The 258,618-nt window shown below is 40.6% G+C and overlaps 1 protein-coding gene across 5 annotated transcripts; it reads right to left on the bottom strand.

Moving 5' to 3' along the window:
* Positions 1-22,654: 22,654 nt before the first annotated feature.
* Positions 22,655-233,015, bottom strand: LOC142107342 (serine/threonine-protein kinase BRSK2-like). Of its 5 annotated transcripts, none has more exons than XM_075190721.1 (19): positions 232,195-233,015; positions 141,152-141,246; positions 135,034-135,119; positions 105,083-105,223; positions 102,107-102,223; positions 101,464-101,497; positions 96,711-96,779; positions 92,116-92,262; positions 91,115-91,146; positions 68,321-68,485; positions 57,288-57,385; positions 50,557-50,707; positions 49,287-49,347; positions 47,024-47,555; positions 45,783-45,831; positions 42,854-42,977; positions 40,452-40,632; positions 37,037-37,126; positions 22,655-27,949 (listed from the first exon to the last, which is right to left on the bottom strand). In XM_075190721.1, the coding sequence occupies exons 1-19, from the start codon at positions 232,301-232,303 to the stop codon at positions 27,726-27,728; spliced, it is 2,505 nt and encodes an 834-aa protein (XP_075046822.1). In that variant the 5' UTR covers positions 232,304-233,015; the 3' UTR covers positions 22,655-27,725. The 5 variants fall into 5 exon arrangements, with proteins under 5 accessions (XP_075046822.1, XP_075046823.1, XP_075046825.1 ...); XM_075190722.1 differs by having other exon boundaries at positions 22,655-27,883; XM_075190724.1 differs by having other exon boundaries at positions 47,024-47,231; positions 232,195-233,013.
* Positions 233,016-258,618: the final 25,603 nt, after the last annotated feature.

The raw sequence follows: 258,618 nt of genomic DNA, 5'->3' as shown, positions 1-258,618 counted from the left end.
ATTCACCAGCCCGGTAAGTATCATCCAGGTGCAACACTATGGACACTAAATCAGGCCTGACGAGTAATGTCACTTGAATGTTTTTGTGAAAAGGATAGTACAGAATGTTGCTAGGTAACCAAAATATGAATGACAAATAATGACTTACTTCAAATTGAAACTATACAAATATCATCAAGGTGTGTGGTCCTTTACAACATCTTCAAAAAAATAAATAAAAAAGTATGGCAACATGATACCAACATTTTGCACAATGTTCATGAAGAATAAGTAATGACTACATAATACATTATCTTTGTCCGTTTCAATGTGAGAAAGGCTTGTTGCTAGGGTGCTACAGACAGTCTAAAATGGTCTTAATATGTCACTACTCATAACCAGGGGGGTTCATCAGCTAGCTAAGATCGGACGCCCATTTTTGCTCTTATAAATTTAATTTCAGTGAAACCGCGTGTCATAAGTATAGACATTTCACATGCAGTTGTTAAGTAAGTCCTCAGCAGCATTATTGATCGGTCCGGGGGCAGGGGCGCCCCCGACCCGATCAATGCTGCTGAGCACTGTCACTGCGGTCATCCGTCCCCGCTGCTCAGTAATCTGCTTACTGAGGAGATCTCGCGAGAGTGAGACTCATAGTCTTATTCTCGCGAGATCTCCTCAGTAAGGAACTTACAGCGCGCCGCGGAAGAAGGACTGCAGTGACAGGTAAGCACTTGGGGGGGGGCTCAGTGGGGGGGCGGCTCACATTGGGGGCCTTACAGGGGAATGGATGCCCCCTTAGCCCAGGGGCCTCCATTCCCTTAATCCGGCCCTGCCTGTGATACCCATGTTCCCATCCCTACATCGCTTGGCAATACTCACTACTTATAATAATCACCAAAGTTGGGACTTAGAGAGGTTACGGTATGAACATTATTCATACTTGCCAACCCTACCGGAATGTCCAGGAGATCCCGAAATCCGGGTACGTCTCCCAGACTCCAGGGAGAGCAGGCAAGTATCCTGCATCCCGCAATTTGCTGTGGTATAACAAGGGTTTGAGTCTGGCATATTGAGGGAGCACATGCTGGTATAATAATGGGCAGAGACTGGCATATTGAGGGATCACATTCTGGTATATTGCAAGGGTACTGGCTGGTGTAATAGGTGACAATAACTGGTATAATGAGGTGGGCAACAGTTGGAATAGTAATGAGGCTCAAGATGATATAATATTGAGCATAATGTAATGGAGCACAGATAAGTATAATATTATGTTGGGCACAGACTGGTATGATCAAAGCACAGGGAGAAGATCATTGTATCGATGGGCACATATGCTGGATGTGCTAGCTGGTGTAATAATGGGGGCACAATATGGTATAATGATGAAACACTGAATTATATAATGATGGGGACACAGTCTGGTAGAATGTGGTGTTTAACATAAGCTTGTTATGTGTTGGAAACAGAAAGGCGTAATATACTTGTCATGCATCAGGCTCTCAGGTCCTGTTACTTACCCCTTCACTGTCTTTCTAAGCTGTCACTGCAGTCTGCAGGCTCTGCTGGTCTCAGATCTCTCTGCAGGATGTTGCCCAGTCTGTCTCCACTCCAAAGATTCCTCCAAAATCAGTACATGAGCGCTGCCATCTTAGATTCAGTTACTTGCTCCCCCTCAGCCAATCAAAGTACTGATCAGCTCAGCTGACCGCAGCCTCCAATCAGCTAACAACAGTGAGTATAAAATAAATTCCTGGAGCTCTTACCTCTTGCCAGTGCAATGCTGAATCTTCAGACTTCAACCTGGTTCCCTGCAGTCTGCAGTCTTTTGTATTGTTCCTTTTTATAACAGAAAAGTGTAACTCACAGCGCTAGAAGGATCACATGCAATGGAATGCCAGCATACATGGATAGCTGTAACACATAAAATAATACACACATAGAGCAGTACAGTCCCAACAGATGGATAAATGTCAGAAATATCTTCCAGTGAGAAAAACCCTCTTCCAATGGTGATCTATGTGGCCAACTGATATAAATAACCACGTGGAGGGATCCCCCGCAGGGTGTAAGCTTACAAGATACTCTCTTTGGGTACAGCACATCAAACAACCATCTGGCGGTGACTCCAACGTTATCTTCCATACAGAACTCCAATGATGTGGGATATATGTACAGAGAAAAGATCATAGTATAATGCCATTTTTATTAAAAGTATTATAAAACAACCAACAAGTTCTAATGTGCTTCTAGGAGCGTACCCCAATATAGGATTCAAATAGCGTCTTAGAGTGAGAAATAGGAGTGGGTTTACCCGATGTCCATCGGCTCTCCATCAGCAGGTGAATCCGTGGGGTAGTCCAGAAGCCGGTCTTCCTAATTAACCAACGTGTTTTGAATATACAATATTCTTTATCAAGGTAACAGGAAACCCAAAGTAATGTCCTTATAAGTTCTTGCAGTCTGGTCATGTGATTTAGCCCGCGAATCCCGTCAAACGTGGGCAGTCATGTGATAGTACCTGGAAGCATCACTATAGATCAAAGCGAGGCTTGGAACCTTCTCATCTTGTACATGCGCAGATGGAACTTAGCTCTCCGTTGTTTATGCCTCAAATGGATCTTCATAGTGGAAGCCAGTTCTGTCTCTCTCATATTCTCAGTAAATAAATTTAAATAAAAATAGAGTCAGTCTTGGTGCATATAAATATATCTCAGGAATAGAATACCATATTAAATACATAACATATATACACAAAACGGGCAGTAATTCATATGTCATGTGAATGGAATAATGTACTCCATGATTGTAAAGATTCCATGGATATACACTAATTAAAATGACATAAATAATAGGCCGACATAAATATTAGCCCAGATTAAAATCAAAATTAGAAACATATTACTTCACTATATGTTCCAATTTGTTATAAAGGTGACATATATAAACAAAAGAGCATTATAATGATCACATAAAGAACAGGATCATATACACATAGCCCAAGGTAAGATAGATCAAGATGTACAACATATTGGTTCATAAGAACCATTTTAGCTCAAATTCAGCATTGAGCCCCCTAGGTATTAAGGTCTTTAACTGAAAGATCCATCGCATTTCCGCCTTTGCTAGCCTTTGAAGAGTGTTCTTACATCTCCAATTTGGTAGGATACGTTCTATCCCCCAAAAGCTAACTATATGGCTGGGGTTACACTGATGTACCTTTCTAAAATGTTCAGATAAGGTGTGAGTCTCCAACCCTTTCTTAATGTTGTTCATATGTTCTCTTAACCGAATCTTTAGAGGTCTTGTAGTTCGACCAATATATAAAAGATTACAGCTACATTCGATGGCGTTCACAGCATTAACCATATTACATGTTATAAACTGCTTAACACGGTAAGTATGGTTGTTTCTTAAAAAAGTATCTAATTTCTTGCAATTAGGGGCTGTGATCTTACACATACTACACATACCGCATCTATAGAATCCAGTACTTTTTACATTAGACTGATTTACATCAAAGGTCACACTTCTTACGATTTTATCCTTAATATTCGGTGCCTTCCTATATATAAAGGATGGTGCCTCCCGGAGACTACCACCTATTACAGGATCTTTTTTCAAAATGGACCAGTGTTTCTGAAGTATATTTTCTACTTGTTTATGAGCTACACTGTACTGGGAGACAAAGGACCATTCAAACCTTTTTCGGTGGGATATATCTCTATCCTGCTTGTTAGTCACTTTACTATCCCATTCTTGGGCTACCTTTTCAGATTTGTTAAGTAGATCTTCTTTGTAACCTCTATTCTTGAAACTATTTTTAAGTTCATGAAGTTGGTCCTTCAGAACATCCTCCTCAGTGCAATTTCTCTTCAGGCGTTTCATTTGTCCGACTGGAATATTTGAAAGCCAATTTTTATGGTGATGGCTCTCATAATGTACATAGCTAGGTCTATCCGTAGGTTTTATATAGGTTTTGGTGTGTATGACACTTTCCTTAACATAAACTGAGATGTCCAGAAAATGTACAGTCTGATTGCTGTGATTGAAAGTTAATTCAACATTGGATGTGTTGGAATTCAGATATTCAAAGAACTCCAACAGACGATCGCCTGGTCCATCCCATATAAAAAATATGTAGTCTATAAAGCGAGTCCATAGCACCAGATTTGCCCCAAAGCCACATGAATCCCCAACCCATTCTTCCTCCCATTGGGCCATGAAAAGGTTGGCGTAGCTCGGGGCGAATCTGGTGCCCATCGCCGTACCAATGCATTGTAAGTAATAATTATCACCAAAGCGAAAGTAATTATTATTCAATATAAAACTGATCGATTGGACAATGAACTCCTTCAGTTGTTCATCCATATTGATCGAATTCAAAAAGTGCGATACTGATTTGATGCCCAGACTATGTTGAATAATTGTATATAGAGCACAGACATCAGCCGTGACCAAAATGTAGCTATCTTTCCATTGAATATAAGACAATTTATCCAGAAAATCTTTAGTGTCTCTGAGGTAAGATGGAGTTTTTTGAACCAAAGGTTGTAGAAATCCATCTATCACCTCCGACAAATTGGACGTAATTGACCCTGTGCCAGCAATAATAGGTCGTCCAGGGGGGTTTAGAACATCTTTATGGACCTTAGGCAATACGTAGATGACCGGGATAGTGATATCCTCTATATTGATATATTCGTACATATCCTTGTCTACCACTCCCATAGCATGATACTTGTCAACCAACATGGAGAATTTCTTTGTAATATTTCCAGTTGGATCACTTATAAGCTTTTTATACGTCTCCCCATCATTAAGTTGTCTCAGAATTTCTGCATCATATTTTTCCTTCACAGCAATCAGACTGTACATTTTCTGGACATCTCAGTTTATGTTAAGGAAAGTGTCATACACACCAAAACCTATATAAAACCTACGGATAGACCTAGCTATGTACATTATGAGAGCCATCACCATAAAAATTGGCTTTCAAATATTCCAGTCGGACAAATGAAACGCCTGAAGAGAAATTGCACTGAGGAGGATGTTCTGAAGGACCAACTTTATGAACTTAAAAATAGTTTCAAGAATAGAGGTTACAAAGAAGATCTACTTAACAAATCTGAAAAGGTAGCCCAAGAATGGGATAGTAAAGTGACTAACAAGCAGGATAGAGATATATCCCACCGAAAAAGGTTTGAATGGTCCTTTGTCTCCCAGTACAGTGTAGCTCATAAACAAGTAGAAAATATACTTCAGAAACATGGGCCATTTTGAAAAAAGATCCTGTAATAGGTGGTAGTCTCCCGGAGGCACCATCCTTTATATATAGGAAGGCACCGAATATTAAGGATAAAATCGTAAGAAGTGTGACCTTTGATGTAAATCAGTCTAATGTAAAAAGTACTGGATTCTATAGATGCGGTATGTGTAGTATGTGTAAGATCACAGCCCCTAATTGCAAGAAATTAGATACTTTTTTAAGAAACAACCATACTTACCGTGTTAAGCAGTTTATAACATGTAATATGGTTAATGTTGTGTACGCCATCGAATGTAGCTGTAATCTTTTATATATTGGTCGAACTACAAGACCTCTAAAGATTCGGTTACGAGAACATATGAACAACATTAAGAAAGGGTTGGAGACTCACACCTTATCTGAACATTTTAGAAAGGTACATCAGTGTAACCCCAACCATATAGTTAGCTTTTGGGGGATAGAACGTATCCTACCAAATTGGAGATGTAAGAACACTCTTCAAAGGCTAGCAAAGGCGGAAATGCGATGGATCTTTCAGTTAAAGACCTTAATACCTAGGGGGCTCAATGCTGAATTTGAGCTAAAATGGTTCTTATGAACCAATATGTTGTACATCTTGATCTATCTTACCTTGGGCTATGTGTATATGATCCTGTTCTTTATGTGATCATTATAATGCTCTTTTGTTTATATATGTCACCTTTATAACAAATTGGAACATATAGTGAAGTAATATGTTTCTAATTTTGATTTTAATCTGGGCTAATATTTATGTTGGCCTATTATTTATGTCATTTTAATTAGTGTATATCCATGGTATCTTTACAATCCATGGAGTACATTATTCCATTCACATGACATATGAATTACTGCCCGTTTTGTGTATGTATGTTATGTATTTGATATGGTATTCTATTCCTGAGATATATTTATATGCACCAAGACTGACTCTATTTTTATTTAAATTTATTTACTGAGAATATGAGAGAGACAGAACTGGCTTCCACTATGAAGATCCATTTGAGGCATAAACAACGGAGAGCTAAGTTCCATCTGCGCATGTACAAGATGAGAAGGTTCCAAGCCTCGCTTTGATCTATAGTGACGCTTCCGGATACTATCACATGACTGCCCACGTTTGACGGGATTCGCGGGCTAAATCACATGACCGGACTGCAAGAACTTATAAGGACATTACTTTGGGTTTCCTGTTACCTTGATAAAGAATATTGTATATTCGAAAAGCGTTGGTTAATTAGGAAGACCGGCTTCTGGACTACCCCACGGATTCACCTGCTGATGGAGAGCCGATGGACATCGGGTAAACCCACTCCTAATTCTCACTCTAAGACGCTATTTGAATCCTATATTGGGGTACGATCCTAGAAGCACATTAGAACTTGTTGGTTGTTTTATAATACTTTTAATAAAAATGGCATTATACTATGATCTTTTCTCTGTACATATATCCCACATCATTGGAGTTCTGTATGGAAGATAACGTTGGAGTCACCGCCAGATGGTTGTTTGATGTGCTGTACCCAAAGAGAGTATCTTGTAAGCTTACACCCTGCGGGGGATCCCTCCACATGGTTATTTATATCAGTTGGCCACATAGATCACCATTGGAAGAGGGCTTTTCTCACTGGAAGATATTTCTGGCATTTATCCATCTGTTGGGACTGTACTGCTCTATGTGTGTATTATTTTATGTGTTACAGCTATCCATGTATGCTGGCATTCCATTGCATGTGATCCTTCTAGCGCTGTGAGTTACACTTTTCTGTTATAAATTGTCTATTTTCGGGAGTCGGTGGCTCCCTTTGTGTACCTCGGGCTGCTGTTGGGAGATACATCAGCGCTCATTCTTGATTTTGTATCTATATTTTGTATTGTTCCTGCTCTGACCGTGAAGTGTGCATTCCGGCTCCAGTCTGGTCCAATATTCCGGTTCTAGTCTGGTTCAGCATTCCAGTTCCAGCATTCCAGTCCCATTCTGGTTTCAGCATTCCAGTCCCATGGGCTCAATTCAAAGCCTGGTGAACCAGCTTGAGAGCCAAGAAACTGCACAGAGACAAGTAATGCAGTTCCTTCAAGAGTTGTTCTCCCACCTGTATAATATTAAAACTACACTCAGTGGTTCAGGTGACCCTTCAGTTCCAGCAAAAGCTCCACCTGTTTGAGTTCCAGCCACGGCTTCTTCTCGTCATCTGCCAACTCCTGCTAAGTCCGATGGCGAACCAAAACTGTGCAGAGGGTTTCTGAATCAATGCGAGATCCATTTTGAGCTACAGCCCAGCAATTTCCCTACAAAGAATGCAAACGTTGCATGCATTATTTCCCTCCTATCGGGATATGCATTAGCTTGGGCATCTCCATTATGGGAAAGATCAGATCCTCTGCTTTCCTCATAGCAGCCTTTAGTCAGATCTTCGACGAGCCAGGCAGAACCACCGCAGCACCTTAGATATCCTACACCTTCGTCAAGGCTCTCATCCGGTGCGCCAATACCTGGTTCAGTTCCAAATACTGACTTCTGAGTTTAAGTGGAATGATGAGGCCCTGATCGCAGCCTTCTGGAGTGGCTTCTCTAATAAAATTAAGGTCAAATTATCCATGGATGATCTGCCTTCTACACTTGATGAACTTATTTCCCTGTGTATCAAAGTTGATTTATGCTTTCAGGAATGTGCCCTGGAGAAAGAAAGGGGTGAAAAGATTAAGCTGCATCACCATCTTCGGCCCCGGCCGCCCTCACCGCCAAACAATAAGCTCATGCAAGTGGACCACTCTCGCTTAACCCATGAGTAATGTCAGAGATGCCGACTGGTAAACTTATGCCTTTACTTTGCATCTCCGGCACACTTACTTGATTCCTGCCTCAAGCGTCCGGGAAGCTCCAGCTCCTAACCAGTGATGGAGAAGCCAGGATAGGAGTAGTTAATACTTCTCTACAAAAATCAGATTGTGTACTAACAATCACTCTTGAACATGCTCAGCGAACCAAGAACAGCTCTGTTTAATTCTGGTGCTGCTGGAAACTTCATTACTGCCACAGTGGTTCAAGATTTGTGGCTACCCACAGAGCCGTTAACCCAACCTTTCTATATCATGACAGTGGATGGAAGTCACATCTGCGATTGTTTTATCACCCACCAGACTCACCCTCTCAAGATTACAGTGGAGGTTATGCACTCAGAATTGCTTAAGCCTCTCCCCATTCCCAAAGCTTCACATTCTTTAGTTCTAGGTCTACCTTGGCTCTGGTTACATAAACCAGATATTGACTAGGCTAAGTCTCAGATTACATCCTAGGGTGCATCTTCTAAGGACTCCTGCCTTCAGCGTGCTATACCACTTTGGATCTCAGCCTCATCTGTTCAAGAAGTTCCACCCTTACCTTACAGGGACTTCTCCAATGTCTTCAGTAAAGCTGGTGCTGACTCCTTACCACCACATAGAGAGTGGGATTGTCCTATAGATTTATTGCCAGGAAAAACACCTCCTAGGGGGCGTACCTACCCACTCTCTTTCCCTTGAGGCTGAGGCCATATCGGAATATTTACAGGAAAACCTTGAGGAGGGGTTTATCCGTCTGTCTTTTTCACCTGCTGGAGCAGATGTCTTTTATGTCAAGAAAAAAGATGGCGGTCTCCACCCCTGCATTGACTATAGAGGTTTGAACGATATCACCATTAAAAATAGTTATTCTTTGCCCCTTATATTGTGGCACCTCTGACACAATCAAACAGTTCTGTAACTGTTTGATTGTGTCAGAGGTGCTACAATCTTTCCCAAACTAGATTTGAGAGGGGCTTATAATTTAATTTGAATTTATGAAGGGGATTAATGGAAGACAGCTTTTAACACTTGTGAAGGGCACTATGAGTAACTCGTCAAGCCATTCGGACAGATTAATGCCCCAGCGGTATTCTAGCATTATGTCCGTGACCTCCTCTACAAACAATTGTTGTCTGCTTGGATGACATTCTTATCTTCTCTAACAATCTGGAATCACATTGTACCCACGTCAAAGAGGTTCTTTCATGACTCCGTATCAATCTGCTCTTTTGCAAATCGAAGAAATGCACCTTTGAAGTACCATCCATCTCTTTTTTTGGTTACATTATTTCTGACACTGACTTACAGATGGACCCAGAGAAGTTCAAGGCGGTTCTCAACTGGCCTCTTCCAACCACTCTCAAGGTGGTTGGAAGAAGTCAGTATCTGGTCTTTGCAAAATATTACAGGAAAATCATTAGAAATTTCATTACTCATGTGACTCCCATCACAGCCCTTACCAAAAAGGGGTCTGATCCCTTCAATTTGTCTGAAGAAGCTAAATAATCATTCCATTGCATCTAACAACTTTTCATTTCTGCTCCAGTACTTCACCAGTCTGATTTATCCTGACCTTTTGGAAGTGGATGCTTCTGCAGTATGTGTAGGTACAGTTTTATCCCAGCATTTTGAAAATGGATATCTTCATCTCTGTGGCTATTTTTCAGCAGAACAAAACTACTCTATAGGAGATGAGGAATTATTAGCCATTAAGTTGGCTTTCAAGGAATGGAGACATTTGTTGGAAGGTGCCAAATATCCCATCTCTGTTGTCACAGATCATAAAAACTTTCTCTAACTAAATTCAGCCCAGTGTCTCAATCCAAGATAAGCTAGATGTGCCTTGTTCTTTTCCAGGTTTGACTTCAAGGTAACCTATCGGCCAGGATCCCAGAATTGTAAGACCAATGTCCTTTCTCATTCTGTGATTCAAGATGAGGATCTTTGCCTCACTAAAAAAGTCCCATTATCGATCCTGTGGCCTTTTCTACCACCAATATTGTTTGTACCATGCCTCCAGGGAAAATTTTCACAGCTCCAGTACTGCATGAGAAATTGCTTCAGTGGGCTCATGACTCCTGATTCTCTGGACATTTTGGAGTTCAAAAGACTCTCAAATTTGTCAAAGATCATATTGGTGGCCTACTCTCAAGCATGACACCCAGAAATTCATAGCTTCCTGTTCCAGGTGTGGCCAGCATAAAATATCTCATCAGACACCTGCTGGCCAACTTCAACCATTATCTATTCCTCACCAGCCCTGGACTCATCTGTCTATGGACTTCATTACAGATCTACCAGTTTCTAATGGGTTCAACACCATCTAGGTTGTAGTTGACAGGTTTTCCAAGATGGCCCATTTTATTCCCCTCACTGGACTACCCTCCTGTTCAAAACTGGCTCAATTATTTATACAGAGGATTATCAAAGTCCGTGGCTTGCCTTTAGAAACAATCTCCGATCGTGGGTTCCAATTGGTGGCCAAATTCTGTCAGTCTTGGTCAAACTGAAATGGTGAATCAGGACTTTTCATCGCATATTTGTCTCATCTTCACAAGACAACTTGAAAGAACTTTTAACGTGCGCAGAATTCTCCCACAAAAATCAGTACACTTCTCCTCTGGGTCTACACCCTTTTTTACTCTTTATGGTCTTCATCCTAGAATTCCTGAGTTCCAGCCTCTTCCTTCTGCCATTGTACCTGCTGCTGATAATACTTTACGTCAGTTCACTAAAATATGGAAGGAGCTTAATTTTTCCCTGTTAAAGGCGTCCTCCAATTACAAAAAATTTGCTGATCGCAAATGTCTAGCAATACCCAGTCTCAAACCAGGGGATTAAGTCTGGCTTTCCACTCCCTACCTGAGACTTAAGGTACCATCCATGAAGTTTAGCCCCCGCTACTTTGGTCCATTTTCCATAGAGCGAGTTATCAACCCAGTAACTTACAAACTCAAACTTCATCCATACCTATGAATCCCAAATTCCTTTCACATATCCTTGTTGAAGCCTTTGGTCTTGAATAGGTTTCATTCTGCACTTCCTAAGACTCCTAAAATCCAAACTCAACGAGGTGTTCAGTATCTTATCTATTTGAAGAGTTACAGCCCAGAGAATGAGCCTGGATTAAAACCACTGATGAACATGCTCTACGCTTTGTCTGTATCTTCCATGCAAAGTTCCCTTTGAAGCTCAAGAGGTGTCCGGGGTCCACCCACAAAAGGGGGAGTACTGTCACGCACCAGGTTCCAGGTCCTTTTACTTACCCCTTCGCTGTTTTTCTATGCTGTCCCTGCAGTCCACCGGCTCTGCTAGTCTCAGATCTCTCTGGAGTGGAGACAGACTGGGCAAATTCTTGCAGAGATCCCTCCAAAACCAGTACATGGGCACTGCCGTCTTGGATTCAGTCACCTGCTCTCCCTCAGCCAATCAGACTACTGATCAGCTCAGCTGACTGCAATCTCCAATCAGCTAACAGCAGTTAGTTTAAAAGGACTGGATGGAGCCCTTACCTGTTGCCAGTGCAATGTTGAATCTTCAGACGCCAACTTGGTTCCTAGCAGTCTGTAGTCACTTCTGCTGTTCCTGCTCTAACAGTGCAATCCGGCTCTAGTTCGGTCCAGCACTCCGATTCCGTTCCAGTTCTAGCATTCCGGTCCCATTTCATTCCAGTATTCTAGTTCAGTTCAAGTTTCAGTATTTCGGTTCAGTTCCAGTTTCAGCATTCTGGTCCCATTCCAGTCTGGTTCCAGCACTCTGGCTCCAGTCCGGTTCCAGCACTCTGGCTCCAGTCCGGTTCCCGCACTCTGGCTCCAGTCCGGTTCCCGCACTCTGGCTCCAGTCCGGTTCCAGCACTCTGGCTCCAGTCCGGTTCCAGCACTCCAGCTCCAGTCCGGTCAGCACTCTGGCTCAAGTCCAGTCCAGCATTCCAGTTCCAATCCGGTCCAGCACTCCGTTCCCAGTCCGGTCCAGCACTTTGCTTCCAACCTGGCCTCTTGTGCTTAATCTCATTTCGCATTGCTATTCCTGACTTCTCGCCAGCTTCCTGTGCCATTTATATTCAATAGCCTCCTGAACTCTTGGCAACCCTCATCTGCACCTGTTCTTTCCCTCTCATGAGAAGGAACATTATCAGGCCACCCAGATTTTTTCACGTGGCCACTGGTACAGCTTCAGAGACACAACCAGTCCGGGTACAGACAATTCCTCAGGTGTGACAATACTGTTGGGCAGAGACTGACATAATATATTGTGCACAATTGTTATAATGTGATTGGGCACAGTCTCATTTAATGTGATTCATGCAGACTGAGTGGTGTAGCATATTAGATGTAGGGTTTTATAATTGGCTGGTACTAGGCTGTTATAATAGGCACAGGATTTTATCTAATTCAGGAAGCAGACATAAGGAAAAGGGTATGTGATACATGGGGGGGTCAGAGATTAGGCAAGGGAGCAGTGAGCATTATAAACATTCTGAAGAGCAGGCAGGGAAGACATGTGAGAGACTAGCTGGTGCAGAGAAGACAGAGCAGGCAGGGAAGACATGTGAGAGACTAGGTGGGGCAGAGAAGACAGAGCAGGCAGGGAAGACATGTGAGAGACTAGGTGGGGCAGAGAAGACAGAGCAGGCAGGGAAGACATGTGAGAGACTAGGTGGGGCAGAGAAGACGAGCAGGCAGGAAATACATGTGAGAGTCTAGTTGGGGCAGAGAAGACAGCGCAGACAGGAAAGACATGTGAGAGTCTAGTTGGGGCAGAGAAGACAGAGCAGGCAGGAAATACATGTGAGAGTCTAGTTGGGGCAGAGAAGACAGAGCAGGCAGGAAATACATGTGAGAGTCTAGTTGGGGCAGAGAAGACAGAGCAGGCAGGGAAGACATGTGAGAGTCTAGTTGGGGCAGAGAAGACAGAGCAGACAGGAAAGACATGTGAGAGACTAGCTGGGGCAGAGAAGACAGAGCAGACAGGAAAGACATGTGAGAGTCTAGTTGGGGCAGAGAAGACAGAGCAGACAGGAGAGACATGTGAGAGACTAGCTGGGGCAGAGAAGACAGAGCAGGCAGGGAAGACATGTGAGATGTGAGACTAGCTGGGGCAGAGAAAACAGAGCAGACAGGGAAGACATGTGAGAGACTAGCTGGGGCAGAAAAGACAGTGCAGGCAGTGAAGACATGTGAGAGTCTAGCTGGGGCAGAGAAGACAGAGCAGGCAGGGAAGACATGTGAGAGTCTAGTTGGGGCAGAGAAGACAGAGCAGACAGGGAAGACATGTGAGAGACTAGGTGGGTCAGCAAAGAGAGAGTGGGCAGGAAAGACATGCGAGAGACTCGCTGGGGCAGAGGAGACAGAGTGGGCAGGGAAGACACGTCAGAGACTAGGTGGGGCAGAGGAGACAGAGTGGGCAGGGAAGACACGTCAGAGACTAGGTGGGGCAGAGGAGAGAGAGTGGGCAAGGAAGATATGTGAAATACTAGGAGGGGTAGAGCAGAAGCAGCAGACAGAAAACACATAGGGAGACAGACTTGAGGCAAGGGGGCTGGGCTGATAAGTGGAGCAGACATGAAGCAGGTGGGGAGATTTGATGAGACATAGGGCACACAATGGAGACCCCATGTTGGATGAGAGGACAGCAACGCATCACACTGGAAAACAAGAGAAAGTAAGGGCATCACAGGAGAAATGACTAGGACTAAACACCTGTATGTTTACTCTATGGGGCCGATGCTAAATTGGACACACTTCAGTTTGCATAGCGTAAAAAATGCATACTGGTTCTGGGCATGCTCCCAAAATCAACAAGTTAGATGGGAGAGGGAAGAGATGGTCTAATGAAGGATGAGTACAGTAAAGGCATGTTTGCGTAATTGCCACAGAGATGCAAGCTAATATAAGCATGGCGCATATGCTATTGGTGCCGATTTGGCCAACTTTGCATTTACATGCAATTGTATTTTTTTGTGAACGCATTTATTTAATTCCTGCATTTTTTTAATGCAAATGCATTCAAACTCAGCATCAGCCTCTATGAATGTATGTGTGGTAGTTGATATTAAACAGACCTTTGGGAAATTGAAGTTTCCTTATTACACATGCACAAGTAAGCGGGGAGTGGGGGGTAATTCCTCCATGTCTCCATTCTACCAGATGCAAGGTCTCTATGTGCTATGATCTCTGCTGAACCCTCTTCCCCAATAACTCACAACTCCTGAGTTATAGAGGAATCTTGCCTGGGAGAGAGTTTAGCGCATGTTGACAGCATGAATCGACTTTAGAGTCGAGGAGCCTGAGTCATTAAGGAGAACAAAGCATAAAAAAGGAGTAGCTATAAACCTGGCTAAAACCATGTTGCATTGGAGGGGGAGGTAAAATGTAAGATGTGGGGACAGATTTATAGTTGGGGTAGGGCATGTCCTAGATCAACTTTAAACTTCAGTGTGAAAATAAAGCTATGAAGTATTTGTGTACGACATGAAAAAACAGCCAGCATTTAACTTATGTGCAAAATAATATACAATTTTTGCACCCCTTGCATTGTAACATGGTTTGTCCAGGATCAAACGTACTCCTTTGTTTGCTATTCTCTCCTTAATGACTCAGGCCCGAGGTGTCAGATTTAGCGCCCTCTATAGTATGTGCTCTCCTCTATGTAGGCACAGAGGAAAACATTTTTTTTTTATTTTTTGCTCATCACATATTGCACAAGGCACTATGTCATAAACAATTAAAAGCAAATTTTGATACTAGTCTCCTAAATCAAAGGCGAGGCTGTGTGAGAGAGTTGCTGACTGTTGACCAAATTCTAGGTACCTCGCCATCCCTGGGGTGAACACTACCAATAATGCATTGATCCTCATTGCTATGAGAAGTAGCTACAGCGTAATTTGTATTATTATCCAACAGCTTGTTAGTACCTGCTACTGTATCCAGGGCTCCTGATGACAATAAGAATTTGATAGGGAAGCTCTCTAGCAAACCTGGCCTCTGGTGTAGTCTAATACACTAAATATGTATAGTATACCAGACCTTGGGCTGTATTATATTACGGTCAGTTGGTGGCTGTATTATATGATGTTCAGCTGAGTTATATTGTATTCTGAACAACTGGAGGACTGTATAATATGCTGAACAAATAGGGCTTTATTATTTTGTTATTATATGCTGATCATATAATTATAATACTTAGACGCCAGCAGAGAAGAGCATTAATAAAAACAGAGAAAGGGTCAATGTGACAGAAGTGTTCCTTTTGCGCCTTTTTTGACTGTACTTGGAACAATTTCTGTAGCCATGCCAATGACATTAAAAAATAAATGGCCTAACCACATGTACCCTCTCCATCAATGAGGGATGACATTTTCAAGCTATACACTGGTTGCCTGTGTGTTTAACTGTCCTGCACAAAGACCTACCTATATACATATACATACATATATCTTCAACACATTACTCAGGAATAGTCTCGAAATGAATAATGTCGACTACCTTCCGTCAGTACGGTAGTAGACATTTGCAGTGGAAGGAGGAAAGTTTAATTTTCACAAATGGTGGCAAGATATTGCAGACATGCTGTATAGTTCCACAAATAAATCTACTAGTAACAGATTGTATACAGTAACGTAAAATATAAATTATAGCTGTTAACAAGAGAGATACCTTCTATCGTTCACTTTATAATGCATGACGATTCCTAAACCATGTTTATTATTATTATTATTATTATTATTATTGTAGATTTGTAAGGCACCACAGTGCTCCACAGCGCTGTGCAGTAGGGAAAACAGTACATAAATAAAACAGGGACATACACGATAAACAAATGCGGACATGCAAACAAAGGGTATGAAGGCCCCTGCTCATTAGAGAGCTTCCATTCTAAGTGGACAGCTGAAACAAGAGGAGCGAGTGGAGATTGGGATAGTTGTCAGGGTGCATTAGTGTGAATAGTGTTATCCGGGATAAGGTCACCTCTAAATAAGAGATGTGTTTTCAAAGAGCATCTAAAGATTTGAAGGCTGTGGGAAAGTCTGATTGAGCGTGGTAGGGAATTCCATAAGTGGGGAGCAGCACGGGAGAAGTCTTGTAGGCGAGAGTGAGAGGTGGTAACCAGAGACGAGACAAGGTGCACCTCAATGTAGATCTAAGAAGGTGGGAGGGAGAGTATTGTGATATGAGATTTGAGATGTATGAAGGGGTGGTGTTGTTGAGGACTTTGTAGGTAAGGGTAAATAATTTGAATTTGATTCTGGAGGACACAGGGAGCCAGTGTAGGGATTTGCAAAGTGGTGCAGCAGATGTGGAGCGGTGAGAGAGGAAGATCAGTCTTGCAGCACAATTTAGGATGAATTGAAGTGTGGATATATGGATGTCAGGAATGCCAGATAGCAGGAGGTTGCAATAGTCAAGACGGGAGATGATGAGAGATTGGATAAGGGTTTTGGTAGCATTTTGAGTAAGAAAAGGGCGTATTCTGGCAATGTTTTTAAGGTGGAGTTGACAGAGCAGGGGGCGGAATCAAGTGTGACACCATGGCAGTGGGCTTGGGAGACTGAGGAAATTGTGGTGTTATTGACAGTGAGGGAGATTTGAGGGCAATTGGTGACTCTAGCAGGAGGGAAGATAATAAGCTCTGTTTTAGACATGTTGAGCTTTAAGTAGTGTTGGGACATCCATGTGGAGATAGCAGAAAGACAGTTCGTACACATGATAGTACAGAAAGAGAGAGGTCAGGGGAAGAGATATAGATTTGGGTGTCATCAGCGTAGAGGTGTTATTGGAGGCCGAATGAGCGAATTAGTGCACCAAGAAAAGAGGTGTACAATGAAGAAGTAAAGGGCCAAGAACAGAGCCTTGTGGGACCCCAACAGATAGTGGGAGTGGAGGGGAGGATGTGCCAGAAGTAGAAACACTAAAGGAGCAGTTCGATAGGTAGGAAGTAGAGATGTTCACTGACCCCCGTATTTTGGTTTTGGATCTGGATTAACTTCGTATTTTGGTTTTGGCAAAACCGCCCTTGCGTGTTTTGGATTTAGTTTTAGATCCCTATTTTTTTTCTAAAATCAATATTTTTTTTTGCTAAAATCACATAATTTGGCTCTTTTTTTGTTTCTACATTATTATTAACCTCAATAACATTAATTTACAGTAATTTCCAGTCAATTTTTGTCAAGTGACAAGAACACTGCTACCCCTGTTTCTGTGTGAGCAATGGCGCTGGATCTACTGGGGAGGGAGGTACTTATGGAATCTAAAACCCACGAGATCCAACAACCTAACAATGACGTTTTGCCTCGATTCAGATCCAAGGACACGCAAAAGAACCAGGCTGGCTCGCGAGCCTACTCAGATCCCCAAAGTTTGGGTGGGTTCGGTTTTCTGAAAACCGAGCCCGAGCATCTCTAGTAGGAAGTAAACTAGGAAAGAACTGTGTCACGAAGGCCAATGGAGTGAAGGGTGTATAGGAGAATAGGGTGATCAACAGTATCAAAAGCAGCAGAGAGGTCCAGAAAAATGAGTATGGAGAAATTACCATTAGATTTTGCAGTAAATAGATCATTGGTCCCTTTTGTGAGAGCAACTTCAGTGGAATGTTGGGCGTGGAAGCCTGATTGCAGAGAGTTGAGAATGGAATGAGAGGAGAGAAAGTGAGACAGGCATTTGTACACTAATCGCTCAAGTAGTTTGGAGGCAAAGGGGAGGAGAAAAATAGGGTGGTAGTTGAAGAAAGGCTGGATAGAGAGATGGATTCTTTAGAATAGGTGAGATGAGCACATGTTTAAAGGAGGATGGAAATGTGCCAGTAGAGAGAGACAGGTTGAAGAGGTGAGATAGAGGTGGGCATGCAGTGGAGGAGATGGAGCGGAGTAGCTGCGAAGGAATAGGTTGAGTGTACAGGTTGTAGGGTGAGATGATAAGATGAGTGCAGAGACTTTGTCTTCAGTTACTGAAAAGAATTAAGGGTGGATTGGGGAGTGTAGGTAAAGATGGGAAGAGGAAATATCTTGTCGAATGGTGTCAATTTTGTCTTTCAATTAGGTGGCAAAATCATGGGCAGTGAGGAAGGATGAGGAGGTGCCGGTGGGCAGAGAAGTGAGTTGAAGGTGGTGTGAGTTAGAAGACTGGGTGGATATTACAGACTTAAAGAATGTTTATTTGGCAATTTAAAGGGCAGTGCTGTAAGATGAAAGAATGAATTTATAGTGGAGGAAATCGGGATAGAAACGAGATTTCCTCCAGTGGCGCTCTGCAGTGCGGGAGCACTTATGCAGGTAGCGGGTCTGTTTGTTGTGCCATGGCTGGGGTTTGAAGACTATATGTAGTAGCTGGAGCTGCATTGTCTAGGGCTGAAGTCAGTGTTTTGTTATAGAAAGAGGCAGCCTGATTAGGACAGGACAATGCAGTCATTGGAGAAAATAGTTGTTCTAGTGAAAATGAGAAGTGGATTGGGTTAAGAGTATTTAGGTTTTGTTGTGTATGTGTGTATTTGGGTGCAGGGGGAAGGGCATGAGGTAATGTGAGGCTGAAGCAAAGGAGGTTGTGGTCAGAGAGTGGGAAGGCTGAATTGGAGAAGTTAGAGATGGAGCAGTAGTGGGAGAAGGCAAGGTCAAGGGAGTGTCCATCACAGTGGGTGAGAGATGAGGTCCATTGGGAGAGACCAAAGGAGGTAGTGAAAGAAGTTAAATGTAGAGGACACAAAACACTAAACTAACCTGTGTATCAGTCTCCGGGATCGCCAGGATGGCCACGTCTGTGACAGCTGCTTTCCTCTTCGCTCTGTTCTCTTTCAGAAAATTCCATCTACTTTATTCCCTCTTCATGGCCTTGCCTCCTTTAGGTGCCTTTTTCTTGACTCCAAATCACAAGCACAAACCAGAAGCACAATTTACGACCACTAAGATTTAATATAATACATTTTCACACAGCCAGTGGAGACTTTTGGGAGGTCTAAATTGTTCCTTCTTGTGTGGTTCTGGCCTCAATATTTATCTGAAAGACCTAATGGCCATGAACTGCATTGAATGGCTACTGGTTGATGCACTGCAACCAGGTGATATCACTGCTCAATTCAATTTCATTGTGGAGGTAGGGAGTCACTGCAGAAAGGAGAGTCTTGCTTGGCTTGAGGCCTTGGTCATCTTATATCTTAAATGCCAGGTGTCAGATCAGCAAATAAAATATCATTCGTAGTTACTGGCCACTGCTACATGAAAATTAAGCCTACATACAAAGTCATTGATTTCCATCAATAAATAAACTATATAATTAGAAGTAATATATAGTACAGCAGATTTTTTTTACTACTTCTTTTGAACATAGAACTTCCGTTATAATCTTTTTCTTGCTTCCAACATATATCACACTACTTCCCATTTAATCATGGAAGTCTAGTTACAAAAAGCTGAGTTTGTAGAACTGAACAAAATAGTCATTATATACAGTGACAAGTCAAAGTATGGGAACCCTTATATAATTACCTGGATTTCTGCATAAATTAGTTATAAAGGGCCCGATTCATTAAAGAACGTAAATGCCAATATGTGCCGTATTATGTGTTAAATTGCTCTGTGCATGACCGGAAACAGACTATACACCAGTGAGTATGTGCAATTCATCTTCGAGCGCAAAGGACACTTACGACAGCCTACGAATTCATGGACGGAACGGGGAGGGGTAGGGGCGTATGCACATGGTCAATGTATAGTATGGGTGTGTCAAGCACGAGCGCACACAGCAGCATCCGATCCAAACTTTGGGCATCTCTAAGGTACTTGTTTTTCATTCGCATCACTTGCACCAGCTACAGACCAGGGGGTAAATGTATCAATCTGCGGGTTCTTCAACACCCGCGTGTTCAGCCTCTTCCGCGATTAAATTTCAAGCGGCGCTGCATTGTGAAGGGTTAACTTCCCTTTAAAATGAAGCGCCGCTTGAAATTTAATCGCGGAAGAGGCTGAACACGCGGGTGTTTAAGAACCCGCAGATTGATACATTTACCCCCAGGTGTAATTGCTGAGTAATAGTGATGGCGGTCGCATATGCCTGCTAGAACATGTGTTTGCAATCAAGAGGAACTGTAAAAATGCAAATTAGGCATTAATGACATCCTGATAAATGTATTTCATGGGGAAAAAAATTGTGTTTTTTCATTAATGAATATATAATTAACAAGTGACAATAATTGAATAATTTTTTTTCTGTGGGTTCTGCTCAATGGGGCAAGAGCATCCCTACACCTGTATTCAACAAAAGACGTATCTTCAGATACACTCCTAGTTGAATACAGACGTGGGTATGTCTGAATTGCTTGTGTTTTTTTTTTTAAAAAAAAATGCACAATGGGCCTGATTCATTAAGGAAAGTAAAGCAAAAAAATAACTTTTCACCTTGGCAAAACCATGTTGCATTGGAGGTACAGGTAAATTTAAAATGTGGGGAGATATTTATATTTGGAATATCAAGTATTTGTGTGCTACATGTAAAAACAGCCAGTATTTTCGTTATGTGCAAAATAATAAATAAATTTTCACCCGTCGAATTGCAACATGGTTTTGCCAAGATGCTAAGTTACTATTTTTTGCTTTCCTTTCTTAGACCCAATACGTTTGTTTTGTGTGTTTTAATGAATCAGTCCCAAACACTGATCTGATCTTCATCTAAGTCACAACAATAGAGAAACAGTCTGCTTAATCTAATAACACAAACATTACAGTACTTTTCTTGTCCATATTGAATACATCTTTTTTTACCATTCAAAGTATAGGTTGGAAAAAGTATGTGAACCCAATGGGCTATGACTTTATAAAAAGATAATTAGTGTCAGAACTTAGCTAACCTGGGGGTAAATGTATTAAGCTGAGAGTTTTCCGGCGGGTTTGAAAACCAATCAGATTCTAGCTATCATTTATGTTGTACATTCTACAAAATGATAGCTAGAATCTGATTGGTTGCTGTAGGCAACATCTCCACTTTTCAAACCTGCTGGAAAACTCTCAGCTTGATACATTTACTCCCTGGGGGTAAATGTATGAAACTCCAGGTTCTTCAACACCTGCGAGTTCGGCGTCTTCGGCGTTTAAATTTAAAGCGGCGCTGCCTTGTAAAGGGAAACTTGCAGGTGTTGAAGAACCCGGAGCTTCATACATTTACCCCCTGGAGTCCAATCAATGAGACAAGACTGGTGGTGTTTAGAGGTGCCCTGCTGACAGCAGACTGTGTTTGTCTATTCTTGTGACTTAGACAAAGAACAGATCACATTTTATGACCAATTAATGCAGAAATCCAAGTAATTCCAAAGGGTGCACATTCTTTTTCTTGCCACTGTAGTATTATCAGTGGGTGGGGTGCGGTATAATGAAACTGATGAAATCGACACTACTTACCCTGACGCGTGTACACCGAAGCGCTACTTGGCGACAAGGATCGAGGACGACTGGTGTTGAACGCGACTTGAACCAATGGGAATTAAGCAATAACCTGGCTCGACTTGATGACGTGACTCAGATCCATGACGCTGTTATCGGTGTTGTTAAGGGGGTAATGTAAGTATTTGGCCATATACAATGTACTTTAGAAAGCGTTGTACATTGTCTATGGCCGCATACTTAAATTACCTGCTTAACAGCAATAAAAGCGTTGCGGATCTGAGTGACGCCATCAAGTCAAGCCGGGTAATTGCTTCATCGGCATTGGTTGAAGTCGTGTCCAACACCAGTCGTCCTTGATCCTCGTCGGCAAGGAGCGCTTCGGTGTACACATGTCGGGGTAAGTAGTGTTGGTGTAGTCAGCATCGATATGCTGACTACCACCGTTATTAGTATATAGCATGCATATTTATAACTTTCCGCTCAATAAATAATGGTCTGCAATACTGTTACCTTGTTATTTATGCAGCACTCACAAGCTTAACCAAGTGTTTAATCTTATAAGCTTGTTTGTTTTTTTAATAAACTTGTGGAAACATTTTATGGCAGAGTGACATTTTATTGTCTGGTCTAGAGATATATTTTTCCCCATTATAGACCCTCCTAATTGAGCTAGTTGTCTAATACAATGGCATCAGAGACCAGCTAGAAGGGGACACAGGCTGGGTTTCTACAGATCTTCAGTGCTCCCCCCTGCATCTACCATTACCTTTAACCATTTCTTAATGAGCATACTTGCTTACCAAGCCAGTCCTGGGACCCTCTATATATGCTTGAGCTGGCATGCAGGACTGGCCAGTGGAACTGGAAGTCCGGACTTGGGTTTCCAGTTCCAGTTTCTATTAAAAAAAAAAAAAGTAAAAAAAAAAATAGAATCCAAAATAAAGGATTGTCCTACGATAGGATGGCTTATGCTACCCTATCGTAGGACAACGGCAGTAGTTGAATAGACTTCCCTATGCATCCCAGGGGGCCCGCGAGTGATAGTCTTCACTGGCTGGTACTTTGGTAAATAGGGAGAAGCCTTAAATCCAATGAAAACTCTGGTGCAGACCACCCTTCTATATAATGTCAGCTTTCTCTAACAGAACAGAGACATGCTGGACATATTTAATATAAACACATGAAACTGATTTCAGGTATATTATTTAGCACACATGATTTAATATATGTTCAAGTCAAAATATGTGTGTACTTGATTTTTCCGGAAATAAATATGCTTACTCATGTTTAAGAATGGGCCATTTTGTAGAAAAATGAAGTGATTGTTTCATAACAGCTTTCTGTTCTGTCAAAGATGAATATTGCCGTGTACAAACCTTCCGTGTTTCCATGTTTTTTGTGCGATTCTGTGACCAGAGCCCCTTTACTATATAACATTTTAAGAGTCATTTAACACCATAATATATTCAGCAGACGTTGACTTTACTTCCTCCTAGCCCCAAGTGCATATTTATTACGAACAAAGTACCAGAGAGCCATTGTTTCTTATTTTTACCATTTGTAATTGGTTTTAGAGCATAGTTTGAACTCAAGAGATAAAAGAAAATACAGGCTAAAAATAAAACAGAAATGATAAAGTAAAAATCCATAGGGGTGGAGCCAAGAACCAAAAATAAAAGATAGAACAGAAATATAACAATAAAGTGTAAAAGGACAAAGTCATAAAAACAAAGGGAATATTGAGGGAGTGTATCTGTAGGTCTCCCTTTATAAAACACATTCTCAATAATCAGCAGAACTTTATGGGTTGAGGGATGACAGTCAAGGGGTGGAAGACAGAAAGGAGGGATGATGGGAGATTTACATACATTTCATATGGAGTAATGTGCACGCCAGCATGCGTTGTAGCTCACACCAAAAATTAAACTCTCTGCAAGGACTGCATTACACCACAAAGTGCAGGTATCTCAACTAGCTATTTAAAATCCTGACTTTGGAGTTTAATGCATTACAATGTCCAGTTTGGCATACTAACACAGGACACAGAAAGACCGTTGTTCTGCATACCCACCCGCCCCTTCCGCTCTTATACAAATCAAAGATAAATTAAACAGTTAAAATGTGGAATGTGAGGGAAATAAACATACATTAATAGTAAAATGACATCAAAGTGCAACATTCCCTTCCGTTCTACCAAGATTTGGGATTTTGTTCTGGAGACACATGACCGAACAGGAAAGTTCAGTGAGCAAGTAAAACTTTTTACGGAAAAAGGGTCCGTTCTTCATTATATTGTGAAAAATGATAACTTTGGTATTCATTTGTTGTTTTCTGGGCCAAAACAACAGTTCGAAGGAGGGGATCTTTTTTTTCAAAAAGGGGATAAATTAATATTATCACTAGCGACTATAATTTTTTCTGCAGTCATAACATTCCTCACGATAATAGTTGATACAATACAATTTGTTTGCTTTAGTACATCTTAATAGTGAGACTGTGCAAGTTCTGTTCTATGCTGCCTTCATGTTAGATGTGACTGTGGTCTATCCGGTGATAACTTTTCCACTTCAGTTCATCAGAAATTAGATGTGGTGGAACCTTGACTGTCTCCAACAATTTAACTAAACAGCTTAGATATGATGGTTAATAACCAGACCAGAGGTAACCAATCTGTGGGTCTCCAGCTACTGTCAAACTACAAGCCCCAGCATGCCTTGCCAGAAAGAGAGACCTTGTAGTCCCACAACAGCTGAAGATCCAAAGGTTGTCTAAGCTTCCTCTAGGCAAAGCACACTTGACTTAATTTACCTTGCTCCAAATGAGTGCAGCTATTGGCAAAATGAGTGTAGTTATGCACAAAAGAGATGGACCATTAGGGAAAATAAACATATATAAACATGAATATGTCAAGACCTTGATCCAATGGCTAACACACCCTTATCAAAGTGCCTGGCAGTAGGTTAGTAGTAGCTTTCTGTGGGATAAGTTGGGCGAAATACATTATGTCCATAGCGCATTTAAACATGGGATAAAATACCACTGATATGCCTGATGAGCAAATTTAAGGGCACCTTTCATTCGTACATGAGGCTACAGCAATCTGTGCTCTTGTTGAACCAAAATAACTACTGAGAGTTGCCTAAGCCTACTTTAATGACTTAATTCTCCGTCATAAAGTCATAGGTGATTTGAAGAAGTACAACATGCCGCCACCAAATCTGTTTTTGCAGACATAGTAAAAATGTAGGAGCATTAAGTTAGTAGATGCTACTTTCTGGGCACAGAAGACACATTACATTATTGTTAATCTTCTATAAACAGGTGCTATGTCCGATAGCAGGAAGCTTCCTATAAGAAGCATTTCAGGGAGAGACAGCCTACAATCTATTTTACTATAACCGAGCTGCTCATTCTCTGAACAGATGTGACTCGCTTCCCGTTAGTGTTTAGCTGAATCTGTAAAAAATTTATGGCTTAAGAAGTCAATTTTAAACTGTGTAGATTAGATCTTATTGATGTAATTTGCCTTCTGCAGAAATAATTTTTCCATTTAAGTTAAAGTGCACTCTGTAACTCACTGACTTTTACTTTCAGGCTGTCTTCGGTATTCAGGTTTTAATTTAAAATTTCTTTCCCATGAGCTTTTAATGTGTATTTAACACTGACAGAAATTGGCAAGTACATATATATTCCTGTTCTGCTTTTTCATTCTACCAGACGTTTCCTTCTGAGAGTCATATCTGGTGGCCATCCTGTCGACTGCATGTCTTCAAGAAAAATTATACCTAAATTACACCCAAAATGAACCTATAACCTCTAAAATGGCCTTAGAAGCATTTACATGATTGGTCTATTTTAGATAGCTCTATTTGAAACCTCAGAGTGTATTGATAGCTTTGGAGGGGGAAAAAATAATCAGGAGATAACAATTCTACACGATATTTGGGCCAGTATTTGAAATGTCGTTTACATGCCAAAGGCAACCAATCAACCGTAAATTTATTTTCTAGGTATAATGTTCATTTAAAGCATATCAAGACTATGGGCAAATTTTGGGCCAAAATATAAAAAAATCAAAATATGTAAGCAAACAAATTTTTATATGATATCTCTGCATGCATGAAGCTCTGATTATATTACAGACTACAAGCATTTGAAAAGGCTGGAAAGTATGTCACATTTTGGTGTTTCTTTCTGATGCCCATTATATATGCTAAACATATATAATGTTCAGAACAAAAATACAATAAAAATACTGATTAAAATGCGTACATGATAATTATTCGATTACATAGTTGTCGAGATGGTTCTTCTCTCAGCCAATACACTTTGCATTTTAACCCTTTGATAGAAAGTTGAAAATAATGACGTCCTTTTATCTTCTGGTTAATCCAAAGCGAACAGTGCACTCGGTAGATTAGACCTGACCCCTCAGCCTGGTAGAGATTGCATAATTGTATCCAGGAGTACAGGTAAGAGGGATAATGGAGAATGCCTACATAAACAATGTATAGCTAGGACAGGTGATCAAGACTCAAGAGAACCATAACTGCATATTTGGGAAAGAACCATGGAATGTATAAGATCATCACCAATAGATGTAGAGTATCATAGTTGCAATCAGTTTGAAATATGTTTTTTCCACCACGTCACAGCTGAAAGCCATTCAGCACACTGATTCTGTGGCTGTACCAGCTCTTGACACTTATTCAACATATATGGATTCATTTTAATTTTTATGGACTGTGCACAGTATAGGTGACGTGAATTGAGTGCATGCCCTCTTGGAATATTGTTATATATATATATATATATATATATATATATATATAATTACTGATGCAACCAGAATGACTTTCACGCCAAACAGGAGTCTCTGGATAATGGCATCACAGCAGAATACTGGGACACTCTAATGTTATGGCACTATAGGGTTTTCAGAGGTTTCCAAATCTAGAGGTGCCTTATTGCCATAGGTATGTTACAGCAGGTGATCTGATGAAGTAAAACAGCCAACATAAGGGCTCAATAACAGATGTGTAGTTTTTCTGAGATTGAAATGTAAGCACTAAAAAGGTTATTGATAGTTTTGTTCGATTCAAAGAATTACTCTGCTTGCACCCCTGAAATATATAACACACATAGACAACCTATAGTATACATGAACAGGTAAGCAAATGTATATTTTCAATAATATAAAAGAAATATTAAAGAAAGTCATACAGAGAAGGATGTGGCCTTGTTAGACCGTGACAATACCTCTTCACTTCCAATATGGACCGCTGTTGTAAAAGCCGCTGTTTAAATCTGTGGACCGTGTGTCATTATGGCACACGTGGTTTGCACATGCAGTATAAGCTATAGTAGGAGCCCTTTGATATTGAGGTTCAAAGAGCTCGTATTTAATAGGAAGAGGCTCTGCTAATCTAATTAATTGCAATAACCAAAGATCACCTGCTCTTATGCAGGATCAAAAACCTGACTGTAACTTCAGAGTGAGATATTGCCATTGCATTACATGTGCAAGTATATGCCGCAGTCACACCGAGAATGAAATAATCTGAGCTAAGGAGGGTAGAAAAAAAACAAACGCTGATTAACGTCAAGGTTATGCAGTTTGGGCGTGTTAAACCAGGTCAGGTCTTTTGATGTCAGCTGCCTTTGAAAAAACGACAATAAAAAAAATAAACAAAACAACAAAAAAACAGGAAAGTAACAAAACTGAAATTAAACAGCCCCACACCCAGACATCTTCCAAATAAATAAATAAATATATTAAAAATAAGGATAATAAACATATTAATGAAGAATCTCAGTTTCTTCATAGATTTTGTTTCCTTCTGTTTTATTTTCTTGATTTCCATTTGTAGTTTGCTTTTTTTTTGTCATTTTTGATTTTTTGGAAATATTTACATCTTCACAGTAACGCCAACCTTTAGCTCCTGCCGCTTATCCTCTTCTCTCTTTTATTCTGTGTATGTGCTCTTTGCTCTGCATGTTCGTGCACTTGTACATGTATGTGTATTGATGATTTTGTCAAACCTTAGGTATGCGCAACAGTCTATAATATCCTGACACGCACAGTAGCGTGTCCGTGTACACCTGGGATAGGATATATGTCTGTGTACCTATTGACGTATGTAAGAGTATCCATGTGAGTGTTCTCTCAGACATCGGGGCGCTGCGTTCTCTTGCGTTGTTTTGTTCATTTCTGTAGTGTTTATTCAAAGCTGCGCCAGACATATCCTGGCGCCAATAGTTTCCCCATTGTCATGGCTGTGTTTGCGTTCCGTTGGAAGCCAAAAGTTTCTTGTCTTTGGAGGATCCTCTTCGATGGTGCTCTGCCATGTCAGGCTCGGAGCGACGCGAGTTTTGGCAGCTTCGGGTCGGGGTGCCCGGCGGTCGGCTTGGCTGTCCGTTCTTCTCATCTGGTGGCAAGAAGAGAAGGTGATCCAAGGAACACTCCATCTGGGTTCTTGTTGTTACATTTGCTCCTAAATGAAATCATCAATTGCACTTATCGCTCAAAACAGTTACTGAAAACCTATTAGTCAAATACATGTAAATAAATAACAATAAATGGACTAGACTTTGTCTATTGCGGCTGAAGCTCACTCAATGCAAATCTTTAAAAAGATCCCCATGTTTTTTTTAACAAAAATGTAAACTGTAGAATACCTTTGTAACATAATGGTAACTTAGCCCATGAAACACCATTCTTAGGGGCATATTCAATTGTTGGCGGAAACGCCAAAGATCTCGCGCTCCGCCCACTATTACCGTAAAGTGTGCGGAAATACCGTTATTACGGTAGTTTTCTCGCTGGATTTCAGTAAGCAGCTCCCTGAGCCGCGAGCTGAAATCCAGCTAACTATTACCATAATAATGGTAATAGTTTTAATGCCGCAGGGATTCGGAACAATTGAATATGCCCCTAATAATTGTAATTATATGGATATATTCCCTTTAATACTATGCCAATCAATCAATAGTTCTTCTATACCCTGGCAAAGTTGTATATTTTCATCACCATTATATATAATACAAAGCTGTCCCTAATCTAGACAGCAAAGTAGATCTTTGTCGTATTTCAGTGTGATGGAATTAATCAACTCTGCTCTGATGATATTAACATGTGGCTAAACCCTAGAAGTGTAACACAATGAGCCTGATTCATTAAGGAAAGTAAAGCAAAAAAATGAGTAACTTTGCACCTTGTCAAAACCATGTTGCATTGGAGGGGGAGGTAAATTTAAAATGTGATGGCAGATTTATAGTTGGGGATAAGGCATGTCTTAGATCAACTGTAAATTTCAGTGTATGAATAAAACTATAAAGTATTTGTGGGCTACATGAAAAAACAGCCACTATTTAACTTATGTGCAAAATAATAAACTGATTTCCACCCCTTGCATTGTAACATGGTTTTGTCTAGGAGAAAACTCATTTTTTGCCTTACTTTCCTTAAGGAATCAGGCCCAATATCTTTAGTAAAAGTTGCACAATTTCCTGTACAAGCCAATAAACTAAAGTTATTTGGAAGTGAAAAACTCATTTAAGCTGAATGAAAATGTTTTATGAATTGTAAAAAGAAACTGCAAAGTACAAAAGTGCTATGGTCATATATAAACTCCCACAAAATAATGTAGTTTTGTAGTGATACCAGGCAATTAGCTGGAAAAAAAATGTTCATTTGTACGTCTGTATCTCATATAGAATCTGATCATCCTGGTATCACACACTGTGCTGCTTCTCTGGGTCAGTAACAAGCTGTCAACAAACACAGTGTGGTGATTATGTCAACTGAACCTTTTTCTAGCGGCCAGTAAGTGCCGCAGAGCAGCAGCATTCGATGTGGTACCCCAGGACTTCCCCTCTTCTACCTACCACTTGTATATGCGGTAAGAACGGCAGGGAGAGTATGAGATACAGGCAGAGCCAGATTAACAATAGGGCTAAAGGGGCTACAGCCCAGGGGCCTCGGGCAGCTGGGGGGCCCGCCGGCATTTATCGGGTCGGGGGCGTCCCCGCCCCCGGCTCCGACTATCACCTGTATGAATGGCATACAGCTAACCGCAAATGTTATGCTGTTAGCTGCCTGCTGTCACTGTAGAACTTACACGGCACACAGTAATCTCCTTACTGAGGAGATCTCGTGAGACTGAGACTATGAGTCAGTCTCACTCTCACAAGTTCTCCTCAGTAAGGAGATTACTGTGTGCCATGTAAGTGCTACACGGAGTGGAACAACGGAAGGAAGTAACCTCACCGGGGGGGGCTCATGGCCGGGGGGGCCTCTCATGGGGGGGGGGGGGGGGGCCTCACAGTACCCTTAGCCCGAGGGCCTCCCTTCACTTAATCCGGCCCTGGATACAGGATAGGGAAAAATTACATGGAAGGGGAATGGCAGAGAAGGAATTATGAGGTATAAATGGGGTATACATTTCAGGGAAGCAAAGGGTGGGAGACTGAATTACATGGGAGTGAACGTAATACAGGGTACAGGAAGGCATTAGGGAGAATAAAGTACAGTTAAAGGGAGGAGGGAGAATGAATTGTAGAGGGGGGGCATGAATTACAGGGGAAGATGGTCTATGAACTACAGGGGAGTGGAATGGAGAGAGAGAAGGAAGAATAAATTATAGACAAAGGGAGGGGGGTAAATTACAGGAGAAGAGGGGGGAGAATGATTTGTGGGGAGGCAAAGGGGAGAAAAAAAATTATGGGGGAGTGGAGAATGAATTACAGGGGGCGGAGGATTTCAAGGGAGGAGTGTGTGGTAAACAAGGCAATGGGGAAAGGATGGGGAAAATGAATTACAGGGCAGGGGCAGAGAATGAATTACAGGGGTAATGAATTATAAGGGGAGGGAGAGGATGTAAAACAGCGGCTGCGGAATTAAGTACAGCCGGGAGAGAATGAATTACAGGGGGAGGAAGTAAGGAAGAAGACTTAATTACAGAGGAGGGGAAGGTAGAAAGGAAAATTATTTATGGATGGAACAAATTACGGGGAAAAGGGGTGTATTACAGGGGAAGGGGAATTAATTACATTGGAGCGGAGGGCAAAAATTAATTGCAGGGAAGGGAGGAGGGATAATGACATACAGTGGAGGGATAAATGGATTTCATGGAGAACAAGAATGTACCATAGCTCACATACATATATACATAGATATATACATGTATAACAGAGTGAGAAGCTGAGAGTGAGTCTGACTTGCACTCATGGAATATACTGCAGTTAAATATAAAATGTAGGAATTTTAAGAAAGGTTAAAATATGAACCTGCCTGACATAACTGGGAGGCCACACACAAAAAAATATTTCACGCCACGTGCTTACTGTCTACTGTAACTTAATTGTAATTGTAAAGGTTTAGCTCTCATTTGACAACCAATGATCTACATAAAAAACTACTTGGGGCAGCACAGTGGCTTAGTGGTTAGCACTTCTACCTCACAGCACTGGGGTCATAAGTTCGATTCCCAACCATGGCCTTATCTGTGTGGAGTTTGTATGTTCTCCCCGTGTTTGCGTGGGTTTCCTCCGGGTGCTCCGGTTTCCTCCCACACTCCAAAAACATACTGGTAGGTTAATTGGCTGCTAACAAATTGACCCTAGAATCTCTCTGTGTTTGTGTGTGTGTCTGTCTTTGTGTGTGTATGTTAGGAATTTAGACTGTAAGCTCCAATGGGGCAGGGACTGATGTGAATGAGCAGCACTGTGGAATTAGTGGCGCTATATAAATAAATGATGATGATGACGATACTTGCTGTCGATCTCTTCAGCAGGTATGAAGGGCAGTTAAACCGCTGTCCCTTCCAGCTATTTTTCTGTGAAATTACACTTTTGTTCTAGTTTGAGGGACATGCTAGATTTACAGAAAAGCAGGAGTCATGGGTCTATACCTCCCAACTGTCCCAATTTAGGAACGTGCTGCAATCCCAGCAGCCAGGACTTTTGTCTCAACTGCCAGGTGTGTTGGGAAAGGAATGTGTGACCAGGGCCGGTGCTAGCCTCCATGGCGCCCTAGGCATTTTTACAAAATCGGCGCCCCAGCCCCCCCCCCGCGCAACAATCGGCGCCCTCCTCCCTCCTCCTTCCTCCCCCCTCACCCCGTCTTTCCTCGCCTCACCACCGCCGCCTCTCTGCTTCGTCTCCTCCCCTCCACTCACTGATGAGTGGAGGGGAGGAGACGGAGCAGAGAGGCGGCGGTGGTGAGAATAGCCTCTTCCCCCCCTCCCCCGTGCATCTGAATGCTGTGCGGCGCCCGTGACAGGTATGGTCAGCGGTCGTCGCCCAGTTTTAAAGTAATTTTCATTCTGGAGGGCGCCCTCCAGAGCCCGGCGCCCTAGGCAAGTGCCTAACCTTGCCTAATGGGAGCGCCGGGCCTGTGTGTGACACGTTCACCTGCCACCGGTGCACATGGAATTACAGTGATGTTTTTATTGGTGGGGAAGGAAGATGTGGCAGTCTAGCAGTTCAGAAGCTTTTAGTCAAGCCCCAATTGCGGCCGTACACCCAGCATAATGTTAGCACATTCCCTTTCAAAAGCACATTTCGAAAGGGGAGTATGTATTTCTAAAATAAGCATTCAGGAGTCCTGGGGGTAAATTTATCAACCTGTGGGTTTGAAAAAGTAAAGATGTTGCCTATAGCAACCAATCAGATTCTAGCTCTCATTTAATTAGTACATTCTACAAAATGACAGCTAGAATCTGATTGGTTGCTTTAGACAACGTCTCCACTTTTTCAAACACGGCAGTATAGTAAATGTACCCCTTGCTGTCTGTGGACTGAGAACTTTGGTGCAGTACCATACTCCACCAGGGGTGTTGCCATTGTTTGATTGCCTGCTGTTCCAGTAACACAGCAGTTAAGACATCAGCAGTTGATGAACTGCACCTGTGGCGGGTTTTTAAATCCTGGCTCTTCCAGTAGTGTCAGTCAGATCATTGATCCAGTCTGTTGTCACTCTGCTACACCCTCTCCCTGAGATCATGTTTATCTGCTAACCTTGAATTTGACCCGGTAATCATATAGATCTGTAAACTGTTATTGTCATCAGTGACTCCTGTTTATCTGCAAACCTTGATCTTGACCTGGGTGTCCTCTGCATGGAAAACCTTGAATCCTGATGTTTTTCAGATGACCCACTGCAGCTTACAACTAAACTTGGCTATATGGACTTATGCTTAAGGTGAAATGCTAAAATGTGGACAGACTATTTAAATTCTGAGTTTAATCCATTATTCAGAGACTAAGTGCTTTCATGCAAGCACTATCCCAGCGATTTATGTCTATTCCAGAGACACAATACATTTATTGTACCCATGAATCCACAAAGCTAAAATCTCAGCAGTCTCGCTGCCAGGTGCTGTCCGATCTAACTTCTTTGTCTAGTCCACTTCGAGTCCGAAACGACAGGCTGCGCTGGTTCCCAAGCTTTTTGGAGGTGGTGAAATTTGTTACTAAATTTGCTCACTCAATCTGTCCACTATTTCTATGTAAATCTGCTGCGGAATCCTAGTGGAAAGTTAAGAATTTTCTTCTTGTTTTCTTGGCTTAAGGGTGAGGCTCTGTAATGGGCCACTAGCCGTATTGATGAAGGCAGTTCAGTATTTAAAAGTGGAGGTGCTTTTGCGCAGGCTTTAATTCAGAAAAGTGGACCTTCTGTTCTTAGTTCGCCTGTTATATCCAACCTAGAGGATTCTCCTATCCCTGCTGCTATTCCAAGCAAAATCTGCAAGTGCCAAGAAGTATAAGGTGAAGAAAAAGCTCCTGCAGTGTAGTCCACATTGTCTAATCCATTGCAGAATGCAGCAAATGACTCATGTTCTGAGGTTCCAGTCGCCTACTCCTGTTCTGAGGTTCCAGTCGCCTACTCCTGTTCTGAGGTTCTAGTCTCCTACTCCTGTTCTGAGGTTCCAGTCTCCAGTCTCCTACTCCTGTTCTAAAGTTCCAGTCGCCTACTCCTGTTCTGAAGTTCCAGTCGCCTACTCCTGTTCTGAGGTTCTAGTCTCCTACTCCTGTTCTGAAGTTCCAGTCTCCAGTCTCCTACTCCTGTTCTGAGGTTCCAGTCGCCTACTCCTGTTCTGAGGTTCTAGTCTCCTACTCCTGTTCTGAGGTTCCAGTTTCCTACTCCTGTTTTGAGGTTCCAGTCGCCTACTCCTGTTCTGAGGTTCCAGTTACCTACTCCTGTTCTAAGGTTCCAGTCGGTGATACTTCTTCTGAGGTTATAGTCATTGCCTTTTGCTCCAAGGTTGCAGGGATGATTGGCTCTTGTTCTGAGGTCTCTGAAATGTATGCAATGACCCGGGTCTCTGAGATGCCCAGCTTCCCCGAAGTCTCTTTAGTGCAGTTTCAATTGTAAAAAAAGTGCCACGTACTGTCCCAAAATGGCTGCAAGACACTACACAGCGATTTTTTGTGTGAAATATCCACTTACTTTTGCTTGCGCCCTATAGAGAGGCGAGCAAAACTGAGCATTACTTTTTACAGTATAAACGGTAAAAATGAGCAGCCTCTGGAACATCACGGCTAACTGAATTTGCCCCTTACAGTCCTACCTTGCCTGGTGTCTCTAAGGTGCCCACCTTATCCTAGGGCTTTGAGATGACTGCTCTCCCAAAGTCTCTGAGATGCTGATTTTCCTGGATCTTCTTAGACATCTACCTTGCTTGAGGACAATCATGCTGCCCTAGGCCTTTGGACCTGAGAGCAAACCTCCAGGCCTGAGGACAAACCTGCTGCCCTAGCCTCTGGGCCTTAGGACAAATCTGTTGCCCTGGCCTTCAGGCCTGAATACAAACCTGTGGTCTCTAAGACAACTGTACTGCCCGAGGTCTCTGAGATGACTGCCCTGCCTGATATCTTCAGGAAAATTGCCCTGCCTGAGATCTTTGAGGTGATTGTCTTGCCCGATGTCCCTGAGAAGACTGCTTATCTGAGGTATTTGAGATGACTGCCCTGCCTGTGGTTTACTGAGACGACAGCCCTACCCTGAGATGACTGTTTAGTCTGAGGTCTTCAACACAACTGACCTGCCTGTGGTTTACTGAGATTATTGCCTGGCTTGAGGTCCTAGTTGTTGCCTTGCCCCTAGTCCTCAAGACAATTGCCTTGACCCAATTGCTGTCATACTATCCTTCATGGACCTACTGTATAGCGCATGGTGGCTCCTAGAAGTTGCCTGGAAAGGAGGGGGTACTGTCTGAACTTGGAGTTCTGGTTTCTGTGGTGGACTACCATACTCTCACCAGAGGTGTTGCTGTATTTTGATTTCCTGCTATTCAAGTAATGCTGCAGCTAAACAATTCTGCTGCATTTTTAAGCAGTTGGTGAATTGCTCATGTGGCTGGCTCCTAAAATCCTGGCTCTCCCAGCAGCCTGAGCCAGATCACTGAACCTGTGAGGGAGTGTCACTTTGCTAACCTTGTTACCTTGATTCTGACCTGGTAAACCCCAGTATGTGTAAACTTTGATTTTGACCTGGTAGTAATGTGTATCTGCAAAGCTTGATGTTGACCTGGATCTTCCATGCATGGCAAACATTGAATCTTGATAACATTGTGCTACATATATTTGCTTCTCCAACAATAAGGACTCAACACCCATTTTAATACTTGTGTGTTTGCAACAGATTATAAAATTTTAATTACTATTTGACTTGTGCTGTACTTTGTGACACTCCAGCTTAGTTACATAAGCATTTTATGGTTCTCGATAAATTAGGGTACAACTCTATATAAATTGAGGCAATTAAAAGCAGTAACTATTCTTACGGATAAATTATATAATTATTTGTTGAAAATTTGTTTTTGTATGCTTATAATAATCAGAATACTGACAGCATATGCTTTGTATGTCAGTATGTATATATTGCTTGATAATGTCCCACTTAGATTCAAAACATTGCTTTTTTGATGGGATAATCTCTAGATTGCAGCTATAATCCTGGATGCTGCTACTTATTTTAGAAATATATGATAAAAGGGCACTGAGGACAGGTTCCCAAGACAACGTGTATCCAGAGATCATTACTTTGATCACATTTTGAGTGTTGTTTGGCTTTTAGACTTTATGAGGTTGATCCCTCTCTTACTCATAAAGAAACATAAACGTTTAATATGAAGCACTAAAAATAATAATGCACAGGGCGGTTACAATTGTGGTAATGGACATAAAAGCATTTATGGTGTTGGCTAGATTTATAACTGGGACTAGCTATGTCTGCTGATCACTGTTTGCAAGGATTCTTAGAATCACTGGGAATTAGCAGGTAAAAGTTATCTGCTTAATAACCAGACATGCCAAAATCAGGGATCCAGTTTATTACCCAGTTAGGACCTCATTTAGAGTTGGACGCAAAGTCCGTTTTAAGCGCATCCAACAAAAAAACACTATCACGCATGTGCAGAAAGCACCAAATCCGCCTGCATCTTGGACCTAATTAACACTTGCGACAGCTTGCGACTCACTACGAGAGAATGGGAGGAACGCGGAATTGTGAAGGCGTGACCATGTAAATACATCCTAGTCGCAGTGAGGCGCAGACGCAACACACGTCAAAACAGGGCTAAAGCTGTGCGCCAGGAATTAGGTGACGCAAGCAGTTAGCTAGCTGCAGGAACTGCTCGCAGCTCAATAGGGTATTAAGAGTGGGACATGACTGGGGTTGCTTGCCACTCGTAATACCCTACCAAGCTGCGGCACACTCCCACTCCTACACTTCTTAAACGGACTTTGCGTCCGACTGGACTAAGGGGTCATGTTGGAATGTCTGAAAAATTTATAATACTTAAAAAAAAAGTAATAAAATATTAACAGTAGCAAAAAAAGCAATTTGAAATTTGTAAAGTTTGGATGGATATCCACCGTAATCTATGAATTTGGCTACAGTCATTAATAATTAGGACATGGACTAGGTATATACACGGGAAAAGGCTATATGATTTTGAATGATGTAGATTCAAAGTAAACATTTTAAATATGAATTAACAAAACATAAGACACATGGTACCTGTTCAATTGGTAATAGCGTTAATAGTGAAGAACATCTCTCTGACTATTCTAGCTATAGACTCCCGATAGCAAACCAGGCTCTAAACCAGTGTTGGCTAACCTGTGACACTCCAGGTGTTGTGAAACTACAAGTCCCAGCATACCCTTCCAGCAATAAGCTGCTATATATTGGCAAAGCATGCTGGGACTTGTAGTTTCACAAACATCTGGAGTGTCACAGGTTACCCAACACTGCTCTAAACCATAAAGTGATGGCCTCTCTTTCCAATCCCTTCTCCTTGCAAATAAATACTTCTACATGAATTCCTTCAGCATCTTTCTCACAATTAAGTTACTGATACGTTTCATAATACAAGGGATGGAGGCACCAACATAAGGAGCACAAAGATTATTATTTTGGCTTCTTACATGATAAATATGCTGTGTGTTGTATTCTTACAGAAAATGAGTGAGCAGATGGATTATTCTTGTTCAGTATAGTAAACAGGTGCGTTGCTCTATCACTTTGCTGAATACAATATCTATCTTTCATACAATCATATACATGTACACACCTGCCAAGGCCTGAACTGAAGGTTGGTCGTGTGTGCTCAGCAGTTGTGCCTGGATAGTTTCTACAACCCTCTTAAATCTGCGGCTGGGACCTACGGAAAATTGACAAGAGAAGCAAAATTCCCGTATTATACATAGCTGACATATAAACTGTGAAACCAGAATTATTATAGCGTTCCAGAAACTTATGAGAACAGTAATAATGACATAGAGGGGGCTATATATAATGGTTATCGTTAAACCATTTGTTAGCCATTGCTATAAGCATGAAGATTGCTACATTGTAAAAGCAGTAATAATATGACTGGACAACTGGTGTTTCAGAGTGACTGCAGGTAGGCACATATCTTGCGCTCAGTGCAATGCAAACATGAAATTGTGACTTTGCAACCCTGATATTTAGATGAGCAAATTGATAGAGAAATGGAAAAACTTGGAGGTATTATCTTCTCAAGGATGTATGAGATTTTGTTTTTAAGAAATACAATCATCATCATCACCATTAATTTATATAGCGCCACTGATTCCGCAGCGCTGTACAGAGAACTCATTCACATCAGTCCCTGCCCCATTGGAGCTTACAGTCTAATTCCCTAACACACAGACACACACACACCCAGACAGAGAGAGAGAGGGAGAGACTAGGGTCAATTGTAAACTCTTTTAAGAAACATTCATGTCACAAAGCACTTAATTCCTATTACTTGCCCAAATAGTTTAATAATATAAAGACAGAGCAACAAGCATTTAAACCACAGCACTTTGAGAATTTTTTTAAAAGCCAAAGACAACACAGATAGGCAGAGCTTAAACATGACAATGCCTATCTAGGATGACCTGCCAGTTCACATGATCCTATCACATTGCAAGCTCCCTCACCAGTAAAAATAATTGCTTAAGCACTGTGACTACTACTCACTAACTAAAAAGTAATCCACACAGTCACTGTTTACAGATCTAAGGTTACACTTCTTATAGTGAACTCCAGTCCACTGGAGTATTTTTTCTATAGCAAATACTGTCTTAGAATTACATCTAATAACAGCACAGGTTGCTTCTTATTAGTTTTTTTCTAGTGGGGGACTCGGAAATACCAGGGGGTCTCAGGAATATTCTGGCAAGGTCATGGGGGGGTTTATGAAGGCATGGGGATCTTATGCCGGCATAGAAATATATACATTGCTCTTATTGGGCTGATAAATTGGCCTGAGACTATTTATGCTGACATGAGGCTATATATACATTGTTGTTATGGGGCTCTATATGGTGGTATTGGATTATTATACAACACATGCTAAGTATTTACATTTTACTGTAACATACAAACTAAGTAGATACATATAGCTTTAATCTATAGACAGGTCTATCGATTGGTGTCAAGCCAATATGTAAAATATTAGGTACACAATTATACATATAGCACATTACAAACTTCGATGCCAAAGCACATTATAATATGTACATTTCTTCACTGCACCTGTCCATTTTAAATTACTCCCGATATGTTGAATGACAAAGAATCAGTTAAAATCTAGCAGGAGAACATTCTGATTATGACAGGTTTAGGTTACAAGTCGCTCTGTCGTTGTTGATTTAGGAGTTCCAACGTACACTGTCAGTCAGCAACATGCTGGGGCTTGTACATCAACAACAGCGAGACAGCTATTTGTTTACCAAGTCTGCTTTAGAATATAGAATAATGGTACAAGATGAGGACAGCTCAGCAAACAACAAGAGTTATACAAACTATGTACTCTTATGCATAGCTTCTTGTAGTGTACCAAACACTTATTATACATACAGTCTAGAGCAGTATTGCACAAGCTCCAGTATTTTGTAGCTAAGTCACGCAGTATCCAATCTAATCATTTCCCTGCCCATTATAACCTATGTTGATTCCCCGATGCTGTACACACTCATTTCTTTAGCCACAGGACTCTAGCATTTTCTAGCTTGTACCCGTAAACCTAAAATAATTGGGCTACTAAACTCCTAATTCCAGACATGTAGCCTCAACTTATTTTTACAATTTTTTTTTAAAAAAAATTGCTTAATAATGTTTTCTCTGTATTTAAATTAGGTCAAATAGTCTTCATTATGATTAATGTTTTTTTTGGCTGTTTAACCGCTTTGCCAGCCATTTACCAAATCTCTTCTGTATAGTAATAGTTACACTGACATTTAATGTAGTACAAAAAGTACTATAACAAAAGGAGAAGCAGGACCCAAACAATAAATATGATAAAAATCAATTAAATATTTTAAAATAAAATTCTTTACAATCCAGTTATATTTCAATTACTAAACCAATGAAGGTTTTAAAATTTTAAAAAAAACCTTGTGAGGTTGTAACATTTAAAAAAAAACAAAAAAAAAACTTTACATTTGACACTTGAGATTTCCTATTACATCATCATCATAATCATCATCAGTTATTTTTTTATATAGCGTCACTAATTCCGCAGCGCTGTACAGAAAACTCACTAACATCAGTCATCATTGGGGTTTACAGTCTAAATTCCATAATATATATACACACACACACACAGACAGAAAGGGAGAGAGACTAGGGTCAATTTGATAGCAGCCAATTAACCTACCAGTATGTTTTTTGGAGTGTGGGAGGAAACCGGAGCACCCGGAGGAAACCCACGCAAACACGGGGAGAACATACAAACTTGACACAGATAAGGCCATGGTCGGGAATTGAACTCATGACTCCAGTGCTGTGAGGCAGAAGTGCTAACCACTGAGCCACCGTGCTACCCATACATGTAAATAAAGGACTTGCTAGTGCTATTATTTGACTTTTAGTTCACTTTTATTCACAGACATGAATAAGTACCAAAGAAATATTTATAGCTGTCAAATCTACTTTATGTCCCAAAATGTTAAATTCTAGAGCAAGAACTGACTGTTCTCTTAGAATCTGTTTTAGTAATGTAAAAAGTATCAGTCTGTCAAGTATTGAATTGCAGGTGGCAATAAATCTTTGTGATTAGGACAGACTGTCCTTGGTGGTAGAAGAGCGTCTTCCCCCGGGCTTGTGACACTACATAATTTGTACCAATGTGGGAGGACACTTGTCCATCACGGAAGTCACAATCATCAACCCTCCAAGCACAGCTGTCAATCACTGCTCTGCATTCTCTAACGATGTCACGGAATGTTTCACAACTATAATGAGCAGAGTGGTGATTGACAGCTCTGCTTCCCAAATCTTCCTGCAGCAGCGGCGTCTCATGTCATACTTGAAGAGGAGGCTTGCGGATACTCCCAGGCTTCCCAAATACACTGGATGTGTGAACTTGTCTGACAACACGTAATCCATGTTAGACTAATACATGCTTTCTTCAAGTAAAAAGCTGTCAACTGACTCCTGTTTGTAATTGCCGTCAGCATGCGCGTCTGGTATACCTGATATTAGAGTGAAGGTCACAGAGTATATGCCATTCTCTTTTTGTGCCTCGGCTCCCTCTGAGTAACTGATGTCCACTTGAAATTTGACAGGTTTCTGAAAGACAGATGGACCCCCTGACGACTTGTACTCTGCTCTGAAGCTGGTCTGAGAGATCACGCTGTGACTTAAGCTTGGGATCTGGAGAAAGACAAAATGCCGCAATTGAGCAGATCTAGCGCTTGTTAGAAGAGGCTGTCAAACTGTTGTTGAGCTGCATCTACCAACATGCTTTGCCAGCCAGAAACTTTCAGAACTGTGTAGTTGTGATAAGAATTGTTTACAAACTATAACAGAGATGCAAGCTGCCTTTTTACATGGAATGAAGTGCGCTGTAGTAAAAATAAGGTCATGATTGTGCATCAACTTACGATAAAATAACAATACACTAATTTTTTTTACATTACTCTTGACATAATACCTGTAATACTTCAGTCTATGCGTGAAATGTTCACCTAATTGAAATGTTTTGCTGTACTGCAATGCAAGCTCATCAACATTAACAGATTTCATTCCATACAATCACACCACATAAGACACATTTAAAGTAAAACACACACACACACACACACACACACACACTGATGAGCATAGGCAAACCGAAAAGGGGGGGTTCTAGTGCCTGGAAACCCCCTCCAAGCCTGGGGCACTGTATAATTGAGGTGACTGGACCCTGCTTCCGCTTCACCCAGCTCTGCTTGAAGGGAGAGCTACGTACACCTAACAGTACTGCACCCAGCATTGCCTATGTATATTATGGGGATAGAAAGAGTTGGAGAGCAGACATGCACTGTCTAGAATTATAGCCATGCCCCCATGCATGCTGGTCACGTCCACTGGCGGTGTGGTGTGAAAACCCCCCTTTACAGATCCTGCGTTTGCCCCTGATGAGGGCTTATTAACTAGCACATTTTTGACTATTCTCCCAGAATGTCGAGGAGACTTCCAGAAGAGCAGAAATTAATGATGCAAATTCTGTTATTAAACCATGCCCACCATGGCTCATTGCTGCAAATCGCTATAGAGGGTGGGGCTACCGTGATGACACAACAACATCACCACGCCCCCTTCCACACTTGCCACCTGACCTCCCCTACAAGTTGGCAAATATGAACTACCAATGTATTTAGGTACAACATTTGCACTGATTCACAGCAGCAAGTCAGCAATTAGCATTAATATGTCTTGTTCAAGTTATATGCCTTTATATTAATGTTATCTTTTGAAATACTTGTATGTTATAGTTGCTATGGTTTACTGCAAATTGCACATCTAAGTGCAATGCTAACAAACGAGCTTTCACATTTTACAATCGGTGGTAATCATTAAAATGATGACCGGATCGCCGATACCAGATATGTATTCCCCGGCACACTGGTAATACTGACAGATGGAAAAAGCTATTTTAAGGAGGCGCCGCCTGTACAATGTATTAGGCTTTCTAAAGAACATTGTACAGGTGGCGGTTCCTTAAAATACCAGGTTAAGAACAGCAAACATAATGTGCAGTTTGAAAGTTTGAACGTCATCAATACCTGCCGGCTTCTTCATTTGTCGGCAGGGTTTACGGTCACTATTTCCAGCTGTCAGTATTACCAGTGTGCCAGGGAACACACCTTTTTACATTACTCTTGACATAATACCTATAATACTTCAATCTATGGGTGAAATGTTCACCTAATTGCCGATACCAGATACACCTTCGGTGTATTCATGTCGGGGTATCTGGTATCAGCGATCCGGTCATCGTAAAAAGGAACCCCACCCTTTACATTCACCTCATTACCTAATTACAAAATACCTGAAAGGGATATAAAAGCAGGGACATTATGAACGGAGAGAGATGAATAAAGACTGGGCCATATTTACAGAGCTGGACCCTGTAGACACAGCAACTTTGGTGCCCTAGGCCCGATTCCATCCACTAGCTACACCATTTACACATAACATGTTCCCTCATATCAGACTGTTCTATAATCCATCATGCACATTTACAAGTGCATTTGCAAACCCGAAAAAGTGTGCTCTATTTTTCGAGAATAGTCCAAAGGCCTTCGAAGTGGTTGTGTGTCTTCAGATGTGCACAGTGGACAAAGTGACGCATTTGTCAATACAAGAAGCAGTGGGATCCGCATTTTTTCCATTCGGAATATAAGTTTTAATTAGCCAGGAACCTGTTACAACATATGTGTTATAATATAATCCGCAGTGATTTGTAGTACTTGTGTATTCCTCAGTAATGGCTACACAACACCCTTAAAACGTTTAGGGAATTTTAGTTTTACAAAACTGTGTAATTACATGTCTCCCATTCCCTTGCTCTAATAAATGTTCTCTTGACGACACAGACCTCTATACTTACCGATAGGAAAGCGTGGACAATGTCGGCCTTTATGGAGCTGAGAGGTTTGTCCTTTATCACCACAAATATCTGCTCTTCTTTATCTAAGTTGATGAAGTTCCCAAACCAGGACTTTTTTGCTAGCCTATCATAGGGAGAAATTAGGCAAAGAATTAGAGAATCACAAATAGCAGTTTCGCATAAGGTCACATGGAAGTAAAGAAAAGTGGTGTATGGTTTATATACATTACAGGAAGAAGCGAGGGTATATAGTACAATAAATCATAAACTAGGTGACAAGAGCATATGCCTTCCTCACTAGCGTCCTCAAAGTAGACATAAACACAACAGTAAACAAAAAGGAATGTTAACAAAAGGATCTTCTTACGTTATAAAAAAATATATATATTTTTTTTTTGTTTTTTTAAAAAAGATGTCATTATATACAGTTCCTAAATGTTTGGAACTTTATCTGCAGTATGTTTAGGAAGAAGAGATTTAAAAATGTTAATGCTTTACAGTTTTGGCAGAAATAACATTTTTCCTCCAGCCAAGTAAAGTTTATACACGGTTAAGTAAATATCTTTTTCCTTTATGGGCATTTGAAAAGCAGGAAGTAATGTAAAAACATACACTCTTCCATGATTCTCTACTCAGGGCTCCTACTCACTGGTATTAATTAAAGCATTTACAAATCATGTAAATGGATATGACAATAGAACTAATTTTTTTTTCTAATGTCACCATGTCCATTTGTGTTTTTACCAGCGTGCCATTATTCCAAGCGCATCTTGTTGAATCCATGATACACGTTTACCGTGGGTCAATGCAATGGGGTAGCCTAACCTGACCTCCAATAACATCCAAATGTTAGTAGCAAAAGCTTGTCAAATGAAATGTGTTTTTACTTACATGTCTAAGTATCTTTTACGCAATTAACCGAACCCCCCAAAAATAGAAAATATAGCTCATATGTTATTCTGCAATGATTATAAGAATACCAAATATGTATACTTCTTAGCAGTTGATTGTATGTGGGTCATAATAAAAGCCAAAAATTAAATACGGACAGGAAAAACCTCTGTTGGAAACGGACAGAGACAGCGCATTCTCATAGATCTGTCTATAAGTCAGCGTCCTCCTGACTACTGTGAAATAAAGATTGCTCTGCGAGAACTGAGGCCCTCTATAGGAAGAGGATATAGCGGTCTAGATTTTAAACTATAGCGCTCAGAGGATTAATCAATTGAAATCTGCAGTGAAATAAAATGGCTGCTCCGCTGCTTGTTTTAGTGATAGCAAAGATAAACATATAGGGCCTGGTTCATGTTCAGACATAATCATCATCATCATCATCATTTATTTATATAGCGCCACTAATTCCGCAGCACTGTACAGAGAACTCATTCACATCAGTCCCTGCCCCATTGGAGCTCACAGTCTAAATTCCCTACTATAGACACACACTCACACACACAGACAGACAGAGAGGGAGAGACTAGGGTCAATTTTTTTTTTTTTTTTTTTTTATTGCAGCCAATTAACCTACCAGTATGTTTTTGGAGTGTGGGAGGAAACCGGAGCACCCGGAGGAAACCCACGCAAACACAGGGAGAACATACAAACTCCACACAGATAAGGCCATGGTCGGGAATTGAACTCATGACCCCCAATGCTGTGAGGCAGACGTGCTAACCACTACGCCACTGTGCTGCCCCATAAGTCCCTTTGTTTGCAGACTTTATGCCAATGAATGCAATTGTATGCAATTCATGTCTGAACGCAAATGACTTTCGACTGCCTACGACTTGAAGGGCGGAACAGGGGAGGGGAGGGGTGAACTAACGTAGGCAATGTACATTAAGGGGTTTGATGGGGCATATTCGGCCAGTTCAAATCCTGAGTTTCTCTAAAACACGTTCTTTTTTTGAACCAGCTACAGGGCAGGTGTAAGTGGCGACTGATAGTAATGACTGTCTCGACATAGTCTTTGTATTAAAAACTACACTTATGTGTGCCACTAGCTAAGAAAATCAGTATGCAAGGAAGATTGACTATATAAACGTGTTGTATATACATTACCCATTAAAAGCATCATGATGGATGTATTTAATGTTAAAATTAAATGTTAAAAAAAAAGATTTTTATTAAAGATTGTACTGTTAAGAGTTGTTTATTTATTTTATGATTGTATTTTTTTAATCAGCTTGGAGTGACCTTTTAGTGAATAGATGCTTGTGTGTATACTTCAGTCTGTTCTACCTGTCTGCATACGGTAAGTAAAGTTTAGGCAGAGTGTACTTCCTCCCAGATTCAAATGGAAGCGTATCTTGAGATCCATTTGTATTTGAATGTGGACGGAACTATGCTTAAGTTCCGTGCTCTTTTTTTAAAAGGCAAGTTGCGTCCAGGTTGTGCCCAACCATGAATCAGGGACACAATCACATATACTCTGGGGGAAGGACTGCAATTTAACAATAGGACCTTTCTCTTGGAGGGTCTTTAATTACAATCCGATCCTCTGCCAAATTGATGTCTATTCTTGGAGCAAACTCACTTTTCAACCAAACCTGTTATGACCACTAAGAAATGTATTTGAGATAGTACCCAGGGCCATTATTAAACAATGACTATTGGCAATTAGGAGGCTGTTAAGTGCAAGGAAGATGCAAACAAAGAAGCAGCCCAACAAGGAACCAGAGAGCAACACTAGTAAGCAATACTTTGGACCCAGGATACATGGGCTGAATACTGATAAGGCTCCCAAAGTGGTCACCATTCCATTTCAGACAGCAGAAAACGATCTCAAATGTATGTATTTTATCTGTGTGCACACACGTTAGCACATACTACACAAGCAGATGTAAAAGATAACAAACAGCCTCCTCACCCCTTTCTCACAAAGATAAAAAATATCAAAAAATATAGACGGACAAACAGTGAGACTCACTCTGGTGAGGACTCTGGGGTAAGACTTGACATTTCTTCCGGCGTCGGAACTGGTAAAAATAAATAAAAGATAATGAGAAACTAAGGGGTAAGGTTTTTGAAATAATAATGTATATTCAACAAAACTCAGGAAATAAATACTTATTTTCAGATGGGAAGAATAGGAAAGCAACAGTGATATAATTACACCTAATAAACAAAATCAAAGCAGCTCATTTTTCTTTTCCAAAAATAAAAACTTATTTAACACATATTAATTCTTCTAGAACATAATGCACAAAGTATCTTCACTCTAATAGAGTGATAATTGGGCAACTGTAACATCTAAAATAGAAATTGTTTTGATACCGACTTCATCATGATCGGCACCAAGATATTAGTGTTTGCCCTTTTGTAAACAGAGAAAAAAACAACAAATTGGTGACAGAACTAGTTAAATTTACGGAAATAGTGGGTTTGGTATCTGGTACCTGCAATTCATCAAGTGTTTGGAAAGCAGCTACACTGCTGTGAATGGATATATATAAATATTAAGCAAGGAGAAGTCACTTAAACCACTAATAATAGTACGATTTTATCGTGTAACACTGAGCATCCACTGCTATCAATACACAGCTGTGGGTAGTAATTATATTGAAATGCATGATGTATGTTAATGTAGTTTTAAAAAGTCCTCATACTTTATATGAAAAACACAGAAGTGTACTGTATGAACAGCATGTAGATATAATATATACATAAATATATATATATATGCATCTATCTATCTATAGATATATATATATATATATATATATATATATATATATATATATATATATATATACACACACATACACACACACATATATATATATATATATATATATATATATATATATATATATGTGTGTGAGCCTTTTCAGCACATTATTTAGAACTCATTTTGGTATGACATTATTGAGAAATGATTCATTCTAGGAGGGACTTTACATGTATATAGAAAACTAAGATGTCTAAAGATTTCAAAAGAAAGACTAAGCTACACCATGGATTAAGCTGAAACATATCTGTCTGCCTAAATACCTTTTAATGTGAGCAGCTACTGTTAAAACAAAATCTATCTTTTCCAGGCTAAAAGTGCCCTTTCTGTAGCTGCTGTCATCTGGTGGAACCTATCCTTATACTAAATTTGAAATACAATAAAAGCCATGTCATGCTCTGCCACTAGATGGCAATCTTACACAAAAAAACAAAACCTACCTTGCAATTTCCGACGGTGGAAACGTGGGGATCCCAGGAAACTATTCTTGATGGAGTTGAGTCGTGTCTTCCAAGCCACCCCACCAACACCAGGACTTGAGGGAGGGGTACCACTGGGCGTCCCAGTCGGGCTGTCCTTGGGCGTATGCACTGGGGTGCCCAGCGGGGTAGGGAGGGGACTACCTCGGGGAGAAGGGTGAGGGGTCACCTGCGGCAAAGGGATAGATTTGGTGGTGGATTTAGTACCAGGGAAAAAACGAGCAGGCAGTGAGGACGGGAAGAATGGTGGGGACAATGGGGAGCGATGGGGTGAAGTTGAGGAGTCATGCGATGGAGAGGAGGCGGTCATGGTAATGGGCAGGGGATTGGATTTAATGGTCTGGAGGGGCTTCTCTCCCAGGTTGGTCTTAGCAGGCAGCGTTTGGGTCTTCGGGTCAGGCTGACGGTGAGCAGCTTTGGACTGCCAGATGGCACGGGGGTCCTCCCCATCAGTGGCTTCCAGCGGTGTGGGGGAGAAAGTGAAAACGGGACTCTGGCAAGGGGTGACAGAAAAGTGCCCGATGGGCATTGATGTTTGACAATGAGATGGCGCAATGTGATTGGACATGGTGTTCTATTGGTGTGTGTTGAACATGTATGAACTTTCAGAAATGCCAGTTCTCAAACAGGTAAAAAAAAACAAAAAAAACTAAATATTCAATATATACTTTTCTTTTGGTATTTACTTTGTCTGAGAGTACCGTGATTTTCCATGGTAAGTCTCTACTTTTTTACCATAGAACACAGCTCAACATATTAAGAATGTTAACCACATTGAGACCATGGCACCATGGAACACAATCAATCTCGCAACATTCCAAAGTTAAAATGACATCTGTTATGGCACAACACTTACAAGAAATATTGCCTAAATTTGTATCACTTGTATACACAAGCAGCTCCTACATTTGTGTACTGCCTCTTTTCTCTAAATCGTTGTTACAATTTACTAAAACTCCAGCCACTTTAACCGCCATAATCTACAACAGGAAAAAAAATCTCTTTTAATCATAAATAAACAGCACCTAGGGTGTAATAATTCAAACTTTCTCTACACCAGCACTATTCTCCAATTGTGATTTTTGTTAATATCCCTTATTGTCTTCCACCTCTCGTTCAAGGCAGGGGTACGCTCTGTTTTATCCTCCAGCTGAACCCCAACATACATAGGACCTAGTTTATGATGCGCAGTGCAAATTACTTAAAGTCCTTTTGTGGAGTGAAAATGCCTATTTGTCCCTCTGCACATCAAGGAACACTACTCTTCGCCCCTTTATCTCATTCCTATAATCTTGCTCCGCATACCTATATCTCATTTATACTCTGCTCTGCAAAACTTGACGCACCAATGCACCTTATCCATACAATGCAAGGATCGCACTCACTGCACCGTATTCCTCCCACAAACTGGTGCAAGCGTTCTGTCCTCTGCAAAAGCCGCTATCTGTCTCTGTAAACCTATATTCGCTTTTGTGGAACTTTTAGTTGCATTTGTGGAAAACGAGGCACACAACACTACTAAAAGCGATTTTGAGCTACGCCTTTGCTATTTTTCTCTTCATGAGGGTGATTGAGGTGCCTCACATGTCATTTATTCCCACCAATGCTGGGGAGATATTAAATTCTGGAGCCCACAATGCTCCTCGCCCCTGGATATCGGGCTTGGTAACGTTTTGGAGGTGCAAGCAAAAATGAGCATAATTGAACCATTTTTTGAGACACGATGAGCATTGCGGCTCCTGGAATTGAATAGCTCCCCTGGCAATAGGGGCGTAAACATGTAGTGCGAACTCGCGTAGAATTGATTCAGCCTCGTCCCCATAAATGAGGTCCAGGAGTGCTGTTACTGACCGTCTTGGTCAATTAAGACTGTAAAACCACATATAGCTTAATCCTGACTTAACTCAGATTACTTTAAACAGCATACAGAAAGCTACAAAATCTATGCCCTAGATACCATAAATCATTCTTCCACAATGTCTATAGCGCTAGAAACATTTACAATTTCATGTTGACCAATACTTTAAAGGTGACATGGCCTGTAGATGAGGACTAATGATAAGGTATGTATTGTGGGTTGCTGTGATGGCGCCAGAAGGCTATAATGTGGGCTGCTGTAGTGAAGACATGCTATGCCAATGTAGGATGTAAAACACTGGATTTTAGTCCAGAGCTGAGCTGTCATTTCATCTGTAAAGTTGTAGATTTCCTTGTCAATACTTACCCTTGGACTGCTGAGGGGGCTAGATGAGAGACCGGTCGATGCACCGCTGACAGATCTGGACCTACGTAAGAAAGATCTATTACCCTCTGCTCATGAAACAAAGAAGCTGACCCTTTTCTGCCCTGTTTTAAATTGTACGCTTTAGAAGGATTAAATTTCAGCCAGATAGATATATAGGTCAAGTACTGTCATTTCTGGCTGCTCATTCCTTTCACACCCAGCAATTTCACATGATTTCCTTTCTTTTTCAAAAATACAACATTTTCCTTCCAGTGTAATCACGGTGGGATTTTTTTTGTCTCTACAGGAATAATGTGATCACATAATCTGAATATAATAAAATAATCTAACGGATGAATTAGAGGTTCGCTATCACTGTTGCAGTTACTAAATTTTAAAAATCAGTTCACTCCTCTTTATATACTCTAATTATATATTCTATTTGTTGTCCTCTTTCCTTCAATAATATATCTGTGCTGTGAATTAAATCACGTAAATATATTAAAGACTTTTTTTTTTGCTTTATATGCATTATTGCATTGTGTTTTCAAGACACAGGGCCTGATTCATTAAGAAAAGTAAGACAAAAAAATGAGTAAGTTTTCTCCTGGACAAAACCACGTTACAATGCAAGGGGTGCAAATTAATTTATTATTTTGCACATAAGATAAATACTGGTTGTTTTTTCATGTAGCACACAAATACTTAAAATAAAATAGCTTTACTTGTACACTGAAATGTAAAGTTGATCTAGGACATGCCTTACGCCAACTATAAATCTACCATTACATTTTAAATTTACGTCTCCCTTCGATTCAACATGGTGTTGCCAAGGTGCAAAGTTACTAATTTTTTTTGCTTTACTTTCCTTAATGAATCAGGCCCACTTAGTTCACAAACATGATAGTGTGAGTTATACATTAGGGGGTATATTTACTAAACTGCGGGTTTGAAAAATTGGAGATGTTGCCTATAGCAACCAATCAGATTCTAGTTATTTATTTAGTACATTCTACAAAAAGACAGTTAGAATGTGATTGGTTGCTATAGACAATATCTCCACTTTTTCAAACCCGCGGTTTAGTAAATATAACCCTAGGTCTTTCTTAGCTTGTATTCACTTCTGAACACAAATGGTGGACCACACTAAAATTTAAATTGGGAATATGATTCTGTTACGAAATAACTGATGAATGCTGCCTGTTTTCTCTGCAGGACATTCCAAAAAATGACCTGATTGAAGTCCCCACCAAAACATTTATTGTGCTACCTTTGACTGTGCTGTGCCATCTCAATAGCACGCCGCGCAGGAACAGGTGAGCCCCCATCCGTCACGCTCAAGACTTCCATTGACTTTCGTTCAGGGCGACGCTTTCCATGACGATTCAGCATTGGGGAATCTACTCGTTTGCGTGGAGGATCTATTGTATAGAAGAAAGAAGTCATAATTAATTGAATATCTATATTAATAGCATAAGTAAGACTTTTATGAGTGACTTATTTTATGATGCCACTATCTAAGCAGGGCACATCATATACCAAATTAAAGGTCTTGGTCTGTAGATTTTCAGAAAATTATTGGCAATGTAATCAGTTGCATCGTTTTGGAGTTATTTTCCAAAACATCCATTCCCCATTTACAACAATGCATTACCATTGTCCTCTGGAAAATGTAACAGTTGGCAATACTCCTGTGCACCTGCTGGTTGCTCTGAAAACTGTGACAGTTATTGAACTTTCCCTGTGCACCTGCTGGGTAACCTGGAACACGTGACCTGACAGTTAGTAAACTTTCCCTGTGTACCTGCTGGTTGACCTGAAACATGTGACCTGCTGGGTGGTCTGAAAACTGTGACAGTTATTTGCAGCCTTCTGGGTCACCTGTAACATGTGACCTGCTGGGTGGTCTGGAAACTGTGACAGTTATTTGCAGCCACATATATCAGGGCATCTTGCGGGGACCTCAATCACGGACTGCTGTGTTTTTTCAAAATTCACTTATCCTTGCTTTGTTTACAACAAACATGCCAGGAGGCCGACCTCCAGGATGTGGACGTGGTGGAAACCTTACAGGTAGCCTTGAGCGGACAGTTCAAAGATATTATAGCCAACAATATTATCGTCACAACAGCAAGTACTGTTTTTCACCTTCATCTGTTTTTCACCTGCTCAGACAGAAGTTATCATATAGGAATCCTCAGCGTTTCCTTTCTTATCCAGCCATTGATGACATGTGTTTATCTCATTGACACCACAGACAGTTGACATTAGTCACCATTGGAATACAATTGGTTGAACATCCACATTGATCCCATTGGCTATTGATATTGGATATTGTTCATATTATGGTTATCATTGTTTGAACACTTGGCTAGAACCTATTAGCATTAATTACTTATTACTCTTTTATTGGTCTTATTGCATCTCATTTGATGTGTACTTATATATGTGACTTTATGTGATGTTTGTAACATGCATAGTTGTTTTATGGTATTTTACTGTTGACAAGTTGAAGTAAGTAAGATGATAGCTGATATACATGAATTTTATTCTATTATCCTTATTATTTTTAGATGTTTATATTGTATTACCATTTTGGATCCCTTATATGATGTAGTTGCCAATTATGCTACGGTTTTAATCAATAAATAATATCTATAACAGAAGGCTATTATCTTTATAATACACCGATATTAAGTCATTAACATCAGTCAATGAGCGCATAACCTTGATCACATGCATTCACCTATGACCTTACTGACAGAGGTTCCTGGCTGACTGTCAACAGAACAAGAATCCTGAGCTTTCTCACAAGCTCTTTAATGATATGCAACTGAGAAGCTTCTTGGGTTCCCTTCCACCTCAGAAATCTCACTGACTTTGAAGGACTTTGCCTGAGCTCCCCCCGAGGACAGGAATGATTTCCTCACTTTACGGAATACTATTGGACAAGGTTTAGGAGTCTTAGGGCAGGCATGAGTGGGAGTGGGAAAGAAACTTCGGCCCCACTCCGATAAAGACTTTTGAGAAATAATCAGGGAAAAGAAAGCATCCAGCTCCATCTCAACCCTTGTTAAAGAAAATGCCTACAAAGTGTGGTACTATACCCCTGACAAACTTGCGACTATGTTCTCTTCAGCCCCTCTCTGTTGGAAAGAATGTGGTCAGAGAGGCACACACCACTATATTTGGTTGACCCGCACCAAAATTTCAGCATATTGGGAAAAAGTTTGGACTTTTCTGGCCTCACTCTTGACGTGCCCTGTCGTTAATTACTCCTGGGCCTTCCTCCTTTGCTAACCACTACAAAATTCAGATAAGCACACTGCCAAACTGGCTTCCCACATCCTGGCACCCACCAAATTGCTAAGTCCTGGAAGCAGCGCGAGCCCCCGCACACACACACACATACACAATTCTGCTCTTAAATCCTATATTTGGTTATAGCAAGAAATACTACCTGCAAGATGAAGAAAATATCTGTACCCCGCGTGGCTTTTCTTCCAAAGTGACCCTAACACCGTAATGTAAATAAGGCTTATACTCTTGTTTCCTTCTGGATCTATACTTTTTCTTAACTTAGCTTGATAGAGGGCCTGGGCCATACATACATTTTCCTCCATATCTCCCAACATCTACATATACTTGGGCACCAAGGAGGCAACTACTCAACACACACACCCACACATATACACACACACACATATACACACACACACACACGCACACACACATACACACACACATGCAGGCTTTTCCATCTCCTCCCTTCCTCCCACTTCCTATCCCTTCACCAGGTTTTCTTGATGAGTTACTGAATTTATTGTAACATTTTGGATTCTGTTTGATTGCTTGAATATGGATTTTCTGTAGTTGCACTATGTATCTGATTGCAGTTAAATAAAAAAAAATGTAAAAAACAAACAAACAAAAAACTTCAGACATTTTGGTGCATTGTCCAGCTTATAATGCTGTGTGTAAATGGAAGTGTTATCATATGGATCAATAGTTCATAAGGCTGTTAGCTATATACTGTTATTCCATCCATAAATGCTCTGTTCAGAATGCCACAGAGGTATTATTTATTTAGTACATTCTACAAAATGATTGCTAGAATCTGATTAATTGCTATAGGCAACATCTTTTCAAACCTGCAAAAAAACTCAGTTTGACACATTTACCCCCCTGAACTTTAAGATTAATAGCTAGGAAAGTAATTGATCAAATTATAGATCGCCATGCAAGTTTTAAATACAGGTGTGAAATCTATTATCCAGAATATTTGGATTCATTTTCATTTCAGGTTTTCTGAGCTTTTTGGATAGTTGGTTTCCAGATAAGAGATCCTATCATTTAAAACCGTCACCGATGTTGATGACTTAAGTGACCTTAGCACACCAATAATATAGTTATTAGACCTCTTATATGGAAATGTGTAAGAAACCAGAAAGCCCAGAAACCCACAAAAAAAAGTCCCAAACAGGTCCCACGCCTGGATATAAAACTTGCATGGTGATCTCAAATTAAATAAATTATGTTTTTAGGCACCAATAATAAATTCCAGGACTCAAATATGTCTATGAAAAGAGGATACACCATAAAACTGGTGTAATTTCCATCTCAGGAACAGGGAAGTGACAGTATGTGGCTATGAATATAAGACCCTGAGGGGGAGAAAATATTCCACAATTGATACAATGAAACAATCTTTCTGATTTTGCAATCTCTTCCAGGCTTCTGTGTCTTCTGCTGCCAAGTGTTGATAGCATTTACCAGGAGGATATTACTTTGCCAAATGACACTTTTACTTTTATATGATAGCTCAATTTTATAAGCAACCAAATAAGAACATAGGCTGATGACCCTTACATAACAGACATATAATGTATTTCAGTATTACCCAAACCTCTTCAGGATCCTAGACCAAATTTGTCAATTGCAGATAAGTGGATTCTATTTTTATTCCATTCTAGGGCACTTTCTGTTTAAGGCTGTTGTATGTTTTAGCAAATCATTAAAGACCAAGTAATACAATTATTGTGAATAACTGTATATTATAAATTGTGATGAGGACTTTGGCAAACACTTAAAAAAAATCTTTGTTTGCCCTTTTATATTTGAAATATCTTATACAAAACCCTGAAATAATATAATGAAACCTAATGTAACTGAAGGGTTTATATTGTACTAAATATATCTAGTATACTGTCTGCCCCATATATTTTAAAAGCTGAAATGTTAAATGCCACGGACTGGGGTAGAGCTTCTCTCTGTTGCATCACTCTATTATGAAGGCGGTACATGAACACCAATGCAAAGTAGACTAATTATTAGTAAATTCCATCTCTCCTATGTTACATTTTTGACATGATCACTATGGAAAGATACTGGTTGGAGGAGCATGGTCATCTTTTCATAGTATGATGGAACAGAGATCTGTGAATGGAAAATATGTTCTATTTTCCTTATCCCCGTCCCATCACCTACATGGCCAAGTTGGCCTTGTGTATTGGCCCTATATCTCTCCATAGAGATCAATGTGTGAGCTTCTGTCTGTCCTCTGTTTACCTCTCTTAAGTTGGAACAGAGGACAGAAGGAATTGAATACCATTCGTGTGCACTAAAGCACGCTAAGTCAGAGCGATTAACTTACAGTTGTCATGGCAATGGAGATACTCTGTGTAGTTTTTGGATTAAAGACATGAGCAGTGTTGAATCTGAAGATGCATGATAGAGCTTGTTATTTCAGTTTTTTTGGACCCATATCAGCAGAGTTTTAGGGGTATATTTACTAAACTGCGAGTTTGAAAAAGTGGAGATGTCGCCTATAACAACCAATCAGATTCTAGCTGTCGTTTTGTAGAAGGTACTAAGTAAATGATAATTAGAATCTGATTGGTTTAGTAAAGTAAAGTTTAGTAAATATACCCCTTTGTCTTTGAAAGCAAGCAGATCATGGGAAGCATTCTCCAGCTCACATACAAACTTTTTCAGCTCACAAGTATAAGCAGCTCATCTTATAAGTATGTGAAGTCTCCTACTACTCACTAGGGAAAAAATATAGCTAATGCAATAACTTTTAAATAATTTCACCTAATTCAACGTAAGATCACTTACATCCTATTGTAAATATTTTGCTGCATTATGCTTGAAAAACAATACTTAAATGTATCAATTTCCATCCAGCTCTAAAGCTGGCTGCACACCAGAGATGGCTGGCGATAGCATGCAGTCACAGTGGGCCTAATATAGCAGAATATATCAGCCCAACATGAGTGCTCGATAATAATTCAATTTAAATCAATTGGACCATTAATGATATGTTGATTCCTATAGAGGTCACCATCCAACCACACCAAAAGCCCCATCGTAATCTGAAACTGAGCCACCTGTCCTTAAGGAATGGCTCTCCTCCAACCAACGTTTGACACCAAATTTGTCAGTGGTCCCGTCCCTTTGGTCAAACGGCAGGGTGGGTTTACTATTGTCAGCTATAGTGTTAACTGTGTTATACAACATATCATATTTGTTTTTACACACTATCCACTACTACTACTGGATACCTGCCAAGTGTGTGTAACAATTTCAGAGGTAGGATTCTTTGTGTTAACCCAGATTGGCGCTGGCCAACCAAGGGTGCGGAGTCTAACGGATTCCCTGGTTTTCACCAAGAACCGCAGCAAGCCGGGATGGACTTAGCTGCTAGGAAACCGCAGGCCGAGGTTCCCTGATCTGCCACTAGGTGAACTACTGTGTTCAGTAGTAGAGGGAAGAAGCACTTGGCAGCAATCGGAGAAACGGAATCTGAATAGGTACACGAAAGGTTAATAACAGGTTCTGGTAGCAGGTGGAGTGTCAGAACAAGCCAGGGTCTGGTACACAGGCAGACAATGCGGTACAGAGTCAGGAGGCAAATGGATAGTCAGAACGGAGCCGGAGTCTGGTACACAGGAGGGCAATGCAGTAGCAGAATCAGGAGGCAGATGGAGTGTCAGGACGGAGCCAGTGTCTGGTACACAAATGGTCAATGAACAGGATAGCAACTCAGGGAGCGAGAGCACAGGAACCGAACAAGGACCTGGAGTCAGACAAGCTGAGACACTTGTTGCTCTGACACTGCTATAGTCTCAGAGTGAGGTTTATATACTCAGCAGAAAGACTATGCCGCCTCCCAGCCACGATAACGCGACCGCCCGAACCAGGAAGTGCTGACTTCTACACAGAGGGAAATCAGCAACACAGGAGTGTGAAACAGGCAAGTTGTGACAGTGTGTTATAGTCAATGAGCGTCTAGCTGACCCTTAAGGCTGTGAGAGCCCATTGGTAACCTGGATTCTCCTGCAGAATTGATCGAACTAGAATACAGTAAACAAATATATCTATCCATCTCTCTTGCTCTCTCTCAATATTTATATATATATATATATATATATATATATATATATATATATATATATATATATATATATATATTGAAGAATGGCATGTCATTAAAACAAATATAAGGCCTCTTTTCAATCCTAATATAAAAGTTGGCTTACTCAAAACAACTGCTGATAATATTCACAAACATATACAGTATGTAAAGGCTTCAGGATCTTATCAGAACTGAAGATATTTTCGATTTTGTGGGGGGGGGGGCATTTTCATATACACAGCAGACTTCCTGTCACTGTTGCCATTGAAGGATAGTGAAGGTAGCCTCTTTTAGCTGAAATGACTGATAACAGAGAACAGCAGAACCCTGCTGCATAGCAAATGAAAATAGGGAATCAAAAATCTCAAATTTTGTCAAAGTAGGGGAATTTCTATTTACATATTTGTCAATGTAAGTAGTAGCTCTATTATTTAAGGCACTTTGTATTTTAGGTACAGTGGCCCTTTAAATTTCAGTTCTGGCTGACGTTGTTTTGTAGAAGAAAGAGATTGTGCTGTGTAGCAAAAAATTAAAGGGCAGAGCAGATTACAGAAGACACCCCTCTCCTGCCACAAATTGCATACCTATGTCATTTCGAGGAGGAAGGTCTTCATCCTCACAACTTGGATATCTCTCCTTGCGATCAAGGAGAAGGTAATAAATCATCTTCTCCTGGTTTTCACTGCAAAAAAAATGTTAAAACTTTAATTATAAAGAAAACAACGTAAATATTGAAGACTACTATTCCTGAAAGTACACAGTGGCATTAAAATATGTCATGTGTTAACATGTTGCAAAAGGTCACATTGCCTGGATGATTGCTACAGACAGATTTGCAGTGTTTCAGCTGCAGAAAGAGTAATTTATAACGCACAGATAAAATCTAAATGCTGCAGTAAAACCTGTCCCATCTATAACTATCAATTACTATTACTGACAAGTGTACATAATTGTATTGTATTTTATCTAGCACTCGATTTCATATAGTAGCATGAATTGGTGAAACAATAAAATAATATTGGCAATGTTCCCTGGTTTGCTAATCTGTTTCTTAAATCAATTCCATTCTACTACTCCTTTTTTCTTCTTCTTCTTCGCCCTGTAAAAATTAACTACATTGCCACTGATGAAAACAGACCGCACAATATATTCCACTGGTGGATGTGAGTATCTTGCTGCTGGATCGGTATTAGGTTTACTGTGTGTGATAATGGAAACACCTGCACACAAGAGTTTTTTTTCCATAATTTTGAGCTGTTTCAAGGGACAGAAAAACTATCAATCTATGGTTAAGTACATTTTTTAAAAACTTTTTGCTATCTTACAGCAGCCATCTTTTCAAGTTAAAAAAAAAAGCAAAAGGGCTTAGGAACTTCACTTGGGCTGGTAAGAGACAGAAAATTAGTTAAATTAGACACTAACAGTGTAAATCTAATGGGGGCATAAACATCCCTGACATAAGAAATTATGACTATGCCGCATCGTTGCATTACCTTTGCGACTAGGTTCAAGAAAGCGTCACGCATGCTACTTCAGTTGAAAAGGGATTTCTGGCAAGTACTGACTTGGCCAGCTTCTTGTACCAACATGACCAGGAGATGACCCGGGCAAGCAAGGACAACCTATTGCTGTGGACCACTAGTGGCATACAAATTGGTCCTTAATGCACATAAATCAGTACTTTAGCTATTCAAGTTAAATCCGGCCTTCCAAAATGGTGTGTCAACCTACCACTTCTTTATTTGGAAAATGTGGGGGGCATTACAAAAATAGAATGTCTGATGCACAAAATAGACAGAGGCTCCCCTAACATTCCTTTAGGCAATAGCAAAATACTCAGTTGGTGAGACATATCTTCTGGATTTTTCACATAACCATATTCTCTGATCTGGACTGGAATAATTTGGTGGATAAATTCTTGAGCTCATCTACCATTAAATATAGGGCCATCCCCCTACATTATAATTATCTGCGAGCCTCTATTGACCATTTTACCTTCTCTACAGGGATGGGCTGCTGGCTTTCCACTTTCCCCTCTTTCACAATAGAGGTCCTTTTATGGGCTCTTGTGACCTCTTGTAAATTCATATCCTCCAGCATGTATACTCAAATGTATTTTGAATCTCTTCCATAGGGCGTACTGATGCTCCCACCGTCGATTCACAATTGGACTATCCAATTCCTCACAATGTTATAAATGTGGTATGTTGGACGCAAGTCTTATACACTGTTTTTGGCAATATCCAATAGTAAGATAGTTTTGGCTACATGTCAGAAGATAAGCATTAGATGATTTTATTAACTATGTCCCTTTTACAGTTTCTAGGGGATATCCAGGGGTAGTAAGAAGTTACTGTTTGCTATTAGCACAACTGTGCGTAAAACAATCCTTCATACAAGGATTCATACCGGCCTGCCCTCTTTAACCCTTGTTTCGGGTTATTATTTAAGATTATCTGTAGATAGAGATTCTAAAACTGAACTGTTCTTTAAAATGTGGGAGAGCTATAGTGTCACCCTATCAGTCTCCACCAGAACATAAATACATACCACATGGTACGGACTTAGAATGGTAGCAGATGACCTCCCCTATGTACCTTTACGGTCCCCATTTTCTTACATCTTACAACCTCCAGCTACAAAGTCAACAATGAAATAATTTTGCAGAGAGAGACTGGATACGGTATATATAATTGGTCCATAAGTGTGGAAACACCCTTTTAAAATGATTAAAAAATTAGAGTTGCATCCAAGATGGCCGACTTCAAGATGGCCACCATACTGGCCACATACCCTAAAAAGTTTTCCACCCCAGCCAGATCATGTGTGTAGACACTGGGTTAATATTTCCTCACTCATTTCCGTTTTAAATGGGTGCTTCCACACTTATGGACTACCCTGTATATAAAAGAAAAAAGGCAACAAAAAAGTATAAATAAAACAAAAAAATTACAGAAGATAGGCAAGAAAATAAAAAGCAAAACTGAAGTGTGTCGAGGCCCAAAGTCTTTAACTTACAATGACTATTTTCCAAGTCTTCATTAGACCCCTTAGATTGTAAGCTCTCACATGCAGGGTCCTCTCTCCGTTTGTCGTTTTGATGATTTGCATGTCCTGAACATTACCTATTACATCTTATGTACTCTTAATTTCTTGCTATGCTTGCATTTATGTTGCACAAACGTCCTCTATGTATGTACGTACGCTGCTTGTTTCTGTATTTTGCTTGTTGGTCCTCTATGTTTTTGTACTATGCTCTATTTCCCTACATATGGCGTAGCAGAATTGAATGGCATCATATAAGTAAACAGTAATAATGATATACTTCAACCATTTGAAGAACCTTGATTACAATAAGTAATGCCAATATGTTCCTATAGTTCTTTTCTTGTATTTAGCACCTAGTATGATACATCGGATGGCATTTATGAACTAAGCAAACCATGTGGAGGACAGTTTTGGCTTATAAAGTACTGATATGGGCTAGCTATCATAGGTCAAGTCTTTAGCGGTATCATGAACTGAATGGCAGGGCATTCACTCATTCCTACCTATGGATCGATTTCAGTTTGATGATTTGTTCATCTTCTTGAATAGGTCACCTGTTTCTCATAAGAACTAATCATTTTCCTTTCCTCCTCTCTGCCACCTCCAAGTTCTGTTCACCATGGAGCATAATAAAGCAATACAATTTTGACCATGTCTCATAACTCTACAGAATAATTGTATAACCAGAGAATCTTAGAACTACATCATTTTGCAATTTACATACATATATAAATGTATTTATTTTTCCCTGTAGATGACTACACATTCCCAATATATCAAAGCAACCTGTGAGAGGTAATTCTGTCAGTTGAAAAAAGGAAATCACTGACAAAATTTGATACATGCCATTAAAAACAATATCCGATGTCCTCTAACGCCCTCTCGTGTAACCCAAATCTTAGAGGTTGCAAAAAGAGTTAGTGCTCAAATGATCGGCTTACCCGCTCCTAGTGCAGATGTAAGCATAACGTGACAATTCGGTTTTAAAATAACAGTCTTTGGTTGTATTATTTTTTTCACTTTACCATTTCTTATTTCATGTGTTTAATGTTCTTTTAGATGGTGATGGGGCAGCTTTATCTCTGACATAAACAGACCCGCACAAAAAAGACCCATTAGTACGTGACTGCACATTTGCAACATATGTAAGGATTTTGTGGGATAAATCAACAGTTACAAGAATACAGCCTATGAATTTACTTGGGACCAGTGACATCACTGAGGCACTTCATGGTTACAGGTGTCTGGTGATTAGGTAGGTTACAGTATCAAAAATATTGTTTCTGCTTACAAAATGGCTGCCACCATTGTAAAACTGCTATAGTTATGAGGTAAAATAAATGTAAAATGATTACGATAATGCTCTATTTAAAAACCAACAATATACTTGGCCTCACTGCATAGTGCTAAACCACCAATGAAATCTTTATTCTACTATTAGACCCCAAGATCTCAGATAACCAATGAAAAGCCATTAATGCAGATATCAATTCTATCAACAGCAAATATCCAGCAAAATGGAATAGGTCTGGAACTTCTGTGCTTGTGGATGGTCCCTTAAAGCCTGGAGATTACGTAGGATAGGTTCCCCACAATTTATTTGTATAGATGGGATGAAATTACCACCTTGTTGTATGGTGTATACACACATAGGGCCTGATTCATTAAGGAATGTAAAGCAAAAAAAAGAGTAACTTTGAACCTTGGCAAAACCATGTTGCAATGCAAGGGGTGCAAATGAGAGTTTTTTTCTGCACAATAGTTGAATACTGGCTGTTTTTTTCATGTAGCACACAAATACTTTATAGCTTTATTCTTACACTGACATTTAAAGTTGATCTAGGACATGTCCTACCCCAATTATAAATCTGTCCCCACATTTTAAATTTACCTCCCCTTCCAATGCAACATGGTTTTGCCAAAATGAAAAGTTACTCCTTTTTCTTGCTTTACTAATGAATCGGGACCATAGTGTATGTGGTGGACCAGTCCATTGGCTCTGAGGTTTTGTGTTGAGGTTATTAAAATGGTTAAAACAATATTGTATTATATCTCCTTTATGGGTAGGGAAAATGTAATTAAAATGATTACCTGTCCTAAAATATCATATCCCCTAGAAGTTTTACCAGTACTTCTATCTACACAAGATGAAAAATTCTTAAATGTAGTATTCCGATGATTTATTTAGAGGAGGATTAGCCTGAAGATTTTACAGAAAACTAAACATGAAGGGGGATTAGATTTCCCAATTGTAAACCTATATAACCAAGCTGCGATCCGTATATATTTTGGAGACTGGCTTAACCGACAGGAATGTTTTCTCAAATGTCATTTTAGAGCAGCAGTTTATTCCACCTATGGATCTCAGATATTTTATTGCATATATCCCGCTCAGATATTTCCCGGGGAACTACTGGATACTCCTCTGCTGTTTACTACCTGGCAAGTTTGGCATAAAATACGCAGTAAATGGGGGCTTCAACATAGGGAATTGGGACCTTCAAACAGGTAGAGCATCTAAGACATTTTATTCTTGGGCACAAACATTTATTAAAAGGGTTAGAGATGTTATTAATCCAATAAGTAAAGGAATGTTAACTTTTTCTGAGATATGTTCTAAAATTGAATTTATAAATGTCTCTATTTTAGCAATTTTTCAGATGCAACACTATGTGGTTTTAGTGATGTCTAAACTCTCTCAGGTAGATTGGGTGAATCCTCTTGATTCTGCACTGGTAAATACTAGATCTACAAATAAAGTTTTATCAAAATATTATAAACTTTTATGTATACCTCACTAAAATATTAAAGGACAAACGGGTATGTCTAAATGGTTGGATCACTTTCCAATTTACACCTTTCCACTATTTTAGAAACATTTCTATATTCTAATGACATTTTATTAATGACGAACACGTATCGTGAAATGTTTTATAAACTTTTTATAGGGGATATTTATCACCTACGAGATCCCTAAGGGATCAGTGACATTTCGAAATGTCCAAAATGCCATAATTTGGATACTTAATTATATCATTGTTTATGGGACTGTATTTATAAAATGATTTTGGATTCAAGTTAAGGATTATGCCATGGCGGAATTAATAAACTTTGCATCATTGGGCGGCATTGGGGATTTTGAACAAATCTCTTAAATGTACGAAAGGGAAATTGATTCTTATTATCTCAGCAGTTGCCAAAAAATGCTTTTTACAACATTGGTTACAATCACAACCCCCTTCTCTAAAGTTATTTAAAGATAGGATGGCCTATGTGTTTAAGATGGAGTGGATAGAAACATCTATATATATATATATATATATATATATATATATATATATATATACACATATATATATATATATATATATATATATATATATATATATATATATATATATATATATATGTAGAGAAATGGGTGAAGAAATTATTTAATATATGGGAAAGTTATATAAATTCTCCCCCGTTTGAAAACTAAATATCAGATTTATAAATGTTTTAAATCTACAAATTGGTATAGAAATAGAGTCTTAAATAACGATACGCTTATTGATATGTGAATTGGTATGCAATTAGACGGCCAGGTCGGTGCACTTACATTGATAAGAGTAAGCATATTATATAAGGATATTTTGTATATGTAATATATGTTGTATATTTGATATGCCTGGGAAAAGATTATTTATTGTATTATTGTTTTTTTTGTCATTTTAATAACGACAATAGTAAATGTGTATGTATTTAAATGTTTACATGTATTTTATATCTTTGAGTTCAATAAAAAGTGATGTATGAAAAGCAAAAAACAAAATTATGGAATATTTTGAAATTCTTTTGGCCAACTGCCTATTAGGCCGCAGCTCTATATTATGCATTATTTAGGTAGTATCACTACTCAGTTTTTGCCTCTGGTGGTGGCAAGAACTGGAAAGCGGTTTATTAACGGATAATCAGAATCTGCTCTATTGGTGTGCACTCTATTAACATGCTTTATGACTTGCTTAAAAAGTCATCTTTCTATTTAATCTGCTTCTCTCTAATCCAGGGTTTCCCAAACCCAGTCCTCAGGGCTCCCTAACAGTGCAGGTTTTCCATATCTCCTCGCTGGAGCACAGATGTATTCATTACTGACTGACACATTGTAACAGATCCACAGGTGGTCCTAATTTAAGTCACATGTGATCCGAAAAACCTGCACTGTTGGGGAGCCCTGAGGACTGGGTTTGGGAAACCTTGCTCTAATCCAGGCCTGTCCAACCTGCGGCCCTCCAGATGTTGTGAAACTACAAGTTCCAGCATGCCCTTCCAGCTATCAACTGGTTGTCTACTGGCAAAGCATGCTGGGACTTGTAGTTTCACAACATCTGGAGGGCCGCAGGTTGGACAAGCCTGCTCTAATCTATTACTTCACACACATTTTTGTAAACGCTGTAGACTACTTTAAGTTGCTCTGTATCTGTACTATTTATGTAACCTATTTTGCTACTATTTTTGTTTTGCAATTGTACAGGTGTTATATTTGACAACTTAATAAAACACAATGGGCCTGATTCATAAATAAGATGTAGGCAAAAAAAAACGAGGAAATGTTCTCCTGGACAAAACCACGTTACAATGCAAGGGGTGCAAATTAGTTTATTATTTTGCACATGAGTTAAATACTGATGTATCACACAAACACGTGATAGCTCTATTTTCACAATGAAATTTAAAGTTGATCTAGGACATGCCCTATCCCAACTATAAATCTGTCCCCACATTTTAAATTTACCTCCCCTCCAATGCAACCATCTTTTGCCCAGGTGCAAAGTTACTCCTTTTTTTGCTTAACTTTCCTTAACAAATCATGCCCAACATGTGGGGGGGAAAAATATTAAACATACATTGACAACCCCTGTTTAGCGAGAGACCACAAACTTTATTTCCCCACAAAAGGACTCGGAAGTGGTTTTGGGTGGATAAATCAGACCATTCTGCAAATAGATATGTACTGAAGAGACACATTTTTTTCAGGTTCATAAAAAAGGTCCCTGAAGTCTTTTTGTCTTCCTGCGGGCATGAGATAAATGTTTTTTAGAGACAAATAATGCCCCAAATATTTATGTAAATATTAAGAAGTATTATATTATATAATACAACTCCCACATGCAACAATGAATTGTTTAGCATCTGTAATCACTGTGCTGCTAACAATCGATCTGCCCCCTGCAATGGATTGATGAGCTCCACTGTGGTCCCCCTATGTGGACACAACAATAGAAGCAACTTTCCACTCATGAAGGAGTACAATTAAAGACACAGCCACCTAAAAATTGAAGCATCCCAGAAAAAAAACAGTGCAGACAATTATAGGATCCCCTCACCATACCAGGGCAGGGACTGGCTCCCATACTACCTTCAGGGCTAGATTTACTAAGCTGCGGATTTGAAAAAGTGGGGATGTTGTCTATAGCAACCAATCACATTCTAGCTGTCATTTTGTAGAAGCTACTAAATAAATGAAAGATAGAATCTGATTGGTTGCTATAGGCAACATCCCCACTTTTTCAAACCCGCAGCTTAGTAAATCTAGCCCTTAGAGGGTTCCGTGCAGTATAATACAGTGGTTCACGAAGAGTGTAACAATCAACTGCTGGGATTCTGGAGTCGTGATTAGGTAAAAGCTGCATACATAATCTCTGCCCAGTATTTGCCATGTTCCCTTTAATGTTTTTTACTGGGTCATTGCCAAAGCCTTTGTTTTCTGTAAGATTATCTATGTATTATATTATTTCAGTTTCATAAAGAAAATAGTTTTACACTTTGAAGCTATTTTGATTTAATTTAGGTATATTTTAAGATTTCCTATTGTACAGACGAGTTGTGCTAATGTCCTTCACTCATTTTATTTTACAGTCTGCACTTATCAATCTTTACTGCTAAAAAGAGAAAAAAATAAATAACAGTGGGGTCTCTATACTGTTAAGCAACTGGCAAATGCCCTTTGTGCCATTTATTAAAACAGACAAACTGGCACATATAAACATCTCTGTGCAGTTCACTCATTTAATACATCACTGCTATTTGCAATGTTATACTTAACATATTATGTTATTTAAATACATCCTGGTAATACAGCAGAAAATGATCCTTGTTCTATAAAGGCCAAAAGTATCGATCAACAGCAAAATAAAACCACTCACCACAAACAATTAGCCATTTGTATTCTTGATGTGCTGACCAACAGTGACATATACTACTAAAGGGTTGTCCAAGATAGCACATGATGGCCGCATTCATCGTCATCTATTTATCTATTTCTATAGCACCACTAATTCCGCAGCACTGTACAGAGAACTCACATCAGTCCCTGATCCACTGGAGCTTACAGTCTAAATTCCCTAACATACATAGACAGAGAGACTAGGGTCGTGATACTCATGCATTCTAGTCAAATCAAGCTACTTGAGGTGTTAAAAAGGTTCTTGTCATGCATTTGGGCCATAGCCCAGGCCTCCTCAGGGGAAGAGCGTTACTTCCCGACGTAAGCGCCCTTTTTTAACGTGGTTTTGTCCACATGTCACCACCTCATCATTCTTCTCCATCACCTCATCCTTCATTTTCATCGCCACATCTATCCAGATGTCTATCCAGACACAGGGATCTCTCTCAGCGGTCCTGAGTATCACACTCCTCTCACTCTGTCACCCCCGGCAACCACCAACCACTCCCAACTGTCACTTCTCCTTCAAGAAATATATATATATATTTTTTAAATCTTTATAAACACTTTTAACAATTAACAAATTAAATTAACAAATTAAAAACATCTTAGTATACCTAATTTCAGCCCTTTCTGAATTTTCTTTTCTACACACACTAAGAATTTAGTAGGTCAGTGTATAACTCCGCCCAGCAGGTGGCGCTGCAGCTTGGTTTTATTTTTTCCACACACAGACAGACTAACACACGCCACTAGACATTTATATTATAGATATATATATTTGAGGTTTTGTCATGCTTTGTGATGTGGTTTAGCTAGAACACCATGTGGAACATTTATGAAAACTTATGCATGGGACAAAAGTGCTGTAGCACAGAGCAAGCAAACGTTGCTTTTATTTTCTAAACTGACCTAGAAAATGTAAAGTTTTTTTAATATTGAAATTCGTATTATTCATTTTGTTTTACATTTTTAAAAGATCTTATTTTGTGCTGATTGAGGCTCATGTAGTTAAGGTCTGATGTTGGGACAAAGATCATGCGTACTAATTATAGGTTAGTATGGGAAATGGTGATGAATGGTTGTGATATGATGGACATTGTCATTATAAACTCATCATGATCAACAGTTATTTATATAACGCCACCAATTCCACAGCGCTGTACAGAGAATATTTGTCATTCACATTAATCCCTGCCTCATTGGAGCTTACAGTCTAAATTCCCTAACATACACACACATGTGTTTTTGAGGGTGGGAGGAAGCTGGAGCAAACACAGGGAGAATATACAAACTCCACACAGATAAGGTGACCATGGTTGGGAATGGAACTCATGACCCCAGTGCTGTGAGTCAGAAGTGCTAACCACTAAGCCACCGTGCTGCCGCATTGTAAGCTCTCATTGTCTTACGGAGACCAGTAAGAATATTTGCATTCAAGTACCATAGAGCAATACCAAGAATGCTCTATTATTGGGAAGGTGAAGAGTGCCTTTGGCCTGTTCTGCAATATTCTACTATACTATGTTCTACTGTGACATTGTCTTTATCAAACCCCATTTAAAAGCAGAGTACATCAGAGAACCCTCACCATTTACAGATGGTTAACCCACAACAATCTATTATTTTGACCCTGGTTCTTCACATTCTTTAATTCAGGTATTCCCTTTTAGAGTTTAACCCTCTCATGTCAATTTCTAAAATATTTCATATCAGCAGCGTTCTAAAACACATCTTGTTTTGCAGGATTATCCCATGTGTTCATTCTCAATAATCACTTATATAACTTTCCAGATTGAGGGTCTAACGTTAAGTTGAAAGCAAACTGTGTTGCTGGCGTACAATACACATTTTACTTTTGCGCAAGCGCACAAAATACTAGTTCATCATCATCACCAATTCCGCAGCGCTGGACAGAGAATGTATCTCATTCACATCAGTCCCTGCCCCATTGGAGCTTACACTCTAAATTCCCCAACACACACACAAATACAGACTAGGATTCATTTTGTCAGCAACCAATTAACCTACTAGTATGTTTTTGGAGTGTGGAAGAGAAAATGGAGCACCGGAGGAAACCCACGCAAACACAGAGAGAACATACAAACTCCACACAGATAAGGCCATGGTTGGGAATCAAACTCATGACCCCAGTGCTGTGAAGCAGAAGTGCTAACCACTGAGCCACCATGCTGCCCTAGCTCCAAAACTCGCACTTTGTGCACATGCTCAGATATAAAAAAGCACATTGAACACCAACAACGCGATCTGCTTTCTACTTAACATGATCCCCTGATTTTTCTTTTTTTTTCCTATGCATCTCCCCCACATAATGCAATGGTGTCCTGTCCCATTAATACTCACTCTTCATTCTGCAGTTCTTGTTTTAATTTGTTTTTATCCCTGAAGCAGCCCAAGGAATGCATGCTGTCCAGGACATCTGGGTCAAACTCACTTACAGAGTGAATTCTTCTGATGGACACTTTTCGTGGAGTCGGCTGTTCGGGCTCAGGTTCATTTTTTCCACCCCTGTAGACGAAAAAAAAAGTTATGAAGTACAGTAATGTGACTCAGGTACAATAACCGCTTTGTCATACAGCACAGCAATATTTATACATCGCTGCATTTTATATATACTGCCCACTAAAACTCCTTATATTTATCTGTATTTGATTTTTTAAGTGGGTCTTGATTTTCAATCTTAGAATAATTTATATATCTACATGAATCATCAATGCAATCACACAATCATCAGCCGCAATTAAAAATAATGTGTTCTCTGCTGTAGATTTTTGAACAGTTATCAACTATTTACACAAATGTTAAAGCTGAGATATGTATGCATTGATATCAGCAAATTGTCCCTAAAACAAAAGTTTATTTACAAAATATCCAATATCAATTTTGGGGACACCCATACATTTTGGTAGGCAGATGATCACGATCTGTCAGTGTCATCTTCTTATATGGTCACAAGTGACAAAAATCCCAATCCTTTGAATCTGTCAAACTTGGTTACTCATGAGCGTGGTAAAATTAGAAACAAACACTCTCATTCAACACTCAGGCTATTAGTCTATGAATACAGTTATATTTCTATACCCATTGTACTTTACTGAGTAGTAAGCAGATGAATCACATATATAATCTTTTATATAAAGCTATACGTAAAATTGGTAAGAATTTTTATATTTACCATTATGGGACAAATGAACAAAAATGGAGTTAGACCAAAAATATTAAAAACATTACCTAATATACTCGTATAAAAATGCGCTAAAACCATATTCATAAATGCCTAAATCCATTTTCGCTGCTATTGTCTGATTTAGAGTCAGGCAATAGATTTTAATTTAAACACTGGGCTCCTGAAGGCCTAGTATAAAGATATGTGCTGCGGATTACAACATTCCACGGATACTGCACTCCAAAAGGTGATCAATGACCTACCTACAGCAAAGTCTAAGGGTCATTTCTCTATACTCATCTTACTGGACCTCTCGCTGCAATAGACACTGTTGATCACCTTCGTCTCCTGCACAACCTTCATACCATTGGCTTTTGTGACACAGGCCTTTCCTAGATCACTTCCTACTTATCCAACTGCTCCTACCTCTGACATATCCTCCCCTCCACCAACTGCAAGGCTCTGTTCTCCACCCTCTGCTCACTATACACATCATCTGTTGTGAATTAATTCACTTATTTGGTCACCAGTATCACCTCTACAATGATGACACCCAAATCTACCTCTCCTCCCCTAACATCTCCCCTTCTGTACTATCTTGTGTGATCAGCAGTCCTTCTCTGCTATCTCCACGTGGATGTCCCAATGCTACCTAAAGCTCAACATGTCAAAAACAGAGCTTATCATCTTCCCTCCTCCTACAGTCACCACCTCACCTTAAATCTCCCTCATTGTCAACAGTGCTGCAACTTCCTCAGTCTCCCAAGACCACTACCTTGTTATCACACTTGACACCACCTTCCACTTTATTCCTCATACCCAGTTTTTCTCCCAGTCCCGTCCTGTTGTCTCCACCTATGACATATTGTAGAATATGCCCTTTTATTAAATAATATGCAACTAAACCTCTAGTCCATTCTCTTATCATCTCCCACTGCTACTCAACTACTGTAACCTCCTTCTATCTGGTATTCTCCTCACTCATCTATCCCTGCTTCAATCCATTCTACATGCTGCAGAAAGACCGATCTTTTGTTGTTCCACAACCGTCACACTACTCTGCAAATCACTACACTGCTTCCGCATATCCTCCAGAATCCAATTGAAATTGCTCATCCTCACCTAAAAATCCCTCAACAAAAATCTGAAATCGCAATACACTACACACAATACAATCTTGCACACACACCCTTAACTACGGTAGGTAACAGTGATTCTGATACACACACATTACAATACAATACAAAATGTATATATTTACAAAACAGACAATGGAAGTTCTGATTTGTATTAACATCTATGCTAATAGAGAAACTTGATGTTGTATACTTTGTTTACTACAGTTTTATATTGTGTATAAGAATGTCACAATTAGAATGTTAATTAAAATGCCAAACACTTTGAATGAAGCTACATCTTGTGTGTAGTTTCTCTTGATAATATAAGCATAAGCTTATGATATAAATATTGGTCCTGCAGATATAGAGCAGAAAATAAATTGTTAAACCAGAATCTACCTTTGCGAGGAGTTTGTTGATGATATTAGTTATAAATAAGTTAGTAAATATTCATTAGCATATTTGCCACACTATTAGACCCTCAGTGCTAGATTTACTAAGCTGCGGGTTTGAAAAAGTGGGGATGTTGCCTATAGCAACCAATCAGATTCTAGCTTTCATTTATTTAGTACCGTCTACAAAATGACAGCTAGAATCTGATTGGTTGCTATAGGCAACATCCCCACTTTTTCAAACCCGTAGCTTAGTAAATCTAGCCTTCAGTGTTGCCAAAAAGAGACTGTAGATAGATAGGATAGGATAGATAGAACAGAGGTTGCAGAGAGGAAGTGGATCCAAAGAAACGAACAGGATGAGAACCAGGATAGGACAGTGACCTGAAGACCTAGAGAATGGAGCATTTGCATGTGAAGTGAGTGGTTGACAGTAATTGACACTGTAAAAATGCAGCAGAGAAGTCAAGGAGAGCTAGAAGCAAGTAGCTGCTTTAGAGTTAACAGTGATCGAATCATTGACCATGTTAGTGAGTGCTGTCTCTGTGGAGTGTTAGGAACAAAAAGCCTCATTGCAGAGGTTCCAATAGATTGTGTGAGCAACGTAAGCCAGGTAAATGTAGGCAAAGTCTTTCATAAGGCTTGGAGCGATATGGCAGTTGAGAGCTTGAATTATAATCTGAAAGAGAATTTGATTCAATTTAGTTTTTTTTACACAAAAGGAGGAATTCACTGCATGCTTGAATAGCGATAGAAATGAGCAGACGAGAACGCCGTCAACTGCTTGTGAGGAGATAGGACAGAGTGGACAGAAAATATAATGGGAGCAGAAGAGGGTAGAGACTTCGTTTTTATTTATGGGATCAAATGAAGAGACTGTGCCAGAGGGTACAGGAAAGGAATTGAGCAGGTTGTTTTGTCCATTTCGTATGGAACGTCTCAATCTGGTCTTTGAAGAAGCAAAATCTGGGGTAGTGATGATGATCAGAAGGTTTGGTGCATGGAGAGTAATGATTGGGTAGGAGAGATTGAGACTATATTTGGTTGGCAAGTCCATTTAGGTAGGAGTGGTAGATAGCAGTATCATTGAGGAAGTCATCAGAAGTAAGACACTTTGCTATTGATGTTCTTGTTTGGGTAGAATTTTGAAAACAGAACATTCTCCTTTGTGTGCAATGACTTATGCTGTGGTCAATGCTGGGAAGAAAGAGTAGATGGGAGCCACTTGATCAAGGGCTGTTGCTTGGTTGTAATTAAGTTGTGAGACTGCTATATTAGGACAGGAGAATGTACAAATTTGGGAGGTAAGTTGTTGTAGATAGTTGGAAAGTTGTTGGAAATGAATAGAGCTGAGATTTCTATGATGAGTTAGTGTGTAAAGAGGTTGAAGTAGAGTAGAGCTTGTAGGAATTCAGATGATGTTCTGAAAGAGGAAAAGAAATGTGAAAGAAATCGGAATTTGAAAAAAGTTGGGAGAAAATAAGAACAGAGCAGTGGCCATCACTGTGAGTAGATGGTTGGAGAAATCGAAAGAGAGGATGATAAAAAGACTAGTTTGGAGGAAGATGAAGAATGTGTCTCATCATCAGAATGTAGAAATCACCCAAGATAATGGTGGGGATGTCAAGGATGAAAATGAGGGAGCAAGGCTGAGAAATGGTCAAGGGATAACTGAGGTGATCCAGGTGATGCAGAGAGTAAAGGTTGAAAACCTGGATAGTATGTACTTGAAAAGATGGGAATGTGAGTGAAGGAACGGATGCAAGAGCTCTGAATGTTTTTTTGAGAGGAAGAGGCAATCAGTGGGAGGTTAATTTGTTACATTCCAAAGGGCACTTTTAAAGGTTCTTAGAGAAATATGGTATGTTTGAGGTTTGCTGGATTCCTACAGTGTACAGAGTCAGAATAAAGTAAAATGTAGGGTGGACCTGGATTTGCTGATATATTACCAGCTGCTAGAAGCAGAAGGATTAAGGTAGAGAAGATGATAGTAATTTTTAAAAAATCTCATTTTGTGCTGATTGAGGATAATGTAGTCAAGGATTGAAGTCAGGACAAAGATCATGAGTACTAATTAGAGGGTAGCATTGGAAATGTTGATGAAGGGTTGTGATATGAAGGACGTTGTCATTCTAAGATCATCATGATCATCATTTATTTATATAGAGCTACCAATTCCACAGCGCTGTACAGAGAATATTTGTCATTCACATTTAGTTCCTGCCTCATTGGAGCTTACAGTCTAAATGCCCTAACATACACACACAAACACACACGTGTTTTGGAGGGTGGGAGGAAGCTGGAGCAAACACACGGAGAACATACAAACTCCACACAGATAAGGCCATGGTCGGGAAATGTACTCATGACCCCAGTGTTTTAAGGCAGAAGTGCTAACCACTAAGCCACCATGCCACCTCTAAGGTCTTAGAACAATAGTAAGAAAGACAGTTTGTTTAACTTTGTGGGATTTGATAGGTATTTGAGAATGAGTGTGAAGGTACCAAGTCAAATAAAGAAAAGGAAATAGTGAGAGATAAGCCAGCAAGTTACAATTTACAGACAATAGTCTTTTTCTATTCTTCCTACTCTTTCCTACTTATTTCCAGCTGCTGTAGCCTGCAATGAATACATTTATTAATTTTAAAGGTGTTTATTAATGGTGATTATTTAGCTCAAGACAATTAAGTGCAATTAGAAAATGAGTATGCGAAACAACAACAGCCAATTGTGTACTGGGGAAAATAAATGATAAAATAAATAAAATAAAGTACAAACCAGTTAAATTCTTATATAGTACTAGCAGTGTATTCATTTTGGCACACAGGTATATGCTAAGTATCCCTGCTCTGTAGAATGTGCCATTTAAACTTTTGCATGCCCAAGGCACAGTAACTTCTCCAGTGTCACAAATCGCTGACACAAGAATCTAACAATAAATTCCTTTTTAAGACTCGAGAGTCTAATAAAAAATAAAAACTTTCTGACAGATTAGGGATATTTCTGTGTGTTGCATGCAAATGTTCATTTTTAATAATCCCATTTGCGCTTTAAAATAAGCATGTGCAGTGATTTGATATGTTTTAGCTTTTCTTGGCATATATTATTGAAACTGTAACAGCAACCATGAAAAAGGTAGCAAAGCAGGGTTCCCATAGCTTTTGTCTTTAACGCCTTTTATGGAAAATTCATGAGCACAGAACAACAATATTCACATGATTACAATGTATGAATAATTGTATAATTTTTAATATAACATTTGTCTGTGATTTTGGTAAAATTTGAAGGAAAACATAAATGAAATCAATGGGTACCCTTCATAAGATAAAAAGCTGTTGTATCTGAATCAAGTCAAGTAGCAAGCCCTCTTACATCGTTCCATTCCAGACACCGACAAGTATTCAGCGGCTTTGGTTAGATATACTCTTAATGTCGCCAAGTGTGTGATAGCTGCTACCTGGAAACAACCTGACCTCATTGATCTCACTGCACTTATTAACAGAATTTGGCAAGCTTGGGTTTCCTCCGGGTGCTCCGGTTTCCTCTCACACTCCAAAAACATACTAGTAGGTTAACTGGCTGCAATTAAATTGACCCTAGTCTCTATGTCTGTCTGTGTGTGTATGTTAGGGAATTTAGACTGTAAGCTCCAATGGGGCAGGGACTGATGTGAATGAGTTCTCTGTACAGCGCTGCGGAATTAGTGGCGCTATATAAATAAATGATGATGATGATGATGATGATGATGAAGCTTATCGATGTTAGTTTATCACAAGTATACTGCTCGACTGGCCTATTATACTTCAGGCTGGAACCCCTGGCTATCCCATTACGAGGCAACTGTTTGACCTTATCCTCCACATGAGTATCTATATTTTTACTCATATATTTGGCTTTGTGGACCCCTCGCCAAGTGTATTAGTTGAACCGATCTGGACATTCATCTAAGGCTGCTGAGAATCGACCGGCAAGATTTTATAGCTAAATAATGGCGATAGGTGATTTTCTATCACTGCGTTAAGAGATAGAAAATCAGCCCTATCGCCATATATTGACAAATAGATCTGTCAGCCTGATATTGACTTTATTACAATTCACAACACTTTGGGTCACAACCTCTACCCATATCACTGCAGAGACTCCAAGGTTTACCGGAAGGCCAACACTGGGAAAAATTCTTATCCATAGGGGTAACTATGAAATTTGCTGCAGAATTCCATGTCAGTATGTCAAGGGCATACGTATGTGTCAAGGGCATATTATCATGGAACTCCTAGAAACCTCTACCAGTTTCAAGGTAAAAAAAATGAAGGGACACCCAGCAAAAGTGGATGGTGTAATTATCTACACTCATTTTCTGTAATATACAATAAAGTTGCACCTGTATGCAAGCATTTGCTCAGCCCAGGATATACCTAAATGGGCATTGGCATACATGGGATATAGACAGAATTATTGTAGGACGATGCACAATTCGTCTTTCAGCATCTAGGACAATTAGGCGTTGCTTTTGATCTCCACAAAGTCAAAGTATTGTAAAAGTAAAAACGGCAGTACATTACTCATAGCAATATGTTCTTTAGTTTAGTCATGTTTTCCAGTAATACATTCCGGTCTCTCTGCGTTTGAAAAAAATAAAATGTTAATAACAGCAATCGCCTGACAGCAGAAGAGTGGTGCCTGTAATCTACATTAACTCTTTCAAATCCAACCATGTTCAGAAGCAGCGGACCAATGAGAAGGGCTTTGCCGTCATAAACTTCAGGGTCAGTGATTGTTGACCAATAATTACACAGCTTGATTGCACAGTTAACAAATATCACTCAATGCGGCAAAGTGTGTAATGACACACCTCAGAGTGTGTTATTGTAGCAATAACTCGCTGAGAAACAGATGAAGTCGTTATTGGGAAATAATAAAACAAGATGGTCAGAATGAGCCATTTATTCCAGCCTTATAAGTCAGCCCTTAAATCAGAATGCAAAACTGGAGCTCAATACAGCCACTTAATGTTGCAGTCCAGTAAAGCGCTCTTAAACACAAAACACTTATTGCCCCTATAAATATCCTTGTCTTTGCATACCGCTATAAATTATTTGCAATTCTTTTTTTTACTGCACAAAAGGGTTTCTGGAGGCTTCCAAATGTGGCAAGATTCTAAGTCTATCCGAAACATTCCCCTGTCTTGAGAATTCTAATTTAGCAAAAAACCATTAAAATGAAGGTTTCTGATTGTATCTAAATAAGTTTCCACCTTGAGATGACTTTCCTTTATTGGCTTGGACATGACCCCTGCAAATTTCACTTACTTCGGAACTGCCTTCTCTTTTTTTTACATGCATATTTATATTACCAGAAGTGTTATTTTGTTGAATCCAATGCAGAAAGCCCAATAGTGCTGTGTTGTATCCAGAGGTTTTAAAAATATACAACTCTGCTTGGTGATATAAACAGGGAAATAACAATACAGTGTGTAGCTGCCACGTGGCCCGGAGGTAAGGGGGAGGCCTGAGGCTTTCTCTCTGATCTCCAAAGAACAAAGGCCACCTCTGAGCAGACCACGCATGCTCACAAGAGGCTACCTGCAGTGCTCTACTGAGGCGGGAACGGCTTCACCGGCCCCTCTCTGAAGCTACGATCTTCATTTTTCTTGAATATATTATAGGATTTTGTAAAAATATTTTTTTTGCTACTTTCATTACATGAGAAGAAATATTATATAAGTTGTATTATATCAAGCGTATGTTAACAAATATTTCTTGTGCTTAAAAGCTGGTAACTACCATAAGATTGGTGTACACCTGGCGTATATGCTGTAGGTGAAAGACTGGATGCTTTCGACTCAGCATATGGGCGTAAATACACTACTTTTACAGACAGCTTTTTTGAGCCTAGATTACGCCCAACACGCGTCTAGCTCAGCATCAGGCCCATTGTTTCCAGGCTGCTACATCACTCCTTGATACAGAGCTGGGATCTGGAAGAAATAACATCACTATGAAGATGGAGATCTGGGAATTTGGATATTGATTTTGGCTGCATTAAATGCAAGAAGTCCAGTCATAAAGTAGCAACTTATGAATTATGCACAGAACTGGCTCACACGCCAGTGCAATAAGTATGTTGATGTACAACGGTTGGAGATTTTAAGTGTGTGTGCCTAGGATAAGGAAATATCTAGCTCGCTAGTCTGCATCATGCTAAAAGAGGAAATCAGGTTAGTGGTCTGTCTTCAGACTGATGACGGGATGCTGCTAGTCTGCCATTTGTAAAGAATCTTAAGGATTGTAATGGAAGCCGGGAAAGTAGGTTTTAACGGACTTTATTATCTTGTGTTGATTCCCTGATTGATGGGGTATAATACAATAGAGGAACATTTCTAAGGAATTCTAAGGGCATATTAGTACTGCTGAGCCTCTGGCCTCCTTAAATTAGTCTAGTGCTGCTCTACAATTGCCGTGGATAATCTTATTATCTCTTATATTCACATATAATATATCTTCCCCAAAGGCCAGTTCAATAGCTATACTGGTAAAATTAAGATTTAGGCAAAACGAAATAGAAATTACTCAAAAAAGCAGAAGATAATATTATTAATGCTACTGCCTGGACTTGATTTGGAGGGCATGGCTAAACTTCCATACAAGAACTAATGCCCTGGCAGCTTTCTCCAATTTGTTTTGTAAACCTGCTACCCACAATCCAAATTTTTATGAGACAGGCCAGATTTTCAGGGACATAAATGGGTAGAACATATGGGTGGAATGGGACATTACTCTCTCTTTGCACAATTGCTAGCCCACTGATATTAGTCAGAGGTGGAATTAGCGAGTTGTGGGTCCTGATGCAGGGAGGCAGAGAGGAGGGAACCGGATCCCCGTACCTCTGCATCTGCCATACAGCGGGCCCCATTATCTCCATGGGCCCCAGTGCATGACACCTGCCGCACCAATGCTAGTTCCTCCACTGATATTAATTTCAGGTCTAGATAGTCATCTGCTCTTAAATAAGTATGGAAGGCAGCAGTTAGTCTGAAGGATGAAGGCAGTGGAAATACCTAATTCTTCCACCACACTTCTTCCATGCTTCCATACTTCTCCTTCACCCTGGAGACCAATACAGTGTGGTACAGACTAAGGCTAAGTACACACTGGAGGTTTTTTTAGCAAATCACCCGATAAACGACCGCTTGACCACATATTGCGTTAGTGTGTATAATCACACGATAAACAACAATCGTTTCAAAGAGCCGATTGTGGTTTCATTTGGTTGGTCGTATAGTTTAATAATCTCGTTCCAATCACCTTCTAATCCTGCAGTGTGTATGCACTCACAATCACAATCTCCATAGAGTTTACAGAGTCATGGTCTATTCAGCCGGTGCCGGCAATGAATGTGTTTCGGTGAATAAATGTAGAGAGTGCTGTAGATGGAATAGTTTGTTCGTTCTGAGACTGAATACTTTGTTTCAGAGTCACAGAAGCTAACAAAATCCGTAAGGACATGTGGATAGCTATAACAAGGCGGTTTTAATCAGTGTGACAGGAATGAGTGAATGAGTGTCTATTGCGCTGTAATTCTCTAAACAACTAGAGGACCAGATAAAGAGCACAGATCTATAGGTAAATCTATCTAGTGTGTATGCATGAATCGCCCGATCTTTCGGACCTTCAGTCGTTAGTAAAATCGTTGTAGATGACAGATTGGTCGGAAAATTTTCCAGTGTATACCTAGCCTAAAACTTGTACAGTTAGCTCAATCGGAGATAAGTCAGAACTAATCAGGGGGAAGGTCATCAAAGCTTTACATTTAATGTTTGTGTGTGTTTCTGGACCTAGTAATAAATGAGTGGAGTTAGCAGAAGGCAAGAGCGAGAAGAGCCGATATCAGCAGGTTCTGCACACATCTTAATCACGCGCCTTCCAACATTCCCAACTGGAAAATTGGGACAACTGAAGCCGCACCTACTCAGCTCATGTCTCAAACTGTCAAACCCACACCGGCTAATCATAACAGACCTCAAGAATGACTTGCAGATACCACAACTACTTGACTACTGGGTAGTATATTTAGAGAAAGGCATATTGATATGTGTTTATATGCAAGTTAGATTTGGATAAAAATACATATCTGCTGCCAGCCGCTAGGCATGAATTAGATGTTACAAGATACCCATTGTGGACAGAGATAAACAAAAACTTCAAACCTGTTCCATGGAATATTTGTCTTATTCCGCACTTGGCTGTGGAATGATGCATGTTCCATAGGTAGAATTTGGCCTTAAGAGTCCCATGCAAAATAAAAGTGATTTAAATTTTTGTTCAGCCTGGACTTCTTGCTTACCATACTCCAACCCCACCACAGAGCACAATTAACTGGAAATTTAATTTTCCTAGTTCTATAATTCTGCAAATGTGGAATTTGCATATACTGAATACAAAAAGTAGAAACTTTGGATTGCTGGAGCTTTGCACCTCTGCGAAATGTCCCAATCCACTATGAAACTGGATTAGTTCAAAATTACACTGCAATGACGCTTGTATCTGGTCAGGGGTAAAGTCTTCAAATTCAACTGACTACTTGTCAGAGAAAAAAATAAGCCTTCTTATTTTTATCAGCCTCACTGAAAATGAGAGTTACAAAGATTACTTTTAAACGACTCACCAGGGACAAAATGCAAATAAGCCACTATTATACAAGAGAAAAGGCTTCTGGGTAATGCCAGTAACATGGCAATCCTTATCACCCAATCTACTAGGTTTCTTAAAGTATGACACAGGCGTGAGCTGAAAAAAACAAATGGGTAAAGCGTAGACTCAAAGGGCTGCCATGTTAGTGGCCCAGAAGATTAGTCTACTCTATATTTTTATAAAACAACCTTTATAAAGAAAACAGCATATCTAGATTGTACACTGCACACGTCATGAACATACATTGCAAACACTCCCTTGTGGGAACCTCCAGCATGAAAACAAGTAATATGGATATAGTAAGATAATCATTATGAAATATGGAAATCCGCTTATTGTCTTCTCTGGGGGTTTGGTATTATTGTGTGTTAATTGAATTACAATTTATTTATACATTTAGTACTAAGTCTAATTTCATCAAATGGTTTAAAGATTATTTATATTTCAATATATGTTTTAACTATTTTATAGTGGATTTGTCAGCTACACAATGTGGATTCAGTTACTCACTAAATACTGCTCTCCAAGGGGCCCGAAGAACTACCCAAAATTCTGGATTGTCCTGGACATTCCGTGACAGTAGGCAAGTATGACATTACTCTAATGGGATATAGTGGCCACGATACACTGCAACATTATACGAGTACTACACAAAACCCAGTGCAATTATGTTTAATGCTTGAAATGTGGGCCTAAATATATGCAGTACAGAGAACATATACTCAATATTGTATCCAGAGAGATACAATAAGAGAGAGAGGAAGAAGTGAGGAAAAGGCACTGGGTAGACAGAGGAATGTCATTATGTAGCCATGCCGCAGTCGTGAGTTCCCATCAGAACCTTGATCCAAGAGAGACTCTGCTGCAATCTTCTTTCACATTGTAGACTGTGTGGGCGCAGTATGTAACACAGAAAAGATTGCAGAGCAGAGGCAGCCTATGAATTCTTCCCGCATTACAGACAGTTCTGCAACTGACACAGATACAAAGCAGAGCCAGGTAGTGTACAACACAGACCAAGGCAGTGTCCATTGAAGAAAGGCGAGGCGTTTAGGGTGTATGAGTAAAGGTGAAAGGCGTTTATAAAACAGCTTTTATATTCTCCTGCCGCTACGTACGACTTTGAAATTGCTTAGCACAGTTTTAAAGAACTCTAAAGCTCCAGTGCAGGTTGAGTATAGGCCTCACGAACCAGGCCAATCTCACTGCACCGTCATGTGACCATTTTCCTGTGCGGTACTGAAAAGGTTAACATGGACGAGGTTAGACAGCTGTGTGCTTGGCCACAATTTGTCACGGTCTCTTGAGCTTCCACTGTGCCAAGTGAGTACAACTGCCAGTGTCAGACAGCCAAGGGGACTCATGCATATGGACCTAATTAAATATTTACTTTCTAAATCACTATTATTTAAGGCATTTTATAATCGGTTAAATAGAGTTTAACAACTGCAAAAAAATAATCTGTAATGAAAAGATTGGCTAGGAGCTTGGAAAATAGCTTTATGCACGGATGTCTCTACTTAGAGGAGAGCAATTCATTTTTAATAATTAAAAAAAAGTCAACTTGATTTCACTTCTTAGCAGAGTTCATACACCAGGTTACCACTGGTTCCCGACATAGATCTCCTTCCTCCCTGATATCTCAATACAGCCACCCTTCGTAATAAATTGATATAAGAGGCAGTACATGGTGATTGAGTCAGACACTGACTGGGAAGACAGCGCGACAGGTTAAAACTGTTCAAGTCACGAAACCATATTCTACATAATAAGCTCTTCTGAGCAGGGTTTTTATACCTATTTTTCTCTGTGTTGTGTAAATGTTAAAGTAATGTAAGTGTTATAATGCTTTTTCTGTACTGCTTACTCTTTGCAGCAATGCAGGAAGTGCAAGAGCTTTATAAAGTAGTAATAATAATAACAACAACAACAACAACAAGAACAACAACAACAACAACAATTATATACATTTTTAAAATCCACCTTTACTACTTTTGCATTCGCAATTTTACTGAGAGTGAATACAAGTCCTTCACCCTTAGCGCATTGTTAAACACAGCAACAATTTAGCAGTGAGCAGAAAGAACATCTTACAAAGTATATAGGAGAATACAGCAAGTCCATCACACCAAGCTCCTTTTATTCCTACCTAGATGTTACTTCATATGTGACTTAGAATGGGGAAGGTTTTGGAACCCGAATTAGCAGTCCATACACCCCTATTAGAATGAGTCAGTAGTTTTGGGGAGTGGAAGGAAAGTATGACAAGTGGGCTCATCAAAAACATGGTTGCATAGACAGAACTATGCAAGGAAAATAAAAGAAGTTTAATTTCTCTTCTTGGTAAAATACTCAGACCCCACCTGCCACCCTTTACATTTAGTTCAAGGCAGAAATGCCCCTATTCCTGCTAGATACGGCTGCACTGCCTTGACAGAACGACTGCAATGTTTCCAGCTGTTACTTAGGGGTCTATTTATGAAACTATGGTGAGCCAAAAGTCCGGAGAAAACAGCTGTTGGCAGCTCTCTCTCAGTTCATCAAGGGTTTAATAGGTTTCACCTGCCTTAACCTTTTCCGCTGGTTACTGCAGTCCCCATAGACCTCTAAAGACCGCGGGAGAAAGCTGTCTAGATCCCTCACCTGGTCCCGTCACTATACGCATGTGCGGCCGGCCGCATTAGGCTGCTGGTGAAAGGGTTTTCTGCTTGTCTAGGAGGGGGGTATTGTTTGCCAACAAAAGAGCTTTTGAAAAGGAGATAATAATTTGAAGGAAGATGCATGCTTAATAGGTACTTGACTTGCTATTTAAAGAAAATATAAAAATAAACCTCTATGTGGGATTGCTACTTTAATATTAAAACTGGATTTAGGTGGATATCACATTTAAATTCTACTTTTTCGGATATATAGTACGAAGAAAGACATTTTATGAGCTTAACTAATATTCTTAAAAGTGGAGTCCATCAATTCACTCGGAACTTGATATTGCTGAGACATTTCAGTTACAAATATTGGGGACATTTACAACAACTTGTACAAAGTTAATGGTCACCCATAGGAACCATCCAATACTGTTAAGTGTCTTATTTCTAGTATTGTCTAAAACTTAATATCTTATTTCTGGATGGAGTGGCCTGACCACTCAGGTAGACAGAAACATGATTTGAAAACTCCTCTTACGCATTATCCTGGCAGTATGTCCTAAGGCAGAGAATTGAGAAGAAAAGCAACAGCCAGAATCCTTAGGCTAAACAGACCATATACTACATGCTAAATCGACATGTCAATTAAGAACCACTTCTAAAATGATGGCGGTAAAGTTTGATGTCTCCTTACTTTGCCAGGACCTACAGTTTATCCAGGGAGAATGGCTGAACCAAGAAATCATACATTTGTGTAACTGAGGTTTCCGCAGTTTGCATACAAGTATAGTAGCAGCTTTTTTCCTGGTTCGCAGCAGCGTGCTGGGGGATTTTTCTCTGTATTTGTGCCTTTCTGAACCAAGATACACGTCAGTTCACTGGAGAATACGGTAACCCGCCTCTCCTTACATACATACTAACTTCAAAAATAGATTGTTCAACTGCACGGACATGCTGATGTCCAAGAGAATTGGGTGAGAAGAAATAATAGCCACCTTGTGGGCCTTCTAGAGAGAGTAGAAGGCCCAGGACCTGAGGCTTTCCTGGAAAGAATGCTGGTGTTGAAGTCTAGAGTAGAGATGTTCTCCTCTAGATTTACAGTGGATAAAGTTGTCTCTGCCAAGTCCCCACCTCATGGAGCTCCCTGCAGACAATTCTTGCTAAGATGCTGATTTACCATGATAGCGACATCATACTTCAACTGATGGGGGTAAAGGCCCTATGCAATTTGAGAATACTACTATTTCAATACCCAAGCTTCTCCCTGGTGCTACAGAAACAGAGGTATAAACTCCCATATTCTATACTTATTCCCTCTAAGCTTAAAATAACAGGAAGGGATCATTTCGATATCTTCCAGTCCACTGAAGAGACCTCCCATTGGATAGAAGGCAAATTCCCACTTGAACGCTCAACGTGAAACATGAAACAATATGTTATTACTGGCATGCTGTGAATATAAAACCCTCCTGCTTTAGTCAGCCAGGGCTTGCCTAAACTGCAAGTCCCATCCTTAAGCTGGGTACACACTACGCGGTTTTCGTCCAATAATCGGCTCAATCAGCCGACATACGACCGCTCGTTCAAAAGTCGGGTCAGTGTGTGTAATGACACGATGGTCGGAAGTCTGCCCAAATGGACGATTGTCGCTTCATTTGGTTGGTCGTACCTTTTAATATTTTCGTTCCAATCTTGTTTCCGCTGTGTGGTGTGTATAAACTTCTGACTGATCCATAACAGTGAGTACGAAATTACAGTCATTGCTCTCGACAACATGGCTGTAAAAAGTCGCTAAAGGGACATCCGCTCTTCCCTTTATCGTCCTAAACAAGGCTAGTGTGTATGCAGCCCATGGACCGAGCGATCGGACCATCGATCACATGTAAAATCGCTCGGCATAAAAAGTTGGTTGAAATTTCTGTAGTGTGTACCTAGCTTTACTCTTTACAACAAATAACCCTTTATTACTTGCTAAAGCTGCCTTATCATCATCATCAGCAGCAGCTATTTCTAAAGCGCCACTTATTCCGCAGCGCTGAACAGAGAACTCACATCAGTCCCTGCCCTATTGGGACTTACAGTCTAAATTACCTAAAATATACACACACACACACACTGACTAGGGTCAATTTGATAGCAGCCAATTAACCTACTAGTATGTTTTTGGAGTGTGGGAGGAAACCGGAGCACCCGGGGGAAACCCACGCAAACACGGTCGTCCATGGTTGGGATTCAAACTCATGACCTCAGCGCTGTAACCACTAAGCCACCGTGCTGCCGACATAAATGGTATATGTATGCCTATGTACTTCATCATCCATTCATAGAAAGAAAATATGAGCTTAATGACAAGGCTTTATACTTGTGATATACTGCTATAGTTGTTACACCTTAGTAACTGTGAGTACACTTGTGGTACACTGTATATTGAAGGTTTAACATCAGAAGCATTACAGTAATTATGTGGCATAACAAAGTTCAGACTACAACAGACACCTTATATTTTGAATACAAAACAAAGATTTTTATTACAACCTTTCAATACTGTAATATTTGTGATTGTTACAGTTGTTGACTGTGAGCGTCCATATCAGAGTGTAGTAAGTACTATTATTATTGGCCCTGAGAATTAGAGTAAGGGAGAATTGTCTATCAATCCTCATTGATTGTGACTTGGAATTAGGGATGTGCACCGGCGACTTTTGAGGTCTCGTGTTTTGTGTTTTGGATCCGGATTTTCGTTATTTTTGAGGTTCGGATTTGTCTCACAAAACACTTGACGAAAGGTCTCGGTTCGGATTTAAGGTATTGGATTCGGATTTTTTTTGAAAAAAACATAAAAAGTTTAAAAATCAAGTTTTTGGGCTTATTTTCACTCCTAGGCTATTATTAACCTCAATAACATTCAATAACAAGCATTTCCACTAATTTACAGTGTATTGTGAACACCTCACAATATAGTTATTAGTCCAAAACGTTGCAACAAGGTATCTTTCTGGACTGCGTAGAGGAGTGGGTCACCACAATATATATTAAAAACCCTGAACTTTTATGATTCGCACCAATAATTGTACCTGGACTGCGTAGAGGAGTGGGTCACCACAATATCTTAAAAACCCTGAACTTTTATGATTCGCACCAATAATTGTACCTGGACTGCGTAGAGGAGTGGGTCACCACAATATCTATTAAAAACCCTGAACTTTTATGATTCGCACCAATAAATGTACCTGGACTGCTTAGAGGAGTGGGTCACCACAATATATATTAAAAACCCTGAACTTTTATGAATCGCACCAATAAATTTACCTGGACTGCGTAGAGGAGTGGGTCACCACAATATATATTAAAAACCCTGAACTTTTATGATTCGCACCAATAAATGTACCTGGACTGCGTAGAGGAGTGGGTCACCACAATATCTATTAAAAACCCTGAACTTTTATGATTCGCACCAATAAATGTACCTGGACTGCGTAGAGGAGTGGGTCACCACAATATCTATTAAAAACCCTGAACTTTTATGATTCGCACCAATAAATGTACCTGGACTGCGTAGAGGAGTGGGTCACCACAATATATATTAAAAACCCTGAACTTTTATGATTCGCACCAATAAATGTATCTGGACTGCGTAGAGGAGTGGGCACTGGGCACCACAATAAAATATATAAAAAACCTTCAACAGATCTGCATTACACTACACATACGGCTGCTCCTCCATCCTCTCCATCATATACATGTTGGAGTTTTAGCGTGTGACAACCTCTTGTTTTTGATAATGTCAGTGCATTTGGAATATTTTTCAATTTGCCCCACACCACTGAATGTACTTTATCTATGATACGCAATACGCATCTATCTATCTTGACTGCGTAGTGTGGTGGCCCCGGTACACAATTTGGTACCGAGGCCACAATATAATTTAAAAACCCTCCACGTGTCGGAATTCCACCAAACAAGTATCTAGACTGCATAGTGGGGTGGCCCCGGTACCCAATTTGATACCGGGGCCACAATACCTCCTCCAAACATGCTCCAGACAATTCGTCATTGACAGACCCCAGACAGACAGGGTCGTAGTGTTATTGTTTGACTTTGTAAACCCAAAAAACTGTCCCTGTTGCACAGTCGTGCAATGAAGACTGACTTTTTCATTTAAAGGCACGATCTTTCAAGTGTAGTGTTTGTAAGTCTAAGTCATATTATACTTTTGGTAAAATTGGTTTATTTTGTTCCTCTTTATGGTAATTAATTAGTAATAGAATTAAAGTATGAAATAGAATTAAAGTATGAAATAGAATTAAAGTATGAAATAGAATTAAAGTATGAAATAGAGTGGTATAGAGTTGTAGTGTGGTATAGATAGAGTGGTCCACACAATATAATAATAATAAAACCCTCCACGTGTCAGAATTCCACCAAACAAGTATCTGGACTGCACAGTGGAGTGGCCCCGGTAGTAAATTTGGTGCCGGGGCCACAATACCTCCTCCAACTTCCAAGTGTAGTGTTTATAAAGACAGACAGCGTCGAAGTGTTATTAGTTGACTTTCTTAACCCTAAAATTGTCCCTGTTGCAAATATTCGTGCAATGGAGAGTTACTTTTTCATTGAAAGACTCAAGCTTTCAAGTGTAGTGTTTATAAAATATAAACAACAATACAGTAGTTTTAGAGCACGTCAATCCCTCTTGTTTTAAATTATGACAGGGCATTTTACTTTTGGTTTAATTTCTTGAATTTGCTTAAATTTGGTTTTACTTTTTGAACATGGCAAACGACTGTTAATTGGTCATATTATGCAAAAAAAAAGTTCCAAGATGGAATTGTCCTTGGGCCCTCCCACCCACCCATATGTTGTTGAAATAGGACATGCACACTTTAACAAACCAATCATTTCAGCGACAGGGCCTACCAAACAACTTTGGCTGAAATGATTGGTTTGTTTGGGCCCCCACACCAATAAAACAATTCATCTCTCCCTGTACAAACTAAACAGGCTTTACTGAGGAAAGATGTCGTCCTCATTCTCAACCTCTGATTCCTCTCCCCCTACAGTGTGTACTTCCTCCTTCTCATACATTATCAATTCGTCCCCGCTGGACTCCACAACCACAGGTCCCTCTGTACTGTCTGGAGGGCAGTGCTGTACTTCATTAAGGAATTGATTATTCATTTTTATAAACATCATTTTTTCAACGTTGTGAGGAAGCAACCTCCTTCGCCACTCACTGACCAGGTTCCCAGCTGCACTAAAAACTCTTTCCGAGTACACACTGGAGGGGGGACAACGCAGTTAAAAAATAGAGCCAGTTTGTACAGGGGCTTCCAAACTGCCTTTTGGCGTTCTACCATGTCACTACCTCTAGTTAATTTAGATTGCAAGGCTTGTAAATATAAATACTTTGAAGATAAAAAAAGCAGACTGCACAGACTGTGGAGCTAGAAAGTGTAATTAAATGGACCACGTTACTTTGGTGGCTATCTATGCCCCTACCCCCCCCCCTCCCCCGCCCTACACTTGTAGTTGAATATAAATAAAGCAGCCTGCATAGACTGTAGAACTAGAAATTCAAATATACAAAGAAATGGACAAAGGCAGTTTGGTATCTGTCTGCATCAGATCCCCTCTCCACTAGGAGTAAAACAGAAAACTATTCAGCCGTTATATAATCTAGAATATAAATAGAAATTGAGAAAGGCAATTTGGTATCTGTCTGCATCATAATCATCAACATCCTCCTCAGCGCCAGCTACATCAATATCCTCCCGGTGTACAACATTCACACCTTCATTAGCCAAATCTGTAACTGGACTGTGGGTGATCCTTCCAGCATATGCAGAGGGCGTGCTGCAAATGCTGGATGGAGTCACCTCTTCCCGTACAGTGATGGGAAGGTCAGGCTTGACAACCACCAACACCCTTGGACTCGCCTTGAGGATTTGTGATAATTTCTCTTTAGAAGGCAGAGTTGTTTGCTGTTTTGTTGCTGACAGCATAACTCTCTTCAATTTTTTGTAGGGGGGGGGAGGAGGAGGAGGGCTTAGATCCTTGGGTGAAGCTGAACCACTAGTCATGAACACGGGCCAGGGCCTAAGCCGTTCCTTGCCACTCCGTGTCGTAAATGGCATATTGGCAACTTTACGTTTCTCCTCAGATGATTTTAAGTTTCTCTTTTTGCTACTTTTTCTTAACTTGGGCTTTTTGGATTTTACATGCCCGGTACTACGAGATTGGGCATCGGGCTTGGAAGACGACGTTGATGGCATTTCATCGTCTATGTCATGACTAGTGGCAGCAGCTTCAGCATTAGGAGGAAGTGGGTCTTGATCTTTCCCTACTTTATCCTCCAAATTTTTGGTCTCCATTATATGTAGCACAAGATACTGCAGAATGTGTGAACTTGGTAATATTGCAGTACCAATGGACTTATACTGCTGGATTGGTTTTGCAAATTTGGTTATAATTATTATATATTTTTTTTTTTTTAAATTTTTTATTTTTTTTTACTTTTTTTTTATTTTTAAAAAACTTGGGAATAGTGGGGAAATAACTATGCCCTTAGAAGCACAGAGCACAGGACACAGCACCACTGGACTGAACAGGACACGGCACAGGACCCAGCAGCACTACGGAACTCAGCAGGACAGAGCACAGGACACAGCACCACTGGACTGATACTGCAGAATGTGTGAACTTGGTAATATTGCAGTACCAATGGACTTATAATGCTGGATTGGTTTTGCAAATTTGGTTATAATTATTATATATTTATTTTTTTTAAAATTTTTTATTATTTTTTACTTTTTTTTTATTTTTAAAAAACTTGGGAATAGTGGGGAAATAACTATGCCCTTAGAAGCACAGAGCACAGGACACAGCACCACTGGACTGAACAGGACACGGCACAGGACCCAGCAGCACTACGGAACTCAGCAGGACAGAGCACAGGACACAACACCACTGGACTGATACTGCAGAATGTGTGAACTTGGTAATATTGCAGTACCAATGGACTTATAATGCTGGATTGGTTTTGCAAATTTGGTTATAATTATTATATATTTTTTTTTTTTTAAATTTTTTATTAATTTTTACTTTTTTTTTATTTTTTAAAAACTTGGGAATAATGGGGAAATAACTATGCCCTTAGAAGCACAGAGCACAGGACACAGCACCACTGGACTGAACAGGACACGGCACAGGACCCAGCAGCACTACGGAACTCAGCAGGACAGAGCACAGGACACAGCACCACTGGACTGATACTGCAGAATGTGTAAACTTTGTAATATTGCAGTACCACTGGACTTTTACTGCTGAATGTGTGAACTTGGTAATATTGCAGTACCAATGGGCTTATACTGCAGGATTGGTTGTGAAAATTTTGTGGTAATTAAAAAATATTAAAGTAGTTTTTGGTATTTTTTTAAAAAACTTTTTTTTATTTTTTTAAACACAGGGGAATATTGGGGAAATAACTATGCCCTTAGAAGCACAGAGCACAGGACACAGCACCACTGGACTGAACAGGACACAGCACAGGACCCAGCAGCACCACTGACCTCAGAAGGACAGAGCACAGCACACAGCACCACTGGACTGATACTGCAGAACACAGCACAGCACAGCACAGCACAGCACTAAACAGCACAGCACAGCACTAAACAGCACAGCACAGCACAGCACTAAACAGCACAGAACTAAACAGCACAGAACTAAACAGCACAGAGGACCACCTAACACACCCTCCCTCTACCCTGATCAATGCCCGAGTGAAGATGGCGGCGACTAGCGGGGAATTTATAGGATCCGAGTATCGCGAGATCCGACAACGGGATTATGAGTCAGAGCCTCAGTTTCACTTTTGAATTTGGCGCCAATACCCGGATCTGTCTCGGATCCGACTCGGATCCGCAACGTTCGGGTGGGCTCGGATTTCAGAAATCCGAGTGCGCTCATCCCTACTTGGAATGCTGTCAAAGTCAACGTTCTATATGACTTCAAAATCATTACTTTTCCCAATATGCCTAGCCAAAATTATTTTCCGATCTGCTCCCAAATCCTCATGACATAACATTTTGTTGGAACTGTTACTTGCAAAGCAAAGCAGGACTCTTCTCAGAGTATGATATTTATGTGTTAGATATCATATGTTATTAGGCTACTATTGACGGAACACATGTATATAGGCTCGGCCCATATTTTGAATATTTCAATTTTGGGTAAAAATGGGTTATTTACATGTGCATAAGAAATGCAAACTGGGCTGTATATAACCTGTTCACTTAATACAGCTGTTAAACCCTCTAGTCTCAGTTCTCAGTTCTCAGTGTTTTCCATTCTGGTATTACTACATATTAATGTTAATGTAGTAAATAACTAATTATTTACATGCTATACTGTCTTCATTCGTTTTAGAAATACACCTAGACATTAGTGTGTGACACTATCAGTTGTAATATCATGTACTGTTTAAAGCTGGGTACACACTACAGGACATTTCTCCTGATGCGATATCTTTAACGATTTTACCAATGACTGAAAGTCCCAATCAGCATGCCGATTCATGCATACACCCTTATGTGATTTTACACGATTTACCTTCAGATATGTGCTCAACCATCTGATGTAAAGACCGTGACTCTGTAAACTCTATGGAGATCTGCGTATAATGCTGGACAGGAGTACATACACATAATTTGCCCGACATCGTTCCATTGTTTATAGTGATATTTAGTCAGTCTCTAAAATCAAACGATACGATGTGCTTTGGTACGATAAAACATGTCCGTGGGAGTGTACATACTAACACGATATCAAGCCTAACAGTCGTTTATCGTGTGATTGGCACACTAATTGTGAAACCTGTAGTGTGTACCCAGCTTAACTCTGTGTTAAGTTCTCAATCTCTAGCTTGAGAGGAGTGATACAAAGAGAATTCTAAAATAGATTTTCCTGCTAAGTGTCAAGTGAATCACCGCATTCTACAATTTGGTCCAAAATTGAAATGTTTCTATTTAGGTATAAAATTATGTGCTTTGAACTCACATAGCTGGGGGGTTACAATACTGACGTATCTTACTGAAAAAAAATATATATATATATTAACGTGCTACTTACAGATACCACGAATGCTTCTGGATCTGATCTAGCTGCAAGACAAAACAAAAGAAATTTAGGTATCTTTCAACCAATAAAGTAAAGTAAAGGATCAGGAGCTGCGGGGGGCTGTTCTAGTATGCAATCTGGCTTCATGAATCACCGGATTAATAGAAGCTTCTAACATGAACATGGTATAAAGTGACAATAATAATATAAATAAATAAAATAACTTACTGCATGTAGCACATAATATAATGTTGCATGTTACAGTTTAAGTACCGTATTTCCCCATGTATAGGACGCACCCATGTATAAGACGCACCTCAATTTTGGGGCCCAAAATTTAAATAAAGGTGTATTGCAATAAGTTACTGAACCAGAAGGCTTGTCTGGTTGTGATTTTAGTGAGAGATCTCACATCAGGTCTAGAGGAGCAGAATTTACAATAAAGTCCCACATTCAGTTACAGGAAGGCAGTGCTGATGCACAGCGCTGTACATACCATACTACATGCTGGGCTAAATTATCGGCAGTCAGCGGAGACTGGGAGGCGCCTGAATGACCTGATGGTCTTTTTACCTGAAACTGGCAGATCTGTTCAGCGGGGACTCCTCTCTCATACCCTCACAAAAGGGGTCATCTGGGCTCAATTATCGGTGGTCAGCGAAGCTGCCGGTCACGTGACTGACAGCTCCGAGACATCAGAGACTGTGGGAGGCGCCTGAAGGTCCTGAAGGTCCTGCAAGCGCAGATCTGTTCAGCGGGGACTCCTCTCTCATCCCCTCACACCAGGGATCATCTTCTTCATTCAGGTAAGTAGCGCTGGCAGTGTATAAGACGCACCCTTTTTTTAGACCCAAAATTTGGGGGAAAAAGGTGCGTCTTATACATGGGGAAATACGGTATATCAAATAAGTTGCTATGAATAAAGTAATATGTAAATCTATTTTAAAAATGCCCAAACACATGCAAAAGGATATCCTCAAAACTATAATGCCAGGGAAGAATGAATTACTAACACTGAGGCGTTTCTCCGGTTCCACCTCGATCATGCCTCTGAGCAGGTTCTGACAGTCCGGGGGAATAAAATGTGGCATGTGAAATACCCCGCGTTTCACCTTCTCTAGCAGCTGGCGCAAGTTGTCGTCATCAAAGGGCAACGCTCCCTGCAAGACAAGAATTGATGTTGGACACAATCTTCAATATATAATTTTGAATAAGGTGCTTATAATTAAAATAACTACCTGTTACTAGTATGTGTACGTTGAAACAGGACCCAGAAATATACCTTAAAGTGCACCCATCACATAAACACAGTGGGGATCACATTTCTGGACATAGGTCTGGGTTTTTTTTTGCTTAGGTTACCCATCTCCATACCGTGCGCGTGCATTAAAAATGTGTGTGTATATATACTTTTGCTTATGATTGACTTGTGGCTCCATATGCCTGTAGAGGTAGGAAGGGGATGGGGAGGCATAGGCCGCGTGCGGGCATGTTCATATATCTGTCACACAATTAGACGGTACATAGCCACAGATACACCTCTGGAGAACGCATATCTCTTGTGATTGGCTGATGATGATGACTATAAGCAGTGATATCTAGCCGATTCCAATTGGCTGATTGCTTATTGACCTCTCCAGTCGACAGTACTTAAATCCTTAGAATTGTGGCTTCACAATATGAAGTTGTGGCTGCCTATTAACATTACTTTACTGACATTTTCATTTGGACTACTGCAGGAAAAAACGATTCCCGTTTGATTTTTAAAGAAAATTAACAGATGCGTGTGTTTAAATTAATTTGTATATTGTATTGCTGTTAGTTCTGCAATACAATTTATATAAAAAATTAATAACAGTGAAAACACTATTCTCTCTTGTGTATATGACATGTCATTACAGCCTAGTATTGTGACTTTAGCATTTAGTGCTAACATTGTCAAGCCACAACTCTACACAATCACTACGCTAATTTGGGGTGTAAGCAGCGGGCGAAGTGAAAATGTAGAAGTAGCGGTATGAAAAACGAATGTAATTTGATAATTTTACAATGAAAGCAGTAGAAGTGGCGGTATGGCATATGCCAGGCAACTTTGACCACTGAATGTAAGGTATACACGCCTGACGTACATCTAGCGCAAATGTTACTGTTTTAGAGCTGGATGCGTCTTGTGATGTGTCCGATTGAACAAATGCACATAAAGACAATTTGCTTGCTTCTTTTATTATGTACATAATGCGACCACCTCCAATTGTCTTAGCAGAGTTAATTTATGAAGCACAAAATGTCCAAGGCGCATTTATGGAGCAATATTGGGTTTATGGAGCAATGTTTCAGTGTTTGTAAAGGAGCGGCCATTTGCACAGGCCAAGGGGAAATGATGGGCGGGGTAAAGATGTATTCTTAGGGGCTCTAATAGTTGTGTTTAGGGGTGAACAGACATTTTCACGTGGTAAAAGAACTCAAACTGTGCACCGACTCAGAGCTGACGGGGTTGTGGTCTTGCCCTATACTTTTAGAAGCACTCTAATCAATGTAATAAAAAGCTTCACAAAAAAGTAACATATGTAAGGAAAACAATCCGAACAGTATTTTATGAGCTAAAAAGTTTTATTTCTAAAGTTGTATTTCTAAGTCAGTAGTGAGGTGCAATTTACACTTTTGCTCGACCCACCCTTTTCGCACCCTTAGGTCAACTTATAGGTTTCTGATTGGAGAATAGGCATGCCTTGAATATTTGCTGGGCAGGCCATCTAAGCACATTGGTGCAAACAAAGGCATTTTGAAGTGAGCATTCAGCTTGCTTTGTAAATGAGGTCCAATAAAGGTAGCCATGCTGTTGACTGAAACTATATTTATAAGGATGTAGCCTCAGTGATGTAGAAAGTTTCTAGTGAATTGATAGGCTGCATGCCCATGCGTATTGGTTCAGCCCAAAAAATAATGGCCACCATTGTGTGTGGGAAGCATGTGTAGCAATCTATTACCGCTACTTCTGTTAACCTAGATGCATCAACAGTCTTAATATTAGTTTTATATGTACTGTAATGTAAAAGAAGTCAGTCTGCAAAAACCAGGACTATCCTATGAAAACCAAGACACCTAGTTTAACGTAAGCCAGTTTATGAACCTGGCCCACAGCTGTTGATTACGTACAGCCCACAAAGAATGGATGGTATTCAACAGATGTTGTAAACCTTCAGCTAAGATGCATACATTCTATGTAAGTCTCTTAGTTGATGTAGTTAACTCAATTACAACCATAAATTAATCAAATATATCATAGTAGTCCAATAAATAATAACACTGTGTAGAATTTGTTTATCATTCTAGTCATGGACAACAATAAGTCTAAGGCTTTCAAGGTGAGCCTGGAGAGGGAAAATCAGAGCCAAAGGTGACAACCAGAGGTCACGGCTATGATATGTAAGTGTTGGAATGCTGCTAAACACAGCAATTTGGAAAAAGCCTAAAGGAGGTGCAATACCCTGCAAATCACAGGTATATCACTACATGCACTCATTCAGAAACCTACAGTTCCCCAGAGTGCCTCTTGGAAGTTCAGTACAAACTGTGACATTTTGAGGTGGACAAACTGCAAACTGCAGCACCAGGCTGCTCACTAGAGCCCCCAGACTGCATTAGGAGAAAGCAGAGACAGACACTGCAACAAGTTGCAAATGGGCATTTTGGTGCCAGAATGTACTAAAAGGCTTCAGGAGATTCTTAAGGGGTAAAGGGGAAGAGCAAAAAATGGACTGGCTAGTGTGTTGTGATGTGTGACTGCTAGCTGGGACAATGAAGGATCTTCCCACAAAGATCTATTGAGTGCTGTTGTTGAACTATTTCCTGAGGGATGTTTGCAGCAATAATATTTAAAAGCCAGATGTAAAATTCAACCCAGAAGGAAGCATCTTTAGAGTACACGAAAAGACCTAGCTTGCCACTAACAATGAGATGTCAGCAGGACTCATATGGAGACAGATAAGTTTATTTTGCTTTGCTATGTTCAAGTTATTTAAGTCAGATATCACACTGTACTATTAAAACCTCTGACCGAGACTGTAATATTGCTATTGAGAGGTTATGCTGCTGTCTGAAGAAAGAGTTTATTCCAGACAAATCTTTTGTATTTAAGGTTATATGCAAGCTGACACAGTGTGCAAGTGATATAGAGAGAAATCATTTCTCACAAGAGTCTGTCTATATTGTATCAGAAGTTTGATTCTATTGTGAAACTGCGAAAAATGATTGCTGAACTGCAAATTGTTTAACTGTACAGTTGCTGGGAGAGATCTGCTTATTCCATTAGACTTCCATTACTAATAGGTAAGAGTTTGTTACACTGGAAATCCTTTATTGTGCAGAATTGCTGTTGTTTACACTGAGATCAGGAGTCACGTATGCCTGAAGTTTATTAACGATTTTGTACATGTAAATAAGCTTCATGTGTTAGCTATTACTTTGCTTAAAACTGTAGATTACAATTTAACCCTTTGGGTTCGGTCTATCGTAAAGTGACCCTAGTCTACAGTAATTTCTTCTAAAGCATCTAACCTGAACAAGCTGGATTAATCCTTGTTGCATAGCTACTGATTTTTGTGTAATAAGTATAATGTGTATAATTGCACTAAAAGTATTGTGGCTGATCTGTCTAGATATTCTGCTGCTGTAGCATTTAGTGTAATTGTCTAATTAACCTGTAAGCAACCGGTTGTCTCTCAAAGTATTTATCAAGTAAAACCCATTTCACTGAAGCACATTGCCTAACTTTGAGATATATTTATTCAGTGACCTATATGCTGTAGTGATTTATGCTTGCATATTGCTGATTTTTAAATTGTTATTTATGTTGAATAACTTTGTATATTGAAGGTCTCATAGTATTACATTCCTACACTACTGTTACTAATCTGCCATGGTGGAAAAACCTTACGCCACAAGTATAGAGAATAAACCCACAAATATATGCAACTTTAGCCCTGTGTCCCTTGTTTCATTGCAACACTACTGGGGTGAACTTTGCCTCTCTAACATTACACTGGGCATGTGGAATCCTAGCTTACATTACTTCTGGGGCGCCAACCATCCACCCCGTTACAGAGGGACCACATCAAAATACTATTATATGGGAAGTGATACTGTAACATTGATTCTTTTAGGTGGAAAACAACTTTAATGGACCGTCATAATAATTTATCAGGGCTGACAACAATGGCTCAGGATTCCTAGTGTTTCGTTCTGAGATATGACACAGCTCTGCTCTGTCCTAAAACAGTATCCAGAACAGTTTTGTGTTATATCCCAGGGCAATGATCCTGAAAATAATGTGCCTGAAAATATAAATATATAGCAAAAATAACACAGAAGGAAGCATAAATAAAAGATGCAAGAGGGTGTGAACAAGACAATAAAATAAAAATGTATCTGCAGGCGAAAAACTGCCTAACATCACCATCCAATTCCTATATCTGTAATCCAGTCAATGGAAATGTTACCTATACAGGCATTAGAGTCCAAATGGCTTAATTAGGTATAAACATTTTTTAACCCAGCAAGTGTTCCAAACTTATCAACCACATATATTTATTACAGAGGAAGGTCATACCACGAGAAGTGCAAACAGGATCACTCCGCAGCTCCACACGTCAGCTCTGCGCCCATCATACTTTTCGCCCTATAAAGAAAGGAAAAGAAAATAAATAAATCATTTTATTGCCTTGTCTCTGAAATGCTACTTTGTCAGTACTTCTTCAGTCTGGCTCATTGTTAGGACTAACTTGGACTACAATGCCAAATCTGAACACTGCAATAGTAAGTGCTGGATATTTTAGTATAGAGACTTATAAACCAAATTGTATTTTAAATAATAATATAATATATTGCATTAATACTCCAACACTATTCAATAAAATGGTAATCTCCAGGTGCAAATGCAGGAATTTTAAGGGGGGGTTTCCTCCTCCCCCCAAAAAAATTATATAGCGAGAGCTGCTGCGCATGCGGCTGCGCATGCCCAGCAGCTCCATTTTGGCGATGCTGTACTGTACAGCAGCTGCGGCGCTGTCAAAGAAACGTCCGCGGCAGTGCTGTATTGTAGCACAATATAGCACCACCGCGGACGCTTCTTCTGTGACAGCGCCGCAGCTGCTGTACAGTTCAGTGCTGCTGTGTAGGGGCAATGTTTAGTGCTCGTTCGTTCGCTGAGGGGAGGGGTTTCTGGAGAACCAGAAACCCTCCCCTGCGTGCCCCCCTGATCTCCCTCTCCAATGCACGTGGTTGAACATTCTTGCAGGATTAAAAGTGAGATAAACTTCATGTAGTTATTGTTATAGAGCTACTGCTACTGAATAGGTGTAATAACTAAAAACTGGCCTGTTAATATTTCTCAAAGACTTGAATTGAGAACTACTGACATTGTGAATCATAGTGAATTGTTAGTAATGAACCAGAGTTAAAATTTTAATTTAAAACATTAATCATTGGATGGTCTGTTGAAACATGTTTTTTTTAAAATACAATATCTTCATGATTCAGCATTCCCTCGACCAAACCAAATGTCTCTACTAGTCTCATCATACAATCAATTGCAATGCTGGTGTCCAAAGCTTATGTTTGTAGACATTTCCCAATAAAGTATTAAATGAAAAAGATATATAAAATTAAAGCTACGTAAAGTAATCAGTATGGAACAGCAAAAACACACAGATCAAAGTCACAATGTCTGGAATTCACATACTCAGGAATTTTGTGTGTCTGTATTATTCTTGTATGTCAGCATTATGCCACCAAAGCTAAAAAGAGGGTAATGTGATCTCTCAAAATTAAAACCTCTATTCCCTTAACCACTAGAGCTGAACAATGCACTGAAGAAAGACAATGACATAATCAGTCGTGAGCGAGTGAATGTCTATTTTGTTTTGTATGTAAGAAAAATGCAAAAGCTACTACTCAAGAAAATCTTTCAACGACATACAAATGCAATGTGTTATTTCTGAGATGAGAAAATATTTAATCTATATTTGCCTGCTTTAAGGAATATTGGAGATTGATGTCATCAGAAATGCTTGAGAGCTGTTGGAAATATAGAACACTAGATCTGGCCTATACTGCAGGTACTGCATGGCCATGATGTGGGCGTTGATGTACAAATAAATTAGATCCTATAAATAGACTCTAGCACAGGGGGTTTCAACCTTATAGGTAGTGTACGGTGACAGACCTGCTGACAAAGACATCATTTATATATTCGCAAAATACCAGTGTTAAAATATGGTAGTAAATAAAACCAGAATCAGGAATACATGTGTGTTTAAAAATGTATGCGCATTACAGCTAATTTGTGTAATTTATAATTAAACTATAGTTTACATATAATCCTAAATGTAAACCATCAACTGTTTTTTTCCCCATAATTTTAACAGTATTATGGAATAATAAATTGACCCTATTCTCTCCCTGTCTGTCTCCCTCTCTGTCTGTCTGTGTGTGAGTGTGTGTCTATGTTGGGGAATTTAGACTGTGAGCTCCAATGGGGCAGGGACTGATGTGGATGAGTTCTCTGTACAGCGCTGCGGAATTAGTGGTGCTATATAAATAAATGATGATGATGATGATGATGATAAATTCACATGACACATCAACATAAATGGTTGCAAAGGACACTGGTTAGAAATCAATGGTCTAGATCAGTGTTTCACAAACCCAGTCCTCGGGGACCCCTAACAGTGCAGGTTTTCCAGGTCACACGTGAAATAATTATACCACCTGTGGACCTTTCAAAATGTGTCAGTCAGTAATGATTACACCTTTGCTCCAGGAAAGAGATATGAAAAACATGCACTGTTAGGGGTCCCTGAGGACTGGGCTTGGGAAACACTGGTCTAGCAAACAAATCAGAGAAGAACCACATAAGTCTTTGAAGTGTTTCTTCACCAGGTGGAATAAGTTATACCAACGTATTCATCAAGCCTCAAACAACAGTTTCTGTATGGTTTAAGCAAATCTAAGTGATGGGGCTATTTAACAACAGCCTAATGCAGAAGATATCGAATATATCTCCGGCATTAGTGAAACTATCACAGAATACTGTAGTTCCCATTGAAAGGGGACTACGATGTGGAGTTATTTATCAAGCTCCACCCCCGATTGCTAACGTTATCTGAAGACCTTAATTTGTTGATTGACTTCGCTACAGATCTCAGCCTGCACTGATTTTAGACTTATATCTTTGACTGTATCCCGCTACTATCTGCTGCCTCCAGTGTCCTGTCCACCCTGTCACCAATATTGTGTTTAATAAGACCACCACGAGTTAAGACCTGGGGCAACCGAGAACTTTTGGAACATACTCTGTTCCTTTGGCATACCTCTCAACTGTCGCGATGTTGGCGGAACATCCTAATTCACAGGAAGCAAAAGGGGTGGGATTTTACAAAAAGTGGGTGGAGTTTTACCCAAAATTGTCCATTTATGGGTGGAGATTGGGTGGCATGGGGGCAGGGCTTATTTTGGAAAGAGGGCCGTGATAGGCGAATAACTTGTGAAGAAGGTTCTAGGGGGTTATTATCATGTCCGATAGTGCCTTAACAAAGGGTTGTGAAGTACATAACCTCAAATACTGTGTAAATAACTACAGCCTCAATAAACAGTTTAACATCTAAAACATCTATTCAATGCTTTTCGCCACTGTGCTAAAAATTCATATACATAATGTGACTTATTAGCAAATAGCCTTACCATCTTTTTTTTTATTTTTTATAAAAATACATGATCCCTTCCAATTATGTAGGTATTTTATCCTGCAATATCTATATAAATCAACATGGCTATGGGTATCCCTTATAAAAGCACAATGCACATTTGCAGCCTCTTTTGGCATACATAGAACTCAGTGGTCTATTTATCAAACGCAGAAAGCCTCAATATGTATCGCTGCAATTTACTATGCAGGAGCTCGTCTTTGAGCCGTGGCATTGAATCCCCTCCTCAATTGAGAAAATATTATTTTCTGTTCACAGGCAGCCTAAGTGCTGTGAGCATAGCACTTTCTCCTGGGACGGATCCAGCAAAATCAGAGAGGCTTCAGCTGAATTCCATTGAAAATTACCTGTAAGGCCAGACCTAAATGGCAAAGCTTTTTGCAGCTTTAACCCTTTGATAAGTTAAAAAAAGGTGATCATAGAGCCTTTTGCCAGCATTTTCAGTGGCATTTTGTATCTTTACCACTTGTTAAACAGAACCCATAGTGTTAGATCCACTGTAGCTACGAATGAGTAAGGAAAAACTGTACTTTGACAGTGACAGTTCGTCACAACAGCTTAGTATTTTCAGCCTCTGATTACCTACACAGCATGCCTTCAACAGTGTGTCATTGCATGTCATATAAATGTTACCATCATACCATATGATGTCACATTGCATGACACCATAGCATCCATGAAATCTCTTCTACTCTATATATCATTCTCTGCTATCAGCATGGCGTAGTATATAAAACGTCTGCAAATCATTCAGCCATTCAATCAAGACAGCGATCAGCTGCATAAGCACTGCTATTTTTTGTGCAAACTTTCAAAGTTATTTAATTAAAAGGAAAGATGTCATGCCAGTGCCCATTAGAAATCTACTTGCATGTTTCAGCAAGCTCAAAGTTGACCACACATGGTACAATCTTGATATGACACCAAATCCGGATGTCTAGGCAAGAAGACATGTGACCTGATTGCACTGTGCATCTGGCAACTTTAAGCTCCTGCTATCAGGTTGGCTGATGACATCACACAAGATCATCGAAGATCATTGGCCAACTTGATTCATGACCAATTCCAACTGGATTAGAGATTATTCGGATAAGGCCAAACATGGCGCAATGATTAAAAATAACCAAATCTGCAGTGATGTGGGGTGACTTCGCTAGTTCCTACTGAATTAATTGTCTGCATATTGGTTCAACCCATGAACTGCTGAGATATACAATTTATGGATATTAATATAGAAAGACAATTTGTTTAGTCTGTAGCCAAAAGCTACTTTTCAAAAGACGACAGCAGGGATACGGAACATGGCAAACCTTGAAAATATTTCTAATAACTAATAATTGTTCCAAAATGTACTGAAGTCCTCCAACTTTATTGACACTTGTACTGCGGACAAGGGGGCTCAGATAATGGAAACAAGAGGTTAACAACCGAACTCTAAACAAACCACTGGAGGGATGGATGTTACATGCAGTTTAGTAGCGTCAGTAGGATTTCATATTCTTACTGACCAATATATTTCTATGGAACCGCTCTAATATTACTAAGGGAATGAGAGGGAAATGAAATATCACAGGAAAGGTGGAAGCCCATTACACTTACCTTGATCACCTCAGGACATGCATAGTGAGGAGACCTGGTCACAAGGGAGTAAGACATGGAAAAAAGGAGGGAAAAGGGAAGACAGAGAAAGAATAGGGGTGTTAACAGCAGGATAAAGTGAAGAATTTGTTAAGTAGATTCATGTTGCTAATGTAAGTCAGGATTTTTCAGTCATGTAAACATACATGGTGTATAGAATTGGTTAAGCACGTCAGATTCAATGCAACATAATAATGGACGTGACATATATGACATTCTCCCTTGACAATTTCGAAGCATATATATGTAAAGCCTTAGGTGAAAGGCATGAGTGCATATATAGCAGGACACAATGTACAGTTATATTTAATAAAACTTGTCTACTCTCTCGGAATGTCAGAGAGACTCCCAAACTTCAGAGAGTTCTCCCGGAATCCTGGAGTAGGAGGCCACCCTCTGAGATCCCGCCCGATCCTGCAAAAATGGCGGGACGGGACACTGATGTCGCACTTGCCTCTTGGACCAGAAAGGAAAATCCCAAAAGAATGCAAGTATGATGTTGAACAATAAATACACTATAAAAAATATAAAAAAATATAATAAATATTCTTTAAAAATATATATATTTTCGTTATTTTTATGATCTTGTAAAATCTGTACTCACCCACAGCTGGTCTCAAGTAAACTGTCGCCGACCTGCAGTGACGCCATTCCGAAATCTGCTATCCGGATGTTGTTTTTTTCATCTAACAATAAATTTTCTGGCTTCAAGTCTCTGTGGCTGATTAAGTGGAAAATGAAGACAAAGAATGAGTATAAATTGTGGATTTTAACAAGCAGGCGTTAAAATCGACATTATTTACTAAACCTCCCAATATTTACCCTGACAAATAAGAATAAATTTGCCCAGCACCAATCTGCACAATCCCTGCCCCCGATTCACAAAACCGTGATATGAGCAATCATGCCCACTTTCCAAAAAACATGATCACGTTCTGGTGAAGCTCCGCTCGCTTCCGTGGAACCCCTGCACTACCATAATCCTTGAATCGGGACAGTTCGGACTGTATGATTTTAAGATCCCAAAAAGCCCTCTTCCAGTCGGGATATCCTCTATTGCACCCCTGCATCCCTTTGTCCTGCCCTAATGCTCTTTTTGTGTTTATGATTGATAAATATAAGGTTAAGCACTCCAGCACTGATCCCAAAATGTGTATCATTGTTGGTGCTTTTAGGTGTGTGCCTATGGATACTAAGCTGGGTTTAATTTTAATTTTAAGGAATGAGGCCATGATTGTATGTGTGTACTCAGAACACAAGCAAATCTTTACCTGATTTAGGTTCACCCAGGATAATTGAAATGTTTGGAAGTATGTTTATCTCTTAGTAACTTTGAAAGTAATTTCTTTGCCACTGTACCATACAGGATTAAGCTGCTTTTTAAAAGTGGCAACAATCGTGGCAAGAAAAGTGACACAAATAGTAAAAACATACTTAAAAGCAGGGCAGATAGATGTATAAAAAAACATAATCATAAATTAGGTAATTAATCTATTCAATGTCCCAATTCTTCTTCTTTAACCCACCTCTCCCAACTTGTTCATACTCCCACTGACATGATGCCAGCCTTAATTATAAAGGCAACAGATTACAGAGGCATTCTTACTATAATATTTAAATTTGAATACTGAGGTGGATCTATATGAATTGCTCACAAACCTGTAGAAGATGGAAAGTGAGGGCTGTAGATTCACTACATGGCTAAAAGTATGTGGACACCCTTGTAATTAGAGTGTTTGGCCATTTCAGCCACATCCATTGCTAACAGTGCATAAAATCAAGCATACAGCCATGCAGACTCCATAGTAAAACATAAGAAGTAGAATGAGTTCAAGAAGAGCTCAAAAAGTCAGTTCATCAAATTCTGGCCTACTAGAGCTGCCACAGTCAACTATACCATTGGACTCTGGAGCAGTGGAAACGTGTTCTCTGCCGTGACAAATTACACTTCACCACCTGGCAGTCTGCTGGATGAATCTGATTTTGGCGAATTTCAGGAGAAAGCTTTCTACCCGAATGTGGACTGCCAACTATAAGGTTTGGTGGCTGGGCTCCTTAGTTTGGGTGTTTGGGTGTCCATACACTTTTGGCCAGGTAGTGTAGATTATGTAATAGGTGTAAATATCAGGACTGGATTAAGATTGTAGGCGCTGTTAGGTAATATTTTTCACAACTCTTTTATAACATAGTGGCTGAGGTTCTCAACAAAAACCGAGAGGCAAAGATTGGAAATCCATGGAACAATTCACAAAATGGTTATTGTAAAAAAATAAATAAAAGAAAGTTGAGTGCAGAGATCTCTAAATATGTGAAGCTAAAAATAATGTGTGGGGCACAGCTATAATATAAAAACATTTCTTGTAGTCGCCTATATCATCTGAATATTAAATCTGGTGATGGCGAATTAGTTTATAGCTTTATTGAAGGGATACTAATCTCAAAATGTATCTCTTTTTGTGTAAAGTAAGTAGAATAAGTTCAAATATTATCTGTTTATTGTTATATTTTTGGATAGAACCAATGAATTTGTTTACACACAGTGGGCAGTTATAAGTGGTCCTCAGTGATCCCTTCTGCTGTGTCCCCTCTACACTCGCTCCCACTGCAGTATGTAAGGGGAGTGGTGCAGTATGGAAGGGGAGGGGTGCAGTATGGAAGGGGAGTGGTGTAGTATGGAAAGGGAGTGGTGCACTATGGAAGGGGAGTGAAGCAGTATGGAAGGGGAGGGGTGTAGTATGGAAGGGGAGGGGTGCAGTATGGAAAGGGAGGGGTGAAGTATAGAAGGGGAGTGGTGCAGTATGGAAGGGGAGAGGTGCAGTATGGAAGGAGAGGGGTGTAGTAAGGAAGGGGAGGGGTACAGAAGGGGAGGGGTGCAGTATGGAAGGGGAATGGTGCAGTATGTAAGAGTAATGGTGCAGTATGTAAGGAGAGTGGTGTAGTATGGAAGGAGAGGGGTGTAGTAAGGAAGGAGAGGGGTACAGTATGGAAGAGGAGGGGTGTAGTATAGAAGAGGAAGGGTACAGTATGGAAGGAGAGGGGTACAGTATGGAAGGAGAGGGGAACAGTATGGAAAAGGAGGGGTACAGTATGGAAGAGGAGGGGTGTAGTATAGAAGAGGAGGGGTACAGTATGGAAGGAGAATAGTACATTATAGAATGGGAGTGGTGTGTCTTTAAATTCTTTTTAGTTTTAGCCCCTCAAATCTAGACAATTAATCAAAAGAGTGTTTTGATTGTTGTATGTAAATAGACGATAGTTAAACATCTAAGGTACCCTTAGGCCACATAGCTGAAACAGAAATCGTGCTCAGTTATAACATATATAAAGTGTAGGACTTGAACTGGCCAATCATGCCTTGTCATTACATTTAGTATCCTTTTAGCACCTCAAATTTGATAAGTAAAAAAAAATCTATCTGAACTCCTATCAACACAACAAGAACATTTCCTTTTCTGTTTCCATATCCGCCAGCTCTTTTTCTGGCTTCAGAGGCTGAATGGCAGTAACCTTTTAAATTCACACTATCTTTAGCAAACATTTGTCACGTCACTGCTGACATAAAAACAAAGGTTCTACTCACCATATAGAGTAACTGTGACAGAAATCAAGAGCGGATATGATTTGTCGGAAGAATTTTCTAGCCTCCTTTGGAGTTAATCGCCCCTTTTTAACCAGATAGTCAAAAAGTTCTCCGCCAGACACGTGTTCAAGCACCAAGTATCTGAAAGAAGAGAAGAGAACATATTGAAAATTTAAAAACTTTACGTTCTGGTCATTTCATGGTTATGGAGAAAATAAAACAAATGACACCTCCAGTAGATACATAATAAATGATTAACGTAAAGACATTCTTGAAACGTTTTTTTCTAGCCGGTACTCTGTACAGTTTAGCCATTTCACAATTGTCAAAATACTTAAGCTTTCTCCAGAAATCTTTCATTAATTGAGGAAGGAATACTACCATGTATTTCAAATGTCACAGGTTTGCAATTGCTGTATTAACAACAAAGTTTGCAGAAGTGTTTTACTTCACTGTGGCATGGACCAACATATTTGCTTTTTTATTGTGGCAAGGGCCAATATTGTTCAAACAATTATATATATATTTTTTTATTAGCAAATTTCTTTTCTTTCCAGAAACTGGAGACAAATTACAAACACAGAACATATGAATCTCCAGTAACTAAGTCTTCCTTTCTCTTCTGTTTTGTCATAGGCCTAATTTTTCATGGTTCAGCGTCTTTGTAGGGTGTCATGCACCAATTTGCATGCCAAAATGTAATTGATTACGTAGCTGTCATCAATATGATGGGCAGAACAAGTTGGATATGGAATTCAAAGTAAATTCAAGAGGTACAGTGGCGTTTTGCAGGTGTTCTCGATGTAGTTTTTGTCAGCAGAGCCTTGCTAGCCCACACAACGACCAGATTTTTACACGGTGGTAGTCAGCATATCGATGCTGACTACCCCGACAAGACTCACCCCGACGTGACTATTCCGAAGGAGCTGGTTCCCGATCCTGCCCAATGACGACTCCTCTTCACCCCGACAGCAGCCAATGACGATGAAGCAAGAAAGCGGCTGCAGCTGATGATGTCATTGAGCATGCCGACGGGATTATCGCTGTTGTTAAGGGGGTAAGGTAAGTATGCACCAATGTACAATGTATAATCCTTTCTAAAATACATTGTACATGGGTGCATATGTGGTACCCCAAAGCCCTGTTGACCAGCACAGAGGAGTGCATAAACGCTTTTAAAATGCAGGGCTACAAGGGGTTAATTGTGCTCCTGAAATCTTGTGCCCATGAGTGATTGACAGGAGGAGGATGAAGGCCCTGATTGGCTGGGGGAGTAACAGGAAGAGGTTGTGCAGGAAGGAGGGGAAAGAGAGAGCAGCATGATAGAAAGAACAAGGGGGAGGATGTGCAGCCGAGCAGAGAGAAGATAAGCTGCTGCCAGAACTGTGATATTGCCAGCAAAGCGGACGGAGAACAGCTGGGGACACGCAGCGGGGCGCCAAACACAGTCTCCACTAACTGCAGAACCGTCTCCAGGTAAAACCCTAGCCTGTCCAGATATCAGCACACACACACACACACACACACACACACACAGGATATAGCTGAAACGACCATCTTAATTGTTCCCTGCAGCCTGTGTATAGGTATGATCTGGGGGAAAAGCTCTCACAATCCTTCCTTGTACAAGAATGCAATGTCAGTTTTGGATAGATTCTCTCATCACTCTTCCCTCTGACACTGGGGTGTGTGCAATACACTGCAGGCTAGGGTTTTACCTGGAGACAGTTCTGCAGTTAGTGGAGACTGTCTTTGGCGCCCCGCTGCGTGTCCCCAGCTGTTCTCCGTCCGCTTTGCTGGCAATGTCAAAAATTCTGGCAGCAGCTTATCTTCTCTCTGCTCTGCTGCACATCCTCCCCCTTGTTCTTTCTACCATGCTGCTCTCCCTCTCCCCTCCTTCCTGCACAACCTCTTCCTGTTACTCCCCCAGCCAATCAGGGCCTTCATCCTCCTCCTGTCAATCACTCCTGGGAACAAGTTTTCAGGAGCACAATTAACCCCTTGTAGCCCTTCATTTCAAAAGCGTTTATGCACTCCTCTGTGCTGTTCAACAGGGCTTTGGGATACCACACATACCTACCTCACCCCCTTAACACAGCGATAATCCCGTCAGCGTGCTCAATGAGGTCATCAGCTGCAGCCGCCTTCTTGCTTCATCGTCAGTGGCTGCTGTCGGGGTGAAGAGGAGTCGTCATCGGGCAGGGTCGGGAACCAGCTCCTTCGGAATAGTCACGTCAGGGTGAGTCTTGTCGCTCTTCTCAGCATTGATATGCCGTACCACGCCCATTTTTACACCACCTGGAAGGTAAACCCAGTGGGATATATATATATTGACAATGCAATTTGCATCATCACAGCAAGCTCCGTGCTGTGCAGTACATGATTCACAGGGCCGTGATGCGATTCGCAGCTAATCATGTCATCACAGCCTATCCCACCCACTTTGCAAGAAGTATAGGATGGGTCTGGGGTGGTGACCTACTCTTCCTGGAGTCCAGGAGAATTCTCCAAAATGCGTAAGTCTCCTGAACATTCCGAAAGAGTAGACAATTATGATTCTCCATACATACAAAACAATTTTGCACCCATAATACAGAACAAGAGAAGTTATACTGTGCTTTGGTTAAAAGCATTGTAACGAAAAAGACTAACATCGACTAAAACGTCAAGAAACAAATCTCTCAGTACGAATACTAATCCATGCAAATCAGCAATGTTTGGCAACTACGGCAGCAGGAGTCTTTGTAAGTGAACTTAATATTCCTGGGAAGTCATAGCTTTTTCTAGTACAAAATCAGCTTAGCTTTTTCAGTATTTAAAAGCTTTAATAAGATAAAACATAATTTATGAGAATTAGTGACCTTTAATGATTAAGATGCTTAAAGGGCTTAACATGCGATGGCTTCAATATATGGTAAAAAGTGGTAATGATCTCTTAAATGGAATTTGGAACATGTATCATTTATGATCCATGTATTACACAGTGTGGCTGTCCAAACAATTATATTGACCTCATTAAAAAGATAAACCCTTTTGACATGACATCTTTCCAGAGATGTCGATTTAGAGTGCACTGGTGATAATGGTTCCTGCTTCTAATGTGTTAGTGAAGATTAATCATACCATCCTGACTTTACACTAAAGACATTTTAATTAAGAAAGAAAATTACGGGGCTGGAGGAGCAAATAGTAACACTACCTAAATTGCACATTTTGAAAGTAAAGACATTTAACTTGATGTTTTTTTCACTTCTTCCTGGGAAAAGTATGAGCGCAATCCCTTTAACGTTGCTCAAACCTGTGGCCTGATGTTCTATGGCCAGGTATGTGACTAATCTCATTCGTGATAAAAGGCATCAGTCCTAGAGCTGGGACTAAGCCATTAAAGATTTAATAGGCATAGCTACTACAAGTAAAAAGGGTTATAATTAGCGCAGGTTATTTTGACAAATCAAGCAATCCTTGAAACATGTTAAGATACTCTCACACTTGTTATTCTATATAGCTTGTCCTCATTATAGATTTATCCCTTGTACACCATATAGCACATCTCCAGCTCATTACAGAGCTCTGTGTAGACCTCTTAGTATAGAGAATCCTCATTATAAGGCTTTCATGTCGGCCCTTTACTCAATAACACCCTTGTTACCCATTTTTGGAAAAGCCTTTGACTTTGTATATGCTTGTTAGATTGCCGTCCTAAATGATCTTACGGTGTTCAGAACACTTCAGACTTCTCCTAAAGCTGTTCACTTGTGGCGACGTTCATTATCAGAGTTCAATACACCCTTAATAACAGCCTTGGAGTGCCTCAGGACAAAATTGTAATGCATTATAAACCCATTTGGTGAAATTCAGTATGTCAGGAATCAGCTATTACTGAGAAACCCTGTACTATATCGTTTTGTTTCTGACTCTAGAAATTATGCTCTTGTTAAGGATATGGCATGGCTGGTACTGCACTGCAGCCCAACGCATTTATTGATGTGAATAAGTGGTTGCACATTATTACATAGACTAGCAAGGGGGAGGGTGGTTTACATGTGTCTAAAATGAGACCAGGGGGGAAATGTATCAAGCTGAGAGTTTTCCAGCGGGTTTGAAAAGTGGAGATGTTGCGTATAGCAACCAATCAGATTCTAGCTGACATTTTAGAATGCACTAAGTAAATGACAGCTAGAATCTGATTGGTTTTTTAAACCCGCCGGAAAAACTCTCAGCTTGATACATTTACCCCCAGGAATACTCCACAAATTGTTTATTAATTTCTACACATATTGAATATATTGAATTGCATTGGCTTTTCTTTGGTAGTCTTATTGTACCTTCATGATGACAACTAGACACACTTGAGAAGCCATATACCAACAAAGTTAAGTGTTCTGAAGGAGGCAATAAGCTTTAAATAACTTTCTCAGACTACAGTCTGAGGGCCTGATTCATTAAGGATCTTAAATTAAGAAGTTTCTTATTTCAGTCTCCTGGACAAAACCATGTTACAATGCAAGGGGTGCAAATGAGTGTTCTGTTTTGCACATACGTTAAATACTGACTGTTTTTTAATGTAGCACACAAATACTTGACAGCTTATTTGTATATTGAAATTTAAAGATGATATTTGTGTGCTACATGAAAAAACAGTCAGTATTTAACGTATGTGCAAAACAGTAAGCTCATTTGCACCCCTTGCATTGTAACATGGTTTTGTCCAGGAGACTGCAATAAGAAACTTCTTAATTTAAGATCCTTAATGAATCAGGCCCTGAGTTCTTTATTGTAATCATCATGAGCTGCATGCCCGGGATGCCCTCACTTTTGAAGTGTGGTGATAGAACAGCCTGCAGTCAATCAAATCATCAGAATTTTGACAGCACAGAAGACAGTGACCTGTCCTCCAGTTGATGTGTTAGTAAGGGCAGGGCTGCATGCGACAGGGGCAGTGTGATGATGTCAGGAATTGACTGAAGTCAAGCTGTAATTCCCATAGTAAGACTTAGATAGTGGAAGGAGCAGGTTCCCCAACAGCACAAAGTAGTGATATGAGACTCCTGACAAGCTGGTGCACAAAATGTGGTGTCAGATACACCTCAATATTAAACAACGACACTTAGGGGTCTATTTATGACCAAACTTAAATTGCTCACATTAATTTTAATTCCTTATCGCAATCATAAGAAATTAATTAACATGACGATTTATTATAATTGATCAGGTGGACAGCGGCACTGATAGAAGCCTGTCCCAGTGAATAAGCTATGTAATTGCTTTATTATAGGATTCTTTGGTCAGGCTGAATTTGCGCTGGGGAGAGCATGAAGCCTTTCAGGGAGGGATCCAAAGATCCCCCTCCTGCAAAGCTCTCCTCATAGGCTATAAAGGCTAATACCATCTTCAGATGGTGTTAGCTAATGGGATCAAACTCCTAATTTTGGAGCTTGATACAAAGCGCAAAATCCCAGTCCCCATAGACATCTATGTGTTGATCAGTGGTAAGAATTCCATAAATAATCCATTGATGGAAGAAAATAAACTGTGAAGAATGCAAAAGGGTGTGAACCATTTTATAGCCACTGTGAATAGAAGGGTGTAACTAAACTCAAAAAATAACTTAAAAATAGTAGGGTTTTTCCTAAACATAATATTGGTCGAGTCACTATGGCCAAGCCGAATCTAAAATTTGTGTCCACAGTGTATCTTTAATACCTTTTTGTTACATTAATTAATTTTTCTGTATTCCCATCAGGGAGGTCCCAGATTAGGGTGATAGTCTGAACAGGAAAAAAGGGTGATTGCAGTGCTACCCTAGCAGTCCTCAGTATCACACATAAGTAACTGGTGGTGAACACTATGGGGTATTTTTACAAAATTGCAGATTTGAAAAAGTGGAGATGTTGCCTACAGCAGCCAATCAGATTCCAGCTGTCATTTATTTAGTACATTTTACAAATTGACAGTTAGAATCTGACTGGTTGCTATGGGCAACATCTCCACTTTTTCAAACCCGCAGTTTAGTAAATATACCACTGTGTTTCTTGGAAACCTTACACCACCCCTGACAGAACTGATCAGTTTTTAACACTTAGAATAATTTCCCCAGGAAAAATGATTGACCGTTCAGTTACCAAAGAGGTTCAGAATCATCTGCAGATTGGACCACAGGGAAACATTCGTTAATGCATCTCTCATGGTGGCTCAAATCATTAAAACCACGTCAGCTTGGTTTAATCCTGCCAACCAATTTGTGCATAAATAATGCAGCCCAGCTCTGCAGACGATGGCAGCTGAGAGTGATTGATTTTATGGCTTGGAGTAATATTTTGTTCAAGGATTTTCAACTTAAGATTTATGGTAATACTGGCATCAGAAAAAATGGTTCATGAGAATTTAAATACTATGTGTTTCTAGCCATTTTAAAACATATGTTTATGAAAGGGCCAGATACCTACCCTAACTTCGCCTAGGCAAAGCTTATAGCCCCATTAATGAGATACAAGTATAAATGAAAAAAATGTTAGTGATCAAATGATTAAAGCAACAAATATAAGTAACGGACCTACATACAAAACTGAATTCAAAAGGACCTGATTCATTAAGGAAAGTAAAGCAAACCAAAATGAGTAACTTTGCACCTTGGCACAATCATGTTCCATTGGAGGGGGTAAGTAAATTTAAAATGCGGGGACAGATTTATAGTTGGGGTAGGGCATGTTCTAGATCAACTTTAAATTTCAGTGGAAAAATAAAGCAATTTATGTAGCTTCTAAACCTGTTGTTAAATTGTGGATGAACATGTTTGCACTTAGATTTGTCATAGCCTTATTAAATAAGCCTGTGTGAGTTCAGTGGTCAATGGCACAAATGCAAGATTGGAAATGGAATTTCTCGATTGGAAATGGAATTTCTCCGAATTTCTGGCTTATAAATTCTTCAGGTGGATGGAAATAAATCCCATAAATTACTAATAGTGTAGAATATCTTGGGTATAAATACTGGTCTCTCGCTCCATTTTAAATTGAAGTAAATCCTTCCAAATCATTTAGAAAAAACAAGAAGTAACGCCGCGTAAAAACTATGAAAAATGAGGGCTTAAGCTGAATGCAGAAAAACGAATTTGTTTGTCACAAATCAGGCATTTACTTTACAGGGATCAGTCAGGTGACATGCTGCAGCCTATGGATGCAGGGGGGTGGGACTCGGCTGAGTTTACATATTCTTCCCTCACTGGGCGTGTTCTCTCTTGACTTCAGGAATCCCACTCCCACCCTCCCGGTTATGGAATTTTAGTTAATTATATTTCTTTTCCTATGTTGAAGGAGGCACAGTAGGCGGGAGAGTTTTTGCAATCAGCGGCTAATTCACACAGTGCTACCGCTGATTGGCCGCACGTTACTACTCCTTTTGAAGCAACCTGGCTCTTGGTACCTCTGTGCGAGGGCCCTTCGACCTGCACTGTGCGTGTACATCCTTGTGAGCCCAGAGGGGAGTAGTCACGATGATGCCAGATTTAGCACCGGACGATCGTGAAGGACTAAGTCCTGGGACCAGAGGATATGGCCTGTGGGCCATACACTGTTCGATTTTGCTATTAGTCGTTAGCTGATTGGAACGCTCTCGCCGCCACCCTTTATAATTTGTGATTAATAAACTCTGACCTATTTATTTTGGCAAGATCAAGTTGTCAGTGTGTTTATTTCATAGATAAGATTTTAGAGCGTTAAGTTAACCATTATAAAGGTATAGTGCTATGAAGAGGGAGCTGCGAGCAAAAAGCTAGCGTTAAAACTACCGTAATAACGGTATTTACGTGCACTATTTCCGAAATAACGGGAATAGTGCGCAGGTTGCTTTACTTTTTCAAGTAACGCGGCCAATTGAATTCCCCCCAAAGCATCATACACACATGCTTCAGACAATTTTAATTTATTGGTATTGCCATGCACTCCTCACTAAAAGCACTGCTGAGCTATTGGCTTCCCTGTTTTTCAACAAGGCATTTATGTCATTCAGGCAGTTGTTTATTTTAGCTGCCCTGTTTTCTGCCATAGGTATAATTGTATCCACACACCAGTACTGTGTTGTGCCCGACTGCAATGAAAATAAACAGATGCAGACAACTGCCTAGATTATTAAAAGGCTTTACTTAAAGAACAAGAGGACGCCAATGTTGTTTGTAAAAATTGCAGGAGGGTATGTACAATCCAATAAATATAGGTCATTTGAAGGCGGAGACCTTAAAATAATAGACACGACAGGTCACAGTAATTCAACTACAAGGTTGTTGATGAAATAACTAACCCTTTTAATTTTCTAATGAATATTTTGGGCCTCATTCATTAAGGAAAGGAAAGCAAAATCAAAGTAGTAACTTTGCACCATGGCAAAACCATGTTGCTTTGGAGGGGGAGGTAAATTTAAAAAGAGAGGACAGATTTATAATTGGGGTAGAGCATGTCCTAGATCAACTTTAAATGTCAGTGTAAAAATAAAGCTATCAAGTTTTTGTGTGATACATAAAAAAGCAGCCAGTATTTTCCTGATGTGCAAAATAATAAACTCATTTGCACCCCTTGCATTGTAACATGGTTTTGCCAAGGCTCAAAATCAGTAATTTTTTTGCTTTACTTTCCTTATGAATCAGACCCCTGTCTTTAATATTAGTCAAACACAAAATTGAAGTCTTGTTTTTATACGGTCTTTTATATTACAATATGATAACCTTGTTCTGTGACCCTGCACCTGTACAGTGAACCATTCCCATTATATAAAACAGATGGCAGCTAGCTGCAGCTACAGGGTGTAGACAGTCAATTATAACACATTTTTGTAAGGGATATATAAAGCCGTTCATAATCTCAATAATTAACTACCAAGGAGTCTACTTGAATGCAGCAGCCAATTTACTCCCACTTTCTCAAGTCACATACATTTTATTTAGGACTAAACTCTGCAGGCCGGAGTCATTAAGGAGAGCAGAGCAAAAATAAGGAGTAACTTTGCACCTTGGCAAAACCATGTTACATTGGAGGGGGAGATAAATTTAAAATGTGGGGACAGATTTATAGTTGGGGTAGGGCATGTCCTAGATCAACTTTAAATTTCAGTGTAAAATTAAAGCTATCAAGTATTTGTGTGCTACATGAACAAGCAACCAGTATTTAACTTATATGCAAAATAATAAACTAATTTGCACCCCTTGCATTGTAACATGCTTTGTCCAGGATCAAATTCACTCCTTTTTTATATTTTGTTTCTTGCTCTCCTTAATGACTCAGGCCCTGCATATATATCTGGCACTTTACCATTGTTCTGCTCTTGTGTCAAAAGATCTGACGTGCTAGAAACCATTTTCTTGGAACAATTTTGCATGCAGCCATGTTACAGTTTAAGAGTACTGGAGATTCTGAACAATGTAAGCATAGCCTGGAGACATATGCAAACATGTTTTAATGAATGTACTTCTCATAACTATGTATGAGAGTGATCACAAATTCACTCATACCTTCCAACAAATCAGCAAGCCCTGTCTTTGTAGGAACCCCATGAAAATCAGGACTATTGTTAGTAGAGATGGTCACTGACCCCCGTGTTTTGGTTTTGTTTTTGGTTTTGGATCTGGATTACCTTCGTGTTTTGGTTTTAGTTTTGCAAAACCGCCATTGCGTGTTTTGGTTTTGGTTTTGGTTGGTTTTCTTTTGCTATTTTGTTGGAAAATCAATGTTTTTGGGCATAAAATAACCAAATTTAGTGCTCCGCCTGTTTCTTGGATAAGTAATGTAATCGTAAAGCTAATAAATTATCAAAAAAACAGTTTAATTCCTGGTAGGCCTTCATTAATTCTACACACAAACCAGATTGTCTTCCTCTCCATATATGCATAGTGGCAATGCAGCCATCGTCTTTGGGTGTATATTACACCCTACAATTATAGTTAAATATCTAAAGAAATGGACAAAGGCAGTTTGGTTTCTGTCTCTATAGCTCCCCCCGCCCTCCACTTGTAGTTGAATAGAAAAAAGCAGCCGGGATAGACTGAACAATATAAAAAATAAATGGACCAAGGTAGTTTGGTGGCTGTCTATGACCCCCCCCCCCCCCCCCCGACCTCCACTTGTAGTTGAATAGAAAAAAAGCAGCCTGCATAGACTGTAAAATTAGAATATTAAAAGAAATGGACAAAGGCAGTTTGGTATCTGTCTGCATCCTAATCATCCACATCATCATTAGCGCCTTCGTCGCCTACACAAATCTCCCCCTCATCCTCTTCTAATTCCAAAGTGGCATCCTCAATTTGTGTATCACCGGCTACACTCAGGCTGTTCAGGCACACATCAGCAGAACTGCTGAAAGGGCCCTTCTTTATGGGTACACTAACAGAATGCTCACGATTAGACATACCACTGTTGGATGGACTCTCCACAGGGATTGGCCTTCTTGCAGCTCGGCTTTCACACGTAATAGTAGTTGTGCACCACTTTTGCAATTCAAATTACTTGGTCTTGCAAATTCTATAGACAAGCCTGCTTGTCTTCCTCTTCATCAATGACTCTTAGCAATTGAGCACTCATCTTTGGGTGTATATTACACCCAAACCTTATGACTGTAAATTAGTAAAAATACAGTTTAATCCCTGATAGGCCCTCCACCATCCTTTGCATGTTAATAGTAGGATTGGTTGGAGTTATGGTCAAGGTCACACATCTTTTAAAAAAATCTTTCAAACCAGCCCAGATGTGCCCCCTGCGTCATCCCTGCTTGTGTTTGGAAAGTGCATATTGGTGCCAGAACCTCACGTGCCAGAACTGCTCCCACTGGTGCCACACTGCTGCAGGACTTACACAATCAACCGCATCCCCATCGCCACATATCTAAATCTCCCTCACATCCTCTTCCAAAGACAAAATGTCATCCTCACTTAGTGTATCACCGGCTACACTCGGCCTGTTCAGGCACACATCAGCAGAACTGCTGAAAGGGCCCTTCTTTATGGGTACACTAACAGAATGCTCACGATTAGACACCCCACTGTTGGATGGACTCTCCACAGGGATTGGTGTCATTTCTGATTCAGAGCAAACATTATCCTCTAATGCCTTACTGTTATCTTGCAGCTCGGCTTTGACGCGTAACAGTAGTTGTGCACCAATTGTAGGCTCGGTAACATTTTTGGATCTGCCATTAATAGAGAAAGGCGAAGGCCTCATTCTCTCTTTGCCACTGCGTGTGTAGAATGGCATGTTGGCAATTTTTTTTTTATCGGCAGTAAACTTTTCCTCAGTTACACTTCGTTTTCGCTTCAACACCATAATTTTTTTTTTAGGTGTGTGTTTTTTTGAATGATTTCAAAAGACGGTGTAGTTTGACATCGCCTTTCCGTGACGTACTTGGAACACTACCATCAGGACTGGTGACAGAACATGGTTGCTCATTGTGCTCATATGTGGACTGCTTTGAATCCATTCTGAGCCCAAAGTCCTTGTAGTGCTACAAATTGTTTTTGACACTGCTGCAATATAGTTCTTTTTTCACAGCCAGATACATTTCTGCAAAAGAATGGGGGACACCCCAAAAGCAAATGGAAGTGCTAAATATATAAATATATTTCTGATAAAGAGTACATAAATAATCTATTATTTATGTTTCATTTTATAACATATAACAGAGTCAACTACAATTGAATTAGCACACTGACTAGGAACCAGCCTTCTCCCCCCATTGCAAACATTTGGCCTGCTTATAAAAAACAGATAAACAGTTTTTGAATACAGTTGGTCAGTAATTAACATATGAAAGACTGTAGCCAGCTTCTAGAATCCGCCCACAAGAGGGGTTTACACAGGACAAGGAAAAAGTTCTCTGCCCCACTCCATGCTGGATTTCCAGACTGATAGGTCATGCAGCTCCTAGGTGAACAGGCCTACATAGGCCCTAACTAGTGTGAATGATGGAGCCTGAATGTAGTAAAAGGTGAGTGAATATGGATACATGAATGTTGTAACTTGAGAATGAATGTTGTAAGTGAAAGTTTAAGTGAGAATGAAAGTGTGACATAAATGCATGCCTGGTTGGGATAAATGAAAGCATTTGTGTTAAACATAGTTTGAATTCCTGTTGTGCTTGGGATCGATTGGTTAGGCTTTGGTCATGGAGACGTTTGTGCTATGCATGGTTCTTTGTTGGTTAAGTTTTGGTCCTGGAAACATTGGTGCTTTATGTGAAATACCATGTGTTAAAATTGGGCAGTGGACTTTGTGTGTTAACGGCTGAATAGAGAGCTATTTGTGGTGGATTGGCTTAATACTGCTTGTAATGAGTAATGGGTCTGTACAGACTTCGCATTGTTTAGTAAGTGAGGCCTTGTGGGTCTACATGTGTTTATAACAAAGCATGGCAAGTCAGCCATTTTGGATGGTGACTGCATTGTAAGAACTTTCATAATGGACTTTGAGTGAGGTGTGCATGCTGGTCTATATGGATTCTCCCCTCCCCCTTCACTACACAATGCATACACACACATACACATACACACACACACCTTTAGACAATAGTTAGTCAAAACACACACACAATTACATATATATCTTGTTGTGATTATTCTTGAAGTCTGTCGATATAAGGGAATATAAGTGATATTTCTTGGGTTAATTTAGAAATACCTTTTGCAAGGAGTTGGTTGATGGTAATAGTCATATATATAACGGTATTAAATGGTCATACATACATTTGCCAGTATATTAAGGAGATTGTAACCCAAAAGGGGGGAAAAACCCTTTACAATTTCTTATTAAAGTGCTGCAATATAGTTCTTTTTTCACAGCCAGATAAATTTCTGCAAAAGAATGGGGGACACCCCAATAGCACTTGGGGTGCCAGAAACTGAACAAAAAACCCTCCTCTCTTCTCCTCTTACTGCTGTAACAATCTGGTATTAAGCTTTCAATGCTGTTTAATACAATCAATCACTGTCCCTGCGCTGATATAGCCAGTGTGACCTAACCCTGCTCTCTCCCTGTCAAATGGCGATGGATTGCTGTGGAGGCTGGTATTTATGCTTTTTAAATCTCGCGAGATCCGAGCTCAGAAAAACGAATACGTCACGATGACGTTTTGCCTCGATTTCGAATCCGAATGGGTGGGAGAGTACCGAGCGTGCTCGGCTCGGTACTCGGATACCCTAAATTCGGTATGATTCGGATCTCGGGGAACCGAGCCCGCCCATCTCTAATTGTTAGGTAAGTATTATTATTATTATTATCATTTATTTGTTGGGCGCCACAGGGTTTTCGCAGCACCTTACATAATACGAACAGTAGAACATACAGGGTAAACATCACAGAACAATAAACACTAAGTACCAATGCTTCGGAAACTCCGGGCAGACATATGGAGTGAGGGCGGAGCAGAAGAGTCGGTATGAAGACAGGAGGGGAGAGGGGCCCTGCTCATACGAGCTTACATCCTAAGGGAGGGAGGACAAAACAGGCACAAAGGGAGGCAGTGATGCAATGGAGAAAAAGGGACCAGGGGAGAGGAGGGAGAACAAGCAGAGTGGATGAGGGGTTAAGTGGATGGTTGGTAGGCTTTCAGGAAGCGAGACGGATGGAGCGAGGGTGGTCATTCCAGTGCAGGGGGGCAGCTCGGGAAAAGTCTTGGACTCGGGAGTGGGAAGAGGTAATGAGAGTGGAGGAGAGGCGACGGTCGTTTGCCGAGCGCAGGGAGCGAGCGGGAGTATGAATGGTAAGGAGGTTAGAGATGTAGGGGGCAGTAGACTGGGAGAGAGCTTTGTAAGTGGTAGTAAGGAGTTTAAAGAGGATTCTGTAAGGGAAAGGGAGCCAGTGTAAGGCCTGGTAGAGAGGGGAGGCAGAAGAGGAGCGACGTGAGAGAAAGATAAGTCTGGCAGCTGCATTGAGTATAGATCGGAGCGGGGCGAGATGGGAGAGAGGGAGGCCAGTGAGGAGGAGGTTGCAGTAGTCCAGGCGGGCGGGAGATGATGAGTGCATGGATGATGGTTTTGGTGGTGTCTTGTGAGAGGAAGGGTCGGATGCGGGCGATGTTGCGCAGTTGGAAGCGACAGGCTTGAGCAAGGGATTGGGCGTGGGGGGCAAAAGAGAGAGAGGAGTCAAGGGTGACACCCAGGCAACGGAGTTGGGTGACAGATGAGATGGTAGTGTTGTTAACAACGATTGAGAGGTTGTGGTGAGAGGGGAGTCTGGAAGGAGAGGAAAGACTATGAGTTCCGTTTTGGAGATGTTAATTTTGAGAAAGCGTGAGGACATCCAGGAGGAGATGGCAGAGAGGCAGTCAGATACACGAGAGAGGAGGGTGGACGAGAGATCAGGAGAGGAGATGTAGAGTTGAATGTCGTCAGCATAAAGGTGATAATGAAGACCAAAGGAGGAGATGAGCGCACCAAGGGAGGAAGTGTAGAGCGAAAAGAGAAGGGGGCCGAGAACAGAGCCCTGGGGGACTCCTACTTGGAGGGGCGTGGGGGCGGTGGAAGAGCCGGACGTGGAGACAGAGAAGGTGCGGTTAGCAAGGTAAGAGCAGAACCAGGCATGGACAGAACCAGAGAGGCCTAGAGAGAGAAGAGTTTGCAGAAGGAGGGGGTGGTGCACGGTGTCAAAGGCTGCGGAGAGGTGGAGGAGGATAAGTAAGGAGAAATGACCCCTGGATTTGGCTGATAGGAGGTCATTGGTGACTTTAGCCAGGGCAGTTTAAGTGGAGTGGAGGGGGCGGTAACCAGATTGGAGAGGGTCGAGGAGGGAATTGTCTGAGAGGTATCTGGTGAGACGACAGCAGACTAACCGCTCAAGAAGTTTGGAGGCATAGGGAAGAAGAGAGATAGGACGATAATTGGCGACGGTACATACATTCATAAATAAAAAGATGTTTCTGGACATACCAGGACCACCACAAGTCAAGGCAACTAGTTAAATTGACATAGGCCTCAAGGTAATAAGGGTCCATTTAGATTACCAATTGTTAGAAAAAAGATTATATCCAAACATAAATAATAATTGTGTACCAGACGTTAGCAAAGATTGCTTGGATAATAATTTTAGTTTGTAGCTAATACACAGCCAATATCTATTGAAACGAGACAGTCCGGTAAACACTTTGCAAGCAATATTATGTCACCCTGTAACACACCTATGGTTTTTTTGCACTATTATACAAATTGCAAATACAGCATACTACAGAGTATAAGAAAACGTCTAGGAAGCAATTTATTATACAAACAGAGCAGAAATATAAGTTACACCTGTCAATGATTTGTGTACACAGCGGTTAGCAGGGTTCAATACACCAAGGAAATTAAAAAAAAGTAAAATCAAATAAGAAAACAAATAAGGTACTGAAGACAGACATATAAAAATAGGGAAATCTATGTTTAATATATTTAATTTTTAAAAACAAACAAACAAAAACTCAGGAATAACATGGTTTGTTCTACAGAGTCAAGTTTTGACTGTTTACTTTAGTATTTAATAAATATAGAAAATAAACAGAAACCAGGAAATAGAAAAGGAAAACAAAGAAACCTAAATGAAAATATCACCATCTCCCGAGACATATTAAATAGCCCTGACATCACGAATATCATATATAAAAGCTTAACATGCTTCCTAACATTTCAATTTTGTAATATAGTAGTAGAAATCACATAACATTAATGTAAGTAACTCACTAAGGGGTATATTTATCAAAAGACGAAAAGCCCTATACATAAAGGTGGTATTGTTGGGTTTTGCCGGCAATAGCTTCTCCATGCATAGCATTAGGAAGTGTATTTAATAAGCATCATGGCGGTACTCAGGATGACAAAATTAATGAAAAAGTCTTTGCATAAAGATTTTTTTTCACCGAATTTGTAGGATGTTATCAGTGCAGATATAATGTACAACTCTGTGACAGCATGAAAAGAAACTTGCTGGGATTAGGGCCTCATACTCTCACATAATTCACCATATATGATAATATAGGGGAAGAAGATACAACAGGACATGTACAACATACAATTCACCTATTACCTCCTTCATTATTATTATTATTATTATTATTATCATTTATTTATAAGGCGCCACATGGTTTCCGTGGCGCCGTACATAATACAAACAGTGGACCAAACAGGGTAATACAGTACAGAACAATAAACGAGTAATACCAAACACTCCAGAAGCTCCATGCATAACAATTATAGTGAAGTTGGAGCAGAAGAAATGGTATAGAGACAGGAGGGAAGAGGGCCCTGCTCAAGAGAGCTTACATCCTATAGAGAGGGCAAACAGACAGCAGACACATATGTGAGTCAAGGGATCAAGCGCAAAAGGAACAAGCAAGGGGACAGAGAGAGAGAGAGAGAGAGAGAGGTGAAGAGACAAGCATGGAGAGAGACAAAGCATGGAGAGAGGGTTAGGTGGAAGACTTGTAGGCTTTGAGGAAGAGATGAAGTTTTAAGTTCCCGCTTGAAGCAACACAAATTAGAGGACAGCCGTAGGGAGCACGGGCGGAAGCCAGATTGGAGAGAATCGAGGAGGGACAAGTCTGAGAGGTGTCTGATGAGGCGGTTGCAGAAAACCCGTTTCAGTAGTTTTGAGGCATAGGGGAAAAGTGAAATGGCGCGGTAGTTAGAGAGTGAAGTGGGATCAAGATTGGTTTTTTTTTAAGAATAGGAGAGGTAGGGGCGTGTTTAAAGGAGGTGGGGACGATGCCAGTGGAGAGTGACTTGTTGAAGAGGTTTGCTTGGTAGGAGCAGGCAGAGGGGGAGAGGGAGCAAAGGAGGTAAGAGGGATGAGATCCAAGTGGCAGGTAGATGAGGGAGAGGAAGGAATGAGGGAGTAGACTTCTTCACTCAAAGTAGGGTGGAAGGAACACCAGAGTTGAGAGTTGGAGGAAGGTGGACCGAGGAGGGTGGCAGGAGAGGGAGCTGACGAGTTGATGTGGAGTCTGATGGACTCAATTTTAGAGGAAAAAAAGGAGGCAAAGTCAGTAGCAGACAGGGAGAGTGGGATAGGAGGGGGAAGTGAGGAAAGAGTTGAACATGGCAAAAAGACAGCAGGGATTAGAGGACTGAGAAGAAATTAGGGACAAAGAAAGATTGTTTAGCAAGGGAGAGGGCGGATCAGTAGGAAGATATAATAAATTTAAAATGTAGGAAGTCAGCCAGGGAGCAAGATTTCCTCCAGAGGTGTTCCGCAGTGCGAGTGCACTTCTGAAGGAAGCGGGTGAATTTGGAGTGCCAAGGTTGGGGAATTAAGAGGCGACGGGGAAAAGAAGAGACGGGTGACAGCATCCAGGGCAATGGTGAGGGAGTGGTTATAGAGAGAGGTTGCCTGGTCAGAGCATACCAGGGTGGGAAAAGGGGAGAGGAGAGTTTCAAGAGTGGATGAAAGAGAAGTAGGGACAAAAGCGTCGAAATTGCGCCTAGTGAGATTGATTTTAGGCGAGGAGGAAGCAGGGAAGGGATCAGAGTGAAGGAAAGGAGATGGTGGTTCGAGAGTGGGAAGGGAGAGTTGGAGAAATCTGAGACTGCACATAGATGAGAGAAGACGAGGTCAAGACCAAGGCAGTGGGTGGAGGATGAGGCTTCATTTCCAATTTGATACAAGGAAATTAAAAAATCAGTTTTGCTTGTTTTTATATATAATAAGAATGATGTACACTTGCATATGCATAAGCAGATGAAAATAAAACATAATACATGAACTGTGTTTATTGAAATGTTTCATCCAAACTGTATTTGTTGAGTTCCCAGGGTACCTGATCTAGTCATTAGTCTAAAGCGAAAGCAATCCTTTCCTAAAATAATAATAAGGCTTCAGTTCCTCCAAGGCCAACCTGCTTGCACAGGATATCATAAATTATACCACTGTCCTCCAGGTCACAAGTTTTGAATAACCTTTACAAGGACACAGTAGGGGCACCAGCTTATATTTGGAAGGCATGTAGAGACTACAAGCATTTTGGAGTTTTGATTCTCCTTTTTATTCATCAGCAGCAGCTGTAGCTATTTATATAGCGCCACTAATTCCGCAGCGCTGTACAGAGAACTCACTCACATCAGTCCCTGCCCCATTGGAGTTTACTGTCTAAATTCCCTAACATACACACAGACAGACAGAGAGAGAGAGACTAGGGTCAGTTTTGATAGCAGCCAATTAACCTACTATTACGTTTTTGGATTGTGAGAGGAAACCGAAGCGCCCGGAGGAAACCCACACAAACACAGGGAGGACATACAAACTCCACACAGATAAGGCCATGGTCGGGAATTGAACTCATGACCCCAGCTCTGTTCAAGGTTTGTATATATATTTGAGGTTTTGTCATGCTTTGTAATATGGTTTAGCTAGAACACCATGTGAACATTTATGAAAACTTATGCATAGGACAAAAGTGCTGTAGCACAGAGAAAGCAAACGTTGCTTTTATTTTCTAAACTGACCTAGAAAATGTTTTTTCGAAGATTGAAATGTGTATTATTCATTTTGTTTTATTAAGTTCTGATTAAAAAAAAAAAATTGGAGCACTCTTCATGCATTTGAGATATAGGGGTATATTTATTTAGTAAAAAGTGGGGGTCTGGTTTTCTGTCTATGCTTATCGCAGAGATAAAATCACATATTTCCATGATCTACCAAGAAATTATCGCCATGGCAACTGATAATCAGCTGCCCTGCGATACTTTCTGGCAGCGGTCAGAGGAGTCTTCCGCTTCACCAGCCAATCTAGGGGGATCTGCACATGCGTGATTTGACTTGTCGGTTTATGTATGCGCAGTGGAACTGAAAGCCTTGGGCTTGGGCTTTTAGTTCCACTTGTAAAAAACAAATTATGTTAAAACACATAAATAAAAAATGTTAACTTTTTTTTCTAGAATTAATATGTGAAAAAATGTTTTGTTTAAATAAAGCATAGTTTCATTAAATATCTCCTGTTATCTCGATCCTGAGAGGACAATAGCAGAAGAAGGATTGTGGCAGTACTTGTACCGTCGGGATATTATTATTATTATTATCATTTATTTGTTAGGCGTCACAAGGTTTCCGCAGCGCTGTACATAGTACAAACAGTAGACTATACAGGGTATAACAGTACAGAACAATAAACAAAAGTACCAATACTTCAGAAACTCCAGGCAGGCAGATGCAATAGACACGGAGCAGAAGAACGGGTAAGGAGACAGGAGGGAAGAGGGCCCTGCTCAAGCGAGCTTACATCCTAAGGGAGGGTTAAACAGACCAGGCACAAGAGGAGCCAGTTGAGGGAATGGGAGAGAAGGGAGAATGAGTGGAGGAGATGGGGGTTAAGTGGATGGTTGGTGGGCTTTGAGAAAGAGGTGAGTTTTGAGTGCACGTTTGAAGGAGCACAGAGTAGGAGAGAGGCGGATGGAGCGAGGGAGGTCATTCCAGTGAAGGGGGGCTGCACGGGAAAAGTCCTGGATTCTGGAATGGGAAGAGGTGATCAGAGTGGAGGCGAGGCGGCGGTCATTGGTCGAGCGCAGGGAGCGGGTGGGAGTGTGAATGGAGAGGAGGTTAGAGATATAAGGGGCAGTAGAGTGGGAGAGAGCCTTGTAAGTGGTGGTGAGGAGTTTGAAAAGAATTCTGTAGGGGAAGGGGAGCCAGTGTAGGGCAAGGCAGAGAGGAGAGGTAGATGAGTCTTGCGGCCGCATTGAGTATAGAGCGGAGGGGGGAGAGACGGGAGTGGGGGAGGCCGGTGAGGAGGAGGTTGCAGTAATCCAGGTGGGAGATGATGAGTGCGTGTATGATGCTTTTGGTGGCCTCCTGAGAGAGAAAGGGACGGATGCGGGCGATGTTGCGTAGTTGGAAGCGACAGGCTTTGGCAAGAGAATGAATGTGGGGGGCAAAAGAGAGAGAGGAGTCAAGGGTGACACCCAAGCAGCGGAGTTGGGTGACAGAGGAGATGGTGGTGTTGTTAACGACAATGGAGAGGTCATGGTGGGATGAGAGGCTGGGAGGAGGAAAGACAATGAGTTCAGTTTTGGAAATGTTGATTTTGAGAAAGCGCTCCGACATCCAGGAGGAGATGGCGGAGAGGCAGTCAGATACCTGAACGAGGAGGGTGGAGGAAAGATCAGGTGAAGAGATGTAAATCCATGCTAAATAAGATTTCCAATGCTTTACATGTGAAAACTTTCTCTGGTGAAACCAGGTGAATCCCTTTGCCAACTACCACAGTGATAGCATGGCGCTAGGCTTTGATAGATAGGGAGAAGCTCTATCTCTGGCAAAAACACCAAGAGATAGGGCATTTGCCTGATTAATAAATAGAGCTATCAGCAAGGTAACGGACAAAATAATGTAACATCACAGAAGAAGTGATGTCAGGACTGTTAAAGTGAACTTTTTAATAAATCGATGATTGTATCTTTGTCAGTGCATTGTTTTTTTACTACTATGCTATATTTGTCATTAATAAGTAAGACAAAAAAAACTAAGATTCCTATAATAAATAAAATACCATTAATTCACTAGCAACTTTGAATGTTACTTAAAGTTTCATGTGAAACTAATCTATACGTAAGTAACTACATTTGCACATATAGTTTAGTATAAACACAAGTTTCAGTACAATACTGTCCAATAGATTTCCATATTCAACTAACACCCAGGTGTGAGCAGTAAAGTTCAAAGCATTGTTCAAAAGCATTCAAAGCATCCCCCACCCTCATCTCGATCCCCTTCGTTCCGTCCTTAACGCTGCAGCTAGGCTTATTTTCCTCTCTCGCTGCTCCTCTTTTGTCTCCCCCCTCTACCTAGCCCTACACTGGCTCCCATTCCCCTTCAGAATCCTCTTTAAGCTCCTCACACTCACCTACAAGGCCCTCGCCAACTCCACTGCGCCCTACATCTCCACCCTCCTCTCTATTCATGCTCCATCCCACCCTCTCCGTTCTGCCTCTGACCGTCGCCTCTCTTCCCCCCTTATAACCTCCTCCCACGCACGTATCCAAGACTTCGCCCGCGCTGCCCCCCTCCACTGGAACAAGCTCCCTCCCTCCATCAGAACTTCCCCTAATCTGTCCAGTTTCAAACGGGCCCTAAAAACCCACCTTTTTCTTAAAGCCTTTCTGTCTCCCACTTAACTTCCTACCTTATCTTCTGCCTCCGTCCCCCTACTCTCCCTCTCTCCCCTGCGTCTCTCTGTCTGTCCACCCCTCCCCTTAGATTGTACGCTCCTCTGAGCAGGGCCATCTCTCCTCCTGTTTCCACCACTTCTAACTCTGCTCTCCAGCTACTTAGCCCTCCTCCTCGAGGGTCCTCCACCCCACGTCCACTCTCGCTCCCTCCTCCCCCCTGGGGGTCTCCCTGTCTTCCGCGCCCTCCTTCTTGGGCCCCGTCATTTGCGGATCCTCCCTCCCCCTTCCCCGCCCTCTCTAGCTGTGCATTGAGCTTACTGAGTTGCTGTGTTTACTGTACTGTGCTGTCTCCCATTGTATTGTAATTTTGTTTGTCTCTGTACGGCGCTGCGGATGCCTTGTGGCGCCTTATAAATAAATATTAATAATAATAATAATAAAATTGTTTACAATGATTATGGGAGGCTCAGATAGACCAGAATCTCTGTGCAATATCTTAATATTAATAAGATATGAAATAAGTAAAAAGCTTAGGGGTAAATTTATCAAGCTGCGGGTTTGAAAAAGTGGAGATTTTGACTATAGCAACCGTTTTTAGCTACCGCCACGTAAAAAATCGTGCAATTTAATTCTAAAACAGGTAAGTCAGCCCCCACACATTAATCATTGGTGATTGCAAATTTTTTGGGGGGTGAAGGGGAGGGTGTAACGCGGTCATCTATAATAAAAAAAAATGCATTGGCATACATTTGTATTGCATTACGCAACCTTTCTATTTTGTAATATCTACATACAGTACTTTTTTTTTCCCTATTTTTTTTACAATCATCTATACCATGACAAAACACATTAGAGTACATACATATTAGTACATATAACATAAATATATTAATTAGTGATTAGTGTGTTTATTTTTATGAATTCTTTTTTTACATGCTTTTTGTAAAAGAAAATAACCTTTTTCATGTTATGCATTACTGATAAACATAATTTATCTTTTTTTTTTTACATTATTACATGATTTCAAATAGTTTTCTTATGCTTTTAATTTTTTGCACAGCCATGAGAGGTGCGAGATAAAACTGGACATTTGACAGTTTACCGCGCCGTGTTAAAAAACAATTGCTTAGCTTTTAACGATTCTCCCTCCCTATACTTTCAATGGATCTTCTACTTGTCTGCAATAGGACCGTTTGTGCAATAAAAACCGTGCGTTAAATTTTTTTATTGAATAGCGGGTAAAGTTAACCCGCTCTAAAATGAGTGAAAACCTCGTTAAAATGTTAAAAATCCAGGTCAATTGAATTCCCCCCCTTAGAGTCTTGGATACGGTCACTACCATACCTGTTGTTAAATCCTTATTAACTTAAGACTAAATAGGTCTTCACTAATTGTAATATTTCTATTTAAGATTTACCTGTATTAATTGACCAAAAAAGCAAGATGTCAACATTGCCTGTGGGGTGAAAACAAAGACACCACTCCATCCGCCCAGAGAGAGAGAGAACTTATTCCATATTATAATTAACTTTGTTTTGGAATTGTTATATAACATTGTAAAAATGTGTGTATATTTGTGAACTGATCCCATTTTTCAAATCGTATAAAAACTCCTTTCTTACTGCTATGGTCAGAGATTTAGGTCCTGAAATCTCCAAGCTAACATGTTGGCTGAACTGCGCAATTCAATCTTAAACGTATATTTTATTAAATAAACGTATTTATTTTCCCTTTAAACATCTAGATTGGACAATTAATTATTATTCACTTTATTAGGGCTCTTGTAATTTTGAAAGAAAAAAAGGGGGACATCCTTGTGACCTTAAGTTGACTTGGGCTATCGGATCCACCCCTTATATCTGGAAGCCTGATATAGCAATAAAGATGTATCCGATTCTTCTGGGTGTATCAGGAGTCTGAATAATGAGAAAATAAGCAGACTGCAATTTCTATTGGGAAAAATGTACTAAAAAACAAACAAAAATAGCAGTGTCTTTGGAAAATCTGGGACGTATTGGGAGCCATAATTGAAGTGACACTTTGATGTTCATGGTCACTGGCCGAACTACCACCTATAATGTTGTAGCAGTTAACCTAGCATAGTGCTTTGCAAAGACATTTATAATATTGTGCAAAGACATTTGCAATATTGCTTGAGTTAGTCTACTTGAAACCTTTAGACCTTTACAAAACTTGAATGCAGGAGTGAGTTAGCTGATGTCTGACTTTAGAAGTCAGTATTTGATCTAGTTTATTGTGTAGAATATTTGTTTCATGTTCAAGATAGCTCTCTATATGTGTCAAATTAAGGGAATTTTAGTGATCTCTTAAGCATTTGAGCTACTTTTGTGGAGGGAAGGGAAATTTTAGTCAATCATTCAATTTTGAGAAACCAATACTTTGATTACAGCTTTAAAGGTTCCCCAATATATAGAAGGTGAGGTGTTAAGGGGACTATTACCTGTAAAAAATATATGTCAGCAACCTCTCTAATGGAGACAGCATAATACAGAAATAAAAGATAAGCTGGTAATAGTTATACAGGGATTATTATTATCTTTAATGTATAAGGCGCCACAAAGGGTCCGTAGCACTGTACATGATATACACAGAAAACAGTGATCAATGACACAGCATGATACATAAAGAACAAAATACAAAGATCAGACATACTAAACGAATATAAAATAAAATAAATAAATACAAATAAAATACAGGTAACATGGTAATGCAGATCAAAATATTTCTGGGACTGTGAGTGAGAGTGATGGTAGTAATCAGCGAGAAGTAGCCAAAGCTTAAGAAAACAGGGCTAGGGAAGCAGGCCAAGAGGTACAGAGGGTGATGGAATATAGAAGGAGAACACAAGGAACGAGGGCCCTGCTCGTGAGAGCTTACATCCTAAAGGAAAGGGGGAGACACAAATAGAGTGGTACTGACTTGGGAGAAAGCCGGGACAAGGGAGTTAGGAGGAGGACTGAATAAAGAAATGAGTCTTAAGGGCACGTTTGAAGCTTTTGAGAGTAGAGGCTAACTTGATGGAACGTGGATGATCGTTCCACAGCTAGGGAGCAGCCCTGGCATAGTCCTGGAGATGGGAGTGGGATAGTAGAATCCTTGTGAGGACTGCAACACAAGGCCCTCTTCTATCCCACACTCAACAACTTGTGTTGTCCTTCGGCACAGGAAGACTCGCCAGCCCAGTTGAGCTGGATCCAACTCTCTGTCACTCTGGTGATGCTGCTAAAGCAGACAGCTTGTGACATCATGCTGTGCGTAAATATTAAATTGTTTTAAAAGGAGTATAGCTTGGTCTGGTGAAGACATTCCTGCCATTTTTGTTGATTATTAATTTTACTGGGAATCCCCATCTCTATGAAATGTGTAAATCTCTCAGGACCCTGGTAGCCATGTCGAATTCTCGGCTTGGGAGCATTGTGTAAACCAATATGATCTGCAAGAGGCCCTCTTCTTCTGTTTATGCCTTTGTCACTCTGAAAACATGTTTGTTGCTTTAAAAAAAAAAAAAAAATCCTTCCCGAGGATCAGCCACGGTCGAAGGCCTAGACAGTGAATGCATCAGATGGATCACCAAATTTTATGTGGTCCTCTGAGTCATCCCTTTTACTTCAGAGAGACCGCTGAATCCAATATAGATTTGCCTGGTACTGTCCTCCATGTCAGCAATTTTATTTACCAATTTTTCTGATGCATTTCCTCCTGGGGAACAAAAAGCTCACTGTATAAGGAAGCAAACTCTGTAATTTTAAGCTCTAGGTGTTCTACCTCGGTTTGCCAGAGACACATTGAGCTCTTTCAGGCAGTTCCAGGTATCAGCACTTATATACTCACAGAGTGAGGTAAGGAGAAATTGCATAGACTAGAGAGTGAGGGGAGCATCAGAATATTGGGGCAGGTCAAAGGTACTCACTTGTTTTTATCCTGCAGCAGGTGAGTACCTGTCGCCCAGAGTAGAGGCCTACTTGAAAACCATCTTAGAAATGCTGTGAGTGTATAGTTCTCAGTTGAAAGAACTGGCTGGTTCTTTTATATATGTGTGTTTCTGGGGTGATCTCAGATTCCCCAGCTACCTGTATTTAAAGGTTAAGGAACAATGCATCTCTTTTGGTATAAATGAAAGGAATAATATCATCAAGTTTAGCGGAGTCATTCACAAACACGGAAAAATGCTACAACCTACAATTCCAGCTGCTAAAACTTTTTCTGCCTGCTTTGTGACTTATTTTCAAGTTTCTTGTTTCAGAAACTCAGAGATTAGCATAAGAACATGGCTTTGATTGCAGAATGAAAACATTTTAGCCGAAGGTGGTGGGCCCATTTGGCCAGACATAGAAGGAGCTTGGTGTTCCATATGGAATTTGGAATATATGTAATAATTTGGCTGGTTTTGCACTCAAATGCAAAAATGAGATATCATTCTGTGGCATGGAATATCCTAAAGAACTGGAAGGGGTGGTATAGGCATTGTACATGGAAGTTGTTCTTGTTTTAGCAGGAATCCACAGTGCCAGTTTTACGCTCACAATGTTACCACTACTTCAGAGCTGTGGTAATTGGCCAGTGTTTATGATGTCTTTTGTACATTTTGTAACGGAAGAAAATTAAAATGCTCAGTTACTCCAATGTAATGAAAGACTAAATAGTAAATTTAACGTAGAAAAAATAGTCCTGCTGTTGTAAGATATACAAAAATTGAGAATGAAACAAGCAGTACAAGAAAAAATATTTTAAAAATAAAATTAATTAAAGGGGTGATGCAATTATAATAGTAGACAGTATATTAAACTAACATGCAAAATCATCATTTCAGTCCAGCATGGGCACAGATAGAACTGACAAATAAAAGGCAGGATTAGTTAAAAATGCTAGAGATATCTATATCACAATAGCATGTTGGCTTAGTGGTTAGCACTTCTGCCTCACAGCACTGGGGTCATAAGTTCAATTCCCGACCATGGCCTTATCTGTGTGGAGTTTCTATGTTCTCCCTGTGTTTACGTGGGTTTCCTCCGGGTACTCCGGTTTCCTCCCACATTCCAAAAACATACTAATAGGTTAATTGGTTGCTATAAAATTGACACTAGTCTCTCTCTGTCTGTGTGTATGTTAGAGAATTTAGACTGTAAGTCCCAATGGGGCAAGGACTGATGTGAATGAGTTCTCTGTACAGCGCTGCGGAATTAGTGGCACTATATAAATAAATGATGATGATGATAAAATGTTGCGCAAAGCTTTTGTTCCAAAGGACCGTGACAACAAAGAATGCAGGTGTGCATCTATTTATGCAGTAAATTGTTGCATTTGCTGTTAAGAATGAACTCCTGAGTTTTTCTTCAAATAACCAGTTTATGAAAGCTACACATCCAGGTAGGGTGAAAAATCACCCTACCCAGGCGCCATTCACTTGAGCTGCAGAACGTACCCTTTTTCACAGAGATTGCAGTGTTTGATCGATTCTCCCATTCACAAACCTCTTCTCAGCCATTTTAAAATGGCAAACTTTAATGTCCTGCCACTTAGGAGGTAATGCGTCTTTAACACGTTGACTCATATACTACTGAACATCGGAGAGCATTATATCACGTAATATAAGATTGATTGCATTTAATGTCTCCAAGTGCAAAACTAATGCTGAAAAAGGCACAAAATTAAAATCTTATAGCAGCGATGGTTAAAAGTTCCCCTGTGATAATCTAAACTGTTATATAAATCACTGGCTACTGTGTTGGTTTCAGTACAAAATGATATTTGTACTTGCTCACTAATAAAGCTGCATTGTGTTTTCTATTCACATTGCAACAGTACAAAAAGAGAACATCTGACATTTGATGTATCGAAAAGACAAGATAAAGAACAATGCAATCTAATAATGTTGTGAGCAGAACCCAAGTTAAGACTAAACATAAATTACTCCCATTAAAGAATGGAATTAAAAACTGATATGCGCCCTCAGTATGACATGAGATTTACTTACATCTAGATGTATCACAATGCCCTAAGCTTCAATATGCATCATACTTTTTGGTACACAGAATATCCGTGCTCTGTTTTCATGCTCACAACTTGTAACACAGTCATTTCCATGTCCTTAAATGACCATGCCCAAAGCCCTTAATATGTTGCAGTGCGCCATCTGAAAGCAACCCAGCCAAAATGCAATAGGCAAAATGTGAGTAGACACTAAAAATGCCTATGACAGAATAGAAGCTACATTAACCCTAAATGCAGAAAGGACCTGAAATCATATACTCCTTGACTTACTGCATCAGTTATCAATCTAGCAGTACTGCACATATAATAAATTGTGTGTGTGTATATTATATATATCTATACATACATATATATATATATATATATATATATATATATAGTGTTAAGGGAGGATTTAGTCACAGCACCTTTAATATATTTTGAAATTAGGGTGTGCGGACCATCCCCGCTTTAAATTTTGTATATTTTGAAGGTGGTGACTGTCTTCTTTCTGGCCCAGCACTCCATCCATCCATCCAAAAGTGATTTTAATCAAAGCGGGCAGGCTCCTACCAATACTCCTTGTAGTTTAGAGGCACTCAATAAGGTAAGTCATACTTGCCAACTGTCCCGGAATGTCCGGGAGACTCACAAAATTTGGATCGGTCTCACGGACTCCCGGGAGAGCTGACAAATCTCTCGCATCCCGCTACTGCGTACCAAAATGACGCGTATCGCCCCCACGACGAAAATGTTGGTTTTTTTTCATGGGGGCGGGGCCAAAATGCCTCGTTTGGCCGCTCCCCGCCCCCTCCCGCCCTCCAGTCACGGCCCTCTCCCGGAAACAAGTTTCCGAAAGTAGGCAATTATGGGTAAGTCCCATGTTATAAAATTGTAAATTGTTAGTGTAGGTACCCGTCTGAATGAGGTGACCTTAATGTGGTAGATGGGCATCCACAATCTGTTCAAACTGTGCATAAAGAACCTCATGTTTATTTTAGTTGGTCTATTATAGAGTTAATATTACTGCAGAGTTTACCATATATCTGTCTTTAATTATGTAGAAATCGGGTCTCAGAGCTTAAAGAGTGCACCTGCATACACAGCGGTTGATGTAGACTGGTATATGGTGCAGTACCGGCACTTCTCACGAGATCACGCGAGAGATAGCGATAAATGGTCCTAGTGGACCTCATTTAGAGTCGGACGCAAAGTCCGTTTTAGGCGCATCCAACAAAAAAACACTATCACGCATGTGCAGCAAGCACTAAATCCGCCTGCATCTTGGACGCGATTAACACTTGCGACAGCTTGCGATTCACTACGAGAGAATGGGATGAACGCGGAATTGTGAAGGCGTGACCATGTAAATACATCCTATTCGCAGTGAGGCGCAGACGCAACACACGTCAAAACAGGGCTAAAGCTGTGCGGCAGGAATTAGGTGGTGCAAGCGGTTAGCTAGCTGCAGGAACTGCTCGCAGCTCGATAGTGTATTACGAGTGGGACACGACTGGGGTTGCTTGCCACTCGTAATACCCTACCAAGCTGCGGCACACTCCCACTCCTACACTTCTTAAACGGACTTTGTGTCCGACTCTAAATGAGGTCCAGTGAATCAAAATGTTGGATTAAAGTTTTCTTTAATTATCAAGCAAGAATTCCAAGCTGTGCTATTTTGCAAGAGGACTTGAATACGTTTTAGTTTATGCATCCACACTGTGCCCCAGTCAGGGCCCTTTTTCAAGACATTGAATGCATTAAGCTTCTTATTTTTCTGGAGTGCCAGCCTCATATTATTCTTTACCGGTCATGTCTTGCTAGTTAGATAAACTCTATAACGAACTGTAACTTAAAGCTCCTCTCCCCTCTCTGTTTACATTTGTTTGCCTGGTGAAGCCGCTAAGGAATGGGTACAGGAATCTCATTTCCTCGCTGCATAATATATCTTCCTGCACTGCGTCTTTACATCTTCAGAAATGTCTAGAAACTGACACAGTTGAGGGCAGGGGAAGGCTGGCAAATGTAAGCCCGGGGGCAATGCTCGAATCAGCAGCCTAATTAGGAACAGTTTAAAGGAAAAACAGCAAGTGGCCCAGTGACCCAGCCCAAGCTAGCCCACTATGGGAACCGGCCTGGCCCCCAGCCCAGCCTGCCCCTGGTTGAGGGCAAGTCTTAGACCTGCTTCTTCACAGTTCTGCAAACAAATCTAAAATAGAAGGACAAGCATATCTTTTTTTGTGGAGTACGGCATAAAAGATAAATGGGGGACTTGGAAAAAGAGGAACTGTTAGATGCTGGTGAAAGAAGGTCAATGCATTTAGTTTCGGTATGAAACAAATTACATTTACTGTTGATTATAATAACAAAACCACGATTAGCCACAAAATACATATATGACATATTGTACAGAGAAATGTCAGAGAAAGTTCATTTTCATTCACAATGCAATAAATATGGTCATATTTTTTCAAAGATCAGATAAACTAAAGCTATTTTTCCTACTAGGATTTAATTCTCGCACCCCCAATTACCTCTCAGCAATGTATTCATCTACAGAAGTTTAGCAACATAAAGGAACATGTTGAGCAAGCACCAATTCTGGCAAACCAGTTTACTCTAAAATACATCTGAATATTTCATTTAAGTCTTACAAAAGGAGAACAAGCGGTTATCATATGTCTTTGTGACCCAGCAAGGCATTAAAAGCAAGATGCTTGTAATTTACATAACATCCAGATTACTAAGCAAGGCTCAGCAGCGACTAAAGCAGTAACAATGCATGCGCTTCTCATGCCAAGGAATAGACATGCCCAAAGCTCTGCAGGCCGGGGGGAGCAAGGGAATGTCTGTAAATACCTACAAATATTTCTTATTCTCATAGACATCGTGCAGCTTGAGAACGTGGGGATGTTCAATCAGCTTCAGGATAGCAATCTCCCTCTCCACCTGCAGGAATGGGATTGAAGCACAGAGGTCAGAATAAAAGGAAAATTAAATACAACAAAAAGTAATATTCTGATAGTGGTCACTTTGTTTTGCCTTTTTATTCGTAGGTTCACTAGGAAAAGCCTACAATATATGAGCCATAATACATACAATAATACTACACTCTCATGCTCTACCACAGGTCATATTGATGCAGAATAGTAATGCCACCAGTTATAAATGAACAGTATATATTTTCATATATAAAATAAATATATATATATATATATATATATATATATATACATACACACACACACACACACATACATACACACACACACACACACACACACACGTCATCCACAACACTAAAACCACTGACAAGTGAAGCGAATAACATTGATTGTATCGGTACAATAGCACCTGCCAAGCGGTGGGTATATTATGCACCAAGTGAACAGTCAGTTCTTGAAGTTGATGTGCAAACGGGCAAGTGTAAGGATCTGAGCAACTCAGACAAAGGCCAAATTTTGATGACTAGACAACTGGATCAGAGCATCTTCAAAAGCAGGCCCTGTGAGGTGTTCCCAGTATGCAATGATTACCAACTACCGAAAAGTGGTCCAAGGAAGGACAGCCAGTGAACCGGCAACAGTGTCATGGGCACCCAAAGCTCATTGATGCATGTGGGGACTGAAGGTTAGCCCGTCTGGTCCAATCCCACAGAGGAGCTACTGAAGCACATATTGCTAAAAATGTTAATGCTGGTTATGATAGAAAGGTGTCAAAACACACAGTGCATCACAGCTTGCTGTGAATGGGGATGTATATCAGCAGACACAATCAAAGTGCCCATGCTGACCCCTGTCCACCATCATTTTAGAATTCAGACATAAACCATAAAAAGGATTTCTTTGCAATGCCCATTGTTAGATGTTCTTTGAAAAAAAAAACAGTTTTAACAAAACTGACCTATTGTTCTAGCCAAAAGGGAGGCTACAGAGCATGCTGTGACTTGAATTCTGGACTTGAAGTCTCCAGATGAGTTACACTTTTGCTGAAAAGCGCATTTGTAGGCAAACTTTGACTAATGTGACAAAATTGAACAAAAGTGACATGTATCAAAGACAGTCTCAATATTCCATCATTCTCATCATTAATGCAAAACATAAATAACCGAGCAGTATTTTAGGAGAAAAACTGAAATGTCTAATTTAATAAAAGAGATCGTCCTCAAGTAGAAATAGTTTGGACTTTGATCTGACATTCGTACTGCTTCTATCCAATGTATTTTTTTGAGTATCTGCAAACCTGCAAATGTAGACACATCGCCCTTTTACAGGAATCCAAAGACTGGGAAGCAGGAGTACAAATAAAAAGAGCATTTTTTACGGCCCTTAATGACTCTTAAATTATTATCTATATATTATCTATTATCTATCAAGTGAACAGAGCTGACCTGTAGGTTATATTTACCATAAAATAGCCTTGTGTAATATAGTAGTGACTAATTTGTAAAAAAAAACAGCATAACCACTTTCACTAATATGCTAGATGATTTTTTCACTGAATGAATTCACTCTGAAACATGGACAATTTCAGCTGGGAATTGCATAACAACGAGTTCGTGATCTATCCCATACTTGCCAACTCTCCCGGAATGTCCGGGAGACTCCCGAAATCCGGGTCGTTCTCCCGGACTCCCGGGAGAGCAGGCAAGTCTCCTGCATCCCGCAAGTCCTTGGCCAAAATAATGCAATTCGTGCTGAATCGCATACTTTTGGCCCAGCACCCCGTGACAAAACGGCATTTTCTTCGCTGGGGGAGGGACCAAAATGATGCTATTGACAGTGCCCCGCCCCTCCCACCCTCTAGACACGTCCATCCTGCCCTCTAGTCACGCCCCCTGCCCGGGATCTCCTGGACGTCACTGCCTGAAAGTAGGCAAATATGATCTATCCAAAGGACTTAAGTATGAGGGTGATGTCATTGCTTTAGTAGATTCCACCAACAATCAGTAAAATAGAGGGCAAATGTTAACCTGATGATAAGGAAACAACGAGGTCATAAAATATTATACACCTTTCTGACACTACCAAAATACAAGAGCGGTATCACATCAATTAATGCGATAATGTAGGAATGTGGACCTCTTACAATTCCTGAAATTAGTTTTGCTCTAGATATTTTTATGTCTGGAAAAATTGTAGTGTGCCATTAAATTTGCCAATATTTGTATTAAATATTTGGCAATAAAAAAAAGCTATATCGAGGGTAACGACCCTGGGCCACATGCGGTTTTCTTAACTATCTAATGACCTGAGGGTTTTCATGAACAGACTGATTTTTAATATGCATATGGCTAGGATTTAAGCACTTTATTGTATTCAATCTTTATCTCTTGCTCTTCCTTGTTTATTTGGTTTTTAAGTGGGCAGTGATAAAACAACCAGCCAATCAGATAATAGGAATGCTCACAGTAGCACAGATTATTTCAGGAGGTAAGTAAGCTGATCTTGTATATGTACGAGGAGTGACCAGTCCACTCATATGTTAGTAAGGAAATGGCTATGTGCAACAGGGGTTGTATCTTGATGTTGGGAAATGGAGAGAAACAGTAAACAACAAACTAAGAGGTAAACAGTAAAAGCCACATGGTCTTCCAATAGCACAAAGTAGTAGTGCGAGGATCCCGTTAAAGTGGAATAAAGTAGATTGTGCTGTAAAATGCATGGTTATATAATACTTGCCCTCTCTCTCAGAATGTACGGGAGACTCCTGAATTTTGGGTAGGTCTTCTGGACTCCCGGGAGAGCAGACCGTTCTCCCGCATCCTGCCCACATCCTAGATAAGTGGGCAGGGTGGGGGCCTCCATGAAGCGAGTCTTGTCATTTTGCCCCTCCCCCTGCAGCAAAATGCCGTAATTGCATCACAGGGGTGGCGACATTAAGACGAGACTCACAGCACCATGCTCCCTCTAGACTCGTTCTTACCTCCCCTCTGGGATCTCTCGAACGCGAATAAATAAAAGTAGACAAGTATGGGTTAAGCTTGGTTAGAGATGTGTGAAGATTTAAAGTTTAAAAGGAGGTTTTGGGCAGTGCGGTCGACACCAGACTAGCTGGCTTACATACAGAAAGGGATACAGTAAGAAGCTAGGTGTAGGCAATGTGGAGCTTGACGGCTGTGAAAAAAAAAAATAAAAAAAAAATAACTTTATTCAAAGAAGTCCTCGTTAGAGCAGTTACTGAAAAGCTGTTTTACACATGGTGTTTGCAGTGGGATTCTTCAGAAAGCGGTTTTCAACTTTCCTTTTACTCAGAAAAGATGAAGGAAGTGCTACGAGCTGGCACGCTACTCAAACTGACTCCAGGGTGTTTCTAGAAGACAATACACTACTCCCTGCTACTGACCACTTGTTACTGCCTCTTCCAACCCATCTGGATGCCAGGCAGCCAGGACACACTGTTTGGGGATTATCAGTCACATGATTGCAAATATCAATTAACTGCGGGTGGGCTCATTCTTTATGGAGCGTTCTAATAGGCCCTCTTAACGTTAAATAGCAGGATAGGCTTAGCCTCCCTGACGGTTATAGTGTTTGTGCCCTGCCTTTCGTGCAGCCTGTTGTTTTTGTTGAACACATTACTTACTGATTACCTCTTGCATGACTTTTGGATATTCTCTGTCTGCTGCCGGCCTTAGACTGTTGGCTTTGTTTCTGGACTTCCGTGACTGCTGCCTGCCCTGACGTCTGGCTTGTCTTCAGTTATCCCATCTTAATGCCTGTCCTCAGCCATTTGCATTACTCTCTGATTTATCTTTGTATATCGCAAGGTGTACTACTGGACTGCTATCAGTTACTTCCAGTCTCAGGTACCCGGGAACGATGGGATATTAAGATAAACTCTACCGAATACCTAAGATGACTACTCTGTCCTGGGAGCATCTGATTAACTGTAAGAATATCACTTTTTATGGGAAATGTGGTTTGCCATAGGTGAAGACCTCTTTCAAACCTTGTTCTAATTTCTTGTGGGAACTGTTACAAGAAGTACTTAAAATGCGAGTACCTGTGAGAACATTAATCTCCACTGGAAAGGCGGCTTCTAAAGGTGAAGACCTCGGTCATCTGTTCTGCAAGTTAGTTATCAAACCGGCAGCCTAACACCGTGTCCGTGTATTGGCGCTTTAAGAGGAGTCGCTCTTTGAAGGGACATAATTTTCAACAGTTGGCAAGACATCGGGTCATGAAATAACTGCATCTGTGTAATGGTAAGTTCTTTCATGTCGGGGTATGAGTGTTCAGATTTGCAACGTCGTTCTAATCAATGTCGGGGAAGTCAGCATCGTTAAGTTGACTACCACCGTTTGTGTCAGATATTAGCTGTAAAAATGCTACACCTCAGTATGTTATCCTCAAACTGATGGGCTTGTGGAGCAGTTTAACCACACCTTGAAACAACTGTTGAGGAAATAAGTGGCACAAGAAAGAAAAGAATGGGACATACTTATGCCCGATTTGCTGTTTGCAATTTTGGTCCCACAAGCTTCTACAGGGTGTAGGCTCTTTGAATTGTGCAGAAGACATTCAAGAGGAATTCTGGATATGCTGAAGAAAGGATGGAAAAAGCAGAGACATTGGGAACAAAATTTTTGTCCAGTTTGTTACTGAAGAGATGCTAAAGCGACTCCTATAATTCTGGCTCCCACCAAAGAGAGTAATGTGGCTGTGAGAGAAAGTCAGATAACAGTTACCAAGAGGCTTGTTTGGTGTGGGCAGGGAGCTCAACACTGGATTTGCTAGATGGTGGGATACCGTGGGAAGTTAAGTGTAGGGAACGTGTTTGGTATTGTGATTATTAAAGCTTTATAATTACAAATAAACAAACACTGGTTTAAATGACCTAGGGGTAAATGTATCAAGCTGCAAGCTTCCAGCGGGTTCTAAAAGTGGAGATGTTGCCTATAGCAACCAATCAGATTCTAGCTATCATTTATGTAGTACATTCTACAAAATGACAGCTAGAAGCTGATCGGTTGCTATACACAACATCTCCACTTTTCCAACCTGCCGGAAATTCGCAGCTTAATAAATTTACCCCCTTTTGTGTTATTTTATTTGATCTTACTTTATATAGGGAGACATGACTAAAATAGGAAACAATGCACTTTTCCATTTAGGCAATTAGTGCAAATCCACAAAAATGTATTTCAACTTAACTGGTTAGTTCTCCTGAGTATAGGGATATCAAATTTGTGTACTTTATACAAGGTTTGAAGCAGTTATAGTACCTAAAAATAAAGGTATACATTTTAGTATTAGAGGGGTTTTTTTTCACCATGGAGGCATTCCATGACAGACCTGAGGACAGTGGCAGGTGGGGAGTTTGACTCACCTGTCAAACCGTAATGCAGGTGTCCTAAGGCGAGCTCAGGGAGGTCAGAAACCTCCTGTGGAGCAGAAGGGCAAATCCTTAGGGCAAGGAGTCTGTGAGCAACAACTGGGGCACTGACTGCCTACTCTCAGCGCTTGCTAAGAGGGTCCCCCAAACCACCACCATACTTATCTTGTGTTTATAAACGGCAGCTCCAACTCCATTGAAGCTTGTGCTACCATTTATATACCACATGATCGGGAAGTAGTTAAAGGGATTGTCTGCCACAGCTACCTATGGTTAAAAGACACTGTAGTGCTTATGTGAATGCAGCCAATGCTTAATGCCGTGCAGGAAAGCTCAGTTTATCCAATCCAATTCAATAAAGCAGAACAAAGCACATCTAGCTACATAAATCACAAACATTTGCATACAGGTGGAGTACACTATAGAAGGCAAATATTGTCACATTAATCACTATTAAATCTAATAACATGGCAACATTTATTTCCACACTTTACAGCAATACAATTAGCATATTTTAATGAATTCCCATATTTTACTGTCCCGAAAAATCCGCTCCTTGACACAGCCCTCTTAGTATCACTTATTATAACCACATTCACATGTAATATGTAACGACTATAAGTGTAGGGCCTGAGTGCACCTACCTTCATTAAGACAGACTCGGAAAGCTTTTCTCGGTTTACAATCTTTATTGCCACTTTCTGTCCTGTGATGCAGTGAATGCCTAGTTTAACCAAACCTGCGAAGACACAAGAAATGTGCATTGTTAGAAACAATCAGCAAATTGAACCACTATAGTCTAATCGTTCCGGAGAACATGCTGAGTCTTTGCCTTGAGAATGGCATCAGATGGTCCATGTTCATGCAGCATGAATAGCAATCTTGTAACATTTGCAAGTTTATGTATTCTATATACATGACCACTTTTTTATTTTTTGAAAATCAATTATGTTGAATCTTTCATACAAAAGAAAATAACACATAAATGACATATGAACGTAAGTGATTAAAAATGGTATATTAACCTTGATGGATACAATATAACTAGTAGGTATAACAATGGGAACAAATGTAGGAACATCACATAGCGGAGCAGAACGTAACATTAGGATCTTAGCTATTTCTTTCGTGATATGTATTTAAGAATTGAATTCTATATGATCCCTTGAATCACTGAAAAAAGAAAAGAATCTTACTATCATTAATCATGAAAACTCTAACAAAACAAGTCTCAAAAATCAAAAACAGGAAAAAGGGAGCTTTATGAGTAGGATGGGGAGGAGGAGAGGGAGCCAGAGATACTGATAATAGCAGTATTAATACTATTAGCTAAACATATACCAGCCTACCCTCCCGCGTCCTGATGAAGTGGACGGGGCGGTGGGACTCAACAATGTAATTCACGGTGAATCATTTATTTTGACAACCCCCCCACGAGCAGTGCAATGGGGGAAGTGAAATCAAGTGGGCAAGTATGGCTAAACATGACCACTTTAAATAATGTCTGTAGTCGTCATTAGACATCCTCTATGTTAGGACCCCCTCTCCATAGGCAAACCAAGGGGGGGGGGGGGTCCTAGTGCCTGGAAACCCCCCTCTATGCCTAGGCACTGTATAATTGAGGTGGCTGGAACCTGCTCCCGCTTCACACGGCTCTGCTTGAAAAGGGAGAGCTGCGTGCACCTAACAGTAGTGCACGCAGCATTGCCCATGTATATTATAGGGATAGGAAGAGTTGGAGAGCAGCCAAGCACTGTCTAAAATTATAGCCACGCCCCCATCCGTGCTGGCCACGCCCACTGGCGGCATGGTGTGGTAACCCCCCTCTACAAATCCTGCGTATGCCCCTGCTCTCCATGTGTCTCATGGTTAGGGTACTCTCCCATCCCTATGTGTTTCTTTGATGGCTCCATCCTACTGTGCCCAGTCCTGACAGCAGAGAGATAAAAACTTGACAGTGATGGTACAGACAACTTGTTACAGCTATGTAGATGCATCTGCTGAATAGGCAAATGCCACAGCCAATACAATGTTTACTACACAGGCACTCCAGTAGCTGTGAGAGCTCTCTACCCCCCTAAAGTCTGTGCTGCTGGACCTCTCACTGCATTACAGTATTGGTGGGGGTGGGACTCCCTGTATAGCAGGAGAAAACTGCTTTAAATTCTGTAGCTTAGTACAAGCTATTGTTCTCACTTATCAGGTATGCTTCTTATTTGTTACCCTAACAGTCCGTTTAATCACAAATACCTTCATTTCTCATACGCTTGTATAGTTAAGTTCTATTGGGTAAAAGACATGGATATGAGTGTCTCCCATTTAAAAGCCAATTTTGTGTTACCTTCTCTGCAGCTATTTACTACTGTATGCATGTATGCAATCGACTATGTGGACTGTAGCTTACAACAATCGGTGCACATGTGATATTATTGCAGGTTGCTCTTCCCTCACTAGAACTGTATTTTGAAAATATACAAAGCTAGAAAATCGCTAATGCGAATCCCCGAAGCTTCTACAAATAGTATTTCTAGGCATAACAATAAAAGAAAAACAAAGACATATTTATTGTACAATGTTAGCTTTATTATGGATGTTATCACGTATAGATATTATTTAAAGATGGAAATATTCTTGAAAATTCTCATTTAGTGGCATAATAGTACACATGAACAATTTAATACTATGCCACAGTAGTGCCCCCAATTCACATTGCCACACATAAGTGCACGCAACTCATTATGCCACATAGTTGTGCCTCCAATTCTTATTATGCCACATAGTATTGCCCCCAGTTCATACTATGCCACTCTAGTGCCCCCCAATTCACATTGCCACACATAAGTGCCCCAATTCATATCATGTCACACATAAGTGCACGCAATTCATGTTATACTACATAGTTGTTCTCCCAGTTCAGTTTCAAATATTTGTAGCCATCTGTATGTTCGACTGACCTCGTCGGCACACGCATCTTCAGTTCCGAAACGCAACCTGGGAGGATCTGCGCATGCGCAGCAGATCCATTTAGTCCGTCTTCAGTTTTACTGAAAGCAGCTCAGGCGTGTCAGATTACACCGCACAGCGTGCCATGTCTGGACCGTGTGCTGGCGGTTGCCGACCCCTGTTATAGAATGTACTAGATAGATGATAGCTAGATTCTGATTGGTTGTTTTGTACCTGGTTGTTGCTATGGACAACACTTCCCCTTTTTAGAACTTTTAGTAAACTACCCCTTTGTGTTCAAACTTTTCCAGTCTGTTCCTTTTGGAGAAGCAACCATTACTCATGTCAGAAGAGGCGATAATATACCAAACTAAGTAGGTGTTCAAATCAAAAGTCAGGTTCTGACGCTCTTTAACAAAATAAATAAACAGGGATCATTTTACATTGTGTATGCTAAATTTCAAGTAAGCGTTGAGGAAATATTTAGTAATAAGGGACAGAGAATTACATTACATAGTGCAGTAAAAAATCAAATAGCAAACTTTGCTTTTTTCTAAAGCGTTATGTGGCTGTTTGCATTATAAATAAACACTGCGTGGTATGACTTCTTTGCTAGCGAATTCCCTAAAAAAATTCCCACATTAATTTTCAGTGTGACCTTAATAGCTGAACATGAGCTGGATACAGGTGTATACTTCAATGTTGTGATCTCCAGCTACAATGGGTATGTTACCATTCACTGAGGTTTACAGTGTTTTTTAGAAAATTGGAACAGAATTCAGAAGATGAACCCTTAGGTATTAAAACAAAAACCCTTTGAAGCTGCAGAATAGAGATTGTTATTGAAGCTGCAGCACAGAGGTCATATATGAAAGCGGCAGTTAATTTTCTTTGGGGGATTTACCCCGGAAAATTAACATTTTGCAAAGTATGAGAATATTAAATATCTTTCTATACACAAAGTGCACACATTTAATGACAAAGCCTAAATACAAATTAAATGTATTTGTTCTTCTCAGACTTATTTTTCTTGTCTGAAACAACGGTTCTCGACAGTTTGGTTTCAAATATTTGTTAAAAAAAATATATTGTTAAAATACAGAGTGCACTGTCACATTTGCTTCACTGATACTCATATAATAGGACTTAATTTAGTAAGTAAGGTCATGTTTAGGACCAACACAGTACCAAGGACTGCTGAGCAATATCCTCAGACAGGGGCGGATTGGAAACTTAAAGTGGCCCTGGAAAAAATTATTGAAGTGGCCTCGTGTGGGCGGGGCCAACTTAAATGTAGGTGGGGCCAACACAAAAGTAGGCGGGATTTAGAACTTGGAATTTGGTTGGGGAAACATTTAGGAAAACCTAGATATGATGACTTAATACACAGTGGGTCATTTCTAAAGCAATGCAGGAAAAAAGCTGTAGCCCCCTCACATATAGTTTTTCTAGATGCAACCCCCTTACATATAGTTTTCCCAGATATAGTCCCCTCACATATAGTTTTCACAGATATAGCCCCCACACATATAGTTTTCCCAGATATGGCCTCCTCACATATAGTTTTCCAAGATAAGCCCCCTTACATATAGTTTTTCCATATGTAGCCCCCTCACATATAGTTTTCCCAGATGTAGCCCCCTCTCACGTACCTGAAGTATCAGGGCTGGCGCGCTCTGCAGCGTTGCTCCGCACACATGATCAGACAGACAGGAAGTGAATACTTCCTGCTTCCTGTCTGATCGGTGCACAGTGCTGAAGGACCCACAGTGCTGCAGCACCAGGCAGCCTCGCGATGCGTGAAGCTGCCTGGTGCTTACCACTGACCACCAATTTTGGGATTGTTGCCCTCCTTCCGACCGCACCGGGTGACCCCCAAAAAAATAAAAAAAATAGAAGGTGGCCTCGTTAGGCCAGCGGCCTCCCGGGGAGCTTCCCGGTAAAGGTAATGGCCAATCCGCCCCTGTCCTCAGATGTAACAGGAACTTGGTTTGGAGAACATGAAATGGCCCAAGCAGTACCACCCAGAGGTAATATATAGGATAGCAGGAGAACTGAGAAAAGGGTCTAACAGGAAATGACATGCTAACATACCCAAGTATGCTTTACGGTATTTATAACTATTAAAGTAGAAACCATTGGTAACTGTACTACTACGGTTGTAACTATATACAAGGTTGAGAATCGCAGGGTTCCATGGTTCTTTTTATTTAAACTAAAGCTAAGTATACACTACAGGATTTTCATCCAATTATCATGCCGATCACATGATAAAACAACATTATGTTAGTATGTACACTCTCACAATCATGTTTTATCATACCAGAGCACATCGCATCGTTTGATTTTATAAATGTCTTAAAAATCTCAGGCTCGGTTCCCCAAGAACCGAACACACCTGAACTTAGCAGATCCGAGTACCGAGCTGAGCCAGCTCGGTACTTTCGGACGCCCTCAGAATTGAAAACAAGGTAAGACGTCATTGTTACGTCGTTGGATCTCGGATCTCGCGAGTTTTGGATTCTATAAGTACCGCTCTCCACGGCGATCCAGCGCCATTTCACAGAGGGACACAGAAGGGGTAGCTCAGTTCTTGGCAGTCTGTAGAGCAGTTGGGCAGCATCATAGGTAGAAAAGAAAGAAGAGGGGTAGCAGTGTTCTTCAAAGTCACCATTGACATTCAGGAGAGCTCCAGTGCTCCATTGCTAATTGTCATTGCTGAAATAGAATTAATAGGTCTGGCAGACTTGGTCTTCAAAATCTGCAGTCACATAATGTACTGTGTTATATAGATAACACACAAAGAGGAGAGCTCCATTGCTCCACTGCTAATTGTCATTGCTGAAATACAAATACTAGGTCTGGCAGTCTTGGTTCAAATCTGCAGTCACATTGTACTGTGTTATATAGATAACACACAAAGAGGAGAGCTCCATTGCTCCATTGCTAATTGTCATTGCTGAAATAGAATTAATAGGTCTGGCAGACTTAGTCTTCTAAATCTGCAGTCACATAATGTACTGTGTTATATAGATAACACACAAAGAGGAGAGCTCCATTGCTAATTGTCATTGCTGAAATACAAATACTAGGTCTGGCAGTCTTGGTGTAAATCTGCAGTCACATTGTACTGTGTTATATAGGTAACACAAAAAGAGGAAAGCTCCATTGCTCCATTACTAATGGTCACTGCTGAAATACAAATAATACGTGTGGCAGGCTTGGTCTTCTAAATCTGCAGTCTTTGTTTGAAAGTGTATGAAAATAATATTGTGACCTGTGAGGTGGTCAAACTTGACTGCAAATGACTTGAAAATAGTGTTATTAAGGTTAATAATAATGTAGGGGGGAAAAAAGCAAAAATATGTGATTTTAGCAAAAAAAAAAAAATTGGGATTTTAGAAAAAAATCGGGATCCAAAACCAAACACGCAAGGGCTGTTTTGCCAAAACAAAAACCTAAACACGAAGTTAATCCAGATCCAAAACCAAAACCAGAACACGGGCGTCAGTGAACATCTCTATAAAAATCATGGTCAACCATGGAATGATGTCAGGCAAATGTGGAAGTGTGTACGCACTGACAACCAGCAGTGTAGGGAGAGATCTGTAGAGTGTACAGTCACAATCTTTTCAGTAGATGGTTATGAGAGATGAAGAGCACAATCTGAAGGCAAATCGTGTAGTTATGTACACATAAATCTGCAAGCTCATCAGGACTTTCAGTCGTTGGTAAAATTGTTACAGAAATCACATCTGCAGTAATTTTCTGTCGTGTGTATCGGGCTTAACAATCAATTTTTCAAGACCAGCTGTTGAGAGATGTTCTCTATTCCTCAGGTCTGATTAGTACTGAATTAAAATATGACAACATATAGGAATTTGAGTTGTGGGGATCTGCCATGCAGTTGATAAACAAACTAGTAATAAACTCTTAGCAGATACATACAGACATCTGAGGAAATACATTGGAAAGCTGAATAAACAATATTTTTCTTCACATTAAAAGATACAATAAAACAGTCTGCATACCTGTATAGACAATAGATAATATTTTAGGAATTCTATGCCATAATTTAGAGCATAGGTTTTGGTCGAATAAATGTATAATTTCTGATTCAAAGGGATTTTTTTACTTGGCTGCCTTCACAATACTCTTTTCAGAATCATGATTAAAGGAGAACTCCATAAAACATTCACCCCACGATTCAGCACAAGTAGTAGATCTGTGGCGTCCCATGTCTGATACCATCTCATCTCAGGAGATACTGAGCCATGGCTGAGCTCTTAGGTTTCAGATATATGCGTGGACGTGAAGAGTATGTCAATTGGAAGATGACTGGGTGACTCACAACCTGTGTCATCAGGCAGACATTTCTACTATTTCCCACTTTCTGGCTGAATTAACCTGGGCTCAATTATTAATGGACCAATTTAACGGGCTTGTTATACATCACTCATTCATTAATAAAGAATAAGTGGGAAACACTGGCCAGTTAAATTTCTCTCCAAAAATAGTTAATTTTGGCACGACTGAACTCAGTGGACAATATGTGGTCCCAACAAAGAGCCTGATACACTTATTCAGGATCAACAGCTCTAATAATGTTCTGCTTTAATAACGTTGGGATACGCAAATGCGTATTGAGATAACTAGGTGTCAATTTTTAAGTACTTTACACTCAATGCATAGTTCTTTTTTCTATATTTATTGCTATTATTTTATTATTATTATTATGATTATGATTATGATTATTATTATTATTATTATGATTATTATTATTCATTATTATTATACTTTAACAGCTGGAAATTAAATGTAACAACTAAATATTTTGTTATTTCAATTCTTATAAGGAGCTAAGAGATGTTTTCTTTTCATCAGACCAAAAATCTTTATGCAGTGGCAAATGGCTTCTTCAGGTTAATCGCATGGAAATAAAATCTCATTATAAGATGTGCAGTGTGCTATATATAACACTGCCTCTACCTCTCACCAGTAGACAGGGGATCCTCAGCATTGAGCCCAAGAACCTAGCAGCAGTGCGACAAATTTGCCCACATACATGCTTGAACACCAAAGTGTTAAGCTGTACATTGAAATGTCCTATAATTACCTTGAGAAGGGCACATTTTGAATATAAATAGCAAAATATGACAGACGAGGGAACAAAAACAAGAACAAAAACAAGAGAGAGAGGGAAGCCTGAATACTGGCATCACTGCAAGACAATCCCATCCCCACTGGAGTCATCATTCACGGGTAGAAAGAATCAGCGAGTCTGCGCACAGGCAGCCAGTCATGACCTTGAGGATTCCAGTTTCCTATGTCTGCATTTGGCTGTGGGACAGCTGCAGTGTGATACCAGATCTACAGCCCCCTTGAGATACACACACAGGCTCTGGTGCTGCAGCAGAGATACCTGGGCAAGGAGCGCTCAGCCATAACTCTGAACCTGTCATATAATCATTGTGTTGCCAGATGCAAAAGGACGAAGATAATTCCTGGTACCACAGATAGAAGTGCTTCAATTTATATTGGGCTTTATATTGACATAGGAATCAGTCACAGAACATGAATGTTATGAACAGAGGGATAGACATCTCTGCATTTTGATTCATTATTTCATTATAAAAATCAACAAAGCCTTATAAATGATACAAAAAAAAGAATCTTAACCCTGATGTAGAAACCACTAAATGTGGCATAATATACCCTGTGTGTGAGTGCGGTTTTGTTGTTGTTATATAGTATAGTAGTGTTGTTGCTATAGTATGCTTTGTTTTATGTTCATTTATGTCATACAAACAGCTGAATGGTTTACACTACACTACACTACAAGCTACAAGGACTTTTAAATTCTTGGAGGTTCTGCAATACAGTAGTATGTGTAGTTTTGTACTAAAGGAAAAGGCATGTATGCATGTTAGAACAATATCATACTAATTATACCTAAATTAATAGCAAGTTGGATATATGTACTTTGTTTCATATAGAGATGTGTACTAACATTACCATTTTCCAGCATCCATGTGACAGGAGCCTCACATTACTGCTCTGTGCAGTTGTGGGACCTTGCACCTTCTACAATATAACTTTCAGTCTGTGATCTCCCACTGACATCCATTCTCATCACAACAGTGTCTATGTCACATACTATCCTGAATAACAATCTGACACAAGAGGACAGGTCACTGCCTCCCACATAAAGAACACACCCCTCTTCTGAAATAATCTGTGCTGCTGTAGCATTCTGATATTCTGGTTGGTTGTTGAAGACATTCAGGCTAGCAGGAGATAAAGATACAAAACAACACAGAATATAGATTTGACTATATTTTATGATTTAAATGGAATGAAATAGTTAACAAATTTTTTAATGGATCAGTTGGTTATTTTCTACTACTAAGCGCCAAGTCTATAAATGCAACAACAATCTCCATTAACACTTTATATTTATTAAGTGTCAACATATATTGCTGTACGCTGGGGAGCCACAAACTTGTCATACATTATTAGTTTGTGGTGGAATTCTGTCCCCAAGATTTAAGGTTAAAATGAGAAAATTGCACTATGTAAACAGAGAACAGGATCATAATTTAGGTCAATGTCACATTAAATAGGCTAACGGTGCTTAATGACACTGGGCTATAACCAGAGTGCAAGCTTCACTGGGAAATGCTGAAAGCACAACACTGCGTCTGACCTCTTCTGGCGTATAGAAGCTCACAAATATTAAGGAATAGTGTCATCTATCTGCATTTAGTCAGCTGAAGCACATATACATAAACTCACGCCAACTTTTTACTGGAAAAGTACCCCCTACTTTAAAATTCTAGACTTGTGTTAGTGTTTTAAAGGGTTGTATTCCATTCAAAATGTAAGTTTATTATGTTTTACATAAAAATGGAAAGGGGGTGGTAAAAACCCACCAGATAATCCCCTACATGTTCTTGCATGTGAGTGTTTTCTTAACACCTGTGTTCTGTTGAGCTAAGGTATGTTTCGTGGAATTAACATGGAGCTGGCATGCACCTCAGAAAAGGGAACACTACTCCCTATCATCATCATCACCATTTATTTATATAGCGCCACTAATTCCGCAGCGCTGTACACAGAACTCACTCACATCAGTCCCTGCCCGATTGGAGCTTACAGTCTAATTCCCTAACATATACACACAGACAGACACACAGACTATGGTCAATTTGTTAGCAGCCAATTAACCTACCAGTATGTTTTTGGAGTGTGGGAGAAAACCGGAGCACCCGGAGGAAACCGGAGCAAACACAAGGAGAACATACAAACTCCTCACAGATAATTCCATGGTTGGGAATCGAACTCATGACCCCAGTGCTGTAAGGCAGAAGTGCTAACCACTATGCCACCGTGCTATGTAGACTAGCTTTCTGTGCCGGAGTGACAGATCACTGTACATGCTCCTTTCTCTTACATTGACCAGCCACTTAGGGGTATATTTACTAAACTGCCGGTTTGAAAAAGTGGAGATGTTGCCTATAGCAACCAATCAGATTCTAGCTGTCATTTTGTAGAATGTACTAAATAAATGATAACTAGAATCTGATTGGTTGTTATAGGCAACATCTCTACTTTTTTAAGCTGCAATTTAGTGAATATAACCCTTAGTGTTAATGTTTATCTGCTTGCGTACAGACCAGATAATCTACATATGAAACAATGATCCTTAGTCCGTGGTATGTTCTAGCTACAGTTTGATTCTGCTAACTACTCATCAGATCAAAAGAAAAGCAGATAAAACATCAGCTGATTTGCCTGTACTTCTGTGGATAAGTGACACCTGTCATTAATGACCAAGGGTTGAAAAATTGCCTTTGCTTTGTGACTGTACCTTATGCAGTAGAACAAATACATCATGGCTCCTCTTACTTAAAAAGACGGGTACTATAGATTATGTATGTGTTAAGGCTTTCGAGCTTTAAAAGGCAACAGCATACGAATATACTATGTAATTACCATAAAGGTAATTATTTTTACATTAATTCCTCACACAAACATTACGAAGCCTTGCAGCTGCTAGCAAACAAGTTATAAATGATTGAGATGTCACATTAAATTTTTCCAGTATTAGCTAAAATAATTAAACTCATCAGAATGCAACAGACAAAAGAATATTCAATTACGCTACACAGGTTATTCTTATTGGCAGAAACCTATTATCAGGGCACTTGTGCTGTTAAACCACAAGAAGATTTTAGACTTAACCAATTTGTTGGTTTTATTTCAGAAATAGTTGTAACAGATGATATATACAGTCGCTCACAGTTGATACTGACTGTAGCAGACAGGCAGTAGGACAAGCTTATGCAATGAATGTACTTAACACTATTATAGTACATTAATATATGCAGATGGTAGTAAGCTTATATTGTGGGCAATGGCAGAGATCAGGTTGCTCACTTTTGTGCCTCCGGTCACATTATATTTCTATATATAAGCAAGACAACGCAAAAAGGATGCAGCTCCAGTTACAGTTCAATTGTCACTGGAAGAATATGCTGAGAGCCTAACTTCCTGTCTGGGCATGCTCAGTAGAGCGATGCGGACGGCTGGAGGCTGTCCCACTTCTTATCTTCACTGGACCACAAGGGACACCACTACCAATATGGGAGATGGGGTGTAGCGATAATTCATATTTGCTAAACTTACTGCATTAAGAAAGTAAAATGAGCTATTGTGTGTTTTAAATTTGGCCGCAAGTTGCCGCCGGACATTGTCTGGCTGCACATGTTGCACGTTATTAAGGGATGAGCTGAAATTTCAGCCCCAACGTCAGAGAAATGTGTCTCCGTGGACTGTTTCAGAGACACAGTGCACTGAACTGAATTATCCCCTCTATGAAAACAGATATGTAGAAATGTAGCACTGCTTGGCTTAAAAAAGCTAAGTAGTATCTTAGCCATGATGTACCGTGCACCCAAAATACCAGGCCTCAGAAGCCTCCAGTGGTCCTCACATTAATCTCCTGTAAAATTCTTCCGCTCTCCTGGTTCAAACAGGCAGTTCTTAACCCTAACCTGTGTACTTCTTACTGCATGTGAATCGATATTGCACAAGGAGAGTTGTATCAACAACCACTGCGTCTGTTTGACTAAAGTGAACCATAATAGCATACAGGAGGGTATGGTGGTCACAGTTGGAGATTTTCAGAAATCTGGTGGTTTGGACACCAGATTTAAAGACTTTTGGCTAAGTATCTGTTCTTGGAGGGCTTGGTCCACCTTCCATAATGAAAATATTATCTTGGTTCTCTAGCTAAGAAGCCGACAACAATGAAAGCCTGGGATTGTCTCCGCGCTAGCAATTCAAGGGTAGCTTAAAAAAATCACTTGGGAGTAATGACCTCCACAGAAAGAGTAGGGAGACTTAAGACACTTTTCAATTTCTGTTTTGATTTTTCACTTGAGTCTGGGAGTGTGGCCTTCTGAAGTGGGCTCAGGTTCCCAAGCCCCAAATGTGCTCCCCACCCCAAGGGAGTTGATGTGGCCCTGAGACTCCAACCTCCCCAAGACCTCCAAGCCCCTTCATGGAGTGGGGTTGAATACTCAGCAAGTAATAGCTTGTTGAAATTCAGGAAGGTCCCAGGGTAAAGGGACCACCCAGTTCTGCGCAAAGGGTAAAATGAAGACACTTGGCCCTTAAGGGGTATTAATGCTTTAGGGGTCAGAAATAAAGGCACTCATTCTCTTTAAAAGCATGAACAGTACTTTCAGTGCAGTAGTATTGGGAATTTGTAAGACTGGTAGCTGGTAGGAAGTAGCTGTTAGTGAACTCAAGCCACAGTGTTGCAACAAACAGCAATTCAGTTATGTCAGTCACAAAGATTGCATTGTTGATTGAGATATCAATGTGGATGTGGGGCAGCTGCAGCCCGATACCAGATCTACAGCCCCCTTGAGATACACAGGCTCTGGTGCTGCACAGGGATACATGGGCAAGGAGCACTCAGCCATAACGTTGGACCTGTCATTATGTTACCAGATGCTGAAGGACAAAGATAATTCCCGGTATCACAAATAGAAATGATATTATTTTCTCATTTATAAAGTACCAACATATTCAGAATCGCTGTTCAGCCCAGGAAAGCAAAAACAAAAGTTGGGGGTAGATATAATTGCTAGATTTAGTTAGCGGATGAAAAAGAATTAAATTTCTGTTTCTTGTCATTTTACATAGCTTATGTGTAACAGGATCTGCTGATTGTACAAAGCTGCACAACCTGTTCATGTTTTGTAAAGGATAATAATGTACATCCTTCGGGCATTCTAAACGGTTATTCTACCATGTTTAAAGAATAAAGCAGATGGACAGATAAGCAAGTATGCGGAAACAGCTAGATACCAGAGTCAGAAGTCACGCCAACTAGAGAAGAAAGCATCATCAGCCCTGTAATCCTTCTGACAGAACTTTCACTTTCATTTCTACCCAGATGTACAGTGACCTATGACATTTGTTTCAGTTACCCATGTCACCCATGTGCTTTACCTATGCAATGTTTTAGTTATTCACTTCACAATCTTTCAGTTACTTATGTCACAATATTTCAGTCGAAGGGTCAATAGGGGAGTGTCAAAAACAAAAGGGATTTTATCCATGGAAATCTTGCTACTAACAGCCACTGTAAAGTCAAACAAGTCAAGTTTGAGGGGCCAGAGATATTATTGAGGATCAAAACAAATTGGTTGTCAGACCAGCTGGAGGATAAACTAGAAGTCGAATTGAACACATAATAATATGATAAATAAAATAAATAAATATATATATATATATATATATATATATATATATATATATATATATATATATATATATAATTGGGCACAGATAGAACAGACAAATAAAAGGCAGGATTAGTTAAAAATGCTAGAGATATCCATATCACAATAGCACAGTGGCTTAGTGGTTAGCACTTCTGCCTCACAGCACTGGGGTCATGAGTTCAATTCCAGACCATGGCCTTATCTGTGTGTAGTTTGTATGTTCTCCCCGTGTTTGCGTGGGTTTCCTGCGGGTGTTCTAGTTTCCTCCCACACTCCAAAAACATAATAGTAGGTTAATTGGCTGCTAACAAAATTGACCACAGTGTGTGTGTGTGTGTGTGTGTGTGTGTTAGGGAATTTAGACTGTAAGCTCCAATGGGGCAGGGACTGATGTGAGTTCTCTGTACAGCGATGCAGAATCAGTGGCACTATATAAATAAATGATGATGATGATATCCCAATGGTTTAAGGTACAAGAAGATCGACTCCAAATCAATTTAAAATAAGTACAATTGTAGAAAATAATTGAGTATACAAATATGGATTTTTTTTTAACTGCAGTAATTTTAAGTCTATTAGCAGACTACTACAGACTAATTATAAGCAGAACTAGTAAGAAACTAAGTTATAAAATGGTAGACAGGAAGGAACATTCACAGTGGCTTAGAGAAGTCAGTGAAGCTTCCTATGTATTAATCCTCCTGTCAGCACCACGGACAGGGACTGACACAGAAAGCAGCTTGCAAACATTGCTCAGCAATTTCAGGAACAGGAAAACAAAACGGACTCAATTTGCAACACTTTATTTACTGTATTTTACAGAAGATCACCAACTAGCCAGAATCATGGGGTACTTTAAAATACCATCTGTAATAGCAACTGTTTAGGGAAATAATAATAATGTGGCTTCGTGCATCACTGCAACCCTAACTACTAAAATCAGCAATGTTCTCAGCAAAATAATGCAATCTATGGAACAACAACTAAGCCACTAATATTATAGTGTGCTTCTATTACCGAGTATATTACAAGCCAAATGCTTAAAACAAGCAGGATTGCTCAGTTAAAATAACATATGTATTAGTGGTCAATATATTTCATTTGTAATAAAACATATAGGGCCTGATTCAACAAATGCAACACAAACATAATGTGTATTTTTTTAAACATTGGGCAAACAAACGTCCGTTTTCAACAAGGAGCAGATGTAAAGATACGTTCGGTGATGAATACAGGTCTAGGTCGGCATGGCTCTAACAGACAATACACTGCAGGATACGGCCAATACATATGTAGAATATCAAGTCCCAAAAGAACGCAGAGAAAAGAATAAAACTATTCTATTAATGTCACCTGTTAATAAAATACTCATTAATGAGAATAATGCATGCTATTCAATAAGTCTTGTCCCATGACCAATAATGCTAACCACTAAGCTACTTCTAACATTGGCGCAACTCCACAGCTTAGCGCTTAAAATTCTGTAATAAATAAATCTGCTTCTGGATACTTATGACCTAATAACTGTGGAAATTAAGAATCATTACAAATAAAATCAGCTTGGCTCTGAACAGAGTCCACAGTGACGTGATATGATGAATTTTAATGTAGCAGGCTTAGTTTTAGCTTCCCTTTCATAAGAAAGGAACTATGAACTAAGATTAGTGGATTCTAGCAATCTGAGGACAAAAAACTGAAAAATGTGACACTACCTAGATATTGGTTACTATGGAAGGGTTTGTGAGCAGGACATATCAGTGTGGGTTGCAATTAACCCCGCAACATTAAAACCACCTGCCTAATATAATTTAGGTCCCCCTCATTGCGCTAAAACAGCTCTGACCCCTCGAGGAATGGGTTCCACAGATCTCTGAAGATGTCCTGTGGTATCTGGCAAAAAGACGTTAGCAGCAGATCCTTTAAGTCCTGTAAGTAGCGATGTGGGGCCTCAATGACTTGGATTAGTTTTTCAGCACATCCCACAGATGCTCGATCGGATTGAAGTAGGGGGCTTTTGGAGGCTAAGTTAGCTCCTTGAACTCTTTTGTCATGTTCTTCAAACCTTTCCCGAACAAGTTGTGCAGAGTGGTAGGGCGCATATTCCTGCTGAAAGGGGCCACCGCCATCAGGGAATACCGTTGCCATGAAGGGGTGTACTTGATCTGCAACGATGTTTACGTAGCTGGTACGTGTCAAAGTAACATCCACATGAATGTCAGGACCCAAGGATTCCCAGCAAAACATTGCCCAGAGCATCACACTGCCTCCGTCAGCTGCCTTCTTCCCATAGTGCATCCTCTTATCCAAGTAAACGACGCATGCACACCTGGTCATCCACATGATGTAAAAGGAAATGTGATTCATCAGAACCAGGCCACCTTCTTTCATTGCTGAGTTCTGGCGCTCACATGCCCATTGTAAACCTGATTTCAGCGGTGGACAGGGGTCGTCATGGGCACTCTGCCCGGTGTGTGGCTATGCAGCCACATATGCAGGAAGCTGTCTTGCACTGTGTGTTCTTATACCTTTTTATCATACCCAGCACTTTTTCAGCAATTTGTGCTACAATAGCTCTTCTGGGTATTAGATCAGACAGGCTAGTCTTTCCTTGTCTCCCCACCAGCATTAAGGAGCTTTGGGCACCCATGACTCTGTCACCGGATCACCAGTTATCCCTCCTTGAACCATTTTTGGTACTATCTACTGCATACCGGGAACACCCCACAAGACCTGCTGTTTTGGAGATGCTCTGACCCAGCTGTCTAATCATCACAATTTGGCACTTGTCAAAGTCGCTCAGATCCTTACACTTGACCATTTTCCTGCTTTCAATACATCAACTTCACAAACTGACTATTCACTTGCTGCTTAATATATCCCACCCCTTGACAGGTGCCATTGTAAGGAGATAATCAATGTTATTAAGTTCGCTTGTCAATGGTTTTAATGTTGTGGCTGATCTCTATGTATGTATGTATGTATGTATGTATGTATGTATGTATGTATGTATGTATGTATGTATATATTTGTCATACATTCACCTTGCTAGGAAATTGACAATGAACGAATTTCTACACAGTAACTATAGTAAGAACAAACTACCATGGAAGTAGATGGTATTGGGCAGTGCCAATATTCACAGCCACCCCATTTCAGGGGTCACCATTACTATAAAACAAACATTCTCCATCTGTACAACTCATCCAGCTATTTCTTTGTACATAATTTATTTAGATATGAGGACCATATAGTGTACCTTTTGCAAATTCAAAAATGCCTCCCCAATCTTGTGCATGCAGTGTGGTTATGTACACTTGTATCACAAGATTCAGCCTAGCATCCATTCCAGTATGGGTCATATGCTCAATCGCATGACTCCTATACCAAGCCTACTTACATTACAAGACCTCGGGAGTTGGAGTCGTATACCAGATATTAATACTTTTACAATTTTATCCATTATGCCCTATCATAAATAATAGCAAAATATATACAACTTTACAAGACCATTGTAACTTTGGAAAACAATTCTATTTAATTGAGCATTATGGGGCATATTCAATTGTTTACTTTTTCCGCTGCGGAAAAAGTAAACAGGTTATTACGGTAATTCTAGTCAGATTTCAACTCGCAGCTCCCTGAGCCGCGAGCTGAAATCCAGTGAGAAAACTACCGTAATAACTGTATTTACGCACACCATTACCGTAATGACGGTATTAGTGCGCGCCCCGCAAGATTTTTGGCTATAACGCCAACAATTGAATGTGTCCCTATATGTCTGTGTTTGTGAATGAAAGGCTGGCTATGTGTGCTGCATATGTACGTTTGCCACTTATCCACTTGTTTCAATTCCCCTGCAAGTCCTCTTATCCTATTATTCTGTGCCTATATTTCCCAATACACCATGCTCAAACACTCCAATAATTCACATCAGAGGTGGAACTAGCAAGCTGTGGGCCCCAGTGCAGGGAAGCGGTGAGAAAGGAACCGGGGCCCACAGATCGATAGTCTCCTGTGCAATGGGCCCCATTATCTACATGGGCTCCGATCCACCACACCTGCTGCACCAATGGTAGTTCCACCACTGATTTACATATGTGTACTATAATTAGCTTAGAGCACACACACGTAGGGCTATATTTACTAAACTGCAGGTTTGAACAAATGGAGATGTTGCCCATAGCAACTAATCAGATTCTAGTTATGATTTATTTAGTACATTGTACAAAATGACAGCTAGAATCTGATTGGTTGCTATAGGCAACATCTTCACTTTTTCAAACCCGCAGTTTAGTAAATATATCCCTTAGTGCTCTATAATCATTGTTACAATGTTACAAATATAAAGGATCAAATAGATTTGTTTACTCATTATTTATGTATTACAATTTAAAATTGCTATGTGCACAGGCCCACTCCGTCTTTATAAGGGTCTTGCACTATCGCAAATCTCACCTGGAGATACCCATTGCTTTGCTCATTTAAAGGGTCTGTGCATAGTCTGAGCTACAGAAAACAGCTACTACTCTATCACAACTCAGTGACACCACATGAGCAGATGCAAAGTCACCAAAGTTCCATTACCCTGCGTGGTGTTTACCGTAAGGTGAATGCCAAGAAAGTGATCTATCAATAATGATGAGAAGCACAACAACTCTACTCAGTCCTTTTAAACACAAGAGGGACCATGGGTGCAGGTTGTTCCCTACACAATCCATCGGGCCATTGGAAAAAATAAAAAAAACTTTCCTGTGTTTGTCAATAGAGATAATAGATCAATATTCGTACAAGCACTGGAATTGCATTTACATCCCAGTGAATGCAGTCTAGAGTAAAGATCACTGTTAGACGCTGAACCTCCTGCGAGGATGTACTCATTAGCTGGCCACACATATGGAGATTTTGTTGACCAACTGGATAATTGTTTACCCAGTGGTGATGGGAGCACATGCTTACAGATCTGGCCATTCACCCCAGGCAACCAAACTGAAGCTTTAAGCTATCAAACACATGCTGATAAGATTGATTTTTTTTGTTGTTTTAAACCATACTGACTAGATATTGACCGCATACGAGTGATGCAAAAATGAGCTCTATTCAAATAAGCTGTGATTAAATTTGATCAGGCAGGTCCGAAATGACCGCATCATTGGCTGATGGGCTGGTGACTGCACAGGGTTGCTCAAAGCAAATACACCCTTAGGGGAAAAAGGCACAGAGATCATCATCATCATCAGTTATTTGTTAGACGACACAAAACTCAGAGTCACAAAGCACACAAAATACAATCACACATAATAACAGAACAAGTACAGACGAGGTTGATAAAGCAGGTGCAGATGTGAGACAAAGGGTAGAGAGTGCCCTGTTCATGAGAGCTTGCAGTGTAGTGGGAGAAGGCAGTGCTGAGACAATAGGAACTACTGAGACACAAACTGGACATGGGACTGGAGATGGCAGAAAATGCAGAGAGAGCAGTGTCAGGTGGGGGCTCCTGGAAGACTGATGATTGGGGTAGAGCCCGGTCAGGTGGGTAGGGAATTGCATCAGTGGGGAGCAGAATGAGAGAAGTCTTGGAGGTGCAAGTGAAAGGAGGAGAGGCATAGTTCCTAGGCAGATCATAGAGGGCGAGAGGATGTGTATCTGGTGACAAGGTCAGAGATGTATGAAAGGGAATAGTTTGTGAGCGCATCGAAGTGCACAGATTTGCAGAGCGGAACAGTGGATGTGGAGTGGCAAGAGAGGAAGATCAGTCTCACTGCAGCATTTTGGACAGATTATAGAGGGAAAAGATGGATGATAGGAAGCGCAGATAAAAGGAGGTTGCGGTACTCAAGTGGGGAGATAACAATGAATGGATAAGGGTTTTCATAATGTCTGGAGTGAAAAATCAGCACATTCTGGCAATGTTTCGGAGGAGAAGGACTTGGGGAACAGCTGATATTGTCAACTCTGATGGAGAACAAAGGGTAGTGATACTAGGAGGGAGAAGATGATGAGCTCCACTCATTGGACAAATTGAGCTTCAGGTATCCTGAGACACCCTTGTACAGAGGGCAGAGAGACAGTTAGACTCATGGGGTAAATAAGAACGAGAGAGGTCAGGGGAGGAGAGGTAGATTTGTGTGTTGTCAACATGTAGGTGGTAGTGGAGGCCAATGGAGTATATAAGTTCACAGGGAGAAGAGGTATAAAGTGAGAAAAGAAGAAAGAGGGAGTCTAGGAGAGTATTTGCCAGTGGTGTAGACACTGAAAGAGCGACTATAAAGGTAGGAGGTGAACCAGGATAGAACAGTGCTGCAAAGGTGAAAGTGAAGGTCATCGAGGAGAAGAAGGTGATCAACCGTATTGATTGGAGAGATGAGTTCAAATTTGAGAGGGGAGAGAAAGTGCCAGTGGAGAGGGACAGGTTGAAGAGGTGAGATAGGTGCAGGCAAACATTAGGTGGGGGGGATGTTCTTGGGATGGAATAGTATCGAGGGGACAGGTTGATGGGGAAGAGGAAGGGAGAAATGTGAAAACCTCCTCTACGCCTCTCCACATTCTGCAGAAATAAATTGCAACAATGAAAGTAATTTTTTTGAACAAGTGTTATCAACACAAATAGATAAAACTTATACACTTCTTAAATTTATGTTTCAACATTCACTGTGAAACAGCCTATTCACTGCACACATAATGATGCATTTGTTATACAAACAAAACTATTTTACTCATTGTGCCCTCCCATGGCTTCCAGAACCAGTTATTGCATTACAATTCATATTCCCAAGGACAATTGTTCACTTCCAACTCCCATGGGGAGCCTGAGACCATCCCCTAAAGCACTTAATAATTAACTTTGATTTTCATTTCTGCTAACCTCAGGGCTTAACATACTCAACAGGAAAAACACACACAATATGGCAGGCATACCAGATTGTGCGAAACGCGTTTCCCTTTCTATGTCCTGAAGCATGAGCCATGCTATGTGTCTGCACACAGTATTTGTGCACCATAAGACAAAGAATGAAAAGGGTTTTAGGCACTTTTGGTGTTTAACCAATAAACAGAACATTGAGCACTGAATATCCACTCTACATCTAGAGCTTTATCCAACCAATGTGTGCAATTGCTCCCTACAACTTGTATATGCCCCCAGCTAACTTGACAGCTCCTCTATCAGGAAAACACCAATTATGGAGCTATATGAATGTGCCATTTGTCACTGTCTTAACTTACCATGTTCTTTTAGAAATCAAAAACACTCTCTATTTTGAAAGGAGGTTGTTCGATGTTTGCCCTGAAGAATAAGTAAGAGCAGCTATTGCCTACAACGTAAGCCGTTAAAATGTATGGTGTTAATAATGGACAGCGTTACACAGAAGCAGGAGGTGCCTGTGGTTTTTGCATTATCTCTCGAAGACAACCAGTTTTCTCCAAGAGAAAGCCTCTAGCTTATATCAGCTCCTCTAGGCAAATATTTTCACGAGCAGAACATATTTCATAATAGAATTTTACTGAGGTTATTTCTGGTATATAATAACCTGCTTTGAGAAATGTGTTTTACTAAGCATATCAGAAAATGGTATCGTGTTCTGATGAGTCAGCTGCTTTTAACCTCTTCGTGTTCCGAAGAAAGACGATTTATTAAGCGGCAGCGGGCTGTTGGTGGCAAGTTCAGCAGTGCAGGAGTTAAAGCAAGAATTGTGTTGGTGCTGTGGGGAATGCTCAGCACTGATGCAGGTCTTATGAGAAAGGAGAGCATTGGAATGTAGAATTACTGCAGGATCCATTAGGGTCAACAGGGAATGTAATAAATGGGAGTATATAACTGTGTTAGCAGCTGCATGGGCTAAGGCTGAAAGGTTGCAGAGATATTACTGAGAACAATTCTCCCCATTAACTAACATATATGCTAGCTCATACCACCCATTTTACTGACCCCCACTGGACTGAATCCATGCAGCTGCTTAATAAAAAGCTCTCCCAAAACTGCCGATGCCACCCACTCTTATAAAGGTTTCCATGGAAACTGCTAAGCAAAAAATAGCTTTTCTTACGCCAGTTATTCTCTACGTATACATGATAATCCTGCAGCCTTTCCTTGGAAAGCGAAGAGAAGAGGGGACTCTAAGGGTGGGTGTATAAAGGAGAGCACAGAGTGGATAACAGGAGAATCAGCAGCACCCAACTGCTCAAGGGGCAACTGAATGAGGGATGGCATGTACTAGATACCGGGTGGCAGGACAGGAGGTAAAAGTGAGCTGCGCTGGTGAGATACAGAACATTCAAAACTTATTTGGTCACCAGAGGGTAGATACAAAGCAACAATTTTTTTTTCGTGTGACAGATCCGAATTACAAAAAGGAAACGAAGGAGGGAGAGACAAACGAGAAGCGAGAAATATCTAAAACATTGGAGTCGGCCAGTAAAAGCCACCGAGTATGAAATAGTAATGAAGACTGTCAGTAATTCCTTGTGGGTTTTCAGTTGTATGCATTCATAAGAGAACTCACAATGTGAGTGGAGAACCTTTAATAAAGGAGATACAGTGTAGCAATTCTACATTACTAATAATGGACTGGGGTAAATGAATATTGCAATGGAAAAAAAAACTTCACTTGCATTAAACATCCAGTTCTAGTAAAATAAAACATATATCAATATATTATTCTTCCCATTAGCTATTCCGGGAAGGGGTTAAGAAAGACAGAGCTAAGAGCAGCTGCATTAGAGATTTAATGAAAGACCTTTGGACATGTTCCTTGTATCTAGCTATCAAATTCCGACACTTCAACCGAAATCCCCCAGTTCAGAATGTTAGACACGTTGAATAGGGACGAAAAAAGGTTATGAACCCAATTTATTTCCTGTACACCTGAATAGCCAGACATCTTATGTAGGCCTCTAGGGAATTTCTGGTCATTGTAGCTACCAATCTTAGCCTAAGCTTTCCTGCTACATGTAATGTGCTTATTAGCAAAACACATGCACGGCCATTAATGCAAAATGAGTATTTTTGCATGGCCTTAAGAATCAGAGGTATATTTATCTTAATTAGACAGTAATGTAATTTAAAATGAGCTATTTGCTTTCAAGAAACACTGAAAGGAAGACACAGGAAAATTGGTTTCTCATGCTTGCAATACATTTAATTAATTATCTGGTTCTTTGCTACTTGCTCATTCATGTACATTGTCAATCCTTTTTGCATTAGAGCACTAGAGTATTGCTCAATAACATCCTCTTGGATATGGACCCAAAAGCCAAAAAACAGGAATATACAACAAGCTGACAGCCACATGAAATAACCCTACTTTTGGGACTATTTATCAAACCCTCTCTGCCCTTAAATCCTGCCGTTTTATACATTTTTTTAGTATTTTTTAGTATTTTAGTATTTTTTAATATTTTTAGTATTTATTCCAATGGTATTGCCACAGATATCTGAGATATGAATAGTTGTTATTTGTCTACCATTGCCAAGTAATATTCTAAACATAGGAATGTTAGTTGATAGGGCTAGTAGCTAGAAGTGGTGATGGAAGTTTTATGAAATGGTCATTGTAGAAGAACTAATTACCTGAATTTATTCACAAGGATGGAAGACATGTTTGCAGAAATGTAATTATATAAATGCAATAGCTGGACATACATTAATCTTTGTTCTAAATACTTTTTAGCTTTTTGGTCACATTGGCTACAGTCCATTTATCACCGATGTGTTGCTTCAATTTGTATATTAGTTTTAGAGTCAGTGACCAAATCCCAGGCGTGTGCCCCCCCCCCCTCCCCCACCCTGGTCAGGAGCTCTTTAGAAAAGAAACATATGAACTGTAGAAGTGGAAAACTGCAGCACGAATCCCCTTCTGTGACATCTCGCTCCTACTTTTGCGCAATGGCCCTTTGTTTTGTGAAAAAGCCAACAGTCTTGTAGGACAAGATGGCGGTATCCTGTCCCACGAGAGATTTTATTTTGCAAGGCGGGATTACTTAAACAAGATAAAAAGGTGGAGATAAACACAGAGGTGTTGCCTGTTTTACCATAGAACTGCCGATTCCCGGGGCTTTGAAGTCATTTTGTTAAAACAAAAGACAAAGCCTATCGGGTTATGTCTTGAATAAAATTGCCGCTTGAATAAAATGACTTCAAAGCTCCGGAAACCAGCGGTTCTATGGAACTGCCGCATATTAAATATACTCCCTACTGTTTATATTGGAGCAGCATGACGACACAATGGTTAGCATTACTTTCTCACAGAGCTGGGGTCCTAGGTTGGATTTTTCCTCCTATGCAGTCCAACGATACAATTGTACGTTAATTGGCTTCCAAAATATTGAACCCTGTTGCTTGTGTGTGTGTGTGTGTGTGTTAGGGAATTTATTTTGTAAGAACCAGTGAGGCAGGGAAGACCAGTGGCGGATCCAGGGGGGGGCGATCGGGGCAACCCCCCCCCCCCCTAGCAGACACTTGCTGCCGACGGCTGCACAGTATGTGCAGGTCCGTCCAGCCATGACAGGCAGGGACAGTGTGCTGCCCGGCTGCTCTGACTGTGTTTAAAACACAATCAGAGCAGCCGGGCAGCACACTGTCCCTGCCTGTCACGGCTGGACGGACCTGCACATAGTGTGCAACCGTCGGCAGCCTAAGATGCTAGAAAGGGGCGGGGCCTAAATCCCCCCCCCCCCTTCCTAAATCGTCCCGGGTACAGCATTTTTCTAGATCCGCCCCTGGGGAAGACCAGCTGAATGAATCCAAGATGGGCGCCCCAATCTCTGCAACAAAGTGTTTTAAGTCCTATTGGTAGAAAGGCAACATAGAAATATAGAAATAATTACTATTATATGTGTGCCAGAGATTTATTCCTTATTATGAAGCAGGATTAGTGAACAGGATTCAACAGAAGAATGCAATCCTTAAAAGTAGTGCTTAGCACTGTAGGGAAATTGCCATTTTATAAAAATAATTTCTTTCATTTATTCCAAAGAACTGCAGGCTTTGTTGTTCATTTCTATACATAACCCATTCATAGGCCTGTTTGCGGTGTGTCTTAAAGAAAACTAATAGTCCTGGCTGCCGTCCAGCATCCTCTGACATCACGGTCAGCCGCAGATGTAATTACTGCACTACCAAAGCTCAGGGGTGGTTAAGTCATGTGACTTTATAGTATTTACTAAAACAACTGAAGTTGCCTGGGAACACGAGACAATGTTAGGTACACAATGACGTTACCTTAGTAAATGCTTACTGAATGCTGGTGTATGTACAGTAGTAGAACGGTTGGTTTGTATTGCCCAGCAGCAATAGAGCAATTTAGAGACATTTGTTCAATTAAGTTTTCTAGACAGCACTTCCATGGCCCTACAAGACTGATCGTTTATCTAGTACCTGGAGAAAAGAAATCTCTCAGTACAGGTATATTAGACACTGAAGCTGGAAGTGTTTGAATCCGGTAATATTTCTTTGGAGCAGTAATGCACATTACAAGCCCTGGAGGTTCTCAAACTGGGAAATTTTTCTGGATTCATCTAATTGACTGTTAGGGCCGAGTAGTCTATCATATCACTTGTAATACTGTTGTGGGATTTCTTATGGGATTTATCGTGATTACATTAATGGTCACTATTGAAGGAAATTAAAAGTCAAACATAACTTGTTTCCATGCAGAGCTCCCATAAATGTCTCCGATTGCCATTTTTTTCTGACCTCCGTAAAGCTTTAATTTGGATTTATTTTTTTATTAAATAGAACAAGTATTCAGTCATATTTTGTGATTATTTGGCTACTAGTAGATGACAGTCAATTTTATGTTGGCTTAGCAATTATTAGTGACAGCTTTAACTTGTATTAAGGCTACTGGCAGAGAGACATGTTCTGCAAAAGCATTTTTCTGCTCAAGTAGAAGAAGATCAGCCGCTATGCTGATTGCTATATACAAGAGAACATAGTGTGAGTGCTGAGTTGCCGAGGCTAAATGCACAGACACAGAGCACCTGTCACACAAGCAGTGATATCCTCTGTTAATGCTCCAGGCAGTCATCACAGATCATGTGATTGCTCATGTGACAGGAGCTCCATATGTATGAAGCCTGGTAAAGCAAAGCATTGAATTCCCTAGGCTGGTTGAGACAGAGTGCACCTGTGTGACATTATCCTAAAACATACTGGCACCTTTAAATTTGGTGACATGAACAAGATGATAAGGTGGGGGATTGGGTCAGATGCTTGCATCATAGTTAATCTATTTTCTGCCTCAGTTCTCTACCTAGAGAGATTGATAACAGTAAGCGAATATATACTACCATAATCTGTGGTTGGGGTAGGACTGTTTTCCCTGGCAACAATGGGAAGACATTTGTAAACTGACAAATCAAATGATCTAATTAATGACGGTGACTTTTCTTACTGACAACTATAATAGCTACCAAAAGTAAATTAAAGCTTAACATCATCTTGCATAGTTGCTTAACAATAAGGACCTTTTTGTTACAATAATGGACAAGCAAAACCCCTATAAAAGATTTTCTGATACAAACTTCATAAAAACAAAAAAACTAACAGTATACAGGCTGCATGTTTTTATATATTTTACTTTCAATCAAACATTGTAGGTAGCTAATAAGAAAATTAAACTTACAGATATATATATGGGCCTGATTCATTAAGGATCTTAACTTAAGAAACTTCTTATTTAAGTCTCCTGGACAAAACCATGTTACAATGCAAGGGGTGCAAATTAGTATTCTGTTTGCACATAAGTTAAATACTGACTGTTTTGTCATGTAGCACACAAATATCAACTTTAAATTTTAGTGTACAAATAAGCTATCAAGTATTTGTGTGCTACATGAAAAAACAGTCAGTATTTAACTTATGTGTAAAGCAGAATACTAATTTGCACCCCTTGCATTGTAACATGGTTTTGTCCAGGAGACTTAAATAAGACGTTTCTTAAGTTAAGATCCTTAATGAATACATACATCAAATATTCAATAGCACTATTTGGAAGGATAGAAGGACTGGAGATTTGGGTCCAAAAATTGGCCATTTAAGGCAGCCAGAGTGTAAAAGATCCTGAGGTTTGGCGACTCGGGCGAACGGATAGATTTCATGGGGCTCCATTAATGTGACCAGCTGATGACCACACATACATTGATGCTAGTCACTGGTCAACTGCATTTTTTTGGGCCGGTTATGATTGACATACAGAAAGATGTAAGTTGTTCTTGACCATCTTTGGAAGTCAGTGGTTCCCTACACAACCAAATTTAGTCTACACCAGTCCAACAGGCCAACAAAATTGCCATGTGTGGATAGTTATAGTAGGTAAGTTATTTGCCATTGTATGTAATGTACTCTGAACCTTTTAGAGCCAAACTTTACAACAGAGATAATAAAGACACAAGGTTTAGCTTTAAAATTTACACCAAACCACTCGTAACTAGGAATTGCCATTGTACCCAGTAATTCTTCTTCAACTACGAATCTTTTGGAATTAAATACCTTTTTTTCAGTCAGAATAAAAAAAAATACCTTTTTCTATTATTTTAGTTCATTATGTTCACTGAAATAAACAGCAAAGCTGAACCATTGTAGCAGCAAATTTTGTTTTATTAGTTCAGAGAAACAGAGAGGGAACTCTAATTAGCCAGAAATAAAAGGTTCCAGTTGCTCAATTCCTGGAAAAAAATATTTAAATATTTTGGCAGGGTTGAACAGCATTATCCAATTAGTTCATTACACTATTCATTTCCAGAATTTTAACTGACCAGGAAAATATGTATAAATAAAGTAAAATGAACACAAATAATGTAAATAAACGGCAAATTCATAATTCCATGGTGTATTCTAAAATTATTAACATTTAATGAACCACTAAACCCTAAAATTAAACTTCTGATATCTGAACTATGGAGGTAAAAGGCACTGCTGCCTTCTCACTGCAGTTCTGTTAAAAAGTAAGGTACTATACCCCAACTCCACTACATCTGAAGCTTCTCCCTCATACTTATCTCCCAACTGTCCCGAATTTGGTGGGACATCCTGATTCATGGACCACAAAAGAGGCGGGACTTAACAAAAGGGTGGGTGTGGTTTAACACAAATTTTCTCATTTGTGGGGGGAGTTTGGGCATAACGGGGGCCATGCTAATTTCATCCCACTTTCAGGATTGTAAATATTCATATATTACCTCATATTTACCACATAAATTATAAAGACTCTATGGGCTAGATTTACTAAGCTGCGGGTTTGAAAAAGTGGGGATGTTGCCTATAGCAACCAATCAGATTCTAGCTTTCATTTATTTAGTACATTCTACAAAACGACAGTTAGAATCTGATTGGTTGCTATAGGCAACATCCCCACTTTTTCAAACCCACAGCTTAGTAAATCTAGCCCTATATATTTAGGGGCATATTCAATTGTTGGCGTTACAGCCTAAAGTAACGCGCCCCACACACTATTACTGTCATTACAGTAATAGCGTGCGTAAATACCGTTATTACAGTACTTTTCACGCTGGATTTCAGCTCGCGGCTCAGGGAGCTGCGAGCTGAAATCCGGCTTTGTATTATCGTAATAACGGTAATACTTTTTCCGCGGCGGAAAAAGTAAACAATTGAATATGCCCCTTAAAGCAGGCTATTCAATCATACACAGCCTTTGGGAAATATGAATTTGAAATGATGGCTTTACTTGGCTTGTAAGGAATTCCCTTGCAAACCTGCAGATTTTTAAATGTAAAACAATTAGCAAGCAGTGTGTTAATGTATTTCATGTACCAGGATTAAACGAGTCAAAATCAACTTGTAGATTCATGTCCTGTGGTATGTATTTGTTCATTATACTAAAACACATCAAAGATGTGTTAAAGGTTCGGCTTCAAACATGACACAGACCAAACACCCCAATTTTTTCTCACTAATGTCATTAGCCATTGGAATTAATTGTTTACCACATGTTTGGAAAAGGAGAGTTAGCACTGAGTGGTAGAAACAGCTCAGCCACCTAGTTCTCACACTACTGATAATAATAAATGCACATACAACAGTGTCAGGCTGAGGATCTGAAGACTCCCCAGGAATAATACTTGTTGAAAAAAGAGTAATAGAAAATTGCATTGTATACCAGAAAGACATGAATGTGTACAATGGTTAGGGAATGGTTGAAAGGTAAAATAAAGTCATTTTATCATGGTTTTTCCTGTATGAGGCAGAACAATAGGACTGACTGAGACATGGGATCCAGCTCAGGATCCCTTGGCAATTTGCGTAGCCGGCTGTGCTTGATTTACACATCACAAGGATTTGTGTATACGGTTTATTATCGGATTTCCTTCCTGCCTTCACAGAGATACATATCAAAGCAATGTTTTGTTTTCCCTTGAAATTAAAAATATCAACATCTATTTAAAACAATTTAACCTGAATATCCTAATACATGTAGTGAAATTATAAAGTAAACAATCAGTTGCTATGGTATTAATGTGGTTGTCAATTGTGTTATATTCTATATTTGTTCTCCTCACAGAGTCACTCATTATGCTACAAGACACTATCTACTTACCTTGTAACCTCTGTCTACATACCTCCCAATACTGTAGGATATCAAGGCGGGACAGTAGAGGAAAGGGGCGTGTCCATGTCATCATGGGGGCGTGTCTGCATCATCATAGGAGCGTTGGCACCCCCGGGGGGAGTGCCTAACACTATTATAGCGTTAGGCTGCCTCTTAAACTCCTCTCATGTCCATTAAAATTAGAGATGCTCAGGCTCGGTTCCTCGAGAACCGAACACACCCGAACTTAAAGGATCCAAGTACCGAGCCGAGCCAACTCAGGACTGTCGCACACCCTCGGAATCGAAAACTTACGTCAAAAATGTTACGTCATCGGATCTCGAATCTCGCGATTTTTGGATTCCTTTTTAAAGATCCAACATAACGGTGGGTGGGTGGGAGGGATGGCGGGCCCAAGGACAATTCCATCTTGCACCATTTTTCTTTTCTGACACTGCTGTGTGCCAATGTGTCCTATATGCGCTAGGAACTGCCGTGTGTTTGTGTCATTGCTCTGTCGCTTACCATCCAGCCAGGTCGCTGCAGTATTTGTTTGAAAGTGTATGAAAATAATATTGTGATCTGTGAGGTGGTCAAAATGGACTGGAAGTGACTTGAAATTAGTGTTATTGAGGTTAATAATAATGTAGGAACAAAAAAAAGAGCAAAAATATGTGATTTTAGCATATTTTAGGATTTTTTTCTAAAAAAATCAAAAACAAAAACAAAAACACACGAGGGCGGTTTTGCCAAAACCGAAACCTAAACACGAAGCTAATCCAGATCCAAAACCAAAACCAGTTCACGGTGGTCAGTGAGCATCTTTAATTAAAATTCTCTTTCATTGCCCACGCGAACCAGTGGCAGGTGTGCACGGCACCCGTTTATCACTGCTCTGCAACGCACATACTATGCAGGGCAGCAGCCAATGCGTTTACCTCCCAACATTCTAACCCACGCGGGACAAAGCTGTTCCAATCAAGACAGTGGGACAGAGCACCCATATAGGAACGCCCCTTAACACTTGGGAGGTATGTCTAGCACTGGTGGCTACTGAGCTCTGTGCACAGTCCTGTCTATAAGCTGATATATTTACAGTATTGGACGGAGATCCCCGCTTCCAGCTTTCCTGCACACCCCAGATATAGGGGTCTATTTATCAAAACCCTTATACAATTAAAATTTTCTATTGTTGAAAAAATGTTCTCTCGCTGGCATTTGTCACTAAAATCTCAGCGGGGCAACTGAGCAATGCTTGGCTCCCTGGTGACATAGGCTGGCAGGTGTGAATGGAGTCTTACTGCTCACTCGACCAGTGTGCTGACCTTCATGTACACTGGAACTGGTAGCCCGGTGCGTGGAGCTTCCAGTTCCAGCTTCATAACAAAACAATAAAGTTAAAAAAAAAAAAAAAACCTTTATTAAAGAAACAAATAGGAAAAATTGGTTTATTTTAATAATAAAGCATTTTTTCTACATTTCTTGGGTTTTAGAACTTTGTTTTTTTCTTATATGGATATGGACATTGGCCATTAAAATATACCACTACAACAACCTTCCCAGTGTTAAGCTGGGCATACACGCTGCAATATCACAGTTGATATTTGGCTGTAAAACCACATTAGTGGGAGAACTTTCAGACTCCTCACCTGCTGCAAGGTGGGGTGGGGGGGTGCTATGAAAAAATGAATTGCATTATAAAACTCCGCCCACCTCAGTGATCAGCGTGCAGGCAGGGGCATGATGATAAGATTGGCGCTTTGACGCGCTTTTCCCCACCCACATTATGACATGAATTGCATCATCACCATCATCATTTATTTGTAAGGCGCCACATAAAATCTACAGCGCGGGACAACAGACAGTATTTTCCTTATATGCAAAATAATAAACTAATTTGCACCCCTTGCATTGTAACATCGTTTTGCCAAGTTGCAAAGTTACTATTTGTTTTTGCTTGACTTTCCTCAGTGAATCAGGCCCAAATTACTTCCAAAGTAATCACACAAGTGTTACATTCTGAACTACCCAAGAGTGATGCATGAGTGGTACCCAACCCCCCAATCAATGACTGCTTTTAACAAAGCTTACAATAGACATGTGGAACAGATTTATAAAATTAAACACATCAGCTATTTCTAGTATATTGTTTAGCTCAGTAATATACTATCATATGCATTAATGCCCAAAAGTGTATTTACTTAAGTTTTTTATTAATCAAACTGTGCTTATTAAGACACGCATATCCAAAAGAGCCAAGAGCCTAATTATACAGGAATAATAAACTAAAAGACAAGAGCAATCTTACATGGTAGTATAAAAGCATAAATCCAAGTGAATGCAACATAAAGGAAAGCAGAGAATCACCACGTTGTTCCAGTCTATACCATGAAAACATTGTTTTTTTCTGGGACATTTCTGTATTGGGGGGCTGATAAATCTCATTTTAATCTATCAACAGATGATGAATGCTTGACAGCCAGGGACCGTAGACCAATCCAGCAAAGACCGCCTTCCGAGTTTAATCAAACTGCATCAGTGAGCTGTGACGTGACCTCTCTGTTTTGTCATTAGCCGATCACCAGTCCATCTGCTGTCTTATCCCTGGATGAGGGATTTTTCTGTCCGCAGACCATTTCTATTGCCCTCAGCAGTCTATATACATACAGCTGCTGCCCCACTTTGTGTATCTACTCCGACTTACAGCTGGTATACTGTATATCAGTGCCATGTTCTCACAAGTATGATGATTATAAAGTATTACTAGATGAAGGTCAAACATTCAATGTATCCTCTACTCTCCGTGTTACTGTGTTCCCCCAATGCTCCTACTATACACTCAACTTAACAATCCACTTTTTCCTATTTTATTTTACACTTTACGGTATTAATTACATCATGCTTCATTTCTTCCTTTTTTTACAGAAATGTTTGTTTATTCATTTGCCTTTTGAATCGGTCTCTCCCTTTACTTCCTGGTATATCCTATCAAGCGTCAATTTCACTTATATGCAAATGCAACAGAGGATCCACATTATGCAGCGTTATAGTGGTAAGGACAGATGATATTGCAGATTCTGAGAAGAGTAAATAAAAATGATCTACAGTATATTTTAATGCACTCACTTTCCTGGAAATAAAATCCTTATCTAGTACTTTTTCTAGAAAGAGTACTAGAGAATAGATAAGGTTGATTTGTCAGTCCAGTCACATGTCCTCTTGCTTGTGTACAGGGCGGTGCAAGGTTTCTTGGCGCCATAGGCAAAGCTTCAGCCTACCGCCGCTCCCCCTCCCTCCAGGATTCACTGCTGACCAGAGGCAAACGCAGGATTTCTAGAGGGGAAACTCCAAACGTTATATTTCATAACAAAACAAACAAATAATCACTCACCTGTTACACACTGACATGTCCCCCGCTGCCCACCAGCTTTTCTCACACATACCACCCGTACCCATCAGCTCTTGTCACATATGCTACCTCCATTCCACCAGATTTTTTTCACACGTCCCCCAGCTTTTCTCAAACATGCCACCCTTCCAAACAGTTTATCTCTCACATGCCCTCTTGCCGACAAAATTTTGTATGTATCACATTTAGATTACCGTTGTTTATAGGTTAATGTATTGTGCAGATTTAAATTAATTATACTAATTATGTAATTTGTAGAGATTTCTGAATGTAACCCTCCCCCTTCCCTCATTATCCCCAGCCCCCCCATTTTCTGGTGCCAGCACTCTCCGTCCTTTTCACTGGTGCCCCCTCTCTCCTTTCTTTTCACCGGTGCCCCCTCTCTCCTTTCTTTTCACCGGTGCCCCCTCTCTCCTTCCTTTTCACTGGTGCCCCCTCTCTCCTTCCTTTTCACTGGTGCCCCCTCTCTCCTTCCTTTTCACTGGTGCCCCCTCTCTCCTCTCTTTTCACTGGTGTCCCCTCTCTCCTTCCTTTTCACTGGTGCCCCCTCTCTTCTTCCTTTTCACTGGTGTCCCCTCTCTCCTTCCTTTTCACTGGTGCCCCCTCTCTCCTTCCTTTTCACTGGTGCCCCCTCTCTCCTCTCTTTTCACTGGTGCCCCCTCTCTCCTTCCTTTTCACTGGTGTCCCCTCTCTCCTTCCTTTTCACTGTGCCCCTTTTCTCCTTCCTTTTCACTGGTGCCCCCTCTCTCCTCTCTTTTCACTGGTGCCCCCTTCTCTCCTTCCTTTTCACTGGTGCCAACTCTCTCCTTCCTTTTCACTGGTGCCAACTCTCTCCTTCCTTTTCACTGGTGCCAACTCTCTCCTTTCTTTTCACTGGTGCCCCCTCTCTCCTTTCTTTTCACTGGTGCCCCCTCTCTCCTTTCTTTTCACTGGTGCCCCCTTTCTCATTCCTTTTCACTGGTGCCCTCTCTCTCCCTCATTTTCACTGGTGCCCTCTCTATCCCTCCATTTTCATTGTTTTCCCTTACTTCTTCTTGCTCTTCCTTTTTCTGAGCTTCTCAGCTCCTCTACACTGACAGCGTCGTGTCGTCACAATGCAAAGAGGAAGGTACAGCGCCATGACCAGGAAAAAGTTAGCGTGTGGCAGATCACAGTGATCGCACCGCCTACACCGTCCTGACCGCCTGCTCTCTAACAATGTCTCATTCAGAAACAATGTTAGCGTGGGTACGCGGCCACAGTGCTGCCCCCAGAGCTTGGCGCACTAGGCATCTGCCTTATCGTGGCGCCGACCTTGCATGTGTGGTAGCTTAATGGATATTATAAGTTACTGAGGAGTTCTGTATCCACAAAAAAGCACAAACTGTAGTTTGCGTGACTTCCAAAATACATATTAATTTAGAGTAGGCTGTTGCAATATTCCACATACACATATTTTCTTAATGAACTCATAACAGTACACATCAGAATTCACTGATATTATTTTCAGGAGTTTAAACAAATATTAAAACCATTTGTGTATTACGTACAGTACCTCGCAATTGTCCGGATATAGGTGGGACAGTCCCGATATGAGGGTCCTGTCCAGCCCACGGAGACCTTTGTGGATCGGAATTCTGGGAGGTTTGTCCTGTTCACTCCTGCCACCAGTGTGTGTGACAATGAAAGGGTGTATTGTGGGGAGGGAAATATGAGGCAGTCTAGCACAATCGAAGCGTTAGCCCCTGGGGTGTGGAAATACCCCTATGATAACATGGCCATGCCCCTTTTTCGAAGACTGCCTCCATCTGAAGTCCTTCAATGTTGGGAGGTCTGGTATTATACATAAATAAAGTACATAGCACTTTAGTGCTAAGAATCCTTTTTAAGTATAGTACTGTAAAGACAAGGAGCCTGAATAATTAAGGATCTTAACTTGAGAAACTTCTTATTTCACTCTCCTGGACAAAACCATGTTACAATGCAAGGGGTGTAAATTAGTATTCTGTTTTGCAAATAAGTTAAATACTGACTGTTTTTTCATATAGCACACAAATATCAACTTTAAATTTAAGTGTACAAATAAGCTATAAAGTATTTGTGTTTAAGTATTTGTGACTGAAAAAAACAGTCAGTATTTAACTTATGTGCAAAATAGAATACTAATTTGCACCCCTTGCATTGTAACATGGTTTTGTCCAGGAGACTGAAATAAGAAGTTTCTCAAGTTAAGATCCTTAATGAATCAGGCCCAATGTGATTATTGGCTGTGGTAGCAGCAATGTTACAATAATATATCTGTATTAGATTTAGGCTTTGAAGAATCAAACAAGTACGCTCTTTTAACAAGGATTTCTTGAGTTGTTAACACGATGTAAATGATCTTCTCTGGTTTAGAAAGCCATAAAATATTTCATTTTACTAGATTATTGAACAAGTGCATTAGTCATTAAACAGAGGTATTAATTGCTCTAAAAAGTAACTATTGCCACTTTGCTTTTGAATTTACAAGCACAATATATTGATGCATGAACACATTATTTAGAACATAAACTTGTCTATAACCTGTGTACAATAAACTTTCATCAAGTTTAAAATATAAAGATTTTCATATTGTATAAATGACTTTTCAACATAAAATCCCAAACCACTGAAACAATTATCATTGTATTACAAAGATTCTGAAAAAGTGTATGTTTTAATTTATATTTAATGGGAAAAAAACATGACGGGTTTTGAAAACTGCATACTACTTTCACTGCAACGGTACAACTGAATAATGACTGATAAAGTGCCCAGCTTCCCTTACTAAAAAAACACAAAAGTTAATTGCCCACCAACAATATTACTCCAATTATTACTTGATTTAGAGCACACTTTACTCAAAGAACACAGAGCTGTCATATATCAAGCACAACCTGATAAATTACAGCAGTTCCAGCAAAACGTGGTGGAGGAACTACAAGGAGCTCAGATAGACACCCCCCCCCCCCTCTGATAATTTGGCCTAGAGGTCTTTTATTTTAATATTTTTGTACAAGTACCAAATTTCCCAGCAGTTCTCCCAAACCATGAGAGACACAGATAGGGACCTTGATGGTTGCTGGGGGTGTGTGTGTGTGGGGGGGAGGGGCATGGCTTTATTCTTAATACAATATTTTCCTGTAACTTGTAGGGGCGGAGCTTAGTAACGAGTCACAAAAGCACCAGTGCTGACTATGGGAGCCCCACATGGGAAACAGAGTCTTTTGAAGACACTGGTTTCCTACGTTAGAGAGTTGGCTGCCATTTTAGGAGCTGGGACCCAAGAAAAAGGAGGGTGGTCCCGGTTTCCATGTGAGGAGGTGGGTGCGCAGTGGGTCAGGGCCATCTTTTCCATTGAGCACAATGGGCAGGTGCCCGGGGGGCACACAGGCAAGGGGGCCCCATAGACAGGGCTCTTAATGAGAATAATTAATCCTGCAAATATATCTATCTATATATATATATTAGATAGATAGATAGATAGATAGATAGATAGATAGATAGATATATGATACACATATATAGAGGTTGGGGCCCCGCTGCACTGCTTTGCCCGGGGGCCCATAATGTTGTTAAGGTGGCCCTGCAGTGGGTGCTGCAAGGCACAATGTAAAGATGCCATTAGGAGGAGTAAAAAAAAAAGAAAAATCCCAATTCATTGAGGGGGGTGCGCAGGACACCAGTGATTAGAACCCGATAAATGGAAAGAAAGCCCCATCTGATTAATAGTCCATGGAGATGGGTAGAGTTGCAGAGGGGGGACCCCCACCTTCAGGGGTACCCCAGAAGAGGCACTAGTACAGAGGAGAGCCTTTGGGTGACAGTGCATGGAGAGCGGTATGGATGACAGAAGGAGACCCTTGGAAGGGGTGAGTGTGAGTGTGACATGCAAGCCACATGTGAAGTGAGAGAGGACACTGTGTGGAGCTCCCTTGTAAAGGCCCCATACTGTGCGGGGGGATCACTGCATAGGCACCTGACTAGCAGGAGCTGAATTAAGGGAGGAGAAACCCCCTGTAAAATAGCTCCCATAACGTGAGGGGAGGTCACTGCAACTAGGCAGTCGGCTACTCCAAAAAAAAAGGAGTCCCATAGTAAGATGTAGATGGAGCCCTGTGGTTTGATAACTATAATTATGAGTGAGGCAGAGTCCCTGGCTATTGGGATGGGAATGTATTGAGGATGTCTGCCTGAGTAACCATTCAGGAGATTGCACAGTGGTGTAGCGTGGCTCCCAAGGGTCCCTGCGTATTGGTATGCTATGGGAAAGTGGTAGGGTGTTATGCTGCAGTGGGACTGGAGTAAAAGGGGCCCTGTGAGGGATGGGGTGCACCGTGGCAAGGAGAATCCCTGGATAGCGGGATGTTAGTCAATCCTTTTTGGAACTTGAGCATGAACTTCCGAAGTATGTCCATTGTGTGCTGAGAGTGAGCCCAGCCCTTCGGAGCAAGTGGGGGACTACTGCACCCAGCAACACCGAGTATGCAGCTGTGTAATTATATCTAATGGACGTAAGCAAGAAATGTGCAGGTTGAGTGGAAGAGTATTAGAGCTTAATATCTGAAGAAGTGCCCGCATGACACATGACCAGCAGGGGTTGCATTACACCGATATCCTAGCTGTAAAAGACAACTTCCTCTTCTTAGAAGCTAAAACCGACTAATAAGAAATATAAACTCTGCACCTAAATAAATACAATTGGAAACAATGGGGCATATGCAGAGTTGGACGCCTGCCAGTTTGCATAGCCAAAAATGTGGACACACACACATATGATCCTATGCAGAATTGCATGAATCTGGCAATTACGCCCACCTGCGCCATAAGAGGCTGGACGGAGGAGGGAAGGGGTGTGCAGACGCAGCCTGAGTTGCATTTACAAACAGGCGGTTCCTGCAGACCTGCAGGAACACACATATATGCCTTTTAGGAGTCATATGTTTTGCACCTGCTATACGCGGTTATGGTGATGACATCATAAACCAGGTGCATATGCTGTTGTTGCAGAGGCGGAGTCATCTCGAGATGCATACGGCTCTGCAAATGGGTGGAAATACGCTTATTGTCCAAGTAAGTCACTCCCATTTCTGGGTCTAACCAGTGTATCTGTACAGCTTCATATGCACCAATGTAATTCACAATATTAATACGCTGCAGAATGACAAAGGAACAGTTGTTAAGGATCTGTAGTAAGGTTACTATTTCCGCCACATTCTAAGGGACCAGGTTTTCTGTAAAGATCGAACTGGTGCAACTGAGCATATAAACATTTTTCACCTAACTACCGAGTACAGCAGTATAGCAATATGGCTATAAATTTGTTAAAGTGCTGCAATCTATATTGATTTTTTTTTCCCAGTACGATCAGTACAAGATTTCTAGTCCAGTGCTGTAAATTACTTTGTTCTATATATGGATTTAAAAAGGCAATTGCTCCTATAGACCATTTTCAATTATTATGGTAATGAGTCTACAGATATGTAACATACAACAACACAGAAGGCTACATATCTATTCTATTGCTAAAGTGCAGGGTTTCCTATTTAAAAAAATATACGGTATATATACATTTGCTTGGGGGAATTCTACCTTTTATGTTAGGAAAGTAAAAAAACTACATTACATTATTCCTATAATATATTAATGGGAATTCTACATTTTATCATGGGAAAGGAAAGAACCACATTGCATTCTAATAATATGTTAATAATGAATATTTTAGTACAAATGAACAAATACTAGGAGCATATGTAAAATTGCTCCATATAGGTTTTGCTCTAGCATACACTACCAGGGGAAAATGCAGGATTTGTAGAGAGGGGTTTCCACACCATGCCGACAGTGGGCGTGACCAGCATGCATGGGGGCATGGCTATAATTTTAGACAGTGCTTGGCTGCTCTCCAACTCTTCCTATCCCCATAATATACATGGGCAATGCTGCGTGCACTACTGTTAGGTGCACGCAGCTCTCGCTTTTCAAGCATAAAGCGGGAGCAAGGTCCAGCCATCACAATTATACAGTGCCCCAGGCTTGTAGGGGGGTTTCCAGGCACTAGGAACCCCCCCCCCCCCTCGGTTTGCCTATGACCACAAGCCAGTATCCAATAAATAGAAAATTAAGAAATACAAGTGATGGCAAGACTTGTGCTCTCACTCAATACCCATCTGGAGGGCAAACAAGTATGGCTGAAACAGGGTCACAGCTCTCAGCAGTTCACATACCTCCCAACTGTCCCGATTTAGGCGGGAGAGTCCTGATTTGAGGGCTTTGTCCCGCCATCCCAATCGGGACAGCGCTGTCCCGCTTTTGGTCAATTTGGGAGGTATGTGTCTTCCTCCACCCATACGTCACACAGGAACAAGAACTGAGCGTGCGTTCCACTGTGGAACGCATGCCGGGGATTGGAGCCTGAGACACCTGCTTACAGAACGTCTTCACTCCTCCATAAAGCACAGACACGCCCCCATTATGCCACAGACACGCCCCCATGCTGATGCAGGCACGCCCCTTTTAGTCCACTGTCACGATATGAAATCCTTCAGTATTGGGAGGTATGAGTTCATGTGATGGCAGAGGGAAGGAGGATGTCACAGAAAAGACACAAAAAAATAGGGCCTGATTCATCAAGAATGCAAAGTATGTTGTATGCAGACAATACACTGCAGAATACGAACAATGCATACATGCAATATAATGTCCTATCAGAACGCATGGAAACAATTGTAATACATTAATACCTCTCAATACTATAATCATTAATAAAAATACTTTTAAACATTTTCCTTTAATTTCTTTACATGAAATACATTTATTAGAATGTTCTTAAGCCAACTGTACATAAAATTATTTTTTACATTTTGTATTACTTGCAAACACATGTTCTGGCGTGCCTACGTGTTATTAAGAAATAGAGATCAAACCAAGGCATCTACCTAAATATATAATAAGCTTGGTAATACATAGCACTAAGACCTGACACAATTTGTGCTGAATAGCACCAAATGCTTTAAAGATTATGTCTAAGTGGTGATCTATGAGATTTAAGAGACATATACAAGATATGTAATGTAAGACGTTTTGAATTTAGATAATCAGACTGTCTAATCATTGCTTGAGAATTTCCGTGATGTGCATTAACGTCCTTAATTAAGTTATACTGCTGATCGTTAACAAAAAGTATCAACCAAATCTCTTAAACGTTAGAATCCAACCAGATTTCAGTGTTGTACCAATAAATACTATATACCTATGACCAATCAAAGTAGACAATAGAAGTCACTATGAAACATACTTGCTAACTTTGAATAGCTGGCCTGCGGGAGATCTCGGATATGGCACGCAATGGGACTTAGGTCCGAGGGTGAAACAGGCCCATTATCTGACTGCCAGGCACAGACACAGTGACTCTGAGACACAGACTCACAACTCTCAGTATGTCATGTTAAGGCAGAGGTCGGGGGGAAAAGAGGGAGAGGATATCACAATGAAAACAGAGCACAGAGATTTACAAAGCCTCTTTGCTGATTACATCATGTGCCATGTGACTGTGGTTACCATAGTAGTCCCATAACATTGAGGATAATCTGAAGAATTAACAATCATTAATGGCGGCCTGAAGAAGTAAAACCAAGGAGAAAAGGTAATTACCAAGCTGTTTCTTATAACCTACCAAAGTGATTTATGTTAAAAAAAATACACCTTATTTTTTTCATGGGGTTGCTGCTTGAAACAATTTAGATTTTAGAACATTCTGTTTTCCTTCATGCAAAGTAAGCTGTTTTTCAAGGCAAATAGTGCATAATTTTGATAACATAATAAAAAAAAAATCTATTTATTGCAATGCGCACTGCCAAAAATTGGGAAAATAGTTTTCCAGGATTATCCCCGGGGTTACATTTACACAATTTGTGCAGTGTCAGAAGTAAACCTCAAAATGTATTCAGCACAGAAACAAGGTATACATTATCAAATTAGCTAGTATAAGATAACTAATACATGAGAGTAGTGCTAAGGTACCCAAAATAACTGTACAAAAGACCCACCATGATAATATAGAATAAACAAGGGACAAGAGATTAGGGTACAAAAGAGGGGACATGTGGAATGCATGTCAACATGCTTCATTAGCTAATAAGGTGCAAAGCTCTGTAACAATATTGGTTATCTGATTTTTTGCCAACGCTCTGCATGTTAAACACAAGTGCACAGTCCCTGTCTACTCTGTCACAGACATGAGCTATTTTGTGTCCTGAATGTTGCTGTGTAAGAAAGCTTTAGGAACCCATCTACATTCAAGGTCTAAGTAAAACTAAAAAAGCCAAAAAAGGGACATTCAAGATCAGACTAAGCAAATGTGATAGTATTTAAGCACAAATTAGCTTTGGAAAAAAATGACATAGAAAACAGTCTAATGTATCAAGATAAAATGTCAAAAAACACTTAAGATACCCAAAAGGTGAATATCACTATATTCCATTTAGCAGTCTGTGAAGGTATGTATACATAGAGGTTAAAATAACAGACCAAAAGATGGACTCAGTAAGAGTGGAGGATTTGAGTGATTAGAGAGACCTTCTCTACAATAGAAGCTATCATATTTTGGCCCACATCCTACTTGTGAGCATCTGGTACCAGACAATTGGGGTCTTCACATAAATATACTTACCTTAGAGCTCCATATGCTTTCAGTTCTCAGCTGTCCTGGGTATTTGCACAAAAGCCAGGAAGATGATATTAATATAACAGACAGATAAATCAGAATGCAGGCCAAGGGGTATATTTACCAAACTGCGGGTTTGAAAGAGTGGAGATGTTGCCTATAACAACCAGTCAGATTCTAGTTATCATTTATTTAGTGCATTCTACAAAATGATACTTAGAATCTTGTTTTTGTTATAGGCAACATCTCCAGTTTTTCAAACCCGCAGTTTAGTAAATACACCCCCAAATGTCAGTAACAGCAGGTCAACAAGCTTCAGAATCACAAGCCAAAACCAACGTCAAATCCAAAGCAAGAGTTAGCAACAGACAGGGAGTGATGTACAAAACCACAATCCAAGAGAATATTACAAGTACAAAGCCAAAAGGTCAGCACAGGCTGCATTTTGGAAACATTACACAGACATCCAATACTCAGGTATCAGCGATAGGAACCAATCACAAGCAATGTTAAAGTACTAGGCCTGATCTTACATAGGTTCACTGCACCAGAATATAGCACACTATGCAACAGAGCTTGACCCACCTGGCCCTATGCCTAGACATCACTGTCAAGTCAAGCTCCTGAGCTTGCGTGCATTCCCACAGTTGCTGAGGTATCCATCTTTGATCACAAGCAACGTGAAGGCCATGTCCCTAGAACATGCCCATCTAGGCCTCTCTGGTAATTCCACACTTGCCTACTTTTAGACACTGAAGTCCGGGAGATCCCGGACAGGGCGCGTGACTAGAGGGCGGGAGGGGCGGGGAGCGGTCAATCGCGTCATTTTGGCCCTGCCCCCCACATCAAAAATTATGTTTTGATGCGGGTGGCAGGGCCAAAATGACGCGATTCACCGCAAATCGCATTATTTTGACCAGGTATTTGCCGGATGTCAAAGACTTGCCTGCTCTCCCGGGAGTCCGGGAGACCCACCCGGATTTTGGGAGTCTCCCGCACATTGCGGGAGAGTTGACAAGTATGGGTAATTCTGGCCTTTCCGACTTAATTTTATCACAGGAGTAAGCAAAACCTGCTCCCTCAGGCATTGCACAAGACAAGTTAAAACTCCAAGAAATACAATTTTATTTTTAATATTATGTAGGTAAATGTTTATGTTGCATTGTTTGGAAAATACATTTTTTTCACTTTTATTCTATATATGTGAGACATATTCTTATGACACATTCCATAGAGTTTCACAGGTAAATAGGATTAAACATGATCACAGTTTTCAGTACCAGCTGGGACTTTCATGAAAGCCAGTACACCATCTATGCAAAATGTAGACACATGAACCTAATTATAACACTACTATTTATAGATGTAGGCCATTAACTGTCAATCACAACAAAAGCACATTGGAATATATACAAAAAGCAATTTTCTGCATGGGCTGCAACGTTTACTTTGCACCGGAATTAGACATATTGGGGACACTGGAAAATGTAATGCTAAAATATATGCTCAGAAAAGTCATAAGGCTTCATTAAAACTAACTTTACAGAAATGCTTGCAACAATTTTGGTTTGGTTAGTTCTCCTGATTTAATGATAAATCAAGTGTAGTGCACATATTCTCCCAATGAATTATACCCGGTGTTACAGTGTACTTAAAATTATTATATTGATTAGATATGTGTTGTTTATCACAGACAAACCTTTTTCAAACCACACACAAAAATGTAGCAGCTATAAAGATCATTGATCCCTATGAAAACCCATCTCTGCTTATTCATATCTGAGTTTTTGGAGAAGTTCATATCAGGGGCGGGCAGGGGGGCAGGGGGGCAGCGGGCACCCAGGCCGCTCAGTCTAACGGCCAGCCCACGCCTGGTTCATATAGAACAGTGGTGGGCAACAGGTGGGCCACCAGCGGCCTCCCTGATGCCCACCACCTTCAACCCTCAGCAGGCCACTCCTGATCTTATTGTCTGCTTTGTTAGAGCAGAGATTAATGAAGACCGGGAGCAGCCGACCGCCGCATCACTGGGAGGTCACCCTGCATAACGGAGCAGGAGGGAGTACCGTGCGCTCTCTCCGTCTTCTCCAGGAACTCCCGGTCCAGCATACACAAAAGCGACAAGGAGAAGGAGGGTGCAGTGTGCTTCCTCCGTGTGGCCTTATAGAAGATTGGAGGGCTGCAGATGCAATCCTCGAGGAACACAAGATTGCCTATCACTGATGTAGACAGACAAAGATGGAGAAGGCTGAGAGCGGATATCATAGGATTTTATAATATTTATGGAAGGTGCTTTTTTGAAGCGTTCCACAGTATACAGATAGTAAACATGACATGGACAGAACTCGTATGGTCCTATAGTGACATAAATGGGTTTTATTAAAGTAATCTCCTCACCCTCATCCCACATAAATCTAATCTGTGAATTCAGTGCTAATCCAGCAATGTGTAGATGCTGTACACCACTCGCATACAATACCATACCAGCTCCCTGCCCTCTGCATGCAAAGAATCCATTTAAGAGTTCTGCAGACACATGGTTCAATGCAGGTCTCCTGCCTACTCAATACATTTTGATGTGCTATATTTATATATATATATATATATATATATATATATATATATCATCCCTTAATTCTCTGCAGAGACCCCTTCCTCTAACAAATGTGTTTGGGCCCAGGGCTGGTCAGACCCCATACTGCTGTACTCCCAGTTTTCCCCCTGATGGTGGCCCTGCCTGTCTAGGGTACAGCCTAAGTCTGTATGCTCAACCCTGGGACTCAATCACTACTATGTCGCTACTACTGGTGATATATTGTTGGTCATTACTGTCAGTGCCATACATCCCAACTTTCCAGATTTGGTAGGACAGTCCCGTTCCGCCAACCTTGATACGGGAGGAGCATTTTTGAGTGGATTGGGAGCAGAGTCTGAGCTGATAGGGGATGAGCCTTGTTTTGTCACAATGTTGCATGTACAAATGTTCAGAGGTATGTTACTGCTACTAGTTGTATATGATTCAGTGATACTCTTACTGATATTCTTGGCCATTACCAGTACTGCAGTACATATTTACATATTGTTGGATATTACTACTGCTGATTGCATTACACTCACTGCTAGCAGTGCCGACACCAATAGTTTTAGTTCATGTGGGTGGAAGGGAAAGGGGGGGGGGGGGGGGTGGGAATGAAGTGAAATATTAATAAAATGTAATACTAATATTTATCTTTAAAATATGTCATTATTTAAAGAGAAATTAAGTAAAAATTTACCGTATGGCAATTTTGCACATTTTGCCACTATACGTGAACCCAATATATAGTGGGCTGCCCATCACTATTTTATATCTTGCTACTGTCACAGTCAGTATGAGTCACCACACTGAGGCATGGCACACGTTATGTGGATGTAAGTCTCTATCGTATTTACAGCATGTTTTAAATGCCAGCATTGGCATCAAGCTTTACTAGGAATCTCATGGGGATATTGGCATCACTGAGAAGTGCTCATCTGTCATATAGACAAAGTCACAGAGGGCAACCCAGAGGAAACCCTCCATATGATCCCGATTAGTAAGAAAGTGGATCATGATTGTACAGTGAATACATTTTATTACTCCCCAAGTACTGGCTGTAAGCAGCAATAGTGATAATAACCAACGTGAAGTACCTATTCCCTGACTGTTCTTCCTTTATACACAACGCCAGCTGTTACACTTTACTCTGGTATCTCTGTGAATGTATTATTCTTTGTGGCGTGTCGTATATACATTTTATACTATAAATACACAATGATGTACAACGGTTTTTAGGTATTAGAAGCAAATATGATCAATGGTACAATTATCCCCATAATAATTGGTCTTATGGTAAATCTGTTTACACTCTACAAGTTTTTCAACCAATTATAGTGCTAATCACACGATAGGTTTAATAACACATTAGTCTGTATGCTCCTTTACCTTCTTACTCTTATTTAACTATCACCTTAACTAACAACACAAGACCTGAGTGTGGTAAATTGAAATGTTTTATTTAAATATGATGGTAGAGAATAGAGCAGTCAGTCCGACGTCTAGCAGGCAAAACCCAACTGTCCCAGCATTAACCATTGGGACCTCATCAACTGGGGGACAACCAATTAAACCCCTGGGTTCTAGTGAGGGACCAACCAATCACACCCCGGGCGCACATATCTATCTTCGTGGGAAACAGCGTCCCGGCTTTACAGAACCCGCACATTCTCTGGGCTAGACGGAAAGCAACCGACAGAGGCGGTACCTGTACCGAGACTATAGCCGATTCACTCAAAGAGAGGCGGGTTCATCGTGCCCAATACCGTAAATGTGCGCCCAAACCACTGGCCGTCAACTGTACTGCGTTTTACGGACACTCTCCATCCAGGCTCACGGACAGCCATGTCAGCTACCAATAGCTGAGCCCCATCCTGAATAGAATCCATTTGTTTCCTCATGCTACCAAGAACCAACAACCTTCAACGTCCAGAACTGCAGGTACTGATTAACTCTCCACCCATCCCACTTATAGCCTCTGTCTACCCCTCTCCTATGGCACCAGATGGGCGTACTCCCATAGTTAACTATTAAACTCCAGAGAATAATCCATTTAAAGATACAGCCACAGCTTTTAAATTACCTTCGGTCTTATTCAATCCCTCAGTTCTTATATCGCTCCAAAGCACATCGTATCATTTCACATCAAAATCACGATCAACAATAGAACGATGTCAGGTAAGTGTTGAAGTGTGGAAGCGTGTACACACTCAGGACCAGCAGTGTAGGCAGATCTCTATAGAGCGTGCAGTCACAATCTCTTCAGCAGAGGACAGATGAAGATCACAGATCTGAAGGTAAACCGTGTAGGTGTGTACACGTACATCTGCATGCTCATCGGGACTTTCAGTCATTGGTAAAATCTCATCTGCAGTCATTTCAGTAGTGTGTACACAGCTTAAGTTATACAGATCCACTGCTGTAAGATCATGCTGGGGACTAACCATTATTCCTCCTTTACACAAGCCATGTGTTACTTTTATATTATTTAAGATTATTCTTAGTGCATGCAATCCTAATGTTATACATATAGGGCCGCATTCATTAAAGATAGCAAAGTGCACGTAATTTACATTTTACTTTTTTTTAAACGGAACAAAAATGCAAACAGGTACGTCTGTATTGGACAAGAAGAGGATCTCAAGAAACATTTCAAGTTGAATAAAGGTGTAAGCACGCTCTGCCTATACGGCACTTGCATATGCAGACAGACACAACACCCTGTAGGATACGCATATTGCATATGTATATATAAAGTCCCATCAGAAAACACAAAAACAAAATTAAATTATTAAATACATTAACACCTGTTAATAATATAGTCAATAAAGGAGAAACTGAAAAAAACATTAGTATTAGTAACAAAAGTATTTTTTGATATGAACTACATTTGTCAGGATGGTATTAATGCTTACTATACATAAAATGCCTTTTTACAGTTGCTCTTGGCTGCAAACACATGTTCTAGCATACAAACGCCACCATCATCACTAGTAATCGGCACTTACACAAGACCTGTACCTGGTGCAAGTAATACGGCTGAAAATCATGTACCTGAGAGCAATTTTACGTAAATACGGCACATATCGGTATTTATGTTCCTTAATGAATCAGGCCCTAATACATTCTTATCGAAAGAATTGTTTGCATTTAAGGAAGCATTTATTACAATTAAAAGAAAAACCACAAAACAAAAGTCAGTTGGTGTGTAGCAGCACTTCTCACTTCCGCTGACTGTTAGGCCTTGAACGCCCAGGCATTCATTTTAAGAATCTAACACATATTATTAAAAAGCTTGCTAAGTGGACTTTGACACTGATAGCACGGTGGCTTAGCGGTTAGCACTTCTGCCTCACAGCTCTGGGGTCATGAGTTCAATTGCCGACCATGGCATTATCTGTGTGGAGTTTGTATGTTCTCCCCGTGTTTGCGTGGGTTTCCTCCGGGTGCTCCGATTTCCTCCCACACTCCAAAAACATACTAGTAGGTTAATTGGCTGCAGTAAAATTGACCGTAGCCATCATCTCTCTGTGTGTGTGTGTTAGGAATGTTAGACTTTAAGCTCCAATGGGGCAGGGACTGATATGAATGAGTACAGTGCTGCGGAATCAGTGGCGCTATATAAATAAATGATGATGATGATAGTAAATGCATCTAATCACACACACTTTGTGACAAGCGCTCAATTAATTTTGCCTCAATTTTAGCTCTGCCTGCAACATTCGGAAGCATTAATACAAAAAAAATAAAACAATTCATAATTGCATAGTACACTATGCTGTAAGTAAGCTTTGAGACGCGTTAATAAACACACTTGTAGCGCTGTGTTAAAGCGAGGTCAAAGTGCAAGGTGTTGTCTATACTGTTAGCTTACATTGTTTTTCTGTGTGTCCAAACCCTGATTTGCTATTTTGCTATGGAGGCTGAATGGTGGTTATGTACAGACTGAGTCAAACTCCCTCATGTTTTCACTTCTATTGTAAAAAGGAAACATGACTTGTGTTCTAAAATGATTAAATTTTGTCTCAAGATCTTTACTGATTTGATGAAACCATTGATGCGTCTGTATTGCAATACTTCTAATTGTCTATTGTTAATTGTTCATGTAAACAAAGGGAGCTGGAGGTTAGGTGGCTCTTCCTATTATCTTGGTAGGATATAAATAGCCACAATTAAGCATGACAGCAGTAGGCCACAAACTCTGGCTAATCCTGGAGATATGAAAAGAACTGAAACTACATTTCCCAGCATGCATTTTCTTTTAAAGAGTACAGACTAAACCTTGGGGATACGGATAACAAAGCTGCATATACTGTGAACAATATAATTAAAAACACAGACCATTGTCAATGTTCCATGAGATAGCAGAGACAGACTTTCTGATCAGTGACATAAGGGTGTATTTATCAAATAGAGAAAATCCCTAAATCCAGCAAAAAATTGGAGTTTTAGTCGTATTTAAGGTTTCCCCCTATTGACTGCCGGTGATAGCTTTCGCAAAGCTTCCCCTTGCAAACCTTGTACTTGTACCACCACTGTCCTCCTATCGCTCTCTGCCCGCCAGTATCAATGGGGGAGGTCCCGGCTACCATATCTCCTTAAAATTTGTTGATAGAAGATTTTCTATTGCTGCAATAAGTCACAGCACAATAACTATTGGCTCTGGGGATTTTAAATGTAACTGCATCGCTGAAATGATGTAGCATATATGTGGTGGGAAGCTGGCCCAACAATACGCAATGCTGCAGCACATGGTCCATTTAAATAGATAGAGGCCGATGCCTTCTGGATGTCTCACAGAGCAGAAGAACTATAAAGGCGGTGGACTCTGCACTGTCACATTCTGCTATTTATTGTGTCACAATAAACTGTCCCACAATCAATGACCACTTTTCCTAAACACAGATGCCACATATGATTTAGCCAAGCTATCATTTTTTTCCAGTTCCAAAGAAATGTGTGCTTTTCTAAATGCCACTAACTCCGCAGCGCTGTACAGAGAACTCACTCACATCAGTCCCTGCCCCATTGGGGCTTACAGTCTAAATTCCCTACCCCACACACACAGACAGACAGACTAGGGTTAATTTGTTAGCAGCCAAATAACCTACCAGTATGTCTTGGGAGTGTGGGAGGAAACCAGAGCACCTGGAGGAAACCCACGCAAACACGGGGAGAACATACAAACTCCACACAAATAAGACCATGGTCGGGAATTGAACTCATGACCCCAGTGCTGTGAGACAGAAGTGCTAACCACTAAGCCACCGTGCTGCCCATGATGGGTGTTTAGCAAAGGGAAGTCTCCAAATCAACCAACTGAAAACAATACAATACATATCTCAAAATCAAACTCCAAATCCAATGTTCAAAAGACACTTCAATAAAAGGTTCTGTTTGCTGTGGCCCATCAGCAGACAACACATATTTTCATTTGGGCAAGGATGACAAACATACACAACTTAAAAACAACTGGAAACAAAGATAAACTTATGTGTATAATATGTATAAAGGGAGCAAGACGAATGTAGGGTTTGCAAATAATATTCAAAAGACTGCAATGGAATGAAACTCCTACTATATTATATTACACTGTTTTATTTTTTTTCTATGGACATCTGTCCTCTTTATTTATGATTGTAGTAAAAGTTATCAGTTAAGGGTATTAATGACAAAATGATATATAGCCAGATGCTCAGGTACACATACAATGTGATCCCTCTCTCTGGCGCTCTGTGTTATGAGCTTCAAGAGTAAACACATGATTTCATCTTGATAGCATTGATTCAACTTTAAGCCAATGATCTACAGGCCAAGAAAAACTTTTAGCCCAGTAGATTTAATGGAAATCTCTGATTTACCCAATTCCTATGGTTAGGGGGTCCCCCTGCAGACACTATTAACTTGATGTGCTAGCTCATGCACATATCCTTAAACACAGTTGATATGTGCAAAATACAGAGAATATTCATTCTTCACATCAGTCTCTGTCCCAGTGGACTTTCCAATCTATGGGGTCTATTTATGAAGCAGTAAAGGGCTATTTAACAAAGGCTTAACACCAGAGACTTAGGACTAGATTTACTAAGCTGCGGGTTTGAAAAAGTGGGGATGTTGCCTATAGCAACCAATCAGATTCTAGCTTTCATTTATTTAGTACCTTCTACAAAATGATAGCTAGAATCTGATTGGTTGCTATAGGCAACATCCCCACTTTTTCAAACCCGCAGCTTAGTAAATCTAGCCCACAGGCTTTCTTCAGCTGTTTAGCACCATCCCAAATACCCTAAGGGGTGGACGGCGAGCTGAATCTATCCATCAAGCGGCGAAAAGCTTTGCTTTCCACTGCAAGCACATAAACTTAACAGCATCTCAGCACCTCCAATGTAGTACTACCTACTCCAATATAGTGCAGTCCTGTTAAGAAAGGATCCTCTTTGCTAGCTTTATACTCCTCCAATGCTTACACCAGAGTTGATGTTAATGCGGTTGCGTGAAGCAACATCAGCGCATGCTCAGTAAGTCAACTCTGTCAGTTAGATGGAGCCTGTCACTTTCGGAACGAAACCAGAGTTCTGTTGCAGAGAGGAATCTTCACCGAAGATCGCCCGGCAGGTCAGTATTCTTAAATAGTGGTTATACAGTTTTCTGTATCGCTGCGATCAGAGGTGATACGGATCCCTAAGTACCACCGTACACTTCCCACCGATGTTAACTAGACCCCTAAATTCACTATCACACAAACACTATTTTTCGCAGAACTACCAGTATGTCTTTGGATTGTGGGAGGAAAACTGATCAAACCCAAGCAAACAGCCAATTATTATAAATTACATGAAGGTTAACACCCCCTTTAAGTGAAGTAAGTTCAAAGCTACTGTAGCTACATAAAGCAATACACACACACACATATATATATATATATATATATTACACATACACACATCTGTGTGTGTAGCAGAGTATAACATGGACTTTAACAGGCAGACATTGCCAAGATCAGTAGCTTCAGTGGCTGGAGTTTAAAACTGTGCAACGCTTGGCTCAACATTAATCTGCAGCTAAAATATACTAATCGTAATTACAAAAACACAAAAAGCAAATTTAATTTTGTATACAGTCACTATTTTAAACTATTTTTCTGAATAACTCCAGTACAAAGAAGCAGACAACATGGACAAAGGCAGATGTGTGATGGTATTCAGCCATAGATCAGAACCACTTCATTTTTCACTTACTATTTCCTACAATCAGGGATACATAAGCCACCCTTACTTACTGTTCTCTGCTGCTATTTCATACATCTGATAATGGTCTATTTCTCTGCTGAAAGGTCGAGATGAGACAACGCACTGTTCAGAAGATAGCATGTATCGCTCAATTACTTACAACGGCAGTTTGTTAAAGGCCAATGGGCGCTCATGGTTCGTGTTAGCAATGGATTTCACATGAACTCCTTGAGTTTGTGTGGCAATTATGGTCACTGAACAGTTTCTCCCAGGTTTTCTGGCAGCATAACAATGTACAGTGCGCCTGGATTGAATGTTAACATCAGGCAACATTCATTCAGGTCAATCATTTAACCTTTACGTAAGTCAGCATCTTGACCATCAGAAAATAGGCAGAAAGCATCATACATTACATTCTATCTCTGGATTAAAGATAGATCTGCTGGTACTCTGAACCAATGTTATGGAAGCTGTATGTCAGAAGTAAGCATCCTGTGGTCTCTGGTGGAGCACAAGTCCCAGAATGTCCTGGTACTCTCTCTGGATTTGTAGTTTGCATAACACCTGATTTAGGGGGGACAGTCCAGATTTGAGGGCTCAGTTCTGATGCTCCTATCGGAACAGATTTGTCCCATTGGTCAGAAGGTATTTCCCGTTCATGTCCCTGCACCTGCTATTGGTGTAAGTGACTATGAATGGGTGATAGGAGGAAAGGAGCATCCCAACGCTTCGAAAGTGGTAGGCAAGTACCCGGGTGCAGTAACGCCACCATCGTGAAGTGGTCATGTCCCCATCACAACATTCCCATGCACCCTGTCCCTCCAAAGTTGGAGTTATGAGTTTGTACAACAGCTGAAGAGTCCCAGGTTGTCTAAACCTGCCATATTTATTATTTTAACACTATAATTTCTCTAAAAGATAATAAAAGTACTCAGCTGTGATATAGCAGGGATAAAGACCATGCTTGCAAGAACTTTCTTAATCCAATGATTTCGTCTAATGTCTAGAGTAATTAACCCTGTCTCACAATGTTGCTACTCCTGCTGCCACCATTCTCATTACAACTTGTGCATGAATGACTGGAGTTGACTAAGAAATACAACCTTAGGTTTGTGTAACCAAATATAGCACCTACTCACTTCTAAGGTTTGTCTTCTTGTTGGTGAGTGAAACTGCGTGATGAGCAGAACTCACTCGCGAGTGTGTGACACATACCGTATGACTAATCTGCTGGCTATAAAAGGTGACTCATCTTTCGAAGCATCAAGAACATACTTGAGAAAAATAAGCCCGCGCTCAGTATATTCCCCATTATATATGGTACCAGCTGCTTGGCAATAAGCCTGCGCTCGGTATATCCCATATTGTATGTGGTACCAGCTGCGTGGCAATATAAATGCCCATATATGTATACAAAACAAAAAGAAAGTTGTCAGCGCTTATCCTTTAAACTGCATATCTGTGCGTGTCTAGCAAAATGAAAACATGAGGTATTAGTTCATATTTTGATCAAAAGACTTAAGCCTGCATCCCAACGTCAAGGGTACCTCATTATATGCAGGTCCTACACTGACTTATATGCTTTAAATAATAATTAAAGTATTTAAAGCATATAAGTCAGTGTAGGACCTGCATATAATGAGGTACCCTTGACGTTGGGATGCAGGCTTAAGTCTTTTGATCAAAATATGAACTAATACCTCATGTTTTCATTTTGCTAGACACGCACAGATATGCAGTTTAAAGGATAAGCGCTGACAACTTTCTTTTTGTTTTGTATCAAGAACATACTTGCCTACTTTTCATACAATATCAAATATCAAGACTACCTTGGATCAAGCAAGATGAAAACAGTTTTTTTTATATTCAATAAAATGGTGAAGAAGAGTTTTGGGAAATATTTTATTCAATTAAAGTACAGTACAGTATATCTATATCTGTACTTTTCTTTTACTCTTGGTATAAAAGGCAGGGTTCTACATTCCAGAACCACAGGGGTGGCAAAGTTGCTACTTCATGCGTCTCAATCTTGTCAACTTCACTACTCCCATAGCCCTCAGTTATAGGAAAAAGCCTCATCGCTTTTCAGCATTGACTGTAAGCTGCTTAGGGGCATATTCAATTCTTCCGATTCCCCGCCGCGTTAAAACTACTACGTTATTACGGTAATAGTAAGCTGGATTTCAGGTCGCGGCTCAGGGAGCTGCAAGCTAAAATCCAGCGAGAAAACTACCGTAATAACGGTTTTTACGCGCACTATTACCGGAATAACGGTAATAGTGCGTGCGCCGTGAGATTTTCGGAGTTTCCGCCGACAATTGAATATGCCCCTTAGAGCGGGGTATACTGTCCTTTTCTGGTCTCACTGAAGGTCTCCCTGTTATAGTGGAAAGTATCCCAGGCTGTCCAGTGCTGATGCTGGCTGAGGATGTGGGGATGGGGTCCTGCTGCTCATGTTTTCATTTTTAATTTTTACTTTTAAACAGTGCATGCGGGCTGCCTTCCTTATTGGTGGAAATTGTCTGTTGATTATTATTACATTATTGTTATTAAATGTTATTACATTACTTATAAGTGCACCTAGAAATGTATTTCTATGCTGAATTGGACCCATTAAAAGTACAGGGTTAGACCGGGTCACTGCCAGCCTGTGACAAAGAATCGCATTTTCAGGCACATTTCAAGCAAAACTAATACAAAGCTTCACACGCACAAAAGCAACAAATAATAAAAAGTATTAAAACTTTTTCCATAGATCCACTTCTAAATTTCCACTTTGACCACAATAGACAGATAGATAGATAGATAGATAGATAGATAGATAGATAGGATAGATAGGATAGATAGGATAGATATGAGATAGATAGATAGATATGAGATAGATATATATGAGATAGATAGACGATAGATAGATATGAGATAGATAGATAGATAGATAGATAGATATGAGATAGATAGATAGATATGAGATAGATAGATAGATAGATAGAAAGATAGATAGATAGATAGATAGATAGATAGATAGATAGATAGATATGAGATAGATAGATAGATAGATAGATAGATAGATAGATAGATAGATAGGAGATAGATAGATAGATAGATAGATAGATATGAGATAGATAGATAGATAGATAGATATGATATAGATAGATAGATATGAGATAGATAGATAGATAGATAGATATGAGATAGATATATATGAGATAGATAGACGATAGATAGATATGAGATAGATAGATAGATAGATAGATAGATAGATAGATAGATAGAAAGATAGATAGATATGAGATAGATAGATAGATAGATATGAGATAGATAGATAGATATATATGAGATAGATAGATATATATGAGATAGATAGATATATATGATATAGATAGATAGATATGAGATAGATAGATAGATAGATAGATAGATCTTAAATTAAGCTTCTGATGTTTGTGTGATCTTTCCTGATATAAGTATTATGTGTTATGTGTATCTAAGCTTATGTGATTAGCTATTTGTACTTTCTACATGTATAGCAGAATCTGTGTAAATGGGTAGAAGGAAACTGTATGTATATGACTGTATGTCAGATATCTAGGATATCTGCTATAGTGTGCCTATACAATAGTATATAGTGATATACAAACATACTGCAAACACATATGTCTAACAAAAAGATTGACCTCAGAGCAGAAAGAGAACAAGACCTCTGGGTATAAACTGGTATACTAGAAACTGCCTCTCTGGGGCAGATTCAATTGTAAAAAATGATGATAGAGTTGTGTCCATATAGTGATTGACACAGATTGGTGAGTTACTTAGTGGATTAGCTAAGTGATGTGTGTTTATTAGGTATATGGGCCTGGAAAAAAGGAATACCCGTGATTGGCTATCATGAGCTCCTAGATAGGATGCATTATATGTATCAGTGTAGACCAGGAAACTAACAATAGTGGATGCAGAAGTTATAGGGCTCGGACTTGAGGGGGGGTGGGCAATTCTAGTTCACGCTCCAGCCAAGCTCCTGCCCAAATTTTGCAATAGAACCTGGTGATGCACTGTTCTGCCCCTGGTGGTGACTCCCTGCCTATGGTTTGTGGTAGTACGATGGTACGAAAGATGCATCAAAAATCATCAATATTGTATAGCCAAGGGACCACTTTTGCCCCAGTAATTAACAGTTATAAGGTATAAATTTGTAGAACTATTAGCATCCTTTTTCACCGTGTTTAGGGCATTTCTTTCTGTGTTCTTGATGGATTTGGTTGCATACAGAATACATAAAAAAAAATTGTATGCTGGTTCCCATTAAAAAAAATGTACTAAAACAAGATATTACAAATTAGTAAATCTCCTTAAGTTTGCATGTGTTTCTACACAAGTCTCACGAGATACAGGGACTGAAGGACACTTGCTAATATTTGCACTGCTAAACTAGGAGGCGTGGACTCTAAACACGCCCCCGGTCTTCACAGGGACCCCCGCAAGGGAGTTTGGAGTTTGCTGCAAGGGACATGCAGTTTGTGGTCCTCCAAGTTAGCTATCAGCGCAGTGGATGGTGAACAGACGTGGTCGTGCAGGCAGAGGTCAAACCGTTCCAGCAAACGTAGTATCAAATGAGAAGGCAAATCGGAGTCAGACACGGTGTGAGCAGTCAGGCCAAAGGGAGATCCAGGAGCAGAATCAGAGGAAGCCGGGTCGGTACACAGGAGGTCAGTCAGAGAGCAGGGAAACAGGCAGGAACGCTGCCTGTAGGAAGACCTAGATACTCTGGTGCCTATCTAGGGTTAGAGGCAGGTGTAAATAAAGGAGTCAACTCAATGATTGGTGGCAGCAGAACCTAGCAACGGAGATGCGAGTGAACTGCACATGCGCACAGCAAAGCGAGGCCTGGAGGAAGAAGGCTGTGCGCAAAGGAAGGCCACCGTCCCCGGCACCAATGGTGAGTGCAGGGACGTTGCCTGACAACAAGTTCCTTCATACTATTGATATCCTACTACAGTTACTGAATCCGATTGCTGGCTATGCTTGAGTTGACGAATTTGACTGGTCGCCATACTCAAGCTGTTTAATTGAGTCAAATCCGATGTTTTTTTCCATCTGTAGGCAACTGCACTATTTAATTTTTATTTACATATATATGTCTGCCAGTGGTACTCACGATATTCAAGGCCATCCGTCAGCGGGGCATATCTCCCAAGTGTCCTGGAAACGGGACAATAAACCTGATCCATGGGATGACAAGACAGTCCCCTCAAGCTGGGAATAGGAACAGTTGGTAGGTATGCTGCATGAACAGTGGAATGGCATTATGCCAACGCAAGCATTTCAGAACGTCAAACAAGACGTCATCTTAGTCTTTTCCTTACACTGTAAAATGAACATTTACACTTCTTGATCTTTTTTCACAAAATAGCAGTAATTCTGCATATTACTGTAACTTAAGGTATTCACGAGGTTAAAACATGATTTTCTAAAAGTGCTGTGTCTAATTTCTAAAGACTGGAGACTGCTGAATCAAGCAAGCTATCAGGTCCTAATAAATTCTGCTGCATTCAATTAGCTAACTGAATGCAGCAGTATTTTTAGAACACAGTAGCTAAGTCATTGCACGGCAGAAGGATTTTAGGGACTTGTAGGCAGTAGTTCCTTAAATCCGCTGTTGTATCTATAACATACTACCAGGTGCTTTACAAGCTTATTAACCAAGGTATGTAAAATTCCTCAAGTATCTCAGGTCTGTGGCCACTGTCATCTACCGTGTAAAGAGATCTAAGAAATGGTGATGCAAGCGCACACACCTTTATCAATGTAACTGACCTGCATCACAGCAAGTGTCTATAAGAGTTCACAAGTATTGTATGCGCAGAAAGGTTTTACTTTTTAAAATATGTTAGAGTGCACTTCATCAACACAGTTTACATTATTCATAAAATCAAACACAGAATGATATCAATGGAACTATTTAATAGAATTTCCTGCTTTAAATCATCCTGAACACGAGTTACTGTAGTTTTATATTAAACCTTTTCATTTCTTTTAGTGAGGCTGTTGACAGAAATTCTAAATATATTCAGAAATATAGTACTTAATGTTAAGCCCCTTTTAACACCTCTTGATAATATCTTCCAACCCTCAGTACCTACATCTTGATTCCAGAGAAATGCACATTTGGCCTACTCGGATCCAATGTGATATGAGAGCAAGTAAACTCATATCATTCCTTCCAACATTTTATGTTTGGAAACAGGGACAAATCTCAACAAAAAGTGGGCGTGGCTGAGTCACATTGGGGGTGTGGTTGTATCCCATTGTGGGCATGACACGTACTCCAGGGCGTGTCCAGCATTTCTGAAGCACTAGGCCAGTGAAGGCTAACCTGTGACACTCCAGGTGTTGTGAAACTACAAGCCCCAGCATGCTTTGCCAGTAGATAACTAGCTGACAGCTGGCAAAGCATGCTGGGGTTTGTAGTTTCACAACACCTGGACTGTCACAGGTTAGCCATCACCTATTGGTTAATCAGGCTGGCCCCTGGGGCACTGAATCCTGGGGGAAGCACAGCTCTGCAGGAATTTAACATTTTTTTTTATCATTCCATGTTATTTTTCTTTTTATATCCACGGCAGGGGCTCCTGGGGTTGGGTGGGATTATTGGGCCGCCACTGGTCTAAAGGGAGAGGCCCCAACATTCACTATTGCAGACAGGTAGCCTGACAACAAACCCAATTGCTGTTAGCTGCCTGTCAGTGTGGCCGCAGTTCTTAGTCTGGCATCGCGAGATAAGCATTACCACGTTTGCTGAGACTGGACTAAGGACTGTGTTCTGAACAATTTTAAAATAACATATCAGGAAATTGTGAAAAACGTAATTAAAATATCCGCCATGCAAGCACAGTTTATTATCCTGCACATTTTAATCATAACTCTTTTTAATATATGGGGCCAGTAAGAAATACAGTGAAATGAATTTTAATAAAATGCAGCCACTGTTCTCAAGGGAATGATTTATATTTAATGAACCAAAGTAAATTATGTCTTCTAATGCACAAGTTACGTTGTCATAACCATGGATATTTACTGCAAAATAAGTGTTACTGTTTTACAACATAATGTTCCTTTATGTGCGTATACTACAAGACAGTGGTAGGGTTTGGCAATTATTACGCCACCTTCGACTGGCAGACGTTTGTGTCAGAAGTGATAGCGATAAAGCTTGTTCTATTTCATCCCAAGATGGCAACTAGTGACTGCAGCATACATGGCGTTAGTATTGCCTCTTATCATAAACTAGGGAATGATAATGTCAATGCAGACTATATATAAAAGCAGTGACAGAAAGTTTTTTAATTTTTCGCAAAAATCAAAACAGATTTTTTGGGTTTTAATTGTACCCTAATTTAAGATGTGATGACCAGAATGTAGACCCTGTTTTTTTTCCTTTTTGTGTAAAATGTTAATCAGATAGCAGGAATGGTTTGTGCTGCAGGATTCCATCCAAAGCTGGAGTTAAGAATGTCCCTGGTGTATAGGCCATGCAGAATGAAGTGGCAATCTAAATATTAGCAAATTAATGAAGTATTATTAAAACACTGAGATACAATATTATGACTAAGTGACTGGCGTGTTTTCCAGTCGCAAGTAAATCACATCAGGAACCACATAGATTAGTTTAATTAATAGCCACGGTTAACCTCACAATTAGCAGATTTCATTTAAAATTTGAAATATAGACACTCATCAGGATTTTTGGCACTTTGCGCTCAACTGCTTTTTAACATAAATCAAACAAAAATATGTATTTGTGTTTTCTGTAAAACGTTCTTGTATCGGTCTGAGAAGGTTTATTTTCATTCACCTTTTAAAACCTGTGTATTGCTGAAGCCAAGGCAATATCTACCATGAAAGTCCATTGGTGTTACATTAAGGGCTAGATTTACTAAGCTGCGGGTTTGAAAAAGTGGGGATGTTGCCTATAGCAACCAATCAGATTCTAGCTGTCATTTTGTAGAAGGTACTAAATAAATGAAAGCTAGAATCTGATTGGTTGCCATAAGCAACATCCCCACTTTTTCAAACCCGCAGCTTAGTAAATCTAGCCCTAAATGTCATTGACACCACATGTTAAATGCTACCAAGCACAAGCGCAAATATTCTTGACTCTAGGGGGTAAATGTATCAAGCTGAGTTTTCTGGCGGGTTTGAAAAGTGGAGATGTTGCCTATAGCAACCAATCAGATTCTAGCTATCATTTTGCAGAATGTACTAAATAAATGATAGCTAGAATCTGATTGGTTTTTCAAACCCGCTGGAAAACTCTCAGCTTGATACATTTACCACTAGGACTATTTGAACCAAACAATACCAATCCTAACACCTATTTACATGCTTTTACTGGTATTACAGAACAATAGGCAAAGCATGTATTTTAATACCAGTGGGTAAGGAACCTGAAGCTAGAGGCCAGAGCGCTGACGAACAGGATCAGTTCTCAATGTGGTCACCTAGTAATTCAGTGGTGGCACAGAGACAGTGACAGTAGAAACCTGCAAAGGAAACGGTATAATATAACTCATACTTGCCAACTCTCCTGGAATGTCCGGGAGACTTTTTACACTGTAAAAAGACCCAAAACAGGCATTAAGTCACCGGGGCGGGGCTAAAATGATGCAAATTGTGAAGCCCCACCCCCTCCACCCATACACCCCTCCTGCCCTCCAGAATCTCCCGGACCCGGCCAACATAAGGTTGGCAAGTATGATATAACTTCATAATTGTTCTGGAAACCCTGGAGCTGGGTTGCCAGATTAGCAGAGGGGGACATGAAGGGGTGTAGATCAGAGTTTAAAGGAAGGTCAAGCATGGGGATTGACCATGGGTGAGAGAAGGGGTGTTTAGGTTTGAGTGGGATATTGAGCAGTAAAGAGTCAATCTCAAGGAAGTTACAGGAAAGTTTGGTAGAATGTATTTGTAAAGAGTCTGCATTCAGCCAAATCCTAAAATCTGAATGTGCTCATTTAATGTAAATATTTCAACAAGGGGTTCTCAACCTGCAGTTCTACGTGTACCATATGGATATCTTAGAAAGGGTTGCTTAGATTACAGCCTGTTGAAATATAGAAATATCTTCAAAATTAGTAATGAATGTAATATATGTAACAATCTGGATGGGCCTTACTAAGAACACTTACATAAAGACAGGCTACAGAAAACCAAAAAGCTGAGACATGGTTTCGACTCTGCATTCAAGTGACTTTCAATGTGTCTTAAACCCCCCCAAGACAGACATTTTCTGTTGTATTAATATTTTTATAGATTCTCTGGTCAATTCACCCTTTTCCTAGATGTCTAAATAATTGATGGGTATGAGTAGGACCCTCATTGCTGCCTGCATGCCGATTGTAGTATCTGTCATTACAGCAATTCTCTATACCTAACCATTCCCCTGTTGTACACAGCTGCAGGCTATGTGAGCACTTTCTAAATAAAGTCTAAGTATAATATGAAATGCTGCAGGGAAATAACACCCTTTATAACCAGACTTGATGGATACAAATTGGAAGCGGAGTCTATGGAAGGCAGTCTTAAAATATGAAACGGTTGTAATATGTACCAGAAGATACTGGGTACATTATAACACTGAACAACTGAAATGAGACCTAAATAAAAATATACAGTTCTATTTTACCAGCGGTTTGCAACCTATATGCTGCTGTGATATACTTGCCGGGACAGATGTCACATGATTCTTTTTTTGTTCTGAATTATTTATGTCTTAAATGTCTTTATTATGTCTTTATTACGGTCTTTATTACGTCTGTCACTTTAGAGTGTTTGAAGGATTTTAGTATTTTATTAAAGTGAGAAATGCTCTTTCCCGCATAAGTTCGAGTAGATTTTCTATAATCTCTTTTAAAAAAAAAAAAAAGACCCATAACTGAGGTTACCTGGATATTAGTAAAATACAGCTCATTAACAATAATTCAATATCTGCCACTTGCCAACTTAAAAATCTTTATTCAGACTATTAAATCTTTAGTTCCTGCAGCAGATCCCACCTCCATTATAATATCACTATCTGCCAATTAAGCCTTGCTCGTCTCATATCTACTAAGCACATTTACTGCAGTCCATCTAATTTAGCATACAAAATTCATTCTTCCTGCAGATCATCTCATCTAAAGAGCACAAAATTCATTCTTCCTGCAGATCATCTCATCTAAAGAGCACAAAATTCATTCTTCCTGCAGATCATCTCAACTAAAGTCAAGTAAATCTTTCTCTGCCGATTATTCACCCTCTTGCCAGTGAAGCTCACTCCATTTCTGCAGATGAATCCATTACAGTTAACTTTCACTCTTTCAGTTGTCAGTAGGTACAGCTATCTACAAGAAGAGTGAATTTAGTTTGGTGAATGTACGTGGTCTGTAATGGGTGTATTTAGTAGACACGAGAAGTGTGTTGCTGGAATAGGATAGATGATTTAATGGTGTAATAATGTGTAAAATGATCTGTGAGATGATGAGAGGTATAGGAATGATGTATCAGACTGGAAGGTAGAATTTAAGCATGAAACATTAATTATTTTCATACACTGGGGCCTATTTATCAAAGGTTGATATGCCCAATCTCCAGTGAAAAACATCTCCCTATTTATCAAAGGCTAAAGCTGTACTATCACAGATGGTAGCCCCCCCTCCCCCCACTCAAAGTGAATTGCTGGTTTTCTCCCGCAAAAGCTTCTCCATTCAATGCATGGTATAGTCTATTTAAGCCTATTTATTTAACATTTTTTCGCTACCCGATCTCAGGATGGAGATAGCAAAGAATAAATACAAAAGAAATGTTTTAGAATTTAAATAAAGCATTTTTCCCCAATGGTAAATATTTGAAAACATATTTTTTGTATTTATTTGTCAGATGAGCTAGCAAACCGCTTGTAATTAGAGGTCTGAAAATGATTCGTATATGCTTATTAAGACAAAAAAATATTATTTTTTTTTTTGAAAGTTGTTCCTGCTGCATTCATAACAATTGCGTTCGTAACATATAAAAAAATTGGTCTTCCCACATGTTTGCAAGTTGGACGGAAGTGACCGAATGATATGTCTGTTGTCAAGCGGACATATCTGCTACTCATTCAGACCTGGACGCATCTTCAACTCTGAATTCAGCGCACTGGAGTGCAACTTTTTTTAATGGCAAGTTATGCTTACGCTAGCATTCCACTATAAAGACTGGCCCTTAATGTTTAAAGATCCATTACTACCTAAACTAGTGAACATTTTCATGCACCGCTTTCAAATCGTTATAGAAAGGGTGTGCAAGAGGGCGGGCCAGTCAGAAGCCGCAATGTCCGCGTCTGCAACTTCTCATTGGTCTTCATACTAAACGGTCCCCAGTGAAGCATCAAACATCTGGGGATTAGACAATGACCATGGAAGCCAGTGAAAAACGACTCCACGAAGCAGCCCCCAGAGCTGCCAGGTGGGGACGGAGCCAATAACCTACAGGTGGTAGAGAAGCTTTAAGAGCCTTAGTTTAATTCACTCTGATTTCGGCAATAATTAATATTTTTTCACTGCTTATCGAAGCAATAGAAAATATAGTTTTACTGCAGTTTATGAACGTTTTCTCGTTGGGACAGTGGCTGTTTCGCAGAAATTGTTCTCTTGCTTGCTTTTAAAGAACTGATAGTATTTCATAACCTTGGACAGTGGTGGTGAAGGTTCGCTGACGTTTCTGTGGCTGTAGTAGAGATGCTGGTTTGTAAAATTGGTCATCAACAAAGATGTGGCGAATTTGTGTTTATCTACAAACCACATCATGACCCCTATCCATACATCACCTTTATCCCACATAAACTGACTAACCCTCTATCTTGATTTCAGGAAACTGAGTAGGTGAGCGCTCACGAGCATGGTGTAGACATAAATTACTGGGAGAAAAGGCATCTTTGCGAGTGATGGGAAACTTGGGGGCAGATATAACTGAGGGAAGAATATGGAGTGACTGTCACCAATAGATAACCACCAACATACAGTACAAGGACTCTAAATGGCCGAGTGTCAGAAATAGCAGAGTGATCAGATGTCACATGTAGAGACAGCAGAGAAGGGGGGATGTCACCTGTAGAGACAGCAGAGAAGGGGGGATGTCACATGTAGAGACGGCAGACAGGGCTGCCATCAGGGGGGTACAGGGAGTACAATAGTATGGGGCCCAACAGTAGAATGGGGCACCACCAGCCCTGGGCCCAGACAAATTTATCAAGGGGAGGGTACCTCCACAGTGAATTAAGGGAGGTAGCGGGCAACATTTGTAGGCAGCGAGATGTGAGAGGTGGTGTGGGGAGAAACCTCTGCGTGTAATTAATGATGCGGCAGCCGGCCCCCTTGTAGGCAGTATGTCTGCCTCCACTCCCAAGATATCGGGGCCCCATAGCTGCCGCCATTTGCTCCAGTTCCAGCCCCCCAGGTGCCCAGCATCACTTATGTCATGTAATTAATAACGTCACAGTGCTGTCATTGGAGAGGAGCCGAAAGAAAACACCAAGAAGACGCAGAAGGGTAAGTAAACGACTGCAGGAAATAGAGGGGACAGAGGATGGGGGGTGACTGTAGAGAATGGGGGGCAGGAGGCAAATGTTGCGTGGAGAATAATTTATAAATGAGGTTGGGGTAAGAGAATAACGGAGGAGGGGCCCCGTCTGTTACATTTGTACTGGGTCCTGCAATTTCTGGTGGCAGCCCTGATGGCAGAGATAGGGGATGTCACATGGAGAGACAGCATGTGGTAGAGAATGGGGAGGACAAGAATCATTGCACAATTCAGTGGCAAATAAAGATGGAGAATAAAGGAGGAGAAAGAAAGATGAAAAGGAGAATTTCAGACAGTGAAAGAAAGATAAAATGACAGTGATAGAGAGATATGAAATAGAGTGTCTTGTCACTTTCTTCCTGCTTGTGACTCTCAGGAGAGACCTCACCACACACCAGAGCCATCGGCAGTAGGAGTACTTTGCCCACAGACCTGGATTGTGTGATATTGGGAAACTTGCTGGGTTCCTGTGAGCCAAGCACTGTGCTATGCTCTGATAGTAGAATTCAATGGTTAACGCCATGCACAGATGTCATTAAAGTTTTAGGAGATAAAAATCCAAGTGTCAAAAAGTTAACTTTTTTGCTGCTTGCTAATTTGACACTTTTAACCATAGAGGTCTATGGGGACGGCAAACTCAATAACAATGAGGTTAGCGCTTCGAAAATCTGTGCTTTTTCTAGGGTTAACCTTTTACTAAATTTAGTGGAGTGAAAAATAAGTCTTTCTCTGACAAAACGGCTTGTCACCCAATGATAAATAATTTTTTGCAGAAAGTGGAACTGGATGCCCATGTCCGCTTCCACTGCGCATATGTGAACCGGCAAGCCAGGTTACGCATGCGCACATCCCATCATACTGGCCCAGCTGAACAGTAAATTAACTCTTACTGCTACCGGCCGGTATCCCTGAGGCAGCTGAGTTATTACTCAGCAGTATCGGCAAGTTTTTATTGATGAATTAAAGTGGTTGGAGGTTTTCTATAGCTGCTTAGTGGTGGTGTCTTAATTTGTGAAAGACACGTGATGTATAGTTCCACCCTCCAAACCACTCTGCACAGACACATCGAACGCACTGTTGGGCTGTACTCAATTCATGTGTTGCTCTTCAGAAATAACCTTAAATACATTACTTACAAAGTGATGATTCTGTGCCTACATAAGGTGGATGCAAAGTTTGCCTCTTGCAACCAGATATCTGCACAACACATTATAGTCCTGATTCATCTGCGGATGTAAGTCCCTTTGTATGCCGAGAAATAGCTCTGCACATGCTCAGAAACGGACTTTACACCAATTAAAGCAATTGCATGCAATTCATGTGTGAACGTAAATGACACTTACTACTGACTATGGGCTAGATTTACTAAGCTGCGGGTTTGAAAAAGTGGGGATGTTGCCTATAGCAACCAATCAGATTCTAGCTTTCTTTTATTTAGTACCTTTTACAAAATGACAGATAGAATCTGATTGGTTGCTATAGGCAACATCCCCACTTTTTCAAACCCGCAGCTTAGTAAATCTAGCCCCATGACTTGAAGGGCGGAATGGTAGAGTTAAGGGGTGGAAAAATGTAGGCAATGTACAAGAAGGTCATGCCGAGGGCATGTGCCAGCGCAGGTGAGGAAGATTCAAAGTCTTGGCATCTTGTACGCATGTGTTTTTTAGACCTATCATTTGCACTGGCTACAGGACAGGTGTAAGTGCCACCTAGCAGTGATGGTTATATGTATACAGGTTACTAGATAGCACGGAAGATGAGTATGCAAGAAAGAGAAACTACAATCGCGGATTGTATGTGCAGTATGCATTAAGAACATGATGATTCATGTATTTAATTTGAAAAATTGAGCAAAAATGTAAAAAAATAAAAACCACATATTTGAGTTAATTTCTTTTAGAATTTTTTTTTGAAATGCGTTCTGATGGGACTTTAAATTGCACATATGCATGCATATTCTGCAGTCTGTTCTGTCTGTCTACATACAGCAAGTTGTCACGGGACCTGAGTTTGGAGTAGACCTGGAAGCCCCACTCTAGATAGACTTACCACCAGAGATGTGCGGAGTCTATCGGTAGAGAAAGTATTCACCAGGGATCCCTGCAAAGCTGCTCTCTAGCCACAGGTCTCAGTCCTCAAAGGAGGAATAGATGGGTGAGATGGAACCGTGGAGTGGAGCAGGCCTGCTGGACGATCAATGCAGAGGTTCAGGTGAACGTCAGTGAACTGAAGCGATGAGGTCCTTATAAAGTGAATAGCTTGAGAACGGGACCGATAATGAGGCACAAGGTTCCTGCAATAATACTGCAGGTCTTGATCGTGGAACAGGTAACACAGGATACCAACTGAGAAGTGGCGAACTGCAGAGAACTGATGCACTGAGATCCCTGGAAAGTTAATAGCTTGAGAACGGGACCGATGATGAGGCACGAGGTTCTTGCAATAATACCACAGGCCTTGATCGTGGAACAGATAGCACAGGATACCGATGTACAGACGGGAGCCAGAGAGAACAGCGTCCTCACAGCTAAGGAGACCTAGAGATCTGGCACCTTAGTAGAGAAGCAGGTGCTTTAAATAGACAGAGCTGACAGACAATTAGCCAATCAAGAGAATGCAGGAAGTTTTGAAAAGACCAGGTGTGAGCATGCTCAGTTCAGACCAGAAAGTGAATGCAGGGAGTGAGAACCAAGGGAAACAGGTAAGAACAGTGACAAAAATGAAAGGTAGCTGGTGCAAAGTGTGAGACAAGTAAAGTATAGCCAGAGCATACTTATACCTCATTGAAAAAGAAATGTATCTTGAGATTGGCTTCTATTTGAATACAGGAGTACGAGCGTACAAGTTACGTGCGTTTTTTTAAACGGAAGTTGTGTTCACATTGCATTCGAAGAGGAATCCGGTCCTATATGTGCTACATTTGAGGATGCACGTGTCATAAGATGCATCTCAAATTACAGACACGAAAACTCAAGTGAGCAGTGAGATTATGCAAATTGGCATTCATTACATCTAGCTCTAAATGAAGTGTGTATATGTAAATGATGTCCGTCATTGCCGTCTGTGTTGCGTCAATGTTCTATGCAAAGCACTGAGATGTGTTTCAAACAGAATAGTACAATTTGGCCACAAATATGTGTGGCCAAATTGGTCAGTGACCATGTCCCCCAAGTTTTATACTGAACAGCCATGATGCAAATAAATACAAAAATATGGAGAAAATGAAATATAGACTTGATTATATTGTGTTGAAGTGTAAATTGCCCACAGCCTTTATGTGAGTATGCATATTTCTTAATAAAGTGGTAATTTTACATATTTCTGTACGACATGTCAGCCACTGTGCCGTGGTTTTCAGAACTTACCCTGATATCATTTTAGGTATTTTAATATTGCATTCTGCCTTGTTTAATATGTTGCTTTTCTAGACAGGAGCAAAAATCCTGAAAACACCTTCTCTAATCTGCAAGTAAGAAAGGATTTCCTCGGTCGGGTAGGGTGAGAGCAAAACCCGCTTGGTAGCACAGTTGATTTTTTAATGCTGTGAAAAGTTGACCATCTGCTGACCTGTAGCTTGTTTTTTACTGTCTCCACAGTCCATGAAAAAAACCTGATTAATTGGAACAGCTAACAGCTGAGCTCTCTGTAGTGCTACTGTCTTAATTCTCCATCTGGAGATTGAAAATACAACCTTCACATTACTAGTAGACAACTTTATTTTTCTCACATGGAACAAGTTATTCTGAGTACGCTGTGAGATCCATGAACCTTGCTGTTCTCTACATTGTCCTTGGTGTAAACAAGCACTTCTGAATATTTGACCTCAAGAGTCACCGGTTCTGTGAACTCCAACACTGCCATATTATCATCACATTTTTGTAAAGGAAAACCAGTAAAATCAGTGGTATAAACAAATTCAATTGCTGAACTATTTTTTTTTTTTAAAAACAGATAAGAGCAAGTAATAAAAGACCCAATACCAACACACAAATTGTTTCCTTCAGTTTTTACATTATGTAGCGGGGAAAGGTGAACTAGGGGAATGAGGCGCAATAGAGCGTGGGAGGGGGGAGAAAAAAAGGGGGGAAGGAGGGAGGGGGGAGGACAGGTATATGGCTCACATGGAATCAAACCTCAGGCATAGATAAACATGAACTATAATAGACACAAAAAGAAGCAATCATCCAGCAGAGTCCAAAGGAACACGGTGCCCCGCTCGAAGGACCTGGAGGCAGCTCATGACCTGGGAACGATAGCTTACAAAACGCGGGACGAGGCAGTGGTAGGTAAGCAGCTTCAGCTTTCCCTAGAGTACCAGGGAACCCAAATAAGTTCAAAATTCTGTGACTTGTCGTGGAGATTGTAAGTGATACGACCCATGCTCGCAATATGCCAGATATGGGGCCTGATTCATTAAGGATCTTAACTTCAGAAACTTTTTATTTCAGTCTCTTGGACAAAACCATGTTACAATGCAAGGGGTGAAAATTAGTATTCTGTTTTGCACATGAGTTAAATACTGAATGTTTTTTCATGTAGCACACAAATATCAACTTTAAATTTCAGTGTACAAATAAGCTATCAAGTATTTGTGTGCTACATGAAAAGACAGTCAGTATTTAACTTATGTGCAAAACAGAAAACTAGTTTGCACCCCTTGCATTGTACCATGGTTTTGTCCAGGAGACTGAAATAAAAAGTTTCTGAAGTTAAGATCCAGAATGAATCAGGCCCATAGTTCTTAAGAGCCAATACGGTAGGATGATCAAGATTGTTCCACTGGTTAGCTACTAAGGATTTGGCAGCAGCGAGGATATGGGAAATCAATTTATTAGAAGTCTCATCGGGTAGAGGGCGAGAAAAGGAAAGTCCAGGGCTCCTTAAACACAGAAAACAGAGTTAATAACAGAAAGGACCAGATTCCAGAAGGGGACTATATGAGGACAGGTCCACCAGATATGAAGAAGTGTACCTCTCTGACAACAGTTTTTCCAGAAGCTCGGAATGGACGTAAGGAACATCTTTGAGAGTTTTTCAGGAGTATAATACCACCTAGAATACAGTTTGTAAGCCGCATCTTTAATCTGCATGGTGATAGAGTTAGTGGCGATCCCCTCTCTAACCTACTCCCAGCGGGAATCATCTGGAGGAGGACCCAAGTCCCTCTCCCAATCCCGCTCATGGCAGCCCTGAGAGTCAAAGGTCGTCTCAATCAGCCAATAATAGATGGAGGAAATCCTTAGTGAGCGGGGATTTCACACATAGCTGCTCAAGAAAGGTAAGAACACAATATCAATTGTGGGAGGGACGTAATAAAGTGACAAACCATGAAAATATTTAAAGAAGATGGGGCTGAATGGGTCGTGTTTTTATTGCTATATCTGACATGGCGGCCCAGGTATTGTTAATAAGGAGGTCATGAATCATCGTGATCCTGGCTTGAAACCACTTTTTGAAATGGGGAGAGGAACTTCTGAGAGAGATGTTGGGGTTATCTCACAGTGGCACCAGGAGGATGTAAGGGCGGGAAGTTTATTTCTGGACCTGAAAGAGTCCCAGAGAAATAAGCAAAATGTAAGGGAGGGGAGGGAATTAGCTATAGTCAGTCGGCCGACATTCAAAAGGCACCAGATTGAAGCTAAAAAATTAACTCCAGTAAAATGTGTTTCCAAGTACGCCCATGCCACACTATGGTAGGGGGGACATGTGGCCACCAATTGATCCAGGTGGGAAGCTATATAATCAAACTTAACATCCGGGCAACCCTGACCTCCACGGATCCTTAAGAACAGTTACGGAGACTCTACATGGTTTACCAGGCCAGACAAACTTCAAAAATGGGATTCTAGTTTATTAAATATTGAATCAGGAACCTTAACAGGGAGAGTCTGGAACAAATTGACTAGGCTAGGAATGAGGGACTTTAATGATGAGGGAATATATAACAGCATGGCCTCAGACTAAGAAAAATTGAAGAGACCAGGGGGTAAATGTATCAAGCTGAAAGTTTTCCAGTGGCTTTTAAAAACCAATCAGATTCTAGCTATCATTTATTTAGTACATTCTGCAAATTAATAGCTAGAATCTGATTGGTTGCTATCGGCAACATCTCCACTTTTCAAACTCGACGGAAAACTCTCAGCTTGATATATTTACCCCCAGGAGTTGTGTAAGGGACAGAACGACATCAATCCACAAATAAAGAGATCTTAAAGTCCCGGGTCCCTACCTCAACTCCATGCACATCAGACTGTCTAACAATCGCAGCCAGAGGTTCAATAATCAGTCCGAACACCAAGGGTGACAGAGGGCAGCCCTGTCTGGTCCCATTAGTGAGGGAAATCGGGTTGGAGAAGTAACCGTATTAGAACCCTGGCCAAGGGGGAAGCCCACCAAGAATTCTGCCAATATGCCATAGGACTTCAGAGCATGAAACATAAAGTTCCATGAGATCTGGTCAAATGCCTTTTCGGCATCTAAAGATAGCGTTACCACCAGGGAGTGCTTACAATTTATACTCTGGATAAGCTCTATTGCCCTACGGGTATTATATCTAACCTGGCGACTCAGTATACCTCACCCTTGGTCATAGTGGACCAGTTCTGGGAGGACCCTGTTCAATCATGTAATTGCTGAACTTTAAATTGTGCACAACTAATTAAATTACTAATGTATAGTGTAACATGTCTCAACCAGAGGTTTTGGCAGTGTAATGACAGGTATGGATGTGGGGTTTATTATCACAGGGATTTAAAGATTCAAAACATTGTCCCCTCCCCCAAGATCTCTGTAATGGTTTTGATGCTAATCCCTGCCAACGATCAGCCAGGTGAGATGAACTGCCAAAATCCCCAGGTGATACTTTGAACGTATGGTAGTCAGAAAAAGCAGATTACCATGTATTTCCTGTGCGTATTGCTGGTAAGAGTGAAACATGTTCACTCTAGGAGAGTACCTGTCCAATATAAATGCCTTCCAACTGTTCCTCTTTTTAGAGACAGACCCACTCGAGTACACCTGTATACCTGATCAGTGGCAGAACTACTGTTGATGGATGCAGCAGGTGCAGTGCAGCGGGTCCCATTGAGAAAATGGGGCCCGCTGCATGGCAGATGCAGGGAGTCAGGGGCCCACAGCTTGCTAGTTCCACCTCTGCACCTGACTAACACATTAATATTCAAGGCTAAGGGACCTTAACAAAAATCTTTGTTATTGCGGCCATCAGTATAATTTGTTACCCACGTTTATCTAAGAAAACTATACTTTTTGCTGTGATTTATGAATATCTTAATGGCATCCATATAAGGGTTAGTTATCATTCTGGAGGCCCCTGTCCTGCTTTCCAGAGTATGAAAACCTGGTTAGCGCTTTTCAATTTGCTGGTAAAATTATATCGCCAGATAGGTCAGAAGTACAAAGACTGGACCTGAAATGTTGCTATATGGCCGCACAATGCCACATTCTGCCCATAATGCCATTTTAATTGACACTCATATCCACCGTATTGGAGTGCAGGTTACAGGTGCAGCAGTAAGTTAATTTAATTTAATGTCTGAAACATAGCACCAATTCTACAGTCTTTATCTGTGCATGACCACATATATATTGAACACAATGGGCCTGATTCATTAAGGAAAGTAAAACAAACAAAATGAGTAAAGTTGCACCTTGGCAAAACCATGTTGCATTAGAGGGGGAGCTAAATTTAAAATGTGGGGACAGATTTATAGTTGGGGTAGGGCATGTCCTAGATCAACTTTAAATTTTTCAGTGTAAGAATAAAGCTATCAAGTATTTGTGTGTTAGATGAAAAAACAGCCAGTATTTAATTTATGTGCAAAATAAGAAACTAATATGCACCCCTTACATTGTAACATGGTTTTGTACAGGAGAAAACTTACTAATTTTTTGCCTTACTTTCCTTAATGAATCAGGCCCAATATTCACAATTGAGTACAAAATGTAGCACAAAAGCAATGACACCATTTAAGCTTAATCACAGTAGTTGCACATATATACTTGCTTTATGCTTTATTTGGTAAAATGATCCAGAAGTCGATCACTGCATGCAGATAAATCTCTGAGAAAAATCTAACTCACATCTTAAGTCACTGGCTGTTATCTGTAGACATCAAAATCACCATTGCCTCTTACATGGAGCTCTGAAACAAATGTGTTTTTTGTTGCTGTTTAGGTATCCTTTTATTTAAAGTGACTTATTTGTAAATCCCTGGTATATTGTTGCTAACGGTATTTAATTCAATGATTTAATATTTGCATGTAGGCCAAATAATACCTCAACAGTCTTAGCCGGAAGCTCTGGATAACGGATTTGCTCATAATGCCAATGTCCAGATACATTAGTAAATATCCCAGTTATGCCAACATATACACCAACTGTATTTATACGGTTTTTTTTGTCTAATATATTAACCATAGTCATAGCAGCAATAGAATAATGTACTTGAATGATCTGCCAAAAGGAGGAATAAATATACCACAGAGCAGACAATGTGCATGCTTGTCAAAGGGAGATCTTTATCGATAAATATAATTTCATGGCACATTATTCAAATGTAACACAGCCTGCTGAATTACCCGCGAGGAAAGGACTGCATGAAGCGATATGTATCTTACGTAGAACAAATGTCATTGTGTGTTAAAGATACCCATAAGTGTGAAAGACAATGAGAGGTTAAACGTTAACTCTCATTGGATTGATTAAACTGAAAAGAAAATTAGTTGATCAAATTGCTCTCTATGTTTTTTAAAGGGTTTTTTTATTCATCTTTGTGTGGATTTTGCAACTCTTCTGCTTGCCCAGACTAGCACACACTAGTGTAGGTTTGAAAGGATGGACCTGACTCCATACTCATTTATATTGGGCCTAATTGCACTAGTAGAAATGAACACTAGCTGAATGATTTCCACAGCCATCCCATGAGAAGCGAGCTGTCATTATACCAGTCCGTCGGACCCCACGGCTTTTAGACAGCTCTCCTGCAGTGGCAGTGGTCGAAGCGGATATTTAGAAGTGCTGCTATGGAAAATGTAATGGGAATGTAAGTGAATGGATTCTGATAGTTCTACAATCGAAGCAGAAGGAAAAATGGCGGTATGGCATACCACCGTATACCAGTCCACTCTGACCACGGTGCAGTGGTCAAAGTACAGGTGAGTATGAGGGACAGCTGCAATGCAGTAATGGCAGTAGTCTCAATGGAGGCACCCTCTCTGGTGTAAAAGTCTGGGAGAGAGAAGGTGTGTGTATATACCACTCATATCCACAAAGGTAGAAAATGTACAAACATAACTAAAAATAAGTTAAATACTTATTATTCTTCATTGTTATTAATGTTTATTTACATAGTGATAGCATATTTTAACAATAAAAAACACTTTTTGCCACAATTTATCAATAAAATATTGACCCATAGCTGTATGGGTTAACTTACTTGTCACTAAGCTAGAACTATCTCTTAAAAAGTTAATGCCATCTGCAGATGGCGTTAACCAGTGAATTCTACTGTGCATACCTCCACTGGAGGTGAAACAGAGATGACATAGCACGTGTCTACCTGCATCCTTCTCTGCAGGTCGCTAGCTCTTCCGCTCCTTCCTCAGGGCACAAGCTTATTGATGACTTCGTATCCAGGGAGAAAGTGGTTAATAACGAATTGCTGTCATTGTTGATGTAGACTCTTTGGTAACTGCACGGGATTACATCACAGAAAACACTGCCACTGCTTTGGTTATCATTGGAGTGTTGGATGCCAATGACAATGTCCCCACCATTGATTAAACACTTTTCAGTGTAATTCTAAAAGAATACGTCCTGATAAGCACCCGCACAATAAAACTAAATGCCACTGATTTAGACGAGGGTACCAATGGGCGGATTGAATACTCATTTAGTGGGCACACAACACATACTTACTTCAGTGTCCACACCAGTCATTGAAAATGTTCTGTCGGGGACAGTCATTGCTGTGATCAGCAAGATGAATCGACATTCTGGCAGCAATGAGGATGTCAACGGCGATATACCTAAAAATGTCCCTTTCCAAATCCACTCATCCTATAAAATTATCTACTAAACACTGGTGACCACCGAAGTAGTCATCCATAGAGAGGCTGTAGATATTATTTACACAGAGCAATGAGAAGCTAGAAATTTCAAGTCTGGAGAAGCTGCCAAAACTGCTTTGCTACTCACTTAACAAAGTTTCCACAGCCCAGCTCACAAACTTCTCAGTCACTTCTCTTTCACCGCCACTGTCCAAGGTTCTGAAATGCTAGGAATGGAACACTTTGGTCACAGATGTAAGACAGTGGCAACAGTTATCTCTGGAGAGAAATGTCCCGCCAGGACAGCCGCTTTTTGTCTGCACTGTCATGGTGAGATAACCATCATAAATTGCGGCAAAACTATATTTTTTATCTATGTGATTAGTAGCAATAAAAAATATTAGCTATTGCCGAAATCGGGGGGACTTTACTAAGTAGGTGCTTAGCTGTGTATCTTTGGACAAAGAGCGATAATAGCTTATTTAATTAAGTATAAACAATCTAGTTATTTCAGGTATATTATGCAACTCATTAATACAAATTAATTGGTAAAGATTGATGTCAAATACTATCTTTACCTGTTCTTTAAATGTACAGCATTAGCAGTAATAATTTGTGCCCCATTCCTTATCCCCCAACCCATTTCCCAGCCTACTTATATAATGAAGGCCAATCAAGTCGATTTATGGAGTTCTAAACATGTACCACTTCTTAATACTTAATGGGCCATTAAGGAAAGTTTACACATAAGTTAAATACTGGCGTTTTTTTCATCTAGCACACAAATACTTGATAGCTTTATTTTTATACTGAAATTTAAAGTTGATCTAGGACATGCCCTACCCCAGTGTTGGCTAACCTGTGACACTACAGGTGTTGTGAAACTACAAGTCCCAGCATGCTTTGCCAATATATAGCAGCTTATTGCTGTAAGGGTATGCTGGGACTTGTAGTTTCACAACACCTGGAATGCCACGGGTTAGCCAACACTGCCCTACCCCAACTATAAATCTGTCCCCACATTTTAAATTGACCCCCCTCCCTCCAATGCAACATGGTTTAGCCCAGGTGCAAAGTTACTCCTTTTTTTATACTTTACTCTCCTTAATGACTCAGGCCCAATATGTCTACAGGATGTTGGGTAGACATCAGAAAAAAGGAAACTGCATTTGAATCTATGGGCTTATGTTCATGGTTCTAAACAACATTCAGCCTTATTACATATAACTATGATGCATTGCCTTATTCACCTGAGAAAATTCAGCTAATATATATGTTTACATGGTAGAACCATCTATCCATCTTTTTATAGCATCCTATAATTAGCAGTGTTGGACGTTGGCAGATATGGGACACTTACAGGCTTTGTTTCATCATATCACTATAAACACAACTACTAAATAAAATGTGTCTCAAAACCATATTAACTTATTAATATTTTAATAAAAGTAGTTATCTTAGCTAGGACCGGTGACTTTTCAAAGGTACTTCAAAGTGAAACTGTATTGTGTTAAAAACATTCTTCTCCCCCAAGCTGCTAGGGAACATCTTTCAGAAAACTCTCCTTGCAGGAAACGCTACAGACAGTAGGGAGGATCTTCCAGCAAAGTAAGAGGAGTAGGTATAGTAAAAGTAATGACGTTAACATTAAAAATGTAATAATGTAATACTTTAATACACGTGTGTGTTAAAACACCACACAGAATTCATTTATTTTATTCGACTTTACTCAAGAGCACTTCTACCTGTTTCACAAATGTTTTCTAAAATCTCAGTGAAGTTTCAAATACATATCTTATCTTCCTCCAAATCTGTACTTTTTCCCATAGCTAGTGCAATAATAATCATTTTTACTTTCTCACCTCTCCATGTCCAATAAGATTTTTTTCTGGCTATAACACTATTAAGAATGCAAAAAACGTTTCAATCCCTTCATTCTTTAGACAAAAAATGCTGATTGAGAGGGGAAAAACATATAGACGGGAACAAATCATTTAAAACACATTCAGAAATGCATGATTGGTAAACGTTCCCTAATCACATCCATTCATCAGCAAAGACACTGTGGTACAATTAAAGCTGTATAACATCCAGCAATTTCACTATGGTTAATCTTGGATCTGGGCAAGGAACTATTTTGGAGTGCCCAAAACTCTTTACATTTATCACAGAGCACACCATGAATATTCACACCAATGTAACGACAAGTTTCTAGTGAAATTCGTTTAGTTTGGGAGAAACGTATTGATGGAAATATATCACTGCTGTAGGCAATACTGAAAGCTCTGATAAAGGTCCCCTCACTCAGCAACATTCCTATAGTATATATCTCCACCTTTGGAGAAGGAAAAAATTTACACTTCATATTTGAATACAGAGACATAGAACCTCATTTAGAGTGGGACGCAAAGTCCGTTTTAGGCGCATCCAACAAAAAAACACTACCGTGCATGTGCAGAAAGCTCCAAATCCGCCTGCATCTTGGACGCAATTACCACTTGCGACAGCTTGCGACTCACTACGAGAGAATGGGAGGAACGCGGAATTGTGAAGGCGTGACCATGTAAATACATCCTAGTCGCAGTGAGGCGCAGACACAACACACGTCAAAACAGGGCTAAATCTGTGCGCCAGGAATTAGGTGGCGCAAGCGTTAGCTAGCTGCAGGAACTGCTCGCAGCTCAGTAGGGTATTAAGAGTGGGACATGACTGGGGTTGCTTGCCGCTCGTAATACCCTACCAAGCTGCAGCACACTCCTACTCCTACACTTCATAAACTGACTTTGCGTCCGACTCTAAATGAGGTCCAGACTGTTCTGATACCCTGATACCTAAAGCAATATGTATATAGGCATATTTTTAATCCATATAAATAACATTTAAAAAGTAACATATCTCTCAATATAACTCTTTTGCACAAATCAATGTAGGTCAATTTCTGTAGAAGTTGCACAGCCAAAATCCATAGAAAATACAACACTGGCCCCATTTAACATACCTCTAACAGGCCTTTCACATAACTTTACATACATACGCTTTGTCAAGTCCTAGGGATGTCACCCTTATACCTTGATAAAGTTATGCAAAATAGCTGAGGAACGGAGGAGAGATACATATCTCTGACCTCTATAGAGAGATGCCAGCAGTGCACATATCACGCTCATCTACGTAGGTGACAGAGCAGAGAGGGGAGGGAGGGGTTAAAGGACAAGCACCACTTTTCCCCATTCCTGCTCAGTAATCTGCTTTGGTAAAGCAGCTGTGTGCACTGCACCGACATCTCTTCATAGAGGTCAATGATGTCTATTTGAGCTTCCATTTATCCTCCACTCGCCTGCCATGAAATAGAATAAGATGATATAGATTTAAAAATATGTGTTCACAAGGCCTAAGGCAAGATACTCATAGACTTGCCTTTTTTTGCAAAATTGTTTTGACAATTGTTGTTGCAGTTTTATACAGTGAATAAGTAAATACCTAGCATGCATGATATACAGAGAAGGTGTAATGTGCCAGCGCAAAATAGTAACTATGCTGGGACTTACAGGTCTACAAAAACTGGAGAGCCATATATTGCCTAATATGACTTCATGCATCGCTTTAAAATATATGAGCTTTGGGCATTATGTTCCACATGTAGGTAATTCACAGATTTCATCTGGTCTGCATTTAAGCTTGTTTTTTCCAATGACGGTAGTTGTGCAATGTGAACATAAAAATCTACACTGCAATCATAAGAGACACAAAAAAATGCATACGTTTTGGTGAGCCTAATTGGCATTAAAACAAGCAGCCTGCATACTTGGTGATAGGAGGCAATCCTACTACTTTGATTTTTTAAAATGTCATCCATGGACCCAGTGTTCGCATGTCCAGGTGTCACTGCCAATGAGGACTATAGCAGCGGTTTGCACATCCCCGGCCTGGACAAGCCGCTCCTGACCTATTATGTACGGTCACCACTGAAGGGGACAATAGCAGTGGCATGTCCGAGCCGGGGACAGGAATGCCGCTGCTATAGTCCCCTTCAATGTTGACACCAGGGGTGTAGAAATAGAGAAGGAGGAGTCGATAGCTGGGGACAGTCAATGCCTTCTAGTTTGCCGTAAACTACTCATCATGCCCGAGGAGCATAGAGCCAAGGAGAAACGTCAGACATCGCCACTTGTGTGAAGATTCACGCCAGAAAGAGAGAAGCCTTGGGAGAAAGAAGATGCAGCCTGATTAAGAGGAGGCGACTCCACTATCCCTGCCAGTGAGCACAGACATGACTGCAGAAGAAAGTAAATAATGACTCTACCTGAAGCTGGAGAGCGACATCCATTATCTTGTAGTCCACCTCCACCAGGTAAATAAAGGAAGCAGGAGGTGTGCTACAAGAAATGGTCGCCTCTCTCTAGCACATCAGATGTAGTTATAACTATTTCTTTCCCTCAGTGTTTCCTCTACTTTGACTTTGTCCACCGCATACGGTCAGCTCGACTTCAGTGAGATTGTTAGACTGTCCCAGGAGATCGTCCACTATTTCTGGATTGTCCCGGAATGTTGGCAATTATGTGGTAATATGGGAGCAGCATAGTGGCTTGGTGATTTAGTGGCTAGCACTTCTGTCTCACAGCCCTGGGGTCAAGAGTTCAATTTCTAACCAAGGAATTATCTGTGAGGAGTTTGTATGTTCTCCCCGTGTTTGTGTGGGTTTCCTCCGGGTGCTCCAGTTTCCTCCCACACTCCAAAAACATACTGGTAGGTTAATATGTGGCTAACAAATTGACCCTAGTCTGTCTGTGGGTATGTTAGGGAATTTAGACTGTAAGCCCCAATGGTGCAGGGACTGATGTGAGTGAGTTCTCTGTACAGCGCTGCGGAATTAGTGGCGCTATATAAATAAATGATGATGATGATTATGAAATAGGCCCCTTGGTCTCTCTCAGTGGGCCGATTCTCAATGTGATGGCCACTGCTTTAATCTTATTTTCTACAGACTTTGGTCAATTTCTGATTTCTTTAAATCTCTTTTCTCTCTCTCAGACCATCACATGATCACCCACAACTTTCCTTTACCACCTTACCCTCCTTGCACTCTAACAAGTCCCTCATACCCATAGAAATGTCAACTCTATTCATTTTCAACAACTTTCCTCCTCTCTGCAAAAAAATTATATGTCCCCAATTTCTACATCCTCCTGTTCTGTTCTAGCAGTACCAAATATTAAACAAACCCTGGAACAACCTTTGATCAAGTGGCCCAGCTCCTTCCTCTCTGTGTCAATGATGATCTCAGCTGTGGCATACTAAAGAAACACGCTGCCTTCAAAAACATCACCTGCAGAGCAGAACTTCATGGGCATATGTATAAATATGTATATGTATAACTTCATACTTCTTATGACTTCCTCAAATATCTGAGTAGACCTTCTCAGCGTTTCTTCTATCAATTGGAACACCACAAGGCTCAGTGCTAGGTTCTCTACTCTTCTTTGGCTATACAACTTCACTTGGGAACTGATAATCTCTATGCAAATGGTACCCAGATCTGCTTATGGATCTCTTCCATTTCATTTTGGATGTCCTTTTACCACCTTAAACTCAATCTTTCAAAAAACAGACATAATAATATTCCCACCAGTCAACAGAAGCTGCCTACCTGCTATCTCTACATACGTGGACAATACAAAATTTTAACCTCCTCTACAAGCCTAGGTGTCATCCTTGACTCAGAGTAGTCATTTGTTCCCACATTCAGCCTATAACCAAGTCCTGTTACATAACTCTCCAGAATAAGCACATACCTTACACAAGACACTGCATAAACGTAAATACATAAACTCATATTCTCCAGCATTGGCTATTGCAATTGCATTCTTACCTGTCTTTCCCTAAACAGACTTTTACCCCTGCAATATATTTTGAATGCAGCAACTAGACTCATTTTCCTTGCAAACCGTTTTTCTACTACTGCTCCGTTCTCTCTGTCTCTACACTGGTTGCCTGTATTTTATCAAATCAAATATAAAATAATTCTACTAACATAAAGAGCCATTAACAAACCTGCACCAAGATACATCACTTCCCAAAATATTCACCCCTCCTCTCTGTGCCCCTGCTCCACAATCATTACCTGCTCCTATTCCTGATTACAAGACTTTTCAGGCTGCACCTACTCTGTGGAATTCCCTCCCTCGTACAACAAGACTTTCCCTTAGCCTCCAAACTTCAAACATTCATTAAAAACTAATCTCTTTAGCCAACTTTATTAAATTCCCAAACCATCATTTTAACCTCCCTGGACAAACCGAGTACAACAACACTGCACAGTTTGAACAAACTTTATTCTCCATTTTTTCTCGCAGTTTTTCCCATTGCTATCTGGCAGCACCAATATGCAATAAGTGGCACTTAACCTCAATAAACCTCATGTATCAAACTCCTATTTCCCTATATGTCCATCTTAGCACTTTATCTGTCTGTTATTATTACCCAGCTCTGTTTTATTACTGTATATATCCTCTAATTATAAAGCACTACGGAGTATGCTGGTGCTATATAAATAAATATTAATAATATATATATATTATATATATATAATAATAATAATAATAATAATAATAAACATTTTAGTTTGCCTTTAAACTATTTCCTGCTGACATGCTCCCCCATTCTCATATTCTATATTTCTTTAATTCCTTTTATTTCTCTCTCTTCTCTATTTCAGGAGCTTAGATAGAGCAGTTATTTGCCCCTCTGTCCCTAAAATTCTCATAATAACAACATCCAAATAACAGACTAAAAGACACAACCCCAAGTAGTGGAGAGAATATGGGTCCAGTCTTCACTTCATTTCCAACCTTAATCTTAAGAGGATGAGCGTGTACCAGCCAACCAATGGTCCACAGATACCATGCCCACCAACGAAATTCCAGGGGTCATGTATGCTGTGCCCATCGAACTGGCCACCTGATTGCTCTATTCCAGTGACAGCCATAATTGAAGTTTTATAACCCATTCTGTGGAACGCAAGCCTTTCATGGCCACCATTCCAGGGCAGGTCACATCTCTCTTCTCAAAAATAGCTGTCCCATCCCACCTCCTTCCAGGGACAACCAATAAGCCTCCCACCCTTTACTGCAACATGGGCTGTAACAAACATCAATTTCAACGATTTCAAAATATGATATTTCCATTCTTTCATTTTTCATACATATATATTATTTTTCTTTTCATAACTTTCCTTTTTTTTAGACTACTTAAATATTGTCATAGATATATCCCATTCCTCTTTTCTTTAAATAAACATACTACAGAGTCCACGGACCATTGTACAATACAAACATGTTTGTGCAGTTTTAAACGTTATAACCTCTACCTCCCTCCTGACTCTTAGTGGGATTGGTGCAGTTACCTCCACATGATCTGTTGGATAGAAGGAAAGGTGAGCGCACCTTCTGCTTCTATATGGCCAGCAGACATGATGCAGCTTACGCCCCTGTTAACTCTCCCTCCCCTTTCCCAATTTCGGCAGTTCCTCCTCCTGACCCAGCGACACTTCCTCCAGCAGGAGGACCCATGACGTATTCAGAGGAAATTTGAGAAAACATTATTTCATGGTAAGGGTAGTGGATAAGTGGAATAGCCTCCCATCCAGTGGCGGATCCAGGGGGGGGGGGCGATCGGGGCGATCGCCCCCCCTAGCAGACACTTTCTGCCGACGGCTGCACAGTATGTGCAGGTCCGTCCAGCCGTGACAGGCAGGGACAGTGTGCTGCCCGGCTGCTCTGATTGTGTTTAAAACACAATCAGAGCAGCCGGGCAGCACACTGTCCCTGCCTGTCACGGCTGGACGGACCTGCACATAGTGTGCAGCCGTCGGCAGCCTAAGATGTTAGAAAGGGGCGGGGCCTAAATCGCCCCCCCCCCCCCCAAATCGCCCCGGGTACAGCATTTTTCTAGATCCGCCCCTGCTCCCATCAGAGGTGGTAGTGGCTAATACAGTAGAGCAAATTGGATCAACATAAGTATATCCTTACAAAGAACTAAGGATCAAATAGGGTTTGCGGTTACCATAGGCTTGATGGGTTCTTATCTGCCGTAAAATTCTATGTTTTCTATGATAGCCTCCCTGCTGTGGTCATGACCAGCTTATTCCTGTAGGCTTTATGTATTTTACTCATGGTTGATTTTTTGATATTATGTTGCTATTGCTTTGTGTTTGTGATTAGTTACAGAGTGTTAATACACAAACTTCAAAATGCCAGAGATTTTCATTTAAAAATGAATGCAGTGTTTAATCTTTACAGTTACTTGCCTATTAAGTTCTACGTACGTTCCTGATTCCTGTCACGCTGCATTTCTTTAGCAGAAAAACACAGCATTTTTCAGCTCGTGTAACATCCCTAACAATATGGGTCGAACAGCCGTACAAACTTGTTACTTTAGAAATTATTATTAAAACTGTATTTATGTCTGCAAGAGCTTATAGTGGATTTTTATGCTATTCAATTTATTCATATTACCCCATTGTAAGCTTAGTCACAGCTCACAAAAACTTTTAACAAAGTGCTTTGCTGAAACGCGGACCTAAATGTATGGGTGTATGCAGAGACGGATTTAGACCTCATGGGGCCCTAGGCAAGATACTAGTTTGGGGCCCCCTCCCTAAAAAAATCCATAGCACTATAGTTTTTTAGCATAACATATAGCCCTATTCAGGGGCTGGCTGGCATACTTTAGCCCAGGTGGGCAAGCACATAGCACTGGCCCATAAGTAGCGGCCCATTTTTAAAGGTTGGTCTCACCGCCGGCCCTGGGAGGGCTCTCTGGGGACCGCTGGGCCCTAGGCAATTGCCTAGGTTGCCTAATGGTAAATCCGGCCCTGGGTGTATGAGTATAATTTCATAGATGTTAAGGAAAACAGAATCTAAAGTGACCAGTCAAGATCAGAGGCAGGCTGGGCTGCGGGGCAGAGCGGGGGGGCATTTGCACCTTACAAGTAAATTATTTTATTTTGTAATCAATCATTTCACACTTCAAATCATCATAGACTTTGGAAGAGCTGGGGTCTGTTGACCAGAATAGGCAACAGTGAGCTTGACTACCGAGAGTCCATACACAACGACATTACGATAAAGTAGAAAATGTATCATGTACACTAGATGCAATATATTTTTTGTTTTCCATTGACTGTTAAAGCCCAAATATACAGAGACTCTCAAAGATCCCTATGTAAAATTGCATGGGGTTTGGGAATCCATTTGAGGACATGTGTCTATGAAATAACATTGAAAAGGGAACAATTCAAACTGCCTCACTTGATTTTTTTATTTAACTTCCCATTCATGCTTACTACTGTCCCAAAGTGGGTGGGATGGGGCCTCCATGATGCGAATTGTAGCAAGTTGCATTGCTTTGAACCCCATCGCATACAGTAATCATCATCATCTATTTATATAGCGCCACTAATTCCGCGGCGCTGTACAGAGAACTCAGTCACATCAGTCCCTGCCCCATTGGAGCTTACAGTCTAAATCCTCTAACATATACACACACACAGACCGAGAGAGACTAAGGGCAATTTAATAGTAGCTAATTAACCTACTAGTATGTTTTTGGAGTGGGAGAGGAAACCGGAGCACCCGGAGGAAACCCACGCAAACGCGGGGAGAACATACAAACTCCTCACAGATAAGGCCATGGTCAGGAATCGAACTCATGACCCCAGTGCTGTGAGGCAGAAGTGCTAACCACTAGGCCACCGTGCTGGCACATATACATCCCACATTGCCACTTGATCAGACTCCGGAGGGGAGAATCTAACAATCGGCAACTATCCCACTTCTAGATTTGGATAACATATGCTGCCTGTTTGACCAAAAATAAATTATTGTCTCATTGCTCCACAGAAAGGAGCAAAAATAAAAGAACATATACAGTTACAACACAATTGTTTGTGTAATTTGCATGGCCCATTGTTTGACTTAACTATGGTTCTGTGGGCTTGCGAGTCTGAAGGAGGTTATAGAGAAATGTAATTTTAATATGTTACGTGTATAGCAAAATCTCATTTTAGCAATTTAGTCACCCTTACCAGCACATAAGGGGCATCATATCATTATGCATATTACACCGCAATCACACAGAGCAAAAAAATTGCTCTTTCTGCTGTACAAATCCTTTTTCAACAGCGTGAAACCAGTAAAAAGGGTCCATAAACAATCCTGAAGGCACAACAAGGGAAAACGTCTTTCTTACTCAAATGTGCAGCACCATCTGGTCATAAATAAACCAGTAAGTACGTCCATAAGAGAAACACAGAGAGCCTGATCCATTGAGGAAAGTAAGACAAAAAAATGAGTAAATTTTCTCCTGGACAAAACCATGTTACAGTACAAGGGGTGCAAATTAGTTTATTATTTTGCACATAAAATAAATACTGGCTGTTGTTTATGTAGCACACAAATACTTGATAGCTTTATTTTTACTGAAGTTTAAAGTTGATCTAGGACACACCCTACCTATAAATCTGCCATCACATTTTAAATTTGCCTCCCCCTCCAATGCAACATAGTTTTGCCAAGGTGCAAAGTTACTCATTTTTTTTTTTTGCTTTACTTTCCTTAATAAATCAGGACCATCATAAAAAGTGAACTAGTATGAGTCGACAGTACTAAAGATTTTTCATATTGCTTTGTGACTAAGGAGTTTATTTATTACAGGGCAAACGCCCTATCTCCGAAAATGGGAGTCTCCGCCATATTTAGGGCTTCCCCCTACTTACCAAAGCCGGAGAAGACTATCATTAGATGTCACCAGGGAAATGCAATGATTGCATTGGAGCAGCCTATTAACCAGCAGAGGTTCTTGTGCAAGTAATATACTCCTCCCAACAGCTCCAATCAACCAGCGCACACTACAGCACGTCCAGAACTGCCGCTATACAGAAATTCAATCATGCCTGCCCAGAAATGGGGCTGTTTTGCTCTTTTTGAAAGAGGTACTTAGCAGGCAGTTATTTTAGTGTCTGCACAACGGAACCTTGAAAATCTGGAGGTAAATGTATCAAGCTGCGAGTTTCTAGCGGGTTTGAAAAGTGGAGATGTTGCCTATAGCAACCAATCAGATTCTAGCTGTCATGTATTTAGAACATTCTACAAAAGGATAGCTAGAAACTGATTGGTTGCTATAGGCAACATCTCCACTTTTCAAAGTCGCCAGAAACTCGCAGCTTCATACATTTACCCCCTGGAATGGGAACTTGGAATTGTATAGGCTCCAAAATAGACTTAAGTGCACAGTGAGTCTTTAGATGTAATTGTGCCTATTTTTGGTCCACAAAGTAACTTCCAACATATCAGTATGTGTCACTGTGCCTATGTCACTCTCCGTGATGGTCTGCATCAATGCAAGCATTTGTCATGTATACGATTACAATATATTTCCTCCCCAACATCGCCTTAAATTTTCAGCGTCAAGCAGAGTTAGAGAAATACAATGAAACATGGTAGGAGACGCAAGATGAGAGACAATGCTCTCCGCATCAATTTTCCTCCAAATTACCCTGAATATTGCACCCTGTGGTTCAATCAGCTTTGCCACATTATTTGTACACAGAAGGTGGCCAGGACTGACAAGTGCAGCATTTATGCTATTGAAGCTCGGATTGTGTTATTTTTACAGGTGCTCTGTAGTGCAATTTAAAAAAACATGATCAGAATGCTGCATTGTGATAGATTGTGACACAGACGGGAAAATGAACATACTTGGGAATCTGAATCGGAACATTTTAATAGTACCGCAAACAATTGTATTGTGATAATATTAAAATGTTATAGTACAATAAAACTATAATTTGCAAACACTCATTTGCAGTTTTCCAATGGGTCAAGACCACTGTGATCATTATTAGAATGGTAACATTCTTCAGTTCTTATGGAACAAAAATGTGTTTTACAGACAGAATGTTTCATTCAACTACAGTTAACTTTTCAGGTGCATAAAGTGCCCTTATAGGGCTGATTCGTCTGATTGGCCCAAGCACTGACTGTTTTATTGTCTCTCCAGATGAGAGGCCAGATTGTATTAAGTATAATTAGTGTAATTGGACTAAGACCACATATGGCCCTCAGTCACATCTGAGGGCCAGAGGATTGGCAGTTATATTGTGTCCAGGGCCGGATTAGCCACCTAAGCCACTCCCGACACCGGCCACCAAAGCACTGCACCACGGATTAAAGATCCTGTCCTTCCCCTCACCGTCCCATCCTTTTCTTCCCATTCATTCTCCTCTTCATTCGTTCTCTACCACTCTCCTCTGCGCTGTACACTGGATGGTGCTGAGACCAGAGCGCTCTCATCAAGGCTAGGCAACAATTTGGCATCAGGGGTGTGGTTGGTTTTCTCTGCTCTTTATAAGTCGACACAGCTAACACTGACGTTAATATAGCAAACACTATAACAGCGACAACCACAAAATGTATACTTACCATCTAACAGACTGGCACTATTTTCGACAGGCTTAATGAGCGCCGCATGTAAAAGGCGGTTTTTATGTCACTTCTAATGGACACATAGAAAATGCCGGTTTTAAAGTGGCAATGAGGTTCATGAGTTCGATTCCCGACCATGGCCTTATCTGTGTGGTATGTATGTTCTCCCCGTATTTGCGTGGGTTTCCTCTGGGTGCTCCGGTTTTCTCCCACATTCCAAAAACATACTAGTAGGTTAATTGGCTGCTATCAAGTTGACCCTAATCTCTGTCTGTCTGTCTGTGTGTGTGTGTGTGTGTGTGTTAGGGAATTTAGACTGTAAGCTCCAATGGGGCAGGGACTGATGTGAGTTCTCTGTACAGCGCTGCGGAATTAGTAGCGCTATATAAATAGTTGATGATGATGATGATGACGATGACCCGCCACCTGGATTACATTATACAGGTGGCGGGTCTGCCCATTGCCGCTTCATAACTGCTTTAAAACCGGGAGTTTCTACACTGGTGCCTGTATAATTAACAAGTACCAACGGCAACATTAATATATAGAGAGAGAGAGGTAAGCAGAGGTAAGTAGTTGTAACATATATATGAATATAGTGTTATAGTATATATGTATGCATATCTATACATACATGTATAATATATATATATATATATATATATATATATATATATATATATATATATGAGAGAGAGAGAGAGAGAGAGAGAGAGAGAGAGAGAGAGAGAGAGAGAGAAAGAACAGATTGTTGCCATATATATGTGTGTGTGTGTGTGTGTGTGTATGGGGGGAGGGGTATATTGCCTATGGACCCATGGGTCTTAGTCAGGCTCTGATTGGGTCCATACACACAGCTGTCAGCATACATGCGCACCTTCAGAAGAGTTTTTATAATCAAGTGCAAAATTTATAACTGGTTTCCACTTTTATGTACTGGGTGTCAATATGCCTTATAACACAGAGCATCAGAGGGCAGGGTTTGTTGTCAGAGACCAGAGTCCAGTGACATACGATATGGACCACATAAAGCATAGGATCACAAGGACAGGAGACCCTATAGAGGTCACCAGTCTCCACCTATGGAGCTAATGTAGAACCCTAGGGATTTGTCTTTGCTTTTTTGCTTCATCAATAATATAACCACATTTCCTGTTATAAGTGAGTGCGAAAAATAGAAACAGTACACTACAACAGTACGACAACAGAGGATTGTGAATGTGGATCTACTTAACATTTTCAAATTTGTATATTAGTGTCATATCAAATAATTTATTTTCATGTCAAAAAGTCAGAATTACTATCTATCTATCTTTGTGGTGATTTGCAGAAAATAATAATATCAGTGCAATCACAATGTATATAATACTGTGTAAAATTAATAAAGTCAGTCTAACATATTATTTTTTTGTTTGTTTTTACTAGAACATGATACAATGTTGTCAGCAAAACATGTATCTATACAGATAGAAGTTATGCCAAACTCACACCACAAGACTCAGGGTGGCTACGTATAGGAGTATCAATTTTAGGGGCAGATTCAATTGGCTGCGTTACTGTCAAAAGTAACGTTGTCGGGGCACCACTACCGTTAGTACTGTAATAGTGCGCATTATTACCGTTAGTACCGTAATGGTTAACTCTGATTTCTGCTTGCAACTCTGAGGGCCGCGAGCAGAAATCTGGGTTAAAATTACCGTATTAACGGTAATGGTGTCCCGGCTGTGGTACTTTTGACAGTAACGCGGCCAATTGAATCTGCCCCATAGATTATTCCACCTTATGAAAGCAATATTTGAAGATTATTCATATCAGTATCACATATATTGCAAAGCTAAATCGTAAAAAGCATAATAAGTGATTCTAAGTACTTATTAGACAATCTGATTTCTACTTATCATGGTCACGGAAAAATGTATCACCCTGTCCAACACTAATTTGGCATAATTAACCTGGGTAAAAGATTGTACTAAATTGAGTTCCTTTAAGTGACCTTCCCTCTGAGGTTTCTAGAGATTTGTATCTATATCTCCATAGGTCTGGATTCCGATACAAGTCTTCCACTAATAGAGGTAGAGTTAAGCAGAAAAGCAGCACTGTCTATGTTTGACAGAAGGTCATCTCGCAGTTGAAAGAGGATATTTTCATTCTTCAAATGAGGGGTTGACCTCTCATGGACCCAAGCCTGAGATCTACAAGTTTTCATTATCTACCTCTTCTGTCTAATACCTGGCTTCTGGTTAAGTGCCCCTTCTGTGCAATAAAGGCACTGAGATCTCCCAGAAATCCAGCTTGACTTCCAATATCTGCAGTTTGGACAAGTCCCTTTATTAATAATAATAATAATAATAATAATAATAGTAATAATAATAGTAATAATAATAGTAGTAGTAGTAATAATAATAATAATAATAATAATAATAATAATAATAATAACAACAACAACAACAACAACAACAACACTTGCAAGGAATATATATATATATATATACACACACAGACATATTAAATGACTCATGTAGCCATCTTGGAGCCACTCAAATTATGCCTGGAGGAAGATAAGGGCAGAGTACTTATGAATCGGATGATACAGGTGTGGGGCAGGGGTAAGAAGGTGGGCAGCTGGCTTAGGCGCACTCTAATTATGCATTTAGATCATAGTGGTCAAGATTAGTTATGAAACAGACGTGAGACAGACAGTACAGATGACTTTGTCTTATTGTATCACAGGTATGGAAAATAGATTGTAAGCTCAACAGCACATATAGACTATTCCTGAAAAACTTTGTATACAGGGTTGCATAGATGATATGTCCTGTTAAACAAACTGTGTATCGCGCGTTGGGACATGTAGCATTTTATAATCTAATAATTATAACATATTTAAGTCTGTACATTATATGAATTGTAGATAGCCTTTCTTAATGGACTTTCTATGTGGTAGCATCTAGATCAGTGTTGTCTAACCTGTGACACTCCAGGTGTTGTGAAACTACAAGACCCAGCATACCCTTCCAACAATAAGCTGCTATATATTGGCAAAGCATGCTGGGACTTGTAGTTTCACAGCACCTGGAGTGTCACAGGTTAGCCAACACTGATCTAGATAACCCATAACTATAGCCTATACAAAGAGTGATGCTTTCCTTGTTGCAGACCTTAAATGTTCCTATTAGAGTCCTACACTTATTTCACTGAAGTGAGTGTGATAATCATATCCAGAGGTTATGTGATACTGGAGGTATAATGTCCTATATCCCCATAGACAGCAAGTACTACATTTCCAGCAGCAAACTGAAGTAAAATGTTTGACTTCCGTGCCTATTAAAACAGGCCTGCACAAGTACTGATTTCAGGATATACAGTGTAGTGACCTCGTGTCATCTCAGTCTGAGAGTCTCTTCATAAGGTAACATAAGGTTGTCACTTTCCAGATGCCTGTACATCATGTGACCTGTGATTATTGAAGTCTGTACTTTGGGTGAGTTATATCTTATTATGTGTCTATATGATGAAAAATGGTATCTATAGAGGTCACGACAACTAGTTATCCCAGAAACAGGGTGACCTCTGCAGTGTTCACGTGGTTGTATTGCAAGGTAACCTTATTCCACTAGTCACTGTGTCCTCACAGCTCACTTCTTAAGAGTGAGTCTCGCCTGGACCGCTTCACCTAGCAAGTGAGTGTTGGGATAGAGTAGAAAGACACTCAGTTCAATAAACACCTATCCCAACCATTCCTTGACTAGTACAACGCACTTCCCAGAAAATACACTACCTCATTCAACAACAATACACAAAACTGCAGCCTCTGCAAGGTGTTCATTCCCAGGGGGATTTCTAAAACATAGGCAAATTTTAGTGTGGGAGGTCGTCTTTTATTTGGTCACTAATTATTTAGCAAAGATATCATGCACATCATACATAAAAAGGTATCTCTCTGTTCCTGCCACTAACAAAAAGTGTAATTCCATTCCCCTCCAGCCCCCAGAGAATGGAGGACCCTCTGTAACGAGAAACCTTGTCGTTGGGCTAAAGGGGAGTGTTCTATTGAGGTGCTGATGTGTTGATGATTGGAAATTATATGAGATGTCAGCATAGCTGGAGGCTTAAGCCAAGGCACTATATATGTCAAAGATAGCTCTTTATCATATGTGATCATTACATCAGAAAATAATATAATGAGCTCTGTACTGCAGAGGAACTTCTATATACTGCAGGTCCCCAGAGCAACACACTGCTGTACATTATAATGCAGTTCCCCAGAGCAGAATCCCATATATATACATCTATACTACAGCAAAGGAGCTAATAAATTATTTACACAAATGTAAGACATAACCCTACATAATCCTGGAAGGCAAAACAAGGTCTACCATAAAACTGTCTCATTAAACAAAATCTGAAAAAGCCAGACACCTATTACATTAAATAAATGGCTTTATGTAATCTGCACACTGATTTAAAGACTTACTGGAGAGGGGTTGATAAAAAAAAGTCTGATTTGCAGTATAAGACAGTCATTTTAAACAGTTATGGCAGCAGCTGTAACCTACACATATGGGGTGAATGTCATAACTAATTATGAAGCAAGCATGTTACATCCCTGTAAAGATCCCACATAAACATTAACAATGCAGCTCAGAAATTAGCTACAGCACAGATTAGAACGTTTATTATAACAAAACACAACTCTCATATGACAGAACGGAACCTTGAGATGACAGAATAGAACCCAGGTGACAGTATAGAACCTCCATATGAGAGGAGACAGAACAGAAGCCTGGTATGACATAATACATCATATTATACATCATATCCCCTCATAGAACAGAACCTTTACATCACTGAAGAGAACCTTTGCATTTAGAAGGACCCTTTGCATCCCAGGCATTGCATATGCAGTGGTCAGAACTAGAAAATATCTGTCTATGGTATTTAATTGAAAATGATAAACGTTAAAGTCTAGCAAGATAAATAAAATGACAGTGTTACACTCGGTGACATTATAATCCATGTTTCATAATCAGTGGAGAAATCCTGCATAGCTAGGCTGAGGGATTTACAGATGATCCTTTGCCCCTGACAAGCACTGACTATAGAAATTACACACATAAGAGACCCTGTCACCATTTATCTACCTGAGATTTCCCTACAATTGCCACATCTAGGAGCAAGTTAGATTTCCAGCATTGGGATTAATCCTCATCCCTGCTCATCTGTAAATCCCCCGGAAAATACTTACCCTCTCCCTGACACGTCTCCAGCTGGTACTCCTTTCACAGATCATGGAGAACAGTAATGCCATGTAATAATTTAAATCCAGTCACTGTTACAATTGAAGAGAAATAAAAAATAAGTCTGAAGTAGTAAGATATAAGGCCCACCTGTCTGTCCTTTGCCAAGCGTTTTCTCCAGCCTATAGGGTCCAACGTACTGGGCATGTTGCTGCTGCTGGTATGGGTGAATGCCACCTGCCTCCTTGCCACTGGACATGGTTCCTGAATTTGTCCCCTTTTTTTTTTTTTTGGAAAGGCCTGTCCTCTTCTCCCAGGCTAGAACAAAAGAACAGGGGGAGAGAGATACAGTGCAGAAGAGGTCTCCTCTCCTCTCTCCTGTCTCTGTTCTTCTAGGATTCCCCCTGTATTTATTTTTCCTTGTAAATTTTTACTATGGGTTTTCTTCTTTTTTTTTTTTCTTTTTTTTTTTTTTTTGTTAATGGGGGGGTAGAAGGGGGAAATTGATCTGTGCTCCTCTTTGCTGATGCATCCAAGGGGGAGGGGGAATGGGGAGAGAGAGGAAGGGGGAGGGTGAAGGGGAAGCTACACTCCTGGTACCAGCATCATCAGGAGGAACGCAGCCCTGGGTACTGCTGGATGCAGATCAGATCTTGATGCTACTGCTGCTGTTTTTGCTGATGTATTCTGGCCCCCTCCTTACAGGCTTTTCTTCAGTAATCTCTCTCTCTCTCTCTCTCTCTCTCTCTCTTTGCTACCTCCTCTGCAATGTGCAGGTTGCTCTCTCTTTCTCTCTCTCTCTCTCTCCTTACATCAGCATCCGGGGATTCGGTGACAGCTACAATTAGTTTAACCCTTCCTTGCACTGCCTCTCCTGTGCTAAACACCCCACCTCCACCCACATGCACACACTTACTCCCTGCAGCCTGCTGAGGAGGCACCAGCTGTAGTTATACACACACACATACACACACACAGGCAGGCAGTACAGTGAAAAGGGATGGCAGTTTTGGGGGAGGGGCGAGGACCTCTCAAATTAGTTTAGGTTATTAGCCATTCACAATCTGAAACCGGCTGGGAATTCGGACTCACTAAACGCATGTAAGAGATGGAAATGGCTAGCAACTGTGCAGGAAAAAAAAAAAAAATCTGTAGGAGAATATTATGCAATGTATTTATTACCCAGCAAAGACCTTTGGGTTTATTGGTCCTCCCTTCCCCATCCAATCTAGTACATCAATTAGGATTTATTTGGTATGGTGACTGATGACATTAATTACTCTGTTTAGCCTTGGGTAACACACTTAACATGCTATTGTTGAAAAGGATGTAATCTAATATTGTAACATTGCATGGCAACACAGTGACTGATCAAATAACCGGGCAAACAGCGAATACCTTTGCTAAATACTAAAAGGTGCTCATTTAAAGGGCCACTAAACATAAGATATAATTTGTCTTATATAAAAGAGCGGTATGTAAACATTGTCATGCCTTCGGATGTCTGACATTTTATTTGCTATGGAGTACAAGCTATTGTTCTCTGGTATCAACTATTTCTGAAATTGGTGTGTAAAAGAAGTTGACTTCAGTGGGTCTAGTGTTAGGAATTCTGCTCTGACAAGATCGTGAAACTTTCACATAAATATTTTGAAATTGTATTAGTAGATATTTTATATAAGTCAACTTGTATTTTAGGTTCATGGGTTCTTTAATAAGCAACATAAACTTCCTCTAGCAACATTGATGCCTGCACACAGACTGCACTATAAGAGTATGCAAGAACCATAGGCCTGGTTCATTAAGGCACCCCAAATGAACGTATTCTGCGTTTTTTTTAACAAAATGTACGTAAATCAGACATACACATGTCCGTATTTAACTACAAGCAGATTTGAAAAAAGTTTCTTGTTGAAAATGGATCTAAGTTGGCTTTGCATACAGGCACCTGCCGTACTGAGACGGACACAATACACTACCGGATACGTAGAATTCATTTGTAGCCTATAAGGTCCCACCAGAACGCACAGAAAAATAAATAATTCTATTAATGTCACCTATTAATAATATAGTCATTAATGACAAGTGAGGCCACCTAGTCGAACGCACTTAAAGGGCGACAATGTTTGCAACTGAACTAACGCTTACCTTTAAGGGTTAACATCAGTCTGGCCCGACCAATGATAGATGTTGTGGGAGGGTCCTGGTTTCCTATAGGAGGCAGCACTTCCTGGTTTTCTTCACACTTCGTCACGAAATCCCGCCCACCCACGCCTAGTTTACTGTGGTAGTTGTTGATGTTTTAACCAATTTCGCAGAGCAGGCACAGTTGGTAGGACGGCACTGCGTTCAGCGGCTGATTAGTGGGTGCTAGAGTTTGTTTGGCCGCAGGTCACTGTCCCCTTCGAGGCAGCAGTAACTCTTTGGTCCTTCGGTGAGAAGGATCCCTTGTCCGGCTCGGTGAGGGGGGGGGGCATCGTGAGTTTAGAGGGGTTACAGTCACTCGGATGCCAATTTAGAGCATGGCAGTTTTGGGATGAGATCCCCTGTTAGTGGATGTACGGCGTCTATTTAGTTGCATCAGCTTGGTAGCTGTCCCGCAGTGCCCTTTCTCAGCCACCAAAGGTTATTTAAATTAATAAACTGTGACCTCCAATTTTGCCAACATTATACATGTCTCTGTGTGTTTATTTTAGTTAAGTTGGTAAACTATAAAGATTTGTGAAAGTAGAGGGACATACACGGTGAGCCATTTATTAAAAAACATATATATGTTATTGTCTTTTTTCCATGAAAGACATTTATAAAGATGTTATTAATAGAGATGCTCACTGACCCCCGTGTTTTGGTTTTGGTTTTGGATCTGGATTACCGTTGTGTTTTGGTTTTGTTTTTGCCAAACCGTCATTGCGTGTTTTGGTTTTGGTTTTGTTTGGTATTGTTTTGCTATTTTGATTAAAAATCAATGGTTTTGGGCCTAAAATAACCAAATTTTGCGCTCTACCTGTTTCTTGGATAAGTAATGTAGTTGTAAAGCTAATAAATTATCCAAAAAAGTTTTATTTCTGGTAGGCCTTCATTAAGTCTACACACAAACCAGATTGTCTTCCTCTCCATCTATGAATATTGGCAATTGGCAATGCAGCCATCGTCTTTGGATGTATATTACACCCTATACTTATAGTTAAATATGTAAAGAAATGGAAAAAGGCAGTTTGGTTTCTGTCTCTCTAGGCCCCCCTCCAGTTGTTGAAAATACCAAAAAATCCAGCCGTTGTAGACTGTACAATATTAATTGAAATGGAGAAAGCCAGTTTGGTTTCTGTCTCTCTAGGCCCCCCTCCAGTTGTATAAAATACCAAAAAATTCAGCCGTTATAGACTGTACAATATTAATTGAAATGGAGAAAGCCAGTTTGGTTTCTGTCTCTATAGGCTCCCCTCCACTTGTATAAAATACAAAAAAATCAGCCGTTATAGACTGTACAATATTAAGAGAAATGGACAAAGACAGTTTGGGGCCACTCTGTGTATGACACCCTACCCTTAAGGAGAAATTGCCCAAACAGCAGCCTTTCAAGACGGTACGTGATATGGAAATGCCACAAGTCCCTTTCCTCTTTGGGGGTAGATTGCACCCTACACTTACATAGAAAGTTTTAAAAAGATGTTATTGTCATCATCTTCAGCTTCATCCTCACCCTCATCAGTGTGTATGTCATCATCACAGACTATCAATTCATCGCCGCTTGAATCCGCCATTAGAGAACAGTCAGTGCTTGGATGTCTTGGATGGTGAAGGCCTTCCTCGTGGAAGATGTAGTTAATTTTTATAAACATCATTTTCTCCACATTTTTGGGAAGTAACCTTCTACGGCGATCACTGACTAAGTTCCCTGCTGTGCTGAACACTCGTTCAGAGTACACACTGGAGGGTGGGCAGCTTAAGTATTGCAAAGCAAGTTTGTACATGGGTTTCCAAATGGCCTGCTTTTCTTCCCAGTAAGGAAAGGGACTGTCTGACATTTCCATATCAATTACCTCTTGAAAGTAATCCTCCACCATCCTTTGCATGTTAATACTCATATTGGATGGAGTTATGGGCAAGGTCACAAATTTTTTGGAAAATCCTTCAAAGCAGCCCAGGGGGTAAATGTATCATAGTCCGGTTATTGCATCCCGCGCGGGATGACAGCTAAAATTTAAAGCGGCGCTGCCTTGTAAAGGCAAGTTTCCCTTTACAAGGCAGCGCCGCTTTAAATTTTAGCTGTCATCTCGCCGATCTCGCGCGGGATGCAAAAACCGGACTATGATACATTTACTCCCACATGTTAAACTGTTCTGGTCTGCCCTCTGCGTCCTCCCTGCTTTTTTTAGGAAAATTAAACTTTTTACGAGCAGCAGCTGCTTGAGAAACTGAAGGAGGACACATCGTGAAGCCAAGGCCCAGTTCAGCGGACAACTTGCTGAGCAATAGCTCTTTGCAAAAGTTCACATCTCGTTCATTTTGAAGCAAAGACTCAATGTAGGTCTTAAACCTTGGATCAAGCACATTGGCCAAAATGTACTGATCCGAGCTCAAGATCTTAATAACTCGAGGATCATTGTGAAGCGAATTAAGTACTTGATCAACAAGGCCATCATACTTTGCTGAATTGCTTGCTTTCATCTCCTCCTTCAGTTTCTCAAGCTGCTTTTCCAATTGTCTAATTAAAGGAATGACTTGACTCAAACTAGCAGAATCTGCACTCACTTCACACGTCACAACTTCAAATGGTTTCAGCACCTTGCAAACCACTGAAAGGATTCAACACTGTGCAAAAGTGAAATACATGCCCCCTCCTTTCCCAATGTCATGGCTTGTGCAATACTCTTGGATGGCTTTGCGCTGTTCCTCCATCCTCTGCAGCATGTACAGGGTGGAATTCCACCTAGTTACCACACCTCCTGCTTAAGTTGGTGGCAGGGCAAGTTAAACTGCTCTTGGAGCTGCTGCAATCTCCTACATGCTGTGGCCGAATGCCTGAAATGGCCTGAAATCTTACGGGCCACTGAAAGCATCTCCTGCACCTCACGGTTATTTCATAGGAAGCTCTGCACCACCAAGTTGATGGTGTGAGCAAAACAGGGAATGTGCTGGAAATCACCCAGCTGTAATGCTCGCACTATATTGTTGGCGTTATCAGAAATGACATATCCTGGGGAGAGTCCAAGTGGCATAAGCCATGTATCAATCACATCTCTTAGTTTGCGTAACAAATTGTCAGCTGTATGCCTGTTAGTGAAGCCGGTGATACAAAGAGTGGCCAGCCTGTGAGAAATGTTACGTAGTGGTGTACATGCTGCTGCTGTTCCTGCTGGTGAAGGTGAATGACCTACCCAGTGGGCTGTCACAGTCATATAGTCTTTGGTTTGACCACTTCCACTTGTCCACATATCTGTGGTTAAGTGGACAGTGGGCAGAATGGCATTTTTCAGCGCAATCTCTACATTTGTACACACTTTTTGGTATAGTTGTGGAATAGCTTTACGGGAGAAATGGTGTCGCGATGGAATTCTGTAACGCGGACACAAAACCTCAATTAACTGTGAAAAACCAGTTGCGTTTATTGTGGATATTGGACGCAGATCTAACACTAACATGGCAGCCGTGGCGTCTGTGATTCGCTTGGCGACTGGGTGACTGCTGTCATATTTGCTTCCCCTAGCAAATGATTGTTTCACAGATAATTGTTGAAATGTAGGACTGCTCTTTTTCTGGGCCTTCCTCTGGGCTGACGATTCACCCCCAGCAGCAGCAACAGCAGCATCAGTGGGACTAACGCTTTCTTCAGAGGAATCAATAATAGTGCAGGAGTCATCCAGCCTTAATAATTGGGATGCAGGACTAACTCCGAGCGCTACTGAGGATATTGATGAGGATGGTGTGGTGGGTGTATTTTGTAGCCGTCCTGATGTCGGTGAGCGGAGGGTCCTAGCTGATGATGGAGTGCTTATAATTTTTTTGGAAGAACTTTCAGCTTTTCCCAACACTTTGCCATGAAATCTCGTCAAATGGCGTAACATAGACGAGGTTCCAAGATGGTTAAGGTCCCTCCCTCAACTGACTGTGGCTTGACATACACTACAAATGGCTATACAGTTGTTGTCTGGATTTGGGTAGAAATAATTCCACACATAAGAAGTGGATTTTTTGGTTTTATGGCATGGCATGACAATGGCCTTTTTCTTGTCACGTGCCACTGGTGCAGGACTGACACAAACAACTTCATAACAACCTCATCCTCATCAACATCCTCATTAGCGCCCTCATCACCTCCACAAATCTCCCCCTCATCCTCTTCTATTTCCAAAGTGGCATCCTTAATTTGTGTATCACCGGCTACACTCGGGCTCTTCAGGCACACATCAGCAGAACTGCTGAAAGGGTCCCTCTTTATGGGTACACTAACAGAATGCTCACGATTAGACATCCCACTGTTGGATGGACTCTCCACAGGGATTGGTGTCATTTCTGATTCAGAGCAAACATTATCCTCTAATGCCTTACTGTTATCTTGCAGCTCGGCTTTGACGCGTAACAGTAGTTGTGCACCACTTGTAGGCTTGGTAGCATATTTTGATCTGCCACTAATAGACAAAGGTGAAGGCCTCATTCTCTCTTTGCCACTGCGTGTATAAACTGGCATGTTGGCAATTTTTTTTTTATCGTCACTTAATAGTTACACTTCTTTTGCGCTTCAACACAGTAACATTTTTTTTGGTGTGTGTTTTTTTTACTGATTTCAAAAGACTGTAGTTTGACATCACCTTTCCCAGATGACGTACTGGGAACACTACCATCAGGACTGGTGACAGAACCTGGTTGCTGATTCTGCTCATATGTGGACTGCTTAGAATCCATTATGAGCCCAACGCACTTGTAATGCTACAAATTGTTTTAGATACTGCTGACAAATATGACTTTTGACAGCCACAAAAATTAATGCAAAAGAATGGGGGACACCCCAAAAGCACTTGGGAGTGCTAAATATTATATTTTTAATCTGCTGACAAATAGGACTTTTGACAGCCAGAAATATTAATGCAAAAGAATGGGGGACACCCCAAAAGCACTTTGGAGTGCTAAATATTATATTTTTAATCTGCTGACAAATAGTACTTTTGACAGCCAGAAATATTAATGCAAAAGAATGGGGGACACCCCAAAGCACTTGTAGTGCCAAATATTGAAAAACAAGACTCCTCTATTCTCCTCTCTTCTCTATCAATTGTAATCAGAATTGTAATCAGAATTGTATTCTCTGTCCCTGCTCTAATCAGTCTGTGACTACACCCTGCTCTCTCCCTCTGTCAAATGGCGATGGATTGCTGTGGAGGCGTGTATTTATCATTTTCAAATATCGCGAGAACCGAGCCCCGAGATCCAACGACGTTGGGATGACGTTCGGCTTCGATTTGGAATCCGAGCGGGGAAGGAGAGTACCGAGCCTGCTCGGCTCGGTACTCGGATAGGCAAAGTGCGGGCGGATTCGGTTCTCTGGGAACTGAGCCCGCCCATCTCTAGTTATTAATGTGTAATCTACATAAAATGCATTAGACGACCAAAACATGAATTAGGGGCTGCTGCATTCCCCTACTGGACAGCATACGCCCAATCCCCAACCCTTTCCGGTGATGGAATCGTAGACTGTGATGATGTCATTTGTGCTTGGAGATGAGTTGCAGACACTGGCGTCCACTGGTGTATAGTCCGTTTATGGGCATGTGCAGAGAAATTTAACGTGAAATACGGCATGTATCAGCATTTGCATTCCTTAATTAATCAGGCCCCATAGGTGGACAAAGGTTTAACATCAGCAGTTGTACAGATCGAATGAACAGACCCATATATGGAATCATATGTATTAAAAAATGTTTTCCTTTTAGGTTTAGGGATTTGAGTTTCACTAATAAATAAAATAAAGTAAAAGTTTTTAAAAATTATATTGTCCATTGCAAAGTGCTTTCTTTCACCCTATGGTACTTATGCCCCTAAATGTTCTTAACCATCTATATTAGTCTCTTTACATGCACACACATTGAGTTATTAATCACTTATATTGCTTCCACTTCTCTTCACTTGTATGAAGTGAATTATTCTATATTTAACAAAAACATTGGGCAAATAGAACTGTGTAGAAAACAAGACAATGGTGTTGATTATGAGTAGAGTACAAAGCAAACAATAGCAACATATGGGCTGAGTTGGATGGATACGAGTTCAAAAAATAAGCTCTAAAAAGTAACAATAGCGTATTTACAGCCATATGCTGAGACATCGGCATCATCACCATTTATTTATATAGCACCGCCAATTCCGGAGCATTGTACAGAGAATATTTGTCACGCACATCAGTCTCTTTCCCAATGGAGCTCAGTCTAAATTCCCTAAAAAACTCACACAGACTAGGATTAATTTTGTCAGCAGCCAATAACCTACCAGTATGTTTTTGGAGTGTGGGAAGAAACCAGAGCACCTGGAGGAAACCCACGCAAACAGCACACAGATAAGGCCCTGTTAGGCAGTCAATCTCACAACCATACCGTGCTGCCCATATCTCAAAATACATCCACTTCTGCGCCAATGTGCCAGGTTTGCATAAGGTGTACTTACAGCCAGACACACTAGTACACAGCCAGGTGATAAGCACAAAAAAAAGTTTTTTATTTGCTTTGATATGGAAAAACGCATTCAGTACTATGTTATTATTTAAGTAAAACCCCTCTATAATACAGCAGATATAATATTAATTCTTGCTTATAATGAAAGTAGCATAACAATTCATTTTAAAACACACTAACAAAATCACATAATATATGCATGATGAATGAAGGAAGGGGTTGGGTACGCTTTACCGATGTCCACTACTCCAACATGGAGAAGTAAATCCGAAATTATGAAAAAGCGATTGGAAAAGAAACAGACTTACCTTCAACCTGACCTTGGAGATCTCCAATGGGAGCACGATGCGGACAGCAAGTGATTTCGATTGGAGAAGTGTTCGGCACTGCAAGGTGACGTCATCGCGACGTCTGTCAATAGAAATTTAAAGAGGCAATGTCGGGTTAAGTGTTTAAACACTTAACCTTAGGGGTCCCCACATTGGCGCTTTAAATTTCTGTTTACAGATGTCGCTATGATGTCAGCCTGCAGCTTCGTGCTTCCATCGGAGATCTCCAATCGCTTTTTCATAATTTCGGATTTTCTTTGTAGGGCTTCTCCATGTCGGAAAAGTGGTAATCGTAAAAACGTTTACCACCGGAAGGAAGCACCTATCAGCTTCAGAGGTGAGTTTGCAATCAGTCAATCAGAAGTAGCTAGCTAGTGCTGGCAACGGTTACCATCAGTGTGTATTTGCACTGACCGTCGGGCACCCACAATTGGCTACTGGCAGGCAGATATGCATCCCTGGCTCTCTTCACAACACACCCTTACTGTACTCAGACTATGGGCTAGATTTACTAAGCTGCGGGTTTGAAAAAGTGGGGATGTTGCCTATAGCAACCAATCAGATTCTAGCTGTCATTTTGTAGAAGGTACTAAATAAATGAAAGCTAGAATCTGATTGGTTGCTATAGGCAACATCCCCACTTTTTCAAACCCGCAGCTTAGTAAATCTAGCCCTATGAGTGCACGCCTGTTTCCCCTCTCATCACTCCTCTCCAAGCATAAGGAGGCACATGTACCAGATCTGCATATGGACATAGTTGGACGCATTTTTTGTGGGCATGTGCAAATTTACTCTAGCGAGGAAATGGCATGAGCCTAAAATGTTCTCTAAAATGAGAGAGAAAAAATAACTAATATATAACATCGTATTTAAATGACCAGTATGAGATTTGTCATTAAACAAAAACAAAAACAAAATCAGGTGAAATGGGGGGGTTGCTTTTTGGTCATAAGTTGACAAATATGCTTTTTCCCACTGTATCAAAATGAACAGATTATCTTTAAGGCTCGGTATCTTTTCAGAAGTCTTTCTTACCGCTAGTTATGTATTATTACCAAATAATATGATTTATTCTTTTTTATATCTGAATGGTAAAGAAAAAGATTGGTTAAGCAACGAATGACATATACACAAAAAAAATTAAATTGTTGCAAAAATACCTTTATGATTTTGATGAAAAAAATACTAGTGATAGAATTGAATAAAAAAAGGTTGCTTTTATGTTATTTTGAAAATGAATTACTTCTAATTCCCTGCGATCTGTGCTCTGATCATTGAGGATACAATTGTATTTTGCTTTCGTTTTATGCATTTGTTCAACTATATTTTGTGTACTTTTATGTCAATGCAAACACGAGCGCAAAATGTCTTTATTATTTAATTCTCTTTCTAGTGAGATAATTTATTTCCAAGGACACAGTTTTCTAGTGCCCATTGTCAGAGGATGCAATTTATGATCAGTTGCATTTTTCATGTATAACCCTTTAGCTAATGCTTTCCATTCATTGTTATTGAAAGTGTTACCAAGCCACAGAGCCATGGCAAACAGGAACACTGATGAAGGACTCTACCAGAGACACTAAAGGGCTCATGTTAAGTTGAATGCAAATTGCGTTCTCGGTGTAGAATACACTTTTTTACTTCTGGCCAAGCTCACAAATCACTAATTCCGAAAATAGTGGTCTGTGGGTACGCTCAGCTGTAAAAAAGCATCTTCTGAGCCAAGAACGCATTCAATTTAACATGAGCCACTGAGTGGATCATGGTGGTCCTCCCATTTTATTTGTGGGTATTTTGATGCCAATATTGATATATTTGACACATTGGGCTAAATGTATCAAGCTGCAAGTTTCAAGCAAAGTTTGAAAAGTGGAAATGTTGCCTATAGCAAACAATCAGATTCTAGTTATCATTTATTTAGTACATTCTACAAAATGTTGGCTAGAATCTGATTGGTTGCTACAGGCAACATCTCCACTTTTTCAAACCCACCAGCAGCTCACTGCTTGATACATTTGCCCCATTTTCTTCATTTTGTGATTTTTAATACTTTCAGTTAATGCCCAAATTTAAGGACTACAATATTCTGTTTTGCTTTTCACTTTTGTTATATATCATACTGCCATTTTTTTTCTCAACTGTACATGTCATGATATTTTAAAGGGATGAATTTTTCAATATAATATTGGCAGCACTGGTTTGGGTACATATTTGCACAATTCACTTTTATTTAGAGTATAATATTGCAACTTATATTTGCACATTCTTCTCTTTATTGAATGTGTGCTTATCTTATTATTCTGGATGGCTTCTATGTAATATAGTTATATGAAGTTAGCAAGAAATGGGAAGATGAGATCTGAAACCATCACATAAAACTGTTTCAGTTAAGAATGTCTCTATATATTTTTACATAGGTTACCTTTTCATATACAGTCTAGGTAGGATAATCCTCTAATTGTCATTTAAATTCCTCGTATTCATATACTTAATATCACATACTTTATCAATTGCATACAAAATGTTTGCCAGAAATCAATACAAGGGAATGCATCCCCCACCAGATCAATATAGCACAAACATGTACCGATCTCTGGCTCCTAATCCACCAGTCACCTCTATAAATGGCCCGCTATAGGACCTCACATTGGTATAAATGAAAGTCTCCCCGAAAAGTACCATCATCGAGTTATATATGCATTTTGAAAAAGGAAAATATAATATAATGCATTGAGGGCAACATAATTCTGTAGACAGAGAATACGGGTGGGGTATGGTTTTCCAAATGTGATAATTGCGACACTTACTAAAGCAACTGAAAGATTCCAATTACTATAATGGCGACAGGAACGAAATATACAGACGTACTAAAAAACACACAGAGAAGATTTCCGACATGGCTGATATATATTGTCACTAAAGAAACTGCCGGCAGTGGGGATTGACGTCACTTAAAATAGCGTCAATGAGATTGTCGGTTTTAAAGGGGCAAGGACTGGACCTGCTAACTAACCCTAATCCAAACCCTAACCCTAATCCCATCCCTAACCCTAACCATAAACTTAACCCTTAGATTAGATTATACAGGCGGCGGCAGGGCCGGCGCTCCCATTAGGCAACCTTAGGCAGCTGCCTAGGGCCCCGTGCTCTGGGGGGCGCCACTCAAGCCAAATATAATAGTTAGCAGTTGTCCCTTAATGCTAGCGTCAGCCGTGGACATGATTAAGATAACCTATTTGCCATTATAGCCGCAGTGCACCTCATGAATTAACCTGGATCAGCAATTGAGTCATTCAGTGACTCTTTTGAACAGCTGCGGAGTAAGGCGCCCTCCCCTTCACTGCTAGACAGCTATACTCCGCCCACGGAGGAGGTCCTGAGGGAGCATGGTGAGCAGTGCCTCACTCACCCTTGGATCGCTACTCGCAGGCGACTCATGACCAGGATGATATCAGCGTCAGCAGCTGCAGGGGTTCCGCTGCAGCCGCATCGTCCATCGATCTGTAAAGGGAGTCAATGTCGGGGGCAGCTGCAGAAGCAGACTCCAGCGTAAGCATGATTGCCTGTGCAGGAAGTGGACCCCGCGAACCTCCTTCCTCTGTACATTCAGCTGCAGCCTGAATGCAGCCCAGAGAGCTGAGAGTTCGGCAGGGGAGGTGCTGTGGTACTTGCACTGCTCAGAATTGCTGTGAAAAATGAGCAGCTCTGTTCAGCCCCTTGGACTACAACAATGGAGAGCCTTGGAGTGTAAGGTAAGGAGATTTGTATGCAGAATGACAACAACATGACACCCACAGGTGCCTGCCCCCTGCTCTTGTTTGCCTGACCCCCCCCCCTGCTAACGTGTGCCTGTCCTCTCCCCCTTGCTCATGTGTGCCTGTCCTCCCCCCCTGCTCATGTGTGCCTGTCCTCCCCCCCCTGGTCATGTGTGCCTGTCTTTCCCCCCCTGGTCATGTGTGCCTGTCTTTTCCCCCCTGGTCATGTGTGCCTGTCTTCCCCCCCCCCCCTGGTCATGTGTGCCTGTCCTCCCCCCCCCTGGTCATGTGTGCCTGTCCTCCCCCCCCTGGTCATGTGTGCCTTTCTCCCCCCCCCCGGCCATGTGTGCCTGTCCTCCATTCCCTGCTCATGTGTGCCTGTCCTCCCCCCCTGCTCATGTGTGCCTGTCCTCCCCCCCATTGCTCATGTGTGCCTGTCCTCCCCCCCATTGCTCATGTGTGCCTGTCCTCCCCCCCTTGCTCATGTGTGCCTGTCCTCCCCCCCCTGCTCATGTGTGCCTGTCCTCCCCCCCCTTGCTCATGTGTGCCTGTCCCCCCCCCTTGCTCATGTGTGCCTGTCCTCCCCCCTTGCTCATGTGTGCCTGTCCTCCCCCCCCTTGCTCATGTGTGCCTGCCCCCCCCCCCCTTGCTCATGTGTGCCTGTCCTCCCCCCCTGCTCATGTGTGCCTGTCCTCCCCCCCTGGTCATGTGTGCCTGTCTTTTCCCCCCTGGTCATGTGTGCCTGTCTTCCCCCCCCCTGGTCATGTGTGCCTGTCCTCCCCCCCCTGGTCATGTGTGCCTTTCTCCCCCCCCCCGGCCATGTGTGCCTGTCCTCCATTCCCTGCTCATGTGTGCCTGTCCTCCCCCCCTGCTCATGTGTGCCTTTCCTCCCCCCCTTGCTCATGTGTGCCTGTCCTCCCCCCCATTGCTCATGTGTGCCTGTCCTCCCCCCCTTGCTCATGTGTGCCTGTCCTCCCCCACCTGCTCATGTGTGCCTGTCCTCCCCCCCCTTGCTCATGTGTGCCTGTCCCCCCCCCCTTGCTCATGTGTGCCTGTCCTCCCCCCCCCCTTGCTCATGTGTGCCTGTCCTCCCCCCCTTGCTCATGTGTGCCTGTCCTCCCCCCCCCTTGCTCATGTGTGCCTGTCCTCCCCCCCTTGCTCATGTGTGCCTGTCCTCCCCCCCCTTGCTCATGTGTGCCTGTCCTCCCCCCCTGGTAATGTGTGACTGTCCTCCCCCCCCTGGTCATGTGTGCCTTCCCCCCCCCCCGGCCATGTGTGCCTGTCCTCCATTCCCTGCTCATGTGTGCCTGTCCTCCCCCCCTGCTCATGTGTGCCTTTCCTCCCCCCCTTGCTCATGTGTGCCTGTCCTCCCCCCCATTGCTCATGTGTGCCTGTCCTCCCCCCCTTGCTCATGTGTGCCTGTCCTCCCCCCCATTGCTCATGTGTGCCTGTCCTCCCCCCCCTTGCTCATGTGTGCCTGTCCCCCCCCTTGCTCATGTGTGCCTGTCCTCCCCCCCCTTGCTCATGTGTGCCTGTCATCCCCCCCTTGCTCATGTGTGCCTGTCCTCCCCCCCTTGCTCATGTGTGCCTGTCCCCCCCCCCCCACTGCTCATGTGTGCCTGTCCTCTCCCCCCCTGCCCATGTGTCTCCCCCTGCCCATGTGTCTCCCCCTGCCCATTTGTGCCCGTGTCCCCCTAACCATTTGTGCCCGTGTCCCCCACCCCTTTGAATGTATGCAACTCTTACTAGACAATAGGGACCCCCCCACCTGTCAGAGTGTGCTTTTGGCTCCCTAAAGACTTCAGTCAGCTCTGATGGTGGCTATGTAATGATGTAGCCCTTGAACAGCAGCAGTTGAGACACCAGCTTTGTGACAGCCTGACAGGCAGTATACATTAATTTTGAATTTTTAGGTAAGATGCTGACTTTAGTCTTTAAATAAGTAACCATAAACAAAAACCTATACTCTTGACTATACTAATGTCCACTTATACTCAATATACTCAGAAATGTAGAAATAATATAGAAGGATGTTCTACTCCCAATAAGTTCACACTAAAAAAATACCTTTACTATATTTGAAGCTTTCAGTTCTCTTCTTGATGAGTTTATGAATGTGGATCAAGGGTAATGGGGGGGGGGGGGGGGGGGGGGGGTGGGGGGGCGGTAGGCTGAAGCTTTCCCTAGGGTGCCCAGAAACCTAGCACCGGCCCTGGGCGGCGGGTCCTAGCATTGCCCCTTTAAAACCGGTAATCTTACTGTCGCCATTTTAAGTGACGTTAGTCTCCACTGCCGTAATTTCCTGTAGTTGGAATTTATATCAACCATGCCGCAAATCTTCTCTGTGTGTTTTATAGTAAGACTGTGTTTCTTTCCTATTGTGCCTTTAATAATCGGAATTTTTTTACTCTCTATAGCAAGAGTCACAATTATAACAATTGGAATATTTACCATGTAAATGACACATTCCGTTATAGTAGACCTGGATTTGTGAAAAGGTCAGTTGCAGCCATAGCAACTTCAGTTATCATTTATTTATACAAAATATATGTCATTTACTTATGCAAAATATATTTATTACTTTTTCTCACTTTATCAGTGAGTCCCAAACTTTCTGTTGTTGCGTCATACGCCTTTATTTATTTATTTACAACATAGCAATGTTTAAATATTGCAAGGTAAACCAATCAAGTAAAAACAGGGCAAAGTTAAAATATTACAAGAACTTCTGAGTTTATAAAATGAATGCAATTGCTGATATCAAACTGCTATGCAATTATTTCAAAGACCACTTTTTCTTATTATTGTCATAACTATATAACTCTACATATATATATATATATATATATATATATATATATATACACACATATGTATATGCATATATAGATATATATATACATATGTATATGTATAGATATATATACATATGTGTATATATGGTATATATATATATATATATATATATATATATATATAGGACCGGGCTGGCCATCTGGCACTTCTGGCAAATCAGAAGGGCTGATGGCCAGATGGGCCGGTTGGTAGCTGGCCGGCCCCATCGCTCAGCGCACAGACTGTCATGCTAGAATCCGGCATGACAGTCTGTGCGTTGAGCGGTGAGGCCGGCCCTACACTTTCTTCCTGGTGGCCGCGCCTCCTCTCCTCTCCTCCTCTTCTATGAATGGATCTGACGATGAGTGTCACATGGGACGCGCACCATGTGATAGGTGCCGTCCCATGTGTTAGGAGAGACTGTACACAGCGCCGTGGAGCAAACAAGGTAAGGGGAGGGGGGTAGTTTGTGTGACATGGTATGATTATAGTGTGTATGTGTGTAACAGTATAACTATAGTATGTGTGTGACAGGGTATGATTATAGTGTGTATGTGTGTGACAGGGTATGATTATAGTTTGTATGTGTGTAACAGTATAACTATAGTATGTGTGTGTGGGTCGGCGTATGACTATAATGTGTGTGTGTGGGGGCCGGCGTATGACAATAATGTGTGTATAGGGGGCCGGCGTAGGACCATAATGTGTGTGTGTGAGGGCCGGTGTATGACAATAATGTGTGTATGGGGGGCCGGCGTATGACTATAATGTGTGTATGGGGGGCCGGCGTATGACTATAATGTGTGTATGGGGTCCGGCGTATGACTATAATGTATGGATGGGGGGCTCTTAATATAATGTGGGAGGCACGCTGTTAATTTAATATAATGTGGGAGGTACGCTGTTAATTTAATATAATGTGGGAGGTACGCTGTTAATCTAATAGTGAATTGCAGGTGGGGGCTAATTATTGGGTGCTATTCTATTTGTGGGTGATGGTGGGGGCAATTTAATAGAGGGGCCTTGTAGGAAATGGATATATTTATTAAACTTAAATGCTAAATTTCTTGCTGGGGCTATTTGGAGAGAGGGAAATAGTTTTATTTATTAAATGGGAATACTATTTAATGTCAGGACTAGTTGGAGGGAAATAGATGTATTTATCAAATGTGAATACTAGTATTTTAATGTTGTGGCTGCAGTGAGGCCTAATTTTAAAACATGGATGCTATATTGATTTAACACCAGTGCTAAATTTCATGTACTCATTTTTTTTCTCCAAATAGGGCATCCAACATTCCAGGATCCAGACAAGCAACAACTGATCTAAAGACACCAGCAGCCACGAGTGGTGACCATGACAAGACAGGTAGGAGAGACCAGGACAGTCTGCCAACTGTTCTGAATTTGGTGGGTGACTGTCCCACTTAGTCAGGATTTGGTCTGACTACAAGGACAGTTGGGAGATATGTCCTGCTTCACACTGTACTGCTTGTTAAGGCAGAACTGCGTGCACCTAACAGTAGTGCTCACAGTATTGCCTGTGTGTTTGTCAAAAATTTGTCTAATAGCCAAATTACATTATAGGAGCCCTCCTGACTTAAGTGCCCGGGCCCCCCGAGCCTTAATCCAGTTGGTCAGCAGGAGGATCTGTGCTCCGTCCCGGACAGGGCACAGCCTGCAGAGCAAGCCGAGGAGCTCTAAGTCTCACGAGATTTATTAATCTCATGAGACTAAGAGCTTCCCTGCTCACTCTACAGGAATGTCAGCAGCATCAGAAGCATAGATAAATACAGTGGGCTGGGGGGTGTCATAATGTATCTGGGGGGGTGGCGTAATGTGGATGGGGAGGGTCTGATAAATGTAATGTTTTATTATAATGTATGTATCAACGCACCATTTTGACCACGACCCCAACATAATGTAGCTACGCCTTTGGCGGCACCGCCACTGCACTGCGGCACACATTTTTTTTCCTGCTCATCAACAGAGATGGGCGTGTGTTCTTTAAATGCCAGGGCTGATTTTTAGTCCCAGTCCGGCCCTGTATATATATATATATATATATATATATATATATATATATATATATATAAATAAACACACATATATGAGGTTTTTACGGCCTATGAAGCTTTTAGCGGCCACTAGAATATGGGGCTCAATAATTTAAAATAAAAATTATTTGTAGTCCAAAATAAAGAGCCCCAAAAGTATACTCAGCACTGGAAATTAAACTATAACATATATTAAAACATGGATTTAATTCGCTTAAATGGATGGTTTATCATACAAATTACATATAAATAAACAAATAACATATAAATAAACAAATAAATAAACAGAAACAAAAGTCCTAGCCTATCTGGCTTCTAACTTAACACACAGGAACACCCTCTCTCCCGTGAAGGACCTCGTGTCCCACACACATAAAAAATACAGAACTTACTGGTCACCATTTGCAGTATCTCTCAGGAGGCATCCAACCTCCTCCCCAGGTCTGAGAGACTGATTGAGCTGCCTTGCAGCTGTTTACCAGCACCATGCAGGTGCAGCTCCTGACTACCAGCACTGAGACAGGTCATTTGGAAAACACCATGGAATATAAATAAATAAATATATATATATATATATATATATATATATATATATTTATATATGCTGAGGCACACACCATTTTCCGAGTTTAAATATTCCAGTTATTAAGTTATCAATGTGTTGGATGTCACTGTCAACATTCATTTTAAGAATAATCAGCAGCTAAGATGTCATCCAAATCCATCCAGTGGAAAGCCCAGAACAAACTCCCTGTGACAAAGTTCTGCCCTGCGTACACCAACGTTAGGTCCAACCGGGACCCCAACCACCCCATTAGGCATCCCAGACCAATTGCCACCCCTCTGCAAAGTTTTCATCCAAATCCGCCCAGTGGAAGGCTCAGAACAGGCTCCCCGGGTTAAAGTTCTGCCCAGCGTACACCAACAGGATGTCTGATCGGGACTCTAACCCCCCTAAAACCTGGCCAGGATCCAGCTGAACCAACTCACATTGGTTTCATGCCAATCGGTGCAGGGGTGTTTGAATACATAACCGGACAAACAAATGACTTTTACATATAAGATATTAAATGAACAGACCAGCGCCAGCAGAGAAAGATCAAAAACAAAAAAATTATAGAAAAATATAAAGAAATTTAGCAAAAGAAAGACTCCGTTTGTGAGCATGCATAGAGCAGTTACAGGCAAATGGATGTATGTCCGAGCATGAATTAGGCCTATTACAGAGTATTAAAGAAGAACTCCCGGTTAAACTTTAAAGGTTGACAGAGTTGTCCTTCCCCTTAGCAGAGTCCCGGGACTTGAACACTGAAGTGTTTTTTTCTTTGGGCGTGTCTATGAAATAGGCCCAGGTTATTTTCCTGACTTACAGTGTTGGCCGGCAGAATATGTCTGAAAGATTGAGGCACCAATAGAAAACAACCAGCTCTCTGCTTTCAGTGTCCTATTGGTCTGTGACATCACACCCCTTTAGGCTGCTCACATATCAGCTCTTCCTGGTGTTACATCAAGGTTGAAGCCTCAAGAAAAACTGTTTCAGCATTCAGTTCTCAGGGCTCCACTAAGGGAAGGAGCAGCTCGGGAGAGTTCCTTTAAGATAAATCTGACCACCCAAATTTGGACAAATCCTTTCTCAAACAGGTAAAAGAAAACCATCTCTTGTCCTATTTTTTTCTACTACCACTCTATCTCTCTTTCCGCCATCTTGCCTCCAAACATGATCCATTTATCACTTTCTTCCAAGTTCCACAGAAATCTCTATAGCCTTTTGCCCTGGGCACTGGACTGACATTCAGCAGTAATAATCAGTCACTAGGCATCCAATATAAAAATGTAATGTCACAGGAACATATTAAGAATGAAAAATGGAATGCTCTCTATTAATATAACTCATCAGTTTTCTTGCATCTTGCACAACAAGCGTGAGTGCTTCCTGATTTGCTGACTCATACCATATAGTCTCATCAATGTGCAGCAGCGAGCAGGAACATTTCAGTAATGCAATGTTATAACAGCAGCATTACGGTGTGAGGGGGAGATGGGAGCCGAGCTTGGTGGCCTTTTACTCTCTTCAGTGGTTTTGTCTGGATCGTGTGTATTCCACCAACACTGGTTTATTAGACTTCAGCGCTGTAAAAGGTAATTTAACTGGCCCATTACTAACATTGATTGTATGTCTATTTTCATAGCAAATCAGAGCGATTACATGAATACTTTAGACAAATTAATTTTCTGCTTTTTTAAGACTTTATTGTGCTTCATATAGAATCCCGCTAGTATATGTGGGTGTTTCTTCTGTTCTTCATGACAGGTTAAATGTTTACGGAATGTAAAAAGTGAAAATGCAAATTTTTTTGCTCAACATAACAATGCAGGAAGCTAGAGCCAATCATGAAACGGCTCAGGGCCAGGAAAGAAGCACTAAGAACGTCTCTACAGGGGGTGTACTGACATGTACACAATATACACCAGACTCCCACTTCTACAGATAAAAAAGATCAGCACTAAAAGTTTTCTTTGATACTGCTGAACAATGTAACAAACCTTCTAAACCCAAATAGTTGTCTTTCATTACCCCCATAAATACACCACATACCCAGGAGAGGGTGGAGGTCTGCAACCTATAACCTTCACGCACTGTAACATAATTCATATACACTGCATTAAACCCCCTGTAGTAAGTCTGTTATTACCCTCTCACTCCTATACCCTATGAAGAGCAACACTCCCCACAAGAACACCAAGGACTGGTTAAGCGCCACATGGACCAAGAGCTGAAAATTATGAAGGGCCTACTGTGAGCAGTACCATGCTGGCAGAAGGCACGGTGAAGGCATCTCCATCCTACCACCCTCCATCTCCCTCTCCTCTTCCCTTACATAATGCATGCACCAATAACTGGTTCATGCAGCATTTAATGAAAGTGAAGAGAGGCAAATACCTCCTAACTGTTCTACAACTTCCTCAAAACTGGGACTATCCTGATGGAATCAGGACAGTTGAGAGGAAAAGTTATGTTACTTTACTGACCATGGGATATGATTACTAAACTGCGGGATTGAAAGAGTGGAGATGTTGCCTATAGCAAACAATCAGATTGTATTTATCATTTATGTGGTATATTCTGCAAAATGACAGCTAGAATGTGATTGGTTGCTATAGGCAACCTCTCCAATATACCCCCATGAATGCCAACAAAACAGAATCTGCATGTAAATGGTATCCATCAATATATACAGGAGACTGCATATAAATGGTATTGATTATTTTAAACATAATACTGCATATAAAAGTGGTATCAATCAAATTAGTGAAGTGTAAATTATGTCAATATAGAGATGTATTGCAAGCAAGAGACAGCAGGTATTAAACTTTTATGCATAATAATTTGGTCAGCAGTAGTGATAGATAAATAATATCAGGAACATCCTAGTGGCATAAACATGGGGGAGCAGCACTTGTAATAAGTTACCTAACCACCCCTGGGCCTATTTGTGAAAGGCAGCCTGGAGCTGGAGCTCCATCAGCCCCATTGATAATCCGACCCTGAAGAACAATTTGTGCATTAACTCCTCTGTGCTCTAAAACCTGTTCAGTCAGCCTGTCTATCTGCTCCTGATTATTCCCTCTCTTCTTCAGCAGAGTGGACTTATGTCAACAGTATCGACACTGAGAGCCCTTTAACACATGCATAAATACATGTGCATGACATTTCATCACCGGGCCCCATTGCAAAATTCGGCGAGGGGGGTAATGCCATTCCATCCTTCCGAGGCCCCCAGTCTGAGCCTGCGCAGGGGCCCGCACATACGTAATTTATTCTGGTTACTATATTAGTATATAATTCAACGTTGTCTATGCTCCCAGAATGTCCATAAGACTCCTGAAATACTGGGAGCCACCTGAGCTACTGAATGAGCAGACAAAATGTTTCATTAAACCACGACCACCTTAGTGAACACTGGCGTGATGATACACTTAGCATTATCATATGCCTTACTCCACCCCCTTGTAACATCTCTTACAATCAAGGGTACCCGTGAGTCAGTGGATGACAGGATTGGGGAGATAGGACACTTTAAGTGCCCTCTTCCATCCCGTGGCTCTTTAGAATTTTCTGTAATGTAGTGGCTGGGAAGAGACAGATTTGATGATTTCACACTGGAGCACTTACATCATCAAGCTCCACTTCTTCCTTCAGCCCCTACTGGCACTAAATTCTGGTTGGGTAAGAAAAAGTAGGACTCCTCCTTAGCATTTTTGACATATATGCTGAGAAGGTATTGGCTGCTTGATGTTTTTAGTGAAGAGCCATACTGCATCTCTAACCTGAAAATTGGGTATAGCTTTACAGTCTGGAGGGCAGTCCATAAGAACAAATTTTTAACCCTGTACCCACCTGTCCTTGAAAGTTTAATTTATTTACTTCCAAAACTTCAAGCGAAGGTTCACTGGCGTGTGCTTTATGACTGTTTGAGATGCATGCATGTTTGGATCAAAGAGTTATGGTGGCCAATATCAAAGATTAAGAGTTTTCTTGGCTCTGTCTATCAGACTCTCTGATTCTAGATGGAATGTGCTCCCCTGGGCATTTTCCCTCTCAGTCACTTTAAAATGATTCAGAGAGAGATCTTTTATAGTAAACCACTACTCCTGTTTTACTATGGTGGTTTTCTAATATGTGGGTTGAATGAGGTATTCCCAGTTACTGCAAGTCAGAAGATCAGCTGTGGACTTTAGATGGTACTGTATATATTACTGTACTGTAAAAACTAAATCTATAGGAACTATATTAAGTAGGAGAACTGTATATCAGTGGCGGGGTGGTGCAGGGATCTTCCCACTTGAGAAAAGATAATGTGGCATGGCATGCCGGCAGGTCCACGGCACGCACATTACATGACCACCACCATGACAATGTGGTCATGACATGAGGGGCTTCAGGATTTCAGGTCTTTAGGAGCCCGGTGACTTAATGCTGGCAGCGAGTCTGGGTTCTTCTGGGATTCAAAAGATTACAGTTACAGTAATAGCCCCAGTCACGGCCCCCAACATGAAGTGTCCCTTATATGTGTCACCCCTCTCTGGTTGGCTCTGGGTGTCTGTCTGTGGCTTGTTTATAATGTTCCTAAGCTTCTATTAAAGTCTCAATTAACCTTTTCTGCAAATAAGTTATTCTATCATTTACAGTTGAATTTGGTGTGAAAACTGGGAAATACTGAATTGGAGTTGGATGGAGTCCTAAGTTGGCAAAGAAAGAACTTTGGGATCTTGAGCTGTTCTGAGTTGTTATAAGTGAATTGAGCAGTTGTTAAAAGGTCCATCCAATAATCTTGAAGGTAACTGATCAAACATTGTAAATGTTGTTCAAGAGTCTGATTAGTTCTTAATATTTGCCTATTTCACAGTGGAGGGAAAGAACAAGACAGATTTATATTCACTCCAAGAGCAGTGCAGAAACTCTTCCAGAGCTTGGAAGTGAATTAAAAACATCTAAAACCACTTTATCAGGAATGTCATGCGTCTGAATATCTCCCAAATCTCTAATTCTAAAGTCTTCTCAACAGTGGGTACTCATTTGGTTGCAATAAAATTAGACATTTTTTTCCTGGTCTACTACAACCAGGACTGATGTCATCTCTTTAGAAGGAGGTAAGTCAACTATGAAATTCATAGCAATTCAGCTCCAGGTACAAGATAGAATAAAAAAAGGTTGTTGCAAACATAAGGGTGAGTTGTTTTTCTTGTTTCAGGCACACATCAGCCAAGGTAAATCATATTATGACGTAATTTCTAATGGGCTAGAAATGACGTCATTTTAGTACCCAGAGGTCCCCCTGACAGCCGGCAACGCACCGGAGACACCGCTGGCTGAAAATAAGTTAAGTAAACATTTGTTTTGTATTTTTTAGTAATTAAAATCTTTTTTTTCACTTTTTTTTTTCTAAAACCCGGGTCGGGCAGGTGCAGTATGAACCCGCCCGACCCGGGAATCTTCTTATCTATACTGCCCTGTGCCCCGGCAATATCCCGGGTTAACAACCCGGGATATTGCCGAGGCCGCAGTATGAAAGTGGTATCAGTAGATACCTTAAAAAATCATTGATGAAATGCTGGAGAGTTACATGGACATTACAAATACTGAAAGGCATGGCCAAATACTCAAAATTTCCATATCTGGTCCTGAAGGCAGATTTCCATTCATCTGCTAGTTGAATTCGAACAAGATTGTAAGCTCTATGTAAGCAGAGGATTGTAAAAATCATTGCCTTCTGTGGCCTGTCAAGCAATTTGGGAATTAAAGGGAGTGGGTAACATGTTTTTATTGCAACCTAATTTAACACCCTATGGTCAATACACAAGCATATGGTTGAGTCCTTCATTTCAACAAAGAATAAAGCCCTTCATTAACATTTTCTTCTAGGTATTCTCGTAGGATGTTTAACTCCAGTCCAGAAATAGAATAAATCCACCCAATATGTATTAATGATCTAGGTAACAGCTCAATGGGACATTCATAACGGACATTAGGATGTAATTGCTTTCATTCTTTTTATCACAAATATCTCATAATTCTATGTATTGTGATGGCAACGTATCCAAATCTTTAGAGAAAAGGTAAGAGACTTGTTTGACTTCAGATTCCCTGGATGACAGTTAAGCATACAGTGCTAGGAGGGCAATGATAAATTGTGAATATCGCAGTTGATGGAAGGATTATGAGATTGATAGCCAGAGGATTCTCAATATAATAGGTCATTTGGGTGAAGCAATAAAATGAAGGCTTATATTCATGATGTCCTGGCTTTATAAATATTTGGAGTTGAATTGTTTCACAAAGGCAAAGGAGATCCATTATCTAACCCTACTGTACACAGCCATTGGGATCCTTTTTTGTTCCTGCAGTGCAATGGTCAAAATGGAAGAAGTGGCGTTATGGAAAATGCAAGTTAAATGAATATGATAATTTTACAATCAAAGCATTAGGAGAAGCGGAGGTATTGCATATCACTGAATACCAGCCCACTTACATCACTGCTGCAGTGTGACACTCACTATATATACATCTAATTTGTGCACAAGACCTGGGGAGGACTGAGTACCAGTAAGCACTGCTTACTGCTAGAAGTGAAGAGCGCACTAGCTGCATCACTTGTGCTTATACCAGAAAACACACAAAACAAGTTACTTCTTTTGGATATGAAAACATTTTTTCTATGCTTCCATAATGTGATTGTTGTTTGGTTGGAAATTGCTTCCCATCTGATGTAGCTGTTGACCACCTCACCAGTTCTCATGAAAAAGGCCAGAATTAAGATTAACAATGCGGTGTCTTATGTTAGGGGGACAGAGCACATCTTGGCTTTGGGTGTGTAGATGTGCATTTAGGGTTAAGACTTTAACCTGGCTCTCCGATTCTGATACTACTTCCCCCGCTGCCCTCTCCTATGGTGGCCTCTCCTTCACCCACTCCGCCAGGCCTGGTGCCCGCCCTGGCGGTGGAGTTGGCCTCCTCCTCTCCTCCACCTGTACTTTTCGTGTCATTCCCCCTGAACCCTCCCTCTCCTTCTCCTCTTTTGAAGCTCACTCCATCCGCCTCTTCTACCCCATCCATCTCCGCGTCACTGTCATCTACCGCCCCCCTAGCCCCACCTCCCTCTTCCTTGACAACTTTGCTAGCTGGCTTCCTCACTACCTCTCCTCCGATCTCCCCTCGATCATTCTCGGTGACTTTAATATCCCCATCGACAACCCCACCTACCCTGCTTCCAGCAAAATGCTCACCTCTCTTCCTCCCTTGGTCTCACCCAATGGACCTCCTCCTCTACCCACTGCCTTGGTCACTCCCTTGATCTTGTCTTCTCCTACCTATGTAATCTCTCCGACTTCTCCATCTCTCCCTTTCCTCTATCCGACCACCATCTCCTCTCCTTCTCTCTCTCCTCTTCTCCTGCTCCCCTCCCCCTGCCCAAACCTACTCTGTCCATACGCAACCTCGACGCTCCTGACACTGCCTCTCTGTCCTCCTCTCTCGATACCCTCCTTTCTCCCCTTTCCTCCCAGGCCTGCCCCAACCAGGCGGTCTCCCTCTACAATCACACCCTCACCTCCGCTCTGGACGCGGTCGCCCCTGCCCACTCCGTCCACCCCCGCTGCTCCAAACCCCAACCCTGGCACTCCAAATTTACCCGCTTCCTCCAAAAATGCTCCCGTTCTGCCGAACGTCACTGGAGAAAATCCCGCTCCCTGGCTGACTTCCTCCACTTTAAATTCATCCTTTCATCCTACAGCTCTGCCCTCTCACTCGCTAAACAATCTTTCTTTAAATCCCTCATCTCTTCCCAGTCCTCTAACCCCCGCCGCCTCTTTTCCACCTTCAGCACTCTCCTGGCCCCCTCCCCTCCCCCCACCCCCTCCTCCCTGACTGCCTCTGATTTCGCCTCCTTCTTCTCCTCTAAAATCGAGGCCATCCGACTTGAAATCTCCTCCTCCACTCTTTCTTCCACCCATCCCACTCTTCTGTCCTCCCCCCCCAACCACCTTCCCCTCCACTCCTTCCGTCCCACCACCGGCGAGGAAGTCCACTCTCTCATTTTATCCTCCCCCCCCCACTACCTGCCCCCTGGATCCCATCCCCTCCCACCTTCTTCGCTCACTTTCCCCCACCACCTGCTCCCACCTCGCTCACCTCTTTAATCTCTCCCTCTCCACTGGCATCTTCCCCTCCTCCTTCAAACATGCTCTCGTATCCCCCATTCTTAAGAAACCTAATCTCGACCCCACTTCTCTCTCGAACTATCGCCCCATATCTCTTCTCCCTTTTGCCTCCAAAATTCTCGAGAGGCTCGTCTGCAGCCGTCTCACCTCCTACCTTTCTGAATACTCCCTCCTTGATCCTCTCCAGTCTGGTTTCCGCCCCCTCCACTCCACTGAA

Source organism: Mixophyes fleayi, chromosome 11 (assembly GCF_038048845.1).
Source record: "Mixophyes fleayi isolate aMixFle1 chromosome 11, aMixFle1.hap1, whole genome shotgun sequence".
NCBI lineage: Eukaryota > Metazoa > Chordata > Amphibia > Anura > Limnodynastidae > Mixophyes > Mixophyes fleayi.
This window is presented reverse-complemented; position numbering and strand designations above follow the sequence as displayed.

Bases quoted from the DNA above. Each gene is read 5' to 3' on its own strand.
- LOC142107342 (XM_075190721.1), bottom strand. From the start codon at position 232,303: ATGTCCAGTGGCAAGGAGGCAGGTGGCATTCACCCATACCAGCAGCAG. The intron at 135,120-141,151 runs GTAGGTGCACTC...CCATTCCTGCAG, and splicing joins CCGAGTCTGTCTTAATGAAG to GTGGAGAGGGAGATTGCTAT. The intron at 49,348-50,556 runs GTAGCACAATAA...TTTCTTACGTAG, and splicing joins ATGGCACAGCACAGTCAAAG to GTCCAGATCTGTCAGCGGTG.